Raw genomic sequence first — 281,553 nt, forward strand, 5'->3', positions numbered from 1 at the left:
GTGGCTATAACTGTGGCACCTCATCCTCACTGCAGTGTGACGCGTCGGACATTGTGCAGTGTACAGCCTGCATACACATGCTGCAGTCGTCTGTGCGTCCCACACTAGTACACACACTAGTCTTACTTCGGTCAAAGGATTAAACCAAAAAAAAAACAGTAAATTTTTGGCATGGGCTCTTTAGTCGCTCCTCCAGTTCTGCAGGGCTGTGGGACATCTGCAATGCAGAAGTCTATATATAGCAATGGAGGTAGAGGGCGAGAGCTAGGGAGACAGACAGACAGAAGGATGGAGGGATGTTGGGGGAGAGATGAGAGATGACACCTAAATACAATAATTAGCCCTGCATTTAGAAATTAACAATTTGCATTTTTAAAGTACATTTGGAATGCTGTGAAATTTGATTGAACAATGTTCCACGAACAGGCGCCCCAAACGTCCACTTTGTATACACCACAAGGTCACTTGTGACACTGGTCAATAAGAAGTCCCCTAAAACAATAACATGTAATCAATGTTAAGGGTGGCTCATTATTAAATGGTCCTGTCTGGCATGTATAGTATTGGTATCCCAAAGAGTCTCAAGAGAGCAGCGGAGGAGGAGAGTGAGTCGATTACATATGCATCCCCACAGCAACAAATCTGCTGACTGCAGCACACAAACGGCACCGCCAGATCAAGGGCGCTGCTTCAGCAAGCCACGCACGATGTGCCCACGCCACGGCATTGATCGGACTCCTGAATTTGCAATAAATCTGCTCTCTGGCACTGTCCGTGTCAGTCTCCTCGCTTCACGGGGCCCTTACTGAGTCATTACACTTCATGTGTCACACAAGAAAGATGGAGCATTCATCCTACTGACATAGGAAGACCTAAATACTCTCTCGAAACAGATCAAACGTTCATGGTCTACGTTCCTAACCTATTCTAAAATTAACAAATGACATGTTTGCTTTAATGTGTGAATTATTATCATGAAATAATAATACTAATTAAAACAAAAAGATGTGTAGTTATGCCAAAAATGTCTGCCAGTGCTAACTTGGGCCGCATGCTCCCTGTTCATGCAGAAGTCCTGTTTTGTTGTTGTTGTTGTTGTTTTCCATTTACACGTATTCTCGCATCCAACTTTCTGACACACCCACTGCACATAAACTGTGAATGAATTTCGATACACTTTCACTTTACACTTTTTTTTTTTTCATTGACAGCAGAGGCTGCCTGGAAATATTGGAACATGGATTTTTCCAGAGACTTTTGAATGTCATTGAAATCAGTGAAAAGGATGAAGCACAGTTGAAATTTGAAAATGCCTTCTGTAGCAGGTAGTTTGTGGTCGGGACATGCAGACCACTCCAACTACACTTACACTTTGAACGTGAGCTTGTGTGTTATTCTCTGTGAAATAAATACAATAAAAGTAATTTGCTAAGAATTACAGTGGCTGAAATAAGTATTTAACATGTCACCATTTTTCTCATTAAATATATTTCCAAAGGTGCTATTGACATGAACATTTCACCAGATGTTGGGAACAACCCAAGTAATCCATCTATACAAAGAAAGTAGAGCAAATAAGATCAGAAATTAAGTTGTGTGTAATAATGTGAAAAGACACAGGGAAAAACAAATAAGTTTTGATTGCCCATACCGCCAGAAGCACCAAAATCTGGTTTGACGCCCATGCCATCACAGTGCTTGACTGGCCAGCCAACTCGCCGGATCTAAACCCCATTAAGAATCTATGGGGTATTATCAAGAGGAAAATGAGAGGCACCAGACATAAAAACAAAGAAGGAATGACAGCAAGCATCAAGGAAATCTGGGCTTCCATAAGTCCCAGGCAAAGCCCCAGGCTGATTGCCTCAGTGCCACGGTGAATCGAGGCACTGATTAAAGGAAAGGGATTCCCAACCAAGTATTGAAGATGAACATATTGTTTTGAAAGTACCATATTGTGATTGATTTCATGTGATCCTAATTTCTCTCTTTTTTGTCTACAAAAACTGAGAAGTAAATGGTGATTTCTTCACAGTATTCACGTTTTTTGGAATTCCCGATTTTGTGGGTTTTATGATCTGGAAGCCCAAATTATGTAAAAATAAACAAAGAAAAACTTGAAATTGTTTAAATTGTGGGCCCTGAATCAATAATCTATGAAAGTTGAATTTTTTTGAATGGAATTTAAAAAAGTAAAAAGTATTTCTCTGGAATAGCTTAATCCAGGAAGGTAGGGGAGGAAGGGTAGTGGTGAGCGTGGATGGGGCTCTTTTAAAGGGGGAATTGGTGGAGGGAAGGCTGGTGGAAGTAGGGAGCGTGTATGTGTTGTTGTTTTTTTCAGATTTCGACGGAGAATTTTTGAATGCCAGAAGCTTGACGCTTTTTGAGCTGGCACAAGACATAACGCATTTGCCGCAAACCATTGTTGGTGTCGAGAACGCAAAACAAATTGTCAACTAAGGCCATGGATGGAATATAGTGTTTCTCTGAATCTGTAACGTCATTCTCGTAGTGCTCCCTGGTTCTATTCCCCCATGCCTCTGCTGTCACTGTTTCCCACTTTCAGTTCCTAAGATCTCAATCCATCAGAACTTCAACCCTGGTTGACTTTACCTATCTGTTTTTTTTTTTTTTTTATGTCCAGTGTCATCATCTGCAGAGTATGCAAAAAAATAATGAACCAATTTTGAGAAAGTTAGGAAGGAATTGAAAGTACACGTATCTGCTTTCAAATGTAGGAACTGGGAGTAAAAGTGCTATCTGATCATTTTTATGCTGCTTAATTTTTATCTTCGGACCTGCCTAAAAACTTAAAATAACTCCTAATGACTACAATTTTTGCAAAGCTATATATCTTTGTATGTGTTTATCTCAGCTCAATAGATGTTCATAGCAGAAGAAAAAGGCATAGTACATGTTTGAGTAATAAATGGTTTTATTTGGCTTTGAGAGAAAGATTACCGCATGAGCTAGCAGCGTGTACAGTCACAGTTATGTACTATGCAGATCAACTGGGAAAGTGTCCGTACTCCTCCGCTACCCAGAATTTGGTACGACGAGGGTGAGTATGTCTTGTATTTAATAGTTTCAGTTATGGCTAAGGCAAGTTTCAATGGAACACACAACAAGCAAACGCAGATTTCCAACCACCGGTACAGTTGTCAAGCTCTGAGAGTCAGGCCATGCATTTGTGCCTATTGTTTCATTCATTTGTCAAAGAGAAGAAAGGGCACAGGTGTGGGACATGATGGACGGTGGCGTAACTAACACTTCAGGGAAAAGTAAAACCAAAAAAAAAAAAAAAAAGTATAACAATAAGAGGTTGGGGCGAAAGTAGCCCTTGTACGTACCAAAGAACCGTAAACAACCTGTCACTTGCAGTCCGAGCGGAGGGCTGTCAGTGTCAGTGTCAGCTGCCTGCCACTCAGCCGTGCTCACAATGCTACATTCAACAGAAACACAGCCATGTTTGTTTGACAAAGATGCTATGACACGGTGGGTTCTCACCAAAAAAAAAGGAAAAAACAGAAAGAAGGCAGATAAATGAATCAAAAGTGGACAGATCCTACTTGACAAGTAACGATAAATGATATGCAGTTTCAGTCCAGCTAGATAGATCGTTCAGTACTACCGTACTACTGTATTACCAACTTCTTCGTTCAAGCAAACAAAAACACTGTCTCAACACACTAGTATGTACAATTATGCAGCAATTATTGCTGCGTTTTGACATTGCAAAGCAAAAAACAGAAAGGCGGAGAAGGGCTGCACTGGGTTGATGGTGAATGCTGTCATTTGTTTTCGTTTTTCTTGGGAGAACGTGATGAGGACAGGACGCTGATGACAGGGATGAAGATCGTTTCGCCACTATGGGACACACAGCATTGCACTGAAACGGAAGCAATTCATTCTGCTTTACAGCCCAGTATGACAAGCTGATATTAAGCGTTGAGCTGGTCATGCTATGAGTTGAAAAATCAATAAAAGAAATAAAATACGCTGCCAACTTTTATTTGTAAAAATAAAATAGCACCGTAAAAGTTGGACTGGCTGTTTGTCTCACGCTCTGTGCATTTGTTTTCCAATCTGTGTACTAGCATGTGCAGTATTGTTACTTCAGGGGTTTGATCGCTCTTGTCGGTCGTGATTGGCACATCAGTTGCTTTTATCGAGAAATGTGTCAAACCTCTTCACACCATCGTGCGATCCTTACGAGGTGGAAATCAATGCAGATTCAATTTCCACCATCTAAACTCTTTCACCAGGAAAAGAGAACGGTGCGCGTGCGTGCATGTAATTGGCTGTGTCACTAGATCACATAAGCCTGAAGAATGAGAGATGATGATGATGATGAAGCTACACAAGCAGTTTAGTTCTTGCTGGTCTTCTCAGTGGGGCTCTCCTTCTTCTTCTCATCCTTCCCTTTTGGCTTCTCCTCTTCCTCTTCCTCACCTTCACCTCCCTCCTGGTCATCGCCCTCATCTTCATCCTCTCCCTCCTCCTCATTTTCCTCATCCTCCTTGTCCTCTTCTTCTCCTTCCTCTTCCTCGTCCTCTGGCTTGGACTTCCTGTAGGCTCCCAGGGAGTACGTGCGCGATGACATATAGGAGAAGCCGGGGTAACCGGACTGCACCATGGCACCACCGACGGAGCTGAGGCGGCACTCCTCGCCTTCCAGCAGTTTCCTGCACACGCAAGGACCAGCGCAATAGATTACATCACCACGTCTGTTACGACTATTCTGACAGCACGGAGACGAAAAAAAATAAATGTTAGGCAACGACGTAGTTGATGCTTTGAAATTATAATATTGCGAGACTCCACATTTGATGAGGGGCAGTCAAAAAGTCTTCTTTCATGTATGAGTGTGGTTCTTAACCTGCTCAATGTGTAAAGTTCATTGAGATAACTTCTGTTGCGAATTTGCACTGTATAAACAAAATGGACTTGCATCGATTCACATTGTGAATATGCACATACTCTACTGTCGAGTCGTTGACATCAGGCCTCATTTCTCTGCGTTGCTAAAAACTGAATTGATCATTGTACTACAAATGACGGCTACTGACTGTATTGTTTGGAATGTTGCAAACCTGTAAGCGGCTATTTCAATGTCAAGCGCCATTTTGACATTGAGCAGATCCTGGTATTCCCGCAGGTGACGGGACATTTCTCCTTTGGTGCTGCGCAGTGCAGCCTCCAGCTGCTGAATGGTATCCTATGAACACATGCATGATCATACGGTCATGTGAAACATCCAAGGATGGTGCTGAGACTTGCATTCAACAGTGTTGTACGTTGTTAGTATTTTGGTAGACTTTAATTGCTCGAAAACGTCGACATACTCCCTCTCTTATCACATACCTGCATGTCTCCAATTTCATTGTTATGGCGATCCTCCATCTCAGCGATCTGCCGCTCTAGGGCCTCATTGTGACCCCTGAGGGCCTCAATCTCCAGGGTGCGGGCTTGCACCTGCCTGCGGTACTCGGTCAGCTCCTCCTTCGAGTGCTTGATGGCATCCTGGTTGCGAGCAGCGGCCTCGGTCACCGTCGCGAACTTGGAACGGTACCATTCCTCTGCCTGGGCCTGGTTCCTGCATGACAGGTTTTCATACTGGGCCCTGATGTCCTTCAGGGCTGCAGCCAGGTCCGGCTTGCTCATGTCCATCTCCACTGACACCTGGGCGTAAGAAGTTTTAAGGGTTCCACTGTTGAGAGAGTTTGGTGGAGGGTGGAAGTCGAGTCATTGCTTGTACTTATGTTGCGTTGGTCCGTCAAGATGGGCTTAACTGGCGAGCGAGTGTGCATTTAATGAGCTGGGTCGCGTTCGGTAAGGTTGAGCGTTGCGGGACTGAACTGAACCGAACGATCGACTGCTGACTCAAGCTTCTGCTTACTTACTTGGAGAAATGTACCTGCCAACCATCTCTCATTGTATTGATTGCACTATATTTACTCACCAAAGTTTTTAATATTCCTTGTTTTATACTTGGTTACATAATGCAGGAGTGTGTGCGTGCGTGTGTGTGTGTGTGTGGGGGGGGGGGGGGGGGGTGCTGATTAGAAGTTAAATGTTTTTGTTGTTTTTCTAAAACTTTCCATTTTTATTATCGTGCTGCTGTTAAAATAGCTTTTATTCAAAAAGGGTTGAATACAAATCCGGGGTCTGTTCAGAGTACAGCCCCTTGGGGAGACCACGCCCTTTGATTATGCGCTGTTTCTGCGCATTTTCAACCTTCCCTCCCTTTTGTGACTCCCCTCCCCACCACACTAATGATACCGTCAATTGTTCCCCCTAGAAATGAGTTCAAATGGCTTTTCAGTATTGCGCAACAATAATAAATTCACTCTTCCCTATGACGCAGTACAGTGCAAACTTCAACCACAATAATTAACATTTTCAAATGAATATCTCTCTGGCAGTATTTGTACTGGAAAGTACCGGTACTTTTGCGTATCTTTATATATTGAAAAGCTGAATGATGAAACGAAAGAAAAGAAGAAGGGGGGGGGGGACATGATTTGGGCATTTGAAAGTTGCCAGCGGTCGTAAGAGCTTGCTGCAAGAGGGTGGGACCACGCGTGGAAGTGAACTGCAGTGCCCTAAATTGGCCTGGCTTAGGGTTAGCTTCAATTATAAGACCAAATGCAGTCAAATTGCGCAAAAGCAATGAGAAAGAGGTGGATGATTGAACTGCGCAATATTAGAATGCAATGCGCGCCAATGGAGCTCCTAAAGTGTGCTAATCAACAGAAGTACCTGCGTGGCCTGCAGGGACGACTGCATCTCCTGCAGCTCCTCCTCGTGAATTTTCCTGAGGAAGGCGATCTCATCCAGCAGCGACTCCACTTTCTTCTCGAGCTCCAGGCGCGCCAAGGTGGCGTCGTCCACGTCCTTGCGGTAGCCCTTCAGGGTGTTCTCCGCCTCCTCTCGCAGCCTGGTCTCCTCGTCGAGCTTCTCCCGCAGGCGCTCCAGAGCCTCGCTCATCTGCACGCAGTCTAGGTGCATCTGGCTCTTCTCGTGGGTCAGCTCCTCGACGCGCGCGCGGAGCTCGCGAATCTCCTGCTCGTAGAGCTCGTGGAGGCGCGACGGCTCGCTGTTGCGCTGCCGCAGCAAAGACACCTCCGCCTCCAGAACTTTGTTCTGCTGCTCAAGGTTGTGCACTTTCTCGATGAAGGACACGAAGCGGTCGTTGAGCCCCTGCAGTTGTTCCTTCTCGTTGGTTCGGATGATCTTGAACTCGTTGGTGACCGCCGTCGACTGGCTCAGGTCCATCAGGGAGTCTTGCACGGAGGAGAAGACGCGCCCGGGTGCGGCGCTCCTGCGGTGGTAGGTGCTGGAGGAGATGACCGAGGGGGACCCGTAGGTGCGGCTGCGGTACCCCGAGGAGTGCACGCGGGACGGGCTGCTGCTGCTGCCCGCACCCGCGCGGCCGGCCCGCGGGGCATCGCCGAAAATCTTGCGATAGGAGCTGCTGCTGCTGCAGTTGTACATCTCACTGGAGTAACTCATGTTTCCTGCTGAGCCGTGAAAGTGGCGAGTGGGTGACACAGCGTGAGAGCGAGCGAGGTGTGCGCGCACTGATGAGTTCCGAGCAGGTACTTTTATAGGGAGGGCGCATGCGCATCATCTGGCGCAGGGACAACGGGAGGTGGGATGGATGGATGGGAGGGAGGGAGGGAGCGAGGGAGGGGAAGGGACCCGCTACCCTATGCACAATACCTCCACCCTCTTGGGAGAGAAAATTGCACTCATTCGGCGCCTCTTTGACGCCGACGTGCAACTCGACAAAAAAAAACAAAAAAAACAAAAAAAAACACCGCTTGGGACACATGTATAAACTTCAAATTCACTTTCAACTTTGTGACATCTCGTGACAAGCAAGTGATGAATTAAATAATAAAGAAATAAAAGACTGTCTTATTTCAACCAGGACACTTGACATCCCTGCACCGTCAGTGCCTGGACCAGATGCAGGATGGGGTCGATGTGGGCCCACAGCTGTGTATCAGGGTGTGTTTTCGGTACCGCAGTCTGCCCCCGCCCCCCTTCCACATTGAAACTAACTCTTCTGTGATATGCTCTCGTACATCCCTTGATGTGCATGGAAACGTGCATTCGTCTCAGTCGAAGAGAGGATGTAATGTACGGCCAAACGCTAGATTATCAATTAACATCGAATAACATTTCTCTCATGTAATACCATCATAACCTTCATCCTCAGAAGTATAAGCACGCAGTATTACTAGTACCACATAAACGCAGCGTGTAGCGTCACCAATTCATTCTTTACTGTTAATAATATTCAGTCATTGTGTGACAGAAAAAAAAAAGTGATACCTCTGGCCTTGGTCCTCATCCAAGCTGGTCTGGAGAGAAACCACACCCCTACACACACACACACACACACGCACACACGCACTGCAGCTTTCCACCTCAATACAATAAAGATGAGCCAAAGCAAAGTCATTGTAAATAACTTCTGGAATTGATTTCCTCAATCATGCACACCTCGTACTGTAGTCATTAATGGGACTGTGAATATAATGTGGAAAACATATGAATAAGCAGCGCACTAAAGCAAAGTTACTTCTATCACTGCAACAGTGCAGTGTTGCACCTTAGCTTTGCAGTGTTGTGACACAAGCGCCAGCAGAAGAGGTGGGTGGGGTGACAGTGAGTCAGCAGGATGGCAAAAGTAACTGTTGGCATGCATGCACATCCCTCCACACTCTGGCGACACTTACTAATGGACACGGTCGGGAGACACATTGATTGAATTCATTCAGTTCAGGCTGACCCAGAAAATAAAACCAAACAAAAACAAAACAAAGTCATGTGAAGCAAATCGATAAATAAACACACATCAAATACAAAGCGACAAACCATAAGTGAATACAAAACCACTTTATACAAATGGGCACAGTGCAATATATACTGTCGACTGCTAAGAACGACACAATGGTGTTTAAACGGTGTTTAAACGTGTTTAGAGTTGACATGATTTCCCCAAATTCCTCATATGTACATACGCAGACTCGAGTGTTAGAGGTGTTCTACAGCCGCACACCAGAAGGTGGTGCTGTCCTTCCGGCAAAGAAACTCAATGGGGTTGTCAAAATGGTGGTTGTCATTCCGAAACATGAATGCTCATTTAAATGAAACCTGTAAATTGTTCAGAGGTGTGAATGTGTAAGTGAATGGTTATTTTATCTATCTATCTATCTATCTATCTATCTATCTATCTATCTATCTATCTATCTATCTATCTATCTATCTATCTATCTATCTATCTATCTATCTATCTATCTATCTATCTATCTATCTATCTATCTATCTATCACTTTTATGTGCATTTCCTAACTCCCAGCTGGATAAGCCTGAATGCTTAATGGCTTTAAACATAGCAGGTGCTGTTTATTTGCGTAATGAGTGTGGGTGTGGCCTAAGGAGATCAACACCCAATATAAAGGCGTGCGTTGCAGTGGCTTTCCTTTGTGGCAAAATAAGAAATTGAACTGACTCTGAAAAGTAAAAAAAAATATATCAAAAGTGTCTCAGAGGAATACAGCACTTTGCAAATCTCTAAGATATTGGGGGCATGATCACAAAACCATCAAATGTTTAGTTGTGAATAGTCAACAGGGTTGCAAGAAATGTGTTGAGGGTACAGGACAAGTTAACTGCCAAGGCTTTGAGAAGAATCAAGTGTGAAACTACCAGGGACCCATTATTCAAGTTCAGGTTCTGTCATATTTCAGAATTGCAACCTACCTTGACCTTGAATACCTCAAAGTACAAGATGTTCAGTGTTCAGAGACATGGCCATGGTTAGAAAAGCAATGAACAGGATACATGAGCTGAAGCGTCTAGACTGGGCCAAGAAATATCTGAAGACAAGATTTTCTCGAAGGTTTTATGGACTGGGGAAATGAGAGTGACTCTTGATGGAGCAGATGGAAGGGACCGGGGCTGGAACATTAATGGGCACAGAGTTCCACTTAGACGCCAGATAACTGGAGGTGGAATGCTGGTATTACTAAAGGTGAGCTGGTTGGACCTTTCCGGGTTGAAGGTGGGCTCAAAATGAACTCCCAAACATTCTGTCAGTTTTTAGAAGACACTTTCTTCAAGCAATGGTACAGGAAGATGTCCGCATCTTTCAAAATGTCAATGATATTTGAGCAGGACAGTTCTCCATCACTTGCAAGTACTCCTCTGCGTGGCTGGCTACTAAAAGCTCGAAAGATGAAAAACTGATGACATGGCCCCCTTCTTCGCCTGACCTCATTTAAGAACTTGTGGGCAGTTCTTAAATGGGAGCTATACAGTGAAGGAAAACAGTACACCTCTCAGAACAATGTCTGGGACACTGTTCACTGTTGTTGGGGGGAAAAAGGGTGGCTATATTGGTCAGTTTAAGAGATGGATAGATCAGTTTCTGTCCATTTCTATTGGAAAGTTTTGAGTTGTGCTGGCATGGTGGATGACTGGTTAGCACATCTGCTCCACGGTTCAAATTCGGCCTCGCTGCTGTGGAGTTTGCATGTCCTCGCCATGCCTGTGTGGGTTTCCCCCGGGTATTTTGGTTTCCTCCCACATCCCCAAAACATGCATGGTAGGTTAACTGAAGACTCTAAATTGCCCGTGCGCAAATGGTTGTTTGACTATGTGTGCCCTGAGATTGGCTGGCGACCACCCCACCTCTTGCCCAGAGTTAACTGGGAGAGGCTTCAGCACACCTGCGAACCTAGTCGGGAGAAGTGGTCCGGAAGACGTTTTGAGTTTATAATTCTCACTTAAGCAAATGAAAATGTTAAAATTGAGATGGGGGGGGGTGGGGATGTTTTTTAATTTAGCTGCGTAATAATTCTGCACACCAACAGTTGCCTAATAATTGCCCACCTATTGATATTCTCAGAAGAAAGCCTAAACCTCACTTTTACTTTCTTAAGCATTCTTGTTTGAGGTTTAACATTTTGAATCAACCTAAAGCACTGTGGTTGGTGAGGAATAAAAAGAATCCTCCAAAATGAGACTTGTCTAATAATTCTGCACGCAATTTAAGTGCCATTGCTGTCCAAGCACAGCGCATGTGCTTTCAGCACATCAGTAAAGCCATTAGTCTCTAGCAGAGCGGCTACTTTGAAACTGCCTTCTCTTTGCTGGTTTGATATGCCAGGTGTTACAGCAAACAGCTTTCTTTGTTAACGTGTCACATGCAGTCCACCATCTCCTTTGTCTTTGTTCAGCCTCAGATGCACTGATCTCTTGTATTGTGCACTTCTCACTCCATTCTCCTGGGATCTCCTTTGCACACACGCAGATGATCTCCATATGTTTGCAAAGACAAAAATGCAGACAAAGTGCATACAGTGTACACACACACACACACACATATATATATATATATATGAATATACGTATACCCACAAAAGACAGGGAGAACATGCAAATTCCACACAGGAAGGCCAAAGCCGGGATTCGAATGACAAAATTACCAAATCATAATTCGCACTTAAATTGCAATGTAGGCCAATGAGTTACTGTACTCTGTCATTTTTCTATGTTCTGCCACCTTCCCAAGCATTTCCACAGCTCCAGAAGGGAAAAAGCATCATTTCAGCATACCCATCCCCCCCAACCCCCCCTTCCCTGGCTTTGTGTGTAGCAGTCAGATGGCTGTGATCATACAAACCTCAGATTTGGCAAGTAGATTATTCTGAAAACACTGGTGAGAACCAGTCTGGCATGTCTTTCATGTGGGGGGTGAAACCTGCTCATTAATGCTCATCCCAATGCTTTTAAATGATTAGTTATTATAGCAGCCACAATAACATTGCCAGTTTGTTGAAGTCCTTAAGAATTCTGAAATGGTTTTCTGTTATCGTGGAAGAATAAAAAGAATCTCAAGGTGCCAGGTAGTTAACCAAGGGTTTCAAAGTTATTTATTACTTTCACGGGCAAATATAAATTGCTTCAGTTGTCCAATTCTTAAAAATTAAGTGCACGAAATGTCCACCTTTAGGTTGATTTTGAACATACAGAAGAAGTGAGCTGCCTCAGAAGAAAGGCAGCATCAGGTGACAATGATATTCATGGCGCAATGGTGTCTGTGCTGTGTTACTGCAGGACAGCATGCCTCAAAACAATCAGCCTTACATTTCAACAGATCATATTCAAACATTTAGTACATTTTTTTGTTGGGTTTTACATTTTAGGTCAGTTTAAGGCAATACTAGCCATAATGTACTGTATGCACAAATCAAGTAACTTACAAACTTACAAACGTACATGAACACAAGATCCATCAGTGCTGAAACCTGTAGCTTAAACAACTGGTTGTTCTTTAGATTGAACAGCTGCCTCTTAAGGCAGATGTTGAAAGCACCAGGGTCTTAAACATTCTCCATCCACCATAGACCTTCCCGGCCTGAACGACAGATGCCAGTGCAGCATGTGGAGGTGGGTGGGGGTGGAGTTGTGGGGGGCTCAGGCTCACAAATGCAGATTGGTGGAAGACAAGACCATGGATGGGGGATTGGGGGAGAAATTAGGTTAATGCCTAGATCAGACTACAGGATTCTAGCCCCGATACTGGCCCGATTAGCTATCGCAGCCGATTTCCCAGGTCGGGCCCGACATATTTTGGAAAGAACGACAAAATTCTTGTAGTGTGACATAATCCAAGACCAACGATTTGGCCCTGCGATAGCCCAACGACACCAAAATGAAGTCGAGCAAGTTAGATTTTTTTTGGGCTATCTTCCGTGTATATCGACGACAACTCTGCGACAGCGCACCTTGACGTCGACCAATAGGATTGCGTATTGTGACTGGCGCATCCCCTCCCGTGCTTGCCGTTATCAACATTTTATTCACGCGCACAAACCAATGTTTAGAGAAGCTTTAGAGCACCATTCGGCAGAACGCCGACATGTTTACATACAACCGTTAGTGCTAGCACTAGCTTGCTAGGCGACTTAACGTTTTGTTGCCTGCTCGCGAGCCGTATCGTGAACATACCTCAAGCAATTCTTGAAAGAACGTTCTCTCCCGAGCACCAGTGACGAACACCACACGTTTTTCCTCATTTTGTCCCCCCACTCACACTCACACAGAAACAATACATTGGCGCGGCGCATTGTTGTTGTCGTTGCCACAGTAACGAGTGCGTCCGATCGCGTTGACCGGAGACACATTGTCTGCTTCCACCTCTCCAACAGAGTTTGATTTGACAAGATAAAGCTCAGTGATCGTAAAAGACGGGATACGGCACTATGGGAATAAATGTCGTGTAGTATTGCCACTGTCTGCCTGAGAAACAGCAAGATTTGATGGCGGTATAATCGGAAAAGACCAAATTTGTCTCGTAGTCTGATCCAAGTATAAGACGTGAATCTTTCTTCAAGCGGACAATTACTCCTTTTTGCATGATACAACTAAACACAGCGCTTTACTGGTGTATAAAACTGCCATTACTCTTATCCCCCTAAATAATTCTCTCTGAAGACGGTGATGAAATAACACTTGGCCAATTGATGACTTTCATCCCAATAAAACATATGCAGTTCCACTACAGTCCTGTAATAAATAGTAAAACAGTAATTTATACAAATTAAGAGACAAAATATTGGAACTACACCACAGTATAAAGCCTTCATAATGACCTTTCCAAATCCAGATTTTTGAGAGCTGTTTTGTTATACTGTCTTGATTATATATCGAGATGCACACAATCAATTGTCCAAGGTTGAAACACACGCACTCCATGCACGCGTCAGTGAATTCCCTCTTTTCAATACATTTCCCTTCACATTCTCTTAACATTGCAAGACAGTTCCTCTCTGGTTTAACAGGTTTAAGTTAACCAAAAAAAAATAAAAAAAATCAGCAGTTCACACTCAGATAGAAATATATCTAGTTTTGTAATCTTGTTCTTTTTTTTTTTTCTTTCTTTTTATTCATTTTGGTGTACCATCTTCATGCTTGAACTGAGATCCATAAGCGGTAGATGTCATGGGGTGGGGGATGCTGCTGCTTTGGCGCAAAGCGGAGAGGCTGGCTGCAGGAAGGAGGATATCTAGATTCAAAATAGACTGCAATCCTCACCATGCACGTCTTCCTGACCAAACAAGGAGATGAAATACCACATGATTTTTTGTGGGGGAGGCCACGCCACTATTGCCACCACCACCAACACCACTGTAAAACAGGTTAGCATCTTTACTCTAATTTTTAAACACACCTTTTTTTTTTTTGTCTCATTAGGAGCCTGGTGGCATTGAAGAACAGATAAGGACCATCAACCACAGAGTAACATAGCCTCATCTAAGAGATCCGTGCCGAACGTCCCAACGGACACGAAGCCTTGAGGCACGAGAGACATTTCTAAATATTCTATGGATTGACGAGGCTGTGCAACAAACTACACTTGAAACTCTCAATAAAACGTCACAAAGAGAACAAAGGCTAAGTAGAACTAATTAAATATATATTTATATTCATCTCTAGCTGTAGCAGATCTAATAAATACTTCTGATAGACATAAGTTTCTTTCTGCAAACTATTTACATTAGCTGTACATTTCTTCGAAAACAATAAATAGCTATAAAGGCAAGACCAAAGAGAGGGTCTTTTAGGCATTAACACAACTGAGTCCTCTGGTGGTTGGTGCTCACAGTAAAACGTAAAGCAGACACTCTGTTTTAGGGCGACTTTCCTTTTTGTAAATTGCTGGCAAGAACAGAAAAATAATGCTCTCAGCCTTCACCGGCCTATTTATCTAAGCGGAATGTTCTCCAGCCTCTCGACTGCTCTCAATAGGTAGACGTTTCCATCCCAGGTAACACATGGGCAAATAGTAGTGGACAATAGTGCACCAACACCTGCCAAAACATTCCACAAATAGGAAAGGTGGCTAGGGAAAGAAACTGACGAGTGACTTCTGTCATTGCCAGATTCAGACAAACAAACACACACACACACACACGAAAAACACCACAGTCATCAGAGAGTGGCAGAAACCATCGACCCCAAACCATCCAGTGTCCGGAGTGGACCAAAATGACAGGGTGAAGATGCCTTGTTTGTGAGGCACATATTGCTGCTCCATGCTGTGCCCTTCGAAATATTTGTAACACCTTCGAGATGACTTCTGAAGTACGAAAGGGAGGAGGAGTTATATTTTTTGAAGAGATGTATGGAAAAGGTTTACGTTTATGTTTACAAAAACAGAGTGGTGAGCTGGGCAGAAACAAAGGCCCGTTTGTTGGAGCACCGTCTTACTGGACAGCGAGGACCAATGATGGAGTGCGCGTGACTTTGTGTGAAATCTCAGAAGTGCTTCTCATTGCTCTGGAGACATAAAAAGAGGAAGTGGGATATTGTAAAGTACCATTCTCTGGCTGAAAGTTGCATTTGTGATGGACGGGGGGACAAGTAGGGGAGGACCCAACTCGTTTGATTGGTGCACAGTGTGTAATACCTAACGACCTTCAGATAATGACGGGCTGGCTGTTGGCGGGTTTCTCGAAGGCGCTCGGTCAGAATGAGAAGTTAATATGGGCAAGAAATCTGCAGAGGCCTGGCTGGATGAAACGCCTCACAATTGGTTTAGTCCCCGTAGGGAAGGGGAGGGGGAGTGGGGTGTCGAGGTGGGTATATGACCAGGGCGTGGCGACACATTCTTGGAATGGGATAAGAGGAGGCAGGAGATGGAGCAGTGACCAGAGATGTTTATAGCGTGCAGGCCAGCTGCTTGGCCCTCTCCTGAGTGTCCTGCAGGCGCCGCAGGCTGGCGCTGGCGTAGCCCTCATCACTACAGCTGCTGCGCAGGCTGCCCCGCTCATCCCCCGAGTCGCTCACGCTGCTGGTACTCCATTCCAGATCACCCAGCAGGTAGTCCGTTCCCTCCACGTCCACATCCAGGTCCTCTGTGGGCAACAGGGAGGACAAATGAGTCCAATTTCATTGGGAAAACAAATTATATATTATATAACACACAAACACACACACTGTATTAATAGAGGAACCTCACTCATTTTAATGGGCTAATAAGGGGGAGGGGTCATCCGTTAAATCAGATTGTCATTAAATTGAAGCACTTTTTGTGGCCGAAAAACACCAGTACAGTACTAAATTATTGTGTTTTTTTTTTGTAATTGTTTACAGTACAAACTTGTACAGTACAAGTATTCATGGGCTAAAAACACCCAGTACAGTACAAAATTATTGTAAATATATTTTTTTTAAAAAGCTTTAAAATGTTTGAAAAATTCTAAAGTTTATCCAAACTTACCTCACTGGTGTATGAAAGGAGAGATTTTGCATTCCAACTGGACACTGCTTTCTGTCCATTAAATTCAAAGTCCATTAAATCGGGGTCAATTAAATCGAGGTTCCACTTGTATATGTATTTTATTTCAAACCGAAAAAGTACTTGAATAAGAGAGATATACCGGCAACTTATTGTTTTTGTAATTGATAAGAATTTGTGGACAAATAAAGTTGGAAATTGGATAATTTCCCGCTGCACACCTGATGATCTCTCACGGCGCACAAATGTGCCAATGCGCCCTGGTTGGCAATCCCTCATGTAAATTAGAGCGAAAGCGTAGAACATTAAATATGGTACAAATACTGTATAGCTAATTAGAAATGCGCCAATCATTAAATAAGGAAACTAATTGTTGAGGGTGTCCAGTGGAGTTATTTGCACCCTAATTTAAACCAATGGGGGCGAGAGAAAACTTTGATTATTTATTTATTATTGTTTACTTCCTGTAGTTGTGCATGTGGGTTGTTTGATGTGTCCTGTGAATGTAAACACATCCCCAACTCTTACGTGGCTCTTGTAACGTGCAAGTAATTATAAGCAGAGAATTTGATACAGGCATTATATTGCAAATGGACAATGGGACGAACAGATGCAATGCCAAAACATGGAGCAGCAATCCCCCGAGCAACGAGCTCTATTACAAATCAAGACATTTTACACCCTTTCCATGAAATAAATAAATGAAATTGCACGCAGGACTGACCTTGGTCAGAGTCGGATTTGTCAGGGGACACGATAGAGCCAGTGCTGTCCATGCGGATTCTCTCCACACCGAGCTGCTCCAGACGCCTTCTCAGATGTCTCTGCTCTCTCTGTAACTGTTCTAAGGTGTGCTGGGCTCTTCTGTCACTCTCCTCCAACTTCTGCATAGTGAACAACAGTAAATAAGAAAATATTATCAATGCTCAGAGGAGTACTGTATGATTCAGTACGGTATAGTGCACTTCAGGGTTTATTAACCAGAACTGTACTATGCCAAACTGGACTTGGTGGAAATGTGGCTATAGTCTTTCATTTTGATAAAATCATGTATATCATGCATGCTGCTTTATGATCTAAAACACTCGAAGAGCAGAATAGCAGTGTGTACATGAGCAGAATATGACCGCACACACCTTGATGTGATCTTTGGCCTTCATCAGCAGGCTCAGGGTTGTGTGCCTGTTGGCGTCTGGACCTAAAGGCACCAAGGATTTCAGTCGCTCTAAACACAGTCGTAGATGTGCCCGTCTGAAGCCAGAGGAGGAAAACAAAAATTAGGGCAGAGTTACACATTTTTGCATGTCAAGTGGCTATACTGTACACACCAAACCTTTGGTCTAGTGCCGTTATAGTTTATTTTTTTGTAATTTTATTTAATCGTGCCAGACACCAAAACACGGTGCCCAGCCCTCATGGGCTTACAATACACTGCAATATGAGCAATTAAGCAGTAAAGTAAACGACGCATCACAGTAACTATTAGACAGAAACCAAATCAAATTTTAACAAAATGTTGTTCCATTTGCTAATCAACCTTAGAATGCTTGAAGAATCAACTTTAACTTTATAGTCAGATGTAAAGTGTCCTCTTACGCTGTTGAAAGGCTTTCAACACAAATCGCGCGCAAGTTGAAAGACTCCGTGTGAAAACAAAAACTGGACTCTTTCTTCATCGGACATAGAAAACAAATCAGGACCGTCTGCAGGCAATTTACAAAAAAAGCGGATTTTAAATTGTGATACAGAGGACAATAGAATAAAAAGTGTATTTCATTTTCCACTTCACACAATTTGCATAAAACACATGTTCGCTCCTGCTCCGGTACAGCACAGAAGCGACCCGTTTCAAGCGCAAGAGGAAAGATACCACATCGAAGTGGAGCACCGACAGATCTCGGAGCTTCAGTTAAGTTTAATGTAACATCAAGCTCGGGGACTCTTTTAATCAAGTTACAGGTTCTGAATTTTGGTCTACACAAACCGTCCTCAGTCCACCTTTGTTTATCGTTCTCAAAAAGCATTGATTTAATTTGGCTGACGTGACTCCTTAACTTAAGATCAGTCAAATATTTTTTTGTTTCTTTTGCCCACGTGTAATTATTGGACATGTCCCAGTTAAATATTTGTTTAGTCATTCTACTATCTGGCAAATCTCTTCCATAACTGCACCATGTCACCCATATGGCTCACTGCATCTGGCTCCCAACCCATATCACCATTCAGTGCAAGTTTTTTTTTTTTTTTTTTGTGTACACCCAACAAGCAGCGAATAGCTCTATTCCGAACTGCGTCTCACATAAATGAGCTATGAAAGCCCCAAACCCCTGCACCGCAATCTAATAACGGACAAACACAGGATTCATACAGCTGAGTTTACGTTTTGTAACCTAGATCGCGACAATATTAAGAACAACTCCCGGTGCCCGTCCTGCAGATTCTGATAATACTTTAACTCCTTTATCAAATGTACGGTGTTCATCAATTGTTAATCCCAAATACTTTACCAAATATTTTCTGGCAGATAAAAGAGGTGGTGAACCGAAACAAAATTCAAACTGGGTGTGTGGCAGCCCCTTCTCCCTCAAACGCATAATCTGAATTTGATCTCTATTTATCCTTCATTTATTACACCGCAAGTAAACACTATTTAGCCAACTCTGGAGATCAATTTCAGTCTCTGGATTAAGGAACATAGTGTGTGCATACAGCAGGGTGGCTACCTTAACTCACCTATTACAACACCAATTGCTGTTTGTTTGATTTCTGTGATGAAGCCATATATATATATATATATATATATATATATATATATATATATATATTGCAAACAGTGTGGGAGAGAGCACATCACCCTGTTTCACACCAAATGGTGTTGAAAAGCAACCTGTTCAATGTTCATTTACAAGAAAAAAAGATAGCTTTTAGAGAATTATACAATTTTCCATGCATACCTATATTTACTCGTTTGACATTTAGAAGCTCATGATCAATACAGTCAAACGCTTTCTGAAAATCTATAAAACAACCAAATGTAGACTTCCCTTCTTGTATTCTCGCCTGGATTATTGTGGATAAGGAATATTTGTGATCAATACAAGCTCTTTCAAAATCCATTTTGTTCTTCTGCCAACGAATCAAAATCTAGAGTGTACAACCTTTCATTAGGAATAGTAGAGTGAAGTTTATAGACACAACTAAGCAGACTAATCCCCCTATCATACAAAGGGATTCTTCGGTCATTATTTTGAGATTTGGGGAAAAGTCCGATTCTAGATTTGAGCCAAATGGTGGGAAACAGCCTATACTCAAAACAACCAGTGAAAAGATTCACAAGAACCAAAAATAAAGATGGGCATTTTAATAATTCATTTGACAAGGTAACAAAACCACAGGCTTTCTTTAATTTAAGGCTTTCAAATGCATCATTCACTTCTTCCTCAGTTATAAGACAATTTAAATACTGCTTAAAGAGGTAAGGAGTATGTTGCATGCAAGCCTCTCTATTATTTTTTAGATCCAGCACCTTTTTAAAATAAATGTCATCCCACTCAGAGGCACTACTTCCTGAAAACTAAGAATTTATGTATCATGTTCCAAAACAATTGTTTATTGACAACAATTGTTTCTTGACAGATACTCTATTTTTAATGCTTGCACCCTTTGGTATTTTCCAGGTCGCATATGCAACCTTTTTTTTCCCCAGTCTGTGCGATTACACATTTCTTGTCGCATTTGCGCGAGTGCAAGTTTTAAAGTCGCCTTTTTCCCCCAACACACAGAGAGCGAGCGAAAGAGAGAGAGTCCGAGAAAGAGAGAGAGCGAGTACTGTGACGCCATATCAAAACGAGCAAAGCCTCAAACCTACCTTGTAAAGTCCAATTTCACCACGTCAGACTACTGCCTCAAAATCTTGCCATATCTCAGTCAGAGAGTGGCAAGACTACACAACATGTATTCCGATATCACCGCATCCCAAATTTTACGATCACTGGGCTTTCTTGTCAAATCAAACACTGTCGGAGTGCAAATGTTAGTATCGAGTCCTGTTTTCCTCTTACAAGCTCTGAGTTTGTTGTCAAAAATGTGCTGCTTGGTCAAACTTAAATCCTAACCATCACACAAGAAATGTATATATGAACTAGCAAAAAAATATGTTTGCAATTACTATGTAATGTAATGGATGAAGTTTTTGCTACACCTGAAAAATAGTGGATGACTAATAATTCTGGTGGAAACCCCAACAAAAAGGAAGCTGAACAATCAATTCGTGACAAGATCTGAACTGTCCTTAATATACAAACACATGCTATAGATGAACTGCAAATATATGCTGACTATACATATTAAAAGTGGTTAAATGACTTCACATTTCTAATACACCTAACCCAACAATACTAATCTATCATCTGTCAATTGAATAATCTGCCCATCTGTCCTGAGACATCTTTTTCCCCAAAGGTTTTTAAATCTCTCTCTCTCTCCTTTCTACAGCATCGCTGCCAACTGACAGTTCTGCTAGTTGCTAAGGTCTGGTGGGTGTTTGAGACCGACTGACCCCGCTGTTATGAAACACACACCTCCGTCTGCAACCTCACAAAAGGTGTGTGCGTGCCAGTGTGCATGTGGGAGTGTGTAAGTCAGACTCCTTCATAGAGTTGACAGTGGAAATGTTTTTTTCTCCATCTTCAGGCTGGATGAGGTGCTAGTTTAATGTCTGCTGCAGGTGCGCTTCACTGCCAGAATGTAGTGCCAGAGTATATTGTCATTGAACACACAATAGGCAATTGGAATGTGGTTAAAGTCAAATATACACTCTCTGACCACAACAGCACACTTGTACAATCTGAGTATATCACGGCTGAAGTGGTTAGACACAATCAACTAAGACGAAGAAAGCACATACAATGAATGTAGTATTCTATGAATGAAAATAACAAAAAATAAAATGTCTGTTTCTCGTCCGACTTCCAAAGTCCAAAGGTCGTTACATAACACAAATGCTCTAGCCTGCCTTGTGACATAACACGGTGTGGCGAATGTTTGTTAACACTGTCCAGACACTGCATCCATGTTACTGAAAAAAATAAGAGAGTGGCTGTTTCAGTCGGAGGCTATTCTGGTTAAAGTGCCATTAGGGCACTGTGCCAACAGGTGAGTATACAAAAATACAGACTTGAACTATAGATCTGTGATGTAGCATCTCTGTGAAAACTGAACTGTTCCTTGCAAGCGAGATCAGTTTCTCTTTCATTAGACCTAGACGGGCTAAAAACTACAACCAGGTCATCATGACGTACTCAGCACAGCAGTCAAAACAAATCGTCCTGTCTTCGCTTTTGCCCTCTGACACCTCACAGTAACCGTCATGAATAATTGGGGGGGAACTCGCACGGAACCAAAAAAAGTTGTGGTTGTGGTCGGAGGTGGTTGTCAGGCCATTCACACATGATGCGCACACACACGCATGCACATAAGCATGTAGAGGGCCATATGTTACTAATAAAACTATACCATAGCCCAGACTTTAATAAAGTTTACCATACTGTATGAACCTTTTTTTCCATTTGCCAAATCAACAAGTTATCGGGAGACACGTTTAGCCAAATAATTGACCATTGAGATGAAATTGGATGTTCTTGTGGATTCACATGCTTGATGTACATTATTGCATTACACGAGGCAATTAAACTAAAGTGATGTTTACATACCTGTTCTTCTCCATTTCATTGTGTGTAGACCTGTGAACATAAAACAAAACATGAGCAACCAAACAGGGTAACCCTCTTCATGCCTAACTATTGTAGTCTAACTAAATACTGTGGGAGTGGGAGAAAGTGAGAGGGAAAAAAAGCCTGTGTAGGAGGATATGGCAGTCAGAGTGGGCTGATGTGAATTTCAAGGAAAATGAACAAAAGGAAGATTGGGTTTTGCAAAGCCTGCAGGTCATTCTGTGGAGAAAACATGTTCTTTTTAAGGACCATACTTACTTGAACACATCAGGAGGTGGGCAAAAAGGTAAACATAGTAACAGTAACCAGAAACATTAGGCAGGACTATGCGCCTTTATATTGCCCGATAATCCACTCTGCGTGCAACACAGAGTCGGGTGGTAGAAGGAAGAAACAGTGCTGAAGGTCAACTGTGTAACGAGATGAAATTCTGGCATTTCGGGGGTACCAAAATGGAGCATATTCAAAGCCACGGATGTGCAAAGCGGGTCAGTAAATTTGATTGGTGCTCATTTGCTAGATCTATGCAAAAGAGGGTGGTGGTGTCTCAGGAAAGAAGATATCCCTGCATTCCCGATACACACTACTACCTTAAGCAGGATCCCTTGACCCCGTGTCCAAAATTAGCCTCTGCTCACTCATCTCAGAGGACAAACTTGCACTAGCACATGTATACACGGCATGTTTTTGTCACCTTTAATATTTAGACTCACCTCAGTCTGAGGGAGGTCTTTACTCCTGCCACCTGATTTCAAGTGAAGGACCTTTGAAGTGGAACTTATTGTTCATTGCATGCATGCACGCGGCACCGGGGGTATCATCTTTAAAGGAGTGTTCAATTGCAGTATCCCCCTCCAACTGTATATGAATTCCTCCAGAGTGCAGACAGCCGCCTGTGACATAACAGTGCCGGCAGAAATACTACGCCACTCATTCAGACTTGATTTCAGTCTCTGGCCCATCCACCCTTTCCACAAACTCAGCAAGTCTTCCAGGACCTGAAGCTGCAAAACAGGCCCAGACCATCCACCCTACACTGCCACCACCATATTTTACTGTTGGTATGATGTTCTTTTTCGGATATGCGCTGTTACTTTTACACCAGATGTAATGAGACACACGCCTTCCAAAACCTTCTGGAACCCGGAAGACTTGCTGTGATAAATGGAACCATGAATTCTGCTGTCTACCAAAAAAAAAAAAAAAAAAAAAAAAAAAAAAAAAAAAACACCTGAAGAATGTTTGTTTTGTCCATCTGTTTGTGACCTCAAGCTGAAACGAACTTGGGTCTGGAGCAGGACAATGATCCAAAACACTTCAGCAAGTCCACCTCTGAATGGTTGAAGAAAAACAAAATGAAGACTTTGGAGTGGCCTCGTTATAGTCCTGACCTGAAACCTTTTGAGATGATGTGGCATGACCTTAAGGTGGTGGTTCATGCTTGAAAACCCTCCAATGTGGCTGAATTGCAATGAGTCTCTTACAGCGCTGTGGAGGAATTTTGGCCCACTCATCTTTGCAGAATTATTGTAAGTTATGCCAAACGCTTGATTGCAGTTGTCGGTGCTAAGGGTGGCCCAACAGGTTATTCGGTTTAGGGGGCAATCACTTTTTCAAAGAGGGCCGTGAAGGTTTGCCTTTTTTTTTTTTTTTTTTTTATTATCCCATATTAATAAAAACCTTCATTTAAAAAACGCATTTTGTGTTCACTCGTGTTGTCTTAATACAGTATTTAAATATGCTTGATGATAGGAAACACTTAAGTGTGACAAACATGCAAAAAAAAAAAAGAAAAATCAGGAAGGGGGCAAACACTTTCACACCAGTGTATGTAGACTGCTTGTAAAATTAAGTTTATAAAAAGTGAATGAAGTTACACACTGTAGACTTTTTATAGTGTGCAGACACTTGACGTTTAGTTTGGTAAAATCTAAATATATGATTGTGAGTCTCCACTTTGCCAAGGAATTGCGTACTTAATGGGCAATAAGATAGCTTACAGCATTTTACTTGGTGACACAATGAAAATGTTTTTGGGCTTCCAATCACAAATTGGGAAACCACAGATATAGACAATAAAGTTAGGCAAGTACGTATCAGCCAGCACTATACATTTGACAGGACAGCCGTCATGCTAGGTATTAACAATCTACCGTATGCGTCATGTTTTGTGTTGTGGTCCTTGTCTTTTGTCAGACACTGAGCTTTCAAATGTACCAATCACAGCCCACGTGCCCCCCTTATGCATTGACCACCAACAATGAGATGTGCGCTGTTTGTGTACCAAGCTGCATGGCAGATATGGGATATCCTAAACATCCCTTACACGTACTAAGTTATATAAATATAAATTTGTCCATTAGACCAAGAAGGACAAGCAGCCAGGGCAGCCATCAACAGCACTTCTTCACACTAACTTTGCAGACGGGAAGCTTGTCTATGCATATAGAGCTCTTACAAATCCTGCATGGTACTTGAACCATGTCCCATTCTCTATCACTTTACCAATCTTTGGAGTCCCAATGCATTGGTAACTTAACACGGAGTTCCTTTATACACAAGGCATGCCTCCGACAGTCTCAGCCTAATCAGTTGCACCCTACTGACAGTATATTACCGCATGGAAAAATGTAATCTACTTCAGACCGAGTCTCGATGACGCACAATGAAAGCTTAAAATACATACAGTACATTTTCAGTGAATTTGACAGATATCTATATTATTTCTTTTATTTGACGTACAGGTAGACCTACCTGTGATTGTTTTTTGATAACAAAATAACAGATCACGTGACGTCTAACGAGGCTTTTGAGTGATTCTGTGTAAAGGGCACAGAGCTGCTGTCAACACTTCTCCCACATACATTTCTTCAGACTACTAACAGATAGGGATGAATACCATGATTATTGTGAAAATTTGAAATCAGGCAACACTGAATCTTACTGCCGCACAAGAGACTGAATTCCAAGTTGGAATATTCTCCCCACTAAAAGCCAATGAATGTTTCAAGAAGGATATTTTACACCTAAACACAATTAAACAAAAATATACATGTGAGGACTTAAATCACAACACATGAAGTGAATCTGTGAAGGTGGTTGAAAATTTTGAAAATATCACTTGGTCAAGTGAAATCATGCAGTGTATCTTTATTATTATAATCATCATCGTCGTCATTATCCAAGAGGTCTTTTGCCCAACAATTGAAGGAGTTTAAGCACACCATGCCTTGTCAAAATTGTGGGGCAGGCCTTTGATAATGCTACTTATTTTACATGCACTTGACAGTCTTTGAGTGCAATTTCAAATGGACGGAGTACTTCTTTATACTATTGGTGTGTCTTTTTTAAGAAAACGTATCCATAAAAATTTGTATTACATTTCAATAGCCTAATGGCCAAAATGATGAGATGAAGAACTGCTCAGGGTGGATAGCATGCGAGGACTCCATTTACCTGCTCAACAAGGATGCACAATTTGCCTAGTGCATGAATGCATTTACATAGAGATGTATGAATATGTGGGAGATAGGGGGAGGAATCTCTCCATCGATGTAATAAAGGAGGTAATGCTCTCCTTGCCAAGAGTGGGAACCTAGTAGGGAGGACACAGAGAGGTGGGGGAAGTGATGGGAGAGGTTACACAGAGAAAAAGAGCACAAGAGAGAAAAAATAGGTGTGACATGATGGGGGGGGGAAAGGCACTACAACTGACACATGCACATACACGGACCCATCCCCCACCACTCACACATCTACTCCATGGAGAAACAACAGGCGATGGAGGAGCTTCTACTCACAATGAGAAATTCTTGATGAATTTTTTTTCACTTGCTCTCCTCCACATATCACGAAGTTAGATGCAGCAAAGAAAATAGCCGTTCCCCTCGAGAAATCAGAATGTCATGTCCAGGTTTCAAAAACAATACAAGCGCGTCTCAAACAATCAGTGTTGGCAGACGCTGTGATGATCAGAATATCTCATGAATGGAAATTCGTACAAAACCTACAACACCTAACCCAAACTCATCCCACATCTTTGGCATTATGGCGTGCACAAAGACATTTCGACCGCGTGAAGTTATCGTCACACTGGGTTCTCTGTGGAATGGAAGACAATGTAGCAGCAACAAAATATTTATCATCTGATCCCAGCAATTTCCTCAAACAAATGGAGAACACTAAACTGAATGAACGTAGGTCACGTGACATTTCTGTCATCAAATTTTGATCCTCCTTGTCAATAAGTGAATTCACTGACTGTGCACATACATACATAACGTATTGCATCAATGAGTGAGTGAATGAGTGATAGCATTGCTTGGGTTGGCAGCTTGTTACAAGAAAATTTGAACCAATCTTACTATTTGTGTGTTACCATCCAACGGACGAACTAGCGGCTGTTAGAAAACTACACTTGCTTGTTACTTTCAAAACTCAGCTCACAGCAGACACGAGTGATGTCATGCACACTGTAATCGGGACATCTGTGATCTTGGTGCCCTCAAACTGGTCAAGGGAGACTTCAATCTTTTACCCCGTTCTCATCTACTAACAGCTGAGCTTCAAACAACAAGGGGAATAAAACTCACCTCTGCCATGGATCTGTATTTTATTTGAAGATTTTGTCTGGTTATTTATTATTTTACGTTTTGTGTGTTTGTTTTGTGTTCAGTTTTTTTGTACATCACATGAACAGTTTTTATATCTTTATTTGTATATGGTTTTATTTTGCCTTGTTTTAATCGGCTAGCTGCTGCCAAGTCGGCATTGCAAAAGAGAATCTGTTCTCAATTGCCTTATGTCTAAGATTATCCAATAAGACTGTCCTTAGTCTGAGGTGTGTTAAAGGTCCCATAGTTTGGCTATTTAGACCTCCATAGAGCGACTCTCTAACATGGACTGAGTATAAAAGTGTCAGTTTCATTCATATAAAAAACATACGTCATACGTGTCCAGAAAAGGCCCCTTTGACAGCTACTTCTGTTTGACCCACTTTTGTATCTGCTTTGTCCATATTTGGCTACCTTTCCAGATTGGTTGCCTCCGTGTAGAAGATCCACTTGTGAGAGCACACGTGTTTGTTATGTTGACAGCTCTGGCTCGGGAGCGGAGAGGGAAGGCAGAGATCTTCGCTAGTGACGTAGATAAGCTCGAGAAATTCAAATGGTCTCTCGGCAGAAAAACGTCTACAATTCAGGAATGAGTGTACAATTTTAATTCATATTTCACATGTTTATTGAGACACTAAGGAACCAATATCACATCCCAAATACTAGAAAAAGTTGGTTTGGCAAAATACGGGACCTTTAAGAGTGGATTTATCCCGGTTTCTGGGTCCGAAACAGGTTGGGGCTGATAATCTTAAATAATGAAAGCGTTCAATATTTACGACCACAACTCTTTATGTGTGCGGAGGAAGCAGACTTCTCCTGCGTCATGACACTATAAATTGTGATGTTAAACGGAATGTAGCAAAGCAAACAAAGGAGCGCCACATATTTACAAACACAGAAACGACCGTAAACGAAAACAAACACGTCTTACCCGATGTTTTTTTGAATGAAAGTGGGATCCCCAGATGGCAAGAAGTCTTTATATTTATCGACACCACTTTCGCCTCCATTCCATTCGGCAAAACTCTGAAAAGTCTCATTTGTGACACATACAGTGGATGCAAAAAGTCACAAATGCGTGGCTAAATTATTACTATCATCACAAATGTCCACTTTATGCTTTATATATTAAGTGGGATTATATTAAAGTCAAATATAATCAATTCCCCCCTCAGCGCATTTTGGGAGTAACTCTTAAACATATGTGAAGTGTTGATATGCTGCTTATGTATTCAACAGTATAGAACCAACAGAAATGTTTTTGTCTATGTGCCCAAACGCATTTTACAAAATGACAGCCCTATTAGCCTATTACCCAATCCTTAGAAATATGTGGTTGGTTTGGCATATAGTAATCATGAGCCACTGTAATTAAGTCATTTTATTATTAAATACGGCCCCAAATACAACAGACACTCAACAAAATATGTATATTCAAACTACAATAATGAAGGAATGACAAAAACAGAAGATTAACTATTTAATTTGAAGTTCTCCTCTGTTTACGATCCAGCTGGTACACGGCCCTTTTAAACGTCACCATTGGGGAACTATGGGACTGCCGCTGAGGATACTTTCGACGTCCCTCGATTTAAGCGAGGAGCTAGGAATGTTGCACTCAAGGGACTTGAGCACCCCTGGAAGTGTCTTAGTCTTTTTGTGAGATCATGTTTTGCAGCTTGTTATGAGTAGAAAGGTGTCTGCGGGTCGCCTAATTTAAGTCTACTGTATAGCCGTGACACATCATCATCTTCATTTTACACCAGACAATCTAATGAGATAAAAAAAAAAAACAAGAGCTGAAGTAAAGTTTGTCTTTACAAAGACAATAACTCTCACTTTGATTTACACAGTCAAAACGTAGACTAATATTTACTCTTCTTTGACAGTTATTACAGAACACACTGCATGCGCAGTTAATAAAGGTTTGTTGATGCTGGCAACTTAATGGAGACCGAAGACGTACAGCAATTTTATTCAGGTAAAAACTGCCACCTAATAAATGAAAAACTAAATAGTGATCTAATCAGAGAGCACACATTAAGCTGCGAGGTGCAGTTGCAACACAAATCCATCCTGAATGGATTGATTTATGGAATCCAGACCACACACAATGACTGTACTGTACACTATGTTCTTTCTAGCAGTCATGTTGAGGTGACCGACTTGTCAAGACTGCCCATCGCTGAAATGTCTCCCGCAGTCACCTTGAGTGACCCACTTTGCCTTGCAAGTGGTCAGTGGCAATCTGCCAGACAGTTGTTTGCCGCTGTCACAGCGAGATTCCATTAACCACAACAAAGAGTCAAACATGGCTCTTTATCAACAAAGCAGACAAATACAGTGGATGTAAAACGTCAACACACCTCTGTTCAAAATGTTAGGTTTTTGTCATATAAAAAAAATGAAACCAAGATAAGTCATTTAAAAACTTTTTCCACCATTACTGTGACCTATTTTTTTTGAGAGGGGGAGTAAATATAAACTGAAACAATGTGGTTGCACAAGTGTTAACATTCTCTTATAACTGGGGATGTGGCTTTGTTCAGAATTTACCAATCACATTCAAATTGTTTAATGGGAGTCAGAACACACCTGTCACGATTTAAAATGCATCTGAAAAACCCCAAATAAAGCTCAACTGTTCAAGTAGACCTTTCCTGCTACATATTTTTGCTTTCTAGCAGAAAGAAACCTGACCGTTTTGTGCTAACCCTAGCTGCTATATCGAACCGTTTATAATTCCCTCCACCTTGACTAAGGCCCCAGTTCCAGCTGAAGAAAAATGGCCCCAATGCGAGACTCTGCCAACACCATGCTCCACTGTAGGTATGGTGTTTTTGGGTGGTGAGCAGTGATGTGCTTGAGCCAAACATAACTACAACGACGACTGAACTTCATTTGGAGTAAATCCGGGCCAATTTAAATGGTGGCAAGTGTACGCTGATTCTCATTTAACATAAGTTTGAATGTGATCGGTTAATTCTGACCGCAGCCGTTGAGTTATAAAAGAGTGTATATCAGTTGCTTTTTTTTTTTTTAATTCTGAGATGTACAGGGTGTTATAGGATGTTACAGGGGTAGCTCAACACCTGTCCAAAAGTAGTTTTGTAGATATTGGATAATGTTGCAGGATTTTTATCCAAATTGACAGCCTTCTTAAGGCGCCTCTGCGCCGTTGTGCTTGTCAACATTATCTTTTTTTAGCCCGCTGGCTGCAACACCTTCCACAAACTTCGGCAATATCGCCAACCCTTTTCTGTACCGCTTTATCCTCACTAGGGACGTGGGCGTGCTGGAGTTTATCTTTACCGGTAATTACATTTGCATGCTGGTGACAAAGGGAACAATGTATGTCACCCTCTTTGAATGTAAAACGAAAGCATGTGGGGCTTTTTACCCAGTTTTCAACTGTTAGTCAGCTTAGCATGTCTCGTTTTATCGTCTGCAAGTTGCCATGCGTACTCTCCGACTGACTGTGGACCAATCAGCGATCGCGTAGCTGTTTCCCTCTGCTCGCGAGACAGCTTTCATTTCTGTGATAAATCCATGCTCTCTTCATCGAGTTACGAGAAATAAACGGTTTAAAACATAGTGCAGCGATGGAAATTAAGAAATACATACATACAATTACGTTGCATTTGGCGATGCGATACTGGGTATTTCGGACCCTGAAAACCTTATGGTAGAACAGTGAAACTAAAAATGGAACACACTAAGAGGGTCACAAAGTCTATCCCATTGCACAGCCAGCTTCTGCCTAGTCTACTCTAGGATTTGTGGCCATCAGGACATTTTAGCGGGAGTTTTGAAACGTGGCATTTCCCAACCAAAACTAAGCTGAATCATGTCAGTAGTGTTGGATGCAATTATTTCCCTGGCCCCGACTTACATCCACTTCCCATTCAGATGTCACCAACAAGCCAGAATTAAACAACGCTTCCCAAACATATACATTTCACCCAAATTTCAATTAAAGCGCCTCACATACAAAAATAAATAAATAAAAAATAAAAAATATTCAGCTACCTGAACAGCAAAGGATTTCATTCCTTCAATGAATGCACAAGTAATCTGTGATCCACATCTCCTGGAGGAATGAACGATTCATTCATTCATTCAACAGAATAGCTCTGTGGATGTGCACCTCCATGGCAGCTGTCGTTGGGAATGGCTTGCTGCACGTACTGTATAGAGACATGTCCCTATTTATGCTTGCAATACGGGTATCCATAATTGAGTGTCCTCCTCCAGTTAATTAAAGATAATTCTCATCTGTAGGCTGCGACACATTTTTTGGCATTGAGTTTGATGTCAAACCATTTATTTTTCCTTCCAAGACTGCTCTTTTCTCTTATCCAACAGAATTAACAGCAGCGGTTAAATTCTTCCAGGTTACTTCTTGCTTTCGTTGGTAACACCTGCATTAATTGTTCAATAGTATTTTGGGGGTTTGGAACTTCTCACACAAGTTCCACAATGTCAGACTCAGAGATGTTCCTTTTCTCCGCCCTTTTTTCGGAGAGGGAAGTAATATTACACATATTAGCAGACAACCATTCGCTCGACACACTCGCACGTCAATTAACTTAGCAAGCATGTTTTTGGAATGTGGGAGGAAACCAGAGTACCCGGAGGACACACACACAGGCATGGGGAGAACATGCAATCTCCACACAGGTGAGGCCAGATTTAAAATCGGATGTAGCCCGCCACTACATCATTTTATGTGGCCAGCGAAAGAAAGTCATTTGTATCAACTTCCATGATTCTTCCTAAAATCTGTACCTAAATTTTACATCGTAATTCATCAAATTAAATCATTTTTCCTAATTGAAATGTCATTAATCTGTTCCTCCACACACAGGTTGGGCTCTGGTCCCAGTCCTCTCAAGAGGGCTTGGACTCTCTTCCACTCTGGAGTTGCCCACGGTGAGAGGCGCTGAGCAGGTGTGGGTATACTTAGTGCCCCCCGGCTCGGCGCCTGTACGTTGGGGTTCACCCCGGTGGACGAGAGTGTAGCCTCCCTCCACCTCTGGGTGGGGGGACGGGTCCTGACTGTTGTTTGTGCCTATGCACCAAACAGCAGTTCAGAGTACCCACCCTTTTTGGGGTCCTTAGAGGGGGTTGTTAGCCTATGCCTATGCTGTTTCCCATTGTATGCTACCAGAGGCTATGTGATAGCTTTCAATACACAACTTGTAATTGTGTTAGTTTTATGTTTAGTTTTGACAGTAACCTTCAGCTGCGAGTGGCAATAAACAACTTGAAGCCTGGTTTTGAAGAATATTTACCAATTCTAGCTGTCAAAGTGCCACTTGCTGTGAGGTGAGGTGAGTCACCTGCCACCATGCGGTGGTCATATCTCAAGTTTGCGCTCACACGTTAAAACAAAAGTCGACTTATCAACGGATCATATCTCGAAACGCTCATAATTCGGGTCAACCATATCTCAAGGCACCACATTATTACCATAAAATGCTGCTGGTGTTAGAATGTTATTGCAGTCAACTGACAGAGAAGCTGTCAAAATCTAACCACAGATAGATCATTAAAAATGCTAATTGTGTGGGGGGGGTTTTTGACATTATTATGTGGTGTGTAGCGGAACTTTCTTTGATAAAAAAAATTAAAAATAATCTAACACAAATCAAACCCAGAGGTGATTACTTACCTGCTACTTATGTTTTTCTTGCTTTTGCTCTTCCTTTTCAAACTTTCCCTCTCTCTACTGCTGATGAAGGGCGGCATGGAGGCATAGCCATGCTCAGCTTCTGTAGGCACATAAACACAGTAGTTAATGGGTTGAACAGTGTCCAAAAGTCAAATAAAAAAAATAGGAAGACTCTTTAGCATGCAGTTGACATATTTGAAGCTTAGGTGCAAGAAAAATTGAAGCAAAGCTAATTTATTTAAAAAGCCCATTTTACACACGAGGTAACTCAATGTGCTTTACATGATTAAAAGCATTTAAAAACAAAGAAATAAAACAGCTTATAAATATTTGAAACGAAAAGAGAACAAAATAAAAGTACAATTAAAAAAGCGTACAGTGCAAGAATGTAAAATTAAACTATTCCAAGCCCTATCTTAATGCAGTATTTTCTCCCCTGTGCCTGGACAATGATGTCATCTTGAACTGGAATAAACCCCACGAGCAAACCACAACAGTAGGAAAGGAGGGGCTACCATAAAAAAAAAAAAAAAAATGTCTAGCCACATCGAATTTAATTTTTCGTTATTGAAATAAAAATGAGAAATGCGTGCAATGCAATGAAAAAGTGACTTTTCCCATTTTCCCACTTAAGCTTACAGAAATGTCATATTGGTGAAATTGATACGAGAATATTTTGGGGGTAGGGATGCATTCTACCGCAATGCTTTGCAAAATACAGAAAGCGAATAAACGCACGGGCTCTTTATGTAAAATTAAATAAAAGGCAGCTGTATGAATCGTCGTTATTTCGACATGAGGTGCACAAATAAACCACATAAAGGGGGAGGGGTGTCGCTGCATATTACCAGAGCATTAAATCCATGCAAAAGAGAATAAAATGACACTTTACCTCGTTCCCTGCGCTCAAGATACTCTGCAGCTTCGATCAGCATCTGCACCATTCCAATAGCCGTCATGTTCGATAATATTACTGATATTAAAAGAATCCGATAGGGGATCCCGTGGCTGTACACAATCTGCTCTTCGTCCACACACAGCAGCTTTCTCAAACTGTTCTGACAACGGTTATTTTTAAGGCAAGTGTTTGTTTCTCGGACGAAGTATAAAACGGGTTGTAGAAAACTTAAAATGCCTCACAAGACAAAGCAAGACACATTTGTTTTCCGCCGATGCGGTTTCAAAATGTCAGCTGTGGTTCAGGTAGCTTTTAGCTGCTCTGGCTAACAGTCCTTCAGTAGCAATGGATGTTTCACTCTCACAACTGTCAACCAAATGTAAAACAAGTCGTTCGCTTCCCGGAGAGACGCAACTGGCTGTCACCTGGCGCTTTCAAAAAATAGTTTCGAGCAATGTTCTGTCAGGAAAACGAGATATCGGGCAAGGACAATTTTGCAAAATTAACGATTAAAGTTTGTCACGAGTGCCGCTATATATATATATGTATATATGTATGTATGTATGTATATATATATATATATATATATATATATATATACATATATATATAAACGAATCCGTCCCTGGTCCAAAAGCATTGATATTGGCCTCGTAAAGTGAGTTACAGGGAATAAAAACAAGCTGCCTTTTGAAAAGTATAGTATATCATCCAACCTTATCGGTTCAGGGATATGTTGATAGGTAGCTGCTAAAAGGTAGAAAGCCAAATATCGGAGAACGTATATCACTCTGCCTTCTGAACGCTTACTTCCAGTGTCTTGTGTATACAGTATTTGGATGACAGCTAATGATTGTATTCCGTGGTAATTGCCTTTTGCATAGGCTTAGATGTGATTGGTTATTGGCAAAGGGAAATAAAACATTATTGGTCGTTCAATCTGTCAATCGTTAAGAGTGGCACGACGTCCGTCGAAACTGGAGTCGATGATCAGCCATTTTGGTTCGCCGTCACTCCAACATTGTTCCTGCGTGGAGCCACAATGGAGGTTGTTTAGCTGCGACCGATTGGTTGATTTATGATAAACTCAACAATCATTGGCCACGACCTGAAGTCATACCGCCCCATTCTGCCACTTAACACGCCCCCGTAACATGCTGTATCACGGTGTAGGATTATGATTGGTTCTTGCATTGTTTGTTTTGTGTGGTGGCCAGGGATGTTACATTTTTATGCTCTTTCAATTTGCTCCTCTCATAATTTCATCCGCGCATGCGCAATTCTTGGTTCTCAGAATCACGTTAACCAAAAACAACACTGACACATCTTCCTACCCTGCATTCATATTTCAACCGTAATGCTAAAGTGCTCTCAAACGAGGCAATGACTGCAAACAAAATTAGCTCAACTTCGTGTCGAACGTTTTGGTAATATATGACTTAACAAAATAGTCATTTTATGTATGCATTTCATCCATCCATCCATTTTCTACCGCTTATCGGGTCGCGGGGGCAGTAGCTTTAGCAGGGACGCCCAGACTTCCCTCTGCCCAGCCACTTTATCCAGCTCTTCCAGGGGGATCCCGAGGCGTTACCAGGCCAGCCGAAGGACGTAGTCTCTCCAGCGTGTCCTGGGTCGTCCCCGGGTTCTCCTCCCGGTGGGACGTGCCCGGAACACCTCACCAGGGAGGCGTCCGGTAGGCATCCGAATCAGATGCCCCAGCCACCTCATCTGGCTCCTCTCAATGCGGCGGAGCAGTGGCTCTACTCTGAGATCCTCCTGGATGACCGAGATTCTCACCCTCTCTCTAAGGGAGAGCCCGGACACCCTGCGGAGGAAACTCATTTCGGCCGCTTGTATCCGGGATCTTGTTCTTTCGATCACTGACCCACAGCTCATGACCATAGGTGAGGGTAGGAACGAAGATCGACCGGTAAATCGAGAGCTTCGCCTTTCGGCTTAGCTCCTTCTTTACCACAACGGACCGATACAAAGTCCGCATCACTGCAGACGCTGCACCGATCCACCTGTCGATCTCCCGTTCCATTCTTTCCTCACTCGTGAACAAGACCCCAAGATACTTGAACTCCTCTACTTGGGGCAGGATCTCATCCCCGACCCGGAGAGGGCATGCCACCCTTTTGCGACTGAGGACCATGGTCTCAGATTTGGAGGTGCTGATTCTCATCCCAGCCGCTTCACACTCGGCTGCGAACTGCTCCAGTGAGAGTTGGAGCTCACGGCTTGATGAAGCCAACAGAACCACATCATCAGCAAAAAGCAGAGATGCAATACTGAGGCCACCAAACCAGACCCCATCTACACCTTGGCTGTGCCTAGAAATTCTGTCCATAAAAGTTATGAACAGAATCGGCGACAAAGGGCAGCCTTGGTGGAGTCCAACCCTCACCGGGAACGAGTCCGACTTACTGACGGATATGCGGACCAAACTCTGACTCCGGTCGTACAGGGACCGAACAGCCCGTATCAGGGGGTTCGGTACCCCATAATCCCGAAGCACCCTCCACAGGACTCCCCGAGGGACACGGTCGAACGCCTTCTCCAAGTCCACAAAACACATGTAGACTGGTTGGGCAAACTCCCATGCACCCTCGAGGACCCTGCCGAGGGTGTAGAGCTGGTCCACTGTTCCACGGCCAGGACGAAAACCACACTGCTCCTCCTGAATCTGAGATTCGACTTCCCGACGGACTCTCCTCTCCAGCACCCCTGAATAGACCTTACCAGGGAGGCTGAGCAGTGTGATCCCCCTGTAGTTGGAACACATCCTCCGGTCCCCCACCACCCCAGTCTGCCAATCCAGAGGCACTGTCCCCGATGTCCACGCGATGTTGCAGAGGCGTGTCAACCAGGACAGCCCCACAACATCCAGAGCCTTTAGGAACTCTGGGCGAATCTCATCCACCCCCGGGGCCCTGCCACCGAGGAGCTTTTTAACTACCTCGGTAACCTCAAACTCAGAGATAGGAGAGCCCGGCTCAGAGAACCCACACTCTGCTTCCTCATGGGAAGGCGTGTCGGTGGAATTGAAGGAGGTCTTCGAAGTATTCTCCCCACCGACTCACAACGTCCCGAGTCGAGGTCAGCAGCGCCCTATCCCCACTATACACAGTGTTGGTGGTGCACTACTTTCCTCTCCTGAGACGTCGGATGGTGGACCAGAATTTCCTCGAAAGCCGTCCGGAAGTCTCTCTCCATGGCCTCACCGAACTCCTCCCATACCCGAGTTTTTGCGTCAGCGACCACCAGAGCTGCATTCCGCTTGGCCAGCCGGTACACATCAGCTGCCTCAGGAGTCCCACAGGCCAAAAAGGCCCAATAGGACTCCTCCTTCAGCTTGACGGCATCCCTCACCGTTGGTGTCCACCAACGGGTTCAGGGATTGCCGCCACGACAGGCACCGACCACCTTACGGCCACAGCTCCGGTCGGCCGCCTCAGCAATGGAGGCGTGGAATATGGTCCATTCGACTCGATGTCCCCCGCCTTTCCCGGAACATGAGCAAAGTTCTGTCGGAGGTGGGAGTTGAAACTCCTTCTGACAGGGGATTCTGCCAGACGTTCCCAGCAGACCCTCACAATACGTTTGGGCCTGCCACGTCGGACCGGCATCTTCCCCCACCATCGGAGCCAAATCACCACCAGGTGGTGATCAGTTGACAGCTCTGCCCCTCTCTTCACCCGAGTGTCCAAGACATGCGGCCGCAAGTCCGATGACACGACCACAAAGTCGATCATCGAACTGCGACCTAGGGTGTCCTGGTGCCAAGTGCACGTGTGGACACCCTTATGCTTGAACATGGTGTTCGTTATGGACAATCCGTTACGAGCACAGAAGTCCAATAACAGAACACCGCTCGGGTTCTGATCGGGGGGGCCGTTCCTCCCAATCACGCCCTTCCAGGTCTCACTGTCATTGCCCACGTGAGCATTGAAGTCCCCCAACAGAACAATGGAGTCCCCAGCGGGAGCGCTCTCCAGCACCCCCTCCAAGTACTCCAAAAAGGGTGGGTACTCTGAACTGCTGTTTGGTGCATAGGCACAAACAACAGTCAGGACCCATGGGAAGGGGGACCCACGTTACCCTTTCGGGCTGTGCCCGGCCGGGCCCCATGGGTGCAGGCCCGGCCACCAGGCGCTTGCCTTCGAGCCCCACCACCAGGCCTGGCTCCAGTGGGGGGCCCCGGTGACCCGCGTCCGGGCAAGGGAAAACGAAGTCCATTGTTTGTCGTCATCATTAGGGGTCTTTGAGCCGTGCTTTGTCTGGTCCCCTCACCTAGGACCTGTTTGTCATGGGTGACCCTGCCAGGGGCATAAAGCCCCAGACAACTTAGCTCCTACGATCACTGGGACACACAAACCCCTCCACCACGACAAGGTGACGGCTCAAGAAGGGGATGTATGCATTTATTAAATCAAATGATCATTTCCTACACACTACACTGTATTTGTAGTGTCATATCGATCTAGATGGTGGACATACCACTACATCAAAATGTTAAAGAGGCAAGTAACAACAAACTTAACACAATGTACTGACTTAAAAGATTTTTATTTCGATGAACATAACTCCACTCATAAGTAACTGAACAGCATGAGATTTCATGTACCTCATGTTCGCAATAGACCACGCGTCAAAACTAAAACGTGGCGGAAAAGAAGCACAGAGACTAATGATACTGTCTCCCAATAATCAAAAATGTATATGGAAAAGTCCTGCATCCCACAAAACATAAGGTTACAAAATAAAAGGAAATAGCACAAAAACATTTTTGGGTCAATTACAACAAATGTATGTTTCAGGAGTAAAGCGGCAAAAGCGTTTCATGCGATGAAGTCTAGTGGTCTGTTGAATCCACCCTTTCTGTTCATGTATTGCCTGGAAAATAAATATAAAAAGAAAAACCATTACATCACTGTTACCCTCGCAACACTTGCAGATGACATCATCAGGTACCAATAGGGAAGCCAGATTCTCTGCATAGAAACACCTGCAGAGGTGATTGGCTATATTGACAATTGCAGTAATAGTGCTTGCTGTGAGGGGACTTAAAACCTGACATTTTAAACTAGAAATCTGACCAACAACAGATTACTAACATGACAGCCACATGACAAGGTAATATGACTTGTCAGCATGGCACATTGAAACAGTAATATTCGTTTTATCATTTAATTTCCCCTCTGGAGATCAATAGAGTATACTGTATCTTATACACTTGTCATACCTGTATTTTCTTTTCATGGTGGTATTGACAGCATAAGCATTGGTAGCTCCTTCACTTTTCTTACCCTGATTGAAAACAGAACATGCCTTTCAAACATTCTCCCAAAGAAATGCTGAGGAAAAAGTGTGCGTCAGGGCCATAACAATACAGTATCGAAATTTAAAATCGCAATACTCAGGCACGAACCGGTCCTCTTTAAAATAGCAGAGCCACGACACGCCCCTATTATCTCAGAGTTTCTGCCTCCAATCAGATACAGACAGATGTGCACACAGTGCTCCCAAACAAATAATAATTATGGATGTTTTTAAAAAATTAAATATAATAAAATAACAAAAGCTGAACTTGAAGGTGGATTCCTTGAGCAAGCCACCTCCAACTGAACTATTTTTTCCTGTAAACGTCATCTGACCAGAGTGAGTAAAACTGTGGCTATCGCTAATGCCAGTGCTGGTAGGTGAGGAGCAGAGGAAGAAACATGGCTAGTACTACAAATAATCCTGAAATTGTGGACCCTGCAAACTCAATTAGGTCAGTAGTATGGGAAGATTTTGGCTACCTGGTTGAGAACACAGATGGAAATCAAGTAGTTGACAAGACCCAGACAACTTGCCGCAAGTGCTTCAAAAAAGCTTCCAAGTCACGACATGTGCACCTTCAAAGACTAACCTGAAATTAATTCAAGTGGGGCACAACAGAAAACATATTCTATTAGTCTATTCTGACAAATGTATCTATATTAATCAACTTCGATAGATAGATAGATAGATCTCCGTTCAAGGCTTGTGGAAAACAAATAGGTGACTTCTGCTGTACAACTACTCAGTAAATCGCTGTACAATTTGTCATTTTTTGTAGAGGATGAAGGATCAAATCAAACTTTGTTTATAGAGCACTTAACATACAGTTATATACATTTAAAATCAATTTTAAATGTATATAATTCCTGCCTCAAAGTCTGCGCGGACCAGCTCGCTCAAGTCTTCACTCAGATCTTCATTAGATCTTTAGAAATGTGCGAAGTTCCATCCTGTTTCAAACACTCCACCATCATTCCAGTCCCCAAGAAACCTGCAATCTCGGGTCTGAATGACTATAGGCCTGTCGCTTTGACATCTGTGGTCATGAAGTCCTTCGAACGTCTCGTGCTGGACCACCTCAAGAGTGTCACAGGTCCCCTGCTGGACCCCCTGCAGTTTGCCTACCAAGCGAACAGATCTGCGGATGATGCAGTCAACATGGGACTGCACTTCATCCTAGAACACCTCGACAGTGCAGGGACCTACGCGAGGATCCTGTTCGTGGACTTCAGCTCAGTGTTCAACACCTGAACTCCTTTCATCCAAGCTTCTCCAGCTCAGCGTCTCACCTGCTATCTGCCAGTGGATTTACAGCTTTCTGACGGGCAGGACACAGCAGGTCAGGCTGGGGGAGGCCACCTCATCCACACGCAGCATCAGCACTGGGGCGCCCCAAGGTTGTGTTCTCTCTCCGCTGCTCTTCTCTCTCTACACGAATGACTGCACCTCAGCGAACCCGACTGTCAAACTCCTGAAATTTGCAGATGACACCACTGTCATCGGCCTCATCAAGGACGGTGACGAGTCTGCATATCGACAGGAAGCGGAGCGGCTGGAGCTGTGGTCCGGCCGACACAACCTGGAGCTGAACACGCTCAAGACTGTAGAGATGATCGTGGACTTCAGGAGGCATCCTTCGCCACAGCTGCCCCTCACGTTGTCCAGCTGCCTTGTGTCAACCGTCGAGACCTTCAAGTTCCTGGGAATTACAATCTCTCAGGACCTGAAGTGGGCGACCAACATCAACTCCGTCCTCAAAAAGGCCCAGCAGAGGATGTACTTCCTGCGGCTTCTGAGAAAGCACGGCCTGCCACCGGAGCTGCTGAGACAGTTCTACACAGCGGTCATCGAATCAGTCCAGTGTTCTTCCATCACAGTCTGGTTTGGTGCTGCTACAAAAAAGGACAAACTCTGACTGCAACGGACAATCAAAACTGCTGAAAGGATTGTCAGTACCCTCCCTACCCACCATTGAGGACTTGCACGCTGCCAGAACTAAGACAAGGGCGTGCAAAATTCTCTCGGACCCTCCGCACCCCGGTCACCAGCTCCTTCCCTCAGGTAGGCGCTACCGATCAATGCAAACTAGAACTAGTAGACATTCCAACATCTTCCCTCTTGCGATCAACTTCTTAAACACCTAACCTATAATTCCATTACAACAAGCTGGCAATTTTTTGACTTGAATTCGTTGTCACATTTCTGTGGGGCCAATTATGTATTACTCGTGCACTCACTGTAGTTGTCTCAGGGATGAGATCCTGCCCCAAGTGGAGGAGTTCAAGTATCTTGGGGTCGTGTTCACCAAAATGAACTTCAGTATACAACAAAAATGAAGGAATTGACCTTGCCGTTCCAATACTTTTGGAGGGGACTGTATGTGTGTGAGTATTGTTATATTATCTGTCTACATGTTTTGTTCCTTCATCTGTGTTCAAATATCTGTTGTGTAAAGGGTTAGAAAATCATGATTATGATAATGTCAGCATGTCAACGGCATTTTCCATTCATGTCAGCATTAATCTAGCAGAACAAGCAAACTATATAGCGTTTGCTTGTTTGAAATACACATGTAATTCTCTTTGTTCATGCTCCATTTAACAAACTTCAAGTGGGAGTGGCAATAAACAGCTTGAAGGCTCTTTTTTCATTAAATATTCACTAGTTGCCAAACTGCTGCTTATTGTAAATTGAGTTTAATAAAGTTTACTGCCACCATGAAGAGCTCCTATCTCAAGTATGCACTCACCAGTCAAAGCAAAAATTCATCCAAATGACTATCTCGAAAAACTCCTAAGTCGGGTGACTGGTATCTTAACGCATCCCTGTATATTAGAAATATATATAAACCTCTGCTACACCTCTGTTAATGAAAGAAAAATCCTGTGGTAATAAAATAACAAATCGGACAAAAGTAAAAATAAATACTAATTTAATGAAAAATCATCCAATGAAAATCAGAAATTGCTTTTGAATTGTGGTTCAACAGAACTATTTAAAAAAAATCATGAAACAGGCCTGGACAAAAATGATGGTACCCTGAGAAAAGATTGAACATAGTTTAAGTCCGTAATCTGCCCATCCTGGTGGTTGCACATCATACACACTCACCTTAGTAGAGTCAAATGTTGCAAATCCCATTAGTTTCATCATCTCAATTTCTTCTTCAGTTTTGCCTTGCATATCCTCAGCTGTTAAAAAAAAAAAAAAAAAAAAAGGTGCTCAAGTGTGTGGAATTACATCAGTGGTGCAGATAATTTGAGAACACAGAATGTCAATACAGTGGAACCTCCAAAGCCGACCACACCCAAAATGCTGTACAATGTGGAGTTCACCAATAACCTCAAAAGTCAAACAAAAACTCCACAAGTGTGTTTTGCTTGGTTGTGTTTTTTATTTTTGTAATGCCACCATCGAAGAGCCCGAAGGATGGCAAAGAGGACAAGTAAACCAACATACTACAACACAGGAAAGGGTCTGGAGCCATAAAATATATCAAACAACTCTATATATATAAATTCATCCTCCCAGGCAGAAAATAGCATGAAGCTAAAATCATAATGACTCAGCTTGCCAGCATGCAACACATTTTACTGTCCATTGCTCACATTCACATGTCAAGCATCTTAAAAGTGGGTTGTAGTTTTACTTATTTTTTTTTTTTATTACATAGTGGTTACACTCTGTTAAAATGTTACTTAAAACACACTACAGTTAATAAAGGTTTTATGATAGTTAAATCCGGGAACAAATGAATTTACTTCATGTTATTTCCTATGAGAAAATTAGTTTTGGAACTCAAACTTCAACTTTGGAGTTTGTGCAGTATCTTTTCTACCTGATATTTGAATGGGTTTTGATGACTTCTCTTTACGTTCATCTTCACGTCTGTCTTTTTGCCTCACAGGAGAGAGAGAGGAGGAGCGATGGCGCCGAGGAGACCTGCAGAGGGAAACATAGACAGCTAGAGGACGAGTTATCACAACTATTAAGTGAAGAAATCGCTGCAAATAATGAAGTACAGTGAACCCTCATTTACCAGAGTATATGTTCCATACCCACCCACAATTGGTGATAATCCACGATTTAGAGGGACCATATTTATATTAAAAAAAAAAAAAAAAAAAAAAAGAATTAAACACTGTATATTTAACACCAAAATGTTCAACTAAATCATAATTTCATCTAACGAAAGTCGGCTATCTTATAGGTGAAGTGGGTCATTGGGGAAAAAAAAAACAACACTTTTTATCATATATGTTATAACTTTCTGCATGTCCTGACAGTAAAAATGTTATGATCTTTCGAAAATGTATCCCACTCCGGCCTAATCTAATGCCTCTAATTTAATTTTCATTATTAATTTAAAAAATCTCGGAGAATTGTCCAATTTTACACTGCACAGACTGGAGGCGTGGCCCGGGGGTGTGTCAATCATTTTTTTATGTACATGCATTTATGCTCTGGGAACAGTGGCGGAAGCAGAGGCTTTGGGTGGCTATCCCTCGTTTGCCAACAATTGGGTCTTCCAATACAACGAAACAGAAGCAGAGCGAAGAAACCAAAAAGGCCAAACAGAGGGAATCTGATAAAGAAACAAAACTAGGATACACATTGCACCTACAACTCCTGAGGAACTTGATGGACCCAAGTGCGACGTGGCTTCATTTCTGCTCGACGGGTAAGTCTATCATGTACTCCATCCATCCATTTTCTGTACCGCTTATCCTCACCGGGGCGTGCTGGAGCCTATCCTAGCTATCTTTGGGCAAGAGGCGGGGTACACCCTGAACTGGTCGCCAGCCAATCCCAGGGCACATCGAAACAAACAACCATCCACACTCACATTCACACCTACGGGCAATTTAGGTGTGAACAAACAACCTACCATGCATGTTTTTTTAGTATGTGGGAGGAAACCGGAGTATCCGGAGAAAACCCACGCAGGCACGGGGAGAACATGCAAACTCCACACAGTCGAGGCTGGAATTTGAACCCCGGTCCTCAGAACTGTGAGGCAGATGTGCTAACCAGTCGTTCACCGTGCCGTTGTCTGTCATGTACTTTTATTTTTAATTCATTGTGCATTCCACAAAAATATATCTTCCAACCGATAGCAGTGTTATACAGCAGCGTTCGTGTGTAGAACTCGGCGACAGAAAATACACGCACTAGTTCAGCTAAAGAGCATTGCTACAATATAGTAGCTAGCATTGTGACAAGCTGATAGCCATTGGTGCTATGTGGGACTGACTTTGTAATCAGCGCTATTAACAACATGGAGAACCACGGGAGATTTGTCCCGCTCCGTAAACGAAAGTGTGAGTTTGAAATTAGGTACTTTTGAATTACAACAAGAATGAGGTGAGGTACTTTTGATTTACAAAAACAACAGTGGGCTCATTTAGCGCCACGATAACCCTCTAGCAGATCAAAGTTGTACTTGAATAGCAGCGAGTGCTAGCGGCAGCATAAAAAAAACAGCAGCATACAACATGTATGAGAACGACCCAACGAAGACGTTGGTGCGAAGGTATGTCGATCAACCCCGCTCTTATTTTCGTGACAAATTTGCACATTAATTTTATGATGAAAAAGTGAACAAAGCTAACTCGGGCCATGTGTAAAAGCCACATTGCTGCCAGCTATGTTTCACTTTGTTGAACAACATACAATACTCCATGCAAGTACTTTCCTGGAATGCTGTAAAGATACTAGATTTGTATTTATTCTTACCCAATTGATTGTGTATTTGTAACTTTCTTTTCCCCAAAGTACTTGTGTGAACAATGACAGAGCGAGTAGATCTCAAGATGTACTGGGACACACCAAAGACTGACGGACATTGTGATCCGAGATGGCAAAAGAAAATCCCCAAATATCTGGCTTTCAGGTATATGATAGGTAAACAATTACAAAATGTATTAAGTTTGCCAATAAACGTATGGTTTTTTTTTTTTCATTTTTGTTTTTCAAATTAAAAAAAAACAAACGTTTGGTGTGGTTATCCGTTTTATAAAAGCAAGCCAGCAAACTCGTGAACTGACCAGAAATATTTCTGAAATGGATTATTGTCTTTGGTTTAGTCTTTACCTAAACTTGTTGTGGCGTCCTCACTCTGCGTTATTTGAATAACTGTTGTTGATCAGTATAACCACACTACTTGCCACTTTGGTTGTTTTCTCAGGTCCACTGCAAAGATGGAATCATTACTGTATAGCTCACAAGTTCATAGTACCATTGTGAGCAAAACGTACAGTAAAACCCATGCTGCCTCTGCAATTGTCAATTTCCCTCTGGTCTCATCTCTTACAAATGAACAAAAATAAAATGGAATTAGAGGTTGTCTTTCACCAGCGCCCTGCCACAGATTACAACAGCTAAGGCCTGATGATCTACTCAAGTGTTGCAAACTCAACTCAGCATAGACCAAGGTGAGATTTATTCAGACCCCCTTAACATTTTCACTCTTTTTTATATTGCACCCATTAGCTAAAATAATTTAAGTAAATTTTTTTTCCTCATTAATGTACACACAGCACCCCATATTGACAGAAAAAAACAGAATTGTTGACATTTTTGCAGATTTATTAAAAAAGAAAAACTGAAATATCACAAAGTTATATTCAGACCCTTTGCTCAGTATTTAGTAGGCTTTACACGATCAGGATTTTTGGGGCCGATCAGCGAGTTTAATGTGATAGAATGTGTCTACTTAAATGACCTGTTCATTTACTGTATATACTTGTGTACTTAATTGCTTCAAAAATGATATTTACAATCAATAATGTATCTTTGTTCCCTTATTTATGCCAGTGAGGCATAGTGACAGACAGAACAAACAAATGGTCTTCTATTAGATGGCAGGAAGTAAATACAGTAATTAATGTATCCACTTTGTGACATTTTTGTTTGTTGGTGTGCTGTGAGATTTTTCACTTGTAAAATATGTTCCTTGCCTCTATAAGGTTGGAAATCACTGCTCTAGTCAGATCGTGTATTCTAGTCAGGTCAAACCAACATTACAATGTGACAGAAATAATGGGTGCTAACTTACTGTAATTAAATTATTTATTTTTTAAATGACTTCACCCACACTGAAACTTTAGAGCCTGATTCGACAGAACGGCGCCATGTTTATGCCCAACCGTTCATGCTACCGCTAGCTTGCTAGGCTACATAACATTTTATTGCCTGCTTGTGAGCCGTATCGTATTAAAAGTACGGGAACATACCTCAAGCAACCCTTCGATGAACATCCTCTCCTGTCCTGAGCACCGGTGACCACCGACACACGTTTGCCCCCATTTTGCCCTTATAATATAGTCGAGCCGGCTCGCTCCACGGTAACGAGTGTATCCGGTCGCATTTGAGTTGATAAGATAAAGCCCAATGATCGTAAAAAACGGGATGCTGTGGTATCGGAATACAAGATTTTATTGCAGTAGTCTGACATAGTGCAATCGTGAAAGAGCAAATTTGTCTTGTAGTCTGATCTGGGTATTACGTGTTGTCCGTCTCACATCACCAACATTTTTTTTGTTTTATAATATAAATAACTTAATTCGCCGTCAGATATTTACAGTACTACATCAAAAGACACGCAACAAGGCTAAAAATAAACTTTGGATTCAAATATACTGTGCACGCCGTGACGTGGAGTTAACCCTTTTGCGGAGCCAATCAATGACGACAAACATTAAAGCCGATCAGCCAATCAGCATAAAATGCTAAATATCGGCCGATAACGTTCAGCCGATAAAAATCGGTGGAAAGTCTAGTATATAGGAGAAGCACCCTTTTGAGCTAATACAGCCATGAGTCTTTTTGGGAATGATGCAACAAGTTTTTCAAATTTGGGGATCCTCTGCCATTCCTCCTTGTAGATCTGTGTGTGGATGGTGGCTTTGTGGAATAGATCTAGCGAAGGAGTACGAAACAGTCATTGACGATGGCGACGGCGACCACCCCACGGAAATAACTCATCGGATCTATACGATTCACGTAAATTGTCACGAGCTGTGGGTCGTGACCGAAAGAACAAGATCCCGGATACAAGCGGCCGAAATGTGTTTCCTCCGGAGGGTGTCCGGGCCCTCCCTTAGAGATAGGGTGAGAAGCTCGGTCATCCGGGAGGCTTTCAGAGTAGAGCCGCTGTTCCTCCACATCGAGAGGAGCCAGATGAGGTGGCTGGGGCATAAATTTTGGATGCCTCCCGGACGCCTCCCTGGTGAGGTGTTCCAGTCACGTTCCACCAGGAGGAGACCCTGGGGACGACCCAGGACACGCTGGAGAGACTACGTCCTTTGGCTGGCCTGGGAACACTTCGGGATTCCCCCGGAAGAGCTGAATGAAGTGGCTGGGGAGAGGGAAGTCTGGGCATCCCTGCTAAAGCTACTGCCCCCGTGATCCGACCTCAGATAAGCGGTAGAAAATGGATGGATGGATGCAATCACATGAAAACAGAGTTCCCTACCTTGATCGCCTCCTGTGGGGAGATCGGGAACGACTTCTTCTCCTTTCTCTGTCCCGATCTCGTGAACGATCCCTCTCCCTTCTCCTTCTGTCACGTTCTCGTGAAGTTGAGCGGGAACGTCTCCTCTCTGCAGGCATACGATAAGAGTTCACATAGGGATGCAATAATGGAAGCCAAAATAACACCATTGCAAGGTAGTATTTAGAAAACATACTGAAATTTCTCACGTATGATGCGCAATTTTGATGACAGAAAAACACAAATCCAGTATTTTCACAAAATTAGAATATCATGACAAAGTTGAACATTGTAAGCTCCCTGTGTCCCAATCTTGTCAGCTAATTAACGCAAAACACCTGCAGAGCTTTTCCTCAGCCTTTAAATGATTTCAGTCTGGCTTAGTAGGCTTCAGAATCATGTGGAAGACTGCTGACTTGACGGTTGTGCAGAAAACCATCATTGACATCCTCCATAAGGAGAAAAGGTCTAAAAAAAAAATTGCAAAAGAAGCACAGAGCACTGTATGAAAGTACATTAACAGAGTGTTAAGAGGAAGGGGAAAATGTGACTTGTGACAGGGATGTCCACAGCCTTGAGGGGATTGTCAAACAGCGGCGATTCACATATCTGGGGGAGCTTCATTAGGAGTGGACTGAGGCTGTTGTCGGTGCATCAAAAAACACCACATACAGATGTCTGCATGACATGGGCTACAGCTGCAGAATTCAACGTGTCAAGCCACTCCTTAACCAAAAACGTCTGAAGCATCTGTGCCTAGTAGTTCCAAGTCCTCTTTTCAGATGAAAGTAAATTTTTGCATTTCATTTGGAAATCAGTGTGCCTTCCTCAATGTGCCGGCTCAGCAACTCCGTACACTAGTTGACTAACATGCATGTGATATGGTGTTGTATCACTATTGTTCTGCTATGCTTCTCACCCCTAGTCCCCTTGTCCACTCTATCGATCTGTCTGTCCCCAAAAACCTTTTTCTGTCCGGCTGCATTTTCAATAAACAGAATAATTTAAAAAATAATAAAATAAGCAGAGGGAGTATTTCAAACTCCCCTGTTGCACAGCAAACCTGTTCCAACACAAGGCATACAGATCCAACATTCAGCAAGGCCATGCAACTGATCAGGACAGGTAAAACAAAAAGAAAAAGGAAATCCAGGTTGCAGAGTCCAGAGGAAAACTGGAGCAGCAGAAAAGTCAAGCAACTTACAGTCCACAGACAAACGCACCTGACTTGGAACCCCATTGAAAATTTTTGGGGTATTGTCAAGAGGAAGATGATGGAACAGAAATCCTGAAATGCGGACGATCTCAAGGCCAATATCAAAGCAACTTGGTCTACAACAACACCTGAATTGTGCCAAAGGCTGACCACCTCCATGCCACGCCAACTTGATGCTGTAATTAATGCTAACAAAAGTCTGTCTTAACTTTGCTAAAATTAATGACCAGTAACCTCAGTGCAACACTTGGAATAAGATTATATTGTGCAAAGGAGGCTTTCACGATGTGTAGCTTCTGATGCGCTCCCTCCCGCTCCGAGCCTAAGCCTACACCATGCGGAGCTTCAGTGAAGTCAACTCTCAGTCAATTGGGTGAGTGAAACAATAAAATACGTCTATGCCAACAATAAGACGGCTGACAGGGTAAACGGTTGGTTGCACTTTTGCACTCATGGTTTTTAGCGTTTATTTTATTCTTCAAACCAACGTAAGAGCCGATGACAGAAAAAAAGAAAAAGCTTCATATTGAGCTACAACGTCATATCACAATGAGTTGGGACAAAATTCAGATAAACGTCTCGCAGTATCACAAACACTAACCTTGTGCCTCATCGGTGGGTAGGGAAAGGAATCCACGTTTTATAGCATTTGGTTCCATCAATTTAAAAATAAAAAGACAAAATAGGTTTGATATTGATACTGGTTACAAAGAACCCTGAGTCAAATATTCATTTTAGTCTATGCTGCGGACTGCTAAGAAAATGGGTGTTCATAATTTGGACACCCTTTATTTAAACAAAACTTCTTTGACCCTGCCCCCTAAAAAAATTCGGAATCCAATCACAGTAATTACTGTATGTACTTCCTGCCATCTAATAGAAGAGCATTTATTTGTTCTGTCTGTCACTATCCCTCACTGGCATACATAGAGAAACAAAGATACATTATTTATTGTAAATGAATAATTTTTTGAGCAGTTAAGTAAAATTTGATAATTTCCCACAGCACACCTGAAGATCGCTCATGGCACACTAATGTGCCACGGCACACTGCTTGGGAATCACTGGACGAGAGGATACTTTTGAAGATACTCAGTATACAGTACACAATTATAAACAGTAAAAGAACAAGTCATTTGAATAGACACGTTGCTCCATCTTGTGATCAGATCGACGATCGGTTATCGTTTTTTTTTTTTTTTTTTTTAAACTCGCTGATCGGCCCCAAAAATCCTGATCGTGTAAAGGCTATATAATAGGCACATTAGCATCTGTGAATTCGGCGACCACGTAAAGGTTCCAAGCGTTGGATCACGTCTTTCATCAAGTGGCAGGGATAACCCCTGGCAAAATCATAATTTTTAGGGACGCTGAAAAGAATTCCTGTAATCGTCGTACATGGCGTCATTGGGTAAACCCCGAGATCAGCCTCCATTTAATTGTGTTGGATTTCAATTTTCTGAACGATGGCTGCACTGCTTTGAATTTTTTTCTCAGAAAAAAAACGATTTTGTCGAATTTAAGACTCTGTCATATACATACGTCAGCTTATGTACTAAGGTACTTGTATGAAAATACTCAAGGATTTTTTTGCGTCCGTCAAAATTAGTTGTGAACTTGTGAATGGCAGGCGTGTTGCATTTGCAAATGCAGGTGTGATCGTTTAATAAGAACCATCCGGGCATTTTTCTACCCAAGACTCAAGGTTTCAGTCACACATTTCTCATGATTTATATTAATTTCAGGATACGTCAATTTGGGCCAATTTGCAACATAAATAGTGGCCTATTTCCTTAATCCTGATCCGATTCTTACAAACTAGGACTAATTTTATATGTGCATCACTATTCTATCCAATGATATCAACTACCAATATATACAGGTATTCTGAAAATGTTATTACCATGCCTACTTATAAGATCTTAAGTTCTTCATAAGCAACATCCCTATCGTGGTAGATTTTACTTTTCACTATTTACATCTTTTTTTCCCAAGTCATAGTTTGCAGAGGTTGTAAAAAGCAATGAGAGCATTTCGACAAACCATTAGTAGGAAGTACAGAAATGTACAACTTTAAAATTAAAACGTCGTCAGTAAAATAAATACTCAAGTACAGAGACCTGAAAAGTCTACTAAAGTACAGTGAAGAAGTAATTTTTACGTTGTTTCTTCACATTACTTCCAAACTATAACTATCTCACTCAAGGTAGTATTAGAAAGCGAATTTCGAGGACGCGGTTGATGAAACGGAGTATAATATAGCAACGTAGACAGTAAACATACTGTGTTACAGCCGGAAGTTTTCGAGAACCGCCTTTCATCGACCCATACAAACAAAACACAAAATCGTGACTTTCTTACCACGCCTCGGAGGAGAGCGACTCCTGCTCCTTCCCATTTTAAGCAGTCAAATATTTCGTGAGAGTTGAAGGACAAGCGCACAAGGTAAAGCAGGAGGGAGACGTACAAGAAATTTCTGTTGAGTCTTTCAACCGATGGCCACCATAACGGAGTGAGAAGGTTCTGCAATTTCCGCTGCGAGGATGACAATTCCGTTTGTGCCTTTTGATTTTTCTACAGCGCCCCCAATCGAGTCGGATGTGAACGTGCACATTGTGCAGCTACACAAAGGGGATTTATTAAGAGGGTAAGAGTCATAACAGGACAGACTGTTCATAACTTGTTTCAGTTGATTTGAAATAAAACTTTAATGACAGATATATGGTAAACTTGCAACATTCACGTACACATTCTAATATAAAATAAAATCATGAGCAAACATCGCATCAGCATTTCTTTTGCACCAACTGACTTAAAACAAAGCATATTTGACTGTTTGGAGGTATTTTGCATCCACATACACAGAAATATGGGGAAAGTGGAATGTTTTAGTGCCTTCGGTGTATTTACGAGTCTTCAAGCTGCAACTACAAGCATATTTTATAGCCACCTTTGTTTTTGCAAGACAGTATAATTTTTTCCCAGCTTTCATCTTCTTTGTTGTATTCCTGCTATTATAACATCTATAGTAGATTAACAATAAACAGCTTTCAGAGCACAATCAGTAGCCATCAGTATAAATTTGTACATGTAATGCACACATGCTCTCATGTCCATCTGCACTATTGATGTGATGTTTAGAACTAAACCATTACAAGATACTGTACTATGATCAATCAAGTGCTTTTCTAGCAATACTAAGGGACCAATTGAGTAGTAAATACAAGTGATATATGCAATATGGAAAATGAAAATCATAGCCTGTTTCTTCTACAGTAAAGTTGGTTTGAAGAAAGGTAGGTGAGAAAAATACATGAGCAATACAAAGCGTGTGTGATGAGTGACAGTAGTCGGTTGGAGCTGACCCAGTGTTTTCTTTTAAACCAAAGAGTAAACGTCTGACCAGAGTCAATAAAATCTGTCAATACAAAGTTTGCAAATGGCTTTTACCGACTGTGTTTGAATATAACTGCAGTGAATGCCACACATCTGTTTTTGCATTGTACACTAAGAAATATTTCACAGCAATATTTCATCAAGGTTTGGTGTTTATTAACTCAAGTTTCTGCTTTTTCCTTTTGCTTCTTGCTCTTTTTCAGGAATGATGGCGGCTTGAACTTCTTCTTCTTCTTGGACGGGGACTTGGATGGCGAACCCTCAGGTGTCCCGCCCTGTGGTTTGGCAGGCAGTGCAGCAGGGCTGGAGATGTCATTGGTTGAAAGAGCCTTCATCCCTTTCTCTATTTCTTCAGCCTGCTTCTCCTCTTCACCTCCATTCTGTATGACCGGGGAGTCCGTATTTGTGTCTTCTGCTCCAAGGATTGCCATAAAATACAAATAAAAAAGGCAACATTTTAGCAGTCAGTCACAAAGTCTTGAGCGTAGTTGAGTGGCAAAGACAAACGGCATACAGTACATCTTATCAGTGCAGATGAGCATGCGCTCTTTGTGAGATTTGTGCGGTTTCTGTACTTACTAGTGAGACAAGACCAAAGCACCAGAGGTGTGCCCTATGAATCATTTGCGGAGTAACACAGAAAAGGACAGACAGACACAGAGGGACACAGGTACAGGAGATACATTGGGTACAGGGACAGATGGATCTGTATCAACACTGATAAGATAGCAAAACATTTTGACTTAAGACACAGGTAAACCTGTAAACCATCAATGGCTTCAGATGCCATTTGTTTTTATGTTTATGGCTCGCCAAAATGTCCTCTTAGAGAAAAGCGGACAACAGCTAAAACGTGACACCCAGTGTTACTCCCCCTTGACTGAAAAGTAAGTGGGAAACCCAAAGACAGCGATGTCACAGCGATCTAGAATGGAAAACACTTGCAATGAAAAATGTTCACAGGAAATACCTGTTGTAAGCATGTGGTCCATGTAAAAGTACAGCGGTGCCTTGAGATAAGAGTGACTCGACTTAGGGGTTTTGAGATGCAAGCCGTTGTTCGGCCGATATTTGGCTTTGACTTGCGAGCAAAACAATTTTGATTTTTGAGTGTTGTATGGTGGCAGTGAACTCAACTCACTTCACAACAAGCAGCAGTTTGGCAGATAAAGAACGTCTTCAAAAGAGACGCCCAGGGGCGTGGCTAAAAGGGAGCCCAGGTACACACTTAGGCTTCCAGCTTGAGTCGCGGCTCCCCCACTATACAAGAACTTGAGCCGCCCAGTCACGTAGTTGGGAGACCGGCATGAGTCCACCATCCCCCCGCTACTGTACATCATTTCTACCGCGACAGCGTGCAGTAAGCAAGCTAACTATGCCTACGCCCTGAAAATGCATGTTCCCTGGATGCCACAATTTACAGAACAATTGTGTGGTTATTTAAATTGTGTTATATATTTTGTTACGCAAAGCATTAGGCAACATTCGTCTCTGTAGTGTGTCAAAGTTACAAGACATGTATGTTCACTTTACAGGAACTTTAAGCAATGAATATTTGAACAAACAGTGGAGCAACACATGTAAACAGACAGTCAATACTCACAGGCATATATTCTTTATCCTTTGCAAAAAATACCTAATATTACTGTCGTTTACCGAGTCAGTTGTGATCTTCTTTGTGTGCGTCTTTATGACTGTATTATGCTTCCCTCAGGTTGCCAAGGCGCGTACACAAGAAGTGGCACCATGTCCATTGAATTGAAGCAAAAACAGTTACATTCTTTACATTCTATTAAATTATGCAATTACTGTTTTTATAAAGCACACTAATATAGAATGCTATTTTTCACATTACAAATATTTTTGTTCGTGGGGGAAAAGATTATTTGAGCTGAAGTGTTTTGAGTTACAAACATAGCCATGGAACAAATTCAACGGTTACCTCAAGGAACCACTACACGGTATATTTTCATTGAAATGTGCTTCATTTGGATCTAGTCTGTATGCATGTATGTATGTATCTTGTCTGACAGTATGCTCTGCTGGGGTTAGTCAACTTTTTGGGTCCAAGCTGTAGCTGCCCCTTGTATACAATACTTTATTAGTATTATATATAATTGGGGAAGAAATGTAGAAAATGTTATGCCTGTGGCCGCTATCACTTCACAAGGTCACCAATATTTGAGATTCAATTATTCATGAATTGTACCACAACAGTATATGGTGTTAAATTTAGAATAGTGGGAATTTACTTGTTTATTGCACGCATGAATCTTTATAGTCAATTCAATGTGAACTGCACATGCTTACATCATATTTTTAGATAGCCTTGTATGTAGGTAGTTAGCTCAAACTCTCCAGAGGTGGTTGGTGACTACTATGAGGGGTAACATGGCCATCAGTGACGATTTGAAGCATGAGAGGGTAAAAGCAGAGTTGATCAGCCTTGTTCATGGAAGACTGCAGCAGGAAGCCGGGTCACATAGCCATTGTGCATGGCATGCAGGGCAAGCAGTGAGTGAAACTCCAAAGCCTCACCTGAGAGGGTGGGGTGGTTGGGAACAGGGCCCTTTGCGGGGGAGGTAGCAGGAGACGTGTCATTTGCCACCTCCTCCTCTACTTAGACAAAGCACAGAGTTACACACTAACAGATTGAGATAATTGCTCAGCTGCCCATAAACTGCAGCTGGGAGGCAAAGAAAAGCAGACAGTGGCAGACTTCCAAGATTGTTGTGTAAAGTAGGGATGAGGCTATCGATATCGAAATAGTCGCAACCATTTAGCATATATTTCCCGTAACAAATATCAATATTATTTGACAAATATGAATTGGGGTGCATGGATCACTTTAAGGTGGGATAGTGGTCAACTGATTAGCACATTCTGCCTCACAGTTCTGAGGATCCGGGTTCAAATCCGGCCTCGCCTGTGTGGCGTTTGCATGTTCTCCCCGTGGCCAAGTGGGTTTTCTCCGGCTACTCCGGTTTCCTCCCACATCCCAAATACATGCATGCTAGGTTAGTTGAAAACAAAATTTGCCGTAGTTCTGAATGTGAGTGCAAATGGTTGTTTGTTTATATGTGCCCTGCGATTAGCAGGCGACCAGTTCAGGGTGTACCCCGCCTCTCGCCCAGAGTCAACTAGGATAGGCTCCAGCACGGCTGCGACACTAGTGAGGCTAAGCGGTATGGAAAATGGATGGATAGATCACTTTTTTTAACCCCGTTTTAGATAGTTTACTTGAATTACTATGTCTAAACACTTGACTATGACAGTTATAAAATCCTTATTATGTTATGTCAATGTGGATAAGCAAAAGGCAAAACCTTTACAGGAAGGATTTAAGTCATCGTGATTTCCACGCAACAAATATGAATTTAAGTTAAAAATTTCTTGCTCAGAGTAGTAAAAGAGATGAGAAAATAAGATGACATTTTCCATCTTTGCATGACCGTTTTATTCATATTTGTTATTTTACCTTTCATTTTATGTAATATCCTATATAATACATTTGGTATAAATGGCCAGTATTTGTCAAGCTATTTGCTAGTAAATTTCATATTTTGACAGAAAAAAAACAATAAGAAATGATAACTACCTGTATTGATAAAATTGTAAGAAAAAGTATCAGTGTTGTATTAAATCCAAAATGTGGGGCATTCCCCATCCCTAGCATACAGACGAAGAAGAGCCATTACTATATACAAAGAACACTGTGTAGATGAATGGCAACAAAGACACTTAAACACAAAACATAGGTTTGATAAAAGACAAAACACCTCACAGCTCCTAGCCAAAGGAAGATGAGTTTTAAACTTAAAAAGTACAGGCCAGTGCATGTTTTCCCTGCGCTTTTGTCCAAAAACTTTGTATGTTTGCAAGTATGCTTGGTTCGTGAGTGTGAATGGTTGTCCATCTCAGTACTACGTGTAAGCCCTCTGACCGATTGACTAAATCAGTCTGGACAGGAAAAACGGCATACAGAGTTCAACCACAAACACACAGAAAAAATATTGCAATGTTTGCAAATATACTTTCTTAGTTATAAACAGTATTATGAGGAAGTTCAGCTCTAAATGACAACTTTAGTTCTAGCTTATCTGAGGACAAATGATATCAAATATGATTACTAATGAATACTTTGATCAAGACTGGCTGAATGAAACCTACCATCGGTTTTAATGTCTTGTTTCTTCTGCACTTCCATGCGATAGTCCTCTAGCTCCTGGTCTGTCAGCTGATTAAAGGGGTTGGGAGTTTCGGGCTCTGGTGGGACTTGGGGTGCACTGACTGGTGACTAATGAATAGAAAAGCCCAAAAATAAATTTAAAAAAAACATCAAAAAACAAAATCACAGCTCTTAAATGGAGTAAGGATTTGCAAGGAAATACAGTACAGTTGTGTTCAAAATAATAGCAGTCCAATGTAACCAACCATATCAATCACCTGTTTGTTGGAAATTATATTAGAAGAAGAATCATCTTTATTGTCATGAACATGCACGCATGCACACAAAATTTGATCTCTGCATTTTACCCATCACAGGGAACACACACACTTGTTAGAGGAGCACACTGGAGCAGGGGGGGAGCTAAGGCGCCCGGGGAGCAGTTCGGGGTATCGGTGTCTTACTCAAGGGCACCACATGGTAAATAATTTACCAGTATGTATAGGAGAGTCCTTGAGAACCAAGAGACCCAACATAACGATGTACATGCTCCTGAGGCTGTGGTTATTAGAGTTTTTTACACAACGTTAAGTAGCGAAAGATGCCGTGCAGTCATTGCTAAGTTAGCGGCCTAAAAAATAATGATAACAAATGAAATAAAAACATACTTTCACATGATGCCCTCTGAACATTTCTGCCTGACCCCTCAAGAATGTATTCCTAGAACTGGCCCTGGCACGGAGAGATAGAGACAGGCAGGAGCAGACCCCAGCCCTTAGCGGTTCTGCTTTTGTTTGTGGTGTTTTTACTTTAGGAGGTGAGAGGTGATGAAGTTCTCGAGTACACAAATAACAGGACCAAAGGGACACTGTGTGGGAATGACTCCCATCTAGCGTTGAAATTGTGTATTGCACCCAAACGAATAGTGCGCACTGGACCGTCAGCTTTTCAAACACATATTGCAACAACGGTAGCCATCATATATCAAAGAACAGCCCTGTTTAACAAAAACGGATGAAAAAAAAAAAGTTAGACTTAGGCTAATTTAGGCAGTGTTGACTTTTGTCAAGGAGAAAGCTGGCAACTTCAGTTTCAAGATGGCAGACTGTCATGGCTCTCCCCTATTGGATCAACACGCTTATGTATAAATGAATCTAAAACTCTTTGCTTACGAGAATGTATGAGATTATTCGCAGAGGTCATAATAAGCCAATGATAACACAAATGCAGACAATGATTTTGGCCAGTAAACAATTGAAAATGTTACACAGCTAATGTGCACATATGAGCTCCTAGCTCATATGTTTGGTTTAGCTAAAGCTCTTCAACATACAGGCTTAAGTACTGGGACATTACAGGTGAATCTCATTATGTCATGTATAAATCACCGCATTAACATGTAAATTGTGCGCTAATTAATTAAAATTGCTAAATTGCATATATTTGCAATTGCCAAAGCATTGCAGGGATAAAGAACGACGAAACCCCATTACCAGAGAACTTAAGTAGTTAGAGAGAACTTCTTCCCCTGACCTGTTTAAATGTGAACATGTTTTTGTTTAGTCAATTAAATTAAGGAGAAATCTACAGAGACACACAGACAGAGGGCAGTTAAACAAATGCCATCTAAATATATATACGTTTTCTTCTTTGATAGTGTAAGAGAGCGTGGATCCATATACTTTAATCTCAAAATGACTAGAACATGAAAACATTTTTTACCTAAAGTCATGTCTTAAAAGGCCTTGGAATCATATTGCTGGTAGGCGCCTCATCTTAAAACAATTTATTCTACTAGTTTGTGGTTGAGGGAAATGTATCAATACTGTACCTCATACAGACAGACAGTCCTCCTTTAAATGTGAAAGGTACACTGAATATAAGTTGATGTCACCATCAATCACCACTGTATGTTCTGGTGTGGAGTGAGAATTGTAGTGGTAATAATGAGAGCAACAAAATAAAAACACAAAGAGTATCAAATGAATGAAAAAAATAGAAGTGCCCTTTTTCTCACTTGAGCCTCTGCACCCCCACCCAAAAAAAAATAATGTCCCTGTTCAGAAGAACAGCGTATTTTGATTAAAACAATAAATGGAAATGGGGAAATGTAAGAAGCCACTATAAAGTACCTTTGTTAAAATAATAATAGTAATAATAAGTACCAAAGAGGTCAAAATTTGTCAAAAATCACATAGGCTGGCCTCAAGAGAAATGGGGAAACATTTCGTGGGTTGATGAAAGCAAGATTGTTCTTTTTGGGTCCTAGGGCTGGTTTGTCAGACCCCAAACACTGAATTCAAACCACAGTACACTCTGTAGATCCATGCCAGGGATCACAGATTAGTTTTCATGTATCAAAATACTAATAAATTATGCTGCCTTAGGCTGAATAGGAAATGCCCTTGAAATGGGTGTTTAAAAAAGACATTGGGCCTCATTTAATAACCGTGCGTATGCACAGATTTGTGCTTAAATCATGCATAAGCAGATTTGACTCAAAAACCTGTGATTTAGCAATACGTTCATACTTGTTTTTGTTTGTACTCTGCGAACAAATTTTGAAAATCCTCAGTCCATGTGTATGAAAAAATCATCCTGGGCTGGAAAACCAATTCACGGGTGCAAGAAGTTAGTCAGTTGCATGCAACACATATGTGAAGCAATTCTCAGAAATAGTGGCTATACAGCTAAATATTAGTTGAGTGAATGAGAGGAATGCAAAATTTACACACACTATTAGGCAAATTTACAGACACTATTCATTTTAAACAATATTATTTCCCATTTTCTCAAAATATTTGTTTTCTTCTTGCTTTGATTTAGAATGTTATGTGCAGTGTTCCAAATGCAGGTAAATATCTATTATCATTATTTTGAACTTTACTCTTGCTTTTAAATGCACTGCTTTTATTTTGAACACGACTGTATGTATGAAGACACTGCGTTTTACCGGAGGAGTATCATCTGTTACCACACTGGCAAGGACTTGAGACTGTGGCCCTGCTGTCTTCATGTCTTGCTGATTCTGCTGTCGGATCTGAGGAGGAAAAATAAAGTATTTTGCACTTGAACACCAGTATGATGTTCACAGTAAGTAAGGTACCTTGTTTCGTGTCTCGATCACTTCTCGAGGGTTAGTAAAAAGAGGCACAAACTGGTTTGGGTTTTCTATCTTGATTGATGTACTACCAGCTTGTGTCACTTCCTCTGTCTTCATCCACTGACAAAGAGAGACAACAGTTCAGTATTACTTACAAAACCCTCAATTATGTTCTCTTCTCTCATTGCTATTTTATGAGATAAGGGCTTCCAAAGTGTACTCCTCTTGAAGGTGCTTATTTGTTCTGCCATTAGAGGGAGGACTCTGCACTGCAGCAAACCCAACTGAGTCTCGGCGTCCTCTGCATTGCAGAGATACAGTGAGGTGAGATGGAGGTGGTAAACAGAGGGAGAACTAACTCCTCCCATTGGCATGAAACAGACATCCAATTTTCTTTTTCCATCAATTGAACCGCCCATGTTTAACAGCACTTAGCCCTGTCCGGTTGTGTGGAAAATGGAGTGTATCCCAGCTGACCGCGAGACCCCGGAGTGATTACATCCCAATCATTGATAAGGAAACCAGCTTGAGCTACAGTAGGTGTATGAAACTATATAAACCTCTATAGTACCAATCACTGCAACTTAGCAAATTTTCCTGTTATCAGAAAATAAAAATAACCCCAGACCTCAGTCACTATGACAACAAAAAGAAATACATTCCGTATTTTTAAAATAATTTTTAGTCTACTAATTTATTGTTATGAAATTACGTTCATATTATCTGACTTCAGGTGAGAGGTGATAACAAAGCATGTTTTTGGGATTGGGACTTCTTGTGGGAGGAAAATGGCGTACCCAGAAAAGATCCCATGTGAGCAGGGGTAGAAATAAACTCTGCCCAGAGATGATGTAACTAACATTTCAAAACCAGATAAAATGAGACTATGAGGCAGACTACAGGCGAGGTGCACCCCCAACCCCAACACCACTTGACTTGTTTACAGTGGTAATGATTGCTTAGTATTGCTAGTGCCACTATTCAGTTGAAGCTGGATATGCATTCTCTGTGACTATTCATTAAGACTGCACTTTCATAATTACATGCAATTATGAATGGCCATGTTTGAGAATCGCGCTGGTCCACATTGGTGAGGTTGTGGTTTCTTAGTATTGTAATTGATGTTTATTGAGAATCAGAGTCGATCAGAGACGACATGTATTCCAGTACCAGCGCATCCTGTCTTTTACGGTCACTGGCCTTTATCTAGTCAAATCAAACACTATTGGAGAGGTGGAACCACAAAACCATGGCGACGACGACAACAATGCGCCGCACCATTGTATTGTGTAGGGGTAAAAAGAGTACAAAATGAGGAAAAACATGGTGGTCGTGACCGGTGCACGGGAGAGGACATTCATTCAAGAATTGTTTGAGGTATGTTCACATACTTTTAATACAATACGGCCCGCAAGCAGTCAACAAAATGTTATGTATCCTAACAAGCTAGTGCTAGCACTAACGGTTGTATGTAAACATGCCAGCATTCTGTCAAATCATGCTCTAAAGCTTCGGTAAACATTGGTTTGGACACATTAATAAATGTTGACAACGGCTTGCAAGTATGTGACAACAGCAAGTACGGGAGGCGATTTGCATAGTTTATGTCTAGCACACGACCATTGGTCCAAGCATGTAATCAGCCAGTTGAGTGCATTCCCCAAACTAATCACATTTCCAGCACTACAGACTTACAGTGGTGCGCGTGTGTCCAGGACTGGCTTGTTCCTGGCTGACTTTCTGGTAGGTATTGGGTGTGTTGAGCCATCGAGTTCTCTCCTGCTGCTGACGCTGGGTGAAAGGGTGCTGCTTGAGACCCAGAGGAACACCGTCATCATCGAACTGGTGAAAGGCTGTGGTGGTTGCAGGAACCTCTATATCCTTTCGTGTTTGTGACCGTGATCGTTCCAGCAGCAACGGGAAACGGTAGGCATAGCCAGTACGGTAACCCTGGAATACACCAAGTGGCAAGGGCTCACTGATAAATATAGACGATTTCTAACTGCTAGAAACATGTTTCTTTTCATCCAATGTGATACATCCATCCATCCATTTTCTACACCGCTTATCCTCACTAGGGTCGCGGTTATGCTGGAGCCTATCACAGCTAACTGCGGGCAGGACGCGGGGTACACCCTGAACTGGTTGCCAGCCAATCGCAGGGCACACATAAACAAACAATCATTCGCACTCACAGTTAGGGGAAATTTAGAGACTTCAATTAACTATTACTAACTTAATTACGATACATGTTTTTGGGACGTGGGAGAAAACTGGAGTACCTGGAGACAACCCACGCAGGCACGGGGAGAACATGCAAGCTCCACACAGACGAGGCCGGATTTAAACCCTGGTGTGTGTGTGTGTGTGTGTGTGTGTGTGTGTGTGTGTGTATATATATATATATGTATATGTATATATATATATATATATATATATATATATATATATATATGTGTGTGTATATATATGTGTGTATATATGTATATATATGTGTATATATGTATATATATGTGTGTGTATATATGTGTGTATATATGTATATATATGTGTATATATGTATATATATGTATATATATATATATGTATATATATATATATATATGTATATATGTATATATATGTATATATATATATATGTATATATATATATATATGTATATATGTATATATATGTATATATATATATATGTCCGAGACCCAAAAGTGGGTCGCGGACAGGTAGTAAAAAAACTGCATGCATTCCTATTCTCATTTTTCCACGACAGTACAGAGGTCTACCAAGTTCCCACTCGGAACACAGTAGGAAAGCGACAAAAATGTTACTTCCTTGTTCTCTAGCCACTAGGTTACTATACAGGTTAGTTACTTAGAAATACTATACATGTCTGTTCAGAAGCTATTTTCAAACCAAAATTCTTTATTGTTCTTAACCTCTTTGAAGGTGGGTCACGACTTGGCAACAACAGGAAAATGGGGGTCCCAGTGTGACAACAGTTGAGAACCACTGCTCTAAATTGTCCTTTGGTGCGAATTTGAGTGTGAATGATTGATTTTCTATACATGACCTGCAACTGGCTGGCAGCCAGTTCAGTCCAGCACACACGCGATACTACGCTCAGTGTTCTGACTGCAAAAACAATTTCATTAATTGCAAAGTAAAATATATCGACTGATTATTATTATTTTTTTTTAACTCACTCACCAAATTATCTAAAGTTCTCATGAGGGCTTCAAACTCATGTTCTCCAATGCGGCTCTTTTGCATTGGGCCAAAGGTAGATCCAGCCCAGCCCACAGTGCCGGCATGATTGGGTTTATAGGTGGTCCGGTCAAGTAAAATCAGGTTTTGTTCACCGCCAGCACTGCACAATGCTGATACCTGGCACATACAGTAAATTGAATAATCAAATTAAGTAATTTTAAAATGCTGCCATGTTTTAGATTCCATCAAAATGTGTACATTTGAATAACATACAGTATTTGTGTGCGTGCGTGTGTGTGTACCTGGATTTGAGAGGCAGCTTGAATGTGGTAGATTGCGTAGAAGGCCTCCTCCACAGACTCCCCTAGGGCGACTATGCCATGATTTCTAAGCACCAGTACCTTCACATAATTGAAATCCACAATAAGGTTGCATCAAAACAGTTGAGGAATTAGATGTCCGTCCACATGCAATAAGAGGGCATTCTTAAAAGCTCTCATATTGGAGAAGTGGTACATTCACTAATGAGGTATTCATTCTTTGCACCCATGAGGAAAGCACAAGATCACTGCTGAATAAAACACTATATAGTAGGGGTGACCAGTCTTTTGTAGTCGACTAACCTTACAAGTGGGCCCAAGGCTCTTCTGAAGCTCCACACGGTCTTCCTCTGCCTCCATTACGCCGTTGTATTCATAATAGGCCACATCACCAACAAGCAGGGCTTCATGGGACAATGGCAGCAGGCCACATTTCATAGCTGACACCTAAAGACAGAAATTGTTGGAGAATGATCATAATGTTTGATGTCAGACAAATATATAGTGTTGTCAGACAAATCACTATACACTATACATATTATATTATATTGTATTGTATTATATTATATATAAAGTCAATACAATACACCAATACACCGTCAATACAATACAATACAATACAATATATTATATATAAAGTCGGCGGCCGACTGGTTAGAGCGTCAGCCTCACAGCTCTGAGGAGCGGGGTTCAATCCCCGGCCCCGCCTGTGTGGAGTTTGCATGTTCTCCCCGTACCTGCGTGGGTTTTCTCCGGGCACTCCGGTTTCCTCCCACATCCCAAAAACATGCAATAATTGGGGACTCTAAATTGCCCGTAGGTGTGAATGTGAGTGCGAATGTTGTTTGTTTTTATGTGCCCTGCGATTGGCTGGCAACCAGTTCAGGGTGTACCCCGCCTCCTGCCCGATGACAGCTGGGATAGGCTCCAGCACGCCCGCGACCCTAGTGAGGAGAAGCGGCTCAGAAAATGGATGGATGGATATATAAAGTCACTATACTGATTTGCTACATGTATTTTCAACATCATTAAACATGATATTGGACTAAACGGTGCCAGGAGGGATGTCATATTTGATTTAAAACAAGTACAGGAAGTCAACAATTCCCTAATGACATCCCAGGACGACTTACTGCCGCTGTGGCTGGTGTGTGGAGGTGAAGTAGGCAGCGAGCATCCGGTCGGGCTGAATAGATGGCTGAGTGCAGGGTAAACTTCTCTGTGTCCACACCAAGGTTAGTACTGCCCTTCTCCACCATTTCACCCAATATATTCACCTTTACCTGAAAATCACCATTAGTATGCACTTACGTATGTGACAATATCCACTCTGTGAAACAACCATATTTGATACCTGAACGGGGGCATATTAAAGAAAATTGACTTTTTATTTGCTTGTATACAAAGCAAATAAAAATATATAGATGTATAGGTGGGTCTCTGGCGTGCCTCCCCATCCATCAAGTGTGAAATTACATACAGTACTAAGCAATTCTTGTTAGCTGCCTGCTTCTGAAAATGTAAGTGAATTGCAATTAATATTGCCAAATTCAGTTAATTTACACAATACCGCACGCACACACATATTAACAACGATAATCCAACACAAGACTTGACAGCTAGGCTGAGCAAAGATCCAGCATTTTCAAGCAACGCCGGATTCTGGCTGCCAAACTACATAGAAGCACAATCATGTCAAACCCAAAAGCTGAGCAGCACTGGAGTGTTAGCTCAGATAAGCGTTGGCTAATCATATTATCAGCCTTAGCTTCTGATCATTGCCCCATTCGAATGTTCAGTAAAGCTGTTGACGTGGGGGTAGATAGTATTTGGGTTTGGCGATGTGCCTCATTCTGGTCAAAGGAGACTCATCTCTCTCATCGACTAACAGTTAAGAGTTGGATGAAGGGAGCTATGGTGTATTTTGATTGGAGATTTTGCCTGGTTATTTATGATTGTATTATTATTTTGTTATATCTGTATATGTTTTGTTTTATGTACAGTTTGTGTACATCATACATTTCTTTTTTTGTATGTGTATGACACTCTTCTGTCTGCAGCCAGGTTGGCATTACAAAAGAGATTTTGTTCTCAATGCCTTGCTTTTCCTCTGTGCTTGACCCCCTGGGTATAAATCAAGCCAGCCCCAAAAATGAAAAACATTACCACCCATGTTGTTGTGGCTGACACCAATAGTCCTAGTGGGGTGCCAACTATGGCCTCTCTGACAAAACCAATGGCTCCAAGCTGCCCATCCCCCACTAAAATTGGTCGAGAACCACCACTGGATAGGACCCTCCCCCATGAAAACAAGTTAATTTGAGACTAGATAAATAGGGTGAAAAGTGTCAGATAATTCTTGATCTTTGGGGATATTTTGATGAAAGAATGTTATTGAAACACCTGGTAACTACTTTTAATTTGGCATGTCTGCTTTAAACTTGAACCATACATTTTTTTCCTGTCCCATGCTTCAGAAAAGAAAGGAAACAAAGCATGAGTTGAAATTTAATATAATGAAAGGACAGTATATATTTGTGATCTAGAATTAATAAGAGCAATTATTCAAAAGTCATTGAAAATGATCTAAATAAATGGAGTCTTGTAGCATTTTTTTTTTTTTTTTTTTTAAATTTCAAAGTATTTCAATGAGTGCCCTTTAAAGGGTCGAACAACTAAATAGATATTTGTAATGTATTCTATGAAGAATGCATGGGTCTTGAAATACTACTAACCAGGCTTGATCCAGTAACCTCGCTGTAGGTCAGTCCATCTGGTAGCACCAAGAAGTGTTCCTGTTCTTTGCTTAGGCGCAACTGTAATAAAAAAAGACAAACACATATCACAAATGATATCAATGAAATTGGAGTCATAACAAACCACTGCAAACAGCAGTGTTTAAACTTAATTACAAAAACAAACAAACAGTAAGACAGGTGTGACTGATCTGGGCCCAGCCATAGAGGTCAAAAAGACGATGGACACTGGCAATCTTGCAGCGCATCAGTCGTTCCCCTTTCACCATGCTGCCAGGATCGCAGCCTTGGAGGTCATTAATGGGCGTTACCATCATCATGTCTGTAAGATGGACAAACACAAAAATTCTGACAATGAGATAGTGTCGGACACAAAGCTACGTCAGGAAATATTGTGACTTTAGGTCAAAATCTGTACCCCATCCCCCCCCCACCCAAAAAAAAAAACCTTCACAAATGTGTCCTCTACAGAATAAGCCACTTTTCTTCAATAATTATGGATTAGATAAAGAATACAAAAATAGAAGAATGGGACTGGCACTGATAAACACTGGCTGGTTATTACCTAAAGCTATTTGAGCAAAACGTGTATGCACTCTGACAAGAACGAGCATTCAGATTGTTAACAGCAACCTCTTTATGTAAAGTCATCAAAAATAAAGTAGCAACATGACAAGCGTCCGCCATCTTTGTGGAATTTTCTAAAAACAACAACAACAACATGGAATGAGAACTTCAAACGCCTGTAAAATCCTTCATAAGAAATAAATTCATGAAAGAACAATTGATGACTAAAGTACATGACCTATTCTATTGTTCACACTGCTCTTGTAATTAATAATTTTAAATGTGGGTAATTTGAGTCGGTTTTTTTTAGGGCGAGTAGCGACACAAATGTCACAGTAATTTTTAAGGGGTCAGCTATGAGAACACTTTGGAATTTCAGCCGGTATGAGCTGAAATTAACGGTGGATATTTCTCACTGAAACTTGTCAGCTAATGAGGGGAGGGGTTCATCGAGTAGCAAAGCAAAGCAAATTTATTTATATACCGCATTTCATACACAAGGTAACTCAATGTGCATTACAGGATTAAAATCATTTAAAAACAAACAAAACAACATCTTATAAACATTTAACACAAAGAGAAAAAAATGAGAGTATAATTAAAACAGTGTGCAGTGCAAGAAAGATCATTTAAAAGTGGAAATGCGCTAAAAAGCATGAGAAAAAAAAAAAAAAAAAAAAAAAAAAGTTTAACCTTGACTTAAAAACATTCACACTTGGGGCTGACGTCACTTGTGTTGGCAACTTTTTTTTTTCCCCTTAAATTATTGCCGTGATTTATTTTCTGTACCTCCGTCATGTTTATTTGTCTCTTCCACTAACAAAGCACTAAATCATCTTTTAAATACAGAAAATAACATACGCAGTCACATGCACCCCTTTTCCTCGCAGTCCCTAATGAAATGACCAGCGACCAGCTTGCTACTTGAAGTACCAAGAAAGATGGACAAAAACAAGAGAATGAACCAAGATTTGCAGCAAAATAATCAATAAATGTGAATATTTTCCCAAAAGTAGTTGAAATTATGTGCACCCAAAAAATGGTAACAAAAAAAATAATAATAATGTTTTAATTGTCTTTATTCATAGGATATAAGGCCATGGATATACTGGTCCGGCCCACTTGAGATCAAATTCGGGTGCATGTGGCCAGCGAACTAAAATGAGTTAGACACCCCTGATTTATAATGACTATTTCCCAAGATATTGTTGTCAAGGTTACAAAGGACAGGACTAGCTAATTCTACTGGATGCAAGGCATCCAGTAGAATTAACTGTGTAGCACCAAACTTCATAGTTGCATCAGCCAAATCCATCCAGTCGTTCCTGAGAAAGCGTTACTAGTGATGAAATCACATAATTCTATTACAAAGCTGCTGTTACCATGGAAACCAAAGCTGACATTTTCAGATGTTCTATATTTTTAAAAGTACATTATCTGTTCATATATTATGACCACATTTGAATAGCTTAGCTTCATTTTTTTCCTTTTGCAATAAATACAGACCATCCATTTTAAAAAGGATGGCATTTTGACAAACGTTTTGTCAATTTGTGCTAATTAGGGCTTTAAAATTATAAACTTGATAAGAAACAAGTTAAAAATCAAATTTAGCATGGCCACACATGCAATCGGTACAAGTTGAAAAATAATGAAGCTATACTGTTTTACTCTAATTTGAAGGCATTTTTTGACCAGATTTTCTCCAGGCAACATCACACAAAAGTGCACCATGTAGAATGGATGGTGGATCTGTAGGCCTTTTCTGCTGGAACAGTTTTGCTGTGCAGCAGGGGAGTTTGAAATACTCCCTCTGCTTATTTTTTAATTATTCTGATTGTTTATTGAAAATGCAGCTGGACAGAAAAAGGGGTTTTGGGGACTGAACGGACAAGCGGAGCAGGGGTGCGAACCACAGCAGAACAATAGTTAGTCTAGATATTTGACCACAAGTAGCGTTACAACAGTCACATTGTGTTCTTATTTGCGGATGGGAGGGTGAGACCTGGTGAGGTCATGCAACAACTAACCAATAGAACAAGATGAGAGAGGACAGAATAGAGCAGGACAGGATAGGGCTGGACAGGACAGGATGTGGGAAATGAGCAAGGCAGTCCTACTAATGAGTGGTGCGGTGGGATGCTTTTCATAGTGTCTAAACGCCTGTAAGAGCCTGTGAGTTGGTATCTTAATAAAATGTGTGTTATTTTTAGTGGTCCCAGCATATAAACGTCTATAGCGTGTCAATGGAACTTACTGTATGAGAGAACAGATCATTTAGAGTTGAGTATTGAGTACCTGCTATTAAATGGTTCAAAATCAATCCACCCCTATTAGGTGGTTCTGTCTTTGGCTGTTGTTGGTAGGTAATAGGGCAAAACAATTGATCCAGGACATCAACAATTGGGCCAATTTTAGTGTAGGCTCTATGCACTTCATCATTTAAACATACTAGATGGGGAGACTGGTAGGGTTGCAGGTGAGCCATGCAAGGCCATGTAGTCAGCCAATTGCCTGAGTGCCCAGAGGTTTGATGAGCTGCCACCCTTCTTCATCTGTTCCTGGATTAGAGCATCCAGCTCCTCCTTGAATGACTGCGCACACACACACACACACACACACACACACACACACAAAACATGTTCATAGGGGAAGAAAAAAAATTTTTTTACTCAATTACATGTACGACTTCAAAATGCCTTACAATTACAAATGAAGCAACATCAGTTTGAAAACAATCTTGATCTGCAGTTTTACTTCAGAATTTTGAGAATTGTGTAGCATGTAGTCATTCTACATGCACACCGTATACAGTGCTCACTGAGAATATAATAGTGCAGCATCAGCAAAAAAAAAAGTGATATTTGAGAACAAATAGATTCTCTGACAGAGTTATGACCTCATCATTTTATCCCTCTGTTGACAAGCCCAGAAGGGTCAAGGCTCTAGCGTGCTAGAGAGCTAGTGTTGGTGAAGCCAAGTTTTCCGACGGCTCGCATGTAGCTTTCCAATTACAGAAAGTTGAAGGGCATAAATTGAATTACTTCCAAAGCCTAATGCCACAGCGACGATGTGGGACCATTTTGGATTCAAGGCATTCACACCTCCGGGCAATTTAGAGTCCCCAATTAATGCATGTTTTTGGGATGTGGGAGGAAACCGGAGTGCCCGGAGAAAACCCACCCAGGCACGGGGAGAACGTGCAAACTCCACACAGGCGGGGCAGGGATTTGAACGCCGGTCCCCAGAACTGTGAGGCAGATGTGCTAACCAGTTAACTACCGTGCCAGCTATTTATCTAGTATCCAAGATATTTTATTGTTCTACATTTCAATGCCAAGGTTTAATATTCTTGAGAATGAAAGTTATTTGCTCTTAAAAAGGATGTACTTTAATTATTATGCTCTAATATCATTGTATCCATGTCATTAAAAAAAAACATCAAGGATACTATCATTTATTGTGATAGATTTATGGTGTCTGGGATTAATATATCCATCCTAAAAAAGTTTTATCATAACATGCGTAGGTGAGTGGCCTAGGCCCATCAGATTTCGAGTAGAAATAGCAACAGATGATAAGATGAAAAGAACTAATGACATCTTTGTGAAGAATGTTAAAGCCTAATTCGTTCAAAGGTCATAACCAAGCTCTGACATGGAGCAAGGATGTGGTCGAAAATTTGGCTGTGCCTAACTTTGGTGCTGGTGTACCCAAGAAATGGGCGCACCACCGCAACTAAAGCAAAAAGGAGCCCTGAGGGTTCATGCTTATATGTTTTTATGCTGTATATGTGTAGAGCAGACTGATCTCACCGGACTCTGAAGAAGGCTGGAAATGTGTTTCTTAAACTGTGGTCCTGAGCCAGGTGTTGAATGCTGAGGAGACTGGAGGACCTCAGGGACCCCATTACTCGGGCTCCGCTGCACTGGGGTTTCCATTGGGGACGGAGACTTGCTCATCTTCCACAGTCGGTGTCAAAACCACGTCTTGGTTGAGTACAACTGTCGAACATATACAGTAATCAGAAACGATGACATTCATACAGTACGCACGAGACTACAGGTGTTCAATACATCTGTCCAATACCTGAGTTGCAGTCTATCCCAGCTGATTCGGATGAATGGTGTGGCACACCCTAAACTGATACCTGTCAAGCATTCACCCATGCAGGCAATTTACAGTGTTTATTTGATCTATCATACTGTACAAGGTTTTGAACTGTGGCAGGAAGCCGGAGTACCCTGAGAGATTGTTAGATATATTGTAGAAGTTATCATTTATTTGCTTAGCTTGCATTAGTATTATGGACAATGTTTAGAAAGAAAGATGTCTCGCCTTCAAGAAGATGACTCAGCAGGAATCATCTGAGAGAAGGACGTGGCCGGGACGTGGCAGGTGCCATGTTTTCACCTTGAAACCCTACCCTTAGTGTGTTGTGTCTTGTAGCTTAGTACGTTATGTCTTGTAAACTTAGAAACCTCCCTATTTTCAAATAAATGCAGGAGCGACGGGAGAGATTGTTTAGAGCGTGTTGAGAGGCTGTAACCTGAACAATCTCACATGCGCCCTCCTCATGAGTAAAATGACCAACGTCTTCATTCCTTTTGTGTTTATTCATTATAATGTTTGGTGAGATAAATCCAACAGAGATGAAAACTGCACACAGATCTGAAAGAGTGACATAAGCGTGGAGGGAAGAAATGAGGAGCTTCAGTTGGTTCTGATCTGCACAGCTAAGGGAGGGAGTGCTGAGAGCTTATACTCCGACTGTAGTAGCCCTGTGGGTTATGGTTAAGACCTAATCTGACACACAAAAAGTGTTTACATTTGACACCATTTACATTTGACCTCACTTTTGACTTTAAGTGAGCTTTTTATCCCGTACATTAAGGTTCAATTCTTATTAATAAAGTCATTTGTGTTACCTTTCAAAAGCTATCTATCCTACCAAAAGGAGACCGTATAGCACTGGCGGAAGGGAACATTCAGCACAGGTGGTATTAGCTCACAGGCAAGACAGCAACTTGGTAATAGTAAAAAGAAACAGGTGTTACCTAAATGATCTTTAGAAAAGAGCCGAGGCCTCTTACTATTTACTTACACACTCTCACACATGCATGCGCGCACACACACACACACAGACACAATGCTGCAGGGAGCAGATAGGGCCCACATTCACCCCACACCCACCCACACTGACTTATTTACAGTACTTGCATCACGTAGATACAATATTGGTCGCATTGCAGCAGTAACAGTCAAACATGTTGGTAGGGGCACTGGTTTTAAGTGACGAAGAGCATACTACATAACCATATAAAATTGTCTTGACATGGATCTACTAATAACACGCAATTGTAGGTCAATTAGAGTAAGTTTCCCAGAAATCCATTATGGTGCGCATGCATGTGATATATTGGACTGTAGAGTAAATGTGCCTACTTACAGTGGCTTTGGGAGCACAAACATCCATTGTAATAATTACCTTTATTGATTTTACTTGGCTCCACTTTCATTAGGCTAGAACCACAATGGACATCCTTATCGTTAACTGAACACTGTATTGTGTTTCCCACATTGTAGGCTACTTAAAATAATAACTCAGTCATCATAGCAGGCGAAACTCATTCATTCATTCATTTTCCATACCGCTTCTCCTCACTAGGGTCGCGGGCATGCTGGAGCCTATCCCAGCTATCTTCAGGCGAGAGGTGGGGTACACCCTGAACTGGTCGCCAGCCAATCACAAGGCACATATAAACAAACAACCATTCGCACTCACATTCATACCTACGGGCAATTCAGAGTCCTCAATTAACCTACCGCTACGGCAAATTTCGTTTTCAACTAACCTAGCATGCATGTTTTGGGGGTGTGGGAGGAAACCGGAGTACCCAGAGAAAAGGCACGGGGAAAACATGCAACCTCCACACAGACGAGGCTGGATTTGAACTCTGGTCCACAGAACTGTGAGGCAGATGCGCTAACCAGTCGTCCACCATGCCGCCTAGCAGGGGAAACTGAGCAAGAAAATTTTAAAAATCTTGTTTTATTACACTGTCTGGGGGAAAAAACATTTAGATCTGGATTGATAAGAGTAATAAACCCCACTTGATCAGTCTGCATAAAAAAATTAATTATGAAGCTATAAAACCTACCATATTTTACAGTGCACCTATGTTGGAATTTGTTTCCAGTCATACAGGTGTGAGGTCAGAGGTCACCGATGTCAAACAAAAAGGCCTAGCTCACAATCGCTGATCTTGTTCATCCCATTGATGGTTTATGGGGTTGAGGTCATGGCTCTGTGGGGGCCAGTCAGGGTTCTCCCCCACCAAATTCATCCAACCATACTTTTGCTGTTCATATTTTGTGCGTTGGTGCATGGTCATTCTGAAACAGGAAACGGGCCTTCACTAGCAGCGGGGTAATATGGTAAAATGGTAGGGCAAACAGCGGCACGGTTAGTACATCTGCCTCACAGCTCTGAGGACCCGGGTTCAAATTTGTGTCAACTTGCATGATTCTTGCTCAAAGCTGTCCCACATTTTCACATCGCATTATGTAATAAAGTTGAGATACTGTTACAAAAACCTTTTTCACAATAACTAGAACAATAATTCAACAAACTAATATCCTTTACTTCTGATTTGAAAACCAGGTCTCCATGATTTTGTTGTGTCTATATATATATATATATATATATATATATATATATATATATAAAAAATACTATGATCAGGTGATGGAACATTTATACGCTTTCACGGTCATAATGGCCCTCTGAGGGAAACCGTACCAACAATGTGGCGCACGAGAAAAGTGAGTTTGACACCCCTGCTGTCGGCTTAATTATTATTACATTACTCATGAAGGAAACTGCGAGCGACATCCTAGACAGACTTCATCCATCTTCCGTGCCGCTTATCATCATTAGGTCGTCTGTGTGCTGGAGGCTATCCGTATATACTGCACATACAATCTTACAGCCGCTGGTTCGAGAGTTAACACAGTATTTATCAACGATGTTCCAATGTGTGTGTGTGTGTGTGTGTGGGGGGGGGGGGGGGACGACGACGACGACGAGATTTACAAAACACCTTTCATACGCAAACATTCCCTTGAGGCCGCACGTTGCATCGCTGCCTAGCGACACTCGCGCGACGCAGCATCAGCATCAGCAGAGCCCATGACGCACTAATGGACTCCCGCAATATGTGGAGGCCGACAGCCACGACACAGTACTTGTACCCGAGACGGCCAGTTAAAAACAACCATCAGGTTGTTCGCCTTGTGTTGTCAGGGGGGGCAATCATAAAGCTGACAAATACAGGACAAGCACGAGCATGCGAATGGGTCGGACGACATATTTAGAGTCGAAATATGATTGTAAGGATACAGCTAAACAACATCGGGCCTGCAGCCAATAGAATATTTGATGTGAGCGACAAAATAAGGCACTATGCAGCAAAAAAAAAGAAGCTTAGACTGCTTTTCTAAAAGGTGTGTTTCGCATTTTTGGTTCAGCTTCTATCAGCAGCGAAACGCACACATGCCGCCTCATGCAGGCGTCGGGGTGCATAGGCAGTACAACGCCCGACAACACAGATATTGAAGGCTAGAAAATGATTCGAAGGTAGTGGACTGACCTCAGCGCCTCCCCGGAACGTACCCGCAATGTGGCCGCACAACAACCGCGGCCGTGCCGCCGCCGTCAAAGCAGGCAGATTCGTTGAGCTGCAAATGTGTTTTGAGACAGCCACGTTCCTTTGTCAGAGTGTATGATGGCAAGTCAGCGGACCATGATGCTTTTCATTGCCGGCTCCCTTCTGGACCAGCCCACTGCCACGCCTGTTCAGTCTGACATTGTCACACGCGCGGCGACACCCACTTTCAGAATATGCAGGTTTTACTATGCCCGTGAAGCCTACTTGGATGTCCAGCGTCATGTATAAAAAGGTTGCGCAAATTCACTACATTACGGCCCGATTAAGTGGAAACGTGTCAGTCAGACGCCACCTTCTGTTGGGGTGAAGAACTTTCAAGTTATCATATAGTGGATACGATGCAAAGTTGATTTGAAAATTAATCCGAAAAAATATATATATATTTTTTAAGTCAGTATATCAACATTTTAATGGTTATTTTAACGTCTTTGTCGTTTTGAAAGCTTTGGGCACTGGAATGGTGTAGATAAAGAGCTGTGTAACATCCAGGTCCATTTTGGATGTTTCACAACAGTTCTTTTTCTTTGTTTATGTTTAGCTGCAGAATGGTGGATTTGCATGCCTTTTTAAGATTAAACTTTTTTTTTTCTATGCAACATGGGAGTTTTAAATTAGGGGTATCCTGAGCCAATCTTTGGGATCAGAAAGCAGGCTGATGTCTGAAAAAAAAAAAAATGAGCAGCAGCTCCGGCCTGCCACCGGAGCTGCTGAGACAGTTCTACACAGCGGTCATCGAATCAGTCCTGTGTTCTTCCATCACAGTCTGGTTTGGTGCTGCTACAAAAAAGGACAAACTCCGACTGCAACGGACAATCAAAACTGCTGAAAGGATTGTCGGTACCCCCCTACCCACCATTGAGGACTTGCACGCTGCCAGAACTAAGACAAGGGCGTGCAAAATCCTCTCGGACCGTCTGCACCCCGGTCACCAGCTCCTTCCCTCGGGTAGGCGCTACCGATCAACGCAAACTAGAACTAGTAGACATTCCAACAGCTTCTTCCCTCTTGCGATCAACTTCTTAAACACCTAACCTATAATTCCATTACAATAAGCTGGCAATTTTTTGACTTGAGTTCGTTGTCACATTTCTGTGGGGCCAATTATGCATTACTCGTGCACTCACTGTAGTTTTCTCGCCATGCTGCACTATTTGCATATTCTGGCCACTCATGCCAGAGTAGCATCTGCTCCATTTGCACACCGATTGAGGAGTATCTGTAACATTTGCACAACCATCATTATCCCAGATGATCGCACTACTCGTCACTTTAAACTGCATACACTCCTTGAAGTCTCAGCGCCCTTTGCACAATGGTCATTGCACCGGTCTACTGCAATATTAGTCATTCGAACTGCTCTAAGTGCTAGAGGACTCTGCATCTTTTTGCACAATTGTTTTTTGTCAATGTCTTTATGTCTCCAAAGTGTTCTGTAAATTGACTGTCTGTTGTACTAGAGCGGCTCCAACTACCGGAGACAAATTCCTTGTGTGTTTTGGACATACTTGGCAAATAAAGATAATTCTGAAATACACAGCCTTCTTGTCTTTTTTATTTAAATTAAAAACCATTTTTAAACATTCGGTAGCTCAAAGCTGGCATACGATGAATGTAAAACACCACTGACGAGGTAATGAAAATTAGCGTTGAACTCGCGGCACTTACAGTGCAGTGCAGCTTTTTTTGCAGTTTCTCCACTGTTTAAGTTCAAACACTTAACAGACAAAAGATAACCCAAGTAAACATAAAATGCATTTTTTTAAATGGCAATTTTGTTTGAGGGAAAAAAAAATTCAATATAACTGGCCCTGTGTGAAAAGGTAATTGCCCCAATTCTGAATCAACTATAGCTAATCACATATTTTGGAAAAGCGTAGAACATTTCCACTAAATCACACCCAAGACTGATTACCTCCAGACCTGTTCAATCAAGAAATTACTTAAAACATAAGTCAGCCAAAAGACCTAAAAAAGCTGCAACAAAATGCCACGTGTCGTGTCATGCATTAAAATCGGAGAGGCTTCATGAAATTTGTGACCCACAGCCTTCCTGGTGACCCAGCCCAACCAACAAGCGTAATAAAAGGTTGCAAACTTGTAACATACGCTAGTGATACCCAAACAAGGTGCTGTGGGGGGAGGAAAAAAAAAAAAAAACAATTTCAAATAACAGAAAATTCACAAGTTTGTCCTGCATGAGTTGTAATCAAACAAATTAAATTGACTCTCAGGAACAATATTGAACAGTTGGGGGGAATATAAAAAGATTTTGAAAATTTATTTCAAGTGAAATAATATTCCAGTTGGTTTAATGTTTTTATTTTTTTACATTTGTCAAGTAACTGGACACCACAGAAATGACTTGAAAATTAGAAACTGTAAAGAAAAATCATTTAACTTAATCCACAAAAGCTTAAAGTAATTTCTTACCCATTTACAGTAACTTGCACATGGTACAGCAAGTGCTAAACATTCTATAGACCTACAGGCTCACTGTCAAATGAATTCATGTACATTATAAATGTTGCTTAGAAAACAAATAAATTTTATAGTAACTACCAATGTCAAACAATTCAACTTGCAAAAGTAAAAGATAAAACCGCACCTTCCTGAAAATGTTTCTTCATAGTAACGACCCCTGAGGAGAGAAAAAAAGATGAATTGACATCGTTTCCAATAAAACCACCACATTCAATTGCCTTTTGATTAAAAAAAATTACCATGTACTGTACTTCATTGAGATTTAAATTACTCGTTTTGTTGGTTGATTGCTTAGTCTACGTTTGGAGAAAATATGATTGTGAATGTGGTTTGAATAATTTGGCGTGCAACCATCTTCGACGCCATCAACGCTACACGAGTATCGCCGAATGAAACCGTAGTGAAATACTTTACCACAAGAGGGCACTATAATGCTTAAATTCACTTTTACCTGTCAGTTCACTTTGGGGAGGAAAACATGCAATTAAAATACAACACTTAAACAAACAGGGCTGTTATCTTGTAATGTTTCTTAATGCAGCATGGAAAGCATAGGCCTCATTAAGCATTTGCCAAATGTATGCTGCTTGACATCAGGGTTTACACAGCATATGTAATTAACTTCCCTAACAAATACTTCTTTAGTGGGTGGGATCCTGAATGTATTAAGTATGTGGTGCAATTTGTAGAGAAGGATTATAGTCTCAGTCAGCCGGCATTTTAATATTGCTGCCAGTTTGCGATACACAAACCTGACAGGTTTTGGGCAATATGAGTCAAACATCACAGCATGGTAGAGCTACACAGTAGGCTGGAAAAAGAACGCCTGAGCTATAATAAGCATTTGTCCCTAAAGTACCAGAATGTACGCACTCCAAGGTCAGCCTTTGTCAAAAAAAGTACACAAACATTTGTTGAAACATTGAAATACTGCAAATGGCTGTGTGGCGCTGCCTCAATTGCAACCTCTTCACCTTCCATCATCAAATTGACAAGACAAAGAACTTGGCAGTTTGTTGAAAGTCAGGTCAGAATCTATCGGAACACTATCCATTCAGTCATTAAATCAATTACTAAAACTGAAGAGCGTATCCAGAGTGAAGGCTTACGTGTGTCAAGCAGACCAGGAGATGCTCATCCATGCTTTTATCTCAAGTAGACTTGACTACTCTAATGGTCTTCTGACTGGACTCCCTAAAAAGAGCATTAAACAGCTGCAGCTCGGTTTCTGACCAGAACTAAGAGGTCAGAGCAGATTACTTCAATTCTAAAGTCTATACACTGACTTCTAGTCACCTTTAGAATAGATTTTAAAGTTCTGCTCCAGGGCTATAAATCGCTAAACAGTTTAGGTCCTGAATACATGAATGAAATGCTAATTGGATATAAACCCAGTAGGGCTCTAGCAAAGAATTGCAACTGACGCCAGCCCAACAAAATGTTTAACGGTCTACACTATTAAATTTCAACTGTAAATGTACCACAAACTGATCCAAAAACAGTTTTGTAATTTAAAAATCTTAAATCACCCTTAAAAGTAAATTACTTTCAGATTTGATTTTGGACGAAATAAAAATGCACCTGAAGTCTGTGTACACTCAAAAGACACCACTCAAGACTACACAGAGTTCCTGAAGGCTCTGCATGTTGTTGGGCTGTCCTGGTTGACACGCCTCTGCAACATCACACAGACATCGGGGACAGTGCCTCTGGATTGGCAGACCGGGGTGCTGGTCCCTCATTTTAAGAAGGGAGACCGGAGGGTGTGTTTCAAAGGGGGGAAAAAAAAAAATAAAAAAAAATAAAATACTCCTCAGCCTCCCTGGTACAGCCTATTCAGGGGTTCTGAGAAGAGGGTCTATAAGGAAGTCTAATCTCAGACTCAGGAGGATCAGTGTGGTTTTCATCCGAGCTGTAAAACAGTGGACCTGTTCTACTCCTTCGGCAGGGCCCTCGACGATGCATGGGAGTTCACCCAACGAGTCTATGTTTTTTGTGGATGTGGAGAAGGCGGTTGACCGGTGTACCGGACCCCCAGATTTGGGCTGTTTGGTCTCTGTACGACTGGTGTCACAGTTTGGACCACATTGCCAGCTGTAAGTCTGAGTAGTTTCGAGTGAGGGTTGGACTCCGCCAAGGTTGCCCTTTGTCACAGATTATTTTCATCTTTATGGACAGAATTTTTAGGCACAGCCGAGCCGTTTAGTGGGTCAGGTTTGGTGACCACAGTATTACAGCTCTGCTTTTTGCAATTATGTGGTTCCGTTGGCTTCATCAAACCTTTCAACTTTCACGTAGCAGTTCGCAGTAGCGTGTGACGCAGTTGGGATAAGAATCAGCACCAACTCTGAGACCAAAGTATTCAGTCAGAAAAGAGTGGAGTGCCCTCTCCTGGTTGGGAATGAGAGTTGAAGAGTTCAAGTATCTCAGATTAGGGGATGTCAATCATTAGTCTGTGGGCCTGTGAAGACCTTTTGAGTCTCTTGTAGTTACGGGCTATACAACTAACCGTGACCATCTGCTGTATCAGACAAACCCTACCCCCGCTAAGTAACCTACCCGCTTGGTGTCCCATTATTTGAACCACCGTTGACAGCATGTATAAAATACTTTTTCATACTACTAATTCTATGTCAGGAGAACAAACATGGACAACACACGAGTTACCGAAGATTGGTCAGGCATTACTTGAATGATGAACTGGTATGCCGGCATCGCACAATGTTGTAAAACCAGTCTGGTCATATCTCCATCTTCTGTTCCTGATTCAGAGGGTAAGGTGAAGCCATCTTCAGTGTGGTCCTCCGACATATTCAGAAACTGTCATGGAAAACGCGTATAAAAATAAATTCCTTGTCTATGCAAGTTTATACATTTGAATGTGTAAACATGACAGTAGTTTTGTCAAAAACCCACTGTTAAGCAATCTTGCCACTCTAAGCTCCAAATACCATCACACCAAGTACCGTTATAGCAAGCATCTGAACCGCTACCACTGAGATAAAAAAGGAATACACTCGTTTTGATTAAAGTTGCCTTTTCCTCACCTTACCGGTGAAACAATGACCGAAAACACCAAATGAAATAACATGCTGAAAGGCTGACGGCCTGGTTGTGAGACAATGTGTCAAGACGCCATCTAACAGCCATTGTGATTTGAAAATCTTCATTTTGTCAGAGGACATACCAACCATGCAGAGTACCTGCGGACCACCTGGTTACAAATTTAATTTCAATAAAATTCTGAACGCTTATAGAAATCAGTTTAAAACAGAAAAGTAAAGTAGAGACTTACGTCATCCACTCTCCAAAGATCACTGTCAAAGGCTTCAGTCTGACCATAGGCAATAGCATTCTTCAGGAAGTCTGTCTCACTGCCCTCAGTCTAATGAGCACAAAGCAACAATACTTGAGCTACTCAACAATTAACTATAACCGAGTGTAAAAGTATAGATGACATACAGTGTCCGTGTCTTGCAAAACTGCAAGTAGTAATCGAATGTACTCTGTTGCAGCTTTAAGTGTGTCTACTTTACTGGGCTTGCGGTCTGGTCGCATCAGAGGTACCATTCGCTTCAAGCGCGAGAACATTGTGTTAAGGTTCCGTATCTGCAAATTGAAATCACAGTAAATGATCTGAATGAGATTTAGCTCCATCTTTCAGTTGCAACCACAAATCAATTCTCAATTTAGTTTGTCATTAACCCTGATAGAACAATAGTGCATTGTACAGAAACAATATACCATGGGTGTCAATTTTTTTTTTTTTTTGTCAAGGGCCACATTGGAAGTTACCCTCAGAGAGCCAATATGATTGAAGTAGTGTTGCACCAAGTTCATAGTGTCTTAAAGGACAGTACCCAAAAATCCAACAGTCAACCAATGACTTCCTGTCTTCCGGGAAGTTGTGTGGGCAAAGAGAATGAAATGGTTTCAAACTGCCGACTCGCTCCTTCCTCCTGCGGACACGTTATCACGCGTGTTCAAAGACAGTGTATTCTCCTGTGCCGTTAGGGAAACTCTGCATTCGATGCACACGAGGGTTAGGGTTACCAGCAGGAGATCAATAGAATCGATCGCATGAGATGAAGTAGCACAGGTGTGCGCCGCATGGTAGCCCAGCTTGGAGCACTCAGACCCGACAACACTCGCCATCGACGACCATTCAAAAAAAAAATCAGGGCATTCGAAAGGAATAAAAACAGACCCAAATGCAAAACCCCTTATTCAAGTGGAGCAAAAAGGTGTTTTTTTTTTGTTTGTTTTTTTAAGTGTCATGGCTCCTTATACAATGAATAACAGCACTGCGTGCACAATGTGAGAAACAGAATTCAGTCAAACGCAAGAATATTGCACACCAAAATCTTGAAATTCACAGTACATGAATATTGTTTATTTTTAATGCCAGGTGCAACACACACAACTTATCCTGATCAGGTTCACAGGACGCTGGAGCCTATGCCAGTTGACTTTGAGCGAAAGGCGGACTACACCCTAAACTGGTCGCCAGTTAGTTGCAGGACACACACACACATTCCCAAATATTTTCATATCATCTAAGTTTATTCAAAAGGTTAAACTTTCATAGATTCAGAGCCCACAAGTATTTGTTTATTTTTACATAAATGTGGGCTTCCAGCTCATAAAACCACCAAAAGAGTAATACAAAATATATATATAGAGAGAGTCAAATGTTTTAAACTGAGTGCAACACTATGCCCATGCCATCACAGTGCTTGACTGGCCAGCCAACTCGCCAGATCTATACCCCATTGAGAATCTATGAGGTATTATAAACAGTAAAATGAGGGTCAGACCCAAAAACGAAGAACTGACAGCAAACATCAAGGAAATCTGGGCTCCATAACGTCCAGGCAATGCCACAGGCTGATTGCCTCAAGAGCCAGTTATTAAGGCAATCCCTCCCAACCAAGTATTGAAGATTAACATATTTTGAAAGTATCATATTTTGATTGATTTAATGTGACCCTAAATTCTCTATTTTGCTACAAAAACTGAGAAGTAAATATTTATTCAGTGGTCCAGTTTTTTTTAATTCCTGATGAGGAAGCCCAAATGATATACAAATAAACAATCGAAATTGTTGGTCCTGAATTCATAAATCATGAAAGTTTAACTTTTTGAATGGAATTATCAAAATAAACTTTTCCATGATATTACATTTTTTTGGAAAGGGTCTTGTACACACACGCACACTAGCTATTCTACCCAATGCTAGCTTTTAAGTGCTTTGACTTAAAGTTGTTGCTGTATAGTGATTTAACAGCTATCAAATTAGCGTTTCCTCACTCACCCGAAGCCGCTCCTTGGCATTGACTTGTTCTCTTTTCCTCACACTTTCGTTAAAGTCCTCAGCAACTACATAGAAGCCGTCGTTGACTCGTTTGAATTTCTCAATGTTGCTGTACGCCGGCAGGGCAGATTCACCCGTCAGTCGCTTCAAAATGTCACTCATTAACTCCTGCTTGGGTACTTTCATTTTATCGAGTGACGTCTAATTGCGGTCATGCGAAGTTCCCGGTGGTCGTTGATTAAATGTCACAGCCTCAGGCCGAGACAGCAGCTGCTGTACTGCACATTGGTAATCAGACGGTGGTCCACACCTGCGGATAAATGCCGCCAAGCCCAAATACGGTTCGGTCGTTTCCGGTTTTGAAAAAAGAAAATCATGCGTCATGCGTAGCTCGATTTGACACGCCCCTTTTGAGCTGCGTACCTACGGCGACCCTAAACTCGGAGGGTCAAAAGTCGTCATCGCAATCCATGTGTGGACGCCAAAAAAAAAAAAAAAAAAGACCAATGATTCCGGCACATTGCAGGAGGTGGTCTGGAGGCGTTTCCTTTTGGTTTGGATCGTAGTGTTCTATACCAGGAGTGTCAAACTTATTTGAGTTCGCGGGCCACATTCACCCCAATTTGATCTTAAGTTACTAGACTAAGATACTAAGTTACTAAGCAACTCCAAGAGATGGAGCGTCATGATCCCTGCAAAGACAAAATGAGGAGAGACAGGAGACAGATATAAGGGTAGAAGTAGGCAGCCAAGTGCATACCACATTTTTTTTGGTCTTTTTTTTTTTAAAAGGTTAGTTTGGCCAGCGTTAATTTTGTTGATGAAAAGATTTCGCCATAGTTATGGCAAAACGACATTTTTATGACTAAAATGAGACTATAATTGAATAAAAATACACTCGTTGCCATGGCAATGGCACCGCGACACGTATTATAAGAACAAAATGGCACTAAATTCTCGGGAGATGACGTTCATTTAAAGCTTGCATGAGGTATGTTCACGTAGTTTTATACGATACGGCTCACAAGCAGGCAGCAAAACGTTACGTAGCCTACCAAGGTAGTGCTAACACTAACGGTTGTACGTAAACATCCCGGCGTTTGTGTCGAATCATGCTCTAAAGTTTCGGTGTGTGTGAAATAATTTAATTACAATAAAGTAATCCAGTTGCAGTAAATTAGCACCCATTATTTCTGCCATGTCGTAATGTTGGTTTGACCTGACAAGACCAATGATTTCCAACCTTTATGGAGCCAAGGCACATATTTTACAATTGGAAAATCTCACGGCACACCAACAAACAAAAATGTCACAAAATGTAAATAAAATACGGAGTAAATACTATATGTACTTCATGCCGTCTAATAGAAGAGCATTTATTTCTTCTGCCTGTCACTATGCCTCACTGGCATAAATAGAGGAACAAAGATACATTATTTGTGGTAAATGAATAATTTTTTGAGCAGTTGAGTATAATTTGATAATTTCCCACGGCTCACCTGAAGATCACGCATGGCACACTGATGTGCCACGGCACACTGCTTGGGAATCACTGGACTAGAGAATACTTTTAAAGATACTCAGCATACAATACACAAGTATGTACAGTAAATAAACAAGTAATTTAAATAGACACATTGCTCCGTCTTGTGATTGGATTGGTGATCAGCTATCGTTTTTTTAAACCACCATAAATCCTGTAAAGCCTAGTAACGAGACACTCACCGTCCAAACATTTTACCTTTCGTCTCGTCAGTCCATAGAATAGTCTCCCAAAAGTCTTGGGAAACATTCAGGTGCTTTTTTTTTTTTTTTTTTGCAGAAATAAGACAAACGTTATGTTCTTTTTGGTCATCAGATGTTTTTACCTTGGAACTCTGCCATGGATGTTGCCATTTTTGCCCAGTCTCTTCGTAATTGTTGGGTCATGAAAACTGACCTTAACGGAGGCAAAAGAGGCCTGCAGTTCTTTAGATCTTCTCCTGGGTTCCTTTTTTAACTCTGGATAAGTCGTTGCTGTAATTTACTCCTGGGAAGGTTCACCACTGTTGCATGTTTTCTCCATTTGAGGATAATGGCTCTCACAGTGGTTCGCTGGAGTCCTATAGCTTGAGGAATAGCGGGTTGCTGGAGCCTACCCCAGCTATCTTCAGGTGGGAGGTTGGGGTACACCCTGAACTGGTCGCCAGCCAATCGCAGGGCACATAGAACCAAACAACTATTTGCACTCACATTCACACCTACGGGCAATTTAGAGTCTTCAATCAACCTACCACGCATGTTTTTGGGATGTGGGAGGAAACCGGAGTGCCTGGACAAAACCCACCCAGGCACGGAGAGAACATGCAAACTCCACACAGGCGCGGCTAGGATTTGAACCCCTGTCCTCAGAACTGTGAGGCAGACGTGCTAACCAGTCGTCCACCGTGCCAGCACCTGATAGATGTCTATTACTTTATTTCTCGTCTTTTCTTGAATTTCTTTGAGTCGTGGCATTTTGTTGCAGTTTTTTGTGATCCTTTGGCCGACTCCAATTTGTCAAGCTTGTCAAATGGATTTGTAGCCCTTTCCAGACTGTTAGATGTCAATTACTTTATTTTTGTCTTTTTTTTTCAACTAAAAGTACCTTTCCGATTTAAATTTCAGTCAGACTTTTTCAGCTATTTATAACAGAAGAAAAAGAGGAGTCTTAGTACAAATTATTAATAGACTAATTTTTACACTAAATAGCACATTAATTGACCCAGAAGGACAATACATAGTTCATACAATTATATTTAATAAATCATACACATTAGTTAATGTACAGTATACACCCCTAATATTGACAAGCCACTTTTTTCACATCTGACAAATTTGTCCGCTAATTCAACAATTATTATAGGGAGTGACTTTGCTACAAAACTTAATCCAACCATAGACCGCTCAAATAAAATACAAATAAAAAAACAAGCAGTCAAAATCTTCTCAACTATTAGATGTATATATGCACGACTTTAGTCTCCCAGATATCCATCCATCCATTTTCTTCTCCCGCGACCCTTGTGAGGATAAGCGGCTCAGAAAATGGATGGATGGATAGTAAACAGCAGTTGACAGGTAAGTTTCTTCAAAATACCCGTTTCCAAGAAAAAAACGGGGGGAAATCGATTTTTGTGAAACAATGCATTTCAAGCTGAATTTGTCTTTTCACTTTGATGCCAAGTTTTTTTTTTGCTTTTATGATGGCTCAAATATCTAAACAATGATTTCCCACTATACAACATAAACAACACAATCAATGGTATTTTGATTGCATAATAACAGTATATTTACAATTATAACACATGCATTTTCAACTTGATTATGCATGAACAGCTGGGTGTGTGTGTGTGTGTGTGTGTGCATGCGTGTGGGACCTTTGTGAGGTCCCAGTCAGCAGACGACCAGCTATGAACAGCCCCACCACTGCTTAATGCACCTCCTGTAAATGATTTTTAAAAATGCATGAAAATTAAACATATTATTACTACAGTGTGAAGTGGAGAAAAATACTTTGTTCACCTTTCTTGCCAACAGGTGTGGGAGTGCATCAGCAGCTGGTTGCACCAACTGCGATTTATAGAAATATGTACAATTACCACAATATATTTTATGTTGTTGCTACAGTGTTGATCGGATACAGGTTAAGAAAACTATTATTGCGATTAACTAGAGATATTACAAATGTCCACCAGATGGTGCCAAAAAAGTATGCTACAAAAGTCCACCAGAGGGAGCCAGAAATAAAGGTCACCGGTCTTGTATAACCACTAATTATCCACAAGATGGAGCCAAAGTAGAGATTAAAAGGTCATGCAAATGTTTTCTAGACAGAAAATCCAATACAGTCTTATCCGCATTTGCTTTCTCATTGCATATTAGCAAACATATATAATTTGTAACAGCTTATAATATATTTTTTGGTAACTAAGGGTTAAGAGCCCACAATCATTGGTGCCCACACTGATATGTGAGATAGATGAATTAATAGGACCTTTCATAGGGGAGTAGCAATTAAATATTATTTACTGAATACATTGTGTGTTTTTAATGATGCTTGATGATGTTAATGATGTTTCATGATGCAATGAGGAATGTTTTGTGTACACATGTTACATGATTGATCAGGTGAGACCTACCCCTTGGCACTAAAGGGTGGACAGCCATTTTCAGGTCTCTCCAGAGATGCTCAATTGGGTTTAAGTCAGGGCTCTGGCTGGGCCATTCAAGAACAGCCATGTGGTTGTTCTGAAGCCACTCCTTCAGTATTTTAGCTGTGTGCTTAGGGTCATTGTCTTGTTGGAAGGTGAACCTTCAGTCTAGTCTGAGGTCCTGAGCACGCTTCACTGTTGGGACTGTATTGGACAGGTGATGAGCAGTTCATGGTTTTCTCCACACATACCGCTTAGAATTTAGGCCAAAAAGTTCTATCTTGGTCTCATCAGACCAGAGAATTTTATTTCTCATCATCTTGGAGTCCTTCAGGTGTTTATTAGCAAACTCCATGTGTGCTATCATGTGTCTTGCACTGAGGAGAGGCTTCCGTCGGGCCACTCTCTCATAAAGCCCCAATTGGTGGAGGGCTGCAGTGATGGTTGACTTTCTAGAACTTTCTCCCATCTCCCGACTGCATCTCTGGAGCTCAGCCACACTGATCTTTGTGTTCTTCTTTACCTCTCTCACCAAGGCTCTTCTGCTCTTCTGCTCAGTTCGGTCGGACGGCCAGCTCTAGGAAGGGTTCTGGTCGACCCAAACGTCTTCCATTTAAGGATTATGGAGGCCACTATGCTCTTAGCAACTTTAAGTGCCGCAGATTATTTTTTTTTTTTTTGTAACCTTGGCCAGATCTGTGTCAACCATCACTGCAGCCCTCCACCAGCACTCCAAGATGGTGAGAAATAAGATTCTCTGGTCTGATGAGACCAAGATATAACTTTTTGACCTTAATTGTAAGTGACATCTGTGGAGAAAACCAGGCACTTCTCATCGCCTGTCCAATACAGTCCCAACAGTGAAGCATGGTGGTGGCAGCATCATGCTGTGCGGGTGTTTTTCAGCTGCAGGGACAGGATGACTGGTTGCAATCGAGGGAAAGATGAATGCGGCCACGTACAGGGATATCCTGGACGAAAACCTTCTCCAGAGTGCTCAGGACGTCAGAATTGGCTGAAGGTTCACCTTCCAACAAGACAAGGACCCTAAGCACACATCTAAAATAAAGAAGGAGTGGCTTCAGAACAACTCCGTGACTGTTCTTGAACGGCCCAGCCAGAGCCCCGACTTGAACCCAATTGAGCATTTCTGGAAAGACCTGAACATGACTGTCCACCAACATTCACCATCCAACCTGACAGAACTGGAGAGGATCTGCAAGGAGGAATGGCAGAGGATCCCCAAATCCAGGTGTGATAAACTTGTTCCATCATTCCCCAAAAGACTCGTGGCTGTATTAGCTCAAAAGGGAGCTTCTACTAAATACTGAGCAAACGGTCTGAATACGTATGGCTGTGTGATATTTCAGTTTTTCTTTTTTAATAAATCAGCAAAAATGTCAACAATTCCGTTTTTTTCCGTCAATATGGGGTGCTGTGTGTACATTAATGAGGAAAAAAAAAATATTTTAGTAAATGGCTATAATAAAGAGTGAAAAATGTAAGGGAGTCTGAATACTTTCCGTACCCACTGTATATAATATTATTGCTGGAGTGCAAAATGCAAAATACCTTTTTCATGTGGTATATGTGAGCTACAGTGCAGCCCGTGCCAACAATGGTGAGACCTAGCCCGGTGCCTTCGTGCTAGATATCTCGTTTTTATTTGTTTTCTCATCCTGTTTATGTGGATAATGTTTAAAGGTAACGTACTGTGTAGCAATGAATGACATCTGGACTAGGGATCCATATTCTGAATACTGTTTGAAATGATCAGTTGTTTTTCAATGACCATCGCATATCCCTAATCTGAATACAACATAATTTGTTATTCAATTTTTATTCCCAAATATTTGTGGTACAAAAAAATAGCTGCAATGTAAACGTTTCCCCCCTCCAGTCTATATTAACATCAGCGCTCGCCTGTATTTGGAGCCACACCGGGGAACACTTTTTCCTGGCCCGTTTGTTTTAGAAAACACACGATACATCAGCACGACTGCATGCACCACTGTGGCGAAGCCGGTTATGGCTGACGACAAACACATCACAACAGGTTATAAAAAAAATAATCAAAGTAACACAACAGTCAATTTTTCATGTGTCTTGCAGAGAGCTTGGAGGTGAATGCTCCCCTGCATCCCTTCACCTCCTGCCATGCTTGAAAATGAAGGCTTTAATAGGGACCAGATGCTGTTCCTTATTGACCTGAAGACATCATGATGTTGTCGAAGGTGGAAGCCCTCCAATTCCTCCATGAGTCCAAAGAGGCAAGTCAAAGGTGCCACAAAGAGTTGCTGGTTGCTGGCTCAACTAAAGTCAGCCCAGCAAGGGTTTGAGGGTGATGGGTCAACTGATAGATCAACTTTAAGTTCTATTGATAACACTTTTCTTACAGTTTACATTTTATGTTTACACTTTTGTACAATGTTCACTACCTTACTACCAAGAGAAACTTTGTTTTACCCAATTTTCATCTTATGTTGTGTTTTTGGAATATTTTATTAAACTGTATTACTTGGGAGTCGTTGCAGTAAATAATCACACAAATAACTGAGTAAAATATTTATTCGCAGGAATAAAAGTAATGACAGCAGCGCATTATTGATAGCTATTTACAGTGTTACAGAACATTTTAAGAAAGAGCAGGATCATTTCACAGCATGGCCTCATGACATCTGCAGTGTGTCCTCAACTCATTTTCATCTGCCTGTCTTGGGCATCCATTTGGGTGTTCCTGACAGATCTCCAAATCACTCATGCACATGCATTCATTCATTCTCCGAACTGCTTATCCTCACTCGGGTCGCGGACGTGCTGGAGCTTATCCCAGCAGACTCTGGCCGAGAGGCGGGGTACACCCTAGACTGGGCGCCAGCCAATCATAGGGCACATATAAACGAACAACCATTCGCACTCACTGGCAATTTAGAGTCTTCCATTGACCTACCATGCATGTTTTTGGGATGTGGGAGGAAACCGGAGTACCCAGAGAAAACCCACGCAAGTACAGGGGAGAACATGCAAACTCCACACAGGGGAGGCCGGATTTGAACCCGGGTCCTCAGAACTGTGAGGCAGATGACGCATGCACATGTTGTGCAGAAAACAAGTCACCATTATGATGATCATCAGTGCATCGATCCAGGTGTTCTGCCGATCTTGTAGGTGCCTCCACTTGTACTTCATCCTGAAAATGTTTCAAGAAAGAGGTAGTATAAATTTAGAGACAAATCCAAAAATTCAGAACCAAAAAATAATAATAATCTGCATATCAAATAATGGAGTGAGACTAAGTAACCGATGAGTGTGGAGCTGAAACAATGTGCAAACATCAACCAGTGTAAAAACAAATACAAATAATCATACCAAAATATGAGGTAGTAGTATCAATAATCATTATGTGGGACAATACATTTATATTGTATATGGTGTTTTTATACTTGTTTTTGTTTTGTTGTAGTCATTCCACTAAAATCCAAGATACTGCTGTTACTGATTTAATAATGTCTTTTTGTATTAGCATATATAGGAAGAATGAATTGTATATATGAATATTTCTGATTTTAATATCATACTATATTGATTTTCTATAAAGTAATAGCTATATAGGATTACAGTGTTCCCTTGCCACTTTGCGCTTCACATTTTGCGGCTTCAGTGCTTCGCCGGTTTTTCCAAAATATTCATTAAAAAAAAAAAAAAAAAAAATACAGCCATATCGTGGAAAGACGCGTTGTTTCATGTTGATGCGCGCGAGAGAAGGTTTCCCTGCATGCCAAACAAAGAGACGAGTTGACTCGGAGGCTTTGTACATGCCTGTACTGTACGGGGACTCATACAAGGCAAGGCGAGTGATTGGTTCCCGGCGCGTCATCGACCAATGAGAACACGAGTGGGTTTATCCCGTGAGCTGATTGGCTGCGTATCATCGCAGCCTCACCCAGCATCTTCCCTTGTTGTGTCTCGCCAGTCTCGTCCACGCTGTTGTGTTCGCAATAACTTTTCTTGTTTAAGCGATAATTTTTTAAAATTAGTTAAGCAAGCCCTTACAATGTCGCCGATGCGCTGTGCCCGTGCGAAAACTTCCTCCGGGGTGCCCAAGAGCGAAAAAGTGAAACTTTTAGATTTGATCAAAGAGGGCAGAAGTTATGCATCTGTGGCACGCCATTATGGGTTTGGTATAATTAAAGATTTAAGTAAATATGTGTACTGTTGTAATCTTTGTCTCAAATATCTAAAGTATAAATACTGTTTACATATTTTAAACATTCTGGTACTCACATACACATCCACGAAAATTCCTAGGGGGGCAAATCCTACTTCGCGGGTGTTCACCTTTCGCGGGGGGTTCTGGTCCCCATTAACCGCGAAAAACGAGGGAAAACAAGGAAGTTGAGAGAGCGCTCAGGGAAGCTGTTTTGGTTGGCCATTGTGAGCACTTATCATGCTCTCCCACTCTGTTCAAAGTCTTCCTCCAGGGATTATTCTCGACAAGAGACAAAACGTTTTTCAGTAAAGAATATGGCACAATAACATTTAAAACCTAACACAAGAAAGGAAGACAGCAACACAAACGCCCTTTTGACTTGTAAACAATGAAATACGCCGAAACAAAATATAGGTTACGTTCTGCGTCTCTGTGTTTCCTCTTCATCCACCGTGTTTGAAGGTTGCAGAAGGACCGCATATTTGTCCAGAAGTTTAGGTTGTATTCGGACAAGGCAAACGCAAGATAGATTTCGCGCAGGTCGCCATCTTTTTTTTTTGTTTTTTTTTTCAAAATTGGAAAATGGAACACTGTGACGTCATTCCCAACTCCAACTTCCCACTTCCAAGGTAAATGTATCGCAGCATTATTATATTCAGTAACGACTTCAAGCATTATAGGTATACATTCAGACATTCTTTGAAACAAAATGCTATGAAAACTGAAACTGCTTGTATTGATAACAATATTTTTTATGTGTAAATAGACTGCATATGACCTTTATTTATTTATTTATTTTTGATTCCCCCAAAGCGTTATTGGTTTTTGTAAATTGTAAAGTTAATTTAAAAAAGTAAAGAAAAAAGAAAAGGGAAAAGAAATTACGCTCTGCCTTCCCAGCCAATAAGCGATTGGAAGTAACGTGACATTACCAAATCCCGGAAGCTTTTTTTCTTGTTTTTAAAAGTGTATAACTAAAACGCAAGCAAAAGAAACTGGGCGGTGTTTGAACATATAACTTGACTTACTAACTTAAAAACTATTATCTGTAGTTAACTATTCAAAGGAAAACCGACTAAATCCCAAACAACCATGTCTTCTAGCCTGCTCACGAACTACTGCGCCGAACTCCATGACGATCAAGATCAGAAAGTGAGTAATGCTAGTGGTAATTGTTGTAAAAATAAGAAAAAAATTGGAAGACTGAATGCTCCGTAAGGTTTTTCACCGTGAAGACTGGTCAAACGGGTAAAAAGACTTACAAGGTTGTACACTCAAATAACGTCGTTGTCACCTGTTGAGAGGAAAATCTTGAATCTGGGTGCTGCTCACCTGTGAGGAACCTTACTGTTATTTCAACTGTGAAACTACAAGTTACCTATTCGTTTGTATGAAGGATTTAAATAGCAATATGACTTTTGTTGTCCTTATTAAGCTTTGTCCGTCAAGTGGCGATTGCTCAACGAACCCTCTTACGTTTTATTCGTGTAAATTAGCTCATTTCCAGACCTGAAGTTTACACGTTGTTTCAAAAGTACTTTTTCAACATTAATAGACTGGGACGAAGGTAGTATGACCCACTACTGAGTAGAAAAAGCATGGCAGGAAGTCAGACATAGAGACGCGATCATATTTTCCAAAATAAAACAAGTGAGAAGTGTGACTTTTGTTTACAGATTTTCACCCTTCCCCTGCGTCAAACACTCTTGTGCATGGTAGATACATTCATTGTTCAGTGGCTAAAAAAGAGCATGTGTTGGGAATACACTGACAGTTATTTTAATGCTGAGTATTTATCCTTTGTACTATAAATCATATGAGTGTGATTGCTTTCTATCAGCATTTGTTTAACAAAGTGACATTCCCGTGCTTTATTTGACAAGGCGAAGAAAGACAGAACAGAAACATTTATCCTGCAACTGACATGTTTTTAATTAAATCAGGATTTAAACTCCCATTCTAACATAAATATACACTGGTGTTATTTGAACATGTTTTTGTTGTTATATAATATACAGTAGATAATAGGAAACATGTCCCTTTTCTCCAACTGTTTAGTTGGACAGGTACTTGCACTATCTTCAGCTGCCTGATGAAACGCTGATGGATATATCAATGAGATTTCGACGAGAAATGGACAAAGGCCTTTGCAGAGACACCAACCCCACGGCTGTTGTAAAGATGCTGCCAACTTATGTACGCTCAACTCCAGATGGGACAGGTAATCCTCTTATCCTATATCTATTAGGCTTTACACGATCAGGATTTTTGGGGCTGATGAGAGTTAAAAAAAAAAAATGATAACCAATCACCGATCCGATCACAAGATGGAGCAATGTGTCTATTTAAATGACTTGTTCACTTACTGTATATACTTGTGTATTTAATTGCTATTTTTTAAATTCACAATAAATAATGTATCTTTGTTCATATATTTATGCCAGTGAGGCATAGTGACAAACAGAACAAATGGTCTTCTATAAGATGGCAGGAAGTACATACAGTAATTAATGTAACCACTTTTTGTGACATTTTTGTTTGTTGGTGTGCTGTGAGATTTTTCAATTGTAAAATATGTGCCTTGGCTCCATAAACGTTGGAAATCACTGCTCTAGTTAGCTCTTGTATTCTAATCAGTCAGGTCAAACCAACGTTATACAAGAGGACATAAATAATGGGTGCTAATTTACTGTAATTACCTTATTGTAATTAAATTACTTCACACACACCAAACCTTTCGAGCATGATTCGACAGAACGCCTGCATGTTCGCTTACAACAGTTAGTGCTCGCACTAGCTTGCTAGGCTACATAATGTTTTGTTGCCTGCTTGCGAGCTGTATTGTATTAAAAGTAAGTGGACATACCTCAAGCAAGCCTTAAACGAACGTCCTCTCCCGAGTGCCGGTGACCACCAAGACACGTTTTCTCCCATTTTGTTCTTATAAACACACGGCGCGATCCATTATTGTTGTTGTCGCCATATTAACGATTGTATCCGGCGTTTGAGTTTACAAGATGAAGCCCAATGATCGTAAAAAACGGGATGCGGTGGTATCGGAATACAAGATTTTATTGCGGTAGTCTGACGTAGTGCAATAGTGAAAGACCAAAGTTGTCTTGTAGTCTGATCCAGGCATTACATGTTGTCTGTCTCAAACGTGTTGTCTGTCCCACACCGCTGACATGTTTTGTTTTAAAATAACTTTATTGGCAGTCAGATATTTACAGTACTACGTCAAAAGACACGTGACAAGGCTAAAAATAAACAAACTTTTGGATTCAAATATACTGTACACGATGGCGACGCGGAGTAAATGTCTTTTGCGTAGCCGATCAATGACGTCATTGATCGGATCGGCGATTTATGACATTAAAGCTGATCAGTATAAAATGCTAATTATCGGCCAATACTGATCAGGCCGATCAGATCGGTATAAAGTCTAATATCTATACAGTTTTGTAAAATGTAATATCAGGGCCAGTTAACTTAATTATTGCAGTAAAAGCTCAGGACCAGCTCAAAGGGATTTTATTTTGTCCGTCTTAAATGGAGGATATTTTCAGACTAGCTACACCAAAATAAACTGAACTGATAAGAAGAGAGAATTAAAATATTAAGTATTCTGTGAACACTGTATACAGGTACCATATAATAGAGGTGTAAACAATGAAAGACACAACAGCTTTTCCGCCCCCTCACTCTCTTACATGAAATCGGACTAAACCTTTCCTGTTTTAAGTCAGTTAGAATTCCCAAAATTATTTCCATTCGTTAAATGCCAGAATAATTAGAGGATTCTTTTTAGACAATTTTTCATTACTTTCCTCAAAGTCAAAAGTTTACATACATTTCATTAGTATTTGATACCATTTCCTTTAAAATTGTATGACTTGGGTCAAATGTTTTGGATATCCTTCCATAAGCTTTTCGCAATCTGACAAAACTGGTGTAACTGATTCGGGTTTGTTGGCCGCCCAGGCATATGCAAGCATATGAGGCAGATGTGCTAGCTAACCAGTCGTCCACCGTGCCGCCGGACTCCTTACAGTGGAGACATTTTTCCAAGGACCCCATCCCCTTATTATTCTAACATCAAACATCTCTTTTCGAGGCAAAAACTGGGCCAACAAGTAAAATCATAGCTGAAATAATACAAATAACAATAAGGTGCTGTTTCTCCATTGTTTAATTGCCAAACAATACAATCAATCAACTTTTATTAAGCAGACCATAGTCTGTTAGAAAACACATACAGTACGGTACACAATAAGACACATAAAAGGAAAGTACATCAAGAAAATCTTTATATTTGCTGGCCATAATTAGTTTTTATCCGATTCCCTTATAATAAAACAACAAGGATCCAAGAAATTTCACCTGCACTGTCCAGTATTCAGGTATTTATTTCACAGTCACACTGGATAAATTTCTGGCAAAAAAAGTTGCTGAATCGATTTCCAGCCACTGAATTGTTTCGGATCGTATCATTCTAAATGAACCAATATCATCCTTGAATTGAATCGGCAACCACGAATCATAATATGAATCAAATCGTTACTGAAACGAATGGTTACGCCTCTATAGTGAACGCCTACATATTGGCGGATTGGCATTTGCAGATTCACCTATTCACAGATTTTTTTTTTTTTTTTGTTATTTGCTGTGACCCCCTCATATTTCAGGATTTTTTTCCTAATCCCCTGCGTTTTCTTTTCACTTTTATTTAACCTGACCCTTGCTTATTTGCATTTTTCTTCCGGGTGGTAAAACATTTTTTTTCTTCTCCATGACAATTACAATCAGCGTCAGTTAGGGTTCAGTAACAAAGAAAATGCTTGCAAGATCTCAACATTATTGAAAGTGAATAAAGTTTGCAATAATAAAGATTTGAGCAAGAATCATGAAGTACATGACTTACTTTAGCTGATCACATAAAATCATGTGCCTGGCCAGATCTGGCCCCCAGGCCTTGAGTTTGAAATCTATGATGTAGTGTAATGGTAAAATCTTTTGTTTGCTTTTGTCTTTAGAACAAGGAGAATTTCTGGCCCTTGACCTTGGTGGATCCACCTTCCGGGTGCTTCTGGTTACAGTTATGGCTAATGGCGAGCCAAAGGTGGATATGGAAAATCAGATTTATACTATTCCTGAACATCTTAAGAGAGGCTGCGGATCCGAGGTTAGACACACTCCACAATACATGTGACCGACTGTTAATCAAAATAATTTAGCGCTAATAATTATAGCAGTGGGGCGGCATGATGGACAACTGGTTAGCACATCTGCCTCACAGTTCTGAGGACGCCGGTTAAAATATGGCCTCACCTTTGTGGAGTTTGCATGTTCTCCCCGTGCTTTCGTGGTTTTTCTCCCACATCCCAAAAACATGCATGATAGGTTAATTGAGCACACTAAATTGTACCGCTTATCCTCACTTGGGTCGCAGCCGTGCTGGAGCCTAGCCCAGCTATCTTGGGCCGAGAGGCAGGGTAGACCCTGAACTGGTCACCAGCCAATCGCAGTGCACTTATAAACAAACAACCGTTTGTACTCACATTCGCACCTACGGGCAATTTAGAGTCTTCAATTAACCTGCCATACATGTTTTTGGGATGTGGGAGGAAACTGGAGTAACCGGAGAAAACCCACACAGGAAAATGCAAACTCCACACAGGCAGGCCGAATTTGAACCCGGGTCCTCAGAACTGTGACCCAGATGTGCTAACCAGTTGGCTACTGTGCCGCCGCCTTCCGTATAGTATTATTTATTTTATTTTTTTTTGTGGTTGGAAAACGGGGAACTTAAGCTACTAGGTTCGCTAGGGAAGTTCCTGCAAAGGAGAAGCCCCATATTTCTCCTTTATTAACTTCCATTTCATCCCCCGTTTTCCTTTAACCTTCTTCATTTTTCTCATTATTCATTTTACACACTCTTATTTGATACTGTCTGGCTACACTCTCTCACGCCACCACCTTACAGTCTCCAGTCTGTGTCAGGTTAAATCGCCGAAAACCTTTTCTGAAACCGGATACTGAGTTTCAAGTCTATTCAGAGTTCTGGTTTTGAGTTATATTTTGCTGAACCTCCTTTCTGGAATTCCCTCCTGGTAGCTCACCTTAGTTGTGCAGTAATATTTTTTTTCTGGGTAGCCTATTTAATCCTCAATCTTCAGCCGCTTAAGAAATTCTTTAATTTGTTGTTTAAGTGGTTGTCTGTTGTGACTTCATTTTCTTGGTTAACCATAAAACTGGTCATTCCTACTTCTAAAGCTGAAATTTAGAGCTGTATTTTATGACACCTGAGTTGTCAATTGGCCATGTATTGTTGATTCATTTCCATATCTGTCCTTCAAGACTCTTAATATGCACTATCCAGTGCTTTTGAGTGTGAATTTTGTGAATGGGGGGAGGTGCTATCGTCTTTTTCACATTAATGAATATACACTAATGCACACTGCCTTATTCTATCAGTCATTTTAACTTTCTTTCAGTTATTTGACCATATAGCTGAATGCCTGGCTGATTTCCTGGAGAAGTTAGGAATAAAAGACAAAAAGCTTCCTCTAGGCTTTACCTTCTCTTTTCCTTGTCAACAGAGCAAGTTGGACGAGGTGAGAAATGATGACTAAATTTACTATCAGAAACAATGGGCCTTAGTCCAAATGTTGTTTTGCCATGGACCAATATCACTTCTTTATACCAGCACAGTTGCAGTTAGAGCTACGACCCTGAATTTGTATTTGCAATTACCATAGTTTTCGTTGTTGTTTGCAATAATGATTTGTTATACCGATAATTTGTGATATACTGTATCTGATTGTGGTTAGTTCTTAAGTGTTAAAACATTATGCTGTCTGTATGTATAATGTATGTGACTTCATTATATCCTTATTCAGAGTATATTGATTTCTTGGACCAAGGCCTTCAGGGCAAATGGAGTAGAAGGAAAAGATGTTGTCAACCTCCTGCAGAGATCTGTGAATAAACGAGGGGTAAGTGTGCAGCAGATCTTGCAAATGAGATGATCATGAACAAATGAGGACAATAACACTTTTAAAATTTTTTAATGTGCAGAAAAATGACCAGTTTATTGGAGCATGCATACATTTTATGGATTTATTAAAGTATTTAATATTTCAAAGTGGACCCGAAATGGTATCTTAAAATGGAAGTTAAAATAATTTAATACCTCTAACCTGCTATGTGCCGAAAACATCCAACCCTTGGATATTGGTGAAGCGTAAACTGTTTGCCAATGTCAAACAGATCATGGCAAAGAAGATATGTCAGACTATTGTAATTGGCTGACTTCCAATGATTCAAAACAATGACACATGGAATAACGTGTCACCAAAAATAACAATCCACCCCAAAATTGGTGTTGTCTCTATTCACCCTTTTGTGGTAATCCCCATTATGTATACTGCTTAAAAAAAAAAACCATGAGGCTAAACTAATTACTATTATGTTACATTAATAGAGTCTAACATAATAATTTGCGTTTGTCAAATTTAGTATTATGTTAAATACATGGACATATACGCTCCCCTCCAAACGTATTGAAACAGTGAGGGCCATTCTTTTTCTTTATATATCCGTCCATCCATCCATCCATCCATTTTCTGAGCCGCTTCGCCTCACTAGGGTTGCAGGCGTGCAGGAGACTATCCCAGCTATCATCGGGCAGGAGGTGGGGTACACCCTGAACTGGTTCTCAGCCAATCGCAGTGTGTGTGTGTGTATGTATATATATATATATATATATATATATATATATATATCACACACACAGCGGATGAAATAAGTACTTAACACGTCACCTTTTTTCTCACTAAATATACTTCCAAAGGTGCTATTGACCTGAAAATTTCACCAGATGAATACAAAAAGGCATGGAAAGCCAAGACAACACCTAAAATCTATCAATAATCAAACAGCAATCCAGCCCCTTGTCAGTGCAATATCAGCTGGTTCAGTCCTAATTTATTATCTACAAAAAGGTCTCATATCCAAGATGTGAGTCAAGACACATCTCATGATGGGTAAGAGCAGAGAGCGGTCTCAAGACCATCACAAGCTAAATGTTGCAAAACATAAAGATGGCATTGGTGCATATCAACGTCTAAACGTTCCAGTGAGCATGGTTGGGGCCATAATACGTAAGTGGAAAGCCAATCATACCACCGTAAATTTGCCTCGATCAGGTGCTCCTCGCAAGATTTTTGACAGAGGAGTGCAAAGAATAATCAGAAGAGTTGTCCAAGAGCCAAAGACCACCTGTGGAGAGCTTAAAAAAGACCTGGAATTAGCAGGTACTGAGTTATACACTCCGCCACCATGGCCTGTATACACCCTCACCACGCAGACCCCATTGCTGGGGAAAAACAGCATGTCAAAGCTCATTTAAAGTTTGCTGAACAACATTTTGACAACCCAGTTAAATACTGGGAGAATACAGTCTGGTCGGTTGAGAGCAGAATTTAACTCTTGGATGCCATAATGCACACCACGTTTGGAGGAGAAATGGCACTGCACATCACCCTAAAACACTATACCGACACTGAAGTTTGGAGGTGGGAACATGATGGTGTGGTGCTGTTTTTCAGCAGATGGTACTGGTAAACTTCACATTTTTGAAGGAAGGATGAATGGGCAAATGTACCGAGACATTCTTGACAAAAATCTGCTGCCATCTACGAGGATGAGGAAAATGAAACAAGGGTGGACATTTCACCAAGATAATGATCCAAAACATACTGCCAAAGAAACTCTCAATTGGTTTTAAAGGAAAAAAATATAAAGCTGGTCGAATGGCCCAACCAATCACCTGACTTGAATCCAATTGGAAAATCTATTGAAAGAACTGAAACTCAAGGTCCATAAACGAAGCCCACCGAACTTTCAAGATTTGAAGGCTGCCTGTGTGGAGGAATGGGCCAAAGTCACACCAGAGCAATGCATGTGATTAGTTTCTCCATACAGAAGGTGTCTTGAAGCTGTCATTGCAAACAAAGGCTTTAGCACCTTTGGAAATATATTTGAGAAAAATGTGGTAAATACTTATTTCATCCGCTGTATATATATAAATATATAATTTCTCTCTCAAATCTCTTTATAATTTTCTGCTTTCATAATGCCTGTTATGCAGTCAAGGCCTCCTGTACCAGATATTGCAAGGCAGCCCCACAGCCTTATAGATCCTCCAGCATGCTTGAATGTTGGCAGGGTGTTCTTCTCCTTAAAGGCTTTATTGCGTCGTCTGTAAACATACTGTTTGTGTGCATTGCTAAAAGCTTTATTTTTGTTTCACCCGTCCATAAAATATTGTTTATCCTTTGCTCTTTCGGTCTCCCGACTGGTCAGCCTCAGAAGTCGCAGAAATGTCTGCGCCAGTGAGATAGGGCCCTGATATGTTGTGTATCGGATCCAGATGTAAATACCTTGAAATAAAAAAATAAAATGTTGCTCTGTTGTCATCTTTCAATATCAAACCCTAATGTTTCAGTCTACAGAAAACAATAGCGGAATACTTTTTGGAGGCGATAGGCAATAGGCAATTGAAGGAATCTAACAGAAGAATCATTCAGTTTTTCTATAATATGTGCATCAGTTCAATTAAAAAAATAGTTTATTAAAAAAATACTTGATTAAAAAATATTTTTCAAAAAATCTAATTAAATTAGACCGGCTTGACTGTACTGCTGAGATGTAATAATATGCAATATCTGGGCATTATTAACTGAAATTGTTTACTAAATATATCTTATTGCAGGACATCAGTGTTGACATTATGGCTGTCATTAACGACACAGTCGGAGCGATGATGACCTGTGGGTATGATGATCGTAACTGTGAGATTGGTCTCATTGTCGGTGAGTTTTGGTAATTTTCTACACTGCTGGAATATTTGGTCAGAGAACATTGTGTATAATTCACTAAAAAGTTCACTGAAGAAGTTTATGGATATATTCGATCAAATCATATATGTATCGATCAAACTGTGAGCTGTAAGGCCTTATATAGATAGGTGTGTGGCTTTCCTAATCAAGTCCAATCAGTATAATCAAGCACAGCGGGACTCCAATGAAGGTGCAGAACGATCTCAAGGATGATCTGAAGAAATGGACTGCACCCGAGTTAAATATGAGTGTCACAGCAAAGGGTCTGAATACTTATGGCTGTGTGATATTTCAGTTTTTGTTTTTTAATACATATTCAAAAATTTCAACAATTCAGTTTTTTTTCCTGTCAATATGGGGTGCTGTGTGTACATTAATGAGGAAAACAATGAACTTAAATTATTTTAGCAAATGCCTGCAATATAACATAGAGTGAAAAATGTAAGGGGGTCTGAACACTTTCCGTACCCACTGTAATGTCCCCTCACCCATACTTCACAGTTGGGATGAAATTTTGATTTTGGTGTGGTGAGCCTTTTTTTCTCCACATATACAGTAGCATTCTATCTTCCTTCGAAACAACTCAACTTTGGTTTCATCTCTCCACAGCATGGTTAGCCTGTAGTGCTGAGGAACAAACATCATGGTGTTCCTATGCAAACTTCAAACCTGTAGTAATGTTGAATGACAGCCATTGTTTAATATATTACTGATCTTAAATTAGACAATAGTAATGTTAGCATGTGCCAGGGATTTCTGTAAGTTTTTAGCTGATACTCTCTCACGTGATTCTTCTTCACCTCCTTGAGGATTTTGCACTGTGCTCTTGCAGTCATCTTTACAGGATGGCCACTCCGAGGGAGCGAAGCAACAGTGCTGCTTTCTTACTGTGGACTAATGAATTTCCAACAAACCGTATTTATCTATCTAAGATTAAAATCAATGACAGATAGATTTATTTCCTTTACCTGTCATAAAAAAGAGGTGTATAAATTAAAAAGTAACATGCCAGCAAATGTTTCAGTGGTGACGAAAGCTGATTAGAGGATTAATCAGGGTCTATCACAATCGTATCACACACAAATCAGTTCACACATTGCTTACATCAATAACAAAGGGATCACACGTCAGTGTCGTTCATCCATGTTCACATTGTGGAACGCTGAGGTGCTTGTTCCATGATGTGTCTCAGTCCGGCGTGTGAGGTGTCCAGCTTCCTCAGAACCACAACTACAGACCACACCAAAAAAAATAAATGTCATAGTATGAAGTCTAGCTGGTTTGAGTTTTGTGTCATATGATGCTGTCTGTGAACTTAAACGTATTCATTTGTGCTAATGAGATGGGCCTGCGCACTAACATACAAAGAAGTCATTTACGTGAGGTCTCACTCGTATCAGTTTCCATTTATTAAAGTTAATATAAGAGAGAGTTATTCACTCAGATGGTTGTTTATGTTGACACTGTGCTCTGTTATTTGCACCACTGACTGTTCGGCGACCGTTCCAACTCCAAGTTCCAAAATTGTTTACATTTTCCTTTCAAGGCAATCAATCTTAAGAATCAATTATTTCTCACTACTACACTTTTCTGCTGCTGTTCTCATTCAGTTTTTCAGAAATATTTTATCAGTGGGGGTGAGGTTTTCATTACTGGTCTGTGTGTACCTTGAAAGGAATGATCAGAAATGTCAAAAAAACACTTGTTAATTACTCACATTTCATTCTTAAAGGAACAGGGACGAATGCCTGTTACATGGAACAAATGAGGAACCTTGAGTCGCTGGATGGTGATGAAGGGCAGATGTGTGTCAATACAGAGTGGGGTGCTTTTGGAGATGACGGTACGTTGGAGGACCTGCGTACAGATTTTGACAGAGAAATAGATGCTGGCTCTCTGAACCCTGGCAAACAGCTGTGAGTAACATCTTTACGTTTCATAAAGAAATCAGCAAGTTGTGGTAATGCTTTTCTTCTATTTTCACACCAATACGTCTATAAACTTTACAGTATAAAACCAATGTATTCATTCAACCACACAAAATGTCTTGTGCTCATTTTGTGACAATAAACGAACATCCATCCATCCATCCATTTTCTGTACCGCATATCCTCACTAGGGTTGTGGGCATGCTGGAGCCTATCCCAGCTATCATCGGGCAGGAGGCGGGGTACACCCTGAACTGGTTGCCAGCCAATCGCAGGGCACATACAAACAAACAACCATTCGCACTCACATTCACACCGACGGGCAATTTAGAGTTGTCAATTAACCTACCATGCATGTTTTGGGGATGTGGGAGGAAACCGGAGTGCCCGGAGAAAACCCACGCAGGCACGGGGAGAACATGCAAACTCCACACAGGCGGGGCCGGGATTGAACCCCTGTCCTCAGAACTGTGAGGCAGACGCTCTAACCAATCGTCCACCGTGCCGCCCAGGGACCTAGTTGGACATGCTAATTGGATTAGCACTGATGTTACAATATTGTAACCCAGTGATTTGGAAAATTTATGTTTCATATGTACCAAATATAAGTTTTATATAACCTTTACATGTTTTTTTTTAGCCAGCACTGCGTTAAAAACTGTCATCACTGGAAAGCTACATCTACAAGTGCAAGTTAAAACACTTCCATGCAAAGCAAAAGCCGCAAACACTGCCGCCTTCTCTGGGCCCGAGCTCATTTGAGATGGACTTGCCCAAAGTGCAAAAGTGTGCTGTGCTCCACATTTCAAATTGTTTTTGGAAATCATGGGCGTTGTGTCCTCCTGGCCAAAGAGGAAAAGCAACATCCTGATTGTTACCAGCGCAAAATTAAAAAGCCAGAATCTGTGATGATATGGGAGTGTGTTCATGCCCATAACGTGGGTAACTTGCACATCTGTTTGTATATACAGTAGATCAGAGGTCACTAACTGGCGGTCCGCAGTCCAGGCCCAAACCCAGAAACAGTACCATATAGATCGACACCTATAGTCAAAAAAGAGAGGTTGTGATTTGAGAATACGCCGTGTTTCCATTTTAAGCGGTGTAGCATTACAGGCTTTACGATAGTGACAAACCGTACCGAGCAATCACATGCGAGTTCAGTCACTACCTCTTACTCAGCCAATCAAGTTTTCATCTCAGGCGTTCATCAGTGACTGCATGCAGACCAGACAGGGATGAGGACAAATGGAGCAGTGAGAGACAAACTCAGCATGAAAGTTGAGTTAAAGATGGTGAAAGTTCAGAAATGGCCGATAAAGGAAGTTGGGAACAAATGGCGCTGAACAAAAAAATAAAATGGAACGGCCAGAGTCAGTTTTGTTTATGTTTCTCAGTGGGAATTTCCCACTGGGAGCGTTTATTAAAAGTGCTTATACGTGAAACGCCATTAAAGACAAAACATAAAGGTTTTAAACATAACTTCTAAAATTGTTAAGATTTGTTCAATTAAAATATGTAAAATTGTTTGAGACGTCACTGTTGTGTTGAGATGCTTAACAGAAAAGGGGAAACTCAAACTTGTTCTTAAAGTTAAGCACTTTATTTGACCACGTATAATTTTCACTTTTCATTTTTTCTGTAATTTTGAAATGCAGCAGTACTTTGTATTTAGTAAATGACAGAGCATACAATTGTGCTCATTGGTTTGATTACCTGGGCAGAATTTGTAAGATGTGTACCATTCTTTAAAGAAAATGTGAAGGATTCGCAAAACATTTAATTTTATTTTTAGTGGGATTCAAATTAAACCATAAAGCATTTCAGAAAAGCTCAATCGTAAACAAAACATCACAATTAAGAAAATAATGAGATGGTCCTTGTTTGTCACCAGTCTTATTTAATAATAATAATAATCATATTTCATAAATTCTGCCAAGGTATTCAAACTTGAGCACAACCGTACATATCAGCAGTCAGGCCTATATGTTTATTTGTTACAGTTCCCAATAATGTCATAGGTGTGTTTTTGTATTTGAGTGAGGTATTTATTACAAGCAGATATAAATCCGACTACGCGTCTTAAATATATATCACACAGGGGTCTTGTTTGATGTGCGTCCCGCATCTGAAATGAACAAAAATGCGCATGGACACAAATTATGGTGAATCTGCTTCCAGAGACGCATAGCATTGCTTACTTATTATGTATGTCTGTGTTTGCTGAAGTGCTTCAGCGAATCATTGTCCACTAAAACTACAAGTCCTGTCATGGTGGTAGCCAATGAGAGGCAGAGTCGGACGGTTTATCGTTCCTTATATACAATGGACATGGGACTTTTAAAAAAATTATCATTGTTGTTGTAACACCCGGCGCGCCTCTCACGACGCAGCAAGCCGCTGGCAGAACGGCTTTGGCTGCATAGATGCACATAACTGGGACACTTTAGGAAACGTTAACTATTTATTACGTTCGCTAGCCCGTGAGCTAAGGACCTAAACAGCTCGCTCTGGCTCGCACGATCGTGGTGACATCGTTTAAATTTTAGACCAACTGGCAGACCATGGTCCACGTCTAGACCCAGAATCAGTCCCATACAGGTTTTTTTTTTTTTTTTTTTGTTTTTTTTTTTTTACTTTTATTTAGTAAATGAGAGAACATTACACTGCAGAAGCCTGATTATCCATGCACCTCTTCACATGGACACAAACATTTTATTGTAAACTTCTAGTAATTGGAATGCTCTTTTATTTTTCGATTTCTAGTTTTGAGAAGATGATCGGTGGAATGTACATTGGTGAACTGGTACGTCTCATCCTCGTGAGAATGACCAGAGACCAGCTTCTGTTCCAGGGCAAGACTACATCCCAACTCCTTATGACTGGAAAGTTCCCTACCAACTACATCTATTCCATAGACAGTGACAAGTTAGTAATTGTTTTGGTTTGTTTGCATTGATGTTGTCTTTGTATTGCTTTTTGGTTAGCAATACACCCATCCCCTCAGTTTTGTGGACCAGAAGCTTTTACAGTTATTTGTAGGAGTGTTAAGTGTGATAACTTAATAACTATTTACGCAAGTCAAAGAATATGTCCCTTAATGGCCTTTTTTGTTCAAGAGGTTTTTGGCCATGAATCTTGATCGATTTAAGAAATAGTTGGCGCTCAATCAAGCCCTATCAAACCCGTCTTACATGATAGTTTTACCTTGTTACACAATATTTTCTGTTGACAATATTAATTTGTTTTATCTGCAGCAGAGAAGAAGGTCTGATGAGTGCTCAAAATGTGCTTCGGAGCCTTGGCCTTGACCCAACCTTGGAAGACTGCATAGCGACTCAAAGAGTGTGTCAAATTGTTTCCACACGGGCTGCACATTTGTGTGCTGCCACTCTAGTTGCAGTGCTCCGGCAGATCAGGGACAACAAAGCAACTGAGAAGCTGCGCAGCACCATTGGAGTGGATGGATCTGTATACAAAAATCATCAAGAGTAAGTTACCCTTTCAATGCCATTGCACGTGTAATTTATTAGAAAGAAAGAAGAGTGAATGTGAATAATTATTATATATACAGTGGTTTGAAAAAGAGTTTGCCCCGTTCCTGATTTCTTCTTTTTTTGCATGTTTGTCACACTTAAATGTTTCACATCATCAAACAAATTGAAATATTAAAGACAACACAAGTAAACACAAAATGCAGTTTTTAAATGTTTTTTTTATTATTGAGGGTGGGGAAAAAATAAAAACTAAACCTACATGGCCCTGTGTGGAAAAAGTGATTGTCACCCCCCGTTAATACATAACTGTGATATATCATACCAGAGTTCAATTTCTCTAGCCACACCTAGGCCTGATACTCCCACACCTGTTCTCAATCAGGAAATCACTTAAATAGGACCTGCCTGACAAGGTGAAGTACACCAAAATATCCTCAAAAGCTAGACCTCATGCCGAGATCTAAAGAAATTCAGTAACAAATGAGAGAGAAAGTAATTGAGATCTATCAGTGTGGATAAGGTTATAAAGCCATTTCTAAAGCTTTGGAACTCCAGCGAACCATAGTGAGAGCCATTATCCACAAATGGCGAAAAACATAGCACAGCGATGAACCTTCCCAGGAGTGGCCGGCCGACCAAAATTACTCCAAGAGCGCAGCGACGACTCATCCAAGAGGTCACAAAAGACCCCACGACAACATCCAAAGAACTGCAGGCCTCACATGCCTCAGTTAAGGTCAGTGTTCATGACTCCACCATAAGAAAGAGACTGGGCAAAAGTTACCTTTAAAAGGCGGTTCATGCTCGAAAACCATCCAATGTGGTTGAATTCTGCAAAGATGAGTCGGCCAAAATTCTTCCACAGCGCTGTAAGAGAGTCATTGCAAGTTATTGCAAACGCTTCATTGTAGTTGTTGCTGCTCAGGGTGGCCCAATCAGTTATTAGGTTTAGGGGACAATGACTTTTTCAGACATGTAGGCTATGTAGGTTTGGATTTTCTTTCTGCCTTATTAATAAAAACCTTCATTTAAAAACTGCATTTTGTGTTTGCTTGTGTTGTCTTTGATTTCAATTTAATGACTGGAAACATTTAAGAATGACAAACATGGAAAAAGATAAGAAATAAAGAAGGGAGCAAACACTTTTTCACACCACTGTAAATAATAAATATTATATATTCACTATATTACATATTTTTAGATGTGGTTTATAACATCAATCTATGTTTTTCTGCCAATGGTATGTGAGAATCCAGTGCTCAAGCTCAACCCACAGACGTGACTAACCAATCAGGGCAGGGTGGGTCTTAGTAAACACAGTTACCCATTTTACCTGGGAAAGGGATTAGAAAAGAAACTTTATTCCAGTAATTAACAAAATAATTTTGGATAAATGGTTGAATTGAATTTAGCCATTGAGGATAGTATCACCATATCATATGTTACAATGGTATTTGCTGCATTTGTTTGTGATGTGCAATTTTATATATGTATATAAAACCGTATTAAAGGTGGGTGGAAGCCAATGGAGGCTGGTGGAGTGTTCTCCAGGGGGGTGCTGTTTGCCATTTAAGCCAAATTTCTCCTGCTTTTTAAATGTTAGAATTATCTGGCAGCTTAAATTTCTGTACCAATTTTATATTCTCCCCATGTTCAGTAAATTTTATTTACCATCCCAAATGTTCAATATTAATGTTGATTATCAACACAAATGTGTGAATTTGAGAACATTCTCCTATTTCTGAGCTCAATAGTCCCAAAAATAAATGACTAGGTCATTTTTTCATCAGCTGGTTATCTGTTCACAAAATAACTACACACACACACACACACCAGCCATGAAGCATGTACCCCCAGCCAGAAAAAATAATTTAGACGTGGAGATCTTTCTCACTTTAAGCCATGTAATCATCTGCCTTAAGGCAGTACACCGGGTATACATCATCACTTGATGCCACTCTAATGCAATATGAATATGCTTGGTGCTAAGTTTCTCTTAGTACTCTACAGGTTTAAAATTGTAAAATTTTGAGGAATTATTACAAAACCGAAGGATGCCTGCTGTAAACTGGTGTTACAGATCATCAAACTCAAATTGTTTGCATTGTGGAGACTGCACACAGTTTTCAGAGACATCTTTACAATTGTTTTGTTTACAAAGTGGTTGCAAGATTTATGAACAAATGGAAAATAGGTGTATTTCTTATTAATTTAAATGAAAATCAAAACTCATTAAGGGACAGAAAGTAAAGTTTTGCTGTTTTACTGTGGTGTTTGATCTACTGAAGTGAAAATAAATGTTCGTACTGCTTCCAGCGCAAACCTGATTTTACCTGTTTTACGTATAAGATATAAAATTATTGCATTACTGGTGTGCAAAAGTTGTCGAAGGAACAAGTGTTTCTACACCAATTTTAACAAATTATATAATTACAATTACCTTTGCCCAGGTTTTCTCGAAGGCTTCACAAAATGGTACGGAGGCTAGTACCTGACTGTGACGTCCGTTTTTTGAGGTCTGAGGTTGGAAGTGGGAAAGGTGCAGCCATGGTAACAGCTGTTGCCTTACGTCTTGCTGCTCAGAATGCTGAGCGTCAACACATACTTGACACTCTGCGTTTGAATCGTGAGCAGCTGATGGAAGTGAAAAGACTAATAAGTGAAGATATGGTACGAGGCTTGTCAAGGCAAGCACACAATCAGGCTAGCATCAAGATGCTTCCAACATTTGTCGGCTCTACTCCAGATGGATCAGGTAGCTCTTACATAAATAAAAAGCCTTTCCTGGACCTGAGTCTTGTGCATAACTATTCTGTGCTTTTAGAGCATGGAGATTTCTTGGCTTTGGACCTTGGCGGCTCAAGTTTTAGAGTGCTGCTCGTGCGTGTGCGAAGTGGCAAAACACACGTTGACATGCACCATAAGAACTACAGTATTCCACAGGAGACAATGCAGGGCACAGGGGAAGAGGTAAAGTATCCATCAGGTTTCACTTAAAAAGAAATATTCACATTTTTCATTTGGACAGAACAGATTGTGGTTAAACTGTGTGGTCAAAATGTTTTTTAATTTTTAAAACAAAATCTCTATTGAGATAAATTATATTTGGAATACAGTAATTCGTTGAAGAATCCAAACTGTCACCATCCAAAAACTGTAAGATAAACTTTATTAAGTGTATCGTTTACGTTATCACGAAGGGAGGGCGATGAGTGGGTAGGAAAAGAGGGAAAGCATGATGCTAACTGCTAAGCTATCATGTCATGAAGTCGTAAAACACCGAAATAAGTGATTGATTGATACAGTACACTTTTCACATAGGTCTGGCTGGAACTGAATTATAGAAGAGAGGAACCAAATATAAATAAAATAATTCACGGCCTCACAAAATGCCTTCTGAACTGGAATTGCATTAAAACGTTGCTGGAGACATCATTTGAGAAGGAGGTCTGGTTAAATCTACATTATTATTAATAATAAATGTGTAATATAGAATAACCTTAATTAGTCCCACTATGGAGAAATTTACATCATTTCAGAAGCAATAGTTGAAATAGGAAATATAAATACTGTAAATAAATAGGATGCAAGAGTAGACATCTATACAAGTACGTATTGTCCATGCATAAATTCAATCTATCAGCAGCGTTATGTTTGTTTGCAAAATAGTGTTGTTTTAATTAACTTTTGAGATCTGGTTAATCTGATTTAATCGACTTTTTTGTTTGTTTTTACCGTGGTTGACAACAGAATTGGTGAAGGCGAATTAATCCAGAGAGAGAGAGATTTTTTACGGTGGCACGTCGAAATCTCATACTTTGGTTCAGGCTGCAACTGCAGGTTAAACATTTAAATCAAACATTAGAATAAAAAATATTGAAGCCATAATTTATTAACAATTACAAGTATAGAGTAATGATTATGTTATTCAATTGAAGAGTATGCAGAATTATTTGTATCCAATTACATACTATACAGCAATAAATGTCCCGCGGTAATGTTCTTGACAGAATGTTTAAAATATGGAAATTCAGACACATTTGGACACATTGTTCTGGAAGTGAATTTCTATAGGTTGGCACCTCTCTGACAAAAAAAATATCGGAACGATACAGTGGCTGGAATAAGTATTTAACACGTCACTATTTTATTCATTAAATGTATTTCCAAGGGTGCTATTGACAAGAAAATTTCACCAGGTGTTGGGAACAACCCAAGTAATCCATGCATACAAAGAGAGTAGAATAAATTAGACCAGAAATTAAGTGGTGTATAATAATGCGAAACGACAGGGAAAAAGTATTGATAACGCCAACTGGTATTTATTTGATACTTTGTACAAAAGCTTTTGTTTGCAATGACAGCTTCAAAACGCCTCCCGTATGAAGAAACTAGTCGCATGCATTGCTCTGGTGTGATTTTGGCCCATTCCTCCACACAAGCAGTCTTCAAATCTTCAAGTTTCCGTGGGCTTCTTTTATGGACCTTGAGTTTCAGTTCTTTACATAGATTTTCGATTGGATTCAAGTCACGTGATTGGCTGGGCCATTCAAGCAGCTTTATTTTTTTTATTTGAAACCAATTAAGTGTTTCCTTGGCAGAATGTTTTGGATTGTTATCCTGATGAAATGTCCTCCCTCGTTTCATTTTCATCATCCTCATAGATGGCAGCAGATTTTTGTCAAGAATGTCTCGGTACATTTGCCTATTCATCCAGCCTTCTATAATGTGAAGTTTACCAGTACCATTTGCTGAAAAGCTGCCCCACACCATCATGTTCCCACCTCTGAACTTCACTGTTGATATGCTGTTTTTAGGATGATGTGCAGTGCCATTTCTCCTCCAAACGTCGTGTGCATTATGGCATCCAAACAGTTAAATTTTGCTCTCATCCGACCAGACTATATTCTCCCTGTATTTAACTGGCTTGTCCAGCAAACATTGAACAAGTTTTGACATGCTTTTTTTTTTCCACCAGTGGGGTCTTGCGTGGTGAGCGTGCATACAGGCCATGGCGGCAGAGTACTTTACTCACGGTTTTCCTTGTGACAACGGTACATGCTAATTCCAGGTCTTTTTGAAGCTCTCCACTGGTGGTCCTTGGCTCTTGGACAACTCTTCTGATTATTCTTTCCACTCCTCTGTCAGAAATCTTGCAAGGAGCACCTGATTGAGGCAAATTAATGGTGATATTATTGGCTTTCCACTTAAGTATTAGGGCCCCAACCGTGCTCACTGGAACGTTCAGAAGCTTAAGATATGCGCCTTTAACCAATGCCGTTATGTTTTGAAACAATTAGTTTGCAATGGTCTTGAGACAGCTCTCTGCTCTTGCCCATCATGAGATGTGTCTTGAATCACACCTTGGCAATGAGACCTTTATGGAGGCCATCAATTAGGACTGAACCAGCTGATATTCATTTGCACTGACAAGGGGCTGGATTGCTGTTTGATTATTGATAGATTTTAGGTGTTGTCTTGGCTTTCCATGCCATTTATCACCTCCCTTCATGTGGTCATTACTTTTCCCTGTGTCATTTCACATTTTTACACAATTTGTTCTACTTTCTTTGTATGAATTCATTACTTGGGTTGTTCCCAACATCTGGTGAAATTTTCAGGTCAATAGCACCTTTGGAAGTACAACCCCAATTCCAATGAAGTTGGGATGTTGGGTTAAACATAAATAAAAACAGAATACAATGATTTGCAAATCATGTTCAACCTATATTTAATTTAATACTCTACAAAGACAAGATATTTAATGTTCAAACTCATCAACTTTATTGTTTTTAGCAAATAATCTTTAACTTGGAATTTCATGGCTGCAACACGTTCCAAAAAAGCTCGAAAAGGTGGCAAAAAAGACTGAGAAAGTTGAGGAATGTTCATCAAATATCCCACAGGTGAACAGGCTATTTGGGAACAGGTGGGTGCCATGATTGGGTATACTGGGGGGGGATACTGGATGTAAGTGTTAAAACAGTAGAATATAGAGCCCAGGTCTACTGAGGTGTACTGTTCGTTAGTGTGATCAAAGGTCATATCACAAAAGCACTTGAAATTGTTGGAATTTGCGAGTTTTCTATTATGATTAGAAACTGAGAAACTGTTTTGCATGAATCCATTTCAAAGGCTTAATTTTAGCGTTGTGTTGCTTGTTTAACCATTTCATATAAACCACTGACTGTTTTATTCTACATAAATAGTGATATTCCAAGAGTATAGACACTGATGGAGGAAATGTCTGTATATTTTTGGGTGGCAGCTTTTTAGCCATATTGTGGACTGCATCGCCAAGTTTTTGGAAAATATGGGTATGAGAGGAGCATCCTTACCTTTGGGATTTACATTCTCCTTCCCCTGTCACCAAAGCAAACTGGATCAGGTAAGGTTGTTGAGTCTTCTTTTGTCAATGTTTACCCCTAAACATACAATGTACGTGGCCCCATCTCTGTCAACACCAAAGTAGATGTCATTCTCATTAGTCATTTTCACTCATCACCAAAATTTCCATTAGAGATGATAAAACATATAAATCATTACACTGACAAAAATGTGAATATAGTCAGGTGACATTCTATGTAGCTGTTAAATCATGTACGTTTTTATTTTCAGGGCATTCTTCTGAAGTGGACAAAAGGCTTCAAAGCTAGTGGTTGTGAGGGTCACGATGTTGTTACGTTACTTAAGGATGCTGTGCGATGCCGAGGGGTTTGTACACAAAGCATTACTTCATATCTTGACATGCCCTGTTTTATATAGTGAGTTAATTTATTAAGGAAAAAAACTATTCAGAGTTACCTGGCCTTGTGTGAAAAAGTAATGGCCCCCTAACACTAGAAAACCCAGGTTTTTCTTTCTCCTGCTACCATGCCCAGAGGAGGAGCCGAAATGCTGTGTGGTTTAAAATTAACAACTCAACGGCCTACAATTAGCCACCTTGCTTCTGTAAATGCGGCCATTACCTGCCAGATTAGCACTTCACAGACGTGACACGTGTTAAGTGCTTGACTGATTGTCTAACAAGGACATCGGAATGTTGTGGTCCGCCAGAATGCTCAGATCAGGGGGAGGGGTATGCTTGAAAAGAGCCTACTTTAAACATATACTGAGAGCTTTTCTCCTGAGTAGGACGTGGAAGGGGCTTCCAAAAGACACTGTATTGTTTTAGTCATCACAAATAGCCTGTAACCTTTTGACATCGCTCATGTATGAAATGGTTCGAGTTTGCATAGTTATTGCAATATTGTACACATACAGTAGTTTGCTTTCAAATGAGAGATAATCACCTTCCTTTTCACTTTTGTGGAAACAGAAAGGAGTTATCAAAACAAGTTTACCTCATCACCGCATTGTGTGATGTTGAAAAAAGCATAGGCATGTTGATAATTATTTTCACAAAATAATGACTAAACAGGCCTACTGGGTGTGGTGTGATGGAAGGGTGCGTGTGGTTGTGAACGATGACTAAACTCGGCACCCGAGATGGATAAATGCGCTCACGGCACATAGCAGTGCGCTCACGGCACATAGCAGTTCACTGATCTCAGTCAACTAAAAAACGAAGATGCCGAAAGTCTACAGCACTCAGCAAGCTTTGGATATGATCCTGAACAAAGTCAACCCCTGGGACTCTGATGGAGAAGACACAGCCCGTCAGCCAAGTTCAGAATGAATTTTTTTCCGGTAAGATTTCCTCAACATCCTATTTCAATTTGCTGATTATGGCTGTTGTGTTTTAGGAAAAGATGAAAAGAATCCTAAATCAATAGAGAGGAGGCATACTTGAGATCTTTTGTAATTATAATTCAGATGATATCTTTGCATCGATTTAGATATTTCATATTTCGAGGTCGACTGGAGACACACACTGGTCCAACAGAGAAGGCAAAAGACGGCACAGAGTCACTTACAGAGTTTCCTCTGTTTCGTCACTCTTGGCATGCTTCGAACTATTCATGAGGAGACTATTCAGCATGGATGCCAGACACAGCATGACAGTTGGTTCATGGCCCTCCCTAAACTAATGGTGTTCATTGCCGTCCTCCTCTTGCGAGGGTGATCAAACTTCGATCGCTGTGTGACGCGTGGTCGGCATAACTGGGACACCCACTGATCATCAGCATTATGGCCCGAAACCGCTTCCAAGGCATAATACGACGCCTATGCTTCAATGACAAGGACATGCGCAGTGAACAAGTTAGGACTGACAGGTTTGCAGCAGTCTCCAATGTTCGGGGATCTTTCGTTGCCAACTGCATCACATCTTAAAACTCAGGCAGGTACATCACCATTGACGAGCAACTTTTTACGTTTCCTGCAGTGCATTGCAACAAAAGGTTTGGCATCAAGTTATGGGTGGCATGTGACTTGAAATCCAAGTACAGACCCTTTCCAAAAAATTTGAATATCATGGAAAAGTTTATTTATTTCTGTAATTCCATTCAAAAAGTTAAACTTTCATAGATTATAGATTCAGGGCCCACAATTTAAACACTTTCAAGTATTTATTTGTTTGTTTTAACATAATTTGGGTTTCCAGCTTATAATACCCACAAAATCAGGAATTCAAAAAATTTGAATACTGTGACGAAATCACCATTAACTTCTCAGTTTTTCCATCCATCCATTTTCTGAGCCGCTTCTCCTCACTAGGGTCGCGGCCGTGCTGGAGCCTATCCCAGCTATCATCGGGCAGGAGGCGGGGTACACCCTGAACTGGTTGCCAGCCAATTGCAGGGCACATACAAACAAACAACATTCGCACTCACATTCACACCTACGGGCAATTTAGAGTCTCCAATTCATGCATGTTTTTGGGATGTGGGAGGAAACCGGAATGCCCGGAGAAAACCCACGCAGGCACAGGGAGAAAATGCAAACTCAACACAGGCGGGGCCGGGGATTGAACCCCGGTCCTCAGAACTGTGAGGCTGACGCTCTAACCAGTCAGACATGTGCCGCCTACTCAGTTTTTGTCGAAAAAAATAAAGAAAAAAATTAGGGTCACATTAAATCAATCAAAATATGGTACTTTCAAAACTACATGTTAATCTTAAATACTTGGTTGGGAATCCCTTTGCTTTAATCACTGTCTCGATGCGCCGTGGCATTGAGGCAATCAGCCTGTGGCATTGCCTAGGAGTTATGGAAGCCCAGATTTCCTTGATGCTTGTTGTCAGTTCTTCTTTTTTGGGTCTGGTGCCCCTCATTTTCCTCTTGACAATACCCCATAAATTCTCAGTGGAGTTTAGATCTGGCGACTTGGCTGGCCAGTCAAGCTCTGTGTTGGCATGGGCATCAAACCATGTTTTGGTGCTTCTGGCAGTATGGGCAAGGGCCAGGTCCTTCTGGAAGATGAAATCTGCATCTCCATACAGATCCTCAGCAGAAGGAATCATGAAGTCCTCTAAAACAATCTGGTAGACTGTTGCGGTGACCTTGGATTTAAGAAAGCAGAGTATACCAACACCTGCACTGGACATTGCAGCCCAAGTCATGACTGACTGTGGATATTCTCTTCTTCGCCCGTCTTCCCCCAAACCCTTGAACCTCGATTCCCGAATAAAAGCCACACTTTACTTTCATCGGAAAAGAGGACCATGGACCACTGGCCAACAATCCAGTCCTTCTTCTCCTTGGCTAAGTTGAGACGCTTCCTACTTTGGCTCAGGCTCAGAAGTGGCTTGGCCCGAGGAACCGACAGTTGTAGCCCATTTCCCGGATGTGTCTGAATGTGGTGGTTTTTGAAGCTGTGACTCCCACATCATTCCACTCTGATAATCCGCTGAAGCCCACAGTCATCTCTTTTGCTGGTGCATCTTCTGCCATATTTTGTCCTCCCACTGGATTTTCCATTGATATGCTTGGACACAGCACTCTGTGAACAACCACCCTCCTTAGCTATGAACCTTTGTGGCTTGCCCATCCTATGGAGGGTATCAATGATGGTCTTCTGGCCAGTTGTCAAGTCTGCAGTCATCCCCATATTGAACCCAACTGAGACAATTGAACGAAACTGAAGCCATTTAATGACACCTGGGGAAACTGGCGCCAGTGCTTTGAGTTTAGTAGATGATTAATGAGTGACACTCAGTTTCAAACATTTATGGCCTGCAAAATTTGGGATTATTTCTTCACAGTATTAAAATTTTTTCAATTCCTGATTTTGTGGGTTTTATGAGCTGGAAGCCCAAATTATGTAAAAATAAACAAATCATTGAAATTGTTTAATTTGTGGGCCCTGAATGGAATTATGGAAATAACTAAACTTTTCCATGATATTCTAGTTTTTTGGAAAGGGTCTCTATGTGTGCAATGTCATGCCATATCTTGGCATATCCAGTCCTGCCATGGGTTAGACTATCCAAAAATGTGGTGATGAGGCTCATGGAACCGTTACTGGACAAAGGAAGAACCGTTACCACAGACAACTTCTTCACATCATTGTCACTTACGCAACGACTAATCAGCCGGAAGACCAACCTGCTGGACACAGTCAATAAGATTCGCCAGCAGCTTACAGAATCAGCCAAAAAGACTTGGAGCACAATGAATTCAGCACTCAGGTCAAACACACAAACAAGAACATGCAACCATCACGGCACGATTTTTGTAGCCTAAATGCATCGAGCATTTTTATTTATCACTTTATCCACATGCTGCACATATTTATGTTTGTATATTTCATTGCAGTAATTTCTTAGTGAAGTCGTCTTGTTTGAATCTTGTGCATCAGCAATAAATCTGATGATGTAAAACAAACTGTGTCGACCTCTTACTAAGAAGGGAGGGGAAAATATTTTTCCGTTTTGATCACAAAAGTGGAAATATCATTACTATTTGTAGCCTGTTGAACACAGAATAGTGAGATAAAATATATAGAATTAATATTATATAATACTAGTTCTAATCCTCTACCTCTCGTGATATTACAACACACTGATTTATTCAGGTAAAGTCAAAGCAACATCAGTCCCCTTTCAGTAATTGCCTTACTTACAGAACAATGGTGACAAGATGGGGCTGTTCACACCCGAGTTAGGATATTAGTTCAAGACTAATCCAGCCACTTGGCTGCCCTTTGGGCATGGAAGGTAGAAAGGCCAAATGGCTGGGCTGTGGGACTTCTTGTGCTATACCTAATAAATGGTTGGGCCATCCTCAGCAGGAACAACTGAAACCATTCATTTTCTATGACTGGCAATGAGTTTCACATCTCTGTGGAGATATTTTGGGCCACTCTTCCGAGCAGAATTGTTTGAATACAGCAAAAATTGAGTTTTCAAGCATCAACGGCCTTTTTAAGGTCATGCCACTGCATTTCAATTGGATTCAAGTCCAGACTTTGACGAGGCAACTCTAAAACCTTCATTTTGTTTTTTAAAACCATTCCTAGGATGACTTGCTGGTGTGTTTTGGATCGTTACCCTGCTGCACAACCCAAGTACGCTTCAGCTTGAGGTCATGAACTGATGGCTAAACATTTTTCTTCAGGATTTTCTGTTAAAGAGCAGAATGCAAGAATCCATCAATCACAGCAAGTTGTCCAGGTCCTGAAGAAGAAAGAAGCCCAAGACCATCACACTACCACCACGTTTGACTGTTGGTAGGATGTTCTTTTTCTGAAATGCTGTGCTCCATTTACTCCAGATGTAACGAGACATACACCTTCCAAAAAGCTCAATTTTCTTCTCGTCAGTCCATATAGTTCTCCCAAAAGTCATTCAGATGTTATTTTGAAAAAGTAAGACAAGCCTTTATGTTCTTGTTGGTCAGCAGTGGTTTTCGCCCTGGAACTCTGGCATGGATACCATTTTTGCCCAGTCTCTTCTTTTTTGTTATGTCATGAACACTGACCTTAGCTGAGGCAAGGAAGGCCAGCAGTTCTTTAGTTGTCTTGAGTTCCTTCGCGTCCTCCCGGATGAGTCATTACTGTTCCCTTGGGGTAATCTTTGTAGGCCGGTCAACCCTGGGAAGGTTCACCCTTGTTCCATGTTTTTTCCATCTGAGGATAATGGCTCTCCCTATGGGTCGCTGGAATCCTAAAGCTTTAGAAATGTCTTTTGTAACACTTTCCAAACTGATAAATGTCAATTACTATTTCTCAACTGTTCTGGGATGTCTTTGTATTGTGTCATTTTGTTGCAGCTTTTTTAGATCTTTTTTCCGACTTGATTTTGTTTGGACAGATTTCTGTTTAAGTGATTTTGTGATTGAACAGATCTGGAGGTAATCAGGCTTGAGTGTGATCAGTGAAAATTAACCAAAAAATTGTGATTATCCACAATTCATGATTTAACATCCATCCCTCCATCCATTTTTCTGAGCCTCTTATCCTCACAGGGTCGTGGTAGTGCTGGAGCCTATCCCATCTATCATCGGGGAGGAGGCGGGGTACACCCTGAACTGGTTGCCAGCCAATCGCAGGGCATCATGATTTAACAAGGGGGGTAATTACTTTTTCACATAGGGCTGGGTAACTTTGAATATTTGTTTTTCTATAATAAATGATGTCACCATTTAAAAACGGCATTTAAATTCACTTGGGTTATATTTCTGATATTTACATTTGTTTCATGATCTTAAATGTTAAAATTGAGAAACTGCAAAAATATAAGAATTTGAGAAGGTGGGCCAGTACTTTTTCACGGCACTGTGTATATAGTCATACACCCCTAAAAATATTTGGTTAAATGTACCTTAATTTTACTGTGACCAGATACTTTTGGAACCATCAACAAGCTTCTGGCATAATACTGGCTCATTTTAAGTTTATTCATCTTGGTTGCTTTCCTGGCGCAGATACAGTTTTTAAGCAAAGTCCACAAATGTTCGATAGGGTTGAAGTTGGGGCTTTCGGGAAGGCCATTGCAGAAACTTAATGTCAGCCTGCTTGACTGAATTTCCATTCAAATTTCGATTCATACATTCCAAAACCAATTTTTATGTGTGATTTGGATAATTGTTAAACTCTTGATTTAAGGTTAATTAAAAAAATGTGGAGATAGTTCTCCGCTTTCGTTATTGTAGTTTGGCTCATATTCTTTCGCTTAAGAGGAAAAACGCGCGCAACTGCACGCGTTAACGACTGCCCAAATTCTCTCATTGTCTTAAAGGTCCCATGCCATCAGATTATTGCAAGATTATTTGGGTTGTAAATGCCCAGGATGCTCTTTTTCAAGCTGTTCAAATTCGTAATTGAGACAACCATCCATCCATTTTCTGAATCGTATCTCCAAATCTGACTATGGGCGGGGTCTTTTCCAGAATAAGTCAGACCCCTATGGAGATCAGGCATTTTTCATCCCTGTAATTACAACGAACAGAAAGTTGGTCAAAGAAATGTGGCACAAAAAAGTAGAACTACAAACTTAGTTAGGATAAAATGTGCATCTATCAAACCATTGTCTCCAGTTATCTCTGCGAGACTAGCTCTTTTCAGTATCAGCTTACTGAGTAATAAATCAATGTTGATTAATGACATCATTATAACCTATGATCGAGACTTTTGCTACTAAATGAAACGTGGTTAACAGGAAGTGGCTGTAATACCATTTTAAATGAGGCAACACCAACACATTTTAATTTTATGAAGTGTCAAGTAGGTAAAAAAGGCGGTGGTATTTCTGTTATTTTTACATAATTATTTCAGTGTAAAGTAATCATACTGAGTGATTTTAGCGCTTGAATATATCTTTTCTTTTAGTTAAAGGTGACCCAAACTTTATTATTTTGATTTGTAGACCTCCAAGATACAATGTAATATTTTTTCAGAACTGCTGTCAGTTATTTGTACGGACTACAACTATTTTGCCATAACGGTAGACTTTAACATTTACTTTGACAATAACATGGGGGAAAAAATCTGAGTAAATGAGAGTACCGCCACTAAGTTTATGGAGACCACAGCTGTGCCACAAACTGCGAATGCTGAGACAGCTGATGGACGTTTGGATAATTTCACCTGAAAAATCTCAAATGTCATGAATGCTGTCGCTCCTATTAAAACTAAGACAATCTTGAGGTGACCTAGAACACCGTGGAGGATGACAATGATGGTAAAGACCTCGAAATCAAAGTGTAGGAAAGCGGAACGTAAGTGGAGAAAAACTAAACTCCAAATTGACAATGACCTCAACAGACAAAGTCTTTGTCATGTTAACCAAGAGTTAGTCAGGGCTAGACAGCAACACTTTTCTGAACTAATCGGTAAGAACGTCAACAATGTGTTTACTGTGGTTGACAAGCTCACAACCCCCCCCTCCCATCAGATAGCTCCAGAACTCCTAACAGCAGATAGATGCAATTAATTTGCTTATTTTAGTGAAAAAATACAATGCATCTGGTTAAATATCAGCACAAATCAGCAAAAATGATAAAATAATGCTACATCTGAATCCACCCAGGAAAAAACTCTATTACCATGTCAGAATTTGCATTTATTTACTTCTATCTCGGTTGTCAAATACGTTAGAATCACTCGCCTGGTCTGTGGCGCAAGGAAGGTTGAGGGCATTGCTGATTGATAGAACAGCAGGCACGCCCCTTTTTTAATTTATGGACCTCCAAACATGCGTTCAGTCTTAAGCACGATTGAGTTATTACATTATTTTTATTGGATTTATTTTATACAGAACCCAAAAAACAAAACAAATAAACACATGCTCTCCTTTGAAGTGTAGCGTGTTAGACGGGTCGGTGCACACGTCTTACAGGCGACGACTTATCCACTACGGATTGTATTTTCATATTTAAAGTGTGCTATATTTTCCAAATGGATTTCTATGACGTCCACAAGTAAAACTCCATGCTCCACAATTTACAGCCAACCTCAAATGCTTGTGCACAAATTTTCAGGTTACGCACGTTGGGTGTGTCAAAAGTACAGATGTCAAAAGTACAGATGGAAGAATGCGCGTAGGTGAAAAGTGCACAAGCCAGGCATCATTAAAAAAAAACAAAAAAAGACTCCAACATAAACGTCATATAGGTCAGTAAAAACTGAAAAAGCTATACAATATTTTTCAAAAGATTGACAAAAACAGTTCTCATAAGGTGGTTTTATTACAGAGGTCTGGTATTATTTTGTTCTCCTGCGGATTTCATCTAACACTGCCAATTGCTGTATGACAGTTAATTTCAACATTTTAAAGTTGGTAACCCTCTTTTATTGGTTTTACCACTCCTTGCAGGAATTTGACTTGAGCTTTGTGGCAGTAGTTAATGATACAGTAGGAACCATGATGACTTGTGGTTATGAGGACCCCAAGTGTGAAGTGGGACTGATTGTTGGTAAGTGTCATCCCCTGGCATTATTAAAGATTTATTTAAAAAAAAAAGCATTTGTATGAAAATTATTTGGTCAGGTTTTTTCAGTATTTTACTCCTTAGTATTGTTTTTCAGTAATTAAAGTTTTTTTTGCCTACCTACAATTCAGGCACAGGGACCAATGCCTGCTACATGGAGGAGATGCAGAATATAGAAATGGTGGATGGTGATGACGGACGCATGTGTGTCAATATGGAATGGGGAGCATTTGGTGAAAACGGCGAACTGGATGATTTCCTCACAAACTTCGACCGTGTTGTTGATGCCTCCTCAAGCAATCCTGGAAAACAGAGGTACTTTACACGAAGGGCAATTCATTCACTTTTCCAAATTTTGGATTTAGCAGATGTAGTTTATTCGTGTTAAAGTCTAATTTATTACATAAAAAATGTTAATTTGTTTTCACTGACAACTAACCCCAATAAAAAGGTTCCTGTAGCCAACCCAATGCAATTTCCCCTTAAAGGTATGAGAAGCTGATCAGTGGCATGTACCTGGGAGAGATAGTGAGACATGTTTTAATGGAGTTCACTGCAAAGGGTTTACTGTTTCGAGGGAAACTGTCTGAGCGACTCAAGACCTGGGGCATCTTTGAGACAAAATTCCTGTCACAAATTGAAAGGTATGGATTATTCACAGTCAGTTTCTTCTCGGTTTATACTTGATTACCACAGTAACTACTATAGGCATCACAGTTGTTTGTTTTCTGTCTTGTTACTTGTAAGATGTAATTGTTACCTACAACATGAAAAGTAGAAGGATTTTATTTGTAAAAATATATGCAGTTGTTTGATGTGTGCAAAAAAAAAAGCCAATATTGCATAATGGGAAGAAGCTCATAACATAATAAATTGGCCCTTTTAAAAATGTAATAAGCCCATAACGAAATAACTGGCCAATATCATAATAAAGGTCCTGTACCTATAACGTCCACTATATTTGGAGATACAGTAGCTTAAAAAGCTCAAGAGCAGCAGAGGAGAGGACAGAGCAGAGGACTAGAGATCATGTTAACCATCAAGTTAAATAGACAAATACATGGAGAGAGAGAGAGAGAGAGAGAGAGAGAGGTAGTGTGCGAGAGATAGACAAAGATGGAGAAAGTATGCATTTTCACAGTTAAAGCTGAACTCAGGTGTTTACATACACTATAAAAAAGCCGTGATTTTCTGAATCCACGCTTCACCACCAGCAGCCAGTCCGGGCAGCCTTTTCTGTAAAAATTCAAGATCTTTTAAAGACAATTCTTGGTATATTAACCCACCTTGTTGACTGGGGGCTCGTCCGGGATTGATGGGAGTTTTACTTCCCCGGTGTCTTGGTCTGTCATTTGAGCGGCTCCCTCGACCGGCAAAGCCGGACATAGGGAAGTCACTGGGGGACCACTTTTGGGAAGGTCCGTAATTGGATATAGTGGGTCAATTTGTCACTCTTTTTCGCCGAACAGCTGCCATGGCAGTGGACACCGCACAAATCTCGTGGACATTTCTCCTCAATTTTTTTAAAAATTGTTTTTATTTTCTTATCCAAATCTCTTTTCTCCATCCACCCTGCAGTGTCCAACTTTTCCTTTTTCCACTTTGCCCACACACTTCTAAATTACGCTTGTTTCTTTCCATGCTAGCCAACAACTGACCTTCTATTTCAATCCACAAATCCTCCAATGACTTCTGGTAATCACTCTGATACATATCGCATTCACTACCTCTACACTCTACTGTCCAATTCACACCCCAGCGTTTTAGTGGCACACTCATTCTAAATCGGTTTTTGGGGGTCCCAAAATCCCCAACATCTACCGAAACGTCACTGTATGAAACCGAGTCCGATTTCAAGTCAGTCTACGACGGGACTCGTAGGCACCTCGTTACCCGACTTTTCCCAGGTCGTCTGTTACCCTGGTCTGTGAGGATATCTGTTACCCTGACCAGTCAGGCCCTTTGTTATCCTGACCTACGATTAACACAACAATAACAACACAACATCCTAGTAACTATTGACAATGAAACAATTGTACCACCAATCTCCCAAATTTCACAATTTACAATGTGCAGAATTCGTGATTTAATCAAGCATGTTAGTGGCCAGTTGTTATGTTATTGGCCTATCACATTTTAAAAATGGCAAAGTTATTATTTATATGCCATTGTTATGTTATGGGCCGTTATTATGTTGATTAAAAAAAAAAAAGTATCCACTTTTTTCATTAAACACAAGGCACATCACATTTTCAGAATTCAGACGATAGACTCTCGCTTTCCTTCTCTCTCTCTCTCTCTCTCTCTCTCTCACACTACACTACACACACTCCCTTCCCATGAGAGCCCAGCTTCAGTGAATTTCAGCTCCTTTGTATGAGAACAGCAAGTTATGCATAGTATTAAAACATTGAACAGTTGGACATGTTCATTCAAGAAAGTCAAATTAAGCTCACCTGTAAAGGTTATAGTGAATATTAATCAATTCTGAAATTTCACCCGAACTCTGAATATCCTAATGTGTATTAAGAATATCATATAACGATACTTTTACACACACACTTTCAGTGTGTAACCTTGATTTTGTTTGTCTGATCCCTTAAGTGACCGTTTGGCCATGCGTCAGATCCGTTTCATCTTGCAGCACCTTGGTCTTACCAGCTCAACGTGTGATGACAGCGTCCTCGTGAAGGAGGTTTGCAGCGTTGTCTCACGCCGGGCAGCACAGCTCTGTGGTGCTGGTTTAGCTGCTGTGGTTGATAAAATAAGACAGAACCGCAACATGCAACAGCTCTCAGTTACAGTTGGGGTTGATGGCACCCTTTATAAGATGCACCCTCAGTAAGTATGGTTTGTCCCCAACCTTTTAATACAAATGTATTCCCCTTTCATAAAGATTTAACCCCTAAATTATAACCCTAATTTCTCTTCAATCCAAAGTTTTGCAGGAGTCGTGCAAGAGACATTGCAGGATTTGGCACCACAGTGCAAGGTGACATTCCATAAGTCTGAGGATGGAAGTGGAAAAGGAGCAGCACTCATAACCGCAGTGGCCTGTAGAATCAGGAGTAATACACTGGCCAATAGCCCAAACTAATTTTCTGTACCTTGTCTGCCTACATAGAATATCTGCCTGTATCTACATCATTGTCTGCTTTACAACAGTTCTGATGATTTATTCTGTTTTTAGGTTTATTGGAGTCTATATTGATGTGAACTGATAGTACGCTTACATGCATTTAATAGACTAAATTAAAACCAGACTTTCAAAATTGATCCTCTTATGTTTCAGTGTTACTGTTTTTACAAGTAGTATGAACTAGTTGTAACACTTGGGACTCTGGAGACCAAATTTTGAAGGTCTTGGTCTCGGACTTGACTTCCAGAAGTCTTGGTCTTGTCTCGGACTGGCCGCGCTCGGGATTTTCTGTCGACACCAGTCAAGACCTGCACTGATCTGCTATTCGTCAACTTCATTAATGTGATGATAAGGAGAAGCTCTTGGTAAAACAACAAATACCTTCCATTTATATTTTACTAACCCTCCACAACCACATAATGACTGCAGCTTTAGTGGTATTGTGACGCTCGCCCCTCCTGCACATGAGCAGAAGTGAAAAGGCGCGAGACGCAATTACGAATCTGAGCGTGGAGAGTCAAGACATATGTACTAACTTAATGGTAATTAAATGTGGCTTCTTTACTGACAAAGACTTCATATGTAAGACAACATGCAAAACAAAACATTCTGCAGTGTGTGCAAATTCTGCACTCTTCAACTTACACTGTGGGGAGAAAGTCAAACTTTGCGTGGAAGAAAACAAACACACATAAGCTAATGTGAACTGTAAGTAATACCAGCGAATCTAATTTGGTCTTTCTGAGATGAATATTATTTCTTGAAAGAAGCCATGGTATGGTCATGGTTTTTAAATTACATTTTTTTATAGTCTTGGTCTTGTCACAGTCACGGCTTGTTTTGGTCTCGGTCTTGTCTCGTTGTTCGTCTGGACTCCCAAAAGTCTTGGTCTTGTCTTGGTCTCTGTCAGCTCTGGTCTCTGGTAAGTCTTGGTCTCAGATAGTGCGGACTTGAGCGCAACACTAAGATTAAGCTTCCCAGAAACCAGATTCCTCCCTCATTATTTACATAATATCGAGCAAGAACAGCGGCGGACGTTAACATGAATTACCAAGAGAAGCTGCAGCGGTGTGCTGTATATTTGGACTGAGAGGAAAATAAATTCATGCTACATCAGGTTAGAGGTCAATATTATATGGATGGAAGGAAAACATACCTGTTACATGTGGAACATCTATGATTCAACATCCGTTTCAAACTGTGACATGCCTGACCGTATCCAAATAGGAAAACAGGTAAGCTGTATTTTAACAAAAAATTTTGCATTTGCATTTTTTATTTAGACTGTAAATACAGTAAAAACCAAAATAAAATAATAATAAAAAATAATATATATATATATATGTATATATATATATGGATGGATGTTGAGTTATTTTAATAATAACACAGTGCTGTCACTCCCATTATTCCAAGGCACTGATATTGCAGCGATAGTTCGAAACTTGATTACCAAAGGCTTTTACAACTCAATGTTCTTAGGTACCGAATTTAAAATGTAGTCTTTCTTTCAAAGAGGCACCACCCCATTGAAGTATCTTCGATGTAGTTTAGCTACTTTTGCTCTTTGATTGGAGTAAATCTTTTCAGTATCCCACTTCTTCTTCGCTATCCTCCTTTCCTTGCAGGATTTCCTGTACTTTTGAGGTTCCACCACCAAGTCTCCTCCCATTTCCTGACAGAAGATATACCAAGTACATGTACTCTCCTGCCTTTCTCTCTGATCACCTTGGCTGTAGTTGTCCAGTCTTCTGAAAGCTCCTCCTGTCCACCGAGAGCCTGTCTCCCCTCTTCCCAAAAAGCCACACAGCGCTCTTCCTTTCTCAGCATCGCTGCACTGCCTTTGTCTTCTTACTCTTCCTTGCCACCGCCAGACTCATTTTACACACCACCATCCTATGCACTCTCCTCTACCACTCCTTTACAGTCAGTAACCTCATTTTAGATTACATTGTCTGCACAAGAGGTAATCCACCTGCGTGCTTCTACCTCCGCTCTTGTCGGTCACCCTATGTTCCTCCCTCTTCTGGAAGAAAGTGTTCCTACAGCCATTTCCATCCTTTTGGCAAAGTCTACCACCATTTGTCCCTCCAAATTGATTTCCTGCATGCCAAACTTACCCATCACTTCTTCATCACCCCTCTTTCCTTCACCAACATGTCCATTAAAATCTGCACCAATCTCTCTGTCTGGGAAGCTCAGAACTACTTCGTCCAGCTCCTTCCAGAATTTCTCCTTTACCTCTAGGTCACATCCTACCCGTGAGGCATAGCCACTCATCACATTATACATAACACCCTCAATTTCAAGTTTCCGCCTCATCACTCGATCTGATACTTTTTTCACCGCCAAGACATTTGAGCTAGCTCTTCCTTTAAAATAACCCCTACTCCATGTCTCTTCCCATCTCCACCACAGTAAAATACTTCGAACCCTGCCCCTAAACCTCTAGCCCCACTGCCTTTCCACCTGCTCTCCTGGACACACAATATATCAACCTTTATCAACCGTTGTTAACCCGGGCCACGACCGATCCGGTATGGAATTCTTTGGATGAACCCTCATATTTGTTTAGCAAAGTTTTAAGCCGGATGCCCTTCCTGACTCAACCCTCTGCATTTACCCGGTCTTGGGACCGGCCTACAGTTTCCACTGGTTTGTGCCCATCATACGGCTGCATTCTCTCACTTTTGTATAACGAAGGTGATTTTGGTTTTCTTGTAATAAAAAAAGACAAGATTGCTTCCTGACTTATTCTGTCAGAAAAAGACTTGCCAGAACAGCTGGTGTCAGAAGTGGGATTCCAGGAATGATCGATTAAAAGTCACTGGCAGATTAATGCTGTATCTTCTGTATGGGCACCGATTGTGCCATTTTATTCTGGAACCCTTGTAAAAGTGTCAGTTGTTTGCCCGGAGTCCCTCTCCCCAACAGCCGTATATTCTTCTATATTCTCTAGGCCTAAGAAGGAGACAATGGAGGAATATATCCAAGGTCCTTCCTGCGTCACTTCCGGGTTATCGTAATTTTAAATTACAGCTTTATAAATAAAGATATTTTATATATATGAGGGGCACCACGTCATATTTTTACAAGATGAACTTGAGGCGAAATGACGACGAACCTTTTTAATCAGTCTCTTATCGGAAGGTGGCTACACTTTAGAAACTTTGAGTTCTAGACTTTCCAGAGGTTTTGTTCCGAACCCAGTCACACAAAACGATGCAAGTGGTAAATTTGATAGACAATTTAATAGTAAAAAGGGGTTTCTACAGGATACAACACAAACACAAAACAAACAAGGTACAGACGAGCATTGGCAAAGGAAGGGATTTGTGACGTGAGATTAGCAAAATGGGCGTGTAGTGAATGCATATAGCTGAGGACTCCTGTTCTCGTTAATTTAAATGTCTGCATAATGGTAGTGCCTTAATGTAAGATTTGAACAGACAATGAAGATGCTAGGCAAGAGTCTCTCACTTCAATGTTTTATTTATAGCCCAACATAAAACAATATTGTGGTATTTTACCAAATACACTATGTATTCACATAATACACCATACAGCTACAAAGAGAGAACAAAACCACTTTTTACATACTGCATCCTTGACATGGAAAATTAAACAAGAAAACTGGAAAAGTAATGTAGCTGCCAGTTATGTAGGTAGGTTTTTTTTTCCTCTTCATTTGTATTATTCAGGGTTGCTTTTCCCAAATTTTGAGTTTCATTCAATTAGGTGTTTAATGGACTTATAAAAAAGTAGGCCATGCACAGTGTGATGAAAAAAGTCTAACTATGTGCGTGTCCACAAAAGGCGAAATACACAAACAAGTAGAATTAAGAAGATAAAGGAGGCAGTACACATTTTCTATTCTTCTTGTTCAAATATCTCAGCACTCTGCACAGTAACATTTACAACAACATCCTAAAAGGGTCATTTCCATGTGATGTACCAAACATAAAATCCAGATAACAGTCTTCACATAATACAAAGTTACTTATCGTCTAAGATTACAGGAGTTCAAGTACAGTATGTGGAATGAAGACTAATAAAGAATGCAAATGACAGGTTGAGTGTAATAAAACGGGATGTCCATCTATTCATTTCCTATACCACTTATCCTCATCAGAGTTGCAACGTACAAAAGGATGTGCAGCATTGTAATAAAATACTAAGCGCCATGGCAGTTTGTGATCTTCTAAAAACTCTGATCAAATGTAGAATTCTCTTGACATTTTCAGAAAAACAGCTGTGGTAAACCAAATAATAATTTGCACAGTGACTTTAAGGTTTTGTGTTGTAGCACCAACTCCCAGAGAACAACCAAACTTTTCATGTATTTCAAAACGTTCGCTGTATGCACCATTTGCATCCAAGTATGTGACGCGGGCTGTTCATAGTGGTTGAAAAGTAAAAATAAGGAATTACTACAAGAAAACGTTTCTAACAAAGATATTCTGCAGGGTGCATATTTAAGTTGAGAACTATAGACAATAATAATGATGGGTCAAATCAAACAAGCAGTGAACACCCCCCATGACGTAGCTTGAGACTGCATCTGCAGATACCAGTGTCTTTCTTAAAGCACTCCTTTTGGATATGGTTACTTGCCTACAGGTTGATAACGCTTTTCCATCCCTCTATCAGTCACTTAACTGCGATTGCATTGTAACGACTGAACCTAAGCATGAAAAAGCAGCCTCAGTGTGGTTTAAGGTAACAAACCTGACCTACCAGCAACTCTAAAGCTCACTAGCTAAGGCTTACAGTCTTGTTTGCTAGTTTAAACATCAGATAGTTTTAGTTTGGATTCTGGAATAATAATAATAATAAGAAGAATAACATAGAACATTTGCATACAAGTCAGCTTCAGGAGGTGAGTCTTGGTACCTTTGGTGCAAAACTATTTTCCACTTTTATGGCAAGCTAAATGACTTGAGATCATACTGTTGTTTTGCAGGTTTAAGGTTTGTAGTAAAAACTTGCTATTCTCCAGTTTTGTATGCATTTAAGTGTTCTAAATTGGACGTTTTAGCTTGTGTTTCGCGAGTAACGTTCTTTAACCAGTTACATGCGGACTTTAGGATACAGTTACAGTACTTGTGAGAGTAGAACAAATGTGTTACGAAGTGTACATGTACACACAAAACACAGAGACCAAGCGTACTGTTGTCAAAATACCCCCTACACTTTTAGGATTTACATACTATCCTCACCAGTTAAATAGTTTTACCTAAATATTTTACTATTTACATATGTATCTATCTCTTCAGAAAATTAAAAAAAACTAACTTTCAAGTTGTCAATAATCAGCTTTCTTTTTGTCATTAAAATCAAGTTTAAAAGTGCTTTTAAAAATCTGTTCTTTTCTATGTACAATTTGTATTAGCTATATAAAAATGAAAAGAAAAAAAAGAACCCAAGGACAATCATTATCATCACCATTAATAAATAAAACTTAAAAAAAAAAAAAAAAAAAGGTAAAGTGATTGTGGAGATCTTGAGTTCACAAAGGTACATGCATGATTCTCTGCCCTCAGTAGCAAGTTGTGATTGTGACCAGTGTCTCTACGGCATGAGGTAGAGCGCTGGAGACTAACAAGGTCTTTTCACAGATGAAAAGTGTCGCGACCCTAAAAACTGCCCAGCAACCGGGAGTCAGCCTGCATGCAATCAAAATTATTCACTCGTTTTTAATTACACCCCCCTTTTTGTGACAAAACCATGCATCCACTTCTGAATGCATGGTTCATGGGGATGAACTCAAAATAAGCAAATCATCCACATGTCTCACTCTTTGGCTCTTTTACACAAACACACATGCAAAGTGAGAGATTGATTGACTCGTTGCATTAGGTACCAACTCCCAGAAGCCACACCATTAAATCTAAGCTTGTTCCATCAACAAATGGGAAACAAACAATCTGTTTACGAGGTGCCTGCAGAAGGACCCGTCGTGCTCTGCTCGAAGATGACAGCACCATGCAGACGAGAGGATGGGCCTTCACAGTAAATCAAGTGTAGAAGGAGAGCACCAGAGTGTATGTATGGATCACTAAAAGTACTCCTATCACTTATGTTCTAACCCAGGTTCTTTCCAGAATAGTTTCACATTTGAGCTTCATTTGGACAAAGATCACCACTGCCTTTGGTAAACCTGTCAGAGCTCAGTGACCCCTCTGCCGGCTTGGCCCTGGAGGGTTGATGCAGCAAGGCAAGGCGCTACTGGCTTCTGAATGAAACTCACTGTAAGTGCTAGTAAGTGTCTGCTGTCTGAACGTGCCACTTTGAAAGGGCAGTCAAGTCTGCCCTCTAGAGTTTACACTTCAAAGTGTTCACTCCTTACTGAGGAAGTTAACGAGATCCTCTTTGATGTAATAGTTACAGATCTGGGATCAGGTGGAATTTGCAAACAAGACAAGCACACGCACAAAAAACACACTTGTGGTGGTGTAGTAGATGAGCTAGAAAACATTTTCTCTCAAACTACAGGACCTCGATTTTAGTTAGAGCACCGAAGTAGAGCATCAAGTGCCATGAAGAGTATACAGTAGGTGAATGAAAATCCCTCAGACCTGGAAGTTGAGCACCAGTCATAAGCTGCTGGGGTGTAGAACAGGAGGAGGAGCACATTAAGAATGACAAGAGATCTGCTCTTATTGCAGATGTGTTCTTTACCTTCCTTCTTTTTGCAAAATGCCAATTGCTTTCATCGCAAGGACACAACTACTTCATTTCTCCAGAAACATTACTTTTCCAATACATAACCAAACTAAGAGGCATGCTTTTTGGGATGAGGGGGAAACAGGAGTACCTGCAGAAAAAACACAAACCATTTTTTTGTCAGTCTCGATGAAAATTAAGATATTGTTTTCGTGTTTCTCAAAGGGAAAATTTCCCACTGGGAAAATTCTGTTCACAATGTGAACAGAAACATGAGGCGCATTCTGGCGAATAGCAGTCACAAATAATGCAAAAATATGTTTCATCCCACAACTGTGAAATTGGTCAATTGAAAATTCCAGTCTTAAAACATATTTCTCCCAATTTTCACGAGCTCAAAGTGAAGTTGAAACTTTCGTCATGATAATGAGTTATCCAGTCCACTAACTTGTACTAAAGAGACTGATCTCTTGTCAGGCAGATAATGGCTCCTCCTTTTAATACAGCTGGAAGATTGACAAAGAAAAGACAATAAGTTTTCCAAACATGGAAAAAGAAAGTCTGACCGATTCAGACTTGCTTAAAAATATATCGAACGAAAAACAAATCACGTCATTAATAATAACATTATTGAAAACAACCATGATAAAAAAAAAAAAACAACAACAATTCTTCATATTACAATACCTGCAATAACAACATTGACAGTAACAATTGCAATTATAATAATATGTATAATAATAGCAATATTTAGAATCATTCAAATTCTATAAACAAGAAAAAGCAATGGAGTTCCTCTCCAGGGAAGGGAGAGGAAGAGCACCACAGGCAGCTTGTCGAAAGCCCCAAAACTGCCTGACATGAGGTAAAAAAACAACAATAAAAATGTCCCCCACTTCTGAGTGTGGACTGCAGAGGGGGAAGATGGAGAGATGGCAGACTGTGTGACATGCTCGAGACATTCATCTTGCTCATCCCTCTATCTGGCTCCACATTTGCCCCACCCGCTAGCTTTTGGTGGCTGACGTCACACAAAGTGGCTGTAAGGCCCAGTGAGCTGCGTGAAGGCATAGGGAGACACATTAACCATTGAGGTGGTGTGGAAAGTGGGAGCTAACCGTGTCACTGGCCCCTCCCTCTTGTCTTTCGATTGTCCAGCACCTGACGTGGCCCCTGCCGCTGTGGCCCCCCATTTGCGTTTCTTGCTAAGCGCCTTGATTTCCTCCTGGGAGAGGCCCAGGAGAGCTGCTTCCTGCTGCCTCTGGAGCGCCCGCTCTTCTAGCATCTTCATTTTGGCCTCCCACAGAGCCAAACCGTGGATGGGTTGCTGGAGGTTTTTGTGCTGATAGAATACCAGAGAGATGCGAGAGGGGTGGGAGCGATCAGGCTTTTTGAGCGGAGTGGTAGCATGTAGTTCCCGACGGGCACATTCAATTAGGATGGACCCGTGGGCTGGAGCTACCGCTACTCCCCCAATGTTGGGATCGAGGAAATTGTGCTCACTATCAGACCACACCTCGTCGTCATCTTCCTCGTGGCCCCTGGTGCTCTCAGCGTCACTCTCCGCTCGACTGGGGTCCCAGCAAGCCTGATCTGACTGCTGCAGGGCGTCAGGGAAGAGGCGTCCCTCAGGAGCAGGGGATGGTGTACTGCCTGCGACTGAGCCTCCACAGGACTTCCAGGCTTTCTCTTGAACCCCAAGGGGAGTGGAACAGCGACTTTCACCCGTTTTGGACCACATCTTGTCTGGGTAGGCACCGGCAGGATTGCTGTGCTTCAAACCAGGGCTATATGCACCGTGCCCCGTAGTCCAAGACTTTGGCTCGGGACTTGGCGCAGGGCTGGCCCACTGCCTGGGAGTGGCAGGCTGTGGTATATGTGAGGGGGAATGAGAATTGCCAGGGTGTGGAATTAAGAATGGGTGAGTGATACCTGGCTGCGGTGTACCCGGATGAGGGGTGCTTGGGCGTGGGGTGGATGGACGTGGAGATCCTTGGTGTATGTTACGCAGGGTGCCTAAATGAGGAGAGGAGGAGGGAGGTACATGGGGGACTGGTGATGCAGCAGTGGATTCCATCAGAGTATTTGAGGCAGGGAAGGACGTCCACGGTTGGGGGTAAGGAGAGGGTTGCTGCTGCGAATGCTGGTGGAGCATCTGCTTTTCTGCGTTAGAAAAGGAGACTTCAGGGTGTTGTTTCGGATTTTGATGATCCCAGTTTGTAGGAACGAGACTTCCATTGGACCTATTTCCTGGCCAGTTTGTAGGTTGGGTGGCACCGGCTTGACTCAGCCCTGTGTCCTCACAGACTGGCATATCCATTGGCTCCTGCTTGATGACTGGGGTGCCTATATTGGAGGCATCAGAGGGGACTGAAGAAGGACGTGACTGGTTGTAGTCTGAAGACTGGCTATTATTTTGGGTTGGTTGCGCTGGATGGCCGGGATAGGAATGAGCTAGTCTAGCCTGAAAGCTGTGAATATCAGGCTTATTGTCTAGCTGGAAAGCCATTCTGCCTGCTTTGGACAAAGAGCCGCTGCGACCCTCGTAGGTCCTCATCTTGGGCGCAAAAAGTGCATTGGAGGGGTAGTTGTAGAAGCCATAGTGCGATGCTGGCAGATTCTGGTTATAGCCATTTACTGGGTCTCCTGCAGAGGGCTGGCCAGTTGTGGGGAGGCCTCCCCTTGCATAGTAGGCAGGATGTGGGCACATGGTCTTGATTGCATCTGCTGCTTGCAAAGAGTATGCATCCATTGATCCGTTGAATGGCTCCTTCTTAATGTTGGGCTTAACCTCTTGTTTTGTGATTGCTGGATGTATAAAAATAGGAAAAAGTTACACAGAGGACTTACGAAGCACATTTGAGCCTAGCAAGACAAATTAACCTGAAACAAAAACTTGAATCTACAATGCAAATTCCAATGAAGTTGGGACATTGTGTTAAACATGGATAAAAACTGAATACAATGATTTGCAAATCATGTTTGAAACGTCACCGGCTTCTCTGGGCCCGAGCTCATCTAAGATGGACTGATGCAAAGTGGAAAAGTGTTCTGTGGTCGGACGAGTCCACATTTCAAATTGTTTTTGGAAATTGTGGACCTCGCGTGGACCAAAGAGGAAAAGAACCATCCGGACTGTGATGGACGCAAAGTTCAAAAGGCAGCAATCTGTGATGGTACGGGGCTGTGTGTTTAGGGATTTCATCATCTACGGTCCATAATATCATCAAAAGTTTCAGAGAATCTGGAGAAATCACTGCATGTAAGCGGCAAGGCCGAAAACCCACATTGAATGCCCGTGACCTTCAATCCCTCAGGCGGCGCTGCATCAAAAACCGACATCAATGTGTAAAGGAAATCACCGCATGGGCTCAGGAACACTTCAGAAAACCAATCTCAGTAAATACAGTTCGGCGCTACATCCGTAAGTGCAACTTGAAACTCTACGATGCAAAGCAAAAGCCATTCATGCACAACACCCAGAAACGCCGCCGGCTTCTCTGGGCCCGAGCTCATCTAAGATGGACTGATGCAAAGTGGAAAAGTGTTCTATGGACTGACGAGTCCACATTTCAAATTGTTTTTTGGAAATTGTGGACGTCGTGTCCTCCGGGCCAAGGAGGAAAAGAACCATCTGGACTGTCATGGACGCAAAGTTTAAAAACCAGCATCTGTGATGGTATGGGGCTGTGTTAGTGCCAATGGCATGGGTAACTTACACATCTGTGACGGCACCATTAATGCTGAAAGGTACATACAGGTTTTGGAGAAACATGCTGCCATCCAAGCAACGTCTTTTTCATTGACGTCCCTGCTTATTTCAACAAGACAATGCCAAACTACATTCTGCACGTGTTACAACAGCGTGGCTTCGTAGTAAAAGAGTGCAGGTACTAGACTGGGCTGCCTTCAGTCCAGACCTGTTTCCCATTGAACATGTGTGGAGCATTATGAAGCGTAAAATATGACAACGGAGATCCCGGACTGTTGAACAGCTGAAGCTGTACGTCAAGTTTTGTAGGTGGAAAGAACTCCACCTACAAAGCTTCAGCAATTAGTGTCCTCACTTCCCAAACGTTTATTGAATGTTGGTAAAAGAAACGGTGATTTAACACAGTGGTAAACATGACCCTGTCCCAGCTTTTTTGGAATGTGTTGCATCCATAAAATTCTAAGTTAATGATTATTTGCTAAAAACAATACATTTGATCAGTTTGAACATTAAATATCTTGTTTATTTAATTAAATATAGGTTGAACATGATTTGCAAATCATTGTATTCTGTTTTTATTTATGTTTAACACAACGTCCCAACTTCATTGGAATTGGGGTTGTAAATGCAATTCATATTTGTGAATGAAACAAGACTAACCTTTATTGCCTGGATGTTGAGGAGACTCACTGAAACATACTTCAGCATTGACCACTGTCTTTTTCTCTGGTGTTTCTGCTGCCTGCTGCTGGAGTTTACTCTTCTTCTTCTCTGATGCAGCTTTCTTGGCGTCCAAGCGGCGCTGTCGACACGACTTGGCTGGTTCGGGCAACCTGCGTACTTCTCGGCGGAAAGCCTGAAGCACCTGAATGGCTCCCGTCTTCATTTTGAGGCGCTGGCCCTCCTCGCTGCCGAATTCATCAGTGGTGGAGACTTTGTAGAGGGGCAACACATGGAGCTGTTCATCCTGAGGAATCTCCCCCACCATGCGGTTGTCCTCCTTGGTCAAAGTGCACACCTAAAAGAGAGTAAGAAAAAAAGCACAACGTTTCGTAAATTTGTCATGCTAGCACCTTAAACATTTCACTGTAATCCCGTCCCAGGATATTAGAGACCATACCACTGTGCAACCATTGTAAAGGTTGTGCTGGTCCTTATGGGCGTGGGCGCAAAAGTCCAGGCAAGCGGTGACTCCAGCGAATGGTCTGCCCGCCTTCAAACCCAGCCTGCAGTCTGAAGCCTTTGTCTCTGATTGACACTGACGGATAGAGCAGAGATTACATGAAAGTTGCAAAAGATATCATTTTTTCACTTTTAGTATTACGTCACAATGCCATCAAGAAGAACATAGTCTGATGAACCATTTCAAAGTGTTCTCCAGAATTTGAATTAAAAGTGAAGAGACTAAACTGAAGTGCTGAATATAAACAATAACACAATGTGTTAACATTTCGATGTCATTTGATGCGCGAAAGTTAGCAAAAGCACTGCACACGACCTCATAACGTTATCTGAGATACATACAAGCGCAGCTTGCCAGTATGAGCACCAATACTGTGTCAAACTGCTGAAGTCGAAGATCTGGTGTTGACATGACTATCTAGCATGCAAGGCAGCATAATATCAAAATGAACTATAGGCAGTTGTTTTAACGTCAAATTTCAACATGGTTATTGTCAGTGTGCTTTTACAGCAGTTTAACAGTTAAAGTGTGCAGCGGTGTAGAACTACATTGCAGTTTGCCTGTACCTAAATGAAGTCAAGAAAACAAAACTGTCACTAGCACTAAAGCCCTGTCAACTTTGCATCCATCCATTTTCTGTGCCGCTTCTCCTCACTAGGGTCGCGGGTGTGCCGGAGCCTATCCCAGCTATCTTCAGGCGAGAGCCGGGGTACACCCTGAACTGGTCGCCAGCCAATCGCAGGGCACATAGAAACAAACAACCATTCGCAGTCAATTCATTTTAAAAGAGGGATTGGTAACAAAATGCTTGCAATATTTGAATGTTATGAAAAGCGAAGACAATCTGCAATTTTGGTATTTTAGCAAGAGACATGAAGTCGCCGCACATGATTTGCTTTCACGGGCCACATAAAATGATGTGGCAGTCTGGTTGTGTCCCCTCAGGCCATGAGTTTGACACCAGTGATATGGAATGTGACAGGGAATGCTGGCACGTTCTTGAGTACAAGTGCATAATTTCAGTATTCAGATCCATATTTGTGAACCAACCTGGTTACTGTAGGCCTGAGGAGCCAACTTCCTGTACAAGGGAGCCACTTCGGTGGCCAGATTCTGGAACTGATCCCTGAGTTTGTCCTCCTGACAAGAAAAATATGAAGACACAGAAAGTACAGCATTAAATTTATACACACACAAAAAACATGGTTACATAAATCTAGACGAGTTAAAGTCAGTTATAAGATGCAGATGTTAGTACCTCTTCAGGGCGCTCTCCTTGTAGCCGGAACTTGCGCGGTGTTTTGCTTCGGGCGTATTTACAACCATTAAAGTACATACTCCAAGAACAGCCAAAGGAAAAGGACGCGCCACAAGTGTCAGGGTCCTTGCCTTGACACGCACATGTACGACTGCAGGGGGAGACAGTGAGCACATCTTCAGAATGAATTCAGATTTACAGTCATTTCATCATACCTCTATGTAAGATAAAGACAACAACATAAAGAATGAGTATAAAATAGTACCCAAATATTCACTAGTATCATGGTACTTTATTGTTTAGCGAACATTTATATCACATTTCTAGCAGATACCCAAAAAAAAACTCTTTGCATATCATAAGAATTGTTTTAGCAATGCTGTATTTTTGAGTGCCCACTATATTTCAAGCGAGATGAGTTTAGTCATCACTTGGGTCAAGCAAGTCATTATTCAAGTCGTACAATCTTGCTCAGTCACAACATCCTGTATAATGGAGAGCCATCCATCCATTTTCTGTACCGCTTATCCTCACAAGGGTCGCGGGCGTGCTGGAGCTTATCCCAGCTATCTTCGGGCGAGAGGCGGGGTACACCTTGAACCGGCCGCCAGGCAATCGCAGGGCACACAGAAACAAACAACCATTCACAACTCACATTCACACCAATGGGCAATTTAGAGTCTTCAATTAACCTAGCATGCATGTTTTTGGGATGTGGGAGGAAACCGGAGTGCCCGGAGAGAACATGCAAACTCCACACAGGCGAGGCCGGGATTTGAACCCCGGTCCTCAGAACTGTGAGGCAGATGTGCTAACCAGTTGTTCACCGTGCGCGGACAAATAGATTTTTCGGTGATCATAATACACAAAAAAAGTCTATTTACAACTTGTAAAAGTTAAATTAACAACAAATGAGATTATGAAATGAAATGTAATGGACTGAATCATTTTAAAGTTACATTCAAAAAAAAAAAAAAAAAAAAAAAAATTGCCATGTGTACTTTGTGGTTAAGCCGTCCAAAATCAGTCTCTGTATTGTTGCTTACTTTAGTGAGGGATAAAGAGAGAAAAATAGAACATGGCTTTCTGATTTGCAACCTAACTGTACCTTTGTCAAATAAGTCCCTCCAGCTACTTACTCATCATTGAGGCCACAGCGTCTACTGGTAGGGTTGCCAAATTTGGTGAGGGTGTCGCTGATCTCACGGTACAATGTGTCAGCCATAGACCTTGGGACACCTTCCCATGCCATGATTAGAATGATGATGACTGCATTGGCACAATGGTGGCCTGCACGATGACGCACCAGACACAAGAGCTTTTCTTTCTCACTCCCACGTCGAATCACCTGATGGAGTTGAACATTTTTAGCTTTGACACTTGAAGCTATAGTCACGATCAATTGTCAATCTTTGAAAGGACAGACTTCCAAAAAGAAATACACACAAGTGCCATGAACTTCAAAGCTCACATTTAGATCTGTCCGATTTGTGTTAGAATGTTGTACAGAACGTTAACTGGGATATTGATAACAGGAGCGGAAACATCGTCACTTTTAAACGTTATTGGCCTACATTTTGGCAAACAATCTACTTTCGCCATTCACTAAAAGACGAGACATGCATATGCGCAGCTGATACTTGCAGTTTTTAATTCAAGGAAAGAAAGTTAAGATTTTAAAAGATATTTAAGAGATCAATAATTCCAATCCTAAAGAAAAACTTCACCTGCTTTACATCTTATTGATCGGGTCATTTTGAAAAGCTGTCATACAATAGAATGTGATGCATAGCTCTTTTTCTCTGGCTTTCCAGTTTCTTTCGCTCATTTAAAACCTCTCTCACACTTTATGTCTACCCTCTTCAATATTTACTTTTGAAAGTTTGTTGGCACAGGAGGATCCAATACAGCCCAGGGTGTTACATGTCCCAGTCCAAGATAATTTCATGAGGCAAAAGTAGTTTGGAAACACCCCATCACAAAGCATCGAACAGGGTGTGACGCGGCTTACCCATTTAGCGATTGGGCACCCCCTTGAGCTTTTCCCCTCTCTGCCTGTGTAGACCACTTTTTCTATCCGGATGGCATCTCCTTTCTCCCCATACCTGCGGATGACAAGAGTAACACATGAAGGGTTATTTTATTATTCACCTACTTCTAAACAATGCATTTTTTAAAGCCAGACTGTCTTATCCAACTGTCAGATCACTTGTACAGCTAAACATACACTGTAGTGTACAGTATAGTATACAAAGTGTGTGTCGGAAAAATTTGCTTTGTTCAGTGTGTGAGAATAGGCAAGAGGACAACTTGTGGCTGCCCTGAGCATCTGAAAGTTGTACAGAGGACCTCGAAAGGAGACAACTGTTAGTTTGTATTTGAAATATATCTGTTGCAACACTTGTCCTGGAACTCTTCTCCCACCCTTTGAATGCAGGGGCGTTCCACCCATGGAGTTCACTTTCCGGTAAAAGGGGTATTTACCCACACTCTTCCCGCTGTTATCAATAGTTATTCGGTTTATTGTATTATTCTACAGCAATCCGTGCATATTTTCCCTTCTTCCATTTCTTCCTGTGGAACATACTGTATCCCGAGCTGAAAAACTCATTGGTGTCAAGGAACTATGATGCAGTGACACAGCTTAACAGAAAGGCAAGTTTTGTAGAGGAGAAGGGGAGAAGCAAAGTTTAGCCTGGGTCCTGGATTTGTAGCAGTGGTTTGAAGAGGGCCTTCACCGCCTGTGCACATGTGTGTATATATATACAAAAAAATACACACGTAAAATCAGCTATATATATATATATATATATATATAGCTGATTTTACGTGTGTATTTCTAAAGGTCAATTTGTAGCGAAAGGGGTTTTACGGACCGAGTTTGGGATCAGAGGTTGCACCGGGGACGGGGGGCAGGTCATCAGAACTCATATTAAATCTCCTGACAGCTTGATATCGGCCTTTGTGAAAACTTCAACCTGACTAGATTTGGCATGACAGTGAGCACAATGGCGTCCCACTGAATGGGGAATCACCCTTAGGTGGCTGAGGGTTTGAGAGGGGTTGTAAGCTGTATCACCACATGGGGCCTGCCTGGGTCAGGGGTGGGTCAAAGTTCGGCCAGGAACTATGGTGTCTTACTGAGTTACGTCATTTCTCAAACAACAATAAGAGGTTTCTAACTTAACATCCCCCACAACATCAGTCCTCTCCACTGATGCCTCAGCAGCACTCTTCACAAAGAGCCTCTCCGGGAAGATTCGCACATGAAATGTTCATGCGACGAGAATCAAATCAAGCTTCTAAAACAATCAATTAAAATGACATGCGCGGTCATGTGACTGCCTTGTGTCGTCTCATTGGTGAATTGGAGTCAAATGACATTAGTGTTCACGTTTGATTGGCGCAACGGGCGCCCTATGCGGAAGTCGAAGATGGAGTCGAAAAATAGACTCCAAAAATATATATATGTGTGTATATACACACAGTGGGTACGGAAAGTATTCAGACCCCCTTAAATTTTTCACTCTTTGTTATATTGCAGCCATTTGCTAAAATCATTTGTTCTTTTTTTTCCTCATGAATATACACACAGCACCCCATATTGACAGAAAAAACAGAATTGTAGAATTTTTTTTTTTTTTTTTTGCACAATCCACATTGTCCCAGGTTATCGCGCTACTAGTCACTTTAAACTGCGTACACTCCTTGAAGTCTCGGCGCCCTTTGCACAATGGTCATTGCACCGGACTATTGCTATATTAGTCATTCAAACTGTGCTCGAGGACTCTGCATCGTTTTGCACAATTGTCAAAAAAATAAAATATAAATAAATAAAAATTTTAAATAAAAAAAAATTGTACCGGCATTACCAGATAACTAGCAACCCTTTATTGCTCAGTGAGTGTTTTTCTCAATGTCTTTATGTCTCCAAAGTGTTCTCTGTCAATTGACTGTCTGTTGTTGTACTAGAGCGGCTCTAACTACCGGAGACAAATTCCTTGTGTTTTTTGGACATACTTGGCAAAATAAAGATGATTCTGATGAATATCATTTGCTCTGACATGCACTGTGAGCTGTAAGGTTTTATATAGACAGGGGTGTGGCTTTCCTAATCAAGCCCAATCAGTATAATCAAACACAGCCGGACTCCAATGAAGGTGGAGAACCATCTCAAGGATGATCAGAAGAAATGGACAGCACCCGAGTTAAATATATGAGGGTCTGAATACTTATGGCTGTGTGATATTTTTCTTTTTTAATAAATCTGCAAAATGTTCAACAATTCTGTTTTTTTCTGTCAATATGGGGTGCTGTGTGTACATTGAGGAAAAAAATGAACTTAAATGATTTTAGCAAATGGCTGCAATATAACAAAGAGTGAAAAATGTAAGTGGCTCTGAATACTTTCCGTACCCACTGTGTGTGTGTGTGTGTGTGTGTATATATATATATATATATATATATATATATGTACACACACATATATAATATATATAGTATATATACTGTATAAACATATTTATATATAGTAATCCTTTAAGGCATACAATTATTTAAGTCGATTGTCACGAGCATATGATTGTTTTTCAATGAAGCAGTTGCATGAAAAACAGAAGCTAAATATTCCTCACCAGAATAAAAAAAAGACTACCTGCCCCTGTTCTAAGTGGACACATATTTTCAATTATTGAAAAGCTCTACCTTCTTTACTTTCTTTCCTCATTCATCCTTTGTGTTCATTTGCTCTCCCTCTCTCTGGGTTTTGATATCTATCCATCTACCTTTATTATTTATCCCATTCTCAGCTATCTGCTGCTGCTTCTTGCTTAGCCTGTGTTATGATGATGACGATGATGATGATGATAATTCCTGTTCCCCCTGTTGGATTCTGGGTCATGGATTCCCTAAGGACAAAATGTGAGGCGGCGCAGGAGGAGGAGGAGGACGTGAGGGAGAGGAGACTGAGAGCACGGAGAAGTAAGATAAAGAGAAGACAAACCGTGTCTCCATTAGGTCTCTTATGGATGCCACGGTAGGTCCAGATCCCAAGTGATTGTAGTAAGGCCCTTCATCTTTCTCCAGGACTTGTTCTAAGAAAGAAAAAAAGATACTCAATCATAACTACATTGAAAAGGCACGGTGGAGTATAGCCAATATCGTTGAACTGTACAACTAGAATAAACATTTCATTCTGTCACGTGTAATATTATCAGCAGCGCAGTTGTGTAAAACTGCAAACCACTTTGCAAATAAAGCGAGCACTTTGAGTAGAACAAAATTAGCATGTAAACTGAGTGCCACTCATAGGCTTTATGGCCTGCTCATTACCATATTGTTAGTAATCAGCTGAGTCGGTAAGTACTGAACGTGTGCATGTGTCTCTCAAGTTCAGAGGCAATATGAGGTCACTTTGTCTGCAGAGCGGCACCAGGGCGTGGCTCAGGGCAAAATCTTCTATGAAATTCTTGCATTCTCAAGAATGCCTTCTACAGCATTCTGCAGTATATCCTGTATTTATGTGACATTGAGGCAGTCTCATTTAAGTGTGGTGTTATATTGTTGGGTTTATTAGCTGGTCTCGACGCTTAGTAGAAGTAAATACCGTAGCTAGCGAGGCTCGAAATAAGCGGATTCACGAGGTAATTTGCGAAATCAAAATACTCATTTTGCACCTCATGAAAACACATTGAAAAGCACAATTACGAATCACAAATTTTTAGGTTTTTCCAGTAATTGAACCACAGAGCTTCACTGGGTTGGACGCACGAGCATTAATGTGGCAAAACACGCTTACGCCACCTACGTGCGGGAAGTAAGGGACGGAAGCGAAGCTATTTGGTTGACGTTCCGAGCAGATGGCGACGACAATTAGAGAAGAAAAAGGAAGAAATAAGACAAAGTGTGGGAGAATTTCAGCCCGAAATGCAAGATGAGTACTGCGACACCTCTCCTTGAGCCGTCACCTTATCGTGGTGGAGGGGTTCGTGTGTCCTCATGATCCTAGGAGCTAAGTTGTCTGGGGCTTCACGCCACAGGTAGGATCACCCATGGCAAACAGGTCCTAAGGGAGGGACCAGACAAAGCACGGCTCCAAAAAACCCTATGTAGAATAAATCAAAAGGATCTAGGTTTCCCTTGCCCGGACGCGGGTCACTGGGGCCCCCCTCTGGAGCCAGGCGTGGAGGTGGGGCTTGAAGGGGAGCACCCATGGGGCCCGAAACACAACCCAAAGGGTGCTGGGCGGTGGCCGAAGGCGGGGACCTTGGCGATCCGATCCCCGGCCAGAAACTGGCTCTAGGGACGTGGAACATCACCTCTCTGGCAGAGAAGGAGGCCAAGCTGGTGTGTGAGGTTGAGAAGTTCCGACGAGATATAGTCGGGCTCGCCTCCACACACAGCTTGTGCTCTGGTACCAGTTCACTAACTGAATACAGCTTTGGTGGTCACTGAGGCAAAAACTGGGATGGGTTTGGTGAGGCCATGGTGAACGACTTCCGGACGGCTTTGTGGAAATTCTGGTCCACCATCCGGCGTCTCAGGAGGGTAAAGCAGTGCACCATCAACACTGTGTATAGCGGGGACGGGGCGCTGCTGACCTCATCTTAGGACGTTTTGAGTCGGTGGGGAGAGTACTTCGAAGACCTCAATTCCACCGACACGCCTTCTCATGAGGAAGCAGAATCTGAGGTCTCTGAGGCGGGCTCTGCTATCTCTGGGGTTGAGGTCACCGAGGTGGTTAAAAAAACTCCTCGGTGGCAAGGCCCCGGGGGTGGATGAGATTTGCTCGGCGTTCCTAAAGGCTCTGGATGTTTTAGGTCTGTCCTGGTTGACACGCATGTGCAACACCGTTTGCACATCGGGGACAGTGCCTCTGGATTGGCAGACTGGAGTGGTGGTCCCCTTTTTAAGAAGGGGGACCGGAGGTTGTGTTCCAACTACAGGGGGATCAGCCTCCTCAGCCTCTCTGGTAAGGTCGATTCAGTGGTGCTGGAGAGGAGGGTCCATCGGGAAGTCCAATCTCAGATTCAGGAGGAGCAGTGTGGTTTTCGTCCTGGCCGTGGAACAGTGGACCAGCTCTACACCCTCGGCAGGGTACTCGAGGGTGCATGGGAGTTCGCCCAACCAGTCTTCATGTGTTTTGTGGACTTGGAGAAGGTGTTCGACCGTGTCCCTCGTGGAGTCCTGTGGGCGGTGCTTCGGGAGTATGGGTTACCGAACCCCCTGATACGGGCTGTTCGGTCCCTGTACAACCAGTGTCAAAGATTTGTCCGCATTGCCGGCAGTAAGTCAGACTCGTTTCCAGTGAGGGTTAGACTCCGCCAAGGCTGCCCTTTGTCACCGATTCTGCTCATAACTTTTATGGACAGAATTTCAAGACGCAGCCGAGGCATAGAGGGGGTCCAGTTTGGTGGCCTCGGTGTTGCTTTGCTTTTTGAAGATGATGTGGTTCTGTTGGCTTCATCAGACCGTGATCTCCAACTCTCACTGAAGCGGTTCGCAGCAGAGTGTGAAGCGGCTGAGATGAGAATCAGCACCTCCAAATTGGAGACCATGGTCCTCAGTCGGAAAAGGGTGGTGTGCCCTTTCCAGGTCGGGGATGAGTTCCTGCCCCAAGTGGAGGAGTTCAAGTATCTTGGGGTCTTGTTCACGAGTGAGAGAAGAATGGAACGGGAGATCGACAGGCGGATCGGTGCAGCGTCTACAGTGATGCGTACTTTGTATCGGTCCGTTGTGGTGAAGAAGGAGCTAAGCCGAAAGGCAAAGCTCTCTATTCACCGGTCGATCTACGTTCCTACCCTCACCTATGGTCACGAGCTTGTGGGTCGTGACCGAAAGAACAAGATCCCGCCTCCAAGCGGCAAAAATGAGTTTCCGCCGCAGGGTGTCCGGGCTCCCCCTTAGAGATAGGGTGAGAAGCTCGGTCATCCGGGAGCGGCTCAGAGTAGAGCTCAGAGTAGAGCCGCTGTACCTCTGCATTGAGAGGAGCCAGATGAGGTGGCTCGGGCATCTGTTTAAGATGCCTCCAGGAAGCCTCCCTGGTGAGGTGTTCCGGGCACTTCCCACCAGGAGGAGACCCCGGGGACGACCAGGGATACGCTGGAGAGACTGCGTCTCTCAGCTTGCCTGGGAACGCCTCGAGATCCCCTCGGAAGAGCTCGATGAAGTGGCTGGGGAGAGGGAAGTCTGGGGTTCCCTGCTAAAAGCTACTGTCCCCGCGACCCGACCTTGGCTAAATGGATGGAGTACCGCGACATGTATTCGTTGTAACACAGACCTTTCTCTTCGCCAAAGGCACTCAGTATGAAGCCGCAATAGGAACCGAGACAAGGTAAAATTATTGCAGCGCAAATCAGTGACATTAATGTTAACATTCCTTACTAACATAGGGTTAGCATGTTAATTATGACTACAGTCAAATTTGCGGCTGTGAAAAGTAGGCTACAGTATAATGCAACCATAATGTCACTTCGTACAGGTTGCTTGCAAGTTTTGCTCAGTTTAGGCACATATGGCCAGTGTACTACCACCCGATCTGTACGTAGCTACATTTTGAGTCGTTGAAAAACATGACAAAGGTGGTCAGAGAGGAAGATCCATCCATTTTCTTTTACCACTTATCCTCACTAGGGTCTCGGGCTGCTGGAGCCTATCCCAGCTATCTTCGGGCGAGAGGCGGGGTACACCCTGAACCGGTTGCCAGCCAATCGCAGGGCACATTGTAACAAACAACTATTCGCACTCACATTCACACCTACGGGCAATTTAGAGTCTTCAATCAAAAAACTATGCATGTTTTTGGGATGTGGGAGGAAACCGAAGTGCCTGGAGAAAACCCACCCAGGCACGGGGAGAACATGCAAACTCCACACAGGCGGGGCCAGGATTTGAACCCTGGTCCCCAGAACTGTGAGGCAGATGTGCTAACCAGTCGCCTACCATGCCGGCGGTCAGAGAGGAATAAGAGTAAAATGGGTCATGTGCCCAAAGAGAGGAGGGTTTTAGTAAAATCAAAGAAATATTTGTTTCCTCTCGAGGAGTCTTCATTTTAGTTTAAAAACTTTCAGTTCGTATTAAGAATATATGTCAGCTGGTCTACACTCATAAACGCACAGCCTCGAACCTACTGTATTGTTATGTTAAAATGGTAGCTGCTGAAGTGAGATTGCACAAAGGCTTTTAATGCCCTATTTTAATTAATGCCTGTTTTTGATACAAGAAGTGCTTCGTTTACATTTAAATTTATTTTATTTGCGTTTGAAATTGCTCCACTGAAAATATTTCTAAACAAGAAAATAGTTTGCTGCTATACGCAATATATATTTAAGAAATAAAATAAAAAATTGGCGGCACGGTGAACGACTGGTTAACACATCTGGCCTCACAGTTCTGAGGACCCGGGTTCAAATCCGGCCTTGCCTGTGTGGAGTGTGCATGTTCTCCCCATGCCTGCGTAGGTTTTCTCCAGGTACTCTGGTTTCCTCCCACATCCCAAAAACATGCACGGTAGATTGATTGAAGACTCTCAATTGCCCGTAGGTGTGAATGTGTGCACGAATGGTTGTTTGTTTCTATGTGCCCTGGGATTGGCTGGCGACCGGTTCATGGTGTACCCCGCCTCTCACCCGAAGATAGCTGGGATAGGCTCCAGCCCGAGACCCTAGTGAGGATAAGTGGTAAAAGAAAATGGATGGATGGATGGATATTCCTCTATGACCACCTTTGTCATGTTTTTCCCCGTGCCTAGGTGGGTTTACTCCGGGCTCTCCGGTTTCCTCCCACATCCCAAAAACATTGCGTGCTAGGTTAATTGAGGACTCTAAATTGCCCATAGGTGTGAATGTGAGTGCGAATGGTTGTTTGTTTATATGTGCCCTGCGATTGGCTGGCGACCGGTTCATGGTGTACTCCGCCTCTCACCCGAATATAGCTGGGATAGGCTCCAGCCCGAGACCCTAGTGAGGATAAGCGGTATGGAAGATGAATTAATGAATGAATAAGTAATAAGTATATTTCCAGAGGGGGAAAAGGAGGAATATCTGAAGGTGGAGGTGAAATTTATTTATTTATTTTTTAAGGTGGACGACACAGCTTGGCAATTATTCAGAGTGGAAGCTACTATTTTCAGGAAATAGGGTATATTATAATTCTGTCAGTTACCATTAGTGCCTATGAGTGTCCAATCGCCCCAACCATCGCTTCATGCAGCAGCATATAGAATATGCTCTGAATACGGTATAAACACAGAAGCTGACGTTTAAAGCTAAACTCACAGTGGAGTGACCTTAATTTTCGCAATAGTGTGCATAAATTAAATCCCACAACATGTATACAAATATTGAAACATATTGACTCACCAACACAGGTGCAGGTGGGGAATTCTGCTTGTAGATCTTTAGAAGGTGTATCCAACAAGCTCCTTGTAGGGGTGTCTAAATAGTTTAGGGGGGACTCTAAGAACCCTTTCAAAGATGGAGAGCGGGGCAGGCCATCCTTAGTGGGTGTGTCCTCCTCAGAGTAGCAATTGGTGGAAAGAACAGTTATATCACCTGTGGTTTCAATTTTCATTCGTTTAGGCATGGGAGAACATGGTATGTTGAACGTTTCCTGTATCTGACTATGTTGTGGATGCTTATCAAGTGGGGACTCCTGATGTTGGGAGATGGTGGACTGGGGCTCCTGCTGCTCCAGCATTGGGGTCACCGTGGACGCTTCGTTTGAGGTAACTTCACTTTGGGTTTCAGACTCATCTTTTTTGTCATCCATTTCCTTTTTTTTTGTATGAGGTGTGGAGCTGCACTCAGAAATGTGACGGAATGATAACTGATTCTTGGTGGTAGATGATGATGTAAGATCCTGGGCATCGGTCAAGGACTGATTCATGATCTGAGAAGCTGTAGCTGTCTCAGGCATGGCCTCGATGGAAGGTATGTCTGCAGCTGAGTCCCCAAATTCTGCTTCAAACTGCAGGATCAGTTCTTCATATTTAGGGTTTATGTTTATGAGACCTGGTAAATGTGAGGTGGTTGGTAGTGATGTGGAGGTCAGAGCTGAGGCAGTGCTAGCATTACTATTGAATAAATTACACACTTCCTCTGACTTAGCATGGTGTGCATGGGCCATCGGTGGAGGCACAAAGCCAATGAGGGTGGGATTGTTCGATGACAAAGCAGAAGTAGTGGAAGAGGGAGCCATTGAGAGGTTGGAAATTGATACCTGAGATTGGGCTGGGGCAGGGAGGCCTGCAACAGTCGCCTGAGTGGAGTTGCTGTGGGAGGGCAAAAGGGGCAGTGAACCTGGCTGTAGGTTATTCAGGGTGTTGGCTCGGCCTGTCATATGTACTGATGTTTTTTCCACAGTTATCTGACTCTTAGGCAGGAAAGTTGGCACAGAGGCTTTTTGCTTGCTCTTCTTGATTATAATCTGTTTGGGTTTAGGAAGGAGAGGGCCTGGGAACATCCCACTCATAACTTTGATGACAGGAGATCCTTGGCTGATTTTTTTCCTCTTGGGTTCCTTGAGCTCTTGTTTTATGCTCAGATGATTGAAACCATTGGCTTCCATCTGTGGCCACCATTTTTTTACGTTTTGATAAGCCACGGGGCCTGGTGCGCCAAAGCCAGGGGAATGATTAGAGAATAGGTTCCTCTTGTAGTGAAGGTGCTGTTGCAGAGCTGCCTGAGTTGAGTGTCTAATGGCTGCTTGACCAGGAGATGTGGAAGTACCAGGGTAGTGGCGAGCCTGCAACTGACCATTATCCATATTGTAATGTCCCATGGTGAAAGAATGATCACTCAAGTCTGCCTCTTGCTTTATCCTGGGCAAAGATGGCTGGCCCTGTGCCTGCACGCCTCCATTTTCGCTGTGCTGCTGTGTGGATGGAAGTTTGAAAGATGCATTTATCAACTTTCCACTGGTGGCACCTAACAGCTGTTTGAGCTCTGACACTGGGTCTGACCTACTGTGAGGTGCACCAGCATAGTGGGACAGGTGCTCTTCAGACCCTCCGCATGTGCCGTGCAGCCACCGCTGGGGACTCCGGCCATAATTTTGAGGATTTCCCCGACCTGGGAAGGGAGAGGTAGAAGCATGGGGGGGCTGGCCCTGTGAATGGGGCCTGTGGTGCTCACAGGACACTGCTGCCTGCTGGTCAGTGAGTAATCCTGGAGGGACGGACTGAGAGCGTGACAATGGACAGGTGACTGCAGTGGATGGAATCATGTTAGTGCAATTTGGAAGTGGCGATGAGAGGTTTTGGGTTTGTTGGTGGAGGTTATTATTAAGGAGGGCTTGGCTTGGAGGACCAGGACCTTGAGTCCCAGTCCCAGATAACTGTGTAAGGGCTTCTATGGCAATAGCTGTTTGAAGACTGACGTTCCTTTCCTTGGCTATAGAGAGCACCTGGGGAGAGCAGGGGATGGGAGGAAGTTTTGAGCAGGGTACTTGACCAGCATGAGAAGCTTTTGTTCGTTGTTGTTGCTGGGGGTACGAAGAAGTCAGGTGGTGGTGGCCCCCGTTTACTAGGAGATAGGGCTGATTCTGCAGATGCGATTGCTGAATGTTAGGCTCTAAATGTGGGCAATCAGTCGTCTTGCTGGTATCTTGGTTCTCACTGGTTGCCAACTTAATTTTTTTCTCCAGCCACTCAAGGTAGTCTGGACAATCAGGCCCATCACAGTCGCAGTTAGGAGGCTTGTGACCATGCTTTGCATGGTTCAGTGCTGTCTGCAGGGTTTTCATGTCTTCTGCCGGTTGGTGACTTGTGTCAGGAGCCACTGCAGAGTGTCCGACCCGAGCCCCACCAGCACCCATTTCCCGGGTGAATTTCTCATACAGCTGCATTGTGTCAGGCTGCACTTGGATGCAGGAAGAGATGGAGGAAGGAGGTAAGGTACCGGCAGTAGCAGAAAAAGTGACCAGATTGTGAGCATCCTCCATATCCACATGGTGGACAGGTTCACTTGGGTTTGCACCGCTGTTATGTTTCAACAATGGTTGCTGTTGCTCTTTACCATGTGTTGGCACCCAGCACTGCCTTGGAGGTACACCTGCTGCTCTCTTCTGCTCTGTTTCTGTAGCTGCCTCATCATCATTGGGGTAGCAATTCACCCTATTGGACAGGTCCAGGCTCAGCACGCCTTCCTGGAGGCAGTCATGTGACCCAATTTCCATCTGGTCTCCACCTCTGGGGCCATCCAATGAAGTGACTTCGTGAACAGTCTGAGAGACAAAAAGAGTAGTGATAAGTTTACAAGAAAGTGACTTATCCTACACTGTACACTGCTCTTTGTGATGTACTTTAAAATATATACAAATATTTATATTTTATGTGCATTCCCAAATCATTAAAACACTGACTTTCCTTTCCTTTCTTTCTCTCTCTCATCCATGTTTCTTTCCCACCTTTCACAAATATACAAACGCACACCCAGTGCTGTAAAGTCAGAATAAATAGTTTACCAGGTAAGGGATGGAGTATTCCTTTAGAGGACAAACGGCATAACAGGTAATCTACAGATAATGCAAGCGTTGTGTGTAAAGGGGACAATCCATTGCAGAATGTAAAACAGTCTGTTAGACATTAACCCATAGTACAGGAAGACGTGAACACACACTGAGGAGTGTATGCATAACAGGAATTGACCTGTTATCAAGATTGAAACACATTTTTTATGAATAGTGCCAAATAAATCGGTAAAAAGTTAAAAGTTAACTCTTTTGTTACATGTACCAGTTTTAGTAGTTAGTAGGGTTGTCTTTTTGAAAACATCACCATCAGAGCACTCATCACAACAAAATGTTTTATTAATTACAAAACTACAATGAGTAAGCCTGTTAAGTATCACTGATAGCAAGTGTAACTGCTGTATCATTTTACTGTCTAAAAAGAGAACTAGTGAAAACAAACAGAAAAACCTAAACTAAAAACCAAAAATTCAAATGCTCAACCTCGGCCACAATGATGTATTAAAGGTTACTTGCTAATTTACGAGTAAAATGGAATTTCAGTGCATGAATATGTGACACGAATTCAACAGCAATATATTACACTTACACAACTTGCAAAATACTGATAAACATAAACAGATTAAAGAGTGTCGGGAGAAATGGCCAACATAGATCATTCAAGAGCAAACACACAAATCATTAACCGAGTCCGTGTAGTGACTCACGATTCCAGAATGTAGAAAACAATGGCAGACTGATAGTGAGTCTTAGCATGTGGGTTGACGCCAATGAACTGTGTTGGACTGAATTTGTTAGTATGTTCCAATACAAGAGCTATAATAAAAAATCTAATTCTACCCTCAAAAGGAGAATAAAGCTCCATTTTAATTGACACTGACAGAAAGATTTTCATGTAGTGATATAGCTAAATTCAAATCAAATACTTTCTGAGAGCAATATTTTCATTTTCATTATTTAGGCATAAAGGCGGCACGGTGAACGACTGGTTCTGAGGACCGGGGTTCAAATCCCGGCCCCGCCTGTGTGGCATTTGCATGTTCTCCCCGTGCCTGGGTGGGTTTTCTCCGGGCACTGCACTTTCCTCCCGCATCCCAAGAACATGCATTGTAGGTTAATTGATTACTCTAAATTGCCCGTAGGTGTGAATGTGTGTGCGAATGGTTGTTTGTTTATGTGTGCCCTGCGATTAGCGAGCAACCAGTTCAGGGTGTACCCCCCCTCCTGCCCGAAGATAGCTGGGATAGGCTCCAGCACTCCCGCGACCCTTGTGAGGATAAGCGGCTCAGAAAATGGATGGATGGATGAATAGCCATGAAGCTCGCATTTGACTGTTCAAGTTGTCATAGACACTCCTAGAGAACATCGCGTGGACATCTCATTGCCTCTGGATTTGCAGACCGGGGTGGTGGTCCCCCTTTTAAAGAAGGGGGACCAGAGGGTGTGTTCCAACTACAGAGGGCTCTCACTCCTTGGTAAGGTCTGTTTTGGGGTTCTATTGGGAATTTGAATCTCAGATTTAGGAGGAGCAGTATGGTTTTCATCCTGGCCATGGAACAGTGGACCAGCTCTACATCCTCAGCGGGGTCCTCGAGGCTGCGTGGGAGTTCGCTCAGCCTGTCTACATGTGTTTTGTGGACTTGGAGAAGGCATTTGACCGTGTACCTTGGGGGGTCCTGTGGTGGGTGCTCCTGGAGTGTGGAGTGCAGGGGACCAGAAAACCAGTGACTGCTCATCACCTTTCCAACAACAGCATGGTAGTGGCAGTATAATGCTGTGGTGGTGTTTTTCAGCTGCAGGGACAGGATGACTGGTTGCAATAGAAGGAAAGATGAACGCGGCCAAGTACAGGGATATCCTGGACGAAAACCTTCTCCAGAGTGTCCAGGAACTCAGAAAATAAAAAAAAAATAACAAAGGAGTGACACACACACACACACATATATATATATATATATATATATATATATATATATATATATATATGTATTCTACCTGCGTTGTCCATATTTGGCCACCCCCTTTCCTCTGATCGGTTGCCTCAGTGTAGAAGACCCACTTGTGAGAGCACACGTGTTTATGTTGACAGCGCTGGCTCGGGGGTGGAGAGGTAGGTGGAGATGTGCGTTCGTGACGTAGATAAGCTTGAAAAATTCGAATGACCTAATTTCAGGCCTCTTGGCAGAAAAATATCTGTAGCTCAGGAATGCGTGGACAGTTTTAATTCATAGTTCACATTTTTACTGAGGCACCACAGAACCACTTTAACGTCCCAAATACTAGAGAAAGTCAGTTTGGTGAAAATGGGACCTTTAACAATGCTTCTTAGGAATAAGTCTTATTTCTTTGGTAAGCCTGTTTATTTACCCTTTAAATGGTGCCACATTTGTAAGGAATATGCATTAGTGGAATGAGCAGCGGAGCTGGATCTGTGCTAAATCTTCTGCCAATTCCAAGAATCTTACTTTGCTGTTGCCATTGAGTCTTGCTTTGAGCTTCTGGTTCCTCCAGCTGTAGGCCTTGTTACAGTGGTCAGTTAGCATCGGCTCCAAGAATCGGCATTCCTAATTTGACTGAGCTGATTAGGACCTGTGCGATAGGGCTACTTCAAGCTGGTCTTCTGCAAAATCAAGTTGTGGCGTAATCTCCAGCAGTCTGGGACTGAACTCTAACCTTCAAGATGACGCTTGCCCCCACAGATCGGGGCTTATCAAAGGCTACCTCTAGAATTTGGGAGTGGAGAGGATGAAATGTCCTGACCTCAACGCCACTGAACTTCAGTGGGATCAACTTGTGTGTGCTGTTCACAACACAACCATGTTGGCTGACTTTTTTGGGAGACTTTTTGGACAAATGTTGGTTGAAGAGTTGGAAGCTATCCCACAGTTGTGGCTGGTGACCAGCATGAGGAGGAGATTCCAGGCTGTTGTGAAAGTGTAGGGTTCTTCCCCACACTATTGGAGCTCCTGACTGTTAAATGACCATATTGTTAAACTGTCAATATCTCGTTTCGTCAGACTTCAATCATCCAATCCACCGAACACCAAACCAGATTGACTGTTACTGGCAAAGAAGATTGGGCAAATATTTCAAGGGTGCATCCTACATACTCAATACTGCTGCTCAACCCACAAATGTGTGTTCCTTAAAAATGTGGCAAATCTTGCAAATACAATATGACGTTAATGATATGAAATCAATCTGCATACAAAAGAGTGATTCGCATATACAGTATGTATACCATACAGGAATAAAACAATTCAAAAGAAAAACATCGTCCTGTTGCTTTATCTGTGTATACTGTATATCAGGGGTGTCAAACTCATTTTTGTCACAGGCCACATCGCGGTTATGACTTCCCTCGGAGGGCCGCTACGATTGTGGACCCATATAAATGAAAGGTTACCTCATATACTGTAATTACAGTATACACAACACATTGATGAATAAATAAAAATATATAAAAACATGTTTTTCAACTATTATATTTATTTTCAAAGGGGGATTGGTAACAACAAATGCTTGTAAATATCCACCCATCCATTTTCTGTACCACTTTATCCTTATAAGGGTCGTGGGCGTGCTGGAGCCTATCCCAGCTGTCTTCGGGCGAGAGGCGGGGTACACCCTGAACTGGTCGCCGGCCAATCGCAGGGCACATAGAAACAAACAACCATTCGCACCTATGGGCAATTGAGAGTCTTCAATCAACCTACCATGCATGTTTTTGGGATGTGGGAGGAAACCGGAGTGCCCGGAGGAAACCCGTGCAAAAACGGGGAGAACATGCAAACTCCACACAGGCGAGTCACCAGTTGTCCACCGTGCCACCGCTTGTAAATATCTCAATGGTATTACACCAGAACACAATTAGCGATTTTGATTTGCTTTCGGGGGCCACATAAAATGATGTGGCGGGCCGGATCTGGGCACAAAGCCACCAGTTTGACACCTGTGCTGTATGTCAACCAATCTCCAGCTTCCCCATCATTCCAATATTATTATCATGAACCTTTGAAGTGTTTAATTATCGGACAGGCAGTATGTTTGGATCTTTTGAATTCACCTTCTGTGCTGTGAGTCTGATGAGGATCCCAGGGGGTGGTGATGGCAGTGCTAAGAGGTGGTTTGGGGTTAGAAAAGAGCGGGTTGGCGGGGGTGGCAGCGAACAGCAGGCAGGCATTACGTGAGAGGCCCCATGTCTGCACTATCAGCGGCATCAGACGGGAAAGAGGAAGGGGGTGGGGGCCGTGTGCGGCTGTTATGAGAACTGCAGTGTGTCGAAACAGAATGACTGCAACGTCCCGCTATCACACACACTATTGCTCACTAAAACGCTCCTTTCCTCTTTTTCTCACAGTGTAATCATGCAAATGCAATGCGAGAGGCATAAGTCGAGATGGAGCAGAAAAGACGGACTTTGTTTGAGCAACATCTTCCAACTAGTATCGCAATACACCGTGACGGTTCAGGTTTTATTCGACGTGACTGATTGTCACTGCTGGAAATTCACTACTGACACTATCTGAATGACTCCCACCGTACACGCAACGTGACATTTGATGTAATATTTACACTATGGCCGAACGTTCCCTCTCTCTGTCAGACAAACGCACGCACATCTTGGCAAGCATCCAAAAGTGTCCGAGAGGAGGGAAAATACCTCAGGAGCCCTTTAAATCCGACGCAACTCTTCAGTTCAATTGACACTGACAATGAAATTGAAAGAGGGAGGAGACAAAGCATATAAAGAGTGGTGTTGCTAAGGGGCTTCAGCCACTGAGGAGACAGCTGAACCTGAACCCCTGATTCACAACACTTGCCATCCTCCTTCTTGTCCCCCTCCCCTCGCCCGTTCCACGGTTGGCATGCTGCCCAGAAGGACCACGAAGCAGAAATCCTGACAATATGACGAGAACTCAAGGACAACTTACGTGGTGCTAGATGTCCAGACAGAGATACTGGATGGAGAGCAGAAAGCAGAGGAGCCGGCGGAGAGGAGCATGAGCAATGTTGAAGTGTCAAAAGAGCACACAAGCAATCGGAAAGTGTTATGTTATATTCCGCCTTATTTTATCCAGTCAGACAGCGTGAGCAGCAAAATCCACATGCGTGCATTCACACACGGCCAACCACACACACCTCCCCCTAACACGGCGCATGCCTTCGTCATTCTCTTCGCTTCCCCTTATGGCTGCCACTTTCCGTTCTCTCCCTCTTCTTTTCTCATTATCTCTGTCTGCTCCTCCCTTCCCTTTTTCAATATCCTCTTTCTTTCTCTCGGCTGCACATGCAGTCGGCTTCTCAGTCAACACCCTCCCCCCTACCTCTCTCTCTCTCTCTCTCTCTTGCCCTCGCTCTACTCCCCTTCCTCTCATGCAGCTTTTACATCCATCTCCTCTGCTCTCGCTCTCTCTCTTTCTCTCTCTCTCTCTCTCTCTCCTGTGAGTGCAGAGCGAGGGGCCATTATCTGAGCCACAGTGGGCACGTACGATGGAATGGAGGAGCGTGCAGTGAACAGAAACAGAAAGCGCTGTGGGCTATAGTCACGAGGAAACAGCAGCAGTGACTCCCTTCAGCTCCATGCACTCCACTCTCATTTGTCACATAGAAAGCTTTACCGAAGCTTTGTCTATTTCAATCCTGCTTAAGACTGGTTTTGTCTGATTTCATGCATTGCCTTTTGGACACACATTTTCACCCATCAGTGGAAGCCACAGGAAAAAGCAACACTGCATTGCTTGAGTATGCCTCCTGCAACTGTTGTTTTATTTCCGATTATATCCTCTTTCGCCGGAGCCCATGGCGAGGGACGTAGTGACCAAGGCTGATTTTTCCATCTCCGCTAGTTCCTCGCGTGAAACCTGCAGTCGATCCTGAAGTACAGCTGCACAAGTGGGAGTGAGGTTGTTGTCGGACTTGCTAGCCCTTCCTCCAAAAATGAACGGAGAAAGAGGAAAAGAATTTTTTTTTGGATACAATCTTTTCATTCCGCAACATGGGAACCGAGATCAGATGAAAGACGGCAATTTGAGATCAAACTACATGGTGGAAAGGGGGAGAGGGCAAATTGGTTGACACTTTGAGATCGGCGAGGATGAGGAGCAGGATAAAAAAGGGGTATGAGCAAGGAGATACTGAGGATTGCATCAGCGCAAAGTGGGAATTCTATGGAGTTCCTCTGGCTTTATGAAAGATGACAGAAGAAAGAGTTGCTTGGTTATTCTTGTGACTGCTTCTACGTGGACTGCCGGTGACAAACCCATTGGATTTGCAAACGCACGAGCCGTGTCATCTTGTCCTGTCCGTGAGGCTCCGCCAGGCCAAGATCGCACTGCCCGTTGTTGGCTCCTCACCATCGTTCTACCATCGCTGTCGTTATCACTGTCCAGCACTTCCTCTCGCCTACTTGGTGGCTGATTGGCCTTGTGGAGTCGCTCCTCTTCTCAATAATCGCTGGGGTTCGGCACACGTCCGCAGCCAGGTGTAGGAGAAGGAAAAACATGGCTGCCTCCTCCAAGGCAGAGCACTGTAAGCTGCTGCCTAGTATACCGTAATTCTCTTAGATTACTGACCATTTGCAGACTTTGCCATTCTTTGACAGGACTGACTTCCTCTCCTACTTTGGTCTTTCTCTGTCCCTCTTAACCTCCTCGCTCTGTCATTTTCTACAGGCTTCTCTGTCTGCTTCCCTCTCCGTTTACTTCCCTGAGCCATTTTCTCGTTCAAGCTTACTGCAGCTTTCTCCGGTCCTGACGATTGTACGTTGTCTGCCTCTCTGTTGCCGCACGTATTTTTATACATACACACAGAACAAATGAGCGTCATCCCCAAAGCGAAACGGCACCGCCTGAGCCTTCCATGGGAAGGACAGAAGTGGAGCATGGGTCACGTGACCAGAGAGGGCCAATGAGCGACAGGAAAGGCAGTGGGCAGGCGAGGTAGGAAGCACATGTTGATGACATACTGTAGTTGCATCATCGGCGTCATCGACCAACACATTCGCCACTCAGTGGGCAACACCCGCCGCACGCACACTCGAAAACTTGCACTTTCATTCAAACAACTGTTCTGGCTCACTCCCAAGGCTGCAGTGACACAGCAGTTCAGGCTCAACGATCGTCTCGGATCACATGCCCAGCACTCAGAAGTCCTCTTTTTAAAGTGAGCACTGCATTCGGACTGAATGAAGGATCAAACACTTATCCAAACAACATTATCCAACGTTGACTAACACAAACTGAAATAGTGTCATAATAAAGTTATAAGACATGACATTTCGCTCATGCCTGCATGTGTGTGGTCTGCTTTTCTCTGTGGTGCGGCACAAAAGGACAGAGTGAAAATTTAATTTCAACCTGTGGATACGTAAGGAGTATAATAACATTAAAGTTGAATTAGAAAACATGTCAGTTAAAGCAGAGATCGTACCATACGAATCAATCAACATAAATCATTAAAAAAGAGGATGAACTGAGTTGTCACTGTTCAATATTGTTTTTAATCCAAAAACTTAGAAATGTCTCTTTTTGGGGGGGGGGGGGGGGTGAAAATAAAGACGCGCGGAAGACGTCTGATTGTTTTAAACCTCTGGTTTAATTGTGCCCAGAGTTGTACCATAGTCATGTTCTTTAAATCACAAACTAGTTAAGACTAATGAATTGTGCCTCTGCACATGCCTTTTTGTCCCACTTTCTTAAATACTCAAATCAACTATAATGCCACACAACTGCTAGAATTCTTCAAATGATTCCACTCATGCATTCAATTATTATGCCCTTAAAATTGTCTTGGGAACATGCTCATGAGTCCGGATAATAAAACTGTTACTGTGAATGTGAATAAAGAAAACATTTCAAGAAGTTCCCTCATTAATGAAGACATTGTAAAACTGTAAAAGCACAAAACATACTGTATGTTTCCATGAACAGAAAGTCCAATCAGACACAATTTTTACCGTAGGACACCAAAAACATTATTCACAAAGTGTCCCTGAATGTAGTTTGATCAAGTCAAATCCAAGTGAAAGGAAAATCTTCTCATAATTTATGATCATCCATCCATCCATCCATCCATTTTCTGGACCGCTTATCCTCACTAGGTTCGCAGGCGTGCTGGAGCCTATCCCAGCTATCTTTGGGCAAGAGGCGAGGCACCCCCTTTACTGGTCGCCAGCCAATCGCAATTTATGATCACGTTCAACAAAAGAATATTGACCTTTAGGAAATGTTGACAGACAATAAACTAAACATGATAACTCAATAAAATTCAGTGAGTTCAGTGAGGTTAAACCCATAGACAGAAGCAACACCACAAGGCTTACAATGACTTACACTAACCTGATATCACCTCTCAGACACACTGCATTACTAGCTCAGTCAGCTGAAAATGCTGACAGAAAATAAAAAGAAAGTCAACTCAACTTTATTTATAGAGCACTTTAAAAAACAACCACAGCTGGGGGGGGCAGGACATGTCCAGAATAGTAATCGAACATAAAACAATCAAACATAGAATTAAGAAACAAAAGTAAAAACAAATAAGGGCAGTCTCATTCTGAGTTCAGAGAAAAAATACTGACGACATAAACAACTACATACATACATACATACATAGTATCAACAGCATCACACCAGTAGCATATTTTAATAAAAAAGAAGACTTACAGTAAACCTGTTGTAGCCTGGCAGTGATTGGAATTCTAACATGAATCCCACCATGTTATTTGGTCCGACCATCGCTTGTGCAAGCTGCTCTCCTTTCACTGTTTCTCTCTAATTCTCTTCTTTGTCTCTGTCATTCTCCTTTTCTCAGCAGCACACAGGAAAGGTAGGAGGCATGACTGACAACATGAGTCCATTCTGAGCAGTGTGTTGGTTTGACTTGCATATGACTAAGCCTGAGTCATCTGTTCTTCCAAATGACTGCGAGCATAAACCCCCTAAATCACCACAGCTGAGCTGAAGTTATTGTGTGCTACAGCGGTGGGAGGTCTGAGTATGAAATAGCCTAGTTATTAGTTTCCTAGCTTTCATATCAAGCATTGAAATTGCTAAAGTTCTGGATTACTGGTACCTTTGATCACTAATATTTGGAGCATTCTCGGTTAAATGGCTGTTATCCTTTCCCTAGCAGCCAATAAAACCTCACATGAGCGTCAAAGTCAGGTTGAATCATATAGCGTCAGCTGAATCCTCTTTCCTCTACTTCGGATTCCATTGACCTGCATGCACAACCCCCCCTCCCCCACAAAACAAGCCTCATTGCCCTGAAGTCTAATGGCATCAAGGTCATCTGATCTGACTCTCTCCCCACCCCCTCACTCTGCTTTTGCTTTTTGCCCCGTTTCTTTACCTTCGCTCTTGTCTTCCAGCACCTGTTTCTCATTAGAGAGGCACAGATACACACAAAAGCAAATGCTGCTGCAAATACAAAACTATATGCAGGGCCAGTTAGTGATTCTCCCCCCACCCCACCCCACCCCACCCCTTTCTTGTTTTGCATGCACATGACTGCACACACGCATGCTAGTATGCATACAGTATTAGATTGTTCACTGAGGTCAGTGAGTTTATTGGAGGGTGGGACCAGAGGCAGCACGGCTGCACACAGTTGTACAGTTGTGCTGAGATGTTTACACTTATCATTGGCAAGAATGTCATATTCATTTGAAGCTTTTAATGATTTATTTTTGCCCGTTGTTGAATGTCTATACAACAAACTTGACATTGTCAATGATTTTTAAAAACAAGCAATGAGTGTACAACTGTGAATTTATTTGAGACGGACTCTAATCAGTGTCAAAACTATCCCTTACAATCCTCCAAGCAAAATTACAGCCACAACAGTCAAGAGATCTAGGTTTGAATTTCTGTTGGATCTCTGTGTGGAGATTGTACATTCTCTCTGTGCTTGTGTGGGTTTACTCCCATACCCCCCCAAAAAAATCCTTCTTAGATAACTAGAAAACTCTAAATTAAGTGTTTGTTTCTCTAGACCGTATACGCCCATGTCAGGTCCGCTGAGATAGAGTACAGTTACTTATGACGCGAAGAAGGACAAAGGGTATATAAAAAAAATAAAATAAAAAATGAATGGCCATAATGTGGAAAATTAGCTCAATATTTGTCTCGTCCAACTGTAAAACCAGTCCAAAAACCTGGAAGGTTTGCCCATGGGGGCTCCGCCGGGCCCTTTCGTCAATAGGGATAGGAATCATAAACCGAGAACCAGTTCCAAAGTTAAAGATTCCGTGGAATTGTTTGCTGAATTGTCAAGCGATTCTCTTATCGATCCTATATAGAATAACAATGTCATTGCAGATTACGCAGCGCACGCGTGTGGACCAGCTAGCATTTGTTAGCATTCTAGGCTAAGAAGTGGTATTCATAGGCTACATCACCAGAGCCATTCTGAGTTAGAGTGCCAGATTGCCACCAAAAGCAGCAGTAAACATAAGATTAAGGCCGGTACCAAATTAACTATAAATGACTAAAAACCTCTATTAAACGCTGTCTGTACAAATTAACAATTTAAAGATGCATTTTAACAGTCAAAACGTGATACAGTAATTTTAACTGTAGCAATGCATTCTGGGAAACAGCACATGCAAATTTTCTGAGGGTCACGCTAAAATTTAGCCCTGCCACAAAGGGTAACCATGCATGCATGGAGCTGCGCATTTACTGTATGCTACAAACGAGTAGAAGTCACCATAGAACTTGAATAAACTCCTTTTTCACCGAATCGCCAGAACGTATGCCTGAGAGTATTGTTATATTAACTGTCCGTATGTGTTCGTACGCCGTTTGTGTGAGAATATTTGTTATTTGAAGGTAAATCTCTCCTGTGATGCTAATTTAGCTAGCCCGTGAATAGGGTTTTCTATCTCTAAAGCGATGTGTGTCTTGTATTTAATTATAAAATGTGCATCATTCTTTTTGTTATCTGATTAGTTTTACAGTAAACGTGAACTGGGGTGTGTCATGAAACGGCTTAAAGCACACTCATGGAGGACAGAGGAAATATACTCTTACTGAATCTCACAGCTGCAGGCAAAGCGCACTGTCCCCTAGGCTGGCCTTTTGCTCACCGTTTTCTACGCCGATTGGCTCTCACGACGTGCCGTATCAAGCGTGTCATACACGTCATATGTGTTGCCTGGCATGGATTCACACCTATTCATGCGAACTGCAATGACTATGTGTAATCACGTCGCGTGAATGGTCCAATTTGCGTCTGGTGTGAATGCATCATAAAACCGACCGCATGTGAGCATAGGTAAGCCGCCACAGGAAATTAAAGTACATGAATTTTTTTTCAACATGTTCAATAATGTCAACACAATTTAAATTTATCGCCACATTATATTGCCAAAAGTATTCGCTCAACTGTTGGTCTACCCTTTGCGGCTATAACAGCTTTAACTCTTGTTGGGAATCCCTTTGCTTTAACAGTGCCTCGATGCGCCGTGGCATTGGGAAATCAGCCTGTGGCATTGCCTGGGAGTTATGGAAGCCAAGATTTCCTTGATGCTTGCTGTCAGTTCTTCTTTGTTTTTTGGTCCGTTGCCCCTCATTTTCCTCTTGATAATACCCAATCTCAATGGGGTTTAGATCTGGCGAGTTGGCTGGCCAGTCAAGCACTGTGATGGCATGGGCATCAAACCAGGTTTTGGTCCCAGAAGATGAAATCTCCATCTCCATACAGACCCTCAGCAGAAGGAAACATGAAGTCTTCTAAAAGATTCTGGCAGACTCTTGCGGTGACCTTGGATTTAAGAAACCAGAGTTTACCAACACCTGCACTGGACATTGCACCCCAAATCATGACTGACTGTGGATATTTCACACTGGAGCTCAAGCAGCTTGGGTTCTGTTCTTCACCGTCTTCCTCCAAACCCTTGGACCTTGATTCCCGAATGAAAGACACACTACGTTCATCGGAAAAGAGGACCTTTGACCACTGGCCAACAGTCCAGTGCTTCTCCTTGGCCCAAATTGAGACGCTTCCTACGTTGGCTCAGGCTCAGAAGTGGCTCGACCCGAGGAACCAGACAGTTGTAGCCCATCTCCTGGATGCGTCTGAATGTGGTGGTTTTTGAAGCTGTGACTCCCACCTCATTCCACTCTTTCCGGATCTCTGCTAGATTCTTGAATCTTCTCTGTTTGACAATCCGCTGAAGCCCACGGTCATCTCTTTTGCTGGTGCATCTTCTCCTGCCACATTTTGTCCTTCCATTGATATGCTTGGACACAGCATTCTGAACAGCCAGCCTCCTTAGCTATGAACCTTTGTGGCTTACCCATCCTATGGAGGGTATCAATGATGGTCTTCTGGCGAGTTGTCAAGTCTGCGGTCTTCCCCATATTGAAACCAACTGAGACAATTAAACCAAACTGAAGCAATTTAATGACACCTGAGGAAACCTGTGCAGCTGCTATGAATTTAGTAGATGATTAATGTGTGACACTCAGTTTAAAACATTTATGGCCTGCAGAATTTGGGGTGATTTCTTGACAGTAAAGCCCAAATTATATCCATCTATCCATCCATTTTTTTAACGCTTATCCTCACTAGGGTCGCGGGCTGCTGGAGCCTATCCCTGCTATCTTCGGGCGGGAACAGGGCTCCTACGGGCAATTTAGAGTCTTCAATCAACCTACCATGCATGTTTTTGGGATGTGGGAGGAAACTGGAGTGCCCGGAGAAAACCCACGCAGGCACGGGGAGAACATGCAAACTCCACACAGGCGGGGCTGGGATTTTGAACCCCGGTCCCCAGAACTGTGAGGCAGATGGGATAACCAATCACCCACCGTGCCGGCATATATATAAATTGCCTGATGATGTGAATGTGAGTGTGAATAGTTGTTTGTTTCTATGTGCACTGTGATTGATTGGCTGGCGACCAGTACAGAGTGTAGGCTCCAGCACGCCTGCGACCCTCGTGAGGATGAGCGGTTTGGAAAATGGATAACGAATGTACTATAAGTGAACTTCTGACCACAGCTGTAATAATTAACAGGAAAAAGGGCCCAGATGATGTAGCATGGTTTAGCAACATCTATTGCTGGCATCAGGCGGAAACCCTCTCATCCCTAAAATCATCACTTTTCAGGAACCCCCCCCCCCAAAAAAAAATATATATATTTTTTTTTAAAACGGCATGTTTGTTGAACCACTGACATTGGATCTTCATAAAGAGTAGGCTATTTCCAACACTTTAGATTGCTCATTTATTTGTAAAGTGGAAACTGACCAATAGTATAGACTTGTGAAAAAATAAAAAAATGACCAAATTTGGGCATAGGAGGTTTTCACCCGACAGTGATGATATCAAATTTTGTGCCAATATCATCATGTATGCACAATGTAAAATATTTACAATATTTTTTGTACAGGTTTCCTGGTATGCTCTTTTGGTTAGTTGTTGATGTCCATCATCTAAAGGATGCTAATTTATACTTGAGCAAAGGTAGCGTTAAAATAAATTCCAATGACCCAAAAATAAATGAAAACACATTCCCAATTTAAGCAGGGTATGACAAGGGCTTAACTCTACTTCAGAGCTTCAGTATAGATGTATGTACTGTATATGCTTTGTTTGTGAATAAGTAGTATGACTTATTGAATAAACTACATTTTATTCTTCAGACACTTTCATTAATTAATTATAATTTTGTGTTGTAGTTTGTTTGTGGGATGATTCTGGATGAGTGCATTTTGTGTTAGGTGTCCAGACTGAGTCATACAGTACCTCCCGACATTCGGCACGTGCAAGTCAGCACGAGAAGCCCAGCTGGGGAAGGCCCCCTCCCCTCCCAGAAATCCACACAAAGAGAAAGGAGGCGTGGTTTGGGAGGGAGGCAGAAATAAAATGGAAAAGGTGGTGGCGGGCGGGGCCTCGAAGGCAGCATGAACAGCATGGAGGGCTCTCTCTCTCTTTTTTTTTTTTTTAAAGGAAGTCTCTTTGTGCTTGTTCTTACAATGTTAAGAATTTAATCACTGCACCACATTACACACATTACATTATTGCACCACAACGCCTGGCAACAATTAAAGGACCTGGACAGCAAGAAAATTATAAAGGGTGCTAAACTGTAACAGAACACCGTGTACTACCGCCCAGCCAATGTGTACAAAGTCAGGAGAATGTTGTGGACATTAAGAACATGGGTAGTTTAACTCTAGTAGTTTTTTTTTTACAGTATGGAAATGTATCTTCTCATCTGAATTAGACAGATAGGGTCATAAATTAGGAACAGCTCCGACTTTAAAGGGAACAACAGAGACAAACCTATTCACTACTGCATGGTGGCTGCTTGCCATCCTTGTCTCACTCAGGACTTGAGCTAAGATTAGCTCTTCATATGGCTAGTCAGAAGGAGCCGCTTTTAAAGGGCCACTGCTCTGCCATAGTAAACACGATGTATGATCGCGGCATGAAATGCAAGTAATGCAGATTTACAGTTCGGGGCAATTCAAATTTTCCAGATAAACTAATGTAGCTAAACACTTTTTAGAAATGGAGTGAAGGCCGATATTTGTAATCCGTTTATAATGTCATGTATTTGAATGTCATAACTTCACCATGCTTCTGTTGCTACACCAATCAATCATTTAGTGCATGTTCTAATAGGCGTTTGTGTGTGCGTGCGCATGTGTGTATGTGATGGAAAGTCGAACAGCTGCGGAGCTGTGTGACATAAAAGCTCGGAGTGCAGGATTCAAGTATGAAACGCGCACCCGGTGGAAGCGGTCATGTGAGAGTTAAAGAGTCAGAGCAACAGCTGAGCTCTCCACCCACTTTTCTTTCCATACATTTTTTATGAACTGCGGCATCATGCAGCTGACAAATTCTTTTCCCTTCCATCAAACACAGACAGCAGGGTACCAACACGACATCACTAAAACACTAACGTATTGTAACCAAGGTAACGTTGGGGCACGAGACGCATGTTAACTGAGCCTAATATATATATATATGACATTCAAAGGCTTGGAAAAATGTTGAAACTTTGTTTTATTTGTTAACGTAAAACATAAATCTTGGTGACAATTTCTTTTCCATCGTGTGAAATTCCAACGTACAGTGTCTAACGGATGTTTTCAAGAACCTTATCATCACTGTTTTGAGAATCTAAACTCTTGAAACAAGGTCAGCTTTTTAAAAATGTGACAGCAAATAAACTTGCATTTGGACTAATAATGTGTTGTTGTGTGTTGTTGTCATCACATCTTTTCCTTTCGGCTTGTCCCTTTAGGGGTCGCCACAGCGCGTCATCCTTTTCCATGTAAGCCTATCTCCTGCATCCTCCTCTCGAACACCAACTGCCCTCATGTCTTCCCTCACGACATCCATCAACCTTCTCTTTGGTCTTCCTCTCGCTCTCTCGCCTGGCAGCTCCATCCTCATCATCCTTCCACCAATATACTCACTATTTCTCCTCTGGATGTGTCCAAACCATCGAAGTCTGCTCTCTCTAACTTTGTCTCCAAAACATCCAACCTTGGCTGTCCCTCTGATGAGCTCATTTCTAATTTTATCCAACCTGGTCACTCCGAGAGCGAACCTCAACATCTTCATTTCCGCCACCTGCAGCTCTGCTTCCTGTTCTCTCTTCAGTGCCACTGTCTCTAATCCGTACATCATGGCTGGCCTCACCACTGTCTTATAAACTTTGCCCTTCATCCTAGCAAAAACTCTTTTGTCACATAACACACCTGACACCTTCCTCCACCCGTTCCAGCCTGCTTGGACCCGTTTCTTCACTTCCTGACCGCACTCACCATTGCTCTGGACGGCTGACCCCAAGTATTTATCCTCCACCCTCACAATCTCTTCTCCCTGTAGCCTCACTCTTCCCCCACCACCCTCTCATTCATGCACATATATTCTGTCTTAGTTCGTCTAACCTTCATTCCTCTGCTTTCCAGTGTATGCCTCCATCTTTCTAACTGTTCCTCCAGCTGCTCCCTGATTTCACTGCCGATCACAATGTCATCTACAAACATCACGGTCCACGGGGATTTCGGTCTAACCTCATTTGTCAGCCTGTATCCATCACCACTGCAAATAGGAAGGGGCTCAGGGACTGGTCCCTGATGCAGTCCCGCCTCCACCTTAAATTCCTCTGTCACACCTACAGCACACCTCACCACTGTCCTGCTGCCCTCGTACATGTCCTGTATTATTCTAACATACTTGTCTGCCACTCCAGACTTCCGCATGCAGTACCACAGTTCCTCTCTACGTACTCTGTCATACGCTTTCTCTCGATCTACAAAGACACAATATAACTCCTTTTGATCTTCTCTGTACTTTTCCATCATCAGGCATGAAACCATACTGTTGCTCACAAATACTCACTTGTGTCCTGAGTCTATCCTCCACTTCTTTAACAATCAATCGGGCAGGTATAGACCCTTGAGTTATCCCTGAACACTTTTCTTTTCTTTTTTTTTTTTTTTTTTAAAGAACTCCTTTAACAATACCCTTATGAAGTATTTATGAACAAGTTACTCATGACATTATAAACAACAACTTAGAACAGTGGTCCTCACAATGTTTCTATTGTTCAAGCGCTGTCCTCAATTGATTGCTATTATTCTGTCTCACCGCTTATCCGGGGTAATCATTAGCTTTCACAATTTCTAACAGTGCATGGCAAAGCAATACAGCAAAATGGGAGCCCACTATATGGCAAGTATGCTCTCTATGTAATGACATAACAGTTTAAGCCATAACAAAATATTTTTAAAACAACAAATCTATAGTATAATAATATAATAACAATTAATTAGTTAATTAATAATTATAATAATAATCATCTATTTATTGTTAACCTGTCCCAGCATAACTGAAAAACTTGTGGTTGAACTAGTTTACTAGTTTGAACTAGTTTACTTGACCTTAACGCATCAAAAACCTGTGAGATTGTGAGAGGGCCTTCTCTCTCAACATGAGTGAGTTTCACAAATGTTGAAATCATGAATGAATTAATTCCCACACAGATACAGTCCTAATTTGTATAGTAAGTCCTCCCAGAATAGTGAAGACAAATACCATTCCATATTTCTTGCATTTCCTGTAGATAAAATAATGGCCAGCAGTCCCAGAACGTCTGTGCAAGTAGTCAAAGAGCCATTCTTTCCTGAAAAAGTAATAAAAGCAATACTGAATGACAGACTTGTGTTGTCAAACCTTCCACTTCCTGAGTCTGTACGACACACCAAACCACTTCCTACACAACTACACACACATATATACAGAAGCGTGTACGTAGACCACCAATGGCCGGTGTACCTGACCTAAAATTAAAGCAGTGATGTCGTCATACACTCAATGTCGCCCTGGAAACTAGGTCGGTATTAACCCTTTGTGTACCGATCTGGGGATTCCATGCAAAGCTAAATATGTGATTAGGACACGCTCCATCTGCGCTCTCTCTCTCTCTCTCTCTCTCTCTCTCTCTCTCTCTCTCTCTCTCTCTCTCTCTCTCTCTCTCTCTCTCTCACTAAAAACACTCCATTTTAAAAATCTTTCACACCAAAAGGAAATCCTGTGCGGGAAAATGCAAACTAAGCGTCTTGTAAGCTGTTGTTGTCCAAGTAACCGCTTCATTAAACTTGCTACCTTAACAGCAGCAAAGGAAGAAAATGCTCAAGGATTTACTAAGACGGTCCTGACTTGTCAATGCGTAGCCCATCCATCCATTTTCTTCACCGCTTCTCCTCACAAGGGTCACGGGCTGCTAGAGCCTAACCCAGCTATCTTCGGGCAGGGTACACCCTGAACCGGCAGGGCACATAGACACAAACAACCATCCGCACTCAAATTCAGAGTCTTCAATCAACCTACCACGCATATTTTGGGGATGTGGGAGTAAACCGGAGTACCCGGATAAAACCCACGCAGGCACAGGGAGAACATGCAAACTCCACAGAGGCGAGGCCGGGATTAGAACCCCGGTCCTCAGAACTGTGAGGCAGATGGACTGACCAGGCATCCACCGTGCCTCAAAGCATAACCAGTTATGTGAGTAGTCTTATTTGAAGTAGCGTTTGCTTTATGGTAAGCAGACAGCAGCTGACAAAGATCTTCACTTGATAAACTAAAGTGAACCATTGAGGAGCATAGCAACCGTAACCATCAACAACAGGAGCTCAGGAAGGCAATGAAGGCAAAGTACACCAATTTATTCAAGTAAGAAAACACAATGCTGACCAGATTGTTCTGCAGAAGTGCAATGTATCCTATAGAGGTGGAATTCATATATGACTTCTATTATTCATATACTGTATATACACATATACATTTTAGACCGCTGTTAGTATAATCCACTGCAGTTCAACACAGACATTGATGTACATACTGCAAAAACTCAAAAGCTGACCAAGAATATGGTCTTATTTGTAGTCCAAACTAATCCGATGACACTTAAACTTTCGCAAAAAAATTAACTTGTTTTTCGACAATTCTCACTTGTTTCAAGCACAATTTCACTTGAAATAGGGAAGAGAAATTTGCAATCAGAAAAAAAAAAGTCCACTGACAATTTTTGGGGGGCTTGCAGTATGCATTCATCCATTTTCTGAGCCGCTTCTCCTCAATAGGGTCGCGGGCGTGCCGGAGCCTATCCCAGCTATCATCGGGCAGGAGGCGGGGTACACCCTGAACTGGTCGCCAGCCAATTGCAGGGCACATGCAAACAACCATTCACACTCACATTCACACCTACAGGCAATTTAGAGTCTTCAATCAACCTACCACGCATGTTTTTGAGATGTGGGAGGAAACCGGAGTGCCCGGAGAAAACCCACGCAGGCACGGGGAGAACATGCCTAAACAGCCAAGCTGCGTTGGCTGGGAAATGAGTTACATTATGTAAAGTAAAAATGAGCTTGAAACAAGTGAAAATTGTCTCAAAATAACTTTACTCTTTAGGTGATATTATTATTAGTTTGAGTGTAATCAGATACAGTACATTATGATTAGAAATAAGACATATTTTTGGTAGGATTTAGAGTTGTGTGCATTATTGTCCACATGATGGCAGTCTCTTTTTCCAAGAACGTTTTTCTCCGACAACTTGTTTGCTATGTCCTTAACAATCATCCGTCGGAAACACTCGCGGCTTGAACCTCATACCCGCCAAAAACACGCGTTGTTGAGTCCCGGGCGCGGATCTCACCAGTGACACGCTGCAATTCGGTAAGCTTTACAGACACAGCAGTGCGCATGCGTGACCCACTAACTTTTACTCCCTTTACCTCATTTGACTCCAGAACCTACGCTCGGAAGGATGCCGCGCCCCCTCCCGGCTCCTGAGCCAGAATGTAGGCTTCCTCCTCCTCTTCCCTCCTTCTCTCCTCGGCCTCTTGTATCTACACATGCCTGGCGCTGGCGCCAATCAGCGGGCAGCGTGGGACGCTTTAAACTGAGGACGATGCTACACATCACTAAGGCTCACAGCGGCTTGGAGATGGAACTCAACTTCTACTAAAGCCACTTGGAAGAAATGGAAATCAGATATGGAAACACAGATACCAACAGGTGTGTTCTACACTTTTGGGCCAACATAATGCGACCCTGTTTTAGTCAGGGACTTTGACATAACAGCGAACTGGACAGTAATTGTCTACGGTTCTAGGTTTCTATTCGCAATACATAAATACAGCAAAACAAACGGTGAGAACACGCATGCAAACAGATAAATGATCCCGCTGTCGTGGCTGTGCACAAATGAGCACATTTACACCTCCGTGGTGCTTTAATGAGCTAACGCACCAGCAGCTGACATGTCGGCGACACACAAGCGGGGCAACAAAACTCGATGTCCTTTCTTACCTCAGTTGCCACTTGAGGGTGCCCCAAACAGCCTGGACTGCTGTCTTCCGAATATCGCACCTTTCAAGCCATTTAACACACGGGGGAGGAAAAGGGTGGAAGGACAGAGGAATGGGAGGGGAGGGAGAATAACAATCAATAGAATAATGCGACAGGGGCCATTTCAAAACCACCTGCCATTAAGCGGAGTGGCTTTATCTATTAAAAAAATCCAAATCTGTCAACCTAACTCATTGTTATTCCTGTCATCAAACAGCACACAAACGTATTATCCCTGATTTGGGCTCTGACAAGTCGCTATTTCCTCTTTCTGCTTGAACAGAGAATGACATGTCGCTCATTTTAAATACACAATTATGGAATATCTCTGGCGCAGGCATCTCAATTTATGCGTTCGACCAACTGCACGACGTGTTACTGAATGAGGCTGAACCAGATTGAGCAGCCCTCGCAGTGGGGCTGGTTACAGTTAAAACAAAAGCATCGTGTCATTTGCCACAGGCTGCTCCCCTTGTCTACACAGCAACACATTGATGTGTTTTGTCCCGAGATGCTCCCCGGTCCCGCCGACCGCCCCCCCCCCCCCCCCCCCCCCTTCCTTTTCTGCCACCCACCTATCAATCCTCAAACAGTGGATCTATAGTGATGAATATTTACCCTCCAAGTCTCACAGCTGCCTTGCTTTGTATTCCTTCGTCCGTTTGCAGAATCCCCATCAGACGGGAGCCAAGACTCCAGCTCCCCCTCGTCTTCACCTCTATCCCTCCAGACCTTTCTTCTCTTTCTCTCTCTTACACGCTCTTCTTTCAGTTTTTTTTCTCTCCCTCTCTCTCTCTCTCTCTCCCTCCCTCTCTCTCTTCTCGCGCTGTGTTCCAGCAGCTCATTCAGGAAGCCATCTTGTGTTTTTAATCTGGTTTTGCCGGAGCCCTCGTACACACGCTCTCTCTCTCTCTCTCTCTCTCTCTCGCTCTCTCTCTCTCTCTCTGCCCCTTGCTCTCTCACTCTACCCCCTCCCTTGCTCTCAATCCCTTGTGCTAGTACACCATTAAGTCTACTCTGCACATACACAAACGCTCACACGCTGTCTCTTTTCCCCTTTTCTGCACACATAATTTGAACGCCATCTCAACGGGCGCCTCCCCCTCTTTCTCCCTTCAAACATACACATTGCTGAACAAATGTACATATACGTACGTAAACACACATACACAAGATGTCACGTTAGACACAGCGCACAAAAGCAGCCTGTCCACCAATCAGAAGCCAGGCTGGGCTTTGCTGCTAGGGTGAAATTGAAGGAGCGCAAGGGAGTGCAGCTACAAGGAGGAATGAACGATAGTAAAAAAGGAGGTTAAAACAAAAAAAGGAAAAGGTCATTGTGTGTGCGTTATTCAGCACCGTAAAAGAGAGGCTGACGTATAAGATATGGAGTAAAGGTGGACGGGAAGGTGTGTGCGTGTGTGAATGTGCGGGGGGGGGGGAATGGGTAATCTCTATGTCTCCTGTCAATTATCTCTTCAAGCTCACCTTCCCTAAACAATGCCTCTGGTATGTGGTATCAAGCACCATCTGTGTTAGGGCTGCCTGCAATAACTGGACTGGACTGGACTACACAGTGCACACACACACACACACACACACACACACACACACACAAACACACATGTATACACCACTGCAAACAGCCTTTCAAAAAGCACCATTACTCAGCAAAGTCCTCCATGCTGACTCGAAGCAAGCGATGATGAGTAAAGAAAAGATAAGTAGACAGATTACAATGGTGCCAAGATTATATATCACCAGGTGTACATACATAATCTGTAAACCGTTCCTCACTTGATGACCGGCAAAAAAAGAACCTAGCGTCATATCATGTACCTTTTACAAACCGGATTTTAGTCAGTGCACATGATCGCCAAAGACATCACCACAATGAGACAATGTTTTGTCCAAATCTGTCACCAGGTAGAAGTAGATATTGGAACTCAACCGCTTTGTTCAAATGGGAATGAAGATTAAAAGAGCTGCAGAATTGTCTGTTTGGTAACACTGCGCGCAGCATTTACATGCACACGCTTAACGGGATGTCGCCGCCCGGCAAGATGAAGTCTGCATCCAACTGGCGACGACACATCGGAAGGAGGTGAAACAGACAGCGAGTGAGAGGTAGACTGAGGAGACCACCAAGAAAGAGAGAGATGTGAACTGCGGCGAGGCGAGGCGAGGCTAGGCAGTCCCACGGTGACACCGCATTTGTAGTGGCTGCCTGACGCTCGCGCTCATATGCTACGGGAAATCCCCTCTGCTGACGTCACACGGGTCACGTGTGCGATTCTGTGTGTATTTACGCGAGAGCAGAGGCGTGTTTGCGCTACGCGCAGTCAGGGAGAGCGGCCCGAGAGCGCCGCTTCGGCAGGATAGACACTTGCAGGTGGACCTGGTCGTCTTAGTAGTCGTATTATTATAGTCCAACTTCCCATCGAAATAATAATTGTGGAAGTAAACTTTTTCTTTTTCTTAACATGTGCAGTTCAGATTAAAAATAGGCAAACATGTTAAAGCAGTGTGAGAAATGCGGATATGAAGAAATTGTCTATTATCAATTATTCAAAATGAGTTCATACGGTACATTATGCACAACCAGTTAGGGATGTTGGGTGAAATTGAACCTCAATGCACTATAACCTTTAAAGGTCAACTTAATTTGACCATCTCTAAACTTTTGAATGTATGCGTTCAGTGTTTCTTTTCACATCACTTGCTGTTCTCAAACAATTAGCTGAATGGCAAAAAAAACACAACAAAAATGTCAAAGGACGTCCACGTCTATGCCTTTCTGTGACTCTTCCAGTCACTCTCTCTGTACACTGTATCTGTTGCAACCTGTTGATGACACTGTGACACGCTAAGCTCGGCGGCCATTTCCCTCGGAGAGCATCTTGTTTGAAAACTCGCAACGGCGAGGTAGTATTGATCACTTGGTGTGATGATGTCAAAATGATGATGATTAAGAGGACTGTTTAAATACCAAAACCATTATAATTGCTTTGGACAACTCTGCGGGGACCATGCATGTTTTTGGGATGTGGGAGGAAACCGGAGTACCCGGAGAAAACCCACGCAGGCACGGGGAGAACAAGCAAACTCCACACAGGCGAGGTCCGATTTGAACCCGGGTCCTCAGAACTGTGAGGCAGATGTGCTAACCAATCCAGTTTTTTAAATAATTGTAAAACACTTCAATAGTTATCCCTCGAAGGTAAATTAACAGTCAATGTTTGGTTAGCATGAATAAACTAATTTAACAGTATGATAATTACCTCTGTTTACCAGGTAAAGCAATTGAGAACAGTTTCTCACTTACAATGCTGACCTGGGGGTAATTTAGGATTCAGTGTCATGTCCAAGGACACTTCAACAGCATGAGCCTGGATTCAAACCTTTGATTAGTGAATTAGTGAATGACTCGCTCTCCCAACTGAGCCACAACCAAACCACATTTTCTCTCACGTGATGGAAGTCGGGACCATCATCCCTTCACGTGCCCCGACTCCAGCATCTTACACAGGATTGAGGGCTTACGTTTCAATTTTGATGTCAACACTTCGTAATCAGTCCAAGTTCTCACGCGACTCCTTTTTGAGTGAAGACGTACTGTAACTACCTTGACTTTGGACAGCAAAACCTCCTCATCATTCCAACCAGAAGATGAAGTCCAACAGGACTTTTCGATACTAACTGGCTGTCATGATGAACGTGTGGGCTGAGTCCAGATTGATATGCCATTCAGTCTCGAAAAAGAGGCCCAGTAACATACTGTCCGTAATACGGTAATATACTGTGAAAATTCAATTTCAGCAAATGCACTGTAAAATCACTCCAAATTACAGGCCTTCCCGCTACAAATTTACAGTTGTTTTTTTTTTTTTTTTTTTTTTTCAAATTAAATTATTTAAAGTCTACTTAAACATTGAACAGTTGTACGTGTATTCAAAATTGTAGCAAAGGTCTAATTAAGTTCAATTGTAAAGGTTATAGTGCATTTTAGGTTCATCCGGAGATTGCACCCCAAAGCAAAATATCCTAATGTTTTTGTGAGCAGCGTATTTGCTAGTATTTGACTAATGTACCAGAAATTACGTGACGTAAACTCTCACACTCTAAGTAGTAAGACTCTAGCATCACCATATACTGTATATTAGTTACTTGAAATTGAAGGTTAACGTGTTGTTTTTATAGTATGCCTTATGTTATTAAAGTAAGATTGAGTAATGTATTGTTTTAGGTTTTACTGGTCAACAATGATTACATTATTTGGAGTGGATTTATCCAGTTTTATTTGTTTCCTGTAGGAAAAAAAAAAATGTTCTTCAAAATCTGAACAAATCAAAGGCTGACCAGTTTCCCGAAATGAATCATGTTTCACTTTAGCGGTTTCAATCTCTAATGCAGACATACTAGATATGAAGTACGTTAAAGTACGTTTTTTTTTTGTTTTTGTTTTTGTTTTTTTTAATTTAAACTCCACTTGCCTGACCAGAATACACAGAATAAATTATAAGCATAGACCACAGTGGTGTCCGGTCTGGCCTTTGGATGCAGCTCTTTTCTAGTGGCCCACAGTTTATTCTAAATGTGAAACTAAATGCGGAAGGAATTCAAACCTCACTGGAATGGATGAGGGGCACACTTAGAAAGAGGTTTACGAGAAAAATCGTAATCTTTTTTATTTATCACCTATAACAAAAAGTTGCTGTTTGCTTCTTTGACCAAAATGTGTTTAACTGCTTAGTATATCTTGGCCTTGGCTCTAGCGTGTTTAATAAAAATATTTATTTTTTTTAAAAAGGGAAAAGAATATCAAAATGGTCCCCATTTCCTACAGTTTCACTGTATGCAGCCTTTGTTGAAAAAAATATGGACACTGCTGCTTTAAAAAAAGCTCTGCCAGTTCAATAATTTCAATGACTCGTGCATCCTGCTGGATAGTGTTAACCTGCGCCACAGTTTAGCATGTTAAATGTAAATGTTGGCTGAAGTAGAAGAAGAGGTGGTTGCCAGGCAATAAGTACTTGCTTACTGCATCCACACGGAGGTCAGAATGCAGAGATGGCGGGATTGTGGGGGAGTGTTATTGATAGATCATTGTCATTAGAGCAAGAACAACACCAACACGTTTGTGACATGTTGATTTAAAAAAATAAAAAAATTAAATACTTGACTATCCTGATCTTGTCAAGTATCTAAAAATGATGATTAGAATGCAATTTTGTGTGCGAGTAAAATCTTACTTTAGCAAGGTTGAGTTTACTAATTAACAGTAAACGCACGGAGCAGAATCTGAAGGAAAGCTATCAGTGGATAGACTGCGTATGCTGAAAGAGTCAAATCAAAGAGTAAAAAATGGTTAACTGAAACGAGCGAGAGTTCTTCCAGAGGTCAGGGGTTCAGAAATGTGGAGGCAGTAAACTTCTATTACCCAACAACAAGAGAACCTCTGGAAAGACAATGGCTGCAATTTGGAGAGCTCTTTCAAAATGCCTGATTACCTTTCAGCAACGGACTGACCTCACATTGCATAAGCCTGGGTATGGTGCAGGGCCTATCAAGTAATGACAAATTGCTACATTTTTAGAACTATAGATTCCCCTCACATGAATCATCTGAATGAAAAAGTATGAAGAACAAATTTTAGTGAACAAACAAGCGGCATTTTGCAGGAACGCCTTGAGGGGGTTGCGTGAAACACCCAAAGAGCAAAACAAGACAGGACGGGTCTGAACAGCGCTGATCACAACCCTTATTTCCTGTTTGTGGCTAAACAAACCACGTGTCCTTTCTTTTAAACTTCGAGTGTTAGTCGACCCTAACAAGTGCTCCTGCCTCTATGTCCTGATATTAACAGCATCTCATCGCTATATACGAGGGATTAATTTCCTAACTACTGTTTGATGCTGAGCGATTGGCTGGCGACCAGTTCAGGGAGTGCCCCGCCTCTCGCCCAGAGTTAGCTGGGATAGGCTCCAGCGCGCCCACGACCCGAGAGATGAGAAGCGGCACAGAAAATGGATGGATGGTTGATTCCGGTTGAACAAATTCAATGGACGCATGCCAGTGTTTTTCATCACACAAGATGGTGTCTAATGTATTTACTGTATTTACCTCCCACGTTCTTAAAACGTGCTTCTTAGGCTCAATGCAGACAAAATTGTCCTTCGCTGTGACTGCGAGTGCAAATGGTCGTTAGTCTATACGACCCTGTGATTGGCTGGGGACCAGTCCAGGGTGTACCCCGCCTCTCTCCCAAAATCAGCCGGGATAGGCGGCAGCTCATCCATAATCATCCATAAAGCTAATGAGGATAAGCAGTACAATAAATGGGTGCAGGGCTGGTGAGTGTTGCTCATCCTACAGGAAATTCCTGTTTTCTTGTGAGTGTTAACAGACAGGACACAACAGGTTTGAACAGTCTAATTTGCGAAAAACACACCCATCCTAGTTGCTTCTTAGGATTTCAGCGGTTATGTCGTTCCGGCGAAAACACTCTCCTCATCTCATGTCAATTTTGACGTTATTTAAATGTGCTTTATGAAGAGATAACATTTTCTTCTAGTCACTTCCTGTGTGAATGTAGCTGTTTCACAAATCTTTGAAAAGGATTATACTGATCTGAAGATGAAGTATGGTTCACCAGCTGCATGCGCTACCTTTTCCCATCCATTTTCTACAGCGCCTGTCCTCATTGGGGTCGAAGGTGAGCTGCAGCCCATCCCAGCTCATTTGGGGGCGAGAGGCGGGGTGCACCTAGAATGGTCGCCAGCTAATCGTAGGACACTTTGAGACTAAATCGAACCCAGAACCTCTTGACTGTGAGACAGTCATGATAACCACTAACACACCATGCTGCCACTTATGTTGAATATCATTCCAAATGAATTCTTCCAATTCGGCAATGTTCTCATGAAAAAAAAAACAGCAACCCCTAAATACGCATTTTACTTCGACAATGAATGCATTTACTCATTTGTTAGTGTGCTGACAAATATATAATTCGAGGGGCAGTCAGCATCCATTCCTCAATCAAAGGTTTAGTAGCATAGTCGAGTTATTCCTGTTTCTCCCCAACTGCTGACCGTTCGTTGCATCTTCCTCCTTCTTGACTCGCGAACCCAACCCCCCGCCTTTTCAGACCGCGGTGCACATACAAACACATTTAGCCGCGTGCGCGCACACACTGCACACTTGTAAATGTGCACTCTTTCTTCACACACCCACACACACAAACACAAAATAGCCTAAGGTTAACCCCCACTCTCAGTTGAAGCCTAGGAGGTCAAAGGACAAAGCAGAGGCAAATACAGGAATTCTCTGGTGCGGTTGCCTGCACAGCTCCTCAACCGTGCACGCAGAAACACACAGTCTATTCACAAGTACCAAGTTAAAAAAAAAAAAAAAAAAAGCTGTAAATAAAATTGACTGAGAATATGTGGCTATAACTATTACAGCATAACATACATCTTCAAGACATACTGTTCTTATCACTTATGGAAGCTGAACCTTTTGGATCTGCTTTTTAAATGATTACAAGGGTGATTTGCCTGATCATTTACATTGATTGGAGCAATCACACTCACTGAAGAGTGAATCAGATTGACAGAAGGGACCTGCCTAGTATGGAAACCTTAAAGCGAAAAACTACAAAGATACTGTTGCACCGTAACTGTGATTTATTTGTTCATCTTCATAGTAGCGAGACACTGGCTACCAGAGGATTACGTAGGAACACTGGCCCGTACCATTACCATAGCGTACCATTGTCAATAAGGATAGGTGTAATTTGTTCCACTTGCAATGCAGAGAGCAAAAAGAGAGGGGGGGCGCAGAAAAAAAAATGATGATAGCCTGCATTTGTGTTTTGTTTGCTGGCTATCAGGATAGTTTCTGGTTCATAGAGAAGAATAACATGACTGAATCGTAAGTCAAATTTGCAAAAAATATGTTGTTTTGCTACTGTTTGAGACAGTAGCAGAATGGCACATGATCAGAAAGAGCCAATCACAAGCGTCTGCTTTAGAAGGAGGAAGTGATATGAAAATAAAATCTGAGCTTTTGAAACTATTTTTCAAATGTTACTAAAATTGTAATCATGGAAATTCCAAAAAAGCAACTGTAATTAACAGCTGAAAAACACCCACACAGCATGATGATGCTAATACCATGCTTCACTGTTGGGACTGTATTGGACAGGTGATGAGCAGTGCCTGGTTTTCTCCACACATACCGCTTAGAATTAAGGCCAGAAAGTTCTATCTTGGTCTCATGAGACCAGAGAATCGTATTTCTCACCATCTTGGAGTCCTTCAGGTGTTTTTTTTTTAGCAAACTAAACATGCGGGCGTTCATGTGTCTTGCACTGAGGAGAGGCTTCCTTCGGCCCACTCTGCCATAAAGCGATGGTTGACTTTCTAGAACTTTCTCCCATCTCTCGACTGCATCTCTGGAGCTCAGCCACAGTGATCTTTGGGATCTTCTTCACCTCTCTCACCAAGGCTCTTCTCCCCCAATTGCTCAGTTTGTCCTATATAGACAGGTGTGTGGCTTTCCTAATCAAGTCCAATCAGTATAATCAAACACAGCTGAACTCCAATGAAGGTGCAGAACCATCTCAAGGATGATCCGAAGAAATGGACAACACCCGAGTTAAACATATGAGTGTCACAGCAAAGGGTCTGAATACTTACGGCTGTGTGATATTTCAGTTTTCCTTTTTTTAAAAAAAGAAAAAAAAAAATTTCAACAATTCGTTTTTTTTATGTCAACATGGGGTGCTGTGTGTACATGAATGAGGGGGTGAGGGGATGATTTGAGAAAATGGCTGCAATATAACAACTAGTGAAAAAATTAAGGGGGTCTGAACACTTTCTGTATCCATTGCATGTACACAAGTGCTACTGACATGAAACTTACACTCGATGTTGGGAACAACCCAAGTAATCCATACATACAATATAACAATATGTAAGTGGAAAGCCAAGCATACCACCATAAATTTGCCTCAATCAGGTGCTCCTCCAACATTTCTGACAGAGGAGTGCAAAGAATAACTCAGTACCTGAGGAGGTTAAACTGCTTACAACATACAAGGCCTTCACAAAAAAACTGAAAATGTGGTTAGTTAACACCTATAGCTGCCAACACTAAAAGACAAGTATGTTATGATGTTTATTTTTTTTGTTATGATCAAATGATTTGTGGTTTTATTCTCTCTTAAGAGTATAGTAAGTCTTTGATTATGTATCCTGTATTATATTGTCTTGTAGATGTATTTTACTGCTTTTTTACATCATGGCCAGGGGACTACAGATAAAAACTAGCCTTCTGGCTAATTCTGGCTTTTTTAACCATGTGTATTTCATGTGTTTTATGAAATTGCGTTGTCCCCTTTCAAATAAACGGATTAAAAAATAATAAAAAAAGAATAATCAGAAGAGTTGTCCAAGAGCCAAGGACCACCAGTGGAGAGCTTAAAAAGGAACTGGAATTAGTAGGCACTGTTGTAAGAAGGAAAACAGTGAGTAATGTACTCCGCCGCCATGGCCTGTGTGCACGCTCACCACGCAAGACCACATTGCTGGAAGAAAAAAAAAAGCATGCCCAAGCTCGTTTAAAGTTTGCCGAACAACATTTGAACAACCCTGTTAAATTCTGGGAGAATATCGTCCGGTCTGATGAGAGCAAAATTGAACTCTTTGGATGCCATACTGCACCCCACGTTTGGAGGACAAATGGCACTGCACATCACCCTAAAAACACTTTACCAACAGTGAAGTTCGGCGGTGGGAACATGATGGTGTGGGGCTGCTTTTCAGAAAATGGTACTGGTAAACTTCACATTATTGAAGGAAGGATGAATGGGCAAATGTACCGAGACATTCTTGACAAATATCTGCAGCCATCTACGAGGATGATTAAAATGAAACGAGGGTGGACATTTTATCACGATAATGATCCAAAACATACTCCCAAGGAAACTCTCAACTGGTTTCAAAGAAAACAAATAAACCTGCTAGAATGGCCTAGCCAATCACCCGACTTGAATCCAATCGAAAATTTATGGAAAGAACTGAAACTCAAAGTTCATAAAAGAAGCTCACGGAACCTTCAAGATTTGAAGACTGCTTGTGTGGAGGAATGGGCCAAAATCACACCAGAGCACTGCATGCAACTAGTTTCTCCATACAGGAGGCGTCTTGAACCTGTCATTGCAAGCAAAGGCGTTTGTATAAAGTATAAGCAAGTACGAGTTGGCGTGTTCAATACTTTTTCCCTGTGTCATTTCACATTATTACACACAACTAAATTTCTGAGCTTTCTGAAGACCGTAGATGATGAAATCTCTAAATTCCTCGCAATTACTGGTTGAGAAACGTTGTTCTTAATCTGTTGGACTATTTGCACACAGTTGTTCACAAAGTGGTGAACCTCGGCCCATCCTTGCTCGCGAACAACTTAGCCTTTCGGGGATGCTCCTTTTATACCCAATCATGACACTCACCTGTTTCCAATTAACCTGTTCACCTGCGCAATGTTGCAAACAGGTGTTTTTGAGTATTCCTCAACTTTCTTTGCCCTTGTCCCAGCTTTTTTGGAATGTGTTCCAGGCAATCAAATTTGAAATGAGACAATATATGTAACAACAATAAAAAAATATAAATAAAATATTAACAAATTGGGTCAATGACCCGCTGATTTTCGCTATTCGCGGTCCGGACCGTTCCCTATCCCGCCGCGGATAGCGGCGCTCCACTAGAATGAGTTACTCCACAACACCGCTCGTGCCCGAGCTCTTTCAAAGGGATCCATAATTCTAGATTCTCCCATTTTATATCGCTCATAAACCATGTCATAACATTGAATGAACCAAGACGTCAGGTCTCTTCAACTAACTGATGCCTACTCACCTCCCGGGTGTCCCTTCTCCGTTTCAGCTCTTCACATTTGCGCAGCTTGCAGATCTGCTTGCCCGTCTTGCGGTTCAGACAGTTTACACAGGTCCGACAGTTCTCCTTGCGGAGGCATGGAGTACAGGCACCGCATTTCTTCCTCCTCTTCTTTTGGGGGTTGAAAGTGTTATCCAGTGAGGTGTCAGTGGGAGACAGGGAGAAGAGGCCTGCTTGCTGATGCTCACTCTCTATGTACTTGCTCAGCGGGGACGTCTTTGTTAATAATTGTCTATTAATAGGGTGATTAGGAACTTGGTTGCTGAAAAAACCTGAGATGTCCTGATAAGGTGAACTGGGTGCTGCCCTCGGCTTTGACATTATTTCCGAGTATTTTGAAGGATTTCAACACTGATTTTCTTTGAAAGAATCAAAACCAGCCAACATCAAAATGCTACAAGCGGCTTCACTTTAAAATATATACTATCCTGCAAAGAAAAGCTTGGTGTGACGTATGAACGTAGCGGGCCATCCAGATGACCCTGCAGAATCTTTTCCTGCTACCCTGAGGAATGGTTGGTGGTCCACCAGAGGTTGGGCAGAAAAATTGCCACTTGTGGAGACATGGTTGTGCCGCGACCAGCCTAGATGAAAATCAAATGAGAAATAACAATTAAATGTACTCCATATCTTTAATTCGTGAAGAATAGTAATTTACACATTTTTGTGTCAGTGCATATTGCAATACAAAGGGAGAAATCTCACTGATGCTTGGCGCTACGTGACTAAAGTTTGGTAAATCTGGAAAAACGAGATGAATTCAGACAGTTTTTACCAACATTGGACTTGAGGTGAAGCCACGTTTGTTCAGGCACATGTTAAACTGTCTCATTTAGTACGATACAAGCCAAAGGAGTTACTACTTTCATCACAATAAAGATAATAAACCTTGGAGCATGTATTCGGAGTGTCTTCTCCTAAGTCCAACTGTCACTATTTGGCTCATAGCCTTATAGGTTCTGTGTGAACTCTTTGGGAAGCCACTATGTTTAACCGCAGACCCCACATGGACAAGGGCTTTAATCCCCCACTGGAAAGAATGGAGGGGGGATGATGTGCCGATGCGCTGATGCCGCGGACTGTCCTCTTTGTCTCATGGTCATACGCTCCAGTCGACCGTCGATAAAAGCCGGATTGTTCTGAGAAAAGCCACATTTTACTTCGCTACTGGCTGGCTTCACAAGCACTGAATGTGTTTTCGGAAGTGTTTGCCGCTGTGTGGAGCTCAGCACTGATAAGGATAAAGAGGTGAGGGCAACAAGAAAGTGCAGAATCTGGTGTCTGTTGCCAAGGGGTCCACCAAATTCGGAGCCATCCATCCTCAATGTTGCGATATGACCTGCGCTGGTTGATGTCACCCATACGGTATCGGCTCGCTTTAGCGTAGTACCACGTTGTGTCACAACATGCCGGGCAGCGCTAAGGTCTACCGCGTGGCAGAATTAAACACAGGGGAATCAAAGATGATTCTGATTCTGATTCTGATGTGTTAAAGTAGCAGTTGTTTGAAGGTTTCTGATTACGTAACATCAGTGGTCATTTCCATGTTAGCATAAAGCCAATGAACTTTCATTAGGTGAAATTATATGGTTTTCTTTAACAATTTTGAATTCGCTTTTGGTCGGACTTTTTTTTTTTTTTTTTTAATGTGCCCTGCGATTGACTGGCGACCAGTCTAGGGTCTCCCTATCGGCCGACGTCGACGAAGATAGGCTGCGGCTCCCTTTGACCGTGAACAGGACAAGAATGACAGCAAATGGATGAATTTGCTGTTTTAAGTGGGGAAGTTTTAAGTGTCAGTTTTACAGTAAACGTCTCGAGTGACAAAAAAAAAAAAAAAAGGCAGCTTGAAACAAGCACACTTTGTCTCTTATTTGGAGAATTTTGCGAGGGGTAAGTGACAAGAATACTTTTAAAAAGTGTGTTTTATTACGTTCAAATTTGTTTGAATCAACTTTTTTTTTTTTTTTAAAGGGGAAATGTCAGACGAGATAAAGACATAATGAAACCAATGATGTCTTTGTAAAATATGTGGATAGCAGGAGCGGGAGAGAGAGAAAGAGGCGATGTTCTGGTATCATTCGTGACATTAAACGAAGGAATTGTTCCAAAGAAGACCCTAAAACGCCCATTCGGCGTCTAAATAAGAAAGAGCAGCAGTGCCATGTTCACGGTGTGTCCACGTGATTTGCCACAGGCACCATTTAGCCCGGCTGGCGCGCGCCCTATCAAAGCAATCACATAGAAATAACACAAATCCTTAGATTGACATTAAGATAAGTAGTCCCTGTTATCTCCTGGCAATGGCGTCCCCAAAACACACCCATTAGTGTTACGTGTGGGCTAATTGCTCGAAGTGACAAAAAGCCCACTTTCACTACATGGGTGTGAATGCACACAGTAAACCTATTACAACGCGCTGGTGTCCAAAAAGCAATTAAGGCTATTCTTCGCCGAAGCGTCATAATACGCTTTAATAATGTCAATATTAGAACCGTAAAAAAAATAAATTCAGAAACACATTTTTATTAAAAAAAAAATAAAAACATAAAATGGAAATATCGTATCACGCGTCGCTCACGTGAACGGTTGAAAACAAGTAGAACATAACATCACACGTACTGCATGAAAGAAATGAAGAACATTTACCTGGTGTGAACTACAGCGTCATTGCGTTGGTAGAAATGTCACTGCGGCTTTCCGTGCATTGGCGTTAAAAATACAAGTCGGAGAAATGACAACAAATATATGAGAAAGTCGAGCGAGAACAGTCAGACAGCTGGACAAGAAGTTCAAATAGTTGTCGAGGTCGAAACGTGCGTGCAAACGCTCGTGAAAAAAAAAAAAAAAAAAAAAAAACAGTCGACACCGAGGTGACAATTGAGGGGGAAAAAAACTGAGTAGCCTAGTAAAACACTGGGGGGGGGGGGCAGAGGTCATCTTTAGGAGGGTGAAGTCATCAGTAAATTATGGGGTGGAGCGTTGCCAGATGAGGGAGGGTGAGATGGGATCAATATTATGTCAAGTATCTGGATTGTTTTTTTTTTTTTTTTTTTTTTTTTAATGAAATGTAAGGAAAACCTCTGACAGTATCACCCATGCTTAAACACACAATAAATACCAGATTATAAACTGGTCAAATACTGAACAACAACAACAACAAAAAACACCTCAAAATAAACAGACTCAATTCAATCTGATTATTTTAATCATCAGGAAAGAAACGCGAGATTAGTCCCTTGTGGCTGACTTGCATTACTGTAGTTTGATCAAGGTACACCAAATAGGGGGGAGGGGGTGGGGGGGACCCTAGTGCAGTGGTTCTCAAAACTTGTTAAACCAAGTACCACTTGAAAAAAAAAAATAACACTTAGCTTTCCAAGTACCACCTTAAAGGCCGACATTAAAATACAGTAACATAGTAGGCCTACGTGTTCATTGAAAAAAAAAAAGGTAGCAGTTTTATTCTTAAAAGCTACGCCTCATATAATTGTTAGCCACTGTATCATTATGGAGAGTTTGGACATTGTATTCATATTGAGGAAAAGAAAAAAATATTTAATTAAATATTGAATCCGTTAAAAATGAATACACATTAAAATTGTACCAAAATAAATGGGTTTAAAAAAAAACAACTAAAATTAAAACCAACTGAACTGTACTGGATTAGAGAAAATTTTAAGATACTGTATTATGCTCAGTTTGCACTTTTAATTCAGTTATTCTGTTACATAGCACTAGAGGGAGCCCTCCTACCACTAGTGATTCTTTATACCACACTTTGAGAACCATAGTCTTGGCGTCTTTTCACTACTTACCATATAGCAACATCTCAAGCTTTAGTTTTTTTCTTGTTGTTGTATATATTACATTAAAGTATATTTTCATCCCTCCTCAATGCGGCGTGTTTTTCTTTTTGTACTTGTGCTATATTTTTAGGTGTTTCTGTGTGAATATTGCTGCTATGACAATTGAATACTCCGGTTTCCTCCCACATTCCCAAAACATGTATGAGAGGTTAGTTGAAGACTTTAAATTGCCCATTATAGAGATATAACAAGTAGAGTTACATCAACACATAAGATCTTTATTACCACACCTTTATAACACAAACAAAAGACAGACAAAAAATATGCATCTTCTTACACTTGGAAAGTAGTGGCCTAACCCACCACGGAAGTTGTTATTCCACATTTCAAACATAGCAAACACAAGCTGCTTCAAGCACTGGAACAGAGTAATGATGGTGGACTGGTTTCAGCTCAGTTACCACGGTGACAATGAGGCCTTACTACAGTGCTGAACATAAATAAGCTTTGTATCCATTTCTCAGTGAATACAAGAAAAATGTTATGAATTCCAAAGAGTATTAGCTTCACTGAGAGTTTAATTATAGTGAAAGGGATTTTTAAATGTATTTTTTTTTTTTTTTGCAAGGGGAACTCGAAACTCAAACGTATTCTCTGCGTTGCACATCACGGAGAAGTCAGAGTGAAAGAGGCACACAAACAGTGCTGCACCACTTGAGCTGGGGATAGAGGACAATGCCTTGCTCAAGGGCACCTCAACAGCAGCCAGCACGCAGACTAGCATTTCTCCAACAGCTACTTTGCCATTATTACATTTTTGTCCGCAGCAAACACAAACCTGTGACCTTGTTCCCTCAAAGCCCAAATCCTTGCAGACGATGAGTTATTGTCACGCCAATAAATCTGTTCGGAAAATTACATTTTTGTGCGTGCATCAGTGGCTCACATTTAAGGGAGTATTTTAGAGGACGTATTTTTAAAGGAGACTCAAGATTTTTCAACAAATATATTGGTCCACTCATATGTGTTGAGCACTTAGATGAAGATTGCTAATAATTATGGGTAACAAAATATTACACACATTTATTAAGTACAAGTGATGTAGTTGAGTACATATTCTGGGGGCTGAGTAAATATATTTTGGTCATTTGGGTCAAAGCAAATTATACATTCATTTCTGGACAGGAGGACAGTGACCAAACAATTACATCTACCGTTTGGTTAACTTGAATCATTCAAAAATGATGACAGTATGCTGAAACGGTGTACAGATGTCTTCATATTCTCCAGGAATTCCGACAAAAAGAAGCAAATGCATACTTTACAAGTCTTCCATAAAACACCATGGTGATAAAATGGTCCCGACAGGAGTCAGTAACACCGCACCAACTCCATTTGCATTGAAAATTTGGTTCCAGGAGAAGCGAAAGTGCCTGACTGAGGAGGGCTTTTGTATGCTCATATGTCAGTGTACACTGTATATTGGTGACGACAAACAAATAAAAAAAAATAAAAACTCGCAAAAGCAAAGCACGAAAGCTGAATAGGGGAGGAAGATAAATAAATAGAAGAAAACAGTACAGTAACTGGCAGGTTGGCTTTGATGGAAACAAATAAGATATGAATACAATACTTGAATTGTTTATAAATTGTAGGGGTTGTTTAACATTTGAAAATCTATTTATATCCATATTGAAAAGGACCAGGCACCATTGCCTTGGTAGCTTGGATTGGCTTCAATGATCAATAAATATTAGTTTATAGGAGTACATTAGAAGATTTCATGGATCAGCTTGGATAGAAAAGTGCTTAGGTTGTTCCACTGGGTTCAAGCATCTGACGACTGTTGGTAATTTGTTGCTACAACGAGCCTTCTAATTGTACGTAAACGTGTACGGAACAAATCCCATCACATCACATCCCTTCTCACAGTTCCAAGGAGTTTTGGTGCATTTGGAGCAGAAGTGATGTTTTCATGTCCGGACCTGGAACTTGCCAGCCTTGGTCATGTACTTGATGCCTTTGAAAGGTTTATACTTCTCCCCATACATGTCCAGACGGTTCACCTTCAGCCCTGTTCAAAGGATAGCATAACCTTTAATTATTGAATGAATATGACATGTCAATATACACATCTTGGCGACACTGCCTCGTTTTAATGGCGCAGTTTCAAATGTAGAAAGCTACGACCTATTTTCTAGGCTTTCGGTCAGGTTCATGAACACACGTAGTTTAACAGTTTGTCTAGCGTTTGTTTGTATTAAGATGCATGTAATTAGGATTCAGTAATAAATTCGACAATCTGTCCCCACAGCACGTATAATGAACAATGTCTTTGGCGCCATCTAGTGGATGATATGGAGCGAGGGTCACGTGGGCGTCAGCTGTGGCAGCTTTGTAAAGCAAGGCTGCCAGTGGAAGTGGGGGGCTTAAACTGAAAAGATGTTCATTGCAAAGTGATAGCCTCCGTGTGTATGTGTGTGTGTGTGTGTGTGTGTGTGTGTGTGTGTGTGTGTGTGTGTGTACCTGAGATGGCCATCTGTTGGATTTTGAACTGGATGTTGATGGTGGGGTTCTCATCGGGTTTGGAGGCTCCCGCCTGCAGACTCATGGTGCCTTTCAAGCTGGGAAGCTTCTGGGGGTTTATTTTGCCTACATCCCAAGTCAACAACTGAGCAAAACATCCAAATGTCAGTGCGGCAACACAAACAGGATGCATTGGTATACTGTATACAGTATCTCACTTATAGGAGTACACCACATACTGTGTGTCTTGTCACTTATAACTCCAAGTACCTTTGTGACTGGGTCAAAGGTGTACGTTCCTTGGGAGGGGTTAAGATTGGCGTTGAGAACCCCCCGAGGGAGCTGACTGCTGACAAGCACCGACTCCACAGCCTTGCCCATGGTCTGCTTGGGACCCAGGGTCAACTCAAATCGCCCCTGGGAGCTTCCTTCACGGAAAGTAATGTTGTGCTTGACGTACACTGGAATTGCCACCAGGCTAAAGAAGCGAGAATATGAAGCCAACAATGTGACCCTAATGCAATAGTAAGTCAAAAATACAGTCAATATTTGAAGGGGAAACACTTTTACGCCGTAAATATAAAACAAAGGCTATGTTCACATTGCAGGTCAATTACCATTTTTTTTTTTTGCCCACTGTGACATGCTTCTGATTTGTTTCCATGTCAATGTGAAAAGTACTATTCTGATTTGTTCACATCTGACACGGGCCTCTCTCATGCGTGGCTATAAATTGGAAATGTATCCGATGCGAGTGCAGCATGGACGCGCTCATACGACGACAAAACAGACGCCGCAAAAGCAATGGCGGCTGAAGGAGCAGAAAACAGCCAATGGCGGAAAGAAGATGGTTCAGAACTGATAAATATATGAAAATGTTGACTCTGGTCGCACAAAAATCCCTGAAGTCTCCACAAATGTGTTGGTGAGACGAGGGGCCGTATTTACTTCTGTAAACACGGCGGTTCGTGTTTCTGCGCATGTGTGCGACGTCAAGAACTCATTATGTCCACAGTAGAAATCGCCTTGTTTTTCGTAAGGTGAACAACTACATAAAAAGACCGGCTTTACAATTAAAAAAACAACAACAACAAAAAACAGTCATACTACCCTGCCAGTGTGAATGTATCCACAAAATAAAAGCATGCCTTCTTGTGCTCCGTGAAAACATATTTTCATGCCCCTCGCAAACTAGTTCATTGCACGCCATTTTCAATGGCGAATCCTTATATCTTGTAAACCAACGCCTCCTGTACTTGGGGCCTAGCAACTCATTTGTGTCATGTAGAGCGAGTGTATTAAAACACCAACTTCTGGGAGCTGACATGATAGGAAAGTAGCCGGAAGTTTCCATCAGGAGGGATGAAGGAGAGGATCCGCTCAGCCTCCCACCGCTTGAATCGAACACACGGGTGGAAGCTGACATCATCCAGCAGTCGAGGATTCTGACAGAGGGACAAGTGAAGTTTGTCAGAAGCATGTAGGAGGCTTTTTATACCTACTGACGACTGTCTCATTTGGGCTTGATTTACACGAATTTCGATTTAAGGCAACTATACGACATATCTTTCTAATTCCATGTATTCAAGTGACAATATGGCTATATTTAGATTCAGCACAGAGGGAAACAAAAGCACATCCATCCATTTTCTACCCTTATCCTCACTAGGGTTAGGCTTAGGGTTAGGCGGGAACACCCTGAACCGGTTGCCAGCCAATCGCAGGGCACATAGAAACAAACAACCATTCGCATTCACATTCACACCTACGGGCAATTTAGATTCTTCAATCAACCTACCATGCATGTTTTTGGGATGTGGGAGGAAACCGGAGTGCCCGGAGAAAACCCACGCAGGCACGGGGAGAACATGCAAACTCCACACAGGCGAGGGCGGATTTGAACCCGGGTCCTCAGAACTGTGAGGCAGATGCGCCAACCAGTCGCCAGCCGTGCCGCCCAAAAGTACATAAAAAAAAAAAACAACACAAATATTAATCATTACATAATGTTTAGTTGGCCTGGGTTGAGTCTTCCCCCATTGGTTTAAATGAGGGTATTTCCTGTATACTGAGCACCGCCATTTGCTTCTTGCAAATGTTTCTGCCAGCACGGTCTCAAGCCACGTCACTCATTGAATTGCTTTGAAACCACTTACCATAAACGAGAGTGTGAGGTCGGGCATGCCAGTTAGTTTGACGCAAGCATCAATGACTCCTTGGATTTCTGCCGTGATGGTGGAACCTGAGGAGGGGGTGGGGGAATAAATAAATACAATTAAAAAATAAAAATAAAAACATATTTCAAAACCAACAGGCTGCTTATAAGAGTGGTCTCAGACCATTACCTGACTTATCAATGATGGCGTCTATCTCCTCCACCACGTCAAAATAGGCTTCATTGTTGGTGTACTTGACACCAGTGCGTCGCCATGGTACCACTGACAGCTGGCCAGTGGGGAGCTGTTCACCCACATTGGTGCTGCCTGGGAATTAATCAAATGTGAAACAAGCGTTTATGCGGTAACTCAGACAGAGGTATACAATGGAGTGATTTAGCATTGGTAATTGGAATATTGTGTGTTGATGAATGATCTAACACTAATTATATCAAAGTGGACCAGGTTACACAAAACAATACTGACCAAAAGGACATTTTTTACAGGGCTTCAGAATAGTAGTTATAAAAATGAACATGCAGTGTTTGGTCAATTTTATTAGACCACCATTACCACTATTTGTGTCAGAAAAAATACAGTCGCATGAAATGGTTTTCCTGTATATGGACTCTTTACATTTCAGTGAGCTCATGACATTTTACCATTTTGATCAGGAAAGAAAATATTCAAACAAAAGTCACATTTTTATACCCAAATTTAAGCCCGTTCAGTGGGAGCTTCAACAAACAGCACAGCAATTAGAACAATAGTTTATGGATGTGATGTGAATCCGGTATATGCGCAATCTACTACCGCATTTGGCCAACCAGGTAAAAGCACTAAATATGGAGGGTTGCTCAAGGGTGTCTTGACAGTAGTCAGGAAGCAGACTAGCATAGCTCTGGCTTCAGTGGGCCTCGTACCTTGACCCTCTGGTTTTAAAGCCCAGTTCCTTAGAGATGAGCTACTGCCTCCCCCGACCCCAGGAAAATATTGCACTTTTTTGAGTGGTGAAGAAAACACTGTTGGAGATAATCGTACACATTGTACCTGTGATAGTGTTAACCATTGTGCGGAGGATGGTGGGGGGTTTGATAAGCTCTTTGAGAATGTTGGACTCTGTGGCCAGGGGAAAGCCATTGTCCAACATCTCCTCCAATAGTTCATAGACCACGACCACATTGTCCTTGATGGCTGCCTCTGTGCACACACCAAAATAGTCCTGTTTAAAACAACACACATAAATGGTTAAAACTTTTGTAAAGTGGAAAAACAACAACACCAACAACAAAAAACATCAGAACATCAGTACAATAAATTAATCGTTAAAACCATGGACTTAAGGTGTGAAGAGAACCTGGAATGTGTCGACGACTCTGTGCAGGAACTCAATGACAAAGAGCGGCGGAACCTCACTCTGTATGACCGCCACAAAGTATATGCGATGTCTGAGAACATTGATAAGGTAGTGGTGCGGCGTGGGGATCACAGGCGGGACGTTCTCCGGCTCGGTGGCACGCTCCTGGGCCTCAAAAAAGTAGTCGCACACAGAGCGGCTTACCACACTCTTCCAGTGCTTCTCCAGGAAAATGTCTCCTGATGAGTTGACCAGGAAGAGACTGTGGATCATCTTGGAAGAAAGCTGCAATGTAGGATAAAAAGCAGGAAGGTTAAACTTGAAAGTGTTGTTAAATGAGTTTGAGTGCTTACACATTGACAAATATAAACATTAAAATGACATAATGATATCATGGTGACCCCCCCCCCCCCCCCACCACACTCCCCAACATAACGTAATCCACAATACACGTTGATTTGAACCCAGGTCCTCAGAACTGTGAGGCGGCTATGCTAACCAGTTGTCCACCACGCCACCTGATCTAACATCCAGTTTTCTAGTTCACGGAGCGCACTTCACAAATGTCACACTTCATAAGTCTATTGCATTTCTAAATACACCACTATTACCACATTATTCAGATTTTCGACACCAAAGGTGTGAAAACTGTTCAAGTGATAGGTTAGTATTACGGTACGTTTAACCGGCATAATAATGTGCTGAATAGGTGTCAATGCCTCTGAAGTCACGAGGACAATAGATCCTTCCGTTGCCTTAATGGAAACATTCCTTTCACATCACAATCGTCAATAATCAACAACTAATTCATTATTAAATTAATCGTTTATAGACCTTGCTTAAATTGTCCAAATCTTCAGAATTTTAGCCTCGCAGTGTCAACAGTAAATATTCTCAGATTTCTGTAGTCCTCCATGAGAAAGCAGACTGATTATCTTTGTGTTTCATCAAAATAAGACCTTCGCAAACATCTGCTCTTGGCTTTGGAAAATAATGATGAACATTTTGCCAATTTTCTGACATGTTACAGTCCAAACTAGTAACTGAATCATAATTTATATTTGTGCATTTTCTGCACCTACACTTGAAATAATTTCCTGTACGTACAGAAAGTAATCACTGCCATTGAGGGCTGTTGAATTCAAATACCCATGTTAACATCGAGGACTGGCAGTGAATGAGTTAAAAAAAAAAACAGACACAATCATTTATTAAAATAGTTGTTAGTTGCAGCCCTTATTCACATTATTATTCTTTTTTCGTGTTTCCATTTTATTATTTCCGATCTTTTGGAAGAACACCATGCGCTCTACATCAGTGTTTCCCAACCTTTACTGAGCCAAGACACATATTGCACATTAGAAAAGAAAAAAAAATATCTGTCATAACAAGGTTAATTATGTACCTTCTACTATCTAGTGGAAGAGTTAATTGTCCTGCCTACCACTATACATCACCCATCTAGATAGTTGCACAAACATACATTATTTGTAGTAAATGAATACTTTTTGGACCAAATATGTGAAATTGGATCATTTGACCTCTCACAGCACACTGCTTAGGAAGGGGAAAGGGGGCGAATAAATAAAGAAACAAAAAGTATCATCACTGGGTGGTGTCACACATTCCTCCTTAATCCAAGTCTGCGTCGCCAGCTACTTAGAGGAACATCATGAAAATCATGACAGACAAAAGAAGCTACATTCCCCGAACAGACTGATCATTCTTCTGTTTCCACAAATAAACCTCCACCACCAACTCACACTCACATGACATTCTTTGCGGATAAAGTTCAGTTCGTGCTGTGGTTGGGCCCACAAAGTTTGCGCCAAAAGAACACAGTACACATTTGTTTCGTGTACTCCTTTACAGGGTCTTAACGCCAAAAAAATAAAAATAAATAATTGTATCTTGATATTAATGTGCCATGATATGCCGTGATGTTTTCAACAGCATAACTGACTTTTTTTTTTTTTTTTTTTTTTTGGCGACAGAAAATATTCTCAGCATTTATGGTGTGAGAAATAGCGTTTTCGTTTCTGACTTCAATCATAATTTAAGAAAGACAATATTAGAAAGAAGACACCATTGTTAAGAGTGGTTATAGCAATGGACAGACAATACGCTGCGATACCAAAACTAGCATTGTTGCAGCACATCAGCATGACCAGTTCATTTACGTTTGAAACACAATTGAATACAGTATGGAGGCAAAAACAACTTGTCGATTCTAAATATGAAAATGTTGAGACAATTTAAAGGCCTCCAGCTCCCCCTCCTTCGCCTTCTCGGTCAGTATCTCATGACAGGGGGGGGACATCGCACAGAACGCGAATAACAATACAATTTTCCCCAGCAATTAGGCGGTGCATATAAGACGTTATAGGTTCACCAAACACTTACCAGAGACTAACCCTAATCCTCGGTCTCGTATTTCACAATTTTCTCATTGAAATATGAGGCCGTTGTCGCTTCCGTTAGGAGGATCAGCCTCCGGTGCCATGAAGCGGAGTATAACCAACCAACCACAACCTGTGACAACAATCTAAAGCCCGCCTTTTCAACGCAGTCATTGGCCAGAACTACGGAAGCTTTATTCTGGGCACTTTGCGGTGATTGGGTTATAAGCACGCAACGTTTCAGTGTACGTCAGTAAATATACTTGATTGGCCCAAAAGAAAGCAGGGCTGACATTTTGTTTCCAGTGTTAGATTTCATTTTGTGGTGGTCAAGTCTACCATATTCTAGAGAAATTGTTAAACAATTACTGTCAAACAAAAATGCAATAAATGTTTGAGGCTTTATTTGCTTTTTCTCTTGCACTCAAAGTTGTATCCCTCGCACGTTTCTAACTTTACATTTCATCTGTTTTTTTCCCCTTTTCTTTCTGTCTGGAGTGTCAACACCTGTAGATATCTGATTAGATGCTTCATTTATTGGCAACAAGACGCCATGGCTGTTGACTGTGGCTGTTTACCCAATAAATACTTGTAGTATGAAACAAATATCCCTTCGTAGTAAATCTCAATGACGCAGCCATGAACCCGGAAAAAACTAAATCTAACTGAAAAAAATAAAATAAAATCAAGAGAAACATGAATGGCTCAACATAATTTATTTTCATTTTATGTTAAAATGTACAGAGTTCTTTGAAAGTACTTGCTAAGAAAGGGGGTGGGGGCGGATAAATGGAAATACATACAAGGAGAGAGAAGAGAGTTGAGGTCACTGAGCACAGTACAGCACTCTGCACTCAGCCAAACACTCTATTTTGCACTCTCTCTTAGCATACAACGAAACATGTACAATTCCAAAGGATACAAAAAGGGAAGCGATATAAACAGACAGAAATATACGGAGCTTATTTTTACATGCCTCTTTAATGTAAGGAAGTCATCCTATACACACACAAGTAAAAAAAAATGCCAAGTGACCTTTAGATATTTGTAGTCATTTTGTTTAAAATAGCATTAATATACTACACAAAGATAGAAAAACTCTAGACATGAGATGGAATGGAAAGGTTAAAGGCATCTTATAGTCACTAAAAGTGAGTAGAACTTTTTTTTTTTTTATTATTATTTTGAATTTAATAGTAATTACCCAAGAGGTGAGTTAAAAATGTGTTTTTGTCCAGAAACAGAAGTGTACAACAAAATTGACAGTACCAATCAATATCAGAATTTCCTTTTATATTATAGAAAAAAAACAAAAAACAAAAAACTACACAGGTTCTTTTTAGTCAAAACGAGTCAGCTTAGGTCATAATATAAAGCTGCCCAGTCTGATAAAATTCAGAAAGAAAACAAAGTTCAGAACAGAACAATAGACACAAAAAGTATGCAATGTCAGGTCTGTAAGAAAATGAAAACCCCTCTTTTGACTTTGAATACTGGTACATGGAGCAGCAACAAGGTGAACCGTTCCACCTGCGCTATTTAAACGCCATAACCAACAAAGCTCTGACCCTGCTTTAATACGTGTGCCTCTAACTGTGGTCCAAGCCATGCACTACACCAGGTGTTTAGGTAAACCTTTCATAAAGGCTAACTGTCTACCGCAGTATCTCTAGCAAACAGAGTGAGAGAAAATAAAATGCATATATATAAAAAAAAAATACAAGTTTAACAGAAGACATTTCATAAGCAGACACCTCGACCTCTTTGGGTCTTTTAACACTTGAGTGGAAGTCAGCTAATTGTTAACCGAATTTCCTTAAAGCAGCTAAATGAAAATCTCGCTGTTTGTTCTGAATTCTTTAACCTCCAAAAATTGACATTGTATACTGACTGTCAGTGGAGTGTGGACAAGAATAGCTGAAAGTGGTACATTCCTGTGCTAGTCATATGCAAGAGCTAGCCAGTATGCCTCTATGCATGTGTTGCTTGAAAATGGGAGGTACCAGAATATTTACATCTGAACTTGTCAAAGTGGCAGAAAACTGGAACATAATGCTACTATTGGATTTTAAAAAAAAAACAAAAAAACATTTGTTGTCCCCTCTGTCTTTGCAGTGTTTTTGGTATGATGTCGTCCATCCAGGAAGACAGAAACATGAATAAACACCTCGAACACACGCTGGCCGGGCTGGCCTTGGAGATGTTGGGGTTTTTGTGAGAACCCAAAGGGTGTGCCACCATTTCAGAATGCCACAAATATAAAGACTGAAGCATATAAGAGGCCAGACTGCACACAGATATTCCCAAACAAAAACAAAAATAAAGTTCAACATTATGTTTAACAAAACAAGAATCCATCTACTATGTCTCTTTTTTAAGGTAAGGCTTCCTATGTCAAAAGATTGTGTGCATGGTTTAATAATCAGATAACTGTCTTTTGCATTTGCAATCTGACAAAGCAAGATCAGAATTAATCCTGTATTGTCTTTTTCTGTGCATCTTCCTCACCATCCTCTTTCTCCTCTTGCTCATCAAGAGGAAGAGTAGACATTTGGGCCAGTTTGCAGGGACAGCGTAGGCCTGGCCTGGTCCATGCACACACCCTGCCTATCTTATGAGAATTGGACAAAATGATTACACAGAAAAACAGGAAACCCTCGATTTCCATTCACTTGTTCTCTTGGTGCCTTCCACAGCACTGCAGAGTGTGAACACGACTGATGCACATTTAAAGTACAGCAAGTATCAGCCTTGGACCCATGTCTTCATCTGCTCATGTAGGGCGACTGTTTTGGGACACCAGCATAGCTGTGATGGGAGGGGCCTGTGTACATCATGTTGCCATGGTGATTTGGCTGCATAGGCTGCTGGGGGTAACCCTGCCCGCCCATCATTCCCATTTGCATTTGCATGGGATACTGAGCTGGCTGATTCATGTACGGAGGATTACCATGGTAACCACTGTTCATCATTGGTTGGGGCATTCGGTAGCCAGCTGACATGGGATTGAGTGGTGTCATGTTCATGGAATTGTATGGTGCCGTTGGCATGAGGTTTGGCATCATGCCCCGTTGAACAGCCAACGTGCGAGGTGTGCCTTGCATGGCCACAGCCCCAGAGCTGCGTCCATAGAGCTGCTGCTGGTGCGGGGCTGGTGCCAGCTGCTGAGTGGCTTTGGACCGAATGGAAATATGGCCTTTGACAGTTGCCATTTGGCCCTGCAGTCGCTGTGTGTGGGGCGGGGGACCCAGACTGATGTTGGTAGTGGGCATGTTGCATTGCAGCTGCAGGGAGCCCAAGTTCATGGAGCCAGAGGCTAGGTTAGGGGGTGGGGTCATTGCGGGCTGACCCTGGGAGAGGGGCGCATGGGCAGAGGGCGCCAGTCCTGGGTTAGAGAGTGAAACACTGGTGGCGTAAGACGTGACGGCGGCTGAGTGAGAGTAGGGCATGGCATGTGGATCCATAATGGTGTTTGTGAGCTGCTGGAGTTTGGCCAGGCTGAAGGTTGCAGAGGGTTGGGGGTACCCCCCTGTGCCAAAGTCCTGACCCATACGCTCATAGAGGGTACGACCACCTCCCCCGCCCCCACTCTCAGGAATCTCCATAATCATGGGAGTGGAGGCAAAGCCATTTCCCATGCTACACTGGGATAAGGGCTGCTGTTGTTGCTGCGGAGGAGGTGGGGCTGAGGGTGGAGGCTGAGAGTTGGGGGTCTGCTGCTGCTGAGGAGGCTGCTGTGGAACCTTCTTTTGGGATGGCTGTGGCTGTTGCTGATTGGTGCTGGGAGGCCTCTCAATCACACCACAACTCTGGGGAGACTTAATGCCACAGCTAGGGGTGTTAGATGGATGAGGAGGAGGTGGGGGTTGGGGGACAGAATTGCCAACATTGCTGGCTCCGGGACCACTGTTGGGACCGGGTCCAGTTTGCTGGATGAGGCTACAGTTTCCTAATCCGTGCTGGGTTCCTCCAGTCCCTGTGGAAGATGTTAGGCTGGGGGTTGGCACAAAGGAGCAGCTGTTGGACTGTGAGGAGGATGGGGTGGCCGAGCTAGAAGAAGAGGTGACGGATGAGGAAGCTGAAGAAGCACCTGCCACAGACATTCCACCTCCATTCCCCGTTCCATTGCTTCCTCCACCCATGGTAGAGTCATAGCTGCTGGGGTTGTCATAGTTCTCTGTAGTGCTTTCTATACTGCCCAGGTCACTGAAGCCACTGTCAACCACCTGCTGTGAGTGGTCTGACACAGATGGGACATCCATCATAGGAGATGTCTCCATGTTCTGCTGGGAGGGTGCAGACAGAGAACTGGGATGTTCTGGGGTGATCTGTGTGTACCCACCTCCACTGCCACCACCTGTTCCAGTGGGGCCAGGAGTCCCACCCCTCTGCCCTCCTGTCGCTGTGTCCATGATGGCCGGGGGCAGCCCTGGACTGTTCACTGAACGCACAGACTGACTGGGCAGTGGGGCCATTTGAGGATTGGGCAGGGGGCTGCTATGTTGGGAGGCCCCACAGTCCTCTACTAATGCCAGGGCCTCCTCCTCGGTGTCCCCTGTGTGGCTGTAACTCTGTAGTGTCCGACAGGCAGCAAGTGTCTCTTCACAGTCCTGGTAAGCCCCGTGGTGAGGCTCAGTCTCTTCATCCTGGGCTTCCCCCTGTGTCAGAGACTGTACTGCCTGGACCGTCTCCAAGTCTAGTTCATTGGAGTGGTGATGGGGATGATGTGAATGATGGTGACCCAGCTCCTCTTTGAAGTCAGAGTGCTGATGAGGGTGGGAGTGTGTGTGTTGGGGTTCTATTAACAGTGCAACATCTTTGTCCTCCGTCTGCAAAGGTTGCAGCTCCATGGGTTCTGAGGGAACAGACATGGCCGTAACAGTTTCCACAGCTGCAGCGGCTGCAGCAGACTCCTCTTGCTCTCTACGGCGCCTATCCTCCTGCTGTGGATCAGCGGAGGAGGGCCGACACTTTGGCTCCTGCACCTGCTCTTCAGGCTCCTCCTCCTCCTCCTCCTCCTCTTCTTCTTCCTCCTCCTGCTTGCTGACATAGTCCCGGGCCACGCTGTTCTCCAAGTCTAAAAAAGCCTCTCCGCCTTGTGGTTCTTCTTTGACTGGAGGGGAGCTTGCATGGGAAGCAGGCTCTTCCTCCTCCTCTTCATCCTCCTCATCTTCGGACGCCTGACTTTTTCTTTTCTTACTGATGTTGTTGCTGCTGTTGCTCTTCTCTTCTAAGTGTCCGTCACCTTCATCATCTGCATCATGGTCCTCACTACGCCGGCTTCCTGAACCTGGTGTAGCTGCTGCTCGCCTCGACATATTAAGATTGCCATGGCCCTGGCTCTCAAATTCCACTTCTTCCCTTTCGTCTTCCTCATAATTTTCTGCTCTTTCACCAATATCAACATCCTGAGGGCGGAACTGTGGAGCCCTCGGCCCTGGGTTGGATGAGGAGGACGGAGCAGACAAAATGGGGCGGGAAAGTGGTCTGCTTGATTTGTTCTCCTCCCAAGTTCTCTCTTCTTCCTCCTCCTCCTCCTCTTCTTCTTCTTCTTCTGCCTCTGGTTCAGAGTTGAGAGGTGGTCTTGGAGCAGGCGGGGGTGCTTGACGGAGGGTTGGGTTCCTAGGTGGTCTCCCTCTCCTTTTTGGGACCTTCTGCTCCACAGGCATAGGGAGGTAATCATCTTCGTCTGAGTATTTTCCTTTGTTATCCGAGATGGCTCTTGAAGCACGCTTGCTGTTTCGATCTGTTGAAAATGGCTGAGGATCTTTGTCTAACTGCTCCCCTAACAGTCTTTGTCTCTCCTGCTCCTGTCTCTCTGCTTCCTCTTGAGCACGTTGGAGATACCAGCTTCGGGGCTTCCGTCCAGGCTTCATCTTAATTTTGGGAGGTGTAGGATCCCCGCTTGCCTGCCTTTCTGCAGCAGCTCGCTGGTTTGCTCCACTTCCAGGTGGTCTTCCAGGTCCCCGTTTCTTCCAGTGGAGTGGTTTACGGCTCTTTCCTTTAGGCCAGCCTTTCTTCTTCTTAACTGGGACCTCGGGATTGGCAGCTTGATTAGCCAAGGAACTTGATGGCAATGCAGCCATAGGATGCAGCAAAGCAGTTAGCTCTAAAAGGAGATAAAGAAACAGGTGTGACATAAAGCAATATAGATACCCAGGTATAACCACAGTTATTGGGGCATCAAGACGGTCCCTTTCACCCACCATCATCCTCTGAATCGGAGAGGTTGCAGTGTCGTCCCCTTTTGGGAGCGGGGTCTGACAACCGAAGTGCAGAGCGGACTGGAGGATAGCGGCGCAAGGGGTGACCCAGGGGTGTCTCCTCCTCCAGTCTGGGCATGGGCCGCTCTGAGTCAGAGTCTACAAAGGGTTCGTCCAAAACCTCTGTGGTCTCAGAAATTGTCTCTGTCACTACGCTGCTGTGTGGGTGGCTGCGCTGGCGAAAACGACGCTTTCGCAACGGCTTCTGGGCAAAGCAGAAAGGAAATTGAGCTTAAGTTCTCACAAGTTTATGCTTTCGTTCTTCAAATATTGTCTAACTAAATTGCTATACATATTTTTTACTAAAAATAAATAAGAGCATTTTTCTTTTTACCTTGCATTTGAGTCCCATAGCTGGCTTTGTGAGTATGGGTGGAGAGCATGCCCTGCTTTCCTCATCATCGTCATCGTCATCCTCTTCTTCCTCTTCGCTACTATCACTGAAGCCGCTCTTCCTGACGGGAGGAGAATCATTCAGCCTGGAAACTCCGGGAAGTTGTCCTTGCTCCTCATTCGGGTCATCCCCCTGTCTGGGTTTTGGACCTCTCTTTTTCCTTGGAGGGCGTCCTCTTCGGGTGGGAGTTATAGTGGAGTGCCGGGCCATGCCTACTGTGCAAAAGCTTGCTGACTCTGCTTTTCTCTCTATTGAGAATAAGGAGGAGTGGCTGGTTGCAGAACCAATTTTTCCTCCATCTGTCCTTTCATCATCCTCGCCTTCCTCCTCCATTGGACGGATCTTAGGTGGTCGTCCAACTCGCTGGCTATCCTTAACCCCTTTACCCCAAGGCCAGTTTTTGGGTGGGCGACCCCGGGGTCTGCGTTCACCATTTGCTGGCAGAGGTGGACGTGGTGGCTGTGGGGCAAGTGGACAACGTACTGGCGGTGATGTTGGAGAACTTTGGCTGACAGGAAACCCAAGGAAGCCCTTTCTTTCCTCCTCCTCCTCCTCCTCATCTTCTTCTTCCCTCTTCTTTGCTTGACGCATGTGCCAAGACATCAATGGGAGCTTGTGACTTGGGTTGATCTATTTAAAAATAAGAAGCAACAAATATCAAGGCTGGTTCTCTAAGAGTACATGGAAATTGTGAGATAGCTTATTTGTTTACCTCCTTGTGGTCATCCTCCACTGGTTCTTGATCATCCTCTTCATCATCATCCTCATCAGAAACAACGGTATTAGTTACAATGACAGGAGTCCAGCGGAGACACTCTGGGTCAACCTCTAGCTGTCGTGGTCGGGCTTTGAGACGAGCCATGTGGTTATCTATCAGCTTCTCTCGTCGCACCAGGACCATCCTGACAAGGCAAACATCATTACAATCCTGCACTGATGTTCAATCTTAATGTAAATGACAGTTCAGTAACTCCACCATGTTAGAACCTTCCAATGCAATCTCTGTAGTAACCCTGCAACCTAACTTTTTCCCACTGGTTATTTTCTCTGAGTAGTAGTCATATTGCATTATTCCTGTGTCGTATTGCATGATTCCTGTAAATTTGCTAATTTATGGAAAATTTAAATTGTAAAAAATATCAGCCTAGGTAAGTAAATACTATTTTGGGGATGTAGGCGTGTTGGTCACTGCCATCTCAAAGAAGAACGCTCTAATATGATAATATATAAACGTTTATTACATTTAACTTATGTTTGGCTATAAGTAAGAAATTGAGACTGCCTCACAATATTAAAGAGAATATCAGGGCTCTAGAGTGAAACCAATTTGGCTCTGAATGTGCCCCAATGGTGCACCTAAAAATAAGAGCACACACCTGTACACCTAGCCATTTGAGGAAGAAGGGGAGAAAAAGAAAAAAACAAAAAAAGCAGACACACAAACCCATTGTGGTCTCTGAACTAATCAGAGAGTGAAGGGCGTGGCCATGTGTGTGCGTGCGTGTGTTTGAAATGCAGGCGCACAGAGATAGCTGCTTCATACTTGAAGCTAAGTTTTCCGAAAGCTGTAGCTATACAATTACAGAAAGTTGAGCAGCATAAATTCATTCAATTAGTTCCAAAGCCTAATGTTACCGCAACTGTGTGGGAACATTTTGGTTTTAAGCCTGATGAACGCAGCCACCCCGCTAACACTAATGAGCTGGTATGTCGAATTTGTATGAAGTCGCAACAAAAACTGGCAACACAACCACCTAAAATCCATTTAAAACGCAACCATCCGACCCTCTTTCCTTTTGATTGGGGGGGAAGGGCAGCTTGCAAGGAAGCTTTCGTCCAACAATGCAAATATAAACATGACAGCGTATATGGCGCAAGCTCACATGTACAGTATAGCGCTGGTCACTTTAAGAGATGCAGCCATTCAACATGTTGAGGGAGCAGTGTTTAAAGAAATGCTGTAGACTTTTGATAGGCAGTGCAAATCTTGATGCAAAACGGGCGGCTTTGATCTACTTGTTGTGCTGTCGTTAATGACATTACTTTGCATTTTTTTCTGAACTAACTGGAAACTTGATTGGCAGTATATTGCCTCTTCAGAATTAATGACTATACCTCTTTGCCCAATGTTTAATATTTGTTTCAGGGCAATTTTTGTGAAGAGAGCCTGAGTCTGTTTTATTTATATTTTTTATCCATGATATTTTATTTATTGTTCGACAAATCAATGTCAATGTTCAATATTCTTGAGAATTAAAAGTTAATTGCCCATGAAAAGGATATAGTTGAATTATTATGCTATAATATTGTATCAGCCGCATTAAAAAAACCACACCACTATCATTTATTTTGATAATTTCTGGGAAAATATACCATTCCAAAAAAAAACAAATGTGTTATAGTGAGAGGCCTAAGTTAGTGGCCTAGGCCCATCATATTTAGAGTAGAAATAGCCACGGATGATAAGATGAAAAGAACGATTGGTAACTTCTTTGTGAAGAATTAAATTTAGGCCTGATTCATCCCAAAGTCATAACCAACTTTTCAGTAAGTTACCCGTCTTGTGGAATTGTGCTTCAAATAAAGAACTTTGTTGACCAGCTTATTAGATAATCATTTACCAGTCAATACTGGCTAAAAAGATAGGTGGCTATTATTTGTTTAGGTGAACCGGTAAAACTACTATGTTGAATGTGATGCAGTTGAAAATTCTGTGCACCTAACTTTTATGCAGGTGCACCCAAGAAAAAAAGTGAAACAGTTTGTCTAAAGTCCTGAATATCATTCCCATATGATATGAGGCTACAACATGTAGTGTGTCTATCCACTTTTGTTATTTTGTGCTCTGACCTGTCTCCTCGTTGCTCAAGCATATTGAGGCTGTGCAGGGTTGTCGTGATATCCTGAGGGCAAATCCCGGTCAGTTTGCTGAGCTGTCTAATTGTGATCTGCCGGTCACGGAACCTATGGAGGCACTCTAGGACCTCACTGCGCCAATAGGCCATGTAGGACAGCCGACCCAGATCTGAAAGAGGCTTCTCTGGTGATCCAGGCTGGCCCTCACGCTTAGAAAGTAAATAGCCTGCAAGGAGACAGTACAGATGCAGAAAAAACATGGAGCATTAGAAAAAGAGTAACTGTTAGTTTCTCTGTCACAATTTCGTGTCAATACGGCCAATCACAGCTGTGTGTGTTGTTTATGTGCAACAAGGAAACATTATTACTGAAATCAATGAGAAAGCGCCCGTAGCCCTTTCGCTGGTACTGTGGAAGAATCATGATGCATGATACGTTGTATTTTTGTTGGCAGTGTTTCTCCTGAAAAGACAGACATATTCCACAATTAGAGAATAATAATGGCCACTTTATGGTGCAGGCATGAGTGGGGACAGCTGGGTTTAGATGTTAATGTGTAAACTCACTAAATGTTGTTTTGGCAGAGTACTGGCATTTAAATAGATGCACCTGCAACGAACAACTCAAGGGCAACAGGGGAGTGCGGCAAAAAATGAAGCCACGATGCAATTTTTATTAATATAGTGTCTTCAGAGTGTACACATGTATCGCTGGTATGTATGATTTTCTACAAAAATATATGGTAGTTGTAAAAACAGTGAAGGTTGATGGTATTGTGGTGGTGTGGAATGTAAGTCTTATCAAATGTATGACAACAACATAATTATGTTCTATTGAAAGGATTGTTTTACCTTGGAAAAGTATCCAACAAGGTGGCAACCTTTGCTGTCATTCTGCGTGAGGACATAGAAAAGGAAGGGCTCCACATCGTAGTAGAGGGTCTTGTGGTCGAGGAAAAGCTTGGCCAGCAGGCACAGATTCTGGCAGTAGATTGTGCTCACATTTCCATCGACCTTTCAAAACGATTAATGAGAGAACATGAGTGCAACAAAATGGAAGATTTCCTCCTTGTTGCCTTTTCAGCCAATGAACACTCTTCTGCAGAAAAGTCACATGCTGGTTTGATAGTATGAAATACCATAATTTCTCATGTGTAATACGCACTCCCAAAGTTGATCTCAAAATTCTTGAAAACCCTTCTACCCATGTATAATTCATTTTTACAATGCATAATTTTGCTTCTATCCATATGATCAGAACGAAGTATTATCTGTATTTTGTTAGTTTTTTCAAAGAATTATTCTGAAGCACTTTATTTGAACACGTACTACTTTCTATTTACTTGCTCTTATTTTGAAATTCACAGCCCGAATTTTATTTACTAAATGAAAAAACACAGTTGTGCTCATATGTTTGCTTACCCAGGCGGAATTTGCAAGATGGGTAAGATTCTTAAAAGAAAACATGAAGGACCAGGTGAAACATTTAATTATATTTTGATGGGATTCAAATGAAATTGTTAAGCATTTCAGAAAAGCATTACCATTAAAGAAAACATAACCAAAAATAAATTAATGATAGTTGTTGTACAAAATACCCCTTATGATGACAACAAAAAAATGGACTCAGTTTTCCCTTGCCCGGACACGGGTCACCAGGGCCGTGGAGCCCGGTGACCCGTGTGGAGCCAGGCCTGGAGGTGCGCGCCTGGTGGCCAGGCCTGCACCTATGGAGCCCGGCCGGGCACAGTCCGAAAGGGAAACGTAGGTCCCCCTTCCCATGGGCTCACCACCTTGGGGAGGAGCCATAGGGGTCGGCTGCATTGTGAGCTGGTCAGTGACCAAAGGCAGGGACCTTGGTGATCCGATCCCCGGCTGCAGAAGATTTCTCTAGGGACGTGGAACGTCACCTCTCTGGCATGGAAGGAGCCCGAGCTGGTGTGTGAGGTCGAGAAGTTCCGACTAGATATAGTCTGGCTTGCCTCCACACACAGCTTGGGATCTGGTACCAGTCCTCTCGAGAGGGGTAGGACTGTCTTCCACTCTGGAGTTGCCCACGGTGAGAGGCGCCGAGCAGGTGTGGGGGTATACATATTGCCCCCTGGTTCGGCGCCTGTACATTGAGGTTCACCCCGGTGGACAAGAGGGTAGCCTCCCTCTGCCTTCGGGTGGTGGGATGGGTCATGACTGTTGTTTGTGCCGATTCACCAAACAGCAGTTCAGAGTACCCACCCTTTTTGTGGTCCTTGGAGGGGCGCTTTTTCATAACCTCTAGATGGCGGCACACATTTGGAAAATGTAAAAGTTTTTTTTTCACCCATCCATCCATTTTCTGTACTGCTCCTCCTCACTAGGGTCGCGGGCGTGCTGGAGCCTATCCCAGGTATCTTTGTGCGAGAGGCAGGGTCCACCCTGAACTGCTCACCAGCCAATCGCAGGGCACATAAAAACAAACATTTTCCCCTATACCAATGTATCATGCGCACTATTGGAAATTGTTTGGGGGGGAATGTGCATTATACATGAGAAATTATGGTAATTGAAGGGTGGCGTTGCTATCAGGAAATAATTATATCAAGAGATGGAGGAATGAAACAAAATGACAGATTAGGTTGACTTTTTATCCTTCATTGTGAATGAACTGAAAGAAAGGTTGTGGTTGGTAGATGTGGTTTGCAAAATTTCCTTAACAGCAAAAAATAATGAGAAATAAATATTAGGTGTAATCAGTGTATTGTAAAAGTATATACTATTTGTCGCGTATACTGTATATTATGTGACAACTTAATAAATCCTAAAAGAACATATTTGCAAAAGAACATAGCATTGGTATAATTTTTTTTAATCAATGTTAGTCAAACGTAAATGAATATACATACATTCTTCTGCATTAACTAGAATATTGATGCTAAAATGAATTTTGAATTAATTACGTAACCATATAAGTAGCCATGACATTTTATGTTGCACTAATGCCTTTGTCTTGCTGCAAATGATATAGCAGTGATGTTCTAAAGATTGATTAATCAGCCAAGAGTTAATTGCTGGTCATTTGGAATCGATTTGGGCAGACAATTATCTAAAGCAAGACAGGGAGAGAGAAAACAGAAAAAACAAGACCTAATAACAATGATAGTGGTGTATCTCTCTATAACAGGGTCATCCCTCATCCTTTACTCTGCTGACTGAACATTAATTCCGGTGCTATTATTCAGACTATCTTTCAGTATCAGTGTTTACCTCAAACACAGAGACGTCATCTTTCCTGTAAATCTCATTAGCTGGAGGATGAAACCAGTTGCATTTCTTCATGTGCTGGTAGAGGATGCTACGGCTCTTCATGTAGCGCAAGCAGAATTCACACAAGTAGAGTTTGGGTAGTCTAAAAAAATAAATTTAAGGTGGAATATGATTAAAAAGGGTACATGCATTTTTTAAATTCTCAACAATATTTTAAAAACATTAGCATTACATTATATATATAGTTTTGCACTGGTTGCCTTTTTCAGTTGGTCAGACCAGCACATGAGTTGGTCGCACCCTTTTTGGGGAAGGTACAGCATCACCATGCATAATGTGTGTGCGCGAAATATATATAGTCCTCTCCAAAGGTATTGCAAGGCAAGGTCAATTCCTTTGTTTTTGTTGTATACTGAAGACATTTGGGTTTCAGATCAAAAGATGAATATGGGACAACGTTTCAGAATTCCAGCTTTTATTTCATGGTATTTACATCTAGATGTGTTAAACAACTTAGGACAAGTTTGAAGCCACCCACTTTTCAAGTCAGCAAAAGTATTGCAACAGACATTAACTTAAAGTGAATAACATTTAATATTTGTTGGCTTAACCCTTATTTGCCATAACTCCATCCAGCCTGCGACCCACTGACTTCACCAAACTGTTGCATTCTTCATTTGAAATGCTTTTCCAGGCTTTTACTACAGCCTCTTTCAATTCTTGTTTGTTTCAGGGGGTTTCTCGCTTCAGTCTCCTCTTCAGGAGGTAAAACGCATGCTCTATTGGGTTAAGGTCCGGTGACTGACTTGGCCAGTCTAAGACCTTCCACTTTTTCCCCCTGATGAAGTCCTTTGTTGTGTTGGCAGTGTGTTTTGGGTCATTGTCTTGTATGGTTAAAGCTTCTCCCGATTAGTTTGGAAGCATTTTTCTGTAAATTTGCAGACAAAATGGATTTGTAGCCAGTCTAAAGGTCTCGTTATACTCCCGGGCTCGCGCGGCCGACAACGCCCGCATTGCATCACGTGACTGACGAATTGGCCTCCGTGGCCCCTCTGCGTTGCTTGACATGCACACGGCAAAAATAGTTGCTGCGCTAAGAATGCTGCGGAGATCATCTCTCGTGATTGGTCCATTTTAGTCACATGCTGTGATGATGTAATCGGCGTTCCTCCCGGTTCCACATAGCACCTACGCCGCCGCCTTCTCGATGGATTTTGCAGCATAATTAAAAGTATCATCTGGTCATCTAGGTCCATTTGTTCTAGCAGACTCTGTCGCCATTGTTGTTGCTTTGTTCCTTGTTACGGAAAGGACAGGAAAAACAGCTACCGGAAATGGCCCAAAAAATGCAGAGGAAACTCCACCCTGTGGCGTCCTAGCCAATACCAGCTGTAGCGACACCCCCGACTTGGAGGAGAACTGCAGCACAGTTTTAAAACAGCGCGTGGGTTGCGCTCGAGTATAAAGGCAAATTGCGTGCGGGATAACCGTAGTGACGTCAGCGCGGTCACTGTCCGCGCGAGTATAAAGAAGCCTTAAGACCTTCCACTTTTTCCCCCCCTGATGAAGTCCTTTTTTGTGTTGGCAGTGTGTTTTGGGTCATTGTCTTGTTGCATGATGATGCTTCTCCCATGGATGCATTATTCTGTAAATTGCCGGACAAAATGGTTTTGTAGACTTCAGAATTCATTCTGCTGCTACCATCATGAGTTACATCAATAAAGACTAGTGAACCAGTTCCAGAAGCAGCCATGCGAGCCCAAGCCATGACATTACCTCCACTATGCTTCACAGGTGAGCTTATGTGTTTCAAAGGATCATAAGCAGATCCTTTCTTTCCCTATAGTTTGGCCTTTCCATCACTATGATAGAGGCTAATCTTGGTCTCATCAGTCCATAAAATTTTGCTCCAGAACTTTTGTGGCTCATCTCTGTACTTCTTTGCAATATCCATTCTGGTCTTCCGATTCTTTTAGCTGATGAGTGGTTTGCATCTTGTGGTATGGCCTGGATATTTCTTCTCTCAAAGTCTTCTTCGAACAGTGGATTGTGATATCTTCACCCTTGCCCTGTGGAGGCTGGCAGTGATGTCACAGACTGTTGTTTTTGTGTGTTTCTTCATACAAAGCTTCTTCTGGGCAGCTGTGGCTGAGTAGGTAGACTGGGTTGTCCGAAGGGTAGCTGGTTTGAATCCTGGCTGTGACTGTCCGCATGTCGAAGTGCCCTTGGGCAAGACACTGAACCCTAATTTGCTCCCAGTGGGCCTGGCAGCGGTTTAAATGGCAGCAGCAGCTCATTAGTGTATGTATGTGTGCATGAATGGGTGAATGTGACGCTTTGTAAAGCGTGTTGGGCACTGTGATAGTGTAGATAAAGTGCTATATAAGTGTAGTCTATTTACCATTCACAGCTCTAGCAATCTTTCTGTCATCAACTGCTGTTGATACACTTGGCCGACCAGTTTGATGTCTGTTGCTCAGTCCACCAATAGTTTCTCTTTTTCAGGACATTCCAAATTGTTGTATTGGCTATGCCCAATGTTTGTGCAATAGCTCTGATCGATTTTCCCTCTTCTCTCAGCTTCAAAATGGTTTGCTTTTCTCCCATAGACAGCTCTGTGGTCTCCATGTTTGCTTAACAGCAAATGCAGTTTTCACAGGTGAACCCCAAACCAAAAACGAGCACTAATGTTTAAACAATCATTCTGAAAAGGCAACATCTGAGCAACTAGAAACACCCATCAGTCACATTTTCCAATACTTTTGCTCACTTGAAAAGTGAGTGGGTTCAAAAAACAGGTGCTCTGTCCTGAGTTGTTAAACACATCTACAGGTAAATACCATGAAATAAAAATAAAACGTAAATGTACAGGTAGTGTTTTACGTGCGCGCATGCTCGCCGTTCATAATAACGAGACGGCACTATCTTCACAAAGGAGAGCGTGGAAGAGATTGACTAAAGCAGTAAAAAAGACGGCGACTTTCAACCACCATGTCTTTATATAGTGAGACTGTGTCAAGGGAATTAAAACATGTGCTTGCGAAAGTGCGACCACATGCAATCTTGAAATCGCGCACAATGAAAAAAGGGTTTCATATCCAACTATTATGGTCGAGCCCTGCGTTACTTTGCAATCCTGCTGAAAATAAAACAATACTGCATTCAAGAATTTATTGGCAGAGTTCAATCAAAAAAGGAGAGAGGAAATATTAGACAGTTCAAGGTTCAAAAGGTACTTGGTTTCATTACTTACACATAGAGGACCTTGAAAAAATAAAAGCAAGAGGCAGGAGGGTAGTCATACACAGAACAGTGCTGAGGTGGATAGTGCAGTTTAGCGGAACAGTTCCCACAAATCAAGTAAATTGAGAAAATAACTACCTGCAGGTAGAATGAGAATTTCTATAGCTCCAACACATCCCTCAGTTAAACTCTTGCTTAAACTCAAGACCGAATTTCATTTGGGCCCAGATGCATGTCAGCATCAAAAGAAAACTGAAAATTCCAACAAAAACAACACTTGTTTTTTTAAAAAATATGAATATTTTGCGCACCTGCTGTACTCCTGCGGGTAGGGAGAAGAGTACCACGTCTGGATGTCATACTTTCCAAATTCAATGACTGATGGACATCGCATTTGAGGGTCCGGTGGACCTGTAACTCCGACTTTCTGTTGGGGGTAACCAAGGTAGAGGAAAGACATAAAAATGGGAAGGTTATACCCAGCACTGAATGTCGAGTGAACACGGTGCTGTGTGTACACAAAATACACATAAATGGAGGCAATAATGAATAACTACAATTTTAAATCTGACACCAATGAGAAGTTTAAAGGCAGTCCTTTAATTGATGCTGGACAACAAGACTCACTGTCATCGATGTACATTACGCATTTAACTTGTCAAGGACACCACCACTACCATTACTACTACAAATATATTTTTCGTAGTCTTTATATCCTGTCCGCTGATAATCCTGCCATTTTTATCTTTTCATTACTAAATAAAATCTGCTCCAATAGTCCATAACTATCCCTAACCCAGATGTAATATCTCTTGACTATACGCGTTACCCCAGAAAGAACAAAGCGTATGTTCCTCTGTTGATGCTCTCATCATATGCTTTGTCTCGTCTCCACTTATCCCATCTCGAAAATCATTCTACATTTCATATTTTGGCTCATCAACTGGATACCTGTAATGCAAGCTCCTGGATGTGTCTGAAGAGCTCAATGTCTTTTTCTGTAAGATTTTCGTGGCCAGGCAGTCTGTCATCCTCATCACGCCAGTCGCTCCCTTCTTGATTGTCTGAGGGTCGCAAAAACAACGTATAAACCATATGCTAAGTTAAAAACTCAAGCGTACAGAAACACAAGCCATTGTGGGTTCCTTAAGCCTCAAGAAAACAGGATATATGGAAGACATGGGAATGTTGTGGTTTCAGATTGCTAACATGCTAAAAACAAAATCATCATCTTAAAGCTCCTCACAGCAAATATAAACTAAGGATGACAATTCATGTGCACATACCCGCCCTGTCATCTCCATCTCCTTTGCGATTTGCTTTCTTTCTTATGCGACACTGCTCCGAGTAGTCCACTACTTCCTGACGTGCCTTGCGACCCTCAGGTGAAGGTGTAAAAAATTTTGTGAGTGCATCAATTAATCCCTTGGTCTTGTTGTTAAAGCGGAGGCTGGTTTGTGTCAGGTCGTCACCGTCCCGCATCGAGAAAAGTAGTCGGTCATCACCAGGGTAACCTTCGCAAGAGGAGCTGGATGAGGAATTAGCCGATGCTGAACGCTTCCGCCGAGCACGGCTACCCAGTTTCTTGAAGGGCCGCCCCGGCCTGGGTAGAAAATGAAGAGTCTAGTTACAGTTTTTGTAATATGGTCATAAAATCCTATCAGTGAAATTCCATATTATCAATGCCTTGTGTTTTTAATTACAAACAAAAAATAAAGACAAGGAAAAATAGGGTATGAAATATTGCTATGAAAGCACGTTTTCTGTCCAGAAGCTAAAGGCTTTTCTTTACCTGTTCTTCGGCCGTCCAAGTGGTGCGTTATAGCGCCGTTTGATTTGTGCCGCCTTTTCATGTAAAAGATTCTTTCCCTTTCTCCTGGGTTGGCAAATTTGACAAATCCACATGCCTGGGTCAAAAACAAGAAAGCAAATATATTTGACTTGTTTTGAAACAGAAAGAAAGAGAAACTCACAAGACATTTATTACTGTGTTCTAGATTGAATGTGTATGTAATCTAGAAATGTATGTCTCACCTACTCTCGAGGCAGATTAGATGAAGGATTGATTTTATGGGAGGCTGTAAAGACACTATAAAGGCGCAGGCACAAAGTTAACTCATTTACTGCCATAGATGTTTTTTATCCATCAACTGGAATCCAATCGTTTACTGCCACCGACAAACATGTTCGCCAAGTACGTTTTTCAATGGGTAGGCGTGGAAGAAGGTATCGGCCAGCTTTTCTGTGAGATTCAGGTTTGTAAACAACTGCAATCACTAACAGATCCCTGTAGATCAGCGGTGTCAAACTCATTTTTTTGTCAAGGGCCACATTGTAGTTATGGTTTCCCTCGGAGGGCACTTACATCTGTGAACCCATATATATATATATGATGGCCTCATATTATTACACATACACTACAAATTGATGGATAACCTAATCAGAAGCCAGTAAAACATTGCTTGTTCTACTATTAATCAATTTATTTTAAAAGAGGGATTGCTCACAAAAAATGCTTGCAATATCTTAATGTTATTAAAAGTGAAGACAATTTGCAGTTTTGGTATTTTAGCAAGGTACATAAAGCCCACAAACATGATTTGCTCTTGCGGGCCACATTAAATGATCCGGCAGGCCTGATCTGGCCCCAGGGCCTTGAGTTTGACACCTGTGCTGTAGATGGTGGTGTTTCATCACTTTGGATTTGAGTTAGCACAGCTTTTGATTTGAAGATAAAGATTAAGAGGGTGAATCTCAGCTTGTGATGTCGATTATGAGGGAGAGAAATTTCGACATGGAAGTCGGACTAGTTTAGGCACCTCACACTCAAACGGAGTACGCATACGTGTGGTATAAAAAGTGTATGTGTCGTGGTGGGTAGTGGAAAGTGTGTGTCGTGAAACAGCCACACTCGAGCCATGCTGTGAGTCAGCATCACTCAAAGCACTTTTTTGTAAATAAATTATTTTGCCATTAAAAGCCCTTTTTCAATTTATTTTTGTTTTGTAGTTTAAGGAGTCACTAAAATGGAAAATATTAGCGTCAAAGTCACTAATCTGCTACTAAAAAGCTAATTTTCTCCACTTTTTAGTCAGAAACCAGTGTTTTTGTTGAAATTAACCCATGTCCTACTGCTGATTATTTAAGAACAGAAAATGCTAGAAACATAAGTTTTTTTCAGGTGAAAGAAAAGTCTACTTTTTCTTTCGGTAGGTTCGGTGCTTATATTGTCACAGACCACAATATTTTGTGGATCTTAAAAGATCAGTCAAAATGCTCTAAAATGGCTAGCAATATGGGTAGGGAACTCTGCTTTAAAAACGGCAGGCAGTGAATGAGTTAAAGAGGCAGTCGTGTTTATTTACCTTTTGGCATTCGTGTGAGGGGAGGATCACAGCATTCCATGTGGAAGCCCCGGTCACATGAATCACAAAATAACATATTGTCCTAAACACAGAGACACAAAAATTTACTGATGACACAAACATGTACTGATAATTCAAATCCACATGTGACTGAGGAAGTAGTTAACGCCTGATTAAGCCCACAACATAAATTAGTTGCTTATCTGTCAAATTGCTGTCTTTTGTCGCATTAGAGCGGCTCCAACTACCAGAGACAAATTCCTCCTGTGTTTTTGACATACTTGGCAAATAAAGATTGTGATTCAGATTTTTCTTCAAAATTGTTTGCCACTTAAGCCAGGGATTCCCAACTACTGTACATTAGTGTGCTGTGAGCGATCATCAGGTGTGCCATGAGAAATTATCAAATTTAATTTAACTGGTCAGAAAATTATTTATTTACAATAAATAATGCATATTTGTTTATCAATTCATGCCAGCAACACAGAATAATTAAATGATGTACCAATAGAAAATTGTAAAAATGTGTATCAAACTGTTGCAAGTCATACAATAGAATAAAACCTTTGTGTTCAAATAAACAGGACTAAATTTCACACTGGGTACATACATTTGCGATTAAATTGATACAAGATCATTATTACAGCCTTACTTCAGTATAAAAGGTTTTGTGACATTGTTTGGTGGTGTGCTCTGACATTTTCTAATGTAATTTTTTTGGCCTTTGACTGATGCAAAATCAACCAGAACACTTTTAATTGTACATGGTGGAGTGATATCATTGTCGAGGATACACAAATTAAATAAGTGGTAAAAGAAATAAACCTGCACCTATGGTTCATTAAGTAATTACATTTGACATTTTGAGTTAACAAATAAGAGCTTCAAGTAGGGATTGAACCAATTGGTTGATTATTCGACTCGTCAACTTTACTACCCTGCATCCACGGTTAGTGCGTGACGTCGATGAATCGCCAATCACGTGGTTTTGCAATTTTAATTAACAACACCTGGAAAGCAGCCGGTAAAGAGGGTTTAAGGGTCTTCTCAGGAGATTAGCAGCAGTGCTTCAACTTTGTGTTAATATTTTACAAAAAATAGATTGGGACACACTCACCCTCAAATATTACAATAGCACAGGCTCTATGGACGACCATCTGAAGAGGCACCCACTAATGTTGGCTGACGAAAGTGCTAAATTCCAGAGAGGCAAACTCCTGACATCAGTAAGTGTATGTTAGGTAAAATAGCACAGCTGAGTTGATGCTTGTTGTAATGTGATGTACTTGCTGTTCTGTGAACGAGCTGTGAAATTCTGTAAATTATGTGAATGAGCTGACCATTGTCAGTAAATATACATTATTGAAATGCAAAAAATTCCCTTCTCCTGTGATACATTATTTTTAAATCATGGTACTGCAGGGACTGTCTGAAGTTGCGTTTAGAAAGTCCCGACTTTCTGTAAGCCCTTGAATGCAGCCTGAATTACATTGGATGAGCATGTCAGGGGGAGGGCCAGATTTGTGAAGAGTTGGCGAGCTTGTGTGTGCCTGTGTGGAGTGGAAGGAGTCAGACAGACTGTGCGCTGCAGTGAAGCTGCAAACAGCAAGTTAACAACTGAAACATTAATAAAAATATCAATGACGCCATCAAATAATCGACGACGACTCGACTATCACCATATTTGTGTCGACTACAAAAAAACCAAGGCCGTTCAACCCCAATCATTAAAATGATTCCTTTTCTTGCTTTATCAACCACGAAGAATTTTAATGACTTGTACTATTACAAATTGTACAAGTCATTAAAAAAACAGAAAATAAGTGATTGGTTTTGTCTTCTGAATCACACAGATATCTCACTTCATACATCTTCATTAAAACAAATAAAAAATAAAATAAAATTATAAGTACTTGGTTTTGTCCTTTGAATCACAGTGATATCTCACTTCATACATCATTAAAAAAAATTTTTTAAATAAAATTATAAGTGCTTGGTTATGTCTTTTGAATCACAGTGATATCTCACTTCATACATCTGAATAACAATGAACAAGGCAGGCGGACTAAAATAGCACAATCTCAGAACTTCAGATACAGTATTTCTACCAGCATCTCTATCTGGCACTTAAGCAAAGAACAGCGCCTTCACTGGCACTGTTGATCTGCCACACCGCAATATTCGTTCATCCACTCACCGCATTTTTTCCTTGATCCTGACAGCTGCTACAGGTTTTGCATTCGATGCACTGCCACCACAGTGCCTTGACTCGCACCGTGAGCTCTGGGGAGAACTTGAGACAGGACGGGTGGCCTGCAGACAGGTAGAAGCGCGTGCACAAACACGTACGTCATTGTCTTTTGTGGCTGCTGACTGACAGTGGTGACCCACTTGCATCATTATAGAAGGAGCAAGGGAAAAGCATTTGGAATTGAAACATTCCTCAATTGCTCACTAAATCCAACTTGCATTGACATTGTTGAAACAAACAAAGTGCTGTCAGAGCTTTGCTTTGGTTTTGCTTGATGAGCAGGCAGTGAGAAACGTGCTCCAGATGAAGGTTGAAGACAATCTAAACCTAACAGAATTTTGTTTGACAACAATAGTCACAGACAGATTGCACATAGGTTACAGGATGGAGGAAGTGGGAGTGCCTGTGAAATGTCAGCTGTGGATGTTCATCTTCCAACACTTTCATCACAAATATGGATGTAAATAAATGTCAATCACACCTATCAACGATAATAACAATTAACTAAGATTGACGCAGAAACTAGGTCTTTAGCCTATAGTTTCAATGTGTCCATAACTACGGTAATTATTCAAAGGGTTAGGGTTAGTCATAACTAACTAGTGCAAAGACTGATACGCAAACTAGGTCTTTAGTCGAGTTTATATGAAACGTACATTTTAACTACCACATCATTTTTCATATTGTTTAGTAGTAGCACATCTCAATTTGTTTTTTAAAAAGACACTTACCACTATTGCCACAGTCTGCACAAGAGATGAGCTCCTCAGGCTTCTTATCACGATTCTGCTCCTTGGTCCCCAAACAGAAGCTACAGATGGGGATGGGCTCTGCCACCGGCTGAAGAGGAGAGATGAGGAAAGTGTCAATATACAAGTGAAAACTTGGTATGTCCCAATCCAACTTTTTCACTTCCAATCAGATACCAATATTGCAGCCTTGAATTTTGGCCGACAGTGATATCAGTCCAATCCGATATCAGCCATAACCATAAATACTTTACTTATTTTGTAGTACGGAATGTTAGAAAAGGCTTGATATCAAGTGATATTACTCAAACAGAGAACAATAATCACCAACACTAGGTATGAGAAAAACTGTATATGTAAATATATTTAAATTGCAACATACCGTAATGTATTGTGTATAATGCGCACCCATGTATAATACGCACCCCCAAAGTTGACCTAAAAATTCTGGAAAACCCTTCTACCTATTTATTATGCCTTTTTACGATGTATGATTTTGCTTCTACCCATATAATCAAAACGAAGTATCTGTATTTTATTTGTTTCAAATAATTATTCGTCAGCACTTTATTTGAACACGTAATACTTTATTTACTTGCTCTTATCTTGAAATCCACAGCGCTACTTTTATTTAGTAAACGAGAGAACACACAGTTCATATGTTTGATTACCCAGGCAGAATTTGGAAGATGGGTTCAATTCTTTAAAGACAACATGAAGGGCCAGGCGAAACACATTTAGTTTTATTTTAATGGGACTGAAAATAAACTGTCAAGCATTTCAGAAAAGCATCATCATTAAACAAAACATAACCATAAAGATATTAATGATGGTTGTTGTTTTGTCATCAGTAGTGTTTAAAAAACAAAATTTTTCACAAATTCTGCCAGTCATATGTACCCATCATATTGGAATGAAAGTGTAGGCTACACCTTTTTCATAACCACGAGTTGGCTGTGGCATATGAGAATGAAAGTGTACACCTCATAACCTCTAAGTGGCGGTGGCATATTAGAATAAAAGTGTACGCCTTTCTCATTACCTTTAGGTGGCGGTGGCATATTGGAATGAGTGTACAGTTTTTCATAACCTCTAGATGGCGGCATACATCTATATGTGAAAGTTCTTTCCATTTCCCCCTATACCGATGTGCATTATTGACTTTTGACAATTTTTTGGGGGGGGAAATGCACATTACACACGAGAAATTATGGTAATCATATTCTACATTTCAATAGATTAATTAATTAATCAATAGATTAAATGTTTTCAAATTAGAAAACCATGAGGCGGCAAGGTGGGCGACTGGTTAGCATATCTGCCTCATAGTTCTGAGGACTGGGGTTCAAATCGCCTCGCCCTTGTGGCGTGTGCATGTTCTTCCCGCGCCTGCGTGGGTTTTCTCCGGGTACTCTGGTTTCCTCCCACATCCCCAAAACATGCATGGTAGGTTGCTTGAAGACTCTAAATTCTCCGTAGGTGTAAGTGTGAATGGTTGTTTGTCTATGTGCGCCCTGTGATTGGCTGGCGACCAGTTCAGGGTGCTCGCCCAGAGTCAGCTGGGATAGGCGACCCTGTGAGGATAAGCGGTATGAATGCATGACTAGAAAACCATGAAAAATAACGTCCCAAAATAATACATACAAATTACACATTTAAAGTGCAAAATAAAGTTCAATTCGGTCTTTGTTTTATGGTCAGTATATGGTGGGAACATCATTTGCTTTTTTCTCATGTGCGGCAATTAGTGTTGGGAATCACTGGCATTCGGCCGATACTAGATACTAGATTTTACACCGATCTGATCGGCTTGATCGGTATGGGCCGATAATTATAATTTTATGCTGATTGGCTGATCATCTTTAAGGTCATAATTTGCCAATAATTACATCATTGTTTGGCTCCGCAAAAGACATTTACTCCGTGTCGCCGTATATTTGAATCCATAAGCTAGTTTATTTTTATCCTTGTCGCGTGTCTTTTGACATAGTACTGTAAATATCTGACAGCCAATAAAGTTAGTTTTAAAAGAAACATGTCGGCAGTGTGGGACAGACAACATGTCTGAGACAGACAACACGTAATGCCTGGCTCAGACTACAAGACAAATTTAGTCTTTCACGATTGCACTATGTCAGACTACTGCAATAAAATCTTGTATTCCAATACCACCACATCCCGTTTATCACTGGGCTTTATCTTGTCAACTCAAACGTGACTGGATACACTCGTTACCATGGCGACGACATCGCAATGCGTGTATTATAAGAGCCAAATGGAGGGAAACGTGTGGCGGTGGTCACCGGTGCTCGGGAGATTACGTTCATTTAAGTATTGCTTGAGGTATGTTCACGTACTTTTAATAAGATACCGCTCGCAAGCAGGCAACAAAACATTATGGAGCCTAGCACGCTAGTGCTGGCACTAACTGTTGCATGCCGGCGTTATGTCGAATCATGTGCTAAAGTGTGAAGTAATTAAATTAAAATAAAGTAATTCAATTACAGTAAGTTAGCACCCATTATTTCTGTCATGTTGTAATGTTGGTTACATGTTGTAATGTTTAAAATTACTGACTGACTGTTTACAATACATGACCTGACTACAGCAGTGATTTCCGACCTTTATGGAGCGAAAGCACATATTTTACAATTGGAAAATCTCATGGCACACCAACAAACCAAAATGTCACAAAGTAGATACACAGTAATTACTGTATCTACTTCCTGCCATCTATTAGAAGAGCATTTATTTGTTCTGTCTGTTACTATGCCTCACTGGCATAAATAGAGGATTATTCATTTTTGTAAATGAATAATTTTCTAGCAGTTAAGTAAAATTTTGTAATTTCCCACGGAAACACTGAAGCTCACTCATGGCACACTAATGTGCCAAGCCATACGGGTTAGGAATCACTGGACGAGAGAATGCTTCTGAAGATACACAGTATACAGTACACAAGTATATAGAGTAAATTAACAAGTCATTTAACCCTCCTGTTATGTTATGGGTCAAATTGACCTGTTTTAAAGTTTGAAGATCTAGGAAAAATAGTTAAAAGTATTTTTTCAGTATGAAACTTCTTCTGTTTGCCTTAATTAGTGTAATCAACAAATAAAATGAAAATTGTTCATCTCACATATTTGCAACCACCCCCTGCAAGTTTATATCACATAGATACTGTTTGGGTCAATTTGACCAAGCAGTCAAACTGGAGGTAAATGGTGTCAGAAATGTCAGACTATTTCTCTCTTTGTAACTGTAAGACATATTTCACCCCAATCACACACACACACACACACACACAGGTGCAGGTGTTATGACTTTTGACGGGAACCATTTATGTTCTCGCGGGAAAACTCCCCCCACATTCAGTGGACACTCAATAGGGGAGGGGCAAAACATATAAAAGATTCTCTGCATGGGAGTCCTACTAATATTAGACTCTGTCAGGCAGACCTTTACAAAGTGAGCAGCAGAAGCAAAAAAATGACAGTCCAGGAGGCTCTGGAAGTCATCTTTGATCATGACAGTGAAATAGAGGAGGATGTGTCTGAAGGGGAAGACTATCTTGAGCTAAATTCTGATTCTAATGATTCTGATTTTGCACCAGATAAGGGAATTAATATTCCTATTCCTCCAAGCAAGACATTCACATCAAAAAATGGTGACATACAGTGGTCTTCATCCCCAAATATGCATCAGGCAAAACTGTCTGCATAAAACATAATAAGTGCCAGGGCCCACTAGGATGGAAGTGACTTGTGTGACAGACATCAAGTCAGCTTTTGAGCTGGTCATACCTAATTCAATACAGAAAATCATTCTGGAAATGACTAATCTAGAAGGGAGGCACGTTTTTGGGGAGAAGTGGAAGGAGCTGGACAAAACACATTCCAATGCGTATTTGGGGCTCCTCGTCCTGGCTGGGGTCTATAAGTCGAAAGATGAATCAACAGCGAGTCTGTGGGATGCAGAGACAGGCAGGGCTATATTTCGAGCCACAATGTCTCTGGAGACTTTTCACATTTTCTCCAGAGTAATCCGAATTGATAATCGAGAGACAAGGGCTGGTAGACGGGAGAGAGACAAGCTGGCAGCTATTAGGACATCTGTGGGACAAGTGGGTAGAGCAACTTCCACTACTCTATAACCCAGGTCCTAATATCACAGTGGATGAAAGTCTAGTGGCATTCAGAGCTCGCTGCCCATTTAGGCAATACATGACTTCCAAAACCAGCTAAGTATGCGATTAAAATCATTGTAGCATGTGATCCAAACAACAGCTATGCATTGAACATGCAGGTTTACACTGGAAAGCCGGTTGGAGGAGCCCCAGAGAAGAATAGGGGCCACAAGGGTCATGCTCAACATGGCACAGGGCTTTAGGGGGCACAACATAACCTGCGACAATTTCTTCACAAACTACAACTTGGGTCAGGAGCTTCTAAAGAGAAAGCTCATAATGGTCGGAACCGTCCGAAAGAACAGGGCTGAACTCCCTGCTGAGTTGCTGGTAATCAAGAACAGGACCCCTCAATCTTCCATGTTTGCCTTCACAGACACCACAGCCCTCGTGTCTGACTGCCCAAAAAGGGAAAAAATGTTGTGCTCATGAGCACTCTGCACAAAAATGCTGAAATCAGCACAAGAGAAGACCAAAAACCAAGCATGATCCTGGATTACAATGCCCCCAAAGGCGGGGTAGACAACTTGGACAAAGTAACAGGGTCCTACAGCAGCGAAGCGAATGACTGCACGCTGGCCATTGGCCATCTTTTGTAACATGATCTATGTATCGGCCTACAATGCGTTTGTCATCTGGACTGAGATCTTTCCTGACTGGAATGTGTCAAAGCTGTACAAGAGGCGCATCTTTCTCGAGGAGCTGGGGAAGGCGCTTGTGACACCGCACATCCAACGGAGGCAGCACCTGCCAAGGACCCCAGCTGCTCCAGCCACAGTGAGGGCGATCCAGGAGAGGACTGCACATAGTACACCAGTGCGTGAGGTAAGTAAGTGTGGGTGGGTGGTTGTAAGCGTGTGCATGTGTGTGTGTATAAAGTGTATGAGAGTGTGTTGTGTGTGTCTTGGGATCAGCAAAAAGACACCATAGTAAAGTAATCATGGTCCTCTTGTTTCTAGGTTGCTGCTAGGGGAAAAGGGAAGAGGAAGAGGTGCCAGGTCTGCAGGCCATCTGATGATGATGTCAAGACAAGCATGACCTGTGCAAAATGTGAAAAATTCATTTGCACAAAGCAGCGTGATGACGTCACTCGTGTGCTGTGTAGATGGTCAGACAGACGCACACCTTGTTCAAATTGCTATTGCTTGTTATTTTGTTCATTTCTGGTTCAGAAATAGTGCATGTATGTAAAACAAATTTAAATGTTATGTTTCAATGTTATGTTGTGTGTTTTATATGTTACTCTTTAAGTAATAAAGTGATTAAACAATAAAAGAAAGTTTGAACATGTATTTTTTTAATGAAGAATGAGTGAATTATCCTAATTGAACCATTACCTGTGAGAGGTAAGTAACACCATTGCACTAAATATTGATAGAATAGTTAATAATGGAGTTAGTAATGAAATATCAACAATGCTTGTTAGGATTTTTTGGGGGGGTTTCGGACATCTTTTGGATAATTAAACATGCACCGGGTCAATTGACCCGGGAACATCATTGCTGTTCCTGACAAATGAACAGGAGGGTTAAACAGACACACTGCTCCATTTTGTGATCGGTTATCGTTTTTTTTTAAACTCGCTGATAGGTGATCGGCCCCAAAAATCCTGATCGTGTAAAGCCTACTAGATACACAGGTTACGATTCGATTCAAAAACAATATCTGGAAGGGCGGAACGATACGGTTCAGTTCAGAATGGGAGCCAATCGATTCAATTTGATTTGGTGCGGAAACAATGCGATAGTTAACAATTGTTGAAATAGGTGTTAATCATAAAGAACCTTGATTTGACTTTACTTTCTATGAAGTATTTTTCTAACCCTATTGTCAAACTTAAAATTATTTAAATAGACTACAACAAGTTATTTGTTGAAAAAAAACTATCTGCAAACAATAGTTAAGAGCCGGGGGGGGGGGGGTCGAGCACACAGTGCCATTCAAACTAGGACCGCCACTGCACTTACGCAATGCTTTCTCCCCCACCCCCCTTTCTTTTTAAAACAATCACACTGCTTGCTGACTGACTTTTTGAACTTTAAGTCATGATGACTGGCCTAGCACGACTGGCGATTGTTGTTGTTGGGACATACCTGGCTGTGTTTTCTCCCTGTAGTTTCTTTTTTGGGGTCGCGTAAACCGACCCAGAAGAGAAACGTAGGTAAATCAGTAGTCTCTCTAGTGCCCATCACTGCTTTTTTGGGTTGTAAGCATAACATTACGTCTGTGTTGCACAGCGCGAGAGCTCTCCCGCCTCAGGAAACCTATTCGTAGCTTCGCAATATCCAATTCACAGCCCTGCAACTGATATATCTAAGGATTCCTGGTGGATTTTGTATTTTGTATTATGGAGTCTGGTACCGACACAGTCGAATCCCTCGCCGTCCAAAAGTATTGGAACAGCAAGGTCAATTCTATTGTTCTTGTTGTATACTGAAGACATTTGGGTTTCTGATCAAAAGATGACAGACAAAAGTTCAGAATTCCAGCTTTTATTTAATGGTATTTACATCGAGATGTGTTAAACAACTCAGGAGGGAGGACCTTTTGTTTGAACCCACCCACTTTTCAAGTGATCAAAAGTATTGGAACATGTGACTGTTGAGTGTTTCTAGTGGCTCAGGTGTTGCCTTTTAGATTGATTGCTTAAACATTAGCTGGTGCTCATTTTTGGCTTTGGGTTTCACCTGCGAAAACAGCATTTGCTGTTAAGCAAACATGAAGACCAGAGAGCCGTCTATGGGAGAAAAGCGAACCATTTTGAAGCTGAGAGAAGAGGGAAACTCGATCAGAGCTATTGCACAAACATTGGGCATAGCTAATACAACAATTTGGAACTTCCTGAAAAAATAAAGATGAAAACGGGTTTAACTCTTCCAATGCTGCTTAAACATCTTTGTGTATGTATGTGCATGCATCGCTGTAGAAGTATGGGCAGCTATCAGGTCCTGGCATGGAGGACACAGGGACAAGAGCTTGATTTATTGGGTTAATTTTCTTCAGACTCATGCACCCTCCTCCAGCCTCCACTAACCCAGCCACACCAGCACAGGGATGGTGAGAGAGGCATGGAGAGAGGGTGTCAGGAAAGGAGGTCAACAATTAAAGGAGGGCTGTTAAGAATAAACTGCGAAGAGAAGGGTGAATTAGACGTGCAGGGTGGAAATGCTCAATTTGTATTTTGTAATGTTGCAGAGAAAACTACATTATAACTACATTTTCAAACAAATGGAGTAATTTTGTTAGCAAAAAAAAGATTCAAATTCTGACAACAAAAACAAAAGGAATTCACCTTGCCGTTCCAGTACTTTTGGAGGGGACTGTATGTAAGTCATTAAACAGGTTTCAATCTCAGGAAAACAGTGGGGTGAGACAAATGGATCAAATATTCAGCATGGAAGGAAGAGGTAAGAAAGAGACGCACACCTTAATCATTCCTGACATGTAACCCCTTCACTGCCAAGTGGGCCAACTGCACATATCAGAATCAGAATCGTCTTTATTTGCCAAGTATGTCCAAAACACACAAGGAATTTGTCTCCGGTAGTTGGAGCCGCTCTAGTACAACAGACAGTCAATTTACAGAACACTTTGGAGACATAAAGACATTGACAAAAAACAATTGTGCAAAAAGATGCAGAGTCCTCTAGCACTTAGAGCAGTTCGAATGACTAATATTGCAATAGTCCGGAGCAATGACCATTGTGCAAAGGGCGCTGAGACTTCAAGGAGTGTATGCGGTTTAAAGGTTTAAATATGTAAAAAAAACGAGCCAGTGACATATTTCCAAACATCTTGTATAGACGCACATAACAGCATGGTTTTCGTTAATAGTTGCCACTGTAAACGGATCTCCAGCAGATACTTAAAAATGAAAAGCTAACCCCTTCTCGGTGACAGGGATTTTGAAGCAATGAAACCCAATCTTCAAATTTCTCCTGGGAACAATTTTGCTCTCTGGTTCATCAACACAGACTTGCTCTGGGAAATCTCTACATTTCCACAAATCAACAGGCCAGTGGAATCAAGTACTGCGGCTAAAATTTGACATTACATGTCTATCATAAGCTGTCTGTGCATGTTAGGCTTGTGGTCCTTTATTAAATTCCAGCAATATCCAGTGACAAACTGTGACCATGAGCCAAAAAGACACCTCACAATTGTTACCAGTTAGCTATATTAACTGTGTGGACTGGAAAAGCCAACTCGCAATTGCTGCAAGTACCGTACATATTTATAAGAACAGACAGGCAGTTTAGTCTAACCTGCCATGCACAAAAGCTTTTAGAATCACCTAAACATGTTCAAATGCTCAGCAATAGCTTCTTGAGGCTCCACTTCACATTGTCATACAGACTATCAGTGCAGGGAATACAAAACAGAGGTGGCCTGGTTTTCTTTTAATGCAAGTGGCTGCTGTTATCTAAAGAGAGGTCAGTAGATTGAGCCACCTTAGAGAGGGAACAATGGAGACCGGGAGAAAGGGGAAATGGTGAAAAGCAAAACAAGAACAAGGAAAGAGGAAAGCAGTGCTGTTGTCCTTGTCTAAAGTCAAGCATCTAATTAAAATGGGGACCCAATCTTAGCAGCCCCCCAACACACACTTGCATCATGAACTCGGGCTGCAAGACATTGGAGGAAAATTTTTTTTTTTAAAAATGACAGTGATTTTCTTTAGTCCTGCGATAGATATACTGTATACAGTGGGTACGGAAAGTATTCACACCCCTTAAATATTTTCAGTCGTTATATTCCAGGCATTTGCTAAAATCCTTTAAGTTATTTTTTTTCCTCATTAATGTACACATAGCACCCCATATTGAAAGAAAAAAAATGTATTGTTGAAATGTTTGCAGATTTATTAAAAAAGAAAAACTGAAATATCACACAGCCATAAATATTCAGACCCTTTGCTGTGAGACTCATATTTAACTCGGTCGGGTGTTGTCCATTTCTTCTGATCATCCTTGAGCTGGTTCCACACCTTCATTGGACTCCAGCTGTGTTTGATAAAACTGATTGGACTTGATTAGGAAAGCCACACACCTGTCTATATAAGACCTTACAGCTCACAGTGCATGTCAGAGCAAATAAGTATCATGAGATCAAAGGAACTGCCTGAAGAGCTCAGAGACCGAATTGTGGCAAGGCACAGATCTGGCCAAAGTTACAAAAACATTTATGCTGCACGTTAGGTTCCTAAGAACACAGTGGCCTCCATAATCCTTAAATGGAAGATATTTGGGACGGCCAGAACCCTTCCTAGAGCTGGGGGAGAAGAGCCTTGGTGAGAGAGGTAAAAAAAAGAACCCAAAGATCACTGTGGCTGAGCTCCAGAGATGCAGTTGGGAGATGGGAGAAATTTCTAGAAAGTCAACCATCACTACAGCCCTCCACCAGTCGGGTCTTCATGGCAGAGTGGCACGACGGAAGCCTCTCCTCAGTGCAAGACACATGATAGCACGCATGGAGTTTGCTAATAAACACCTGAAGGACTCCAAGATGGTGAGAAATAAGATTCTCTGGTCTGATGAGACCAAGATATAACTTTTCGGCCTTAATTCTAAGCTGTATGTGTGGAGAAAACCAGGCACTGCTCATCACCTGTCCAATACAGTCCCAACAGTGAAGCATGGTGGTGGAAGCATCATGCTGTGGGTGTGTTTTTCAGCTGCAGGGACAGAACGACCAGTTGCAATCAAAGGAAAGATGAATGCGGCCATGTACAGGGATATCCTGGACAAAAACCTTCTGCAGAGTGCTCAGGACCTCAGACTGGGCCAAAGGTTCACCTACCAACGAGACAATGACCCTAAGCACACAGTTACAATAACAAAGGAGTGGCTTCAGAACAACTCTGTGACTGTTCTTGAATGGCCCAGCCAGAGCCCTGACTTAAACCCAAATGAGCATCTCTGGAGAGACCTGAAAATGGCTGCCCACCAACATTCACCATCCAACCTGACAGAACTGGAGAGGATCTGCAAGGAGGAATGGCAGAGATCCCCAAATCCAGGTTTGAAAAACTGGTTGCATCATTCCCAAAAAGACTCATGGTTGTGATATTTCAGTTTTTCTTATTTGATCTGCCAAAAATTAAACAATTCCGTTTTTTCTGTCAATATGGGGTGCTGTGTGTACATTAATGAGGAACAAAATTAACTTAAATGATTTTAGCAAATGGCTGCAATATAACAAAGAGTGAAAAATTTAAGTGGGTCTGAATACTTTCCGTACCCACTGTATTACGATTAGTGATGCACCAAAATGAAAATTTTTGACCAAAACCGAAAACCGAAACTGAGGAGCCCAAGGCTGAAAACCCGGAAGATGAACACTGGGAGAAATTATCAAATCAATCAATCACACTATTTGAAAGTGGTATTCATCCCCCAAAAAATGCAACACAAACCGCTGACATTGCAACATAGCTTTACATTACAATTAAAATATAAAAATAAATCAAACCCGCCAATTATAAATTATAAAACTATGCCAATTATTAGTACAATCGCAGTTATGGCTATGACTCCAGAGCTGCCAACCTACAGAAATTCACGACCAGAACAAATACAATTTCATTACTTTAAAAATTCTATCAAGAAAAGGGGTGTCGTGATCGATCGATCTTTGAAAATCGGTCTGCAAACCCCCCCCCCAAAAAAAACCAGAGTATCAGATCGGATTTAATCTAAAATCTCAGATTTACCACTCTTATACAAGTAGTCCATTCCATGCGTCTGTCCAGCACATTTTTCCTGCACCGCCCGGACGGCATGCAGAGGCCATGTGATCACAAACACATGTTGCTATGGGGCTAATATAGTAGCAAGGAGTAGGGTTGGGCATCGTTTGAATTTGAGTTCCTTAGTTCGATTCCGGTTCCAAATGATTCTCGATTCAGATTCTTTTAGGGGGCTGGGTCAAAAAAGTTTGCATGGTTTAAATAAAGGGTGTCCAAATTATGAACATCCATTTTCTTAGAAGCCCGCAGCATAGACTAAAATGAAAATTTGACTCGAGGTTCTTTATAACAAGTATCAATATCAAACCTATGAACTAAAAGTCAATGTGTGTGGAACTCAGCCAATTGACTTAATATTCATTAATTAATGTTTCAGCTAAAAGTTAAATATAGCATTGCAAAGTTATTTTAACAATGCTATATAGCTGCCCCTGTATTCTGTTTCACCACGTCAAATGGTTTATATGTGCAAGTTTTAACTCAACTTCTTGTTTTAAGCTTGTAGCCTTTTATTTTGAAGGGTACAGAAATCAGAATCTTGACTCGAAAAGTATCTTCACACAGCACGGGTGATTTTCTTTTCTTGGAATGGATGGAACCAAATGCAAAAAAAAAAAGCGAATTCCTTTCCCTACCCACCGATGACGCAGGTTAGGGTTTGTGATACTGTGAGACAACATGCTTATGTTTAAGTTAAGCAGTGGTTATGTTGCAATTTAAATAAATGTATATTTTTGTTATTAGTTTTAGTGTACTTATTTTTCAGAATTTCCTAATATATTTTTTATTTATTTTATTCAAATGTAGTACATTCTTCTTTTTAAAGTTACTTTATGTAAACCATTGGTTAATAATAAATTGATCAGTTTTTCTGCTACCTACTGTTGCTGATTATTGTTCTTTGTTTGAGTAATATCACTTCATAAAACCTTTTCTAACATTCGATACTACAAAAAAGTAAAGTATGTATGATAATTGCTGATATCTGATCGGACAGATATCGGTATTGGCCAAAATTCAAGGCTGTAATATCTGCATCAAATTGGAAGTGAAAAAGAACAGCGGAAAGCAGAAAGGTTAGGCGATAATAGGGGAGCTCCGTTTGGGCTAGTACCCGCTACCATGATGACGGAACACGATTCATTGTGACATGCAAATTTGAATTATTACAGTAAAAAAAGACGTTCATCTTTATGTGTGTTTATGTTTGTTGTATATAGGTGTTATTTAACATGTATTGTTGATTTATGGCACTATGTTATCACCAAACAGTGTGTGCAGGGAATCATTCTGCGGCTAAAATGTAATTGCATCACTAATTATGATGTTAAAATTATACAGGATAACATACACGTAACCTGAAAACCAGCACGTCTCTTTTTCCCCTCTCTAGAAAAACTATGATCAGTAAAGCATAAGAGTTATTTGTATATAGTCTGCCTGTATTTTGAAGAGATACAGTCAATGCAGGCATTTAATTAGGCCTGTCACGATAATTTCTTTAATACGATATATTTTCCCAAAAATTATCACAATAAACGATTTCAAAAAATGAAAAATATGGCCCGCCCTTATTATTTTTTATATTTATTTTTTTTGCTTTTATATATTATTACCTTTTTTCTCTTAAATTCTTTTCTTTACTCTGTGATAGGGATCCCCTGGGTCAGAGATAAAGAATAAAGAGCTGCAAGTCTAGCCTTTTTTACATGGAGCCTTCTATTCCGGTTATAATCGGTTTAGAAGCCCAAACCGACTGAAAATGCTGCATATAAACACCTCAATGGGAAAAAAACAAGCTGAATCCGAACGGAATTTCATTCGGTTTCACAGAGATGGAATATTTATTTTGCCAAACCAATCAGAAGTATAAATTTTCGCCAAATTACTTCACCCCGTTCTACCAGTATAGCTTGCAATTAGCCATGAAAATATGCCCACAACTTGAAAAAATACATCTTCCCTTAAGTTTAACGTGTTTGGTGTTATTTGGGCAACGTTTCTTGCCGTTTGGTACCCACGCACATTGTGTTGCAAGGTAGCGGCGAAACAGACGAGATCCGCCGCCTCGCGGCCCATTGCCAGCAGTGAAGCCGCTGGAGGTCCAACACAACAGCATTAGTGCCGTTAGACTCACAGCCTCCTTCCCTCCTTCTCCTCGCCCATCATTCAGGAGGACCGGAGTGTGTCACATGGCTTTGGCCGGTTATGGAGCACTATTCGGCAGCCACAGAAGCCCGTTGTCCACTGAATTTCAAAGGAGGGAAAATGGTCGCAGTTTATGGTCACTATGTTAGCTTAGAGGCTGTTTCTCTGTGTGTGATATCTCGGTCGCTGGAAAAGAACTGTGAGAGAAGGAAGCTGTATGTGTATTTGATTGACAGAAGAAGGGGGATTTTCAGAGCTCTCAGCAACACGCCCACAACATCTGCAGGCTGAATGTCAATTCTTGACAATTTTGAGGCCTGATTTAACATACTTTGCAATTTTGTTATTAATTCATTCATTGTCGGGCTTGTTAACAAGACTCTTATCTGTGATGTCAAATTTACAAGACATTTTTTGTCTCCTGTTGGGTTTCACTTTAAGTGAAATATGTGACAAGACAAAAACATGCAGTGGGATGTTAAAATATAATAAATAATATATAGGTAATTACAAGTTGTAAAAAACTAAAAAGTGCTATATTTGAGTAAAACGTGCTCTTTTCAAGAAAAGTTTGTGTTTTGCAATTTGGGAAAATATTTGTTTCATCACAACTGCAAGACCTAATGGCATTATCAAGTATCTGTACTCGGTATACGCAAATACTCAAATGGAAGTACTTGCACTCTGACAAAAACTGGTATTGGTATTTGTTATTCCCTTCTGTGTCCTTTGATAGATTTGTGTTCCCCTCTACAGTCATCTACACCCAGACTTGAGTCAGCTGGCAGCAGACTTATCTGAAAACCTGTTGTCTGTATTGCTTGGGAGTTTAACACTTGAACATTAACGAGAGACTCTGCCATGCCAATGTAATCACCTTTCCTTAAAAATCCCAGCAAACCATAGACAGAGCTAAATAACTGCATCAAATAGAGTGCACTGCCAACTCTCCAGCATCACTTCCACAGCTGCATACCACATTGACTCCATTCGTGGGATGGAGAGATTATCCCATATGCAAGGCCTCACGGCGCTGCATTTTCCGTTACAAATGTCATTCATGTTGTCCTACAGTTAGAGGTACTGCTCCCTGTGGTCGTGAAATAATGTTTGTTCTAAAGGCTTGAAGTCAGCTTCCTCTGGTTCTGGTTCTTCTGTCTGTGAGGTCTGACAGGATTACACCAAGGCAGCACAGGATAATTACAGTTTGCTGCACATTTGCCACTTTATGGTTTCTCAAAACGTTTTTTTTTTATTATTATAATGATGGGAACATCAAAATCTTTTGAGTTAGGGTTGAAATCAAGAAATTTGAGACTTACAGTTTGAGCTTTGGGAGGCACAGATGTACCAAATGACTAATCAATCCATTGTGGAAATAAGGCCATATAATAATCTGAAACAAATTAAAATATGGTGTAGGTTTATAAATGACAACCAGGACTATCACGATTTGATACGTATAACGATTTCTCACCCACGGTTCGATTTTTTAAAACAAAAACAATAATAAAATATATATTTAAGGCCTCTTTATATTCCCGCACCCGCATTGCATCACGTGACCGGCGCATTGGATTTTTCAAGCCAGAAATTAAATAACAAAAGTCGAAGGAAAAAAAAGGAGTCGCCACACCATGCCCAGCGCTCTCTGTACAGCCAATTTAACGGTACAAAACGATAACAATTTAACATTTATTAAATAGAAATAATTTTGATAATCCTAATTGACCTAAAACAGGAACATTTTAGTCTGATTTTATGTTAGACAGTCAGAGGAGAAAATGGTCTGCTGTTCCTGCTGTCCAGACTTTGCCCTCCGAGGGGCAGTGTAGTGTGCATGCATGGAGCTACACGTTTGCAGTAAGATAAAAAAAAAACGAGAGAGAGAAGGAAGAAGTCACAATAAAACAGATTAGGAAGAACATATGCCTGTCAGTCTTGCTATATGACCTGTTTGTATGTGTTAGTACAGCGTTTGTGTGTGAATATTTGTTATTTAAAGGTAAATCTCTCCCGTTAGCTAATGGCAAGCCCGTCAGTAGGGTTTTCCATTGGCTCTTTTAGGATTAAGATGTTGATTTCTAAAACGTGTCGTTAAATATACAATGTGTACTTTTTTGTTGCATGTTTAGTTTTACAGTAAACCACAACTGAGGTGTTATTAAATAGTTTAAAGCAAGTAAAGGGAGGGCAGAATAACATACATCACAGGCTTGCTGCAAACAACTCAGGGTGTGCGGTTATGGTCATGTCGCTTTGTGTGGCACGGATCCTCCATCCATTTGCTATAATTGCAACTGATTCAGCCTTTACTTTAGCTGTGTTTCTTCCTCGCTTCCGCTCTTCGCGCATAGTCTAACTATGGGTATTCCCGGAAAAGCCTCTCGCTTAAGGAGATTTCATGAAGAAATATATCAGTCAATCTAGACTTACTGTTTATTACATTAACTTACATAATAATTATTATTATTATATTAATTCTATTAAGTTTGGTAGCACTATGAGTGCATATGGCTGTGTGTGGAGTAGAGGCACAGGTTGACAGGGCGTGTCGGTTCGGCCATTTCAAAAACGACATGAGTGTGTATTTGAAAACCGCGATTTTCGATTTTGATACAAAATCGTTACAGCCTACTAAACCTACCGACCTACTAAAGCATGAATGTTTTTCCTCTGCATTATTGACAGGTTTCACATTCTGGCAACAATGCTGTTTAAAAGGAACCCAGTTCACACGTGATGAAACACTACAGGCAGGCACACACTGTGTCCTGCTACTTGTTTAATGCATTTTAGAGGAAGAAAATGCAAACTTTTCTGTGGAAGTGTTTAAAGTTTGGTACTCTGGTCTGGACCAAAATAATGTTCACATTTGGTCCTGTTTGCTTAGCATTCACACAGGCATTTCAGTCACTCAGTGAAGAAAAGGTCACATTACATTCACCTGTAAAGGTTATAGTGCATTTTAGGTTCATTTCACCCGAAAGCTGAATATCCTTAACTTTTTGTGATTAGTGTATATTGGATGGAAGTCAAAACTTTTTTGTCCAAGGGCTGCATGCAGAAAAATCGATGGATGCAAGGGCCACTTTGAAATTCTTCAACTTTAATTTATTGAACATGCTAAAACTAGTGATAGGACGAACAACACTGGTGGGGTCAGCACTGTGCCGAGTGCACAAGAGTGAAACATCGTAAAGGTGCGCTTATCGCTTTAAGAAAACAATCAAGTGACCAATACAGGAAGTGTGTCGTCTGGATGTGCCTCGCTAAATTGTGTTTATAAGGAAACAAACTGCGTCGACGTGCTGCGAATTTGTTGGATGGAGTTTTGCTGTTGCTGTTGGATTTTTGCTGGCCCTCACCTTGTTCCACTGATTTCATGGATCGTTCCAAGACGTTTCCTCCAGTCTGGAATAATTTTGATCTTTTGATGCCAAATAAGGTAACTCTTTTTCTTCTTTGGGCATTGTTGACTGTTATTTTTTTAATTAAATATGTTTGTACTCTTTTCTGGTAAGAGGTTTGAATTCTTTTCAGATAAATTAACTTTTTATTTTATTGTAGGTGAAGTGTCGGCTCTGCTCCACAGAGCTAACCTACATCAATAGGAGCACTTTGTCAATGCTGAGGCATTGTAGAGCTCGGCATGGCAATGGAGAATTGGCAGATACTTGGAGTACCCCAGGTATGTTGAAATTCTCACAAAAACAATTTTATTTTCAAAAATAGTTTATTACACACAAAAGGCTTTGTGTGACTGTAATATTATTTGTAAAAAATTACAGTCTTTTAATAGGCTTTTAACAAAATATTTCCTTTTGGCTTGCAGGTCCTAAAAAGCAAGCAGTGGATGAGGCTGTCTGTGGTCAACATGATCATCAAAGACTGTCAGCCACTCACCATTGTTGAAAATGAGGGATTCAGGGAGCTCATGAAACTTATCAACTCGCACTTAAATTTTTATGCTCACCATCTTCATCTGTACCCTGTGAAAGTTTTTTTCTAAGGCAGGCGAACTGGTGTCTAAGAGGAGAAATCGCAAAGACACTCCAAAAACTTTTGTTCCTCAATAAAAATGCATAAATTAATACATTTTTAGTCTTTTATTTCATATGATTGAACACTTAAGTTAACAAAATTCCACAAGTTAAAAATTTTAACTGAATTTTATTACAGACAAATTTGCTATATTTTACATGCCATTTTCGCATTTACACAAACAAGGTTTTAAGCAGATTTTAAACTCTTCTCAAAAACAACTCAGCAAACAAATTATCATAAAAATTTAAATTAAATTATCCAATGATGAGATCATACGTTAAGTAAAGGACTAGCGATTCAATATTATTTCACAGGCTGATGTTGGGTTTGCAGCTTTTCCATCTTATTTTCATTTTGTCAATACAGTGCTGACAGTTGGTGTATTGTGTCAATACACTCTTGAGGTATCATCATCCCATCACTAGCTAAAACCAGCGTTATTGACTTTGGCACCATAAACCACTACTGATGACATAGAACACGTGCCCCAGTTTTAATCAAGAGTTTTGAAATATATCTATTGAGCAAGTACACCCGTTACAATTCTTGGGCAACATTTCCTCTCTTAGTAAAATTATACTTAAGGAAAATTATACTTATATCAAGATCTGTTGAACATGCTGGTCATTCGAAATTTTATACAAATAGAGTCCCCTCCAAAGGTATTGGAACGGCAAGGTCAAGTCTATTGTTTTTGAAGTATACTGAAGACATTTGGGGAAATCGAGCAGAGCTATTGTGCAAACATTGGGCATAGCCATTACAACAATTGGGAGTGTCCTGAAAATGAAAGAAACTACTGGTGTACTGAGCCAAAGACATCAAACAGGTCAGCCAGGGGTATCAACAGCAGTTGCTGACAGAACGATTGTGAGTGCTGTGAAAACAAAACACCCAAAGACAACAGTCAGTGACATCACTGCCAACCTCCACTGGGCAGGGGTGAAGGTATCACAATCCACTTCGAAGAAGACTTTGAGAGAGAAAAATACACAGGCCATATCACAAGATGCAAACCACTCATCAGCAAAAAGAATCGGAAAGCCGGATTGGATTTTGCAAAGAAGTACAGAGATGAGCCACCAAAGTTTTGGAACAAAAGTTTTATGGACTCATGTGACCAAGGTTAACCCTACCAAAGTGATGAAAAGGCCAAAGTATGGACAAAGCAAGGATCTGCTTATGATCCAAAACACACAAGCTCATCTGCGAAGCATGGTGGATGTAATGTCATGACTTGGGCTTGCATGGCTGCTTCTGGAATGGGCTTCACTCGTCTTTATTGATGTAACTTATGATGGTAGCAGCAGAATGCATTCTGAAGTCTACAAAACCATTTTGTCTGGACATTTAGAGAAAAATGCTTCCAAACTAATCAGGAGAAGCTTTATCATACAACAAGACAATGACCCAAAACACACTGCCAACACAACAAAGGACTTCATCGGGGGGGAAAAGTGGAAGGTCTTAGACTGGCAATGACAACCACACAAGATCACATTCACCACCACCAAAAAATAAAACCCAAATGTGGATAAAACTTTGCTTGATTTTAAGCGCAAGGTATAAAAAAAAACCTGGACTATTGAGCAAACGGTAGAGCAGGAGAATTAGGAGGAAGAAAGTCCAAATGTGGGAGCCCCAATTGCCCATGCATTTCTGTCTCATGTAAATTCTGTACATAGTCATATCCATCCATCCATCCATTTTCTGGGCCGGTTCTCCTCACTAAGGTCGCGGGCGTGTTGGAGCCTATCCCAGCTATCATCGGCAGGAGGCGGGGTACACCCTGAACTGGTTGCCAGCCAATCGCAGGGCACATATAAACAAACAACCATTCGCACTCACATTCACACCTACGGGCAATTTAGAGTCTCCAATTCATTCATGTTTTTGGGATGTGGGAGGAAAGCGGAGTGCCCGGAGAAAACCCACGCAGGCACTGGGAGAACATGCAAACTCCACACAGGCGGGGCCAGGGATTGAACCCCAGTCCTCAGAACTGTGTGGCTGACGCTCTAACCAGTCGTCCACCGTGTCGCCACATATTTATACTTGTATATAATTTTTTTTTCTGTCAATAGGACTTTCTCAGTGCTGTTTTATGTTCAGATGTTTGAGATTTTCACTAAAGAAACAAAATATTGGTGTCAAAGTCACCAGTTCTGCTTGATCTGTCTGCTTTAAAAAAAAGGCTGTTTTCTTTTCCCTCCAGAAAGATATTTGGCTGAAAGTAGCCTATATTTGACTGCTGATTACTAGAGACTTTTGTCTCATATTCATCTTTTGTTCTGAAACACAAATATCTGATATAACAAAGACAAAAGGAATTGACCTTGCCGTTCCAGTACTTTTGAAGGGGACTGTACATACATACGTTTATTTCTTTTAATCCCATCTTTCACTCTGTTGAAAGGTTGTGATATTGTCATTTGTGACAATACAACTTCACCTACACTTTTAGTGGGTGCAGTATTCCGTTTGTATTTACTTTGTTGACCAAAATGCCTCATGAGTCAGGCCTGAACGCCGTGTTGCTTTCCTCGTCCTCGCGCAGTCAGTACATACAAATATAACGGTCGACATGTCGACAGCGTGCTGCGCGTTCTTAAGAGCGGTGTCAAGAAGCCTTAATAATTGTCGAGACGAGAGCAAAATTGGCATATTGTTGGCTCACTTTGCTCATTCGGTTTGAAGCCGAAATATTTCCGCTTTTGTATTGGCTTCCTTGTGTTGCTAACTTGCCCTTCTGGTGCATGTGTGTGTGCGTGGGTAAGATAGCGGCCCCGCCTCCCTGCCCTCACAGAGACAAAGGCTATGTCCAGAGTGCAGGACATGATGCCCAATTCAGATTTCATGTTAAATCTGATCTTTTTATGCAGTCATTCACATTACAAAAACAAATCCAGCTTCTATTGTGGACAGAATGTGTCCGTGGCGTCACATGCATGTGCATGAAACAGGATGTCACACTGTGCATGTGCACAAACACGAGGTGCCATGTTTACAGAAGTAAATATGGCCCCTCGCGTAGGTCTCTGTCATGACACGTGACAATTACAAGGATTTTGTGCAACCCGAGTCAACATTTTCTTATATTTATCAGTTCTAAAGCCTCTTGTTTTCAAGGTTGCTTTTCTGGCATGTCTGTTTTGTCAAACAATTTTGACATTTGTAGCCTTTTGATGATGTGTACGTCAAATGAGCACAACATGCGCATCCATACAGCACTCGCATCGGATACATATCCAACTCAAATCCACATATGAAAGAGGCCTGGGTCGGATATGAAAAAAATAAAATCTGAATTGTACTGTTCACATTGATACAGACAAGATGAATCCCTACATTGACTACACATAAACAAACGGAGTCATGCTGAGACCAATAAACAGAGTGAATCCTCATCACCCAGTTTCTTTGGAGACAAGATATGAGAAAAACTAGCACCATGCTGCACAATATATCGAGGCAGGGAAAATTAGAATTGCAGGCTGTGTTCAGTTTAACTTTTATTAAATTCCAATGGCGACAAAAAAATGGACAGCAGCCCACAAATGGCCCATGGGGCATAGTTTGGACACCAATGATATATGGTGAGAACCTCATCAGACCACATTTGTGATGTACTGTCGTGTGTGACAAATGCAGTCCGCTATTTGGAATGTTTTCTTTTGTATTTACCATCTTAGAAAAGCACATACATTTTATTTCACTTTAAAAAGCATCTGTGCAGTTCACTTGCCAAGACCCAGAATATCAGTCCACTTGTTTGGTGCTCACCAGGGTTCTGATGATAGGGTGACCAAACCAGAGTTTGTTTTAACTAAACTAAAAATGAAAAGGGTGATGAAAAATTGTCATCATTCCTGCCTAAACACTGAAGAACATCCATCCATCCATCCATCCATTCTCAAAATTCTCTTATCCTGGTTAGGGTCGCGGGTGCTGGAGCCTATCCCAGCTGACTTCGGGCGAAAGGCGGACTACACCCTGAACTGGTCGCCAGTCAGTCACAGGGCACACGGACAACAATTCAAACTCACATTTACACCGTCACTGAATGGGAACTGAACTAATGCTGCTTGCACCAAAGTCAGGCGAGTGTACCACTACACCGTCAGTGACTACTGAAAAACATGTTTTAGAAACTAGAGCACTGGTGGAATAGCAGAAAAGCAATGGTGCATGTGTGGGTATGGTACTGACATATCACACAAATTACTTTGTAGTGTTTTTACAGCTCTGTATTGATATGGTTGGTTAACAATATTGTATGCACGTGAAACCTTTGAAAAACAAAAAAAGTAACAACTCCAGTTTTATGCGCAAATGTATCCATTTTGCAGTATTTGCTTTTCAGGTTCTAAAATGTCATGGAAACGAACAGCCAAAACGTTGCTTTAATTATTAGTAACCAATTCCGTGTTGTGCGAAACTAAAGTTTTCCCAAAACCCTTTCTGGCATGATGGGAGTTGGAAAAACACCGTCACAATTTTACAGGTTTAAATTTTCTCCAGGGGGAAAACAAAATAAAAATAAAAAAAGATTCTTATCCAATGCATATTCAACAGCAAAACCTCAACAATACACTTGATGAAGGTATTTTCTTGGCACCCAACTAAGCCATCATCCCAACATTCCTGTGTTGTGAATCACAATCAAACAAATGGTTCCATCCACCCAGCAAACTACTCTCATTGGACTAATACAATTGTGTAGCTGGGATGTGCAGGGAATAGAAGAAAAAAATTAAGTGTAGTCAATGTCTGAAGGAGGTTTTGCATTCAGTCTCTCACATGGCAAATGATGTCTTAACCTTGAGCAAGCAGGTGTAATGTGCGTATGGCATTAGAAAGACAGATGGGGGGTGTTGATCCAATAAGTAGAATTGATGGCGCGAGTTTATCAATTAGTGTTCATAATAAACAATGTAGTCTTCATGTAACTTCATCACGACCAATAACCTAAAGCAAGAAAAAGCTGCGGAGCCTGTGAAATAGCCAATCCAGTTCCAGAGTCAGTGGCACATTTTGGAGGAAGTCACCGCATTTGTGTGTGTGCAAGTGACTTTTTCACACGTCCTCACCGTGACACTGCACGTCGACATCGAGAACTCTGGTTCACCCCACTCCAGCTGTTGGGAAGAGGGCAATCGCAGGGCAGGGAAATCGCTCTTGCCTATTATGACGGGATGAACATCATGCACACAACTATGTAATCAGACAGCTCCGTGGACAAAGGCTGCGCGTCAAAGCCCATCCCACCTAATGGCCAAAGCTTCATACTGCTAACGGGTGCTCAGGGAGGCAATGAGGTTTGGAGTCTATATATCCATGACCCCTGGTTGACTTCGATCCCCGTTCACCTCCCCCTTCATGACCTGGCAATGGCACCCTATTAGGGTGGGGGGAAGTGGGGTGGTGGGGACAGAGAGATGGGTATGGGATCCCTTTGAATGCTGCACTCTGACACAAACATCAGAGAATAAGTACGCAAATCTCAGAAATGGGGTCAGAGCGAGTGCTTAGCAATTTGTTTTGACTTTTTTCCTTCCCAGACTTCACTCAAAGCCTCTCTCTCTTCTCCTTGAGAAAACATAACTGTAGGCGATCATGCGAGGCAATGTGGCAATGATGCGCCACTGGAAGGCAACGAAAACTAGAGTGCGATCACACAGTGACCTGTGTGTGTTGCACACACTGTTTTAGAGCATAGTCAGCCGATGCTGCCTAACATAATACATACAATGCAAACTCATCTAACATAATATATATCACCGATATTCACACGCCCCAGCATCAATAACTGCAACTTTTTAACAAAACCAATAGGAAGAAGAAAAACTTGAAAAGCCAGACAAGAGAAAAGAATCCTTAAGTCCTGCCAACATTTCCTCATTCTTTATAAATAATGCATAATAATGGTCACAGAGAATAATATCTCCTAGGAATGCACGATAATTATCGGATGGATAAGTATCGGCATGGCATTGGGGGGAAAAAATTACTTCACACTGATAAATACCTTGAAATAAACATGAACATGAATGATTGTCCGTTCTTATATTGTTTAAAATTAAAAAAAACATGAATCTTTGAATCTGTGTATTATTCAAGTTTGAGAAGAAAACCAAAAGATCATTGAATTATTAATACTATAGTATTAATAGCACAATAACAAAGTACATTTACTTTACTACTATTTATTTAGACATTGTACCCGTGTATAGTGCCAATAAAAAGGCATTTATTCTTATATTACATGTTACATACATATGTAAATTATATTAGTATAACAGTATTTAAATTTTAATTATATGTAGTGAGGTAAAGAAAATGGATGGATGTTTATGTGAAGCGAGTTCTATGCAATATACAAGTAGGGGGTACGCACTTTAGCTTTCCATCAGTTTGGGGGTCCTAGGTCTGGAAATTGTTGAAGACCCCTGATATACAACATTAAAAAATTATATCGGTTACTGGTATTGGTATCAGTATCGGCAGTTATCGGTATCAGTGGAAAAAAAACTGTTATCGTGCATCCCTAATATCTACTACCCAATCCACTGACAAGCAATTAAAAAAAATCATGAAAGTGCTTGTTTTAGTACAGCCCTGTCAAGCTCGCGCGGGCCGAAAGCATTCACATGCGGCTCGTGGGATCAATTTGAAGTCAGCGTGACATTGGCCCACACAACGGCACCTGCCAAACGTGCAGGTAATTCCATGAGCAGCATCTTATCTGTATGAACAATACAGTACTCTCAGTGTCACATCCGGCCCACCACATCATTTCATGTGGCCGGCGAAAGCAAAACATTTGAGTGAATGATTCTAGCTAAAATCTGTGTCAAAATGTCACATTGTAATGTGTGACAAATAATAACTTGATGATAATACAAGCATTTTGTTTTTCCTGTTACCAAAGCCCTTTTTACAGTACCTTGAATAGTTGAACAAACTATTATTTTTTACTTCCGATTTGTAAACTAGTTAGCCATCATTTTGTTGTTGTGTTTTATAATACAATGATCATGCGATGAAACATTTATATGATTTCACGGTCATAATGGCCCTCTGAGGGAAACTGTACCTCTGAGGAAAACCGTACCAAACATATGGCCGCGACAAAAATGAGCTGGACACCCTTGATTTAGTACATCATTTTTTAAATGACGGTTAGTGGGTCAGTAAGGTAATCAGTAGCTGAGTCAGAGAAGACGAGACTGAGCTCTGGTCATCTTCAGGGGTGCACCATTCACAGCTAAGCAGGTCACGGTGTTATATACAGACCCCATATTACTGCAGACTGCTCTCTAGGCTAATCCTCTCTGAGCCTGCATGCACCCTTCCAGAAGGCTGGGTGCTTGCAAAGGCATGTACACACCCACAAAAGGCACAACAGCTAAAGACAGGAGCCAGTCAAAACAGTAGCGGGAAGTCCTCCAAGATCCACTGTCTGAACTGGTTAACAGGTGACAAGCCAGTAAGTTAGTTTGCAATAAAGTGTGAAAACCCTGCCAAAGTTTGTTTAAGGATATATATCAGAATGCTCCTTTAGCTTGTATTTCTTAGTCAGGACATTCGTGTGTACACGTCCCTGGCCCTTAGAAGCAGAGGTTAGTAACCGGCTGCTCTTTCTGTCTCTCTGATCAGGTTACAAAAGTGGGTGTGTTCCCGCTCTCCTCTGTCGCCTGCATGTCTGCCTCTCCCGCGCTCTACAGCTCATTCTGCTTCTCTTGCTTTCTTCTGACTTCATGTCTCTGCCCCTCTCTCTCTCTCTTTCAGAAGTTTGTGGCTTGCATCATCCAGCCTCATAAGGCACCACTATGCACTCCAGAGATCTTTTTTCTCTCAACTGTGTTTCTCTAGTTCTCTTTGCTCCAACCATGTCCAGACAGAGAAAAGAGCTGCAGACGGTCCACACTGGTTGGGACCCATGTGACTTCCTCCTCCTCTTGACCTCCACTAACAACTGACCACCAGACATCTAACCAAGTAGCAACACATTTCAATCGTTTGCAAGGACCAAAAGCAACAAAATGACAAACCACGTGCTTATTTAACTGGCATTTATATTGCTTCAGATCATGTAGTAAACTGCAGCAACAAGCGTCATGTACCATAGAGTACAGTGCTAACCATAACTACAAATGCATATTTCTCATTTAGCAGAAATATTTGTTTTATCCTCCACACAGTGCTGAGGAGGTAATAAAAAATAATTTAACGTCACAGATTTTCTGTTTGTAAGTGTAGACACAACAGTTGAAATCTTACCTTGTCCTTCTCATGGGGCAGCAGGCGGACGGGGGGCAGTGATTCCAGGGATACCATCCCGGTGCCGTCATTGTGGGAGCTGCTCCGGCTGATGAACTGAAAAAGTGGACCCTGCTTTGCCACACGTCCATGCGCCACTGCTCTTTTGAGGGCCACCCTCAGCTGCTGGTGGAAGATGCCAGGCCCCATGGAGCCGCTGCCCGACAGGTAGGCTGCCACGTCAGCCTGGCACTTGAGAAAGCGCTCAATGTTTTTCAAGCAGGAGCCGCTCGGCTCATGGAGGCCTTCCAGTGCCCGCTTGATCAACTTGTTCCAGTCAAGTCCAGGTCTCTTCCCCAAATGACTTTGGAAGCTAGCACCACTGCTGCTGCCACCGCCACCACTGCTGCTACCTCCTCCTCCGCCAAAGCTGCCACCTCCTTTGGGCTTGGGAAGAGCGAAGCGTCCAGGGTTGTCAGGATCCTTGTAAGAGTTGAGACCTTTGTTGGTGACCTTAAGGATGGTCCCATCTTTGACGCTAAGTTCTAACTGTTCCAGAATAGTCTTACGGTCGAGACCATGGGACATAGAGACCGCATTGCAAATGCGCTCCTCAGACGGTCGCTGCTTCTGTTTCTTGACCTTCTTGATGGCCTCTAGGATCCACTGGGTGTATGTGGGATTGGCCAGTTTTACCATGGCTGCAGTCTCTCAGGGCGCGGTGGCCCTGGGGCCCTTCCCACAATCACCAAACAAAAAAACGTGGACTTCAGGCCAAAGACACCTGGCCTGCGCCGAAGCGCCGCCCCCTCCTTTCCTTCTCTTTGCTTTTTTCTCCTCCGCTTACTATCCCTTGTCTTGGGGCCGCACAGAGACTCCCTCCGAGGCAGAGTATGAACAACACGGTAATGAGCAGCTGACCATAGCACAGCCCCCAAAACCCAGTTCTCCACCCAGTAAAATCAGGCCCACCCACTTCAGTCACAGGGATGAGGTTGGTATTAATGTATGGACAGAGCTCTTTGACTAAAAATGTAAAATAAAATACAACAAGGATGTATAGAAAACAAACTAGTCAGTTTACAGTCACTGGTAAAGAAAGCAAATTCTCAGTGTGAGTTGCACAAGATGACTATGTTCTACAAGACATGAGTTTCATGTTAGAGTGACAAAAAGTCCAAGTTGTGTGTTTAGGGTGTATTCTAGTTCTGAAAATGTTCTTCCCTCCACGGTCCCTTGCCCTCACTTATCCTTTTTCCTTTCACTGTGTTGTCCAACTCCAACAGTCAGGGTTTCTCAACACCACGACGGAGTAGACGGGGCTGATCACCCTCATGTCTATTGCACTTCACCAGCACCACCCTGTATAAAAGAAGTAAAAACACAAACCATGCAGTTAAAAATATATGTCAATACAGCATCAGTTCAGGTGACATACAGGCAACCCAACAGTGGCACACCATGAACTACCACAGGTATATAAACAAAGTCCTGCTTGCACCGCTGTCAATGAGCACGAGTAGCATGGCAAATTCCAGATCATGTTTCAAATCCCTAAAAAGCTTGTTTTGCCCAAAAAGTGTTCCTACATTTAACACTACCAAAACATGCAATAAGAAGCGATTGTCACCAAATACATACATGCTATTTTAGCTTGTTAAGGCAAAGAATACAAAAAGTTAAAATATAGTATTTACCTAAATGTACAGTATAAAGTTGAGCATCTGCCTATTTTAGTGGGGAACGTAAACACAATGTAGTCAAAACACACACTGTTAGCAAACATTAGCCGAGAGGCTAAGCTAAAAATCTATGCTTATTCAGTGGGCCACATTGCTGGAGTGTTTCCTGTTGGTTTGTTTACTGTGGCTTCTCCAAGAACCAGCCAAGTGTGTGACAACAAGCCTTCCCGCTAAATGCTCTTGTTTAGCAAGCTAACGTTAAAAAGCTAGCCAGCTTGCTAACGTTACGATGGTGTTACTAACCAACCAAAACGTAAACAGCGACAAACACACGGCTCGCCAGAACACCAACATAAAATAAGCCATCTCCTTCTTTTCCAGCCACAATGATGGCATCGCAACAACCACAGCGGATAATCTCATTTTGAATGTCATTCTCCCGTTAACGTGAGCTCGCGGCCTCGTATTGGGCACAATGCAACTTGCTGACGGCCATATCAGCTAGCGGGCAAGTGCAGGAATTAAGGTATCATAGTCAAGCATCGTGCACTACTGAACAGAGAGGGGAGACGATCCACTGACCGCCTCGACGAGTCCCAGTAAGCGATCGCCCGGTAGCAAGCGATCCCCACCTCGCTGACGTCTGAGCCGTCTGAGCCTGCTGAGCCTCCCTCCCACTTAACACTCCGCCAGCCTGCGGTGCGGTGAAGACAAGGCCGCTGGAGCCGAGCAGCTAGGCCTCGGCTCCCCTCTCCGTTACCCCTCCCCTTCCCTCCCTGCTCAGCACCCAGCAGCCCTGCGTACCCCTCTCCCTCTTCTTCTCGAGGTCCCCCCGAAAAGCTCCGGTTCTGGGTTGGTGGGGTGGGGGTGGGGGGGAGAGCTCCGCTCGAGATACCCTGTTTACAATAGACCGCGGTGCCCCTCCGTCCCGTCACAATGTTACTCACCGGAATTTCGTTTCGATGCGCCGGGGGAAGGGTGCCAAAGCGGCGCAAAACGGAGACAACAACAAGGCTAAAAATGCAGCCAGAGACCAGAGGCTCTCGAGCCGACGCCATCTTTGAGTGAAACGGAGCACGGCGGTGGGGGAGGGGGAACACTGAACCATCAGGCTGGGCCAAGGGACCGTCTGCATGGTGCGAGGCGAACATCCAGGGGAAGAAACATTCACAGCAAGACGGTGGGGGCGGCGGCGCGCTGTTGCTATGAGAGGGCTACGGATATTGCCTGGGCACGTGAAATGGAAGAAAGGGACAGATGGTGGTGGTGGAGGAGGGACACACAAAAAAAACAGTTGAGGTAATCTCACAGTCTCTGTTGTGCCACAGCCGCACAGGAGACGATTCAAGGGAACGTCTGCATTTTTTTTTTTTTTTTTGCGGCTGCAAAGAGAGAAAATCAAATCAAAGCCAATGAGCGCGCGTTTAACGTTAGAGGGTATTTAAAGATCAACTCCCTCCACATTGCAGTCTATTGTGGCGGTTCTGGATTTTTGAGAGGGAGATTGACACGTGCGTTCAGTCCAGAAATGATCCAAATGTAACAGCTTTCGAGAGTGTTGCCCGACATGATAAAGCATGTCATCCTGTCTCTTCACAGTATTGTAGGAGTGTCGCCCACTGATGTGCAGTATTGATTATCCAGCACAATATCCTCTTTCCATTGAACAAACAATTATGTGAGCGTTTTATTCATTAAATGACATTTTGGCTTAGACAGAGCCAGGCGTGTTTCATGTTTAATTATGTTTAAATGTGTGCCATAGACTGCGATTGGCTGGCGACCAGTTCAGGGTGTACCCCGCCTCTCGCCCGGAGTCAGCTGGGATGGGCTCCAGCACGCCCGCGACCCTAGTGGGGAGAGGCAATACGGATGATGAATGAATGAATGAAGTGTGCCATAGATCATTTATATTCACGTACATGCTACAGTTATAGTACAGTTAAGGGACCATATGAGTCTAATGAAATAAAAAATAATAAATACAAATTTCCTTTTTGGAGTTTGCATTTTCTCCCCATGCTCGAGTGTAGTTTTCCTGCCACTTTCCACACACATATTTCACACTAATCACACTGGAACGATGTGCAGGACTTGAAATTGACACATCTTATTACTCCAGGGGAATTTAAGACCATTATAAAAGACGGAGAAATAAATTCAAATGCATCGTGCGATTGCTGTGCAATCGTGTCATCCCACTCTTGTTTTTATGTAGTGTGTGTGATCCTATTTTATGTGTGTCTTGTGTGTTTAGATTTTTGATATGCTAGGTTTCTCTTGGAAAAGAGGTTCCACATCTCATTAAGATTCTTACCTGTTTAAAAAAAAAAGGATATTTATATTGACTCCTAAAACATGCATGTTGGGTTCATTGAAGGTTCTAAATAATAACTCATTTTTCTCACAGGCTACATTATAGTTATGGTTTTCTTTAGATATAGCCATTTGACTGTGAAAACAAATTGACAACTAGTTGTGCAAATCCGAAGTCAGTGCAAAAAAAAAATATTATTATAAAAACTATTTTGCAGTTCATTTACAAAAAATGTTTGGTGACCCAAAAAGTACTCGCAATATAAAGTTTTACAAAATCGAAATAGAATTTGCAATTTTGGTACAAATTGAAGTATACACACAACTTGCTTGAGCAGGCCATATAAAATGATGTGGCGGCCCAGATCTGGCCCCTGGGCTTTGAGTTTGACATCTGTGCTCTAAATTGTTTCTAGGTGTGAATGTGAGTGTGAATGGTTGTTTGTCTGTATGTGCCCTGCAATTGGCTCGCGACCAGTCCAGGATGTACCCCGCCTGTCGCCCATAGTCAGGTGGGAAAGGTTTCACCTCACCTGCGACCTGAGCGTGAGAGAAAATGGATGGATGCTTGTTTAAAAAGTCCTGTGATGACTTCACTGTACCAGAGGTCAGCTCTTAATTATGATAATAAATATGAAGAACATAAATGTGAATTACCACATGGATTCTTGGATCACACGTTGTCCTTTAATTTACGAAGCTACAATAGGGAAGCTTTAATTAAAAAGCAAAACAAACAAAACAACAAATCAAAACACAGAGCAACTTGTATTTGGAAACTGACAGCAATTTCGTTCAAATTACTAACGAATACTGAAAACTCCCCAAGTGAAAATTAAATCATCTGCATCTTTTGAGTAAAACCTTCTGCAAGGCAGTCCTCAGAGATGTATACTAGCGTCTCTTATGGGGAGCAATTAGACATGAGTTTTCCCATGTTGTACATGTCTTGTGAGAGGATGAGCTGCTCATCAAATTAAAGTGTTGTGGTTGCGCTTTATTTGCTGTTGATCTGGCACAGTACTTCTTGAGGGACAGATAAATCACCTTTGCAATGACAAGCCACTCATTCTTAATGCTTGTGTGATCATACAGATAAATAACATGGACATTTTAGCGGCTCTTGAGGACTCACATATTACATTAGGTGTAATAGTTTCGTGTACAACGGGTCAGCTCATAGATGGAAAATGACCAGGAAAAATCTACACTGCATCTATCCAGCTATGAATAAATAATAGCATATACCATGATCCACAGGACAAACTGTGCCCAACAATATAGAATAACGAAGCAGCCCACTCAGGGCGGCTTATGTGGGTGGCGGGGTCAAGTTGTTTCTTTCTAGTGATCAGGAAAGATATTTGCTCAAAATAGAAACAGAAAAACAGTCTGGAACACATTTAATTGCTTCAAATTAGTGACCTCAATTTATTTAAGATGATGTTTGAAAGAAGTGATTTTGAGAATGTGTCTGATTTCATTTTAAAGTGTTGACAACATGGGTAAGGTTTTAAAATGGGAATGGTATGAACATTACAGCACAAATCTATGAACACTGTTTTAAAGTTATGATCCAATCATGGTCCCAATCTACAGCTCGGTTTATTTATTGACTAGAGCTAGTGTTGTTGTTGTTTTGTACAGGGATATACTTGTAAAATTGCTGTCTGTGAAGCATTTAATAGAGATACTTACGCCATAGCTCGATGTTGGGCTTTAATTCCCCGTAGTGATTTTTTTTTTCATCCATCCATCCATCCTTTTTCTACCGCTTATCCGAGGTCGGTTCGCGGGGGCAGTAGCTTCAGCGGGGACGCCCAGACTTCCCTCTCCCCAGGCATTTCCTCCAGCTCTTCCGGGGGGTCCCGAGGCATTCCGAGGCCAGCCGAGAGACGTAGTCTCTCCAGCGTGTACTGGGTCGTCCCCGGGGTCTCCTCCCGGTTGGACGTGCACGGAACACCTCACCGGGGAGGCGTCCGGGAGGCATCCGAATCAGATGCCCCAGCCACCTCATCTGGCTCCTCTCGATGTGGAGGAGCAGCGGCTCTACTCTGAGATCCTCCCGGATGACCGAGATTCTCACCCTATCTATAAGGGAGAGACCGGACACCCTGCGGAGGAAACTCATTTCGGCCGCTTGTATCTGGGATCTTGTTCTTTCGGTCACAACCCACAGCCCGTGACCATAGGTGAGGGTAGGAACGTAGATCGACCGGTAAATCGAGATCTTTGCCTTTCGGCTTAGCTCCTCCTTTACCACAACGGACCGATACAAAGTCATCACTGCAGACGCTGCACCAATCCGCCTGTCGATCTCCCCATCCATTCTTCCTTCACTCGTGAACAAGAAACCAAGATGGTTGAACACCTCCACTTGGGGCAGGATCTCATCCCCGACCCGGAGAGGGCATGCCACCCTTTTCCGCCTGAAGACCATGGTCTCAGATTTGGAGGTGCTGATTCTCATCGCAGCTGATTCACACTCGGCTGCGAACCGCTTCAGTGAGAGTTGGAGATCACAGCTTGATGAAGCCAAGAGAACCACATCATCTGCAAAAAACAGAGATGCAATACTGAGGCCACCAAACCGGACCCCCTCTATGCCTCGGCTGCGCCTTGATATTCTGTCCATAAAAGTTATGAACAGAATCGGTGACAAACGGCAGCCTTGGCGGAGTCCAACCCTCACCGGAAACCAGTCCGACTTACTGCCGGATATGCGGACCAAACCCTGACTCCGGTCATACAGGGACCGAACAGCCCGTATCAGGGGGTTCGGTACCCCATACTCCTGAAGCACTCTCCATAGGACTCCCCAAGGGACAGTGTGACTGACAAGAGAGTACAGTCAAGTCCACAAAACACATGTAGAATGGTTGGGCGAACTCCCATGCACCCTCGAGGACCCTGCCGAGGGTGTAGAGCCGGTCCACTGTTCCAATCCCGCCCTTTCAGGTCTCACTGACAGTGCCCGGCCACCAGGGCGGTCGCCTTCGGGCCCCACCTCTAGGCCTGGCTCCAGAGGTGGGCACCGGTGACCCGCGTCCGGGCAAGGGAAAACTAAGACCATCGTTTGTCGTCATCATAAGGGGTCTTTGAGCCATGCTTTGTCTGGTCCCTCACCTAGGGCCTGTGTGTCATGGGTGACCCTGACAGGGGCATAAAGCCCCAGACAATTTAGCTCCTAGGATCATTGGTACACACAAACCCCTCCACCACGATAAAGTGACGGCTCAAGGAGGGGATTTTTTTTTTTCATTTAAAACAAAATAGATGTCAAAGAAGCATGCTTTTCTTGTGGCATTTACAATGATTTCAATTCAATCTAATTAATGAACAAGCATTTAGTTATAATTTTCTACCACTTCAACATAAATGTTTTGTCTTGAACTACCTAGCATGTAGACAAAGAAATAAACAATCCAGAACTTCCTTTAATCCTCTTAATCCCTCCTTTTAAAATTTCCATTCTCTGTGCACCCACCAGCTCGACCCCCAGTATGCGACACCAGGGTCCACCTGTCCACCTGCCCCCTGCAGAAACTCAGATTTCCTGCAGCTCATCCTGCTTCACTTCTTGCTGGCGTCTTGAGTTGGCCTGTTTCCACACAACTTGTGAATGATGATCATTGTTTGTCAGTTATTTTTGCAGGTGGGTGTGAAATCCCTCATTGACTAATGGCTTTAAAATAGAATCTGACTGATTGTCTGTTAATATTCAGTAGATGCTTACGGATTGAGTCCCACTGTGATATTATAACGGGACATTCATTGTACAAACAAGGCTAATAAACACATGATTAAGTCAGTAGCAGGCGGTGAGTTTGGGACCTGGGCCTGAAGTGACCCAATCCACGTCTTCATAACACCATTACTTCACAAAAATATTGTATAAAACACTACACATGTATAACTACTGTATGTGCGGCATTAAAGAAGAGAAAGAGGCATTCCCCATATTTGTGGATTAATTCCATTATTACTGAAGCAAGAAAGATACCTTTATCTTCACCTCCAAATAACTCCCAACCACTCCAGTCATTGTAGTGTATAAACTCCAAAATACTAGTTCACAATCAATATTTATCTAATAACATGACAGAAATGTCAGAAATATACTTCCGAAGGTGCGATTGACCTGAAAATGTCACCAGATGTTTGGAACAACCCAAGTAATCCATACATGCAAAGAAAGTCGAAAAAAATAAGCTCAGAAAATAAATTGTGTGTAAAAATGTAAAATGACACAGGGAAAGTGTATTAAACACAAGATGCATGGAAAGCTAAGACAACACCTAAAACCTATCAATAATCATACAGCAATCCAGCCCCTTGTCAGTGCAAACAAATATCAACTAGATGAGTCCTAATTGATTGGTCTCATTGCCAAGGTGTGAGTCAAGACACATTTCATGATAGCTAAGAGCAAAGAGCTTTGTCAAAACCATCGCAAACTAACATAGCTAAACTTCTGACTGTTCCAGTGAGCACGGTTGGGGCCATAATAAAGAAGTGGAAAGCCAATCATACTAACATAAATTTGCCTCCATCAGGTGCTCCTCACAAGATTTGTGACAGAGGAGTGCAAAGAATAATCAGAAGAGTTGCGCAAGAGCCAAGGACCACCTGTGGAGATCTTAAAAAAGACCTGGAATTAGCAGGTACTGCTGTCACAAGGAAAACAGTAAGTCATGTACTCCGCCGCCATGGCTTGTAAGCACGCTCAACACGCAAGACCTATCCATCCATCCATTTTGTACCGCTTCTCCGAGGTCGGGTCACGGGGGCAGTCGCTTTAGCAGGGACGCCCAGAGTTCCCTCTCCCCAGCCACTTCATCCAGCTCTTCCGGTGGGATCCTGAGGTGTTCCCAGGCCAGCCGAAAGACGTAGTCTCTCCAGCGTGTCCTTATGAACATGGTGTTCGTTATGGATAATCCGTGATGAGCACAGAAGTCCAATAAAATCACACCACTCGGGTTCTGATCCGGGGGGAAGGTGGTGAGGGGGGTGTTCCTCCCAATCACGCCCTTCCAGGTCTCACTGTCATTGCCCAGGTGAGCATTGAAGTCCCCCAGCAGAAAGATGGAGTCCCCAGTGGGTGCGCTCTCCAGCACCCCCTCTAAGGACTCCAATAAGGGTGGGTACTCTGAATTGCTGTTTGGTGGCATAGGCACAAACAACAGTCAGGACCCGTCCCCCTACCCAAAGACGGAAGGAGGCTACCCTCTAATCCACCGGGGTGAACCCCAACGTACAGGCGCCAAGCCGGGGGGCAATAAGTCTACCCACACTTGCTCGGCGCCTCTCACCGTGGGCAACTCCAGAGTGGAAGAGAATCCAACCCCTCTCGAGAGGACTGGTACCAGAGCCCCAAGCTGTGTGTGGAGGCGAGTTTTTTTGCATGGTGAGCGTGCATACAGGCCAAGGCGGCGAGTACATTACTCACACCTTTTCCTTGTGACAACAGTACATGCTAATTCCAGGTCTTTTTGAAGCTCTCCACAGGTGGTCCTTGGCTCTTGGACAACTCTTCTGATTATTCTTTGCACTCCTCTGTCAGAAATCTTGCGAGGGGCACCTGATCGAGGCAAACTTACTGTATGGTGGTATAATTGGCTTTCCACTTCTGTATTATGGCCCCAACTGTGCTCACTGGAACATTCTGGAGCATAGATATGCATCTGCAAACAATGCCATCGTTATGTTTTGCAACAATTTGTTCGTGATGGTCTTGAGACAGCTCTTTGCTATTACCCATCATGAGATGTGTCTTGACTCACATCTTGGCGATGCGACCTTTTTGTAGGCCATCAATTCAGACTGAACGAGCTGATATTCATTTGCACTGACAAGGGGCTGGATTGCTGTTTGATGATTGATAGATTTCAGGTTGTCTTGGTTTTCCATGCCTTTTTGCAACTTCCTTTCTTTATGTGTTTAATCCTTTATCCATGTGTCATTTCCCATTATTACAGCTAATTTCTGATCTTATTTGTTCTACTTTATTTGCATGTATGGATTACTTGGGTTGTTCCCAACATCTAGTGAAAATCTCATGTCAATAGCACCTTTGGAAATATATTTAGTGAGAAACATGGTGTCCGGGTTAATACTTATTTCAGCCGCTGTGTATATCCATCCATCCATTCATCCATCCATCCATCCATTTCCTGAGCCGCTTATCCTCACAATGGTTTCGAGAGTGCTGGAGCCTATCCCGATTATCATCAGGCAGGGTACACCCTGAACTGGTCGCCAGACAATTGCAGGGCACACATAAACAAACAACCATTCGCACTCACATTCACACCTACGGGCAATTTAGAGTCTTCAATTAACCTACCGTGCATGTTTTTGGGATGTGGGAGCAAACCGGAGTGCTGGACAAAACCCACGCAGGCGCGGGGAGAACAACAAACTCCACACAGGTGAGGTCGGATTTGAAACTGGGTCCTATATAATACATTGTACTCACAGTAAATGCTGATAGGGATGTAGTAGACCTCATTTCTTTTCTCCTTGCTGTTTGTATAAGCGCGCTCATACATGCTGCTCTGAAAATGCCCCAAAATCCTTTTTCGGGTTGAAAACAAGCCAAACCGTAATATTGTTTGACCGAGAGCCCCACAAAGTGGAGTTAAAAAAAAAAAAGAAAAAAAGTGTCCTTGAAGATGAATTTTTAATCATGTCCAAAATCATCTTCTTCAGGAAATCAATTTTAATGCACATATTCAGCTCAACCAATCAAATGACTATTTAGCTGAACCACTGAGAGGACGGGAAAAATACCAAAGTGACTCGGCCGGCGTGAAGGCGCAGAGTGGTGAAGCTAAAATCTTATTGGTTAGACTTTTTCAACGGTGTGTGCGTGTGTCTGTGTGTGTGTGTTTGACTTGGTTGACGCCAGCACTTTGGATTCTGTAGGCCTTGGGCAGATTACATTTACATGGCAACACAAAGAAGCTGAAATTGTTTTATATGATATGATATTATAACAAATATTTTAAATCATTTAATTAAGTTGGAATTGTAGGTCAGCGCTTTTGACAGTGTTTAGGCCAGCCGAGAAGGCTCGGAAGGCTACCACGGTACACCACTGGATTAATTTTATATCGATCCTGCTAACTAGAACATTCTAATCTGCAGATCAAACAACAGAAATGTCGTATGTATAAAAGATATGAATGACTGTGGAAAAAGAACCTTTAGTGAAAATGCTTTAAAAAAAAAAAAATCGATTCTTAATGCTTTGTAGGCTTTTGCCAGTTTCTTGTGACATTACCAATTCAACAAATAATTAATTTTAACAAACATTTTGGCCCAGGATATGCATAATTTCGGGTTTAGCAATAATGTGAGAATTGGTCAATAACTGTGACTTGAGCCGACAACGTGGCTAATTGGGTTGAACTCTCGAAACCCATTGGTCTACACACTGAGCCAGGCTACAGCTACAGAAAGTGGAAGCAGCAAAGAAGCTCGTGGTGACCACATTTGTGAGTTCCTTTCTTTGGGGGGAGTGCTGCTCTTTGATTAGAATGAGGCAGTGTCCACCACTGCTTTTTTTTTTTGTTTTTTTTTTTTGTCCATGTGAAACTAGCAAGCGTCCTGCTGCACTTGGCTCATTGCCAAGTTCCCCGAACTCTCAAAACCGAGTGAAACTTCCTCTCCTGAAAAGAGCTGAAACGTACAACGGAAATTTCCAAGAATGTGCCCCCACCCGTAGGGTAACAGCACCAGCCTTACCCCACCCTCCCCGTGACCCATGCGCCAGGGAGAGACAGCAGCTGGAAGGTGAAGTAAAGCTTGTTGGCACTCAGTTCCAACTCAAAGCAGACACCTCTGGACTGCTCACACCAACTTCCTGCCTGCTTACTTGAAATGGCATCACCTCCACCTGTGAAGTGCTTCAGACCTCCGCAGATTACACTTGCTCATCTGACACAAGCAGCAGACAAATTCTTGGCTTGACAAATCAATGGTGCTGTTGTGGTTAACAGTCGTTAAAGTGGATGTGCACTTCCAACGGAGGCCCTTCCCCATTAACATGAACAAATACGTGCGACTTTAACACCATTACAGAACAGGCGGGGAAGAAGCGGTTGTAGCAGTGGTAAACTTTGCTGAACCGCGAATACCCTGGTCAAAGTGAGGATGCTTTCATGTGTGTGTGTGATTGTGTGTGTGTGTGTGTATGTATATATATATATATATATATATATATATATATATATATATATATATATATATCGCCACACAGCACCCCATATCGACAGAAAAAAACCCTGGAATTGTTGAAATTTTTGCAGATTTATTAAAAAAGAAAAACTGAAATATTACACAGCCATACATATTCAGACCGTTTGCTCAGTATTTAGTAGAAGCTCCCTTTTGAGCTAATACAGCCATGAGTCTTTTGGGGAATGATGCAGCAAGTTTTTCACACCTGCATTTGGGTATCCTCCGCCATTCCTCCTTGCAGATCCTCTCCAGTTCTGTCAGATTGGGTGGGCAGCCATTTTCAGGTTTTTCCAGAGATGCTCAATTGGGTTCTGCGTGGGCCATTCAAGAACAGTCACGGAGTTGTTCTGAAACCACTCCTTCGTTATTTTAGGTGTGTGCTTAGGGTCATTGTCTTGTTGGAAGGTGAACCTTCGACCAGTCTGTACTTGGCCACATTCATCTTTCCTTTGATTGCAACTGGTCGTCCTGTCCCTGCAGCTGAAAAAGACCCCCACAGCATGATGCTGCCACCACCATGCGATGAGCAGTGCCTGGTTTTCGCCACACATACCGCTTAGAATTAACACCAGAAAGTTCTATCTTGGTCTCATCAGACCAGAGAATCGTATTTCTCAACATCTTGGAGTCCTTCAGGTGTTTTTTTTTTTTTTTTTTTAGCAAACTCCATGCGGGCTTCCATGTGTCTTGCACTGAGGAGAGGCTTCTGGAGGATTATGGAGGCCACTGTGCTCTTTGGAACCTTAGGTGCAGTAGAATATTTTTGTAACCTTGGCCAGATCTATGCCTTGCCACAATTCTGTCTCTGAGCTCTTCAGGCAGTTCCTTTGACCCCATGATTCTCAATTGTCTGACATGCACTGTGAGCTTTAAGCACTTATATAGACAGGTGTGTGGCTTTCCTAATCAAGTTCAATCAGTATAATCAAACACAGCTGGACTCCAATGAAGGTGAAGAACGATCTCAAGGATGATCAGAAGAAATGGACAGCACCCGAGTTAAATATGAGTGTCACAGCAAAGGGTCTGAATACTTATGGCTGTGTGATATTTCAGTTTTTCTTTTTTTTTTAAATCAGCAAAAATTTCAACAATTCCGTTTTTTCTGTCAATATGGGGTGCTGTGTGTACATTAATGAGGGATAAAAAAAAAATAACTTAAATGATTTTAACAAATAGACAGATAGAAATAAAATATTTTGTCTTCTCTTACCACTGAATACATGTCCAACTTTGCTCTAACGAGGAGCTGAATAGAAAAATTGACAACTGGTATTTGATCCACAAAAGGACCAATACATTTCAAAGGATGTTCTTCTTCCAGTGCTTCTCTCTGTTGCAACTTCCTGATAACACGCTGTGATACTGTAAAACCAGTGGCCACTTCCCGCTGAGAACATTTGATTTGAAGCCTCACAATGGTGATGTGCTGTGGATCAATTGTGAGGTATTTATTGCCTTTGTCTTGCATTGCCAAGATGTGAACAGCATAATGGATACGACTGTTTAAATAACAATCCTAACTGAACCTGGAAATATATTGGTCGATGAGTGTGCCCAATGTGTGGAGTATGTACAGTGTGGGTATTAAAAAAATGTGCAGAGTGTGTGGAAGTAAGTAAGTGGGAGTAAGAGGCTAGACTCCCGTGGGTCCAGCCAGGCCCGACCGGTCGCAGACCACAAAGAAAATGGGGGAAGTAGAGCAGCCCGCAGTCCAGATCAAAATTAATACTCGACCCGGGGCTCCCCACAACCAGCACCAACATCAAACCCACGAGCCAACAGGCAATGCGTGCAGAAACACCCCAACTGACCCAACACCCATCCATCAATGTCCCAGCTAAAAGCCAAATACAGCCTCGCCAACACAATCATCCGGGACCGTCCCACCACGCAACATGGTCCACCCGCGCAAGCCTCAACCCGACTCCCTGCTCCAAGCCCACAGCCCCCCCCCCCCCCCCGAAGGGCATGCACTGGAACCCAGCACCCCGACACAAAAAGCAACCCCACACGGCACCTCCCCTCCCCTTCTATTTTGAACTTCGCCATTCAGCTCCTTGTTAGAGAACAGTAAGTGGTGCAAAAAGTATAGAAATATTTAACAGTTGGACATGTGCATTCAAAAGTCCAGAAAATGTCAAATTAAAGCTCACCTGTGAAGGTTTTTGTGCATTTTAGGGTTGTCCTGAAATTTGACCATAAAGCTCAATAGCCCAAACTTTTTGTGAGGAGCGTGTATCGGCTCCTTTTTGGTGTGTTATTATGTGAACACAGCAAAAATAAACAAATACTTGCTACACAAGGTGATCATGGTCAAATCTGTAAGGACTTTGATTTAAGGATTTGGGACTAATAAGTGGAAGGATCTCTTATGCATAGTAAAAAAGCAAGTCAGGGTGTAGTACACCAAACATAACTGTACTGCCTTGTAGAAACTTAGCTATAGTGAATGTAACTACAGCTACCTAGTTGCAATACATGTATTCCCCCCCCCCCCCCCCCCCCCCCCCGCCCTGAGGTAAAAAATGTGTCATCTGTTCACTCATTTTCTATATGGCTTATTCTCATAGGGTTGCAGGTGAGCAGGAGCCTATCCCAGTTGACTTTGGGCGAAAGGCAGGGACCCCCACTAGACCGCGAATAGCGAAAATCTGCGGTTAATTGACGCCCACGATAATAGCATTGAAAAAAAATGTATGGATTTTTTCAAACCCCCCAAATTCTTGAATAATCAATTTTTGGGATTGGTTGCCCCCACCCCCCCCAGATCTGATGACTGGACCACAATGTCAGAAAAGAAAGAAATATATATATTATATATTGTTGCACCTTGTAAAACAAATCGTAAAATGTCTGCATAAAGAGCTTCATCACAGAGGCATTTTTTTACAGATTCACACAACAAACAACAACTGCGTTATACGACTGTTTGGTCTGCAGACCTCCCAGGTCCAAGAGCAGCAGTTCAGTAGTGTTTGCAGAGCAGGATGCCTTACTGACAACAATGCAGCCTCCAGGATTCTCTCACACATTCTTGTGGGCCTGCTGCTCGGCGGGCTCAACAGGCTTTGTCTACTTCTCCCCTCCTGGATCCACCATAACCCCCCTTCCAGCTCCTTCCAAGTCATCCCCTCCCTTTTTTTTTTTTTTTACCCAAGCACAGATTTACACAGGAACTTCTTCAGCAACTCCATTAAGCGGCATAAGACAAGTTAGGTTAAAAAGCATGTGGTTCATCGGTTTGTAGTGAATGCAAATGATACAAATCCTTAATTTAATTACCGTGAGCCGATGTCATTGCATTTACATTAGAAGCCAACCGACACTCTTAAATCACTGCAGGCTAATGGGAGCATAAGTTGTTCACATGAATGATGAGGCCGACACAGTCCCCAATCACATTACAGAGCGAGTAACGATCTGCGCTGCTCTAATGTAAACTGTGGCGAATCAGTATTTAATTCAATAATTCCCTAATTGAATAATGAGATTCCTCTCAGTGTAAAGATATTCCTGTTTGTCTGCCTCCGATGCAAGCAGGAGGCTGCTGATGGAGCCTGTTATGTAATCATTGTGAACTGCATGAAACACAGATGATTCTGAGCGATACGCAACGACATGACAGTCTTGTAGTATATCACAGTGAAGGTGCAAAATGGCTTCATTCAATATGGATGACAATGACAAAAGGGTTTCATGTTTATTATTCCATTTGAAGCTAGACGGTGAGTAATCACTCCCTGCACGAAGCAAGACTGAAGGGATGCACAGGTGTTGCCATTTTTGATGACAACACATTTTAAAGGCTTCACCACATAGACTAAGTGAACAAAGTCAATTCATCTTAAAGTGTTAAGACTCCTTTGGGCTTCATTTTAATGCCAGACAATTCTGCGCTTCCGGATTGGCGGGAACAATTTGGAGTAGACAATTTATGGTTCCAGCATGTCTGTGCCTCAGTGCACGAAGCAAATTCCGTAATTTGTAGGCAGGGTTGGATGATGTTGGTTTGGAAGAATTTAAGAACCTTGACAGCCAAGCCCATCGAACAATCTGGACCAGAGATTGTGAGCCAGCAGGTCCCCATTGTCCAACATCTGGGTCCTATGCCATCACAAAAATTCCCACACACACATTTCAACATTTTGAAGAAAGTCTCCCCAGAATAGTGGAAGCTGTTTTAACCGCAAAATAAGGATTAAATCCAAATTTTCGTCTGTTACCGGTTCCTCCAAGTCAGAAGTTGTTTTTTTTTTTTGTTTTTTTTGGGGGGGGGGGGGGGGGGGGGGGGGGGCTGGATTGTGTAGTGTGCTAGCTAAAATGCCCATATGTGACTGAATATATCCATTTATTTTCTAAACCGCTTATACTCATTAGGGTCGGAGGTGAGTTGGCACCTATCCCAACGGACTTTGGGCAAGAGATGGGGTGCACCCTAGACTGACTGTCAGCCAGTCACAGGTCACATATAGACCAATACCCATTCACACTCACATTCAGACCTTAGTACAATTTAGTCTGCAATAAACCTAACATGCATGCTTTGGGGGGAATTTGGGAGGAACCTGGAAAAAAGCCACGCAAGCATGGGGAGAACATGCAAACTCTAAACAGGAAGGCCCGAACACAGATTTGAACCCCCAACCTCAGAACTGTAAGGTGGATGTGCTAACCACACCCCCACCGATGAATGAATTCCAATGAATGTGTACACAACTGCTGCTACGCGGGTTAAATCAAGAAAAGTGGCAGAAAAAGCAGAACAAATGTATAGGTTGGTCGAGTTGCGGGACACCCCGTTGTGTGATGAGATCTGTTCGTGCACGGTTCTGGGAATGAGAGTTCATATTTTTCATACCTTATTGGTTATCTTTGCAAAGATTTCATTCTAAAGCTGGACTCCTTTTAGACCACAGACTGTTAGAACTATGTGCACAGAGGCTTTCACACAGTTCCCATGCTGACAAACGTTTGTCTTTGAGGTCATCAGTCCAAGGAAGTGAATGCAACTTTGTCATGCAGCAATGTGGATATATATATATATATATATATATATATATATATGGTTAGAGTAGGTTCACAGGGCAAATATAGATGTGTGTATCAGAACTTAATAGGACGAGTGAATTTTTCAATATCAGTTTCCCTACTTTGTATGATACCCTTCACATTTAGAGCATCAACTTGAAGTTTGACAGGAGGCCTTTATAATCGGAACCGAATCCAAGTTTAATAATAAGGATTAAAGTATGCGCGTAATCATGACCACATCCTCAACACTGCTGTGACTCGTCAAAATTAGTCAGCAATGCACTGTGCACTAGCGATAGAAAACGGTCGAAATTGACCAATCATTTCTCCTCCAACGAATCAAACAAGAAACCATTTAATTCTATACAAACTCGCTTTTCATCATTGCTAGTAACTTGACACTTTGAGATCGACGCTTGTCACAGTTTGACATCATTTTCTTGAAAAGACTAACCAGGTTGTACCGGCCCCTCCGTGTTCCCATCGAGCTCAAATGCTGCCGTATGCTGGTCGTATGTAAGCCGAAAATGGTTCTGGGTGATCGATGTCGCAAAACAGTCGACCGTTTTGGTTATTTTGTCCAAGTCGCTCGAACGAAAATATGACCGACACTTAAAAATGTCAAAAGTCAATATTGTCTCCCACTCCTTCTGAAGCAATTGATTGATCCTTCTGTGATTATTTTGGGAGATGATTGCATCAATTCCAAATAGCCGTCGTGAAGCGGTTGTTGTTTGTTTGCAGTTATGAAATTGAGTGACCGCTTGCTCGTAACGCGTTTTGACCGACAAAGTTACGAGCACAATGCCTGTTTCTAATAAGTGCCTTAAAGAAATCTCACCGTGGAATGTCATTAACTTCTGTTGAGTGGTTGGCGCACGCTTTTAGCAGATATTGGCAGAGTGGTTGCATGATTTTCCCGATATTTTCCTCACTGTGCCTATTTCCGTCGATGACTGCTAAAATATCACACTTCGGCGCTGGTCAAAAACCACAAAAATGCGTTTGACGTTTGATTCTTGATACAATATTATTTTATGTCTACATTGATACCTGATTACTGACGATACTGTTGTGTGTTAATATTTGAAACCTTTTAATGTATTTTGCCGTTAATAATTGCTCGTAACATTTCACCACATCCGTGGAATGACCCATATACAGGTTAGCCTCTTCTCACACATAAAAGCCCGCATGGAGTTTGCTAAAAAAAAAAACACCTGAAGGACTCCAAGATGGTGAGAAATACGATTCTCTGGTCTGATGAGACCAAGATAGAACTTTCTGGCCTTAATTCTAAGCGGTATGTGTGGAGAAAACCAGGCACTGCTCATCACCTGTCCAATACAGTCCCAACAGTGAAGCATGGTGGTGGCAGCATCATGCTGTGGGGGTCTTTTTCATCTGCAGGGACAGGACGACTTGTTACAATCGAAGAAGAGATGAATGCGGCCAAGTACAGGGTTATCCTGGACAAAAACCTTCTCCAGGGTGCTCAGGACCTCACACTGGGCCGAAGGTTCACCTTCAAACAAGACAATGACCCTAAGCACACAGGTAAAATAACGAAGGAGTGGCTTCAGAACAACTCTGTGACTGTTCTTGAATGGCCCAGCCAGATGCCTGACTTAAACCCAATTGAGCATCTCTGGAAAGACCTGAAAATGGCTGCCCACCAATGTTCATCATGCTTCACCTGTTTGCATCATTCCCAAAAAGACTCACGGCTGTATTAGCTCAAAAGGGTGCTTCTACTAAAGGGTCTGAATACTTATGGCTGTGTGATATTTCAGTTTTTGTTTTTTAATAAATCTGCAAACATTTCAACAATTCCGTTTTTTTTCCTAAATGATTTTAGCAAAAGGTTGCAATATAAAAAAATAAATTTAAGGGGGTCTGAATACTTTCCGTACCCACTGTGTGTGTGTGTATATGTATACACACACACAGCAAACATAAATGAACACAACTGACTTAAAAACTCATGTTAAATAGAGCAACTCACCATAAGCAGAATCAGTGTAAGCCCTGGGCTTGTTCCTTATGTCCAGCCTGCGCCGTCATTTGGTCTTCGTTCCTGTCATTGCAGAAAAGCCGGCTTCACAAAGATATGATGTTGGAAATGGTAGCAGGGAATTCAGTTGATCTCTTTTTCTTTCAAAAGAACTCCAAGGGCTTATCTTTGAGTCCAGGTGCTTGGTCTTCACATGTCGTTGGCTAGCTTGTTGTCACATTCAGTATTATGCAGAGAGGAATCGGTGCGTGAGAGTTACTTGTTGAGATAAACCCATATTTGAAGTCCTGATATTTTCTATTGAAAGCTTTATTTTTCTTTGAGGTCATACACTCGTCTTCTGGCTCCTCGGGTGGCCTTTTTCCTTTTGAAAAGAAGCTCTCCAAAGACGTTTGCTTTTTACTCTTTTTTTTTTCCGCGAGTTTGCAGCCTTACTTTTAGTAACGCAGCACTTGATTGACGTGCAGCCTAGTGTTGTTTCGCTCGCGAAATTTTCGTTCAAAAGAATGAATCTTTTCAGTGGACGTAATGAACTGAATCAGTTTATGAAATGATGTTTTTTTTTTAGCTTGGCCGCCGTTAGCAAGTCGGCTGGGGGCGGAAACAGAAGTGTTCTCTGCAGTCTTGACGTGTCTATTGAGACGCAACAGCTGTTGTGGCGGAGAAGATCCGGTCAATTTTTTTTAAATGAAACACATTTGACACGTGAAACGCAATACAATGAAATAAATTGGTCATACTTTCTATGCGGCCTGGTAACAAAGGCCTCACGGACTGGTACCGGTCTGCGGACCGGGGTTTGGGGACCACTGCTCTAACTTGCTGTGAACTTGCCTGGGGGGCAGCTTAGTGAGGAAGGGGCCTTGCTGAAGAACACCTCATATCACTGAAGGGAATCAAACCTGAGGCTATTCGGTCACATGCCCCATTCTTAACCAACCAGAGAAGACTTCTCCTGTACATACAGTGACCGGCAATAATTAAGAACCCCCTGCATTCAATGCTATCCAATACAAGAACTTTATCAATAAATCCCTGTATCAAGACAGTTTAGTCGAACACAAATCTATTCTGTTGTATGAATGGCAACACGTGGATACACAGGTTCATTGTAGCTTCTGCTATCTAGTGGAAGAGCACTTAATTGTTCTGCTGTCACAATGCGTCGCCTGCATAGATATTATAGAAAAACATTATTTGTAGTAATTAAATAATTGTTATCACTCCAAAGTGTCAACATCGCTTAGTTTAATCTGAAGTGAACCAGAGGGCCGATAGCAGAGGTCACCAATAGTTACTGTATGCTTATCTTATCAGGCTCTATCAAAACCCCCACACCTGTGAAGTGATGTGCGAAAGTGCATTTTGGTCTGATTCAGGCATAGTACTCACCAAAGCCATTCAGACAATCATCAATAACCTTTAATGATCAACAAAATATGGTCATTTTAATATTATGACGTGTGGAGATCAGCAGTTCATTTTAAGCAGTTGCGCCTTCAGGTCCATTCAGCAGGAAGCTGGCAAGGTAATTATAAGGTTGTCAAACTCTTCGAGTTTCCATGATTGGCTGCCAATTGTCTAAAGGCCACATATTGTTAACTCCACAATGATTTTCTCTCACGTGGATGAATTTTGATATCATTGTGCATTGACTTGCTGTGCTGAAGTTTGTCCCAAGAGATTGACCCAATTAAAGCTTATTTAAACACCTAGAGAGAGAGAGAGAGAGAGAGGGCCTGTGCTTTTTCTGATGATGCAACAAGCAGAGGAGAGGTAAAGTATGTTGCACACACAGGATACGGCATACATCCATACCTGCAGGCACTACAGATGGCACTGCAGATCTGTAGACTGAGAAACTGAAGGCGCCATGAACTGATGCAAGGACCAGATTTTAAAAAAGAAAATAAACATTTGAAAAAAATTCTCTTATGATGCGGCACGGTGTTCTGAGGACCGGGGCTCAAATCCCGTCCCCGCCTGTGTGGAGTTTACATGTTCTCCCCGTGCCTGCGTGGGTTTTCTCCGGGCACTCCGGTTTCCTCCCACATCCCAAAAACATGCATAGTTGGTTGATCGAAGACTCTAAATTGCCCTTTGGTGTGAATGTGTGCGCGAATGGTTGTTTGTTTATATGTGCCCTGCGATTGGCTGGCGACCAGTTCAGGGTGTACCCCGCCTCTCGGCCGAAGATAGCTGGGATAGGCTCCAGCACGCTCGCAACCCTAGTGAGGAGAAAGCGGTACAGATAATGGATGGATGGATGGATGGATGGATGTCAGCACTCCTAATGACTACGGCAATATTCAGCCTTCATACTTTAATTTTGCTTATTTCCGCAAGACAATGCCAAACCACATTCTGTACGTGTTACAACAGCGTGGCTTCGTAGTAAGAGAGTGCAGGTACTATACTGGCCTGCCTGCAGTCCAGACCTGTCTCCCATTGAAAATGTGTGGCGCATTATGAAGCGTAAAATACGACAACGGAGACCCCGGACTGTTGAACAGCGTAAGCTGTACGTCAAGCCAGAATGGGAAATAATTCCACCTACAAAGCTTCAACAATTAGTGTCCTCAATTCCCAAACGTTTGTATGTAACACAGTGGTAAACATGACCCTGTCCCAGCATTTTTGGAACGTGTTTGCTGCCATAAAATTAAGTTAATGATTATTTTCTAAGACCAATAAAAGTTTATCAGTTTGAACATTAAATATCTTGTCTTTGTAGTGTATTCAATTAAATATAGGTCGAACATAAGTTGCAAATCATTGTATTCGGTTTTTATTTAAGTTTAACCCAACAGCCCAACTTCATTGGAGTTGGGGTTTTTCGGTAAAGTTGCAGTGGTTCAATTCATTATATTATCAACATGTATAATTTCTTTATGAAACAATGAATACAAGGCTGTTTTGCAGTTGGTCTGTGTCCCTGATATTCCCCTGGAAAATAAACCTATTGTGTTGCTGAACTAACTATGGAGGGTACTGTCAGACTAGTAGGAATACAGAAAGTTGGCAATCTTGTATTCGCTAAGCTTGTTACCTTAATTGCAAGTAACTGATATATTGAATAATAATTCCGTTACTGATGGAATTTTAAGTAATGTATGCAGGCATGTGCACAGACATTTTTGGGTTTGTTAAATGTAACCCCCCCCCCCCCCCCCCAAAAAAAGGACACTCATTGCAATAATAATTCATTCAATTCAGAAAATGTTTTAATGTATTTATTTCTGTTAACGAAATTAATAGTCAATCATACAACTATTAAAAAGGTGGTGAAGGGAGGTTTCAGTGGATATAAAAGTCAACACACCCCTGTACAAATGGGGGCAAGGCAGGCGCAAAAGTACAATTCTCTCAAGGACTCAAACTATTGGTCTGTAAAATTAATGACAAATAGGTTAGTTTTTCTTTTAAATATTGAAGACAAAATATGGTTCAGGGCAAAAGGGCAGGTGCTTTAGCATCACCTAGTGGCTATGTGTGCATGTGTCCAAGTATAGCATCGTGTATAGGTGCCTTAATTATTCCCTTATTTTATACACGTTAGGCGTTATGTGCCAGCCCAAAATTACCACTGGTCTCACCCCGGCCAACCACTGATTATTCTCTGGCTCCGCCCCTGTTAATAAGGTTTTGCCTTGCAGTTCTAGAACCTTAAACACCACTTCTCAGATTAAGGCAGTATGTGTACAGTATGAAGTTGAGTATGTCTGTAATTTTAATCCTTTGTGGATTAGAGAACATCTCAAGTGAATCCAAACGTGCACCCAATTCTTGTTTTTAACCCTAAAAAAGGTGGCAGTTCAACTAAATCATTAAAATCACAAAATGAATATAACAATCATGCCCATGATGAGTGTATGTACACTTCTGACCACAACTATGGTCTCAATACACTGGAGTGCGAAGGATTTTCGAAATCACATTCAGATGTGGTATGCCCCCTATACGTTCATGATGACGGATCCACTGAATTTGCAATAAATCTGGTTGTTTTACCAAAGATTATACGAGTACATTAATGTTCCACGTACACAATAATAAATTCCCATATACTGTATATATACTGAGTGAACCAGCTGACACACAAGCAGAGCACACTTCCCATATACTGTAAGTCAAGAGTGTCTTGTTCTGCCATGCCAAGACATTTTAAGGATTTATACAGTAATGCTAATGGTTCCTTCATGCTGTGCAAAATTCCAACCTCATTCAGTTTGCATTGAAATACATAGTTTTTTTTCTCTATGTATATATACAATTTCCCTTAATGCAAATGACAACGCCTCTTTCAGGGTCATTAAAACAAGCATAATCTCCCACTTAACGTGAAATACTGGAGGTTTCTCAGTATTGTACAGCCACAGTACAGTGACAATAGGATGAGATACAGTAATTGGTAAAATACAACGAAATGGGTGTGATTGGTCGGTGACCAGTCTAGGGTATGCCCCACCTCTTGGCCAAAGTTGGCTGAGATGGGGTCCAGCTCACCTGTAACCCTATCGAGGACAAATGCTATCGAAAATTGTAAAATATAACACTACTGTTTTTCCATGCATATATTTTAAAGGTGACATTTGCATTTGACCAATCACAGTAGTGAGCCCCCCCCCACACACACACACGAATGGATTTTTACACTGTAAAAATGTTACTTTAAAGTTGCCTCATTTAATAATGATTTATGATGGTTGTTTTAAACAAATCAGAGCCATTTTTGTTATTGTGTTTATAGTTGGCAGTGGTGTACAAGTGCACCGCATCATACTGCGGTATATTTCCACTTAAAAAAAAAATCGGATTTGATTGTGCAGGTATACATAACAGTTGATTCGCTGGTCAATAAATCAGCCTTTAAGAAGCCCAGTGGCTGCAATCCCTCACATGTATCAACTCACAGTGATGTGTATAGGGTGACTTCCCTCACTAAGCACACAGTACACACCTTGTTGAGGCATACAGACGCAGCTGTTTGCAGTAGACCTCAGACAGCTGCAGACACACTGGGCCAGTAAGCAAACAGAGTAGCTTCTAGACGCTCTTGTTGTCATCTCGCCTTTGTTTGTTTCCCTCCTACTGCTGTCTCGGCCCTGCAGGAGAGCTGTGCCGGGCTTACGGATCTTGCTCTAAGCATCAATAATGGAGGACTAACCGCACAGAAAGCACTGAGGCAGTGGGACAACTTAATACCATTCAGATACTAATTAACTTCTTGAAACACCGGGGTCTGTAAATCTGCAAGTGTGAATAACCGATTAAATGTCTTTGTGTCTGAGCAGACGGCACGCAACCTATTTAAAATGGGGTGTCAAATAAAGTGTACCATGGGTGTGAAATCTTGCTTTTATGAGGGACAGTGGTGGGAAGTAGCAAAGTACAAATACAGTACTTCATTACAGGAGGCCGACTTAAGTCGAATTTTCAGACGCCTGTAATTACATTGATTACTTGTTTTTGACGACTTTTCATTTCAAAGGTGGGGTATGCAGTTTTTGCCCCGGTAGCAAGATTTGAATGTGGCCTCACTTCACGAAAAAAAATTGAAAATGAATATCAGTGCTTTCTACTCCTTCTTCGTCATAACAGTTTTGTTTTTTTTTTTACTTTTTCCAACCTCTGTGGAAGATGAAACAACATATAAAAGAGGTAAATAGAGATAGGTGAAGTCCACAACGGTGGAGATCGTGATTAACTGAGCTCTTGGGATTTGGGAAAAACATGGACAGAAGTGCAATGGGGGACCGTCAACCATGGAGCATTAACTACGATGGCAGCAGATTCAGAGAAGCAAGGTATTCACCATCCATTCCCTTATTTAAGAGAATGTTTTTGGATTGATTCCCGGCCAATGTGCTGTGTTGTGCGAACCTAAAAACCACAAGCCCCTGACATTCCAAAATTCTGTCTTGGCGTAAAATATAAATCGGTGTATTTTTTTTCTCCCAGCTATCATCATTAGCCAACTTAGCATTTTTTTGTTACGCAGTTCACATGAGCAAAGTGTGTTCCCACACTTGTGAGAGCATAAGTCAGGTGCTATGCGTTTGGTTTCGAAAAACAAATGTAACACAATTTTTGTTCTTCTTGATATGAGCATTGTAAGTTAATAAAAGTGGTAAACTATTTTGTGTCAAGGTTTTTTCTCCATTGTGCAATGTTATCAAAACAGTTATAGTATATAATTTTTTTTTCTTTTAAACTTTTGTGCTCCTTTACTCTACTTTTATTCAAATTTTATCAGTACTGCTACTTTTTGTTATACACAAGTACCTGTACTATCTTCTTGAATACAGAGTGCGAGTACTTTTGCCACCTTTCATTAGAGATGGGAATAAGAACCCATATAAAGAGGTGATTTATCGGGCCCTTTGAGCCGTCGCGTGTGTCTCAAGGACTGCGTTTAGTTTACGGCAGTGCGTCAAAGCAATGAAACTACAGTAGAGCCATGACCCACAATCACATGGGCCTGGGAGCACATGGACGGTAAGCAGGAGAAAGAAAGCAACTCAGTTTTTGCAAGTCCTTCTCTCCAGCTGTCAGACCCTCTCCATGTCCCATGGGGGGTTGCCACGGTGACAGGAGGCCACATGTCTTGGGGGCGTCGTCTTGGTCAAAGGACCCCATTGTTCTTGTTCTAAGCTGTCTTCACTATCCCCTTCTGCCAGGGACGGCGGCTTTGGCTTCACACCCCTCACTCACACATCCAAAAACAGAGCTTCTATAGAGGTGCAATATTCTGCTTGCACAGTTTAGCGATACAGGAGCCTTTTCAGTCACACTAAGTTTGACCATCAAAGGACTCAAGTCAATAAAGGTGGGCACATCATGTTTTAAAAACAAACACATTTCTACTTTTTTTTTCTCTTTCCTTTTTTTGTTAAAATAAAATCAATGAAACCGATCCATAAAAAATGTAATGATCACTTGCTCACGACTTCTTTCATTTGCTAGGAGTGCTTGATCACGTGAGGGGAGCACAAGCAGTAAATCAAGGCGACCACTCGATGGCACTAAAGTCTTGCTACGTCGCTCAAGCAGGCTCGTGAGGGATCATTCATCTACCAGATGGACAAGGCCTTGGCATTCAACCAAGAAACTGGGACCTTAGTGTCCTTCAGCCATGTGACACTGGCTTGAAACAAAAGTGGAGAGTCAATTACACTGTGATGGATACATCACACTCCCACATCTTTCCAGATGCCAATTGTCCTGTGTGGACTGAACGTGAAACTCAAGTCGTTACCACTGACACTAAAAACTCTCGAGTGTGCAGTGGGATGCTATTGTATTGCTGCTTTGAATCTGGGAGTAGTAGGCGGTCAATTTCATTTCATTTAACGCCATTCAGTTGATCAGAATGGTCATTTGGAGATCCCGGCATTCACATTTGCCTAAAGTGATCGATCACAGTTCATGAGCGGAATTTATACCAGTTGCAACAGGTGCATCTAAATAAATTTGTATCTTTTTCATCATTTTTATTTCAGTAGTTCAATTAAAAAAGTAAAACTCATAGATTCACTGAGCTCACAGGAAAATACTTTACAGAAGGCCAATTCCTACCCAATTTCTCTCTCTCTCTATATATATATATATATATAAAAAAAAAAAACACTTTTTGGATTATGTAATATTGCTTTTTCTTGAGATGGCGAATTTTAGTCACTAACAAAATATACTAACTTCGAATATTTCACTGTGTAGTGAATACATATACAAGGTTCCTTTCTGTATTGAACCACTGTACTGAAATGAATTAAGTTTGCCACACTATTCCAATTTATTGAGATGTACATGTATGCGCAAGTACAAATGTTAAAGTGGAAATTGTGACACTGAAGATAACGTGATGTGTGCATGCAGGGATAAATACTGTATAGTATAATTTCAGTGTAATGTGTATTTAGTATTATTTATTAATTATAAACTTAAGTATTTAATAGTTTACTGTACTGTAGGTCAGGTTTGATGGCTACCTGTTCGAATTACATGATTCAGTGGCCTTCAAAGTTGCGTATAGGCCTTAGACTTATTTTTATGGAAGTGGATTGTTGTTGGTTGAATGTCTGTCCGGGTGCATATTACACATTGCAAAGCAAAAGGAACAGTTGGTTTGGTAAGATAAAATTTTTATTCCTCATTTCTTCTAAGGTTCCACCAGGAATCTAAGTTGGCCCAATGACGCAAGGGCTAATTTGTTTTCTGCACTACTATTTAGCCCTTTTCTCCATAGCTATTACATTAATCCAGTAGCCTCTAACCTTGTCTGATAGATTGGTACTGCACTCAGGCCGTCTTCATCTATCCACTAAGAGAAAAAGATCGACTCATTGAGGCTCGATCTCGTGACTTTGGAGTGTGCGGAGGGAATGTGTGGTTGGATATTGATTGGGAGGAGGTCAGCATAAATGATTGGGCTTCTGTGTATTGAGTGGCTTGCATAGAGAGACGCTGCAAATAATTGGTTCAGGACAAAAGCATCAGCACTTTCATCCCATAAAACAAGGTTAACAAAGACAATTGAGAGAAAAAAAGAAAAAAAAAACACACAAGGAATGTTCTAGTGGAAGGCAAAAACTATACAAGTATCACAAAGTGATGTGCGAAGTGTCCTCAGACAGCGTAGAACAGAATCTGCGACTCCAGGTCTTCACTGTTTGGTTTTGGGGGAGAGCTGAAGTACCCAGGCCAGACCTGTATGATTATCTGTGTTGCTTTGGTTCCTTAGGCTGCGGCGCACTGAGCGCTGCCCATTGCTGGGAACACGTTTGAAGACATCCTCAATATTCAAGTAAGTCTGCCAGGAAGCCATCCCACTGTTGACTTGAGCCTCTTCTTCGGGACTTTCAGACTTTGAGGCACTGGGTTTTTTCTGCTGTGTTTCAACTTCCTGTTTAGGTTTTTCGTCTGCCAGGTTCACAGAGCGCCTCCTGCTTCTTGACACGTTTAGGGCCTGCTGGGTTGTTGTCATGGTGGCTGTTGTTGTTGCGGTCACTGTGGTGGTTTCTTCTAACAGGCAGGCTGAGGTGGAGCCATCAACAATCAGATGACATTCTGAATTTGCATCTGTGTGTGTGCTGGGTGAGACAGCATCTGTTTGGGTGCAATGTTCTTCAGCACCAGCTGACACTTGTTCTGGTACTATGTGTTCTGATGGGGCTTCCATTGACACAGCAGTGATTGTAGTGACCTCTTCTTCATCATTCTCACTTGTGTTCTCTGCGGTCTGCATTTGAGGCTCCACACATAGTAGGTCATCAACTGAAACATTGACCTTCTTTAATCCCCTCGTGATCCTGGATCTTGGTGAGCTCCTCTTCTTCTCCGTGGCTCTTTTGCTAGTGAACACTGGAGCTCCTGATCGACTGTCACCATAGGAAACTGCAGTCCTCGGGCCCCTTCTAGCTGATTCACTCTTCAGGTATGAACTTTCATCTGGGATTATTGGGAGAAATTGAAAGCACAGCACAAAATTCACTACTTCTGGCTTCACAAATATCAGGCTTTCCAAGATTTTAAAAGGGGCATATGGAAAATCGAATTATTAATGTTTGTATGCAAATAGTCTGCCCACCCATCAAGTGTGAAATTAAACAACCAAGTGCATCTTTTGTTATGGGCCTTTTGCTGAACGTGTGTGAGCGAGCAAATCTGAATTTTTATTTTATAAATGTACTAAACAACTTTATAAAAAAAAAAAAAAAAACTGTCCCTCCCCACCACGGGTTTTTGTAGCCATTGTTCGAAAGGTTATACACGGAAGCAACGTCAGTGTTCACTTCTGTTAACCAGCAGATACTCAAATATTCGGCAAAGTAGTCAATGTGGGGGTGGAGTGTATTTTTTTTTTGGAATGCACGATAACTATCGGGTTCTATAATACTCGGACCGATATTGGACAAAATTACGTCACACCAGTCTGATATATAAACAAAAAAGAGGAGAAAGGGGCGGTTTGGCCACATGCAGAAGACGGTTGTCACACTCACACACACACACACACACACACACACACAGACACACATATATATACACGCGCGCATTCACTTATAGATATATACACACACGGAAGCTGAAATAATTATTTAACGTCAACATTTTTCTCATTAAATATATTTTCAAAATGTGCGATTAACATGAAAATTTCACCAGCTGTTAGGAACAACCTCAGTAATCCATAGATACAAAAAGTAAAACAAATAAGATCACCAATTAAGTTGTGTGTAGTAATGTGAAATCAAAAAGGGAAAAAGTATTGAACACGCCAACTGGTATTTATTTAATACTTTGTACAAAACCCTGTTTGCAATGACAGCTTCAAGACACCTCCTGTATGGAGAAACTAGTCGCATGCATTGCTCGTGTGATTTTGGCCCATTCCTTTACACAAGCAGTCATGCTTTTGACCTGAAAATTTCACCAGATGTTGGGAACAACCCAAGTAATCCACACATACATCAATCCATCCATTTTCTGAACCGCTTATCCTCACTAGGGTCACGGGCATGCTGGAGCCTATCCTAGCTATCATCGGGCAGGAGGCGTGGTACACCCTGAACTGGTTGCCATCCAATCGCAGGGCACATACAAACAAACAACCATTCACACTCACTACAGGAAATTTAGAGTTGTCAATTAACCTTCCATGCATGTTTTTGGGATGTGGGAGGAAACCGGAGTGCTCGGAGAAAACCCACGCAGGCACGGGGAGAACATGCAAACTCCACACAGGCGGGACCGGGGATTGAACCCCGGTCCTCAGAACTGTGAGGCAGACGTTCTTCTAAAAGGCATGGAAAGCTATCAATAATCAAACAACAATCCAGCCCTTTGTCAGTGCAAATGAATATCAGCTGGTTCAGTCCTAATTGATGGCCTACAAAAAGGGTCATTGCAGAAAGCTGTCTCAAGACCATCGTAAACTAATTGTTGCAAAACATAACGATGGCATTGGTTATAGGCGCATATCTAAGATTCTGAACGTTCCAGGGAGCACGGTTGGGGCCTTAATATGTAAGTGGAAAGCCAATCATACCACCATAAATTTGCCTTGATCATGTGCTGCTCGCAAGATTTCTGAAAGAGGAGTGCAAAGAATAATCAGAAGAGTTTTCCAAGAGCCAAGGACCACCTGTGGAGAGCTTCAAAAAGACCTGGAATTAGCAGGTACTTTTGTCACAAGGAAAACAGTAATGTACTCTGCCGCCATGGCCTGAATGCACGCATGTCAAAGCTCATTTACAGTTTCCTGAACAAAATTTGGACAAGGCAGTTAAATACTAGGAGAATATAGTCCGGTCAGATGAGAGCAAAATTAAACTGGATGCCATAATGCACACCACGTTTGGAGGAGAAATGGCACCTAAAACCACCATACCAAATGTGAAGTTCAGAGGTGGGAACATGATGTGGGGTTGCTTTTCAGCAAATGGTACTGGTAAAGTTTACATCACTGAAGTAAGGATGAATGCGCAAATGTACCGAGACATTCCTCGACAAAAATTTGCTGCCATCTATGAGGATGGTGAAAATGAAATGAGGTTGGACATTTCATCAGGATAATGATCCAAAACATACTGCCATGGAAACTCAAGTGGTTTCAAAGAAAAAAAATAAAGCTGGTAGAACGGCTCAGCCAATCACCTGACTTGAATCCAATCAACAATCTATAGAAAGAACTGAAACTCAAGGTCCATAACAGAAGCCCACAGATTCTTCAAGATTTAAAGACTGCTTGTGGGGAGGAATGGGCCAAAACTAGTGTGACTAGTTTCTCCATACAGCGGCGTCTTGAACCTGTCATTGCAAACAAAGGCTTTTGTAAAGTATTAAATAAATTCCAGTTGGCGTGTTCAATACCTTTTCCCTGTGTCATTTCACATTATTACACACAACTTAATTTATGATCTTACTTTCGCATCTTTACTTTCATACTTACTTTGTATGTATGGATTACTTAGGTTGTTCCCAACATCTGGTGAAATTTTCATGTCAATAGCACCTTTGGAAAGATATTTAATGAGAAAATGGACCACAGCAACTATCAATTGGATACCACTGGACACAAAGCAACCACAGTGAAGACCTAAAAGTAGATGGATAGATGAACTCATGAACCAACAGTTTTTATTTTTGGAATTCACATTGTGCACAAACAATAAGGCTTTTTTTTTTTTAAAGCATTAACAGCCTTTGTTCATCTTCACTTAAAGAGGTTGCACTTTTGCATTTGGTGACATATGAATACATTAGGGTCATGGCTGTGCATTTATGAGCTTAGACCAGCTGACTAGGAATAAGATTAAATATTCTTTGTACTACTACAAGTTTTGGAAGTGTTGAATTTGTTCAAACTAAAATGAAAAAACATCGAGAGAGAAAAATATTTCCTTCATCCCCCTTCACCAAAACCCTCCTCGGTTTGGGTACATATTCACAGTGACTACACTGAGCAAAAAGCACACTGTATGTACATTATATTGTCCTTGTCATGGGGGGGGGGGGCGGCGGCGGGTTTACTCATAATTAAAAGAGACATTTCGCAGTCCACAGCGCAAACGTTATGTTAGTAACGGGTGACTAATGTTAAACTCACTGATTTGCGCCATGTTGTTAACTTCACCTTCATCACTCGGGTATCTCAATTTGGCGTTGCATTTTGTAACCGCTGTCTTCCCGCTAATCAATCGAACGCTTCTCTTCCGTGTCCACTCATTGGTGACATAAGCGCGTTGTGTAATATACGCCATTGTCTGATTTGCAGTTTTGTTTTTCAATACGTTATCTGTTGCGCAAAATGCGAATTTTGACCTGCAAACTGCGACGCGAGACCGCTTAATTTGAGCCTTGCACACATACGTTCTGTAGGTAAGCAATGTTGTGCGTCAGTGGACACACATTGACAATGTTTTTTACATCCCTCATCATTTTGTGTGTCTAGGATACGGGATGCACATCAAATGAGATCCCTGAAAAGACTGAATACTTGCTATGAATGTGATTTCTTAGATTTGATTATTTTTAATAAATTAGTAAAAATCTAAGAATGCCATCATGGGGCGTGTAGAATTTTGAGTGATTTAAACCATTTTGGAATAAGGCTGTAACAAAACAAAAGGTGGGAAAAGTGAAGCGCTCTGAATACTTTCTGGAAGCAAGGTGTGCTGTAATTCATCATTTGTATTTTTAATTATTATTATTCTGACTATTAAGACACCTGGGAACTGTTTTAAATTGTGACGACTCAAAGTAATTCACAGCAACAGATCTGAAAGACTTTTCACTTCATTACAAGCATGCTTCAGTGTATCTTCATCATGATACAAGGGTTAAAACGTACACATTTTACCTTTCCTGCTGGTAGGGGGAGTGTGCTTTGCTGCTGCAGAATGATGCGTGAAGAACTCTGTGATAGGACTAAGGGTAGGATTCTTGGATGCATTTTCCCGAGATCCGTAAAGAGAGTAGTTCACCTCTTTTTTCCATCGATTTGATGCTGTAGAGGTCAACTGCGGAGACAAAATGTGCTTGATTAATATAATGGCACCAAAATTTCAGCCAATACTCAAATCCAAATTTTGTAAAAATTTAAACAACTGTGGTTCCCAGGGGGTCATAAAATAATTAACAACTAATTATTAAAAGTGTGGCGTATCATTAAAAAAGTGCATCACGCATCACTCACTTGCAGAGGTGGGTAGAGTAGCCAAATATTGTACTCAAATTAGAGTACTGTTACTTGAGAATAATATGACTCAAGTAAAAATTAGTCATCCAAGTAATTACTCGAGTAAGAGTAAGAAAGTACTCAGTGCAAAAAAAAACAACTACTCAAGTTCTGAGTAACTAGCAAGTAACTTCTGAATTTATTTTTGAAATCAGAATATGAACATCAAATAAAATAAAAATAACTAAATATGAATGTGCAAATTCAGATATTGCTGAACAATATCACTTAATCTAAAACAAATGGGCGGGGGGAATAAAATAAAATTAAAAAAAAACATTGTAGGGGTTTCTGGGTGCGCTCCTTGTGAGGATAAGCGGCTCAGATAATGGATGGATAAACTAAGCAATCTGGAAGACACTGAAGAGCACAATAAGCCAAAAAAAAAAAAAAAAACAAAAAAAAAAAGAATCTTCACGCAGAAAAACATTTATTTACACCCCGCAAGTACACGATGTACAGATTTAAGATTAAAATTAAATTTGCCTCATTTCTTTGCTTTTTTTGTTCTGGCCTCCAACTTGAGCCCGGCCCATCTCCAACTGCACCTGATGCCTGCTTAAAGCTGTACCACATGAATAGCGTCTCCTCTTTAAGCAATCTCATTCTGGAAAAGAATTGACTAAAATCATTGTCTGTTTCACTTCATTTTTCACTATAACCAACTTCAAAGGCTAATCCCAAATAGATCCTCCAGGAAAAGATTAAGTACAATATTTTTCAGTTTTTATTGGCCATTTCTGAATTTGAAGTTAGTCCATTCTGTGTTGTGACATAATCCCTAACATCGCTCCGTTGCTTAACATATTTAACATTAACATCCGTAAACGAATTAGCATTTCCTAATTAATACAAAATCAACGCCCGCTGGGACCGCAACTTGGACCACGACCGGCAGCATCTCAACGTGAAAATACAAAAGACTGGTGCAACAAACAAGGCTGATCTGATGAGCAAAAATATTGCTTAAACGTAAGAGTAGCAAAAGAGGATGTCCGCTCCAGAGGTGGGCAGAGTCGCCAAACATCGTACTGAAGTAAGAGTACTGTTATTTGACAATAATGTGACAAGTAAAAAGTAGTCCTCCCAAAACATTACTTAAGAGTAAAAAGTACACAGTGAAATAATTACAGTTTTTTCACGACCATAAGGCGCACTTAAAGTAAAATTTTCTCCAAAATGGTCGGGGTGGTTTATAATGCGGACCACCTTGTGTGTGCACCGAGTTCCAACATCTATAAATGTTGTGTGATGAGCACTCCGCTTGACTTTTTTTTTTTTTTTTTTTTTTTGTGAGCATTTCCTGCCGAAACACTGTTTACACAGAGGAAAAGCGGACGTGGCTGAGGACACAGGAGGCTGCGTGAAGGAGGACGCTAAAGCCACGCCCCGCGCCTGACTGGGAGAATTTTCGGGGAGTGCATTGTCCAAAACAACATCGGTTTGGCTAAAGACCCCCTAAATGTCCCCTACGAAGAAACACGCTTACGAAGCACAGCCTAATAATTTCAGGGAAATTACTAGTTTTAGGCAAAATCTCAACTTTGTCCTCTCTCTCTTTCCCGTCCGCACTGGACGCAGTAAATGCTCACGTTTCCAAATTTAGTCCAACACACGATGTTCCATTTCCCTTTTCGTACGCCGATTTTCCTTCTTTTTATCATTATTAATGTTATTTTCTTTCTTTAGTTAGACCCTTTCTGTGTTTCCCTCTAGATCCCTTGTAGATGTCATTAAATATACGATAAAATTCCACTCGTTTGTATTTTTGTGTTCTGAGTTTAAGTCAGCCTCTGTCATCTAGAACTCAAAATTTCATAAAGTATAGCAACCTTCAGATTACGAGACTGATAAAAAGGTTTCTCGCCACTTTCCCTAAATTTTATCCACATAAAAAATGACGTGGTACCCCTTTAATAGGTAAAATTAGTTTGATTTTCACAAGTAAATTTAAAATTACGGTAAACCGCAAGTAACGCAAGCGTCGCTTCCGGCTTATTCTTTTCTCCAAAATGAATTACATTTTTATTTGACTAATATACACTACAGTGAACTTAAGTCAAACGTCACTGTGATAATCACGTTGGATTGGAGCAACGGCGCACAATGTGAAGTCGTAAACTAAAGTCGAAAAATAGATCGTGCACGCAATTATTGATGAATGAAAGTAGGGAGCGGCATGTAGATTACTCTAACGGAGTAAAAGTACTGTTTCTTCTTAACATAAATACTTGAATAAAAGTAATAAGTATGCTTTATTAAAGCTACTCTGACAAGTACAATTTATCCAAAATGTTACTCGAGTAAATGTAACGGAGTAAATGTAGCACACTAACCACCTCTGCTCACTTGCAATGCAGTGATTGCTTCACATTACTGTGAGCAATGCATACTTCTATAACAATAATGCAGATGCAAGAGACTTAGTGTGTGATCCATTTACACAAGTGCTAGGACTCGCCATCTCCATTCCATTCGCTATTCGCACTGACCGTAACAAATGACTAGCGAATCACAATAGAATCCCTACTCCTTGTAGTATTCTGACATAAAGACATGTCATTGTCCAACAAATGAATATCCAATTTGATTATATGAAAATTATATATAGCTCCCTGCTTACGTCCTGGTCAGTTTTTTTTGGTTGCAGATTTTGTCACACCAGAAAAGACAATACGCTGATGCATTTTGGCTGGCGCATTTTAGCAAATGGTTTTCCCGCCAGAAAATGTGGCTGCCAAAACGCTTCTTTTTTGTTTAAAGTGGCTTACTTTAACCAGAATTCCTCACCGTATCTGGCTGTGGTCTGTTTTGCACCAGTCTAGGCGCAGTAAAATGAGTAAATCCACGCTGGCTGGCTGGGAACATCAGCTTCAGTAGCAGCTAGTTAGCCGCTAGATAGCTGTAAGTGGCTAGCTCTCATCACTCATCTGCCAAGATGTGTTGAATAAATCTTGTACAACTTTATCCAATTCACCTGTACCCGTCACAGTCTGCCATGAACATCCGTGCAGTTCCTCGGGCACGACCATCGGGCAGTTTGTTCCGAAGAGCTCATTATCTTGGAGCACACGGCTCCGTGATCCATCTTTTCAACTGCAAGACTACAGTAGCTAACTGTACAACTGGGCATAAGTGCACATGCAGTAAGTCAAAATGGCGATGGACGTAAACAAAGGAAGTGAATGCTGTGTACATTGTAGCTCTTTTCAGAACACAGTAAGTGGTAATACTCTTTGATTAATTTAGATTCTAATAATAATATTCTTTTAGTAATATTATTTTTCAGGCAGACTTACGAGTGGATCTGAATCACCACTGATTCGTTCGTAGCGCTAATTTACACCATTTCACGTTTTGACTGCGATAAAAAATAAGTACAGGACTTATTTCCAAATGGAATAAGAATCTTAAATTTTATGTCCGTCTCCATAAATACAATTAATGTACTGGTAAATGCCGCCCCTCCATATTGTGATACGCATCTTACATAATACATATTGTGTAGGGGTGTAACGATTTGTTTTAGCAACGACCTGATTGGTATCGCTGTTCGTGGTTGGCGATTCGATTCAAGGACGGTACTGTTTCATTGAGAACGATACCAAATGAACCGATTCAGAGGCTATAAATCGATTCACTAACTTTGTAGCTAAAGATTCATCCATTGTGACTGTGACAAATACCTGCATGCTGGAAAGTGCAGGTGAAATTTCTTACATTCTTATTGGTTTTTCTAAGGGTATTTGGATAAAAACTAATTATGGTCATTGAATATAAAGATTTTCCTGATGTATTTTCCTTTTATGTATCTTATTGTGTACCGTACTATATGTATTTATATGATGAGTCTGCTTAATAAAAGTTGATTGATTGATTGCATTGCTTGCAATAAAACAACTTATGTTTCTTCAGCTATGATTTTACTTGTTGGGCCTGTCTTTTTCCTAGAAAAGAGGTGTTTTAATTGGTGTTAGAATGATAAGGGGGTCTTTGGAAAAATGTCTCCAATGTCTCCAGGAGTCCCTAGCTGGACCCAAAGTTTGAGAATCCCTGTTCTAAACAGTCAAGTACTAATGGTTAGAAACAAAGCACTGTGAGGTTTTCACGAGAAAAATATTTTGGGAATAGCGTTAATAATACATAGACAGCTAAATAAATAAACAAACCTGCTATTTGTAGCACAAACGTGAGCTTGAAACAGTGTCCAGTAGTTGACGTTGCACTGGTTCTCCTCGTTTGCCCGAGTTTCCCCTCCTCATACTCTGCGGTTGTTGTTAGTGGCTAGCGAGCTAAGCTAACCAGCTTGAGAGGTTTCAAGTGCACGGTGAGTTGCTGTGAGTTAAACAGATGCATCCTTAACCCTTTTAAAACCACAAGGATCACCGGTGACACCGTGGCGCATGTGTATTTCAAATTACTGTAACTCCTATAATTTAATTTCATAACATATACATAATTTCTCGCTAGCCTCCTTATCTGTTATCCCAGACAGACTGGTGTCTTAAGCGACAATGAAAGTGCTTACAAAAACAACACACACACACGCATATACTGTGGTGTCTTGTCCAACCACTAGGGGCACTACGCAAAGGAGTGATTAGATGTGGGGTGTAGATTAGGACACAAGAAAGAGACGAAAGTAGCGTTGTGCCAACTGCTGTGTGCTAACTGAAAAATCAAGGGAAGTAAAAGGAATTACAAGCGTTTTTCATGGAAATACAATGCATACACACCTCAATATAAAGCCTGCCATGCTTAAATCAAAAGTGTAACTTCATAGTATAGAATTGATTGATTCCCTTTTAAAACAATTTAAATCAATATAGTTACATCCGGAAGGCTAACTTGTAGAACACAGATCGATCCAGTTGGATCGTAGGAATAGAAATCGATACATCGAAATAATGTATGAATCGTTACACCACTAATGTTGTGATATCATTTTGAGGCCATATTGCCCTTCCCGATGTGCTATTTTCTCTGGCCCAGCATCATCTACAAGGACTAAGGAATTGTCCATAATACCAGGATTGTAACACACCTATAGTTACTTGAGAAACATTTCCATACAAAACATTACATAAAATGTGTGTAATAGAGGCATAAATTATTTAAAAAAAAAGACATTTTCTTTTCTGACCAAAATCTGTGTAAAACAGGCCTCAGTAAACTCACTTTAATCGTCTCAGAAGGCTTGGCAGCAGAGCGTGCTGACTTCCTCACAGGTTTCCTCTCCTCAGGTAGCTAAAGGGAAGACAAAATTGGCAGAAAGATGATGAAAATGATACAGACCATTTCTGGAACACGCAGACACAGGGTGGATACGCTGAAATATGATTACTCTTACATTCAATGGAATTAAACAGTGTCTGTTGGCAGCTGTTAGATAAAGCAGAGATATAAAGAAAATAACGTCTGCTAAATGGTGAGATCAAGGTAAAAGCAGTTAATAGTCATAATACCTTTCTCTTCCGACTACGAACAACTGGAAATCCATTTGCAGATTCAGATTTGACCACTGCCTACAATGGGAGACATTCATTTTGTGGTCAGAAAAAACAGAACAAATTGGTTTGCATTGGAACCTCTAAAGTTCAACACAAACTGTTTTGTGGTGCTGGTTGAATTCCTAGGTGATCTACATGGATTTTTATTTCATGAACAAATTTTCTCCCCATTACATATATTGTAAAATAAATGTATTTTCTCTTGGCTCAAACTGTAGCTATAATGAAACCATTATTAACTGAACAGGCAATTTTCATTTTAACATTTTTAACTGTCACATACTGTATGTATAAAGATAAGTTAAATACAGTAAAATAAAATTAAACTACAGTAAAACTACACATCTGCCAGAGTAGTGGAAAGGCAAAAGAAAGGAGTTTGCACCAAGTGGCATTTTATAGGAATTGCTGGAATTAATAACCGTTGTTTGTCTGTTGGCAGCATGGTGTAATAGTTATAAGGCAAGAGGTTCGAATATCGATTCAGTTTGCTTGTGTGGTTTTTTTTTCCCCAGGTACTTTTGCTTCTTTCCTCCAGGTACTTTTGCTTCTTTCCTCATTCCAAAAACATGCATCTTATGTTAACTGGAGACTAAATTGTCCACAGGTGTGAGTGTGAATGGGTGTTGGTCTCCAGTATGTACACTGCGACTGATTGGTGACAAGTCGAGGGTGTAGACAGGTATCAACTAGGACAGTCTGCAGCTCACCCATAACTGTAATGAGGAAAAGCAGAGCAGATAATGGCTGGATGTTTGTCCGTGAGCATAACAACATACAATATCTTGAGCTTTGTGGTTGCTTGTGCTTGATTTGTTTCTTGTCATGGCATTTAATTAATTTAATATTCTAACTTATTGCAATTTTTTTTTCATCACACATTTATTTTTCCCCATTAATGCAACTCGTCTGTGGTGGCATCACAAAACCCCATCCAAAAAGCAAATTTTAGGTTTATTGTTTAGATGCTCAATGTGTTGCTGACATTACTCATGATTGTGGTTTGAACTGCAAGTTTTTTTTTGGTATTTGAGGAATTTGTTTTTCAAGAAAATAATGAAAAAATAAAGCTAATTCCAAATTGCACAGCTTTTGGGATGTTCAATGTAAAATGACAACGACATACAGCATCTGAAATAAGTGTTTAACACGTCACCATTTTTCATACTAAATATATTTCCTTAGGTGCTATTGACATGAACATTTCACCAGATGTTGGGAACAAAACAATCCATACATACAAAGAAATTAGAACAAATAAGATCAGAAATTGTGTGTAATAATTCGAAATGACACAGGGAAAAAGTATTGAACACATGAAGAAAGGGAAGTGCAAAAAGAAATGGAAAGCCAAGACAACACCTAAAATCTATCAATAATCAAACAACAATCCAGCACAGCAATCCAGCCCCTTGTCAGTGCAAATGAATATCTGCTGGTTCAGTCCTAATTGACAGCCTACAAAAAGGTCTCATTGCCAAGGTGTGAGTCAAGACGCATCTCATGAAGGGCAAGAGCAAAGAGGTGTCTCAACACCATCGCAAACTAATTGTTTCAAAACATAATGATGACATTGGTTACAGGAGCATATCTCAGCTTCTGAATGTTCCAGTGAGCATGGTTGGAGCCATAATACAGAAGTGCAAAGCCAATAATATCACCATAAATTTGCTTCAATCAGGTGCTCCTCGCAAGATTTCTGACAGAGGAGTGCAAACAAGAATCAGAAGAGTTTTCCAAGAGCCAAGGGCCACCTGTGGAGAGCTTCAAAAGACCTGGAATTAGCAGCTACTGTTGTCCCAAGGAAAACAGTGAGTAATCAGACATGCAAACACCAAAGGCATGTAAAAGGTCACCAAAAACAACAACATTGTCATTCTGGAAAACAATTGACTAAAATCATTGTCTGTTTCACTTCATTTAACTGCAGATTTTTTTTAACCACAGCATGAACATCAATAAAATAAAAACAACAAAATAAAATATGAACATGCTAATTCTGATATTGCTGTGTGTGTGCGTGTGTGTGTATAAACAGTCAAAACTACAACAAAACATCTGCAATTTGCTGCACGCATCTCTCAAGTTATAAGTGGGCTGAAGTATCCACATTTGGGCAGACAGTGCCAGAAAAATATGACAATACATGAAAGCTGTTGTTTTTTACCATCTTAATGTAAACAATTAACGCGCTGTTGCCTTCATGGTAGCGACGACCTTCCCAACAGGTTGGCCACATAGGCACGACAATCAGCCGGGCTGGCTTACCTAGTGTTAATACCTATGCCCGGGAAGCCCAATAGAAGACGTGAGGTCATGTGACTTTATTGTGTTGTTTGATTCGTGAACTAGACTTAAATGCCACTCGTGCTTAAATTGGATTGGAGCAAAGAGCGCCCA

The 281,553-nt window shown here is 41.8% G+C and overlaps 10 protein-coding genes across 33 annotated transcripts in view; 1 reads left to right on the forward strand and 9 right to left on the reverse strand.

Moving 5' to 3' along the window:
• Positions 1-2,949: 2,949 nt before the first annotated feature.
• Positions 2,950-7,569, reverse strand: neff1 (neuronal intermediate filament family member 1). Its single transcript, XM_061671035.1, has 4 exons — positions 6,763-7,569; positions 5,365-5,682; positions 5,094-5,218; positions 2,950-4,685 (listed from the first exon to the last, which is right to left on the reverse strand). The coding sequence occupies exons 1-4, from the start codon at positions 7,513-7,515 to the stop codon at positions 4,370-4,372; spliced, it is 1,512 nt and encodes a 503-aa protein (XP_061527019.1). The 5' UTR covers positions 7,516-7,569; the 3' UTR covers positions 2,950-4,369.
• A 4,359-nt stretch (positions 7,570-11,928) lies between these two features.
• On the reverse strand, positions 11,929-34,257 carry mxd1 (MAX dimerization protein 1). 3 transcript variants are annotated; one of them, XM_061672930.1, is made up of 6 exons: positions 33,958-34,257; positions 32,344-32,443; positions 22,033-22,062; positions 17,458-17,572; positions 17,046-17,205; positions 11,929-15,938 (listed from the first exon to the last, which is right to left on the reverse strand). In XM_061672930.1, exons 2-6 carry the CDS (start codon positions 32,418-32,420, stop codon positions 15,742-15,744), a joined length of 579 nt encoding a protein of 192 aa, XP_061528914.1. In that variant the 5' UTR covers positions 32,421-32,443; positions 33,958-34,257; the 3' UTR covers positions 11,929-15,741. The 3 variants fall into 3 exon arrangements, with proteins under 3 accessions (XP_061528914.1, XP_061528913.1, XP_061528915.1); XM_061672929.1 differs by having other exon boundaries at positions 33,236-34,257; XM_061672931.1 differs by lacking the exons at positions 32,344-32,443; positions 33,958-34,257 and adding an exon at positions 25,854-28,411.
• A 3,537-nt stretch (positions 34,258-37,794) lies between these two features.
• Positions 37,795-50,798, reverse strand: snrnp27 (small nuclear ribonucleoprotein 27 (U4/U6.U5)). 2 transcript variants are annotated; one of them, XM_061672938.1, is made up of 6 exons: positions 50,641-50,798; positions 47,046-47,172; positions 42,408-42,511; positions 41,681-41,760; positions 38,490-38,554; positions 37,795-38,140 (listed from the first exon to the last, which is right to left on the reverse strand). In XM_061672938.1, the coding sequence occupies exons 1-6, from the start codon at positions 50,675-50,677 to the stop codon at positions 38,086-38,088; spliced, it is 468 nt and encodes a 155-aa protein (XP_061528922.1). In that variant the 5' UTR covers positions 50,678-50,798; the 3' UTR covers positions 37,795-38,085. The 2 variants fall into 2 exon arrangements, with proteins under 2 accessions (XP_061528922.1, XP_061528923.1); XM_061672939.1 differs by lacking the exons at positions 37,795-38,140; positions 38,490-38,554 and adding an exon at positions 40,149-40,402.
• A 157-nt stretch (positions 50,799-50,955) lies between these two features.
• Positions 50,956-73,765, reverse strand: add2 (adducin 2 (beta)). Of its 5 annotated transcripts, XM_061672936.1 has the most exons (16): positions 73,447-73,765; positions 69,610-69,798; positions 68,247-68,388; positions 65,398-65,549; positions 65,207-65,287; positions 63,605-63,754; positions 62,775-62,918; positions 62,454-62,552; positions 62,152-62,328; positions 60,642-60,896; positions 58,950-59,066; positions 58,797-58,883; positions 55,846-55,972; positions 54,214-54,291; positions 52,255-52,288; positions 52,005-52,087 (listed from the first exon to the last, which is right to left on the reverse strand). In XM_061672936.1, coding segments are annotated over exons 2-16 (1,791 nt in total). In that variant the 5' UTR covers positions 69,757-69,798; positions 73,447-73,765; the 3' UTR covers positions 52,005-52,086. The 5 variants fall into 5 exon arrangements, with proteins under 5 accessions (XP_061528917.1, XP_061528916.1, XP_061528919.1 ...); XM_061672933.1 differs by lacking the exon at positions 52,255-52,288 and having other exon boundaries at positions 50,956-52,087; positions 73,470-73,765; XM_061672932.1 differs by lacking the exon at positions 52,255-52,288 and having other exon boundaries at positions 50,956-52,087.
• A 2,382-nt stretch (positions 73,766-76,147) lies between these two features.
• figla (folliculogenesis specific bHLH transcription factor) lies at positions 76,148-81,508 on the reverse strand. The gene is made up of 5 exons (XM_061671141.1): positions 81,320-81,508; positions 79,468-79,614; positions 79,301-79,390; positions 78,673-78,825; positions 76,148-76,162 (listed from the first exon to the last, which is right to left on the reverse strand). The coding sequence occupies exons 1-5, from the start codon at positions 81,503-81,505 to the stop codon at positions 76,148-76,150; spliced, it is 591 nt and encodes a 196-aa protein (XP_061527125.1). The 5' UTR covers positions 81,506-81,508.
• A 9,105-nt stretch (positions 81,509-90,613) lies between these two features.
• Positions 90,614-123,616, forward strand: hk2 (hexokinase 2). The gene is made up of 18 exons (XM_061672940.1): positions 90,614-90,853; positions 91,760-91,922; positions 94,735-94,883; positions 96,196-96,315; positions 96,601-96,696; positions 99,477-99,576; positions 101,336-101,519; positions 104,298-104,459; positions 104,789-105,022; positions 107,479-107,783; positions 107,853-107,998; positions 111,297-111,416; positions 111,647-111,742; positions 120,226-120,325; positions 120,472-120,655; positions 120,829-120,984; positions 122,945-123,181; positions 123,281-123,616. Exons 1-18 carry the CDS (start codon positions 90,794-90,796, stop codon positions 123,435-123,437), a joined length of 2,769 nt encoding a protein of 922 aa, XP_061528924.1. The 5' UTR covers positions 90,614-90,793; the 3' UTR covers positions 123,438-123,616.
• A 3,337-nt stretch (positions 123,617-126,953) lies between these two features.
• On the reverse strand, positions 126,954-180,994 carry tet3 (tet methylcytosine dioxygenase 3). 8 transcript variants are annotated; one of them, XM_061672948.1, is made up of 11 exons: positions 170,275-170,647; positions 169,618-169,677; positions 146,657-149,519; positions 141,301-141,391; positions 138,310-138,403; positions 137,438-137,646; positions 136,299-136,449; positions 136,091-136,180; positions 134,978-135,115; positions 134,518-134,875; positions 126,954-132,953 (listed from the first exon to the last, which is right to left on the reverse strand). In XM_061672948.1, exons 3-11 carry the CDS (start codon positions 149,469-149,471, stop codon positions 131,173-131,175), a joined length of 5,727 nt encoding a protein of 1,908 aa, XP_061528932.1. In that variant the 5' UTR covers positions 149,472-149,519; positions 169,618-169,677; positions 170,275-170,647; the 3' UTR covers positions 126,954-131,172. The 8 variants fall into 8 exon arrangements, with proteins under 8 accessions (XP_061528932.1, XP_061528925.1, XP_061528930.1 ...); XM_061672941.1 differs by lacking the exons at positions 169,618-169,677; positions 170,275-170,647 and adding an exon at positions 180,579-180,994; XM_061672946.1 differs by lacking the exon at positions 169,618-169,677 and having other exon boundaries at positions 170,275-170,345.
• Positions 180,995-184,688: 3,694 nt separating this feature from the next.
• ap3m2 (adaptor related protein complex 3 subunit mu 2) lies at positions 184,689-192,971 on the reverse strand. Its single transcript, XM_061672950.1, has 9 exons — positions 192,869-192,971; positions 190,466-190,750; positions 190,159-190,330; positions 189,298-189,435; positions 189,109-189,194; positions 188,264-188,397; positions 187,223-187,430; positions 186,953-187,097; positions 184,689-186,500 (listed from the first exon to the last, which is right to left on the reverse strand). The coding sequence occupies exons 2-9, from the start codon at positions 190,736-190,738 to the stop codon at positions 186,400-186,402; spliced, it is 1,257 nt and encodes a 418-aa protein (XP_061528934.1). The 5' UTR covers positions 190,739-190,750; positions 192,869-192,971; the 3' UTR covers positions 184,689-186,399.
• A 601-nt stretch (positions 192,972-193,572) lies between these two features.
• On the reverse strand, positions 193,573-243,470 carry kat6a (K(lysine) acetyltransferase 6A). 2 transcript variants are annotated; one of them, XM_061672952.1, is made up of 17 exons: positions 243,242-243,470; positions 240,634-241,974; positions 215,207-215,315; positions 214,422-214,537; positions 212,225-212,306; positions 210,652-210,766; positions 210,146-210,462; positions 209,811-209,923; positions 209,171-209,286; positions 205,617-205,758; positions 203,229-203,390; positions 202,746-202,839; positions 202,372-202,603; positions 200,234-200,423; positions 199,462-200,151; positions 199,071-199,329; positions 193,573-198,973 (listed from the first exon to the last, which is right to left on the reverse strand). In XM_061672952.1, the coding sequence occupies exons 2-17, from the start codon at positions 241,309-241,311 to the stop codon at positions 195,630-195,632; spliced, it is 6,759 nt and encodes a 2,252-aa protein (XP_061528936.1). In that variant the 5' UTR covers positions 241,312-241,974; positions 243,242-243,470; the 3' UTR covers positions 193,573-195,629. The 2 variants fall into 2 exon arrangements, with proteins under 2 accessions (XP_061528936.1, XP_061528935.1); XM_061672951.1 differs by having other exon boundaries at positions 199,071-199,332.
• Positions 243,471-263,188: 19,718 nt separating this feature from the next.
• Positions 263,189-281,553, reverse strand: part of cdca2 (cell division cycle associated 2) — a 55,487-nt gene continuing 37,122 nt past the window's right edge. For 8 of the 9 annotated variants that reach the window (XM_061672955.1, XM_061672960.1, XM_061672954.1 and 5 more), the window contains 4 exons: positions 279,109-279,168; positions 278,822-278,890; positions 273,266-273,425; positions 263,189-269,352 (listed from right to left, as the gene is read on the reverse strand). In XM_061672955.1, coding sequence (XP_061528939.1) covers positions 268,568-269,352; positions 273,266-273,425; positions 278,822-278,890; positions 279,109-279,168 — 1,074 coding nt within the window. In that variant the 3' untranslated portion in view covers positions 263,189-268,567. The remainder of the gene's footprint in view (positions 269,353-273,265; positions 273,426-278,821; positions 278,891-279,108; positions 279,169-281,553) is intronic. The other variant, XM_061672961.1, reaches the window with a different exon arrangement.

This window comes from Phycodurus eques, chromosome 3 (assembly GCF_024500275.1).
Source record: "Phycodurus eques isolate BA_2022a chromosome 3, UOR_Pequ_1.1, whole genome shotgun sequence".
NCBI classification, from domain to species: Eukaryota; Metazoa; Chordata; class Actinopteri; order Syngnathiformes; family Syngnathidae; genus Phycodurus; species Phycodurus eques.

Excerpts from the sequence above, each read along its gene's own strand:
- neff1 (XM_061671035.1), bottom strand. The coding sequence starts at position 7,515 with ATGAGTTACTCCAGTGAGATGTACAACTGCAGCAGCAGCAGCTCCTAT. Across the intron at positions 5,219-5,364 it reads ATGAAATTGGAGACATGCAG|GATACCATTCAGCAGCTGGA; the intron begins GTATGTGATAAG and ends ATGTGTTCATAG. Across the intron at positions 4,686-5,093 it reads ATTGAAATAGCCGCTTACAG|GAAACTGCTGGAAGGCGAGG; the intron begins GTTTGCAACATT and ends TTGCGTGTGCAG.
- mxd1 (XM_061672929.1), bottom strand. The coding sequence starts at position 33,302 with ATGACGGCTATTGGAATGGTGCAGATGCTGATCGAAGCTGCAGAGTAT. Across the intron at positions 22,063-32,343 it reads AAGAAAAACATAAGTAGCAG|GTCTACACACAATGAAATGG; the intron begins GTAAGTAATCAC and ends TTATGTTCACAG. Across the intron at positions 15,939-17,045 it reads CAAATCCGACTCTGACCAAG|AGGACCTGGATGTGGACGTG; the intron begins GTCAGTCCTGCG and ends TGTTGCCCACAG.
- snrnp27 (XM_061672938.1), bottom strand. The coding sequence starts at position 50,677 with ATGGGAAGGAGCAGGAGTCGCTCTCCTCCGAGGCGTG. Across the intron at positions 42,512-47,045 it reads CCCCACAGGAGGCGATCAAG|GTCTCCTCGGCGCCATCGCT; the intron begins GTAGGGAACTCT and ends TTCCCTCTGCAG. Across the intron at positions 38,555-41,680 it reads CAACATTTGACTCTACTAAG|GGTAAGAAAAGTGAAGGAGC; the intron begins GTGAGTGTGTAT and ends GTTTTCAATCAG.
- add2 (XM_061672933.1), bottom strand. The coding sequence starts at position 69,756 with ATGAGCAAGTCTCCGTCCCCAATGGAAACCCCAGTGCAGCGGAGCCCG. Across the intron at positions 63,755-65,206 it reads AGGTTACTGGATCAAGCCTG|GTAAAGGTGAATATATTGGG; the intron begins GTTAGTAGTATT and ends GGTGATTTTCAG. Across the intron at positions 54,292-55,845 it reads ACAAGACATTAAAACCGATG|AGGAGGAGGTGGCAAATGAC; the intron begins GTAGGTTTCATT and ends TTGTCTAAGTAG.
- figla (XM_061671141.1), bottom strand. The coding sequence starts at position 81,505 with ATGAAAGTACCCAAGCAGGAGTTAATGAGTGACATTTTGAAGCGACTG. Across the intron at positions 79,391-79,467 it reads TTTTGCAAGACACGGACACT|ACTGAGGGCAGTGAGACAGA; the intron begins GTATGTCATCTA and ends TGTGCTCATTAG. Across the intron at positions 78,826-79,300 it reads ATCTTTGGAGAGTGGATGAC|TTTCTGAATATGTCGGAGGA; the intron begins GTAAGTCTCTAC and ends TTTCCATGACAG.
- hk2 (XM_061672940.1), top strand. The coding sequence starts at position 90,794 with ATGTCTTCTAGCCTGCTCACGAACTACTGCGCCGAACTCCATGACGAT. Across the intron at positions 96,697-99,476 it reads GATCTGTGAATAAACGAGGG|GACATCAGTGTTGACATTAT; the intron begins GTAAGTGTGCAG and ends ATCTTATTGCAG. Across the intron at positions 120,326-120,471 it reads TGAAGTGGGACTGATTGTTG|GCACAGGGACCAATGCCTGC; the intron begins GTAAGTGTCATC and ends CCTACAATTCAG.
- tet3 (XM_061672941.1), bottom strand. The coding sequence starts at position 180,938 with ATGTCAAAGCCGAGGGCAGCACCCAGTTCACCTTATCAGGACATCTCA. Across the intron at positions 137,647-138,309 it reads GGTGCCCAATCGCTAAATGG|GTGATTCGACGTGGGAGTGA; the intron begins GTAAGCCGCGTC and ends CAACTCCATCAG. Across the intron at positions 136,181-136,298 it reads AAGGAGAGCGCCCTGAAGAG|GAGGACAAACTCAGGGATCA; the intron begins GTACTAACATCT and ends TTTTCTTGTCAG.
- ap3m2 (XM_061672950.1), bottom strand. The coding sequence starts at position 190,738 with ATGATCCACAGTCTCTTCCTGGTCAACTCATCAGGAGACATTTTCCTG. Across the intron at positions 187,431-188,263 it reads TATCATGTCAGCTCCCAGAA|CCTGGTGGCAATTCCAGTGT; the intron begins GTTGGTGTTTTA and ends TCGCTTCTTTAG. Across the intron at positions 186,501-186,952 it reads CCAACAGATGGCCATCTCAG|GGCTGAAGGTGAACCGTCTG; the intron begins GTACACACACAC and ends TCCTTTGAACAG.
- kat6a (XM_061672951.1), bottom strand. The coding sequence starts at position 241,311 with ATGGTAAAACTGGCCAATCCCACATACACCCAGTGGATCCTAGAGGCC. Across the intron at positions 212,307-214,421 it reads AGGATCAAGGAAAAAATGCG|GACAATATGTTATTTTGTGA; the intron begins GTGAGTGGATGA and ends CTCTGTGTTTAG. Across the intron at positions 210,767-212,224 it reads CCTCACACGAATGCCAAAAG|GCATGTGGATTTGTCAAATT; the intron begins GTAAATAAACAC and ends TTTTTGACCCAG.